Source organism: Tiliqua scincoides, chromosome 1, assembly GCF_035046505.1.
Source record: "Tiliqua scincoides isolate rTilSci1 chromosome 1, rTilSci1.hap2, whole genome shotgun sequence".
Classification (NCBI taxonomy): domain Eukaryota; kingdom Metazoa; phylum Chordata; class Lepidosauria; order Squamata; family Scincidae; genus Tiliqua; species Tiliqua scincoides.
Genome location: NC_089821.1, coordinates 122,908,483 through 123,196,840, shown reverse-complemented (window position 1 = coordinate 123,196,840; position 288,358 = coordinate 122,908,483). Strand labels below are relative to the sequence as shown.

General features: G+C 42.2%; 6 protein-coding genes across 10 annotated transcripts in view; 2 read left to right on the top strand and 4 right to left on the bottom strand.

Annotated features, from left to right (window-relative positions):
- The window catches only part of CNBD2 (cyclic nucleotide binding domain containing 2), a 26,980-nt gene extending 13,558 nt beyond the window's left edge, over nucleotides 1-13,422 (bottom strand). The window contains exons 1-5 of the mRNA XM_066621927.1: nucleotides 13,294-13,422; nucleotides 12,936-13,058; nucleotides 8,733-8,786; nucleotides 5,946-6,109; nucleotides 4,094-4,250 (exon numbers count right to left, since the gene is read on the bottom strand). Of these exons, the coding sequence (XP_066478024.1) occupies nucleotides 4,094-4,250; nucleotides 5,946-6,109; nucleotides 8,733-8,786; nucleotides 12,936-13,058; nucleotides 13,294-13,422 (627 nt within the window). The remainder of the gene's footprint in view (nucleotides 1-4,093; nucleotides 4,251-5,945; nucleotides 6,110-8,732; nucleotides 8,787-12,935; nucleotides 13,059-13,293) is intronic.
- Nucleotides 13,423-17,954: 4,532 nt separating this feature from the next.
- Nucleotides 17,955-47,676, bottom strand: CARF (calcium responsive transcription factor). Of its 2 annotated transcripts, none has more exons than XM_066636480.1 (15): nucleotides 47,629-47,676; nucleotides 45,753-45,868; nucleotides 44,490-44,705; nucleotides 43,217-43,337; nucleotides 40,607-40,745; nucleotides 38,031-38,115; nucleotides 33,577-33,766; nucleotides 28,647-28,767; nucleotides 25,845-25,988; nucleotides 24,572-24,805; nucleotides 23,617-23,779; nucleotides 23,399-23,474; nucleotides 21,651-21,769; nucleotides 19,288-19,612; nucleotides 17,955-18,230 (listed from the first exon to the last, which is right to left on the bottom strand). In XM_066636480.1, the coding sequence occupies exons 1-15, from the start codon at nucleotides 47,654-47,656 to the stop codon at nucleotides 18,118-18,120; spliced, it is 2,190 nt and encodes a 729-aa protein (XP_066492577.1). In that variant the 5' UTR covers nucleotides 47,657-47,676; the 3' UTR covers nucleotides 17,955-18,117. The 2 variants fall into 2 exon arrangements, with proteins under 2 accessions (XP_066492577.1, XP_066492585.1); XM_066636488.1 differs by lacking the exon at nucleotides 47,629-47,676 and adding an exon at nucleotides 47,266-47,467.
- Nucleotides 47,677-50,083: 2,407 nt separating this feature from the next.
- On the top strand, nucleotides 50,084-75,487 carry WDR12 (WD repeat domain 12). The gene is made up of 13 exons (XM_066636469.1): nucleotides 50,084-50,177; nucleotides 52,300-52,394; nucleotides 56,613-56,707; nucleotides 61,393-61,499; nucleotides 63,375-63,490; nucleotides 64,352-64,506; nucleotides 66,584-66,629; nucleotides 69,453-69,544; nucleotides 70,079-70,219; nucleotides 70,756-70,861; nucleotides 72,218-72,350; nucleotides 73,103-73,175; nucleotides 75,002-75,487. The coding sequence occupies exons 1-13, from the start codon at nucleotides 50,137-50,139 to the stop codon at nucleotides 75,077-75,079; spliced, it is 1,278 nt and encodes a 425-aa protein (XP_066492566.1). The 5' UTR covers nucleotides 50,084-50,136; the 3' UTR covers nucleotides 75,080-75,487.
- A 5,266-nt stretch (nucleotides 75,488-80,753) lies between these two features.
- Nucleotides 80,754-103,793, top strand: ICA1L (islet cell autoantigen 1 like). Of its 3 annotated transcripts, none has more exons than XM_066636452.1 (11): nucleotides 80,754-80,835; nucleotides 86,293-86,458; nucleotides 87,964-88,036; nucleotides 91,833-91,956; nucleotides 94,609-94,807; nucleotides 95,646-95,771; nucleotides 96,445-96,543; nucleotides 98,107-98,198; nucleotides 99,074-99,114; nucleotides 100,918-101,163; nucleotides 103,394-103,793. In XM_066636452.1, the coding sequence occupies exons 2-11, from the start codon at nucleotides 86,300-86,302 to the stop codon at nucleotides 103,510-103,512; spliced, it is 1,278 nt and encodes a 425-aa protein (XP_066492549.1). In that variant the 5' UTR covers nucleotides 80,754-80,835; nucleotides 86,293-86,299; the 3' UTR covers nucleotides 103,513-103,793. The 3 variants fall into 3 exon arrangements, with proteins under 3 accessions (XP_066492549.1, XP_066492541.1, XP_066492556.1); XM_066636444.1 differs by lacking the exon at nucleotides 80,754-80,835 and adding an exon at nucleotides 83,884-83,930; XM_066636459.1 differs by lacking the exons at nucleotides 80,754-80,835; nucleotides 99,074-99,114; nucleotides 100,918-101,163 and adding an exon at nucleotides 83,884-83,930 and having other exon boundaries at nucleotides 103,394-103,497.
- An 11,068-nt stretch (nucleotides 103,794-114,861) lies between these two features.
- FAM117B (family with sequence similarity 117 member B) lies at nucleotides 114,862-155,346 on the bottom strand. Its single transcript, XM_066621881.1, has 9 exons — nucleotides 154,904-155,346; nucleotides 154,593-154,846; nucleotides 137,672-137,823; nucleotides 134,815-134,907; nucleotides 132,431-132,544; nucleotides 130,123-130,266; nucleotides 129,260-129,485; nucleotides 128,582-128,702; nucleotides 114,862-118,544 (listed from the first exon to the last, which is right to left on the bottom strand). Exons 1-9 carry the CDS (start codon nucleotides 155,344-155,346, stop codon nucleotides 118,226-118,228), a joined length of 1,866 nt encoding a protein of 621 aa, XP_066477978.1. The 3' UTR covers nucleotides 114,862-118,225.
- Nucleotides 155,347-179,189: 23,843 nt separating this feature from the next.
- On the bottom strand, nucleotides 179,190-278,728 carry BMPR2 (bone morphogenetic protein receptor type 2). 2 transcript variants are annotated; one of them, XM_066622662.1, is made up of 14 exons: nucleotides 277,964-278,728; nucleotides 277,384-277,819; nucleotides 221,933-222,106; nucleotides 218,201-218,380; nucleotides 199,000-199,110; nucleotides 197,860-197,951; nucleotides 196,702-196,932; nucleotides 193,615-193,729; nucleotides 191,533-191,693; nucleotides 189,642-189,789; nucleotides 188,743-188,879; nucleotides 187,407-187,579; nucleotides 184,759-186,038; nucleotides 179,190-182,176 (listed from the first exon to the last, which is right to left on the bottom strand). In XM_066622662.1, exons 2-14 carry the CDS (start codon nucleotides 277,457-277,459, stop codon nucleotides 181,929-181,931), a joined length of 3,126 nt encoding a protein of 1,041 aa, XP_066478759.1. In that variant the 5' UTR covers nucleotides 277,460-277,819; nucleotides 277,964-278,728; the 3' UTR covers nucleotides 179,190-181,928. The 2 variants fall into 2 exon arrangements, with proteins under 2 accessions (XP_066478759.1, XP_066478677.1); XM_066622580.1 differs by having other exon boundaries at nucleotides 277,384-278,728.
- Nucleotides 278,729-288,358: the final 9,630 nt, after the last annotated feature.

Sequence of the window (288,358 nt, the reverse complement as noted above, 5' to 3'; positions counted from 1 at the left end):
CTTGAAAAAATGCCTCTTTGCTCAGTTAGCAGGATACTTGCTATTATTACTAACTAACTAACTAACTAACTAATATTACCAAAACATTAACCTCTAAGCATGTGCAGACAGGTGCCTCTTGTTTAATGAACTAAGTGCGATTCACAGCTATCAAAGAGATAGGGTCGCCAGCTTCCAAATGGCCAGCCTCTGAATCCATTGGCCACAGCCTCAGATTTTGGCCATCACTAACACTCAGGATGACAAGATTTCGTTATGATTTTTGGCAAACTTTGATTCTCTAGAGAAAACTGGCAATTGCGTAGCTCTCGACTAGCACCAAGTTGCTGGGGCCCTATGGCCAAGCCCTTCAGTGGGTTCCCTGTGGTGTTTCCCCTCCCCCTGATGGTGATTTCAGTGCTACCACTGCCACTAAAACTCAGGGTTCAGGGGTCAGCCTGGTCAGATTGACCCTCTGACAGGAGTGGACCCTCTCTGCCTGTACCTGACCAGGCTACCCCTTGATGCCACCCCACCTTGGCCTTGTCAAAGATAGCACAACATTTTTAAAATATCCCTGAATTTGTCAATAGTTAGAAAGTTACAGTTGTGCCAGCCTGGGGACTCTCTATTAACTGCTTATATAATCTTTATTTGCTACATTGGAACATTCAGGTTAAAAGTTAAAATAGTCAGGTACCTGAACTTGCTACTGTAACCAACAGCATTCAGTTACCTTCATCAGTTTGACCCAAGAGGTAGGTAGTTTGGTTATTCCCTAAAGAAGTGTAAGAGACCCAATAGAAGATGCAAGTGAAAGAAGGTTTGAAAATCTGCTGCAGAGCTCAGATTTTGAGGGCATATTTTTCAGCATTCTGGTTGTGGACAAAACTGAAGATGACCTTGCTGCACGCTGCCTAAGAAAGCAACTGGCAGTTATATCTTTCTTTCATATGATCCATGATCCTTGGTGCTTTTCTTATGACAAAGTGAACTACAGAAGGTACTGTTCCTGGATGACACATGCCTCCAGTAGAACACCATGAGGTATACTGGAGCTTTCTGTATGGATACTTGTCAATTCAGCTGTTTTACAGCTATCCTTTTGGATGTATTTTGCATGACCAAACCTCCGAGGAGGCAGTAAAGAAAGACACACAGATTTAAGGTAGTACAAGCCTAAAATCAAATGCCGTGATGAGATATTACATCATAGCAGAACATAAGAGTGACTTTCTGGAACAGAGGAGACAAGTGGGGAAGAGTAGATCATCATACAGATGTTTGCAATGCAAGAGCTGAAAAAGAAGAGGACACAGTATCATCAGTTGAAATTGGGAGTTCACTTCACAGGTCATCGCCTTTGATGAGACACATTTTATCATTATTTTCATAGCGACAGCAGTTCCTCAGGAATTAGCTTTCGACCTAATGAGGGCAAATGAAAAGGAGAGCACAACTGTGCCAAGTTCAGAACTGAGAGCCTTAAAAGCGATGCACCAATGATGCAGGGTAACAGCAACTGTTACCCTGCACGTGCTTGATCTTGTCTGATCTCGGAAGCTAAGCAGGGTCAGGCCTGGTTAGTACTTGGATGGAAGACCACCTGGGAATACCGAGTGCTGTAGGCTTATACCATAGTCTTTCGAGACTGAAGGTTGCCAACCAACCAATGATGAATGTATTTCATGCCATGAAAATGTGTGAGCTGAAAAACCTTCAGAATCTGTGCACAAGAGAAAGGAGATGAAACAGCGGGAGGCCAACTGTTCACAAAGCAGCCTGGGCATTTGGTGACTGCATCATTGTGATGGCATAAAACTGGAACTTTCAGAGAGCTAATGTATTTGGCTAGCCCCCAAGTCCTATGTTGTGGACACTGGCAAACCCAGAAAGGCTGCTTCAAAGCATCGCCAAAGCTGTTCTAGCTAGTGATGCCACCACTGGGCTCAAGGGTATGAATTTAGACTGACTATAATTATTCTACAAATCAGGAGCACAGATATTAAAGCACCTGCAATAAATGGGCCCACATAGTTCTTCTTTCCTCTTAGAAGTGACCTACTGTGACATGATGAATCTCCAAAAATCCTTTTTGCTCAATCAGAAACATAAGAGAAGGACCAAAATATAAGAAGAAACAGTAGATGCGGGGTGTAGAAAAAGAACTTGTGTTTCAGTAAAAGCAAGCACTTGCAAACTGTATATTAATATGAAGTGGATGACAGAGGTGGCCAACAATAAGCCTGTGAGGATAACTGAATGCTGTGGCTTCTCTTGCATGCCCAGATTTGTCAACCCTACCCCAATTTCTAGCTGTAGCAGTAGTAATCCCGATCAAGAAATCCTCAGTGCAGGCAATAAATCATCTAGGACACAATCCTATAAGGGGTTATAGGATTTTCCAGCACTAGCATAGCAGTACCAATGGGATAGCGGTACCAATGGGATGTGTGCTGCAGCCTGCAATTGAGTGTCACTCATGGAGGCCTCCTCAAAGTAATGGAATGTTTGTTCCCTGACCTCAGAGCTGCATTGCCCTTATGTCAGTGCTGGAAAGCACTGACATAAGGGGTTAGGATTGCGCCCCTACTCTCTTTGAATGGGCTTGCACTCCCCATACAACAATGGGTATGCAGCTTGGGAGTTCTCCTGGACTCTCGGCTCTCTCTGGAGAACCAGGTGATAGCAGTTTCTAGAAGTGCGTTCTCCCTGCTTTGGCTGGTGCGCCAACTGAAACCATACCTGAGCCATTTAGATCTGGCTGCAGTGATCCATGCTTTAGTAACTTCAAGATTAGACTACTGCAATGCGCTCTATGTGAGGCTACGCTCTAAAACAATTCAGAAACTGCAGTTAGTGCAGAATGCAGTGCCTCAAGTGGCATGGGGGCCAGATGATATGACTAGGCTGGACCACTGCTTCAGCAGTTTCACTGGTTGCTCATTCACTTCTGGTAAATGGCAAAATTCAAGGTGCTAGATCTAACCTTGAAGGCCGTCCATGATCTGGGTCCAGGCTATCTGAAAGACTGCCTCCTTCCATACATTCCAGCCTGCTCTCTTAGGTCAGCTGATGGGGCTCTTCTTTGTCCCAAGTGAGAGGGGTGGCAGCTCGGGAGCAAGCCTTCTTTGCAGTGGCACCACATCTATGGAATTCCCTCCCAGGGGAATTGACAACTACGCCCTCTCTCACAGTTGCTCGGCAAGGGCTCAAAACATACCTATTTCAGCTGCTGAGTGGATATTTACCCTCTATGCCCCTGAAATACTGCTGTGACTTGACTGCCTCCCTGGACTTACTTGTTTCCCATTGATCAAATGATAATTGTTAGTTTTTGTTCTGTTTTGGTAACGTTCCACGATGTAATGTTAAAATTAATGTTTCAGTGCCTTATCTGATGTTTCTTTACCTGTTGCAATACTTTGTACTTGGATTATAAAGCTTTGTTAGCAGCAACTGTTACTGTGTACATGCCTGATCTTGGAAGCTAAGCAGAGTCAGGCTTGGTTAGTACTTAGATGGGAGACTGCCTGGGAATACCATGTGCTGTAGGCCTTTACCATAGTCTTTCAAGACTGAAGGTTGCCAACCATACTACAGCTGTCTTCGGCATTTGCTTTGGCATGGGAAAGGCGGGATATAAATCAATTAAATTAAATTAAATAATTTATTTGTGTAATTACCCCTTATCCAGACCTGAAATCTGGACTCTTCCAAAATCTCACGTTTTTGGTTCAAGACTTCCCCCCCCCCTTTCTGTAGTGTGAATACTAGAAGATCTTGAGCTTATTCCCAACTACAGTGCAGGTACAGGCTGTAAATTCTGATCTCTGCTCTGTGGTACAGACATTGTTGAAAAATGTCAAAGAGGCCAGTGGACACCCATATGGGAAACAATGCAAAGAGCAAGAGGAAGCATTTCACATTATATTTATGCAATTATTCCAAACTCCGGACAAATTCGAAATCCAGACACCTTCCAAGCAGTTTGGATAAATGTTACTCAACCTGTAGTAACTCCGTGAACGAACAGGGCATTCTAGTATTCAAGATTAGTTTAAAAATTTCAAATTGAAAAGTTTTGTCATATGTAGTCATAGGTGACACTCACACCAAAAGATGCACCTTTATGAATCAAAGTTGGAGCGCTTTCTACAAAGGCACTGCTACCATCTTCGTCATTAGTGACAGCAACTGTGCCATAATAGATGAAATAGAAACTGCGCCCCACGTGCCCTTTCCTGACGATCACTCTCCTGCGCCCAAACCTGGAAAACAGACACAAAGGTTCTACACACGCTAGCAGAAAAACTGAACTGGAAAGGCTTTTGGCACTGTAACACTTTACCCTGTCTCTAGATTGGCTTGGAGGTGCACGATAAGATGCATTCAGACCAGCTTGTTTGGCAAGAGTTATACATTGAAACAGGGTGAGTGATTGTGTAGTTTGCACTTTATCGTGGGACTTGTACCATACACTGTGCCACCTCTGCCATCTTTAGCGTTGGCATTGGTGCCTCATTAAACAGGGAACTCCTGCAACACCCTATGGTTATATTTAATAATCCTTAACTTTTCTATAGTACTACCTGAGTGTGCAAAGCCTGTCACATGTTTTATCTGAATATTTCCTTACAACAACCCTGCAAGATGAGGGGCAGCCCTAATCTGCATCCTATGCTTAAACTAAGCAGGTTGGAGGTCTCCTTGAGTCAAGGGGACATTAGTATGGGAAGTGTTTTTTTACTAAAATGGTACACAAAATGATATAACAGGTAGCAAGCATGTATAGCGAAGAGGGTAGCGGGAACCTAATCCCATTTTTTCCCATAGGCTCAATGTTTCAGTAACCATGGTCTCTGTTACCATGGGGTTTTCCAGGAACGTAACCCCAAGTTAACGAGAATGGACTTGGTGTGTGCCTGTGTGTGTGTAAAAACTAGATAGTTTAATGCAGTGTTTCTCAAACTGTGGGTCAGGGCCCACTAGGTCAGGGCTTTTCAGACTGGGGCGTCGCAACACCCCAGCCTGTGGGCCCTGGCCACTTTCACCTTAAGGGGCGGGGGCAGCCTGGAGGCAGGGAGGAGAAAGCGGGGCAGTGGGGGCAGGGGGAAGGCAGCAGCACGATCCCCAGGATCGCGCCACTCAGGGGGCTCCCCACAGCTCAGAGATCAGGGTTCCCCACAGCTTTGAAAGCGAAGCGATTGTGCCCCGCCTCTGCTAAAGCAGAAGTGGAGCGCAATCACTCCACTTTCACTTCTGAAACTGCGGGGAGCCCCGCAGAAGATCGCGCAGAGCTCCCCACACCCCTAGAAGGCTGCAGGAGGCTCAGGTATGTGCAGCCAAGCCCCTGCAGCGCCCCCCCCGAGTGGCACAATCCTGGGGATTGTGCCGCTGCCTCCCCCGCCCCCGCTGCCTTCCCCCGCCCCTACAAAAACTTAGAGTGGCTCAAACTCTCCCCGAGAGTTTGAAAACTGCTGCACTAGGTGGATCACGAGCCAATTTCTGGTGGGTCCCCATTCATTTAAATATTTTATTTTTAATATAATAGTCTTGGTGCTACCATGGTATGTGACTGCATTTGGGGAAATGTTACAGAGCTGTACTTTTAATAGGCTACTATGTATATGTTTTTAACAATGTGAGTCAGTTTGGATTACTCCTGGGTAAGTGTGGATAGGATCGCACCCTAGGATTGTTACAAAATTTTCTTGCTTGATGATGTCGCTTCCAGCCATGACATCATTTCTGGTGGGTCCCGACAGATTGTCATTCTAAAAAGGTGGTTCCACTGCTAAAAAGTGTGAGAACCGCTGGTTTAATGCACCTGTGATGACTCTATTGTATCAAGCTACATTATACTACCTAAAATGTGGAGGCTTGGAATCTAGAGCTCATTAGAATTGCAGAAACATTTTGAACTGTTACATAGCTCACCCCCCCTCACCTCATCCCCAAATTACCGTTCAAAGCGAATCACTTTGGCTAAAAGAAACTGCAAAGTTGGACTATATTGTCGGAAACTTTCTAGAACAAGCATGCGGTTTTGTAAATGCCTTATTTCGGACTCAGTTCTCCATTCGGGTGGTTTCTTGGTTATCTGGACTGCTCTAAAGGGAAAATGCTCCTGAGAAGATATCAGAGACCTCTTATAAGTTCAACAATTGTATATAAAAGACAAAAATTACATGTCTATGCCCCAATAGTCGGGACATGATTCTCTCTCATAGCTGGTTTTCTTTTCAAGACCTAAACCCAAATTACTTTCATTTTAGTTTGAGCCTGCTCACAGGTTACACATTTCCGTACTTGATTGTCCTACAACTGGAATCACAATGCCGAGAAGAAGAGGTGGCTGTGATTTCGGCTATGGCAAACATACACAGACGTACTGTACTATCCCAATCACAATGGCCTTGTGAACAGCATCCCCAATTCACAGGCTCATTTTTTCTATAGAACTGTGACCTCCTCCCGATCAGAAAATACCATAGAGCAGCTTGGCCAAATCTCTTGAGTACAACCATTCTAACTAAAGTTGCCATCACTTTTTAATAAAATGACTATAACAATAGCTTAACAACCTTAGAGCCCTGTTTAAAGCTCTCGGTGTAGATCCTACTGGGCATTTAAATCCCTTGATTCATGTTCAATACTCTCATTTAAAATGATATTCCAAAAACTTAGAATGACCCTGATCCAGAAAGCCCCATTTATACTCGTAAGCTCTATGTGGATCCCTGGTCAAACAAACAGTTGGCAACTGTCATCCCTGATGGATGGAGAGATTACTAGAAATCAGTCATCTCTTTCCCTTCCAATCTGATGATCAGCAGTTAAGGCACTAGCCATCTCATTTGGTGGTATCTGCACAATTCAAGAGCATAAAGTGTGCGTGCAATTCCTCCCCTACTTCTTAGAAGTGGATTTCCCCCCTACCTGCCACATCCTTTTGTGTTGAATTGAGATGGGGGGTTGAATTGAGACAGTTTGCCAATCTGTGTTCTTTTAAACAAGAGAAACTGGTATCTTTGTTAGGCATCTTTAGACAAGTGGAGATTTAAACCCAGGTCTTCCCACCCCTAAGGGTCTAGTTAGAAATGTGTTTAATTGCTCAGTTTGTTCCAATCAGGGTTTACATTGAATGATAAATACAAAGCGGGGGCACAAAACAAAGCGAAACCGAGATGGGCTAGGGAGGCTTTAGTAATTTGCTCCACTGTGATCTCATCCCATTTCATCCCCCACATCCCATTTTTGAATTACTAAAGCCCCACTATCCCTACCACAGTTTTGCACCCCCTTCCTGTTTATAATGAAATCTAAGCCCCAACTGCAGCAAACTGTGTGCCAAAGTGCAAATCTAACTTGACCTTAAGTTTTGTTCAAGGCATCCTAACAGCTGCAGCACGCTGCTTCAGTATTTGCACAAAACCACATTGAGAAATTGTTCTGCTACCTGCAGGGGGAAAAATGCTTTCTGACTAACAAAATATGTATCCCAGGCTTTCAAATGTTGTAATACCCTGGAACAGAAGCACTATCTTGAGGAAGTCATCTGGATCCTGTCTTTTGTTTTGTTTGGAACTGGGTAATAAAAGCATTTTGAAAATCAGATTTCATTTTGAATGTTGAAGTGTATTTATTCACTTGCCCTAAACATTTGCTTTATGACCTTCACATGTAATGATTCTCAGTCCTGCAAGGGAGTTAGCTGCAACCTTGAGCTCAGGAAGAATAACAGTGCAGGAAATTGGCAAGGGCTCCTTCCCCATCCCTTTTAGGGAAAACAGTTGTTTAAGTGTCAGTTCTTATGCGCTCCTGGTGTGAAGGTTGTACGTGTGGCAGTTGGGGATAGCCTAGGCTCATGTGTCATCAGTCCCACTGTACTCACATACTTGAATGTGAACCAAGCCATGCTCATGTAATCTGCCCACCCTTTTTTCACGGTGATGTGCTGAGATGGTTTGTGCCCATTTGGTGGTTGATCAGGGCTGGTTTTTATTTAGCGGTGCCCTCTTGTGACTACAGCCTAGGAACCAACAACTTTGCAAGGCTTCTCTTCGCTGCAATGTGCTGAGAACCCAGCTGATGGGGCAAGGTATGTAAACTCCAATGGGAAGACCTCTACATTCAAATGCAAAATGTTCAAGAAGTATTCAAGTTGACCCATGATACAATTTTCTCAGTACTAGGGTATCTGTGTCTTGGACAATTGTGTCCTGGTCAAATATGTTCCAGTCATTGGCATCCTTGGACATTTGCATCTGTTGTTTTTTTTTTGGTGTTTTTTTTTTGCATCCTGGTCATTTGCATCCCACTACAATTGGGTAACAAACCCTGTGTTATATATGCTAAGCCTCTGATCCAAGCCCTTACCCTAACCCTACCATTGCATTTTAAAAATAAAATATGTATCTAATGCACACACACACACATACACGGGTGGAGCCTGTTTATTTGCGGATCTGGCCCAACATGGGTCCCCTGGATCCGCGTGTCTGGATCCGTGAGTGTGTGTGTGGGGGGGGGAGAGAGAGAGAGAGAGATGTCCAGCATGCAAAAAGAACAGATGTAAATGTCCAATACCAGGTCACATTTGATCGGAACACAGGACACAATGGCCCTCTCACTCATTTTCTACAGTGATAACAAATTCCAAAATGTAGTGTTCAGTGCAGTATACCCCATACCCACCCAGATTTCTACCACTGGAGATACAAGAAAAACAGAAAACAATTTGCCCAGACCTTTGTGACGCTGAACTCAAGGCGGCCAAACGCCATATGGCCACTTCTCTTGTCCTAAAAATTAGATATTTCAAAGCAATTAATTCCATGAGACATTCTATAAGAAGCCAACTTAAAAGTGTTCTATAGTCCTACTTGAATGGTTGTTCTTCTGAACAACTGTGTGATATTTTGTAGCCTTCACATTTCAGAGTCTTTGGATCTTTTAAAGACTTCCTACTTGTAGCGTGAGCTTTTGTAAGCAAGAGTCAGCTTTGCTGGAAATGTGTAATGGACTGAACAGTTAGTGTGTGTGTACATGCATGCTACATTCATGCACATGTGGTACAGTGAAGGAAAAGCAATGGGTTGGATCCAAATTTGCACAAGTGAAACAAAGTTTGTGTAAGGCTGCGTCCCTATGCACACTTTTCAAGAAGTAAGTGCGGGGGTACATTCCTGAAAATTGAGCTGAGGTGCCTGATGCCCGCATGGGTTTGGCTCTAACCCAGTGACTTTTTGTAGCGAACTAAACATTCCCAAACCTGATGGCACATTTGTCAAATGAACTCTGCTTCTGTGGGTGCTTTTTCTAACTTCCCAGGATCTTTTATATTTGCATAGTGTCCTTAAGTTATAGCCTGGGCAGAAACAAATATTTCCATCCCACTTCCAGTACATTTCCCTTTGTACTTTTTGAATGATGTCTCTTGCACAGAAGTGGTTCTGCCTGTGCAAACAGCAAAAGAATACTGGTGCTGGGACTAGCATATTTTCATGGAGATTTTGTAGAGGAATGTGCCCTTGATTGTGCACCTAATATTGTTAGGTCTAGAAATGAGTAGTAGATGATGAGGCAAAGCTGGCACTGGGATTTGTTGTAAGATCTAGTTCCTTGGTCTGTGCCACTGTGCTTCCCCTCCAATGGCAAGATGCCATTTCCTGAATGGCATATCTGTAAAACAAAGGCATATCTGTCTTTTCACTCTTGCTGCTTGGGAATTTACAGGAGCAACAACTTCACTCTGATATTTACTTTACAATGGCATTTATAGAGGGCACATTACAATGCCTACGTGCAGGTGTTGAAAACATAGTACAGGTTATTTGACAAGATCTGTTGTCCAGGAGTTTTGGGCTAGTATAGAGATTGTGAGCCCAATCCTATGCATGTCTGCTCAGAAGTAAGTTCCATTGTAGTCAATGGGGCTTACTCCTAGGTAAGTGTGGATAGGATTGCAGCCTCAGACAACTCATCAGGAGGTAGAGTGAAATTCTCAGCCCACCACATGCTCTCCTTGCCATTGTCCATCAAGGTCAGAGTGGTCTGCATGAAGTGGTCTTGCAAGGTCTCAGACTGGGGTCTTTCCTAGCTCTTCCTGGGGATAAACCTGAGACCTTCCACATGCAGAACAAGTACAGTCAAGGCTGTCACGTACAGTTGTTCAGGTTGTGCACTGTTGTTTTTCCCATTAGCATTGGAAGAAGGAGGAATCCTGATGGAACATCCTTTCCAGCAGTGAGGAAGGGGCACCTTTTTCTAATTTGTACAAAGGTGCCATATGGGCTAGTGGCAGCCTTGAGCGCACTACCATTGAACCATGGCGCTTTCCCCTAGAAGTGGCCTGCAGGTATGGACTGTACCAGTGCTTTTTTTGTAAAAGAAAAGGTGCAGGAACTCACAACTTGTTAATCTTTTATTTATTTATTTATTTATTTATTTATTTATTTATTTATTTATAAACCATTTTTTATTGGAGAAATAAAACATTTTTTATGTGCTTCCCCCCTAAAGATGAACTTACTTCTGAGTAGACATGCGTAGGATTGGGCTGTCAATCTCCACATCCCCTTCCCCCCAGCTACTTTTTCTACACAAGGGGAAAAATACTGTACAGGTGCACTTGTAGCGTGTAGTATGTAGTGTGGCACTACTTTGAGAAGAGGAAGCAGTGAATGGATTCTGAAAAATGGCTTACATGAGTTCCATGTAGTAAAATTACTCTAAGCAACTGTGGGAGTAAGAACAAAAAAGGAATTCTTACACGAGAGGGGTCCTTAGGTGCACATAGAAACAGCTACGTTTGCAAACAAGCAATTAAATATGGTTTAATTCAGGTATCATAATACTCTGTGTCTTTGGGAAGGTGCTTGGCATGCAATTGTATGTTCTCTGCTGCCCTGAGCAGCTGCTGTGCATTGCTGGAGAGGAGCTGCAAATGCTGGCTGGCAGAGGACATGCTTGTGGGGGAAGGATGAGGAGGATCTCTGGCAAGGCTGGACAGCACATTGTACATGCATAGAATCCCTTTTCACCTGCCCTTAGCATGTGAAAACAGGTGCAGATATAAATCTCTGCCAGGATTAAGTGCCCAATCCTAGGTATGTCTACTCTGAAGTAAGTCTCCTTCTAGTCAATGGAGCTTACTCCCAGGAAAGTGCCTAGGATTGCAGCCTAAGAGTCCAATCCTATGCATGTCTACTCAGAAGTCCATTTTAGTGAATGGGGCTTACTGTGGATAGGATGGCGGCTTCAGGGCACAATCCTGTGCCTGTCTCTTCAGAAGTCAGTCCCATTAGAGTCAATGGGGCTTCCTCCCAGGAAAGTGTGGAGAGGACTGCAGCCTCAGAGCCAAAGCCTATGGCTATCTCCTCAGAAGTCAGTCCCAGTAAAGGCAGTGGGGCTTCCTCCCAAGAAAGTGTGGAGAGGACTGCAGCCTCAGAGCCCTTCCTCTGCCTGTCTACTCAGGCTGCAAGGCTATGACACTTTCCCAGGAGTAAACCCCTTTGAACACAATGGAACTTACTTCTGAGTAGACATGCATAGGCTTGGGCTCTCAGGCTGCAAGGCTATGTACACTTTCCCAGGAGCAAGCCCCATTGAGCACAATGAGACTTACTTCTGAGTAGACACGCCTAGGCTCGTGCTGCAGATTGGCACAGGGGCTGCACCAGCCAGCTTCCTTCTCCTCCTCCTCCGCCAAGCCAGTACCTGAGTGTTCCATGGGTGCCGCAGCCCATCTCCCTGGCTGGCTGGCTGTCCATCCTCCTCCTTGGCATCGGCATGTGTCCCCCACGCCCTCCACCTGCTTGGAAGCTGCGCAGGGAAGCGGAGCGCGGGGGTAGGGGAGGTGGGCTGGGCTTAGGCAAGAGCTTGGGGATGGGGCAGGAGGGGGTCGTTGTGCGGTCAGGCAGGGGCCAGGCGCCCGCCCACCCTACACCCCCCAGCACCTACCCAGTGAAGGCCTCTGTTTTGCTCCCCCCCGGAATGCCTCCGAAGGGGAGGGGCCCCTGCAAAAAGGTGCCGGAACTCCTTCCCCCCGCGTTCCATTAGAAAAAAAGCCCTGGACTGTACTAATCTCTCCAATGCTTTCTGATGAAGGATTTCCAAGATACCTACTTGCACTCAAAAATAAGCACATAAATAGAGAAAGCACAAAAAGAGTTTCATTCCTTCAACATGCCATATGTAGATAAACTCATATCTGAAATCTAGTTAAACAGAGTGGTGAAATGAAACTTACATGATGTGGAAGCTGCAAAAGAGGGACGCTAGGTCACAGGAGACCAAGAAAAATCCTATAGAAAACTACAGTATTTGCACCAATGCTAGGTTTATTCCCTAAATCAGTAGTTCCCAAACTGTGAGCTGTGGCCCCCCCAGGGAGCCATGGAAACCAACCAGGTGAGCTGCAGAATCCTAGTGAAAAACTTGCTGTCCTATACAGTGTATAGGACTGTAGTCCGAATAAGGAGTCGCAGCCAATAGCCCAGCAGATCAAGGGAGCTACCAGTCAAAAAAATTTGGAAACCACTGCCATAAATAACGTTAGGGCTGGCCCATCCATGAGGCTGATGAGGTGGTTACCTCAGGCAGCAGATGGATCAGGGATGCTCATCTTGTTCACTCATCCTCCTCCTGTTCCCTGGATTCAAAAGTTGAATGGAGTTGAAGAGAAAGTGTGGGGAGTGCTATGCTCTAGCCAGACACTTGCCTCGTCTCCAAATGCCCAATCCTGCTTTGTTCCTCTCTTCCTTTTTGAATTCAGGGCTTGGGAGGAAGCGAAGGCTAAGACTGGCATAGGATACAATGGGGGGAGCATTTGGCAAACTACTTTGGTTGCCAGGGACCTTATGTCCAGCTCTACAGTTCGTCATTTTCTTAAATTAAAAAGCATAATCAATAACAGAAGCTTTCAAGGCAATGTTTTCTCAATTCCTTACCACGTCGATCTCATTACACCCTTCCTTCATGAGTTCAAAGCCTGAGAACTCCTTCTGACCATGCTGGAAAGCTTTGCATACCCTGTTCATCAGGATAATATTCACAATGAGCCTGTGGAAATTCTTTGACAAAAGAAGAGATACAGAAAACCATGGTGTCATTTCTGTTACACAGAGAAGGGGTAAATGGGGTTAAAAATGCTGACAGGGCTCCCGCACTTGGGCCACCCATATGGTTGGAATACCCTTACACATATTCTACAACTGTAGGATTGCATCAGAGGGAAACTGAGTGTGAGTTTAGGCTGCTTTAGCTACAACCCTCCCAGTACCACAGGGATCAAGAAAATTAAATTACCTTGATTTTGACTCTGGGCAGTGTACGAATTATGCAGGGCTCTGACCTCTGTTCCCATAGACATTCCAGCCATATGTCTCCCTGGTAACCTTTGATGTTGGAACTATCATTTAGCTCTTCAAAAGACATCTCATCTGTTCATTCTGAGCTTGATTTATCCTTTAACTTGCTCTCCTCCACTTTCCCATCCCATCCCCATTTGTTACATACACACAGTCACACCTTTCTGCAGTGTTTCATAGACAAGAACACTCCATTCTCATCCTAACAATGCTTATCTCCTTGGTAGTGACAGACAGTTCTAAGCATTTACATAGGGAAATATGCATACCCGAATCCCCTTTCTTCGGCCAAATACATTTTGCTTATAACCTATAAAGGAAAATAATAATTAATAACAATTATAAATGCAGTAAAGACTAAAATCATACCTTCTCAATATGGCTGTATTTCATTTTTCTAAATGTTTGTACTTTAATTTCCTTTTCTGTTCAGTTTTGTTTTGGGATGCAATTCACAGCACAATCCTACGCATTTTTACTCAAAAGTGACCCTCACTGAGTTCAATGGGAATTACTTCCAGGTAAGCATGTACAGGATTACAGCTTGAGTGAGTTTTCCCCCTATTCTGCCACACTTTCAGTAATGTTACATGCCATGCTCCACTTCCCCAAATACTGAGAACTTCCAAGGCTACAGCAGTAGCCAGGTTCTGGCTTTCCTTTGGAGAAGAAAGAGATCACTGGAGACTTACTGTGCATTTATAATATTTGCTTTATTTACTAATACACATGTTGAACAATGGGTGGAGGTGGGTAGCAGAAGTCTCTTGCAAGGTATAGACAACATGCATTTTCTAAGCATTTTTTCTCCCCCAATGATCGTCAGTTGCAGGCTTGCCCTTCCCCAGTTCCTTCATTCTGGGATGCTTTGCCTCTCTCACTAATCAAATTCTAGTATTTCCTTATCTCAACTAAGCTCAGCTAGACAACTCTGACTCTGACCCCCCCCACAGATCACACAAAGTGGGGAGGGAAAATGGGATATCATACACTCTTGGCTTCAGTCCCTTCCCTCAGGTTGTGGTTACCTGAGGTGGCACCAAGTTCCCAGGGACCATTAAGGATTATTAAGAATCCTCTGCTGGTCTCCTTTATTAGTCTAACACAGGGGTGTTATGTGTAAATTTGAATAAATTTACATACATTTACATAAATGTGGTTATGTGTAATATAGTCATTTACATAAATGAATATATTAAAGATTAACTTATATGAATTAATGAAGGTCTTGCAATAGCTCGAGGCCTATAAAAGCCCTTGCACAAAGCAAGGCTGGCCTTTCCTTTGCTGCTGCTACTGCATCATAGACAACAAGCAGTGGAGGAAGCTCTCATCCCACAGCTCACGCGAGAGATCAAATAGTTGCCCTCACGCTGAGAGCAGTTGCATCGGGCCAGTGTGGGCTCCAACAAATCTCTGGAGGGCCAGAGGCTCATTGGGGACTGGGGGCTCCCTGAGGGCCGCATTGAGAGGCCTTGAGGGTCACGAGTGGCCCCAGGGCTGGGGTTTGGGCACCCCTGATCTAAAAGAAAGAGCTGGCCCCCCACAGCATTCTAGCATGTATAAGCAATTGATCTGCTAATATAGTAATTCAAACTATTAACTAATTTCAGAGCAATATAGTGAGTTGAAACGGAGGTGCTCACTTAGGAGCAGTTTTCTGACATGTGAAGGGGGCTGGAAAGAGAGACTTGATGAAAACTGCACTCCCTCCTTTGCACTGGATAACATGAATGGGAAGGTAGTGGGAGTAGCACTCAATAAGCCATCAGGTGTCATTATAGGTGGCACCTGGGGGGGGGGACTCAGTGCAGGACTTTGGCTTGTGATCCCCAGCAACCTAATGCTCACCCTAAGGTCAGGCAAGATTTCCTCCCCCTACCCTCTTGCTAAATACTGTAAGGTGGCCTTAGACTGAATGCATGTCATCTCTCCAGCACTTACTGAGCCAAGGACGAAGTAGCCGTGTAGCAGGCACACAATGTCTTCTCCAACGCTGCATGGTTGAAGCTTGCTGAGGTTGCCTCCGTTCGAGGTAAGACTCCGCAACTGAAGGTCTTTTGTGGCAGGATTAGAACTATAGAATCAACTGGCTGCATTCTCAGGAGAATCCACGTTCTATTCTTTCCCTGAGAGAACAAAAGAATGGAGAATTTCCTTGCTGTGAGTTCTCCTTCTGCTTCTCCTGATAATGGTCCAGGACTCTGGATGTTCTTTAATTCAGTCACTGGAAGGCAGGCACTTTGGGGAAAACAAAAGACACTGTTGGAGGGGGCTGGGCAGGAGACACCTCTCACTTTCTCTGGAGCCAGTCTCTGGGGATGAAGAATTAAGAACAGAAACAAGCCATGTATCCCTAAAACCACCCCCCCCCCTCCATTGCCAAGTTACAGGTCCTAATGCAGACAGTCAATGCAAAGAAAGAGTATTGGATCACAATTAGAAAAATGATGAGAAAGAGTATTCATGGCAATAAAATTCTTCATTTTCCCTACTTGTCACCTTCCAGTGGCTCATTCACTGAGGAATCCCACATGTTGGAAAAAATCTCCTTTGGCCCTTAGATCATTGGCTGACTTAAGCAGTCTTACCAATGAGGGCCACTGTCAGTTGACCATGGGTGGTAATAAGGCACAGATAACACAGAGACACCAGGGTGAATTTGAACAAAGAACAAGGGTATTATTAAGAAAGAGATGAAGGCAAAGCTTTAACATTTAATTAGATATAACCCAGAACATAAACTTAGATGGTTCTCCCTCCCTAAAACCCTCCTGGAGCAGGTTATTGGGAGAGAAGGGTGAGTGAGAATATTGCTTTGTCTCGCAGTCAGATGGCTGGAAAAGCTGGGATCTCTTGGCACCACAGTCTCTGAAGGAGAACAAAGGATGGGAGTAGGCCCTACTCCCATGAAGATCTCCCTTTGTGTGGGTGTTCAACAGTGTTGGAGCTCCAGTTGGTCATCAAGATCTGAGAAGTCACTCCCAGTGAGCCCTTCATCTCAGAGGTGAAGGCTCCCTCCTTACGAATCTTGGACCAACAGAGACCTGCCAGCCCGAACTGTGGTTTCCTCTGTCTTTATACGCAGCTTTCTATGTTACAGTGTGCAACATAGATTTGTTGCACAGAGATACATGTAGATGATCTGAACAAAGATAAACAGTAGTATGTAAACAATGTGTGAACAGTAAGTGCCACAAGCTTTATTTTTGGCAAGAATACATTTTTCTAGTAGAAAAAAGTGGCAAACTATGAAAAATTGATACTCTGATTTCTGTTGCAATTCATAGCCTTCCTCAAACCAGGAACGTGCTTACTGGCACAAGAGTACTACTAAATCAATCTGGGTATTATGACTGAAATACTTTAAAGCTATTGTTTAGAAACACGCACACTATGTAAAACTCTCAAAACTTTACACTTTAATACAAAACATATACAGTGTATACAATACAAAATCTTTTAAGTTTGTACAAGCTGAAGTTTTTAAATATTTTTTAATTTTTTTATATTCACATGATCAAATGTTCATCTTCACAGTTCAAAGAAGAGCTATTGATCCTTCAGGTTTGATTATTAACAGCTGCTAACTGTGAACAATTATTTAGGTATGTCAAAAAAGCTCTTTGTATTTTCACTGCAATGTTAGCATATGCACATATTATCTTTCTTGCAAACTGTGGTAATCTAGACAACATTTAGTTACAAATGCTGGAATCAACAGAAATGTGTCCAAATTCATGTTGTACATTAAACTGTACCAGATGAAAACATAGGACAAAACCATTCCACTTCCAAAGCTCTTCAAGTTGGGCAGCTTGTCAGGTGGCACAGAAAGCTGCATCCAGAAGGGCAAGTAACCCTGCCCATTATGCATACACAGGTAATTATGTCCCTAGTAGTTAGGCCGCTTTTCAAGAAATGTTATTTACAAACCACAATTTAAGTCACAATTTAGGTCACTATATTATGTTGACTGTTCAAACCCTGCGAGTACGGACAATGCTTTCAGAATCCTGCTTGGTAGAGATTCGTTTCTTGAGTTTTGAAAACACAATGGCAGAGATGTCTTATCTATCGAGGTCTGAACCGCCACTGCCTTTTGCGTTCCCTAAAGCCTGCTTCTGTGAAAATCCACAGGAGGGTTGATTTATCCCCTTGAACCATGAATGCTATATTTTTTGTAGCACACACACACACTACAAAAGTTAACATTTTATTTTGCAGCATGGTAAAATGAGCAGACACGCTCTGTCCGTCAGCCTGGCATCCCATATGCTTCTCTGAATGTGAAATGTAAAGTGCATGAAGTAAAAAGGAGAAGTGTTGAAAAGTGGCCACCAGGTGGGAGGTCTGATCTTGCCCACGGTAGCCCACTGGTTGCTCTCCAGAATAAAGAGTGAGAAAGGAAATGCCATGAACAAGCCAGAAGGTGAATGTAGAGTTCCAATGAAATATTTTCTTCCACAACACCATGCATATTTCTATTTGTTATCCCGTTTAAGACATTTGCTGCTAAAAACCATTGTTACTGCTGTACTGCTCCGAGTTGCCAGGACAAACTGAGGACTTAGGAAACATCAGCGAGGGCAGGACAACGACGAACAACAATTTCACATGGAAAGAAGGTGATCTGGAACTGGCAGGGAAGCCTATCAGCTGACTGCCACAGAATGGCACATTGCGCTTGCATCAAACGCAATTCTCTCCTCAAAGGGAGGAGACTTTTCATCACCACAAGTTCAAAACAGACTTTGCAAATTCAAGTAGCGGATGAAGCGTGGAAGTCTCTGAATGTATCCATCTCCAAGGATACTGCTTGTTCTTTGGCTTCTTGAGTAACGTGGGCTGAGCAGGTAGCACTCTCTGGATTTCCTTTTAACCACCACAGAAAAAAGAACAGAGAAACGCATTAAACTTTCCTTTTCTCTTAAGAACTAGATCCAACAGCAACTATTAATGGATACAGCTGTTGGATCTGCAGGAGGATATCACCATTTCAGCAGCTACCAGACACAGGAAGACAAGCAGATAATATGATGCGAGAAGTTCTCAGAATTGTTCTCATGCTGAGGCTCTCTGTGTTGCAAATATGGGGTGCTTTGGGGCGGATGGTGACTTCGGAACTTTACCAAATAGATGCACAAATAGCCACTTTTCAGATCAAGACTGCACCATATTTCATTTCTAAGGTAAGAATGTACTGGAGCTTAAGCCTGCCAGCAAACTAGGACCTCTCCTCAAGAAGTGGCTTCCTCCCCTCCAATCACTGATGCAAGGCTAAGGGCACCCACACATTAAAAGCCTACTTGTGCTACTTTCTAAGTTCCAAGGGTGAGCCCCAGCATCAATCCTGCTATAATCTGCCTAGAATGCATTCACACACAGAAGATCTCAGAACATGGAGTGTGTTGTTCTGAGAAACATAAGGTATGATGGAAATGGGTTCCCCAATTTTGTATCCCCATTTGCAGGTTGTGAAAGCATGTGGGGTTATTACAGTGATCAGGGTGGGGCAGGGTGCAACAGTCACTGGTGGTTGAAATCGCCCCCCCCCCCAATTCTTCAAAATAATTTTAAGCCTTGTGGTCACGATACTATCCCCTCCAAAAGCCAATCACAACTATGCAAGGCAACAATGGAGTCTCGTCCCAAAAGGCATTGGGGAGGGGAGAACTGTGGACACTAGAACAAGGACCCCAATTGCCACAAACAGGCAGCTGTGAAAAGGACAAAGGACATTTTTCTCCTCCTCAAATTTAAAACAAAGCTACTCTTTGAAAAACTTTTGCTTGCGTCCAAGTTCAAGGACACTTTAGACTTTCATCTCGACACACCAACACCCTTGTGACACAGATTCCCTTGTGACAGAGACAGTCAAGTCATGTGATATTCCTTGGCATGTTAAGAATCTAAAGAGATCTGAACTTACTAAGAGTTGCACGACTGTCTACTGTCTGTGCATCTAAAAGATGAGCTTCCGGCTCAATAACTTCTGTGTCTTCTATACTTCCAGCAGTTACAACCTGGCTCACAGCAACTGCCCTTTGATCCGATACAGGCTGTTCTTCCAGTACTGATGCAGCAGCTTTGTTCTGAGTGAAGCTTGCTTGGAGGTTATGGCTCTGATAGATTGTACGCTGGCTGATCATTTGCCTCCCTATGGAATGTGCAGGGCTGAAAGGAGAGTGGCTATCCACTGTTATAAGGGCTGCTGCTCCATCAGTGGAAGCAAGTGCTTGCTGCAACTGTAATCCCTAAAACACCAAAGCAAAATTAATGTTTCATCTATGCGTTCATCCTGTTAAAGCCAAAGAGTGCAATAGTGTGCCAACTTTGTAGTATTATTTCCAAAATGAATACTCAGATTGGATGATGACAATAAGCAGCGCTGATATAGTGCTTTCAAGTGTTAAAAGCACTTCACATACATTAGGGGTCACTGCAATGAGGTTTTCTTGAGCTTGAATAGTACTTCAATATTTCATTGGTAATGATTCTTATTGAATCATTTTCTGTACTTGCTAGAGGCAAGGTTTTAACTCCTTCACTGCACAGAGCAATCCTAATTGTCCTCCCTCCCTCCTTCGAAGCTCCTCTGTATGTTTTAAAAATGCAAATAATGGAGGGTAAAACTATAAGCTTAATGTAATATAGTTTGGTCCTTAGGGAATGCTCCAGAGGAGAAAGGATAAGAGAAAATGGACTTTCACAAGCCAGGACCCAGAAGGATGGTTTCATAAGGAACTGATAAAGGCTAGGATGGGCCTACTTCTTAACAGAATGGAAGTCTGATCAATTTTATAGCCTAAACCAGTGGTTCTCAGACTGAGGGTCATGTCTCAATTTTTGGTGGGTCACATAGTGTTGCTGAACTTTGGGTTGCCAAGCTTTTGCATTTTTTTTTAACATGGAAGGCCTGCAAGTTTTCATCAGGAAAGTGGTTAGCATTCTTCAGCCCAGGCCAAGCCATGTTGTATTCTTGCTGGTGAAAACACACTCCAGAGGTGGGTTTTGTGCGTTAAAAAATGTGAAAGTTCAGCAACCTAGAAGTTTTGGCGGTGACATGAAGATGTCATCATGCCAAGCTCTGCAATGAAGGTGGGTTGGGGGGGGAAGAAACATCTGAGAACTACTGGCCTAAATAATTCAGTTGTCATATATACTCATGTATAAGTAAAAAAATTATGCTTTAAAATTGACCCTGAAAGCCTAGGTTGACACATACATGGGTATATATGGTACGGCCTCATCAGCATGCTTGGTAAGGTGGGAGAGAGGAAGACTGGATGAGAAGTAGGATGGGTGGGTAGCCCAAACAGGGAAAAAAACGGGTTTTTAAAAATATTTTTCTGAATCAGCAGAGCTACCAGTATTCTCCAAAAAGGAAGGAAGGTGAAGAGTCTTATGGGAGTTGTAGACTTTGTGGAGGCTACTGCTATGTAAGTATAGTACTCCTCACAAAGACTACAACTTCCATAAACCTCTTCACCTTCTTCCCATTAGTTTTGTGCATTACTTTAAAACAAATACTGTTAAGTCATTTTTCAGGGTCTGGCCTTGGGTAAAACAAGACAAAACTCAAAATCTCATTCAAACACTTCCATACATCCCTAAGTTTTATCCTCAACTTATCCATGGGTCATAGTGAATTCCATGATTTTTGGCTTAAAGCGGACACTTGACTTATCCATGAGATCAACTTATGCATAAATATATGTGATGTATTAATATTGTGAGCAAGAAGAATGGAAAATGAAAGGCTCTTCCAGTTTTTGACCTATGCAAAATGTAACAGACCAGATGTGTTGAATTACCACAAAGCCTGCAACTAGATTGGCAAGGCCATATTTGAGAAGCAAGTAGTCGAGGAATGCTCACAATCCAGTTCATTTACTACATAACTGGAATCCAGTAGTAAAGACAGAGGGTTAGAAATCTAACAAAAGTAGATCTTTTTGGAATTGTTTTGTCCAATCATTAGCACCCAGACTTTCAAGCTGCACATCACAGAAAAATAAAAGCTTGAATCTTAACTGATTCACAACACAAAATTCTGTTTGCTGAATGGACCTTTCTTGTTTCCTGCTGCAGTCTCTTGTGCCCCTGAGAAGCTGCTCCAGAGGGAGACCCCTCAGCAACATAAAATGCAGTGTGGGAGGCTGCAGCAAGGAAAAGGAAATTTGAAGAAATTGGGACACCTCAAACAGTTCCCTTCCATTCATGTCAGGGTTTTGTTGGGGCCACGGCCACTGAGATTCTAGCAATTTGTGTTACAGAAACTAGTAATGGCACCTTGAGCTGGGCAAATACTCTGGGCTGGAGTGAAGAAAGTAACTGAGCTGTTTCTGGACACAATAGCTCCTTTGCCTGATCCGATTCCACTTTAATGGTGGCTTTCTCTGGTGAGCTCCCTACAAAACAGCACACACAAGCAAAGTGACATTTGGAGGACAACTTGTTTTTTGACATTGATAAAAACATCTAAACTGGCTAACTGAAGTATATCGGCAGCTCCATCATGAGAATAGAAATATTTCACAGGAACAAACAGCAGAAAGATTAGAAATCAGGGAAAGTAAAACTACTACTCATAACATGAATACAGTTTAACAATGAATCACAGCAGTGTTTCTCAAACTGTGGGTTGGGACTCACTAGATGCGTAGTGAGCCAATTTCAGGTGGGCCCCCATTCATTTGAAAGTGTATTTCATTTTTAATATGTTAGACTTGATACTAATACGGTATGTGATTGCATTTGGGGAAATGTTACAGATCTGTAGTTTTAACAGGCTACTATATATAGGCGGAGCCTCGGTATCCTTAGAGATCAGTTCTTGGACCCCCCCCCCCCCCGTGGATATCAAAAACTGCAGAAAAGCAAAATCTGTGGTTTTCAGCCCCTTAAACACTCTGAAGCTATGCTCCAGTCGCCTCCAAAGGGCTTTCTAATGTCTGCAGAGGCTGCAAGCATCCGCCTGCAGCCTATGTGGGTTTCAGAATGCATCCTAGAGGCAAAAAAAAAATGCTGCTTCCAGTTTTCAGAGAAGTGATGTTTTTATACCTTTAAAAGGCATTTAGATTTTGTTTCAGATCTTTCACAGAGCTTTAGAAAAGGCAATAAGTAATATCACCATGCTGAATTGGATCTACATACCTTTGTTTTCTTTCTATGACTGATTATTTTGGCTGTACAAGGACTAATGTCTCTAACCTTTTCAGCTTTGATTTTGAAAACAAGGATGTGTGTATGAATTTTTTTTAAAATTTGTATGCAAGCATGATGGTTAGTGAGGTGTACTTCTTTCACTGGACAAGTTTTGGTAATGCTGTCCCTTATAGCAAAGAAGGAAGGTAAGCCTTTGTTTCAGTTGTTGTTTCTTACTCCTTTTCGTGTGGGTCTCACTGAGGTATCTGGGAACTATCACTCTCTTCCCTTATAAGCGAGTAAAACAGAGGAATTAAAGAGAACCCATTAAATAGCTTATAGTGCAAGGAAAAGGGATTTAGCCCATGGAATCTCTCTAGCGATCCTGGTTCTTGGGCTGGTGGCAACAGGGCAGTTACCTAGGGGGTCTTGCTCCCAGGACCCTGATGGATGGTTATCCAGCAGCAATGCTCTGCTCACTGCACACTCCTCATGACACCTTGGCATGGAAGATTCCATGCTGGAGGGCCAGCTATAGAGTGAAGTGCTGGCTAGGGCTGAGGGTACTCCACTTGCCATCCTAGTGCAGGGCCCCTCCAGCGCGGGGCCCAAATTGGTCAAACTGCCCAAAGACCAGCCCTGTTAATGGGATAACAAGACAATATTCACAAGTGTTCATAGTGACTGCTGAGCATACTTTAAAAAAATAGAAAAAAAAGACACCAATCCCCTTAAAAAAAAAAAAAGTACATTTTGGCAAAGGAGTGACAAGAGTACATCTTGAAACTGCTGTGCGACATGGCATGAATGAGAAAAGCTCCTATAAATGTCCTGTAGGTTCTGTGTTTTAAATCAGCAAAAAATAATCTTGGTTGGTTTGAGCTTGATCTTACCCTCAGCAGATGGTGATGCAAACGACACTGTCACAGTTTCAGTGAGAATATTCCCTCCATCTGTCGTCCACTGCAACTGAAAGAGAGGGAGAAAAAAAAGTAGCTTTCAGAACTTAGTATCTACACTATTTCAAGTCTATTCTCTGCCAGGATGCTAGATCCAGATCAGCTACCTCCAATCAAGTATGAATGTAGGAAAGAGAAGCCTCCAACATTACCATTGCTGGGATAGTTTCTGAGTTATATTCTATCTTCCCGTTTTTTAGCGTCTTTTGTACTTCATGAATGTGGTTCTTGATATCATTTACAGTAGGAAAGAATGACAAGTTGTGTCTCTCTGGCACTTCATCATGTTTGAACAATTCTCGTTCCACAAACTTTCTGTTAAGCAATATAAAACGGAGGCAGAGAGATTACACACTCACAGGCGTACAATAAGATTTATTTTTCCTTCCTGCCATTTTCATCGTATACTACTACAACTAACATTGCTCTGATAATTATATTCAGTGGTAGATAGCTGTAACCTATTCCTTGCATTCAGTACATTTTGCTTGGTCATTTCAGTAAAAAGTACCAGGATGTAAAGCAATACTCTGTCTACAGCATATACTGAGAAAGATACACTGTTCAGATACTATACAGGAGAAGGAAAAAACAGCAAATTTGCTCAGTTGTCTTCCTGAGTATCTCAAGATCTGTATAATTAAAGAGATGCCTAGACTGAATGCTCACAGGCACTACTGAACAAAGGTCTTCAAGGGTCTCTGGCATGCTTTTTCAGGGTATTGCTCTGTACTAACCATACAGCAAGGTATGTGCTTACAATCCACACCGATTATCCACATCTGCCATAAGCGCAAATGGAGAGGTGGACTCTGTACAGATGACACACTCCATAAGAAGGAAGGAGAGCGCTCCGATTTAAAACCCCATACTACTTTTCTCCTTTCTTTTCTCCTCTAGATACCTTCTAGAAAGTCTTGATTAATCCTAACAACCCTAATTGGATTTGTAGGCATGACTCATGCAGTCAAACTGTGATACAAATGGTATTGGAGATTTTATTGGTGGGGGACCCTCCCAACTCTTATCCATTTGACTTGAAAGCAAGTAAAGGGGATGAAATTTGTTTTGCAAAGATGACCAAGCCTTAGTAAAACAAAGCCTTACCGTAATTGTTTCCTCACTGCATAGACTTGCTCTATTCCTTGCAATACTAGTTCTTTGATTTTATCTGCTACTTGTGGGTGGAGTCGTGAGGGTAAAATGCAGTTCTCATCTCTGACAGTATCGTCCTCTTCCTCAGGAGATGGCACAGAGAATGGGATGGGTGATGGTGGAAGGCAGGCCTCTTCCATTTCATGATACTGGTGAGCCTGCTGAGTGGGTAACTGGACATACCACCTGACAATAAAGAAATAAAAGATATAATTTCCAAGCAAGACAGCAAAAATAGATCACTTATTTAATTTTTTCACCCGGAATGGAAAAAAAAAGTTTAATGAATGGTTCATGTTTATTCAATAGGCATGACAACATCTCCACAAAAAGTTATTACTGTTATTAGTAAACAATTTTCTTTCACTCCACACCACCATCTTAAGTACTTTGAAAAGTTTCAATACCAGTCATTTTAATTACCATCAAAAAACTAGATGCGTATCATTTTAATCTCTTCCTGAAATAACAGCCTAATCCCACAGCTCCTGTTTTTTAAGCTCCAAAAAATCACATGTTCCACATCAACCAATAAGAACGATGGCCAATGATTTACAACAGAGAGTAAACACAGCACAAAGAAAAGCAAATAAAACACTCCAAGCAGCTATCTGTATGAACTTACAAAACCCAAGGTCATCTGCGTGGTCATCATAGGGTCATCTGACTGGATGAGTTAGAATCACCTGGACATCTCTTCTTACTGTTTTACCTGACCAGGTGGACTTGGCTGCCCAATCAGTGGGCACATATCAATTTCAGCAGAAGAGTCAGCCAGAACCCTTTACTTGAAATAAATCCAGCCATGAGGACAATCTATAAAAAAATGTATCTGGGATTCCATGTGACCCTTCTGTTATAGAATTTCAAAAGGACAAGGACTACATACAGGAGAATGTCTCAGTCATTTCTGGGATGACATTGCAGAAGCAGTGTCTAGACTAGAGCAGTGATTTTCAACCTTTTTCATATCATGGCAGAGTGAGAAAGCTCTAAAATTGTCAAGGCACATCATCAGTTCTTTGATTATTAACAAGGCACACACGACTGCCAGCCGGGGGCTCACATCCCCCAATGGCCCTACTAATATATGACCCTTCCTCAAACTCCTGCGACACACCGACAGACCAATGTGCCATGGCACAGTGGTTGAAAATCACTGCTCTAAGGTAAGAAATATTCAAAAATAAGCAAAAATTAGGAATTTTTACCATAGAGACATTACCTAGGAAGCCCTCCAGCATCAATCAAGTTCTTCTTCAACATGTTGAAAGCTTTTTCCTGCTCCATTCGTATGACTTTCTTATCAATTTTAATGTCTGTGGGAACTCTATATTCAGGAAACTTCTGAACCTTTTTAATGTAGATCCTTTAAAACGGGCAGGGATGGGCAACAAAGAAAGAATCAGAACACACAAAGGAAATACATCTTCTTTTATAATGAAAAATACTAAACTATTTAAAGAGATGGAAATGTGAGATTAGCCCTTATGATGTTATGGTGAATCAATCATCAAGCCAAGAAATTAAGATGGTATTTTGCCACTGGTGTTGGAGAGTAGAAATTGTGGCAGACAAATGGATCATTGGACACGAGTTTTACAACTCCTTCCTAAATAGAAATGTCCAAAACAGCTTGCAATCAAATGGTTATGCCTATTTAAAATAAAATAAATCACACTCACGCAGTTTGAAATCTAGCTTTGGTGGATCGAATAACTATTACAGATGCAGAACTTTCTAAGCACGTTAAAATATAAGATATATCAGTTGTTCAATGTGGATTAAAATTTGTGGTAAATCAGTTGTTTTAAACAGTGAAAATAACTAAACACCCATAATTTATAAAATGTGAGTCTCAAAGGCTGTGGTATTATCATCAGTAGAGGTCTGAAAGGATAGAGAGATTCTTGTGCTCTATCTATGACCCACACTGTATCAGTTGGATTTGAAGGTCCATTTACTCTTGATGTAGCTCTTTTCTTAATAAGCTTTCCATAGGGCTAGTCTCATTTTCTCACCTCACTCTTTTTACCTCTTGCAAATAATCAACACCCTAATTATAATTATATGATGTATTAAGATTTATTTCTAAAACTGACATTTTCTGTTACCACACACCACATCTGATTTTATTCTTGAAACATATCCTTCTCAGATTGTGATCCTTTTATAGGTGAATTAGAATTCTCCAAACAAAATTCTATTTAAGAGGATGTGAAAAGTCACTAACCAATGCAACTGATTGTACAATTAAAAATGCAGAACCACTATAAAGCAGAGGAGGGCGGGCGGTGGCACTGGCGATACAGGGGCATGTAAGAGAGGGCACTAGAATTGAGGTCTCTTGTTGTCTTGTGTGCTTCCTGAGGCATTTGGTGTGGCCTGTGAATTAGGCCATAGGCCCATCTAGTCCAGTTTCCTGTATCTCACAGCGGCCCACCAAATGCCCCAGGGAGCACACCAGATAACAAGAGACCTGCATCCTGGTGCCCTCCCTTGCATCTGGCATTCTGACATAGCCCATTTCTAAAATCAGGTGGTTGCACATACACATCATGGCTTGTAACCCGTAATGGATTTTTCCCGCAGAAACTTGTCCAATCCCCTTTTAAAAGCATCTAGGCCAGATGCCGTCACCACATCCTGCGGCAAGGAGTTCCACAGACCAACTACACGCTTTGTAAAGAAATATTTTCTTTTGTCTGTCCTAACCCGCCCAACACTCAACTTTCGTGGATGTCCCCTGGTACTGCTGTTATGTGAAAGTGAAAAGATCATCTCTCTATCCACTTTATCCCTCCCCTGCATAATTTTGTATGTCTCAATCATGTCCCCCCTCAGGTGTCTCTTTTCTAGGCTGAAGAGGCCCAAACGCTGTAGCCTTTCCTCATAAGAAAGGTGCCCAAGCCCAGTAATCATCTCAGTCGCTCTCTTTTGCACCTTTTCCATTTCCACTATGTCGTTTTTGAGATGTGGCGACCCGAACTGGACATAATACTCCAAGTGTGACCTTACCATCAATTTGTACAATGGCATTATAATATTAACTGTTTTGTTCTCAATACCTTTTCTAATGATCCCAAGCATAGAATTGGCCTTCTTCACTGCCGCCGCACACTGGGTCGACACTTTCATTGACCTGTCCACCACCACCCCAAGATCTCTCTCCTGATCTGTCACAGACAGCTCAGAACCCATTAGCCTATATGTGAAGTTTTGATTTTTTGCCCCAATGTGCATGACTTTACACTTACTGACATTGAAACGCATCTGCCATTCTGCTGCCCATTCTGATAGTTTGAAGAGATCCTTCTGGAGCTCCTCACAATCACTTCTAGTCTTCACGACTCGGAAAAGTTTGGTGTTGTCTGCAAACTTAGTCATCTCACTGCTCAACCCTGTCTCCAGGTCATTTATGAAGAGGCTAAAAAGCACCAGTCCCAGGACAGATCCTTGGGGCACACCGCTTTTCACCTCTCTCCATTGTGAAAATTGCCCATTGACACCCACTCTGTTTCCTGGTCTTCAACCAGTTCTCAATCCATGAGAGGACCTGCCCACTAATTCCCTGGCTGTGGAGTTGTTTCAGTAGCCTTTGGTGAGGGACCGTGTCAAACACCTTCTGAAAGTCCATATATATATAACGTCCACAGGTTCTCCCGCATCCACATGCCTGCTGACCTTTCAAAGAATTCTATAAGGTTGGTGAGGCAAGACTTACCCTTACAGAAGCCATTGCTGATCCTCTCTCAGCAAGGCTTGTTCATCTGTGTGTTTTGAGATTCTATCTTTGATGAGGCATTCCACCATTTTACCTGGTATAGATGTTAGGCCTACCGGCCTATAGTTTCCCAGGTCCCCCCTCCTTCCCCTTTTAAAAATAACCAGAGATAGGATGCGCATTTCCTTATAACCTTATAATTCCTTATAATTTGTTTATAGTTAATTGGGGAAATATTTGTCATGTTTCTTGATACATTAAGTATTCAAGTCAAAGTCTTGTTGTTTTATAGCTACTACCTACCTTGCTGGGCAAGTGGCTTTGTATAGTTGGCAAGAAACGTTTTCTGGCTCACCAGTTTTTCTAGGCTGAAAACCCTTCCTTCGAGGTCCATATTGGCACTCCATCACTATGGCTCTGCTTCCTGAAGGGGGAGAAATGCTAAATGTTCATTGGTTACATATAACAAAATATGTTTCCCAACAGTAATCAGTTCTTTCAAGCACATTTTAAATACAATTTAAGACAATATGAGCTGGACATATTTCCTACATAGTAGTGCTTAAGGTTTATAGAAAATTTTCTTTCTTCAAAGTCCCCCTACTTGCACAAATTCTTATAACCACAATATTATGCTATCAGAGCAATTTAAGAGTAAAGTTACTATACAGACTTTGGAAAAAGCAGATTAGTCTTCCAAGTTATGTAGCATACAATCAAGTACAGATGTCCTGAAGTTTAGTTGTAGCCATGCCACTTTGTTCACAACTGAATTGTACAAAATAAGCAACGTGATTTCCTACATAAAATACACTACGTGATCTTCACACCATTTTAATTTTTCTATCCAAACACAACTTTCAAAAATTTACCTGCATCATGAAAAATCACCGAAGATACTTGCCTGTAAGTCGACCCAACAGATAAGTCAAGGGCAGGTTTTGAGCCAATAATCATGGAATTATCTATGACCCTCGGATAAGTCGGGGTTTAAACTTAGGGGAGTGTCTGACTATAGTTTTTCTGATTTTACCCGAGGCCAGATCCTGAAAAATAACCTACCACTAATTGTTACCTAAGAACTGTAGTCTCTCATTTATTAAAAACAGTAAAAGATCGTAAGATACATTTTTATTCTTTTTAAATTCTGGTCTTCATCACCTTTTTGTAAACACTATCAGAGTAAGTGCACTGTAAACAATATACCAGTAAAACAGTGGTTCCCAACCTGGTATTCATGTACTCCCAGGGACACTCAATAGGACCTTTAGGGGTACTTGAAAAAGAATGGAATAATGGTAGAAAAAGGCAGGCTATGCTCCAGAATGCCTTGCAAGGACCAGCAAGGCAGGAAGGGAGGTAGCTAGCTGGCTGTGAAAACCCCACCAATAGCTAGTTTTTGGTCATCAATTCATGTGTGAACCAGTGATTGAAAACCAGCACAGTAAAAAAGCTGAAACGTAATATGGAAAGTGATCAATCACCCAGAATTTCTCAGCATACTTCTGGTGCAAAACAGTGCAAAGGCAGAGTCTTCTGTTCTTCAAACAGATAAAAAGAGAAAGCACTGTGATAAATACATGAAGTCTGGGCTTTCATATTTAGGAGATGAGGGCTTGTATTATTAATTACAAACATTTTGCTAACATGAAGGGTACAATTTATGGAAATGGGCTGCCAAGGGATATTCAAGTGAAAAAGGTTGGGAACCACTGCAGGAGAACTGTGAGTCAAATCCACCTTTAAGGTGTCTGGTGTGTTAAGCCAGAAGCTCTACATACAACATACAACCCATAACACATAACTGAGAGTGTGCAATTCAATTCACAGTAGAGAGATGGAGCTGCATATATTTGCAACCCTTTTTACTCAGAAGTAGACCCACTGCTTTCCATGGGTGTTGTTCTTACATAAGGGTGCACTGAATTGCAGCCTGGGACTTTGTTTCAAATGGAAAGGTGTTGAAACACCATCCTGGTGTTTCAAAAAACACACCTGCTTTGTAAGCATTTGCAAAGCAGAACCAGGCTGCAGCAGAAGGAAGGAGAATAAAAGTTTAACTTTGTTTCTACAGCAACTGGGAAATCTACAGCGACTGGGAAATTCCAGCCAAATGATCAGTCAAATGCCTGCCTGCGCTTGCGGTAGTTGTTTTTACAGACATGTTTAAAAAATAAGTAATTACATTTTAAACTGTATCTACACAGAATGTTGCATTCTCAATCTGTTTTTGAACAATTGGCTTTTAAAATGTCATGTTTCCAAATACAGTAGTTCCTCAGAATCCACGGGCACAACCTGGAAGTGGCTTCTAGGAGTACCAGAGACTTGTCATCTGAGGAAGGTCATATCCACAGATACAGAGGGTCCACTGTACTTGCTAATGATGGCAGACAAATACTTATAACTTATTACTTCTTCCCACAAACTAGGTAATATTACAAAATCATATGAAAAGAATCAAAATTCAGTCTCTTCAGTCCACATCCAATACACTATCACAGTGCTTCCAAACTCCTACAAGGGAATTGGGAACTCTGCAAGTATATGTGACAAGGGGCTATCAGCCCAATCCTACCCACACTTTCCTGGGAGTAATCCCCATTGACTCCAATGGGACACTTCTGAGTAGACATGCATAGGATTGGGCTGTATGGCAGCAACAAGATTGTGCTGCTGCTGGGGACAGAAGGGTTTAAAAAAAAAAACTTCCCTCCAGCTAGTGCTGAAGTCCTGGGGGATCCAGGGGATCCAGGGAGCGCTCCACAGGGCTCGCCACACCTCCAAATATGTTTAAAAAAGAAACAAAAGGGCACTTCCAGTTTTGCAACAAAAAATTGAAGTTCCCTTTTTTCTCTTTTAGATGTTTGGAAGTGTGGGGAGCCCTGTGGCAGACTCTATAGACACCTGCAGACCCCCCAGGACTCCAATGCTGGCTGGAGGCAAGTAAATATATCCCTCCCTTCCCCAGCAGCAACACAATCCTGAGGATTGTGTCGCTGCCTTCCCCTCCTCCCTGCCCCTAAAAGGGGCAGGAATAAGTGCTTCCCTGGCTGATGGGTCATGACCCACCAGTTTGGAAACCATTGCACTATCAAATGGACCACTTTTGCTCTTCGCCATACACCCAACCATGAACTATAGGCCAACCCATATGTTCACATTTGTTGCTTTAAGTCCCATACAGGAAATACTGCAATTGCCTGCACTGAAGAGTACTGAGTTTTAAACAAAGCCATCAAATGAAAAGTCTGTTGCTGGCAGCTGTTTCTCACGTGAAAGTCATCACTGACATTATAGGGACAGGAAAAATGTGTTCTGAGCTGTCTGTGACAGATCAGGAGAGAGATCTTGGGGTGCTGGTGGACAGGTCGATGAAGGTGTCGACCCAATGTGCGGTGGCAGTGAAGAAGGCCAATTCTATGCAGACAACACGAAACATTTCCGAGTGGTGAAGACCAGAAGTGATTGTGAGGCGCTCCAGAAGGATCTCTCCAAACTATCAGAATGGGCAGCAGAATGGCAGATGCGTTTCAGTGTCAGTAAGTGTAAAGTCATGCACATTGGGGCAAAAAATCAAAACTTCACATATAGGCTAATGGGTTCTGAGCTGTCTGTGACAGATCAAGAGAGAGATCTTGGGGTGGTGGTGGACAGGTCGATGAAAGTGTCGACCCAGTGTGCGGCAGCAGTAAAGAAGGCCAACTCTATGCTTGGGATCATTAGAAAAGGTATTGAGAACAAAACAGTTAATATTATAATGCCATTGTACAAATTGATGGTAAGGCCACACCTGGAGTATTGTGTCCAGTTCTGGTTGCCGCATCTCAAAAAGGACACAGTGGAAATGGAAAAGGTGCAAAAGAGAGCGACTGAGATGATTACTGCGCTGGGGCACCTTCCTTATGAGGAAAGGCTACGGTGTTTGGGCCTCTTCAGCCTAGAAAAGAGACGCCTGAGGGGGGACATGATTGAGACATACAAAATTATGCAGGGGATGGACAGAGTGGATAGAGAGATGCTCTTTACACTCTCACATAACACCAGAACCAGGGGACATCCACGAAAGTTGAATGTTGGGAGAGTTAGAACAGACAAAAGAAAATATTTCTTTACTCAGCATGTGGTTGGTCTGTGGAACTCCTTGCCACAGGATATGGTGATGGCATCTGGCCTGGATGCCTTTAAAAGGGGATTGGACAAGTTTCTGGAGCAAAAATCCATTATGGGTTACAAGCCATGATGTGTATGTGCAACCTCCTGATTTTAGAAATGGGCTGTGTCAGAATGCCAGATGCAAGGGAGGGCACCAGGATGCAGGTCTCTTGTTATCTGGTGTGCTCCCTTGGGCATTTGGTGGGCCGCTGTGAGATACAGGAAGCTGGACTAGATGGGCCTATGGCCTGATCCAGTGGGGCTGTTCTTATGCACTTAAATAGAATTAGAAATAGTCAGACATAACTGACATAACAATGAACCATGATAAAGAAGAACGGAGGCGGAAATTTTATATGCATGGTGGAAGGAAACATGAAATCATATGGTCTGATCCCTAAATCACAATTCTCCACTCTATCTGCTCTACCCTATTGGCCAATTTGCTAATGTAGGTATGCAGTCAACCTAAAAGTTCATTTTAAGACATATCCTTGAGTGATTTAATACTGCTAGATCAACCAAAGGCTATTTCACATAACTTTTGTAGTGTGTAAATAATGTGTCTATAGGGGGGAAAAATGTATACCAATAAGCTTGAAGATGACACTATGGCTTATTTTGCCACAATTGCTGCATATGGGACCCATTTCATTTAGTTTTTAAATATGTATTAAAACTACACCTGATTATATAGGGAAGAAGGAAAAATGTATGAAATGTTCTGAAACAAGTTTGTCTCAAAGAACAGGTATATACATGCAATATAGAATCTGAGCATAAACCATGAAAACAGAAACTGAAAGACTTGTCAGTACTGAAAACCTCATCACATTTTGTCATTATTAATTGAAACCTCTCTGCAGTGAGGGCTAAAAACTTAAAACACAGGAAAGAAAACCAGAAAACTCAGGAATCTTACAAGAGCAGGTGGGTTAGGTAAACTGGGATTTAAGGGCAAAGGGCCTGTATTCTCCCTTTCTGATCCTTTATAATACCAATAAATATTCTGCAAGAAAACCGAGGCATAGTCCCTTTGATAAATTTGAAAAAAAAAAATAGGAAGAAAATTAGTTACCAGTATTGACAAAAGGAATCCCATCATATGGGACATACTGTGATTTCCACATCAGCCTCGAGGTGGGTTTAGCTGGGCTTGGAGACTGGCGTGTTCCCCACACACTGTGTGTCTGCTGTTTGTGTAGTGTTAGAACACTCTCTAATTCTGTCTCGCTTGAACAGTAGCCACGAAATGAGTCCCCAATTTTCTGCACAAAAAAGTGAAAAAAATAGGGTCATTCACCTACTGGAATGCTTTCTAGCATTGTCAAGCGACAAGGGAAAACACTGACTACAATCCAGAGGGTTGTGTGCACACTCTCCACATATGCAACAGAATTTTCAAAGAGTTTACAAATAGCCCTGTACTTAAGTGCTGGCTGGGTTCTTGAGGTTGCACTTCAGTGGAAACATTTATTTATTTATAAATAAAATAGATAATTCACTTCCTAATGAATATACACTGTGGTAACACTGCTTTTTTGTTGTGTGTGCAATGTATAAAATGCCTTATAGCAGCTTAGTTGGGGGCTACATTTGTATTCGTTGCATTTTACAAGTTACAATCTGCATTTGTAGTGTCTATTAAGTACTGTGCTAGCCCTTCTTTACCCACCACCTCTGCATCTCCAAAATGCAGCATCTCTCTATCCCAAAAACCAGCACTAATGTACCTGCACAAAAGCATTGGAGCAGATGTACAAAAGTGCAAAATGGCTGTCCTTAAGCTGGGATTTCTATGGATTGGATGTCCTTGCGTTAGGGACTACTTGTACCCATTGGCCTGAGAACACCTTTTAAATTTCATTGAAATTAAAATGTAGTCTATGGGTTTAATACGAACAGCAATTTTAAAAAGTAAGATAATACATTTTGCAGGAAAACCCTTTCATAATGCTCAAAGCTCAGGGACTAAAGTGGGTGAAATACTTCTCCAGAATGTTGCAAAGTTTCATTTCTGCCCACTTTCACCAGTGTGTTCAAGCCTAAAGATCAGCTGTTAGTGAGGAATGTGCATCATTTCCCCTGACTTTCCTTTTAAACTGCTCTCATGCCAAACTCCAAAAATTTGGACAAATTTAAAATGCATTTTGGGAATTTTAAGGGGCAGTTGCAAAAAAAAAAACAAAACAGAAAAATGTGGATGAATGCATCTCTATGAATCACAGCCATTATGTTCAACAGTTTTTGTGCTGGCTAGGGCAGCGGTTCTCGAACTTTTCCAGCTCCTGCCTCCCCTGATCCTTGTAGCCATTGGCCACAGCTTCCCATTACAACACCTCACCTCAGTTACCCCCAAAATGGGGATGAAGGTGTTATAATTATACACTAGAAACAAAATAACAGCTGCCAGCACTCTGAGGCTGCAATCCTAACCACACTTACCTGAGAGAAAGCCCCATTGAACAAAATAGGACTTACTTCTGAGTAGACCAGGTTAGGATTGTGCCCTGAGTTTGTTAGCAGCACACCTGGAGGGTTTGGGAAAGGGAGGGGGAAAGTGATGAATTTGCTGGGGGAGGGGAAGATTTTGTTTTGTGTGTATCTGCTAATTGCAAACTGATGCAAACTGAGACCTAGAGACTGTTTGGCTGGAATCCTAACCCCACTTTCCTGGGAGTAAGTCCCATTGAACACAATAGGACTTAATTCTGAGTAGACCTAGCTAGGACTGTGCCTTTTGTCTTACAATAGCAGCCAACAGAGTACCCCCCCCCCCAAAAAAAAGGAGGCAAGAGGAAAAAGGGACGGCTAAAAAGGAATGGGGATTTTTATTTTTAAAGTCTCCACCTCCCCCCATCATGTTTCACATGCCCTCCCAGCCTCATGCTGCCCCACCCACCTCGTTCACAGCTGCAGAAAAGCAGCAAGTAAGGAGGCAGCACATGCAGCAGAGCAGAGCTGCTGCCCACCACCTCTCTCCCCTAGATGCCTGGCAACGCCCCTGGAGGCTAGCCAGGCCTCACTAGGGAGGCAGGACGCACAGATTGAATACCTCAGGGCTAGGTTAACAATCATGATGATGATGGAAGCCAACACAAGACCAGCCTTTACATACTATCAGTTTTTTTGGTGCTTATCAGCCAAGGCACAAGCTGCAGGCCTATCACTGAGTAGTAAGCTGAAATACAGAAACACTGTTCTCATGGAAGAAAATAAGATCTGATGTCCACCCAGGCTTCTCAGCATCATCAGATCTTTCCACAAGGACATGAAGGGCACTGTTGTCTTCGATGGCTCCACATCAGACCCCTTTGACATCTGAAGCGGAGTGAAGAAGGGCTGTGTTCTTGCGCCAACCTTGTTTGGGATTTTCTTCGCTGTCCTGCTGAAGCATGCCTTTGGAACTGCAACAGAAGGTATCTATCTCCGGACCAGATCAGACCGAAAGCTCTTCAACCTCTCCAGACTGAGTGCAAAGTCCAAAGTCCAGATGAAATGTCTGTGTGACTTCCTCTTTGCCGACAATGCAGCTGTCACTACCCACTCTGCCAAAGATCTCCAGCAGCTCATGGATTGTTTTAGCAAGGCCTGCCAAGATTTTGGACTGACGATCAGCCTGAAGAAAACACAGGTCATGGTTCAGGATGTAGACTAACCTCCCTGCATTACAATCTCTGTGCATGAACTGGAGGTTGTCCATTACTTTGTGTACCTTGGCTCAACGATCTCCAACACTCTTTCTCTTGATACTGAGCTAAACAAACGCATCGGTAAAGCAGCTACCATGTTTTCCAGACTCACAAAGAGAGTCTGGTCCAACAAGAAGCTGACGGAACATACCAAGATCCAGGTCTACAGAGCTTGCGTCTTGAGTACACTTCTGTACTGCAGCGAGTCATGGACTCTTCGCTCACAACAGGAGAGGAAACCGAACGCTTTCCACATGTGCTGCCTCCGACGCATCCTCGGCATCACCTGGCAGGACAAAGTTCCAAACAACACAGTCCTGGAACGAGCTGGAATCCCTAGCATGTAAGCACTGCTGAAACAGAGACGCCTGTGTTGGCTCGGTCATGTCGTGAGAATGGATGATGGCCGGATCCCAAAGGATCTCCTCTATGGAGAACTCGTGCAAGGAAAGCGCCATACAAGGACATCTGCAAGAGGGATCTGAAGGCCTTAGGAGTGGACCTCAACAAGTGGGAAACCCTGGCCTCTGAGTGGCCCGCTTGGAGGCAGGCTGTGCAGCATGGCCTTTCCCAGTCTGAAGAGACACTTGGCCAACAGTCTGAGGCAAAGAGGCAAAGAAGGAAGGCCCATAGCCAGGGAGACAGACCAGGGACAGACTGCACTTGCTCCCAGCGTGGAAGGGATTGTCATTCCCAAATCGGCCTTTTCAGCCACACTAGACGCTGTTCCAGAACCACCATTCAGAGCGCGATACCATAGTCTTTCGAGACTGAAGGTTGCCAACTACTAGTTTGCTTGCAGCACTTAATGTAAACTAAGTTCCACTGAATTCAACGGAACTTACTCTCTGGTAAGAGTGTATAGGATTGCAGCCTAAGGAAAACTTCCACCATATTTTTCTTCTCATTTGTATACTGTTCTTTGGAAAATTAAGTTTCTTAAAGACCAATTACATCTGTATACTGTTCCAAATTCTTTTCTCTCTTGATTGGGCTATTTGTTTGTTACATGTCTAACCTACTTTTCCTCCAAGGAGCTCAGGGCTGTTATTCATTCAACTATTTTATCTTCAGAACAACCCTGTGAGGTAAGTTGTGAGATACGGACTGGCCCAAGGTTACCTGGTAAGTTTCAGATCTCTGCTAAACCATGAACCTTGTCTCCCCAATCCAAGGCAAAATGTCAACCATTACACCATGGTTGTTAAGGTCATTCACATTTTGTGACAACAGTTCAAATCCTCTTCCAGCCACCATTTTTATGCTCAAAATAAAAAGAAAATTTGATTACTTAACAATAGCATCCAACTCCTACACTAGTTTGTGAGATGGGCAGATAAATCCTAACCTGGCCTGCAATGCATCCAGAGGAGGGATGGGCTGGGTTGCAGCACAACTCAGAGTAAGGTGAATTCATTCCCCTTACCCCGTGTCTTGTGGCATCTGCCCTTATAAGGCTACTCATATCTGTGCCACCTAAATAGGTGGCATATATCCAACCGGCCCGATATAAAGCCAAGCTACCTGGAAGGGGGGTTAGGATCTGGATGAAGTGCTGGATTCTGGTTCTGTCCTCCATTCCAGGCCCAGTCCTCCCACTAGCCCACCAGCTGCCCACCCTCCTCCCACCTCAGAATGTCCCCATTCCACCATTCCCCTGCACCAGCCTGACTCACTGTTCCACCAGTGCAGTGGGGCTTGATTCGGCCTCCTGACTTCCACAGTGGCACTTTTGGCACCTTATGGCACTTTTGTGACACCTCCGGGTTGGCGCAAGGGACTTACGCTGGCCCAAGAACACTCCTGGATTGCACTCTTACTCAAGTTATTTCCAGCTTACCTCACAGCTCCTGAGACAGTGAGCCCACGTTGGTGTATTTGGTGGCAATGGCTGAGGGGAAACTGGAATAATGTCTTCCAGTATCCTGGAAAAAATGATAGAGACTTAATTATTCTCCTGGATTCCAAGCACTCATGTGGTTAAAAAAAAAAAAAAAGCACTATAGCAAATCAATTTAAAAAACAAAGTTTCTTTGCTCTTTGTTTCAGTGATTGAAAAACAGGCTTGCTGACCTTTTGACTCTAAGATAAGAGTCATTAAGAAGACAATCCATCAGCACTTCACTCAGCCCCTCCCTTCAACAATGCAAAATGATCACCTTTCTTTCAGGTGCTGGGGGAAGGGAGAGGTCCACAGGAGAGAGAAAAATTGATGGATTGTTAGCCTGCTGCCCGCTCTCTCTCTCATTAAGGAGGCTGTTGTTAAAGGACTGTTCAGTTTTTAAAACTGATTTTAAAAAGATGCATTTTTCCCCTTCTCCAGAGATCAGCACTTTCTTTCTCATTTGCAGCGGCCATTCATGTTGAGTCAAATTCGTGTATAAATAGGCTGGACCTGTATACAGAAATTATGAGTGTGTCAAAAGAAGCCTACGTAATAGGATTAAAAACAGATTAATCACAAAATTTACTGCTTTATTAAAACCAGGTGCCATAGCTGCAGAGTTCAAGCTAGCCTTGTTTACTTTGCATGGAATAAACTGTGTTTAAGTTTGTTTAAACTTTGTTTAAATTTTGAAAAGTCCAAAATTTTTGGCATTTGGCAGAACATAGAACCCTCGATCCTGGATTTTTAATGGTAATCAGGAATAAAGAATTCAAAACAAGGAATTTAATTATTTGGGGATTCTGTTTCATTACAGGTTTTTGTGGAGTCCACACCATAAGGTGAGGATTCATGCTGCAAAATTGTCTTCACAGGCCATTGTACACTTTTTTTATGCATGAGGCAATTTGTATATTCTATCTGCTCTGCAAATTTTCAGTGGGTTAAGGCCCAAATCCTGTATGAATTACCTATTTGGATGTCCATATTTGGTGCTTGCATAGAGAGGATCCAGGCGTGGTTTTTATATAAACTATTTGCTTTGCCACACTGTGCCCCATATACAACAATTCTCAAACTTTTTAGCCCTATACCCACTTTTTAGAATGATAATCTGTTGGGACCCACTGGAAGTGATGTCATTAATCTGGAAGGGATGTCATGGCTGAGAGTGACATCAGCAAGCACGAAAAATTTTTAACAATCCTAGGGTGCCATCCTATCCACACTTACCCAGGAGTAAGCCCCATTGACTATCATTGTTTAAAGCATATACATTCTAGCCTGTTAAAAGATCTCCCCAAATGCAGTCACATACCATGTTGACATCAAGTCCAAAATACTAAAAATAAAATATTGAAATGAATGGGGACCCACCTGAAATTGGCTCGCAAACCACCTAGTGGGTTCCAACTCACAGTTTGAGAAACACTGTGGTAATGTGTTTGGAAGTGGGCCAACATAAACTAGAAATGATGGCTTGGGTGAGCTTTTGTAAATTTTGGCTGAGGATTTGTTTTGTGTCTGAGCAGGACTGTTCTGTTTAGAGGCATACTAACTGACTCAACCTTCTAAAAAAGGTCCATGCCATAGGTCTCTTGGCAGATTTGCTGGGAGCCCTTTCTCCAGCGCTGGTGTTTAAAACCCTGAAGACTTGGTTGGAGGATATAAAGCAGCAACAGCTCTATGCAGCTGCGTGCACAACCTGCTCTCCTCCCCAGTTTTCACTTTTTCTGATCTTGAACAAACGGCCCACCTACTTATATTTTTTTACTCATTTGCAGGAACAGAAAGCTTTCTCCCTGGCACAGTGTTTTCAATATTTTATTTCCCGTTCAATCTTATACTAGGTAGATACAACGTTATAAGCACACAAGCAAGGCTGTGCAGTTGCAACTCTCTGGATATTGAATCCCTTCCCCATAAGATACTAAGCTGTAAACAGTATGATTATCTACGGAAGCAACTGCTTGGGCCACTACTGCCCTCTTTGTGTGGGTCTGAGGTCATTGTGTTGCATTATTTGCTACCAGGGAAGGACATGCACACATCAGGTCGAGAAATACCTTTATTTAATCCTGAGGAGCCACTGTGCAACTGTAATTCTGGTAATCCTGACTGAACTGAGGAGATAGTCTCATGTATCTTTTATTAAGATTGTACTCTTTTATGCTATGCCAATTAAAGGTTCCTGAATCTGAATCTGCTTTAGTAAAACAGGAGATTTACCTAATTTTTCAGTCCTTATGATGAGTATTTGTGAGAAAGCATACTTTGAAAATTAACCAAAAACTATCACTGTCTGATGGACTGAAACAGGCAACAGGCTATTTTGCATTTTATAAAGGCTGGATTAAGTAATAAACTTTTAGGAATAGGTGGATAAGAAGTTTAAATGAATCTATAATGAGAAAGCAGGCCTCAGCTCTTTCATAACATCACAAGCTCTACTAAAAAATCAAACAATATAAAAAAATGTATAGACATCAATTATTTATGAAGTTACAGATGAGTTTTCTCTTCTGACATACCTCTTCTGACATGTAGTTGGCTTTTTGGACACACTGCGAGATGCTCGAGGATGAAGGATGTAACTGCTTGTGTTGTCTGCAATTGCAGCCACTGCCACCGTTCGCAAATTCTCATCACAGTTTTTCTCCTCTGAAACATCTTTGCAAAAAATTGAAATAAACTTTCCTCTTTAATAAGTGTACACAGAATTAGGAATACCTGTGATAAATCATATTTCAGAACAATGGTGAGCAACTAGTGAACTGCAGCCTGAATCTGAAACATGAATCCAAGTCTGCCAGATTTTCAGACTTCCCAAGGCAGAGAGGTCTTCTTCATTGCAAGGCCACATCCTGTGACAAATTCTGCTCTAACCAAGCCAGGCAGTCAAGGACAGAGCTCTGGAAATGTGCTTCTCTGAACAGGGAAATGTTGCTATCCCTAACTATTTCCAGCTTTTGCCTGCTACCTGCAGGATCTAGCTAAGTTTCTCCTTTCTTCAGAGCAGGGATTTCACAATACCTGCAATGAAAAAGAGGGAAAACTATGTTCTTGTGTGTCTGTGTGCACGTGGACTCACAATTTCTGTGCTACGTTGGAGAATAAGAGATACCAAGTCAGAGAAGGAAAACGGCAAAAGCATATTCACATTCCAGTGTGCACCAAGCAAAAGACATTACAGGTGTGCACTGCTTAACAACCGTTTGCTTAACAATGGGCTGCATATATAACAGTGGTCAAAGCACAATAAAGATGCTCTTAATGAGGCAATTGCGTCTCCCATGCCGTGCAGCAGAGTGTCTGTTTACACAACAGAGAGGCTCTTAATGCAAAGAAGAGGCAACCTATCTCCAGTAGCCTGTGCAGCCAGCTAGTATCTGGCAGGGAGTGTCTGTTCACACAACAAACACAATAGATTGAACTGAATGTTCGCTTAATGACTTAATCACATAACAACAGGGATCAGGGAACGTATCACCGTTGTTAAGTGGCGCACACCTGAATTTACATTTCACATCTCCCAAGAGTGACCTCTATGGGGGTAGAAGCACAAGTAAGTCAATAGTCATGCCCCAAAAATAGAGGCAGGGCAGCCTCTCTAAGGTCTCTCTCTGACAAGCGTTATAAAAGGAAGGCTACACAGAAGCACAAAAGGGATGAGTAACCCGGTCTACACGTGTGGGGAGATTGCCCAAGTTTAAGTACATATGGCAAAAGAAGGTGGTTCAGTTAACACAGAAATACAAACTGCCTAAGTGTTGGGAGTCTATGTCCAGCAACAACATGCAAGTGAGGGGTAGAAAAAAACCAACTGAAGAAAAAGGGTCAACAAAGTGCAGCATAGCTAGAACTACCATCAAAGATCTGCACACCAAATCATTCTAAAAATTTATTTATTATTTTATTAATTTATACCCCGCCTTTTTGCCCAACGGGCACACAAGGTGGCTTACAACACTTTAAAAATACAACATTAAAAACAATCATTAAAAACAATTTACAACAATTAAAAAATCTAAAAATAAACAAACCCCGTGGATTTTCATATAAAAAGCAAGAACGCCAGCCAGCCTGTCAACAATTAAAAGCTTTTTGAAATAAAAAGGTCTTCAGTCCATGCCAAAACGTTAGCAACGAGGGAGCAGTTCTCAGTTCTAAGGGGAGGGTATTCCACAGTTCGGGAGCCACCACCGAGAAGGCCCTCTTCCTGGCCGCAGCCCCTCTCACATCTCTTAGTGGTGGCACAGTCAAAAGGGCCCCCCCCCCAGTTTATCTAAGAGCATGGGCAGGACTGTAGGGAAGGAGGCGGTCCCACAAATACCCCGGACCTGAGCCGTAAAGGGCTTTAAAAGTCAAAACTAGCACCTTGAATTGGGCCCAGTACAGAACCGGCAGCCAGTGTAGCTACCGGAGCAAATTTATTTATAAATACAATTAATTTATTCAAAGTGTAGGTAAGTTTTTTCTTCACAACTAAAATGCTCAATATAGAAGCGTTGCAAGCAGGTAAGTACAGGCAGAAGGAATGGGCAGATAGGCGCATTTGACACTCAGCTGCTTCCTTGTGGCAAATCACTATTTACCCACTTCAAGCTAGTCACAAATTACATAAATGAATCCAATTAATAATGTTTCTTACATTGTAATGCATCCCAAAACCACCTATTCTACTTATCAGGAGTGGCAAATCAGTTAAAATCCACAGATAAACACCCCTGTAAATGCAATTTATACTTAAATTAATTCTTGTATGGAAAGACAATACAAAATGGAGACTTATGTTTCAGTGGTGGTCATGGCCCCTGTGCTGTTCTGGGGTGAGCCTAGAAAGGCCATGCCCTGACTCGTTGGATCTAGAGCTCTTCCGAGGGCTGGAAAGGCCCTGTGCGGCCTTTCTGCCCTCAGAAGGCCTATTAATGCCTCCAGAAGGCCTTAGAAAGGTATTTTCAGTTTCCAACCCCCTTCCCCCAGCTGTGGAGCCCAGGAGCACTTGCCCACTGACCCCCCCAACCCGGTACACCACTGCAATGTTTTTACTTAGCAATATCCTACTGATTACATCAAACCTTCTTCCACATTATACAGAAGGAAAGCAAGACTGGGTTCTAAATCTTCAACGTTCAACTCACCTTGAGAGCTGAAGACATCCAAAAGCTGGCTTTGGGGGATAATAACTTGCGCCATTCCTGGCTGAGTAGAAGGAATGACATGTAGCACTTGCCCATTTTCAGACTGACTGGCAACAATCATCTTTGAAGGAAATGAAGAAGGGTGTTTGTGAAATGATAAATTGTCAAGATTTAACTGTTTGGCACAGCTGTCAGAACAACTTGGTCACAATCATAACATCTCTTTCACTGGGACACATAAATAGAGCCTATATGCAGCCCTAGCGCCCAAAATACTAAATTTTGCAAAACTGAAAAGAAATAAAACACACTCTTCTCATTCTGAACACTGCTCACTCTGCTTGAAGCAAATAAGACTGGCAAATTATTATGCACAAATGTTTGAAGAAAATAGAGTTAACTAGAGTATCCACTATTAGGTGCAATTTAAACATTAGCAAAAATAATTATTCAGAGAGCAGCAGGCAAAAAGACTGCAGCAAAAAGAAACAGAAAAACCACAAAGCTTTACACTAACTGAGCTGCAGCTCAGTTTGAAATTAAAAGTCCATTTATATTTTATATAGTCAGAAACTATTGAGCTCTCAAGTCCAAAGGCATGAGAAGAAACTGAAGATTTTATTAACGTTTATTTTGTTTATCAAACAAATGTTTGCACTAGCATTCTCTGTCCTATAGGTATGTCAAGGTTCCCTTGATGCAACACTTCAACAAAATCCACAGCACATTTATCTATGGATCTGCGTGTGACAGGGAAGAATATATTCATTTCAGCTTTCATCATCTATCACTGAACAAAGTTAAAAATTAGAGCAAATTTATATGTTACCAAAGCCTCAGAAAAGATTCCTTTTTGGTAGAAGAAAAATGTAACAATTTTTTTTTTAAATTGGATTGAGTTAGCAGGACAGATCATTTTTAGGACTTCTTTAAAATTCCATATTATAGTCACATATCAGAATCAAAACACTTAAAAAATAAACCAGTGTGCCCTTGGATTTCTTCTCCATGCATCAGAATTTGTTCAACACATTTACAACTGGCCCTTATCAATACTTAAACATTATTGGGTTAATCTACTGATTAAACTAGTGGATGCTTGCAACTCTTATTTTTACATGTACAGGCTTGAATTATAATGTTAAGGGGCACACAGAAGTCTGTTGTACTGCAAGGAAGTTGGTGTAGCTCTCACAGCAGCACCCTAACCAAGGGACAAACCTTCCTCTCCAGATGCAAAATGCACTCAAAGCTTAGGTATGTAGGTACTCACCATATGAGTATTGGACCCCTCTAAGGATTGTACTTCATAAAGGGAATGGCCACTCTGGTCAACAAGATGAAACTCTTCAGCACAAAAAGGGAGAGGCTGAGACAACTGCATTGGTATATTCAATGGTGAAGCATCATCTTGGGGAACTGGCGCCGTGATGGGCAGAACTGCATTCTCACCAAAGGATGGGTCCTTGGTTTCTTGGCATGATAGAGGCTGTAACAGATAAAGTATTTTATCAATTTTGAATCAGCAAATAATGCCCAAGCTTTTCTATTCTTTTATGACACAAGTAATCTCAAACAAATCTATTGGAATAACAGTACAACACAATGCAGCACAGGTGGAGCACGTTTATCCATGGATTTTACATCCACAGATTTGGCCCAATGTGTCCCCCGGACCCATATTGGGCCAGACTCGGCCATACCGGAACCCTCTTGGGGGCTTTCTGAAGCCCGCAGAGACAGTGTGCATCTGCCCGCTGCCTCTGCAGGCTTCAGAATGGCCCACAGAGGCAAAACAAAATGCTAGTTCTGGTTTTCCGAGGGAAACTGGAAATGATGTTTTAATGCCATAAAAGGCATTCTAAGGCCCGGGGAAGCCCGCAGAGGGAGCCCAGGAGGGGGCGGGGACAGCGGCAGAGGCTGCTGCCAAATCCTATTCCCCCGGGCCTTGGAGTCCAACACAGGTCTCCTGGGTTCTGCACCAGCTAAACAGCTAGCACAACTAATAAACCCATCAGGGCTGCTGGGGCTCCAGCTGCTTCCCCAACTCCACAGGATACAGTGGCAGCAGTTTCAGTGCCACGTGACCATGGCTGGGGATAGGATTGGGCCCCTAGTTACATAATGCAAGCAATGTTCTTAGAGATTTCATCTAAATTTGGATGAAACAGTTACATATGACAGAAGTTTCACTGATACTCTAGTGTGATTGTGTGCAAAGAGCATATATCACAACAGCACCACACATTTTCACATGGTCATACTTTACCTTTATTCTAATATGGTCTAATCAAGGATTTCAAAACTAAGATGACAGAACATAAAGTCAGTAAGATGAATAACTATGGCAAGATAACTAATTTTCATTATCAAACCAAAAGCCATTTGCAATCTTGTTGGATATCTGGTTTTTAAATATACTTAGCACCTCAAAAAAACAAAGAAAGCATATTTTGGAAGTTGGCCCTCATGCCTGGGTACCTTCAAAAAGAAGTCTCAAATCCTCAAAGACAATTATTCACAACTGATCCCTTACCTGGAACATCTGGTCACCTGTTCCCAACTCTTCTACAATGTTAGAGCTGACCAAGAAGTCACTGGCTCTCTCCATGCAATTATGATCCATGCCATTTTTTTCCATTATAGAATACGCTGAAAAAGTAGTATTCAGTACTTGAAATCTGGTCTGCTGCCAGGATACACATCAGCTGCTTTCACATTATCCAAGTAGATTTCATACATTTGAAAGACTAAAGTCTGTTCCCATAATTAAAGGCTGCTTGGACTTCTTACTGCTAAAATACTGCTCTTTCTTCAAAAAACAGAATATTTTAACATTACTCCTTTGTAGCTATAGAAACAGAATCTCAGTTTATTTTAGTATTTAGTATTTTAGTATACATGACTTTCCAGCACTGACATAAGGGCAATGCAGCTCTGAGGTAAGGGAACAAACATTCCCTTACTTTGAGGAGGGTGAGTGCAGCACATGTCCCATTGGTACCGCGATGCCAGTACTGGAAAGCACTGACATAAGGGGTTAGGATTGCGCCCTGAGACTACACTAGCAGTTGACCAGATCAGGCACTGGCCAAGGTCCCACACCTATGAGATGGCCCACTTAGCCAGCTGATCCCTGAATTCCTAATATCAGTGGCAGCATGAACTGGCTGAGACTCACTGTGTCACAGTGTCCAACACCTTGATCTATAAATGGCAGGGGTGTGTGTCCTGTCATTGTGAGGCTTCTAGGATTAGCCAGTGGGGAGGGCAGGAGCAGCTATCACCATCCATCAACAGCTGCTGGTAAGTGTGAGGAGGGATGCAGTGGCCTGACATGCAACAGGCTTTAAGTTTTTGTTTTAAGTTTCTAGTTCTCAGGACAGTTCTCAAACTTGAAAGCTCAGTGGCAAGAAATGTAATAGATCAGAAACAAACATTTATTGCATTTCGCACATCGCATTTATTATATTTTTCCACTGATTTCTAGATCAACAGCCCAAGCTTTTTCAACTGCTAGTTCAAACCTTTTAAACTTTTTTTCTTTTAAAGATAAATTCAGCATATTGGTCACTTCTCTGAATAACAAGTTTTATAATATTGCTTTTTAGAAAACTTATATTTTAATATTTATGTGTACTTTAGGGCTTCTTTTATACTACTGTCCCAAACTAGCTGGGACTTACTTCTGAGTAGACATGCATTGCTTTGGGGCTGCAATCCTATCCACACTTACCTGGGAGCAAGACTAATTGACTACAATGGGACTTACTTCTGAGTAGAAGTGCATGGGATTGGGCTCACAGGCTGCAGTCCTGTCCACACTTACCTGAGAGTAAGCCCCATTGACTACAAATGGACTTACTTCTGAGTAGACATGCATAGCATTGGGCTATTAATCTGGCCCTTCGTGTGTGCAAGAAATATAAGTGGTGCCAGTGACTATGTCACTGCATCCTGCCATTTACAAAGGCCCCCTTAACAACAGTATAAATACTGGTAGTAGCAATAGTAGTAGTAGGGTAGGTGCAGCTACTATCTTGCCCTACCTACTACCTGTAACTGGGAAGCATGAGGAGGAGGATGCCCTCTTGCACCCCACCAGGCTCTCCCTGGTGAAGGCTTGAAGAGGCTACTGGAGGGGGGGGGAGGCTACCCTGTCAAGCCCCGCTTCCCACAGCCCCCCAGTGCCTGCCCCACCTGGGGGGGGTCAAGCACCCTCTGGCCGCATTGCCTCCCCGCCCAACCCGACCCCTCAAGCCTCTAGGGAGGGCTGGAGCCCCGCCCACTCGGCCAGGGAGGGGCCACCCAGGGCGCGCGGCTCCTCCCTCCAGCCCCAGCCTGGCCAGGGGACGTCCAAGGAAGCGCGCGTTCGGAGGGGGAGGAGGCAATTCAGAACGAGTCTACTCAACCTCGCCTCAGCTCCGCGAGCACCACCATGGAGACCGCGCGGCCGCCACTAAGGCGCACGCGCCTTGGCAAACGCGAAAGTTGTTTTTTTTTTTGCGCCTTCTCCAGACGGGCCCTAACGGGACACCGTACAACCCGGAAGTGCTGAAACACCCATGCTTCTAGAGTGGGCGGGGGAGAGAGCGCGTGGAGTGTGTGTGCTTAAAGTGGTAGTCCTCCCTTTTCCTGTCCTGATCACGTGTGGAGCAAGAGTGGTGGGAGCGCCATCTCCAGCGAGGCAGGCAGGGGTGGAGCCCTGTCACTGCCCCCCATGATGACCCTATGAACACTTTCCTGGGAGTAGGCCCCATTAAACACAGTGGGACTTACTTCTGAGTAGACCTGCCTAGCACTGGGCTGCGAGTGTGCCCAGCAGAGAGCCAGAGCACCTCTGTTGCAGGGCATGACTGAGACCCTGTTGCACATTTCCTCCACTGGGCACAGTGGGACTTGCTTCTGGGTGGACCTGCACAGCACTGTGCTGTCACTTCCCCTCTCCCCACCCCAACACAGCGTGTTTTGCAGTGGCTGGGAGTTTGCTGGTCTTCACACCAGAAGCAGAACCGAGAGATGCTCATTCTCATCAGCAGGTCCTGGTGCTCAGCGTGTGAGGACCACTGATACACAGGACTGGGTGTCATGCGCCTCGCTTCTGAAAACTGTGCACCAGGGCCTCTGAGAGGAACTTCATCAGGGGGAACAAGGCTTCTTTTGGGCCCCTTCCCAGAGAGGGAGGGGGTGAAAAAGAGGGGAAGGTGGCAGTGGGGGTGGGCAGAATGGGGGCAAAACAGGCAGAAGGAAAGTGGCAATGGCTGGAATGGTCTTTGGAGTCAGGTCTACCAGTCTTCCCAATGCAGAGCTCAGACCGGCCTGCCTGCCTGTCGTAGGCAGCTACATAGAGTAATACAAGAAACCAAACACACTCCTAAGTCTCTAAAATCTTTCAAATACAGAAAACTGTTGCAATATATCATTGTATTTAGCTCGCAATAGAATGGAAAGTGTTCTGTGCACACAAAAATTGACTTCTGCAAGTCCCACAGCTGAGCTCCTCCGCGCTCTTTCATGGCAAGCGGATCCACAAGCCAAAGAACTAATTTAGCAGGTCAGTTTCCTCCCAGGTGTGATAGTAGTTAGTAGTAGTTGGCATCCTTCAGTCTCAGAAGACTATGGTGTCACGCTCTGAATGGTGGTTCTGGAACAGAGTGTCCTCTCCAGTGCGCGAAGCCTGGGTAAAGTAGGTATGGAGGATAGGCTGTTACCCATGCAGCAAATCCCCCCTCTCCACGTCGCTGAAATTGTCCAATGGAAAGGCAGAGGCCAATACGGTTGGTTCCAGCGGCGTCGCAGGAGTTGCCAGAACATGACTGTGTTCAGCCATGAACTGCCTTAGGGACTCCGGCTCCGGATTTTGCCTCGAGGTTGACTCCTGAAGCCTTTTCCCCCAGGTGTGATACTGTTAAGGAATGCATGCATTCCTGGCCCTGGCTTATAGCAGTAATCACCTCCATGTGCCCACAGTAATGCCCCCAGCATCCCACATGGGCAGTGAGTTTGGGTGAGACTGGAAAAAATATAGTGCAGGAGATTAGTATCATTGTACTTAGGCTCACACTAGAATGTAAAGTGTCCTGTATACACAAAAACTGACTTCTGCAGTCCTGCAGTTGTGTCACTTAGCTCCTATAGGTTCCTTCATGGTTAGCAGATCCACAAGCCTAAGAACTACTGTAGCAGGTCGTTTTCTCCCAGATGTGACTTTTAAAGAAATATATGCATTCCTGGGGCTGGGTTAAAGCAGTTATCACCACCACGTGCCCACACTAATACTACCAGCATCCCAGGTGGGTAGTGAGTCTGGGTGAGATTGGAAAACATAAGATGCCAGGAAATTTCTGGGCCCCCTCCTTTGACTCCTGGGCCCCCTTTCTGACCCTGGACCTGGGTACAAATTATCCCCTTTACCCCCCCTCTCCTAGGCCCTGCTGTGGACCAAAGGTATTGTGTGAACACACATCTATATACATATATATAATATGTCTAGTGTGGCCTTTTCAGCCACACTAGACGCTGTTTCAGAACCACCTTTCAGAGCACGATACCATAGTCTTTCGAGACTGAAGGTTGCCAACTAACAATATGTCTATATAGATTACAGTCTATATAAAAAAAATGCAAGCACAGTTGATATATATAAAACAAAACTTTGACTCAGAAATTACAAGCCTGATACAACTAAGCAGAGCAGCAGCCACTGGAAACCCACAAGCAGGAGGGTGGCTGTAGTGGAGCTAAAGGGTTGGGCTTGACTTTGCAGGACAGCCCTCACTAATCGATTGCAGAGCTCTCGCTAGACCTCTCCCAACTGGGCAGGGCGAACTCTCGGCCACGTGGGAGCGGCGGGGTTGCTTCGGGGGCAGCAGGCAGGCTGCGGGTTTCTGCCCTTCGGATCACCAGCTCGGGCTCTTGCGATGGCTCAGCTTCAGGCACGCTTCTTCACCGATGACACGAGGTGCGTGTGGGAAGGAGCCTGGCTGGGGCTGCAGTGCTAGCCACTTACACGGGAGTAAGCCCCGTTGGCTCTAATGGGACTTACTCCTGAGTAGACATGCAGAGGATGGGGCTCTGAGGCTGCAAGCCTGTCCACACTTTCCTGGGAGGAAGCCCCACTGGCTCTAACGGGGCTTACTCCTGAGTAGACATGCAGAGGATGGGGCTCTGGCTTCGTGGAACTAAAACTGAGCCACAAATTTAATTCAGTTCCAATGGAACTGCGAGGTTCTTTTGCACCATCACTTCACACTTCCCTAGGGGTGAATCCTTTGAACACAGATTTCCTTCTGAGTAAACATGCAGAAAGCTGTACTGTTAATCGCTTTTTTCCCTATAGCTTTTTCTTTGTATCCCCCTGTGCATCTGTTTGCTAAATGCAGACACTTTATGCATCTGATAACATGGGCTTTGGAGCCCAGTCCCATGCATGTCTACTCAGAGGTACATCTCATTATAGTCAATGGGACTTGCTCCCAGGAAAGTATGGATAGGTTTGCAGCCTTACAGCCCAATTCTATGCTTGTTCTACCCTGAATTAAATTCTATTGTAGGCAATGGTGTTTACTCCCATGTAAGTGTGCATAGGATCAATCCTATGCCTATCTACTCAGAAGTAAGTCCCATTATAGTCAATGGTTCTTACACCCAGGTAACTGTAGATTACTGTAGCCTGACAGCCCAATCCTAAACTGGTCTACTCAAAAGTAAGTCCCATTGTGTTCAGCGGGGCTTGCTACTGGGAAAGTGTGCATAGGATTGTAGTCTTGGTCTAGGAAAGCTGCCACATGGTTTTAAGAGACTGCTTAACCCTTTGCTGTATTTCTAAGAGCGCTTATTCTGGTTTTTGTTGAATTGGGTTGTGCTTGGGAAATAGGAAGCCTGGTTTTACTGAACTGGTTGTGGTGAATTGGTTTTTGGTATTGGTAACATAAGTAGCCTATAAACATTAGCTGATTAACTGTGCAGTCCTTATTTATGGGCTGTTCACAGTTTCTTAGGAGTAACTTCTGGCATAGCACTGTGACAATGGCCACAATTATGGGACTTATGAGTAGATATGCATAGGATTGGGCTCTAATGTTTATAGGCTACTTACATTATCGAAACCAAAAATTGATTCACATAGAAGTAATCGCATAGAAGTAGGTTGAAATAAAGTCTGTTGAAATAAAGGAGCTCAAACTATGCGTTCAGTTGTGGCTAGTGGATTTGAAAATGTGCCTATGACCAGAGCTTCTGGTGAGTAAAAATGTCAGCTAAGTAACCTGGCACACTGTGATCTTATGTACCAGATTATAGATTTAGGGTCCAATCATATCCAACTTTCCAGCACTGATGAAGCCTCAAGGTAAGGGAACAAATGATCCCTTTCCTGGAGGAGGTCTCCATGACTGTATCCCCATCACATAGTGCATGCTCACCCTTTTGGCATGGCTGCATCAGCACTGGAAAGTTGGATAGGATTGGGCCATCAGTCATGGGTATATAAGCACTGTAGAATTTTTTTTTCCTCTCCTTTTTACTCTCCTGTAGGAGAGTAATTATTTATTTGGACTTCTCCTTTGATCTGTTTGCAAGAATCAGGCTGGACTTAATCCTTTCATAGAGAGGGTAGCATTGCTCCCATTGTACAGATGAGGAACAAATACTGAGAGACGGTGATTTGTTTGGATTATCAATGGACATCTGAAATGTATTCACGTTATAAGCATCAAACTTATATAATACAAAATAAAAATTTTTATATTTTGCTTTTCCTTTTATTCCCTACCAGGAAGTGCCCAAGAGGTAGGGAGGGGTGTGTGTGTGTGTGTTAGTAGTTCTGTTAAAATGTGTTATACATTTGAATTGCTTTTTGGAAGCTGAAATTATTTGGACTGTTTGATGTTGTATGCTAGTGGCACAGTTTAATAAACATAGATGAACAGCAGAATTCTCTCCTTAGACGTAAGCTCCATTGAGTTAAATAGGATTTACTCTCAGGGAATGTGTGTAGGATTGCAGCCTTGCTCTATGAACAGTGCAAAAAGCCTCAGATTTCATTTGTTTCTAAATATGTGGTTCTTAATTTCTCTTCACAGATACACAGTGGACGATGTTCCTTTCTCTGTCCCAGCTGCTTCTGAGGTACCTGATCTCAGCAATGTTATCAACAAACTGCTGGAAGCAAAAAATGGTATGGCTGAGTTTGGGGGAAGTGGCTTAAACATTTTTATCCATTGCTATTTTAATGATTTAATTGGTATTACATTTATTTACACTCTTCCTTCAAGGAGCTATGTGGTCACTGTCCCATTTTGTCCTCCCAAGATCCCTGTGACGTTGGTTAGACTAAAGGTGACTAGCTTAAGATCATCCAGTGCTAAGTGTTGATTTGAACCCACGTCTTGCCAGTCTGTGCCCCACTGTAAGCTATGATACCACATTGGCTCCCTCTTAGGAGCCTTTGGAATCAGTTATCAGAGCCCAATCCTAACCAACTTTCCAGTCCTGGGGCAACCTCAGTGCAGCTCCTTGGTAAGGAAACAAACATTCCCTTACCTTGAGGAGGCCTCCATGACTGCCCTCCCACTGCAAGATGCAGCACACACCCCATTGGCACAGCTGCATCTGTGTTGGAAAGTTGGATAGGATTTGGCCCACAACAAATCACTGTTTATCTGAAGGTTGCAGTTGTATTGACAGTCATTACAATATTTACTGTTGATGCTATAGACTGTCAGCGTATTCAGTAGGAATTCACTTTTGTTTGCCTTATTCAACCAAGCAAACTAGCATGGAGGTGTCTAATTTGCTTGCTTGTTTGATGTACATTGCCTGTTTTTATTGTGAATAGCTTATCTAGCTATCACTTGATCATATTTGCATCCAGAGCATTATGTTGTAGTAACGTTATTGTCATTGTGCTACAGCACAACAAAATTTATGCACCTTTGAGATACAAGCATAAATACTGTATATACTACAATTCCAACAATCACACTCTACACACTCACCCGCACATTCTATACAACTTGCATAATAATATAAAACAGTATAACAGACCATAATGCCCAGGAGCATGGTAACATCTATATTGCCTTATTCCACATAATTATGGCTGTGGGATAAAAACTGTTCAGGAGTCGTGTGGTGCATGCTCTAATAGTTCTGTATCATCTACCCGAAGGCAACAGTTCAAAGAACTTATGAGCCGGATGGAAGGGGTCTCTCAGAATACTATGTGACTTCTGCAGACAGTGAGATGTATAGATGTCCTCCAAAGCTGGTAGATGAAGGTTGATGATGTGCTGCACGATCTTAATAATTCTCTGCAGAGCTTTTTTGTCCCCTGCAGAGCAATTTCCGTACCACACCAAGATATCATAGGTTAGGACACTCTCAATGGTGCAATGATAGTAAGACACAAGCAGCTGCTGTGACAAATTTAACCTCCCAAGCTTCCTCAGAAAATATAACCTCTTTTGTGCCTTTTTTATCAACATGCTGGTGTTAATAGTCATGAGAGGGCCTCTGTGATGTAAATACCTAGGAATTTGAAACTAGCAACGCTCTCCACCTCCTCACCATTTATGTGTAATGGTGTGTGTACATCCCTCTTTTTCCGGAAGTCATTAATAAGTTCTTTAGTTTTTTTGATGTTAAGTGAGAGATTATTTTCTTTGCACCACAATAACAACTCCTGTACCTCCTTCCTATAAGCAGACTCATCATTCCCGCTAACAAGCCCCACCACTGTAGTATTGTCTGCAAATTTTATAATTTCATTGGTGTTATGTGATGGGGTACAATCATGTGTATACAGGGAATAGAGGAAGGGGCTCAGTACACAGCCTTGGGGAGCTCCTGTATTTAATATCAGAGTGGAAGAAAGATAAGAGCCCATCCTAACTGACTGTGGCCTATTTGTCAAAAAAGTCCTTTATCCACAGACAAATGTCTTGCTGTATGCCCAAACTAGTCATTTTAAAAAAACAGCCTGCTAGGTAGAATAGTGTTAAAAGCAGAACTATAATCCACAAATAACAGCCGTACATATGTACCCCGTTGTTCCAAATGACGCAGGACTGTATGTAAAACAATAGAGATGGCATCATCAGTTGACCTATTACTCCTGTATGCAAATTGACAAGGATCCAAGGTGGGTGGAAGACCAGACTTAATATGTTTCAACACCAGGCTCTCAAAACACTTCATAATTACCGAAGTTAGAACCACAGGTCGATAATTATTGAGAGAAGCAACTACTGTCTGCTTAGGAACTGGCACTATAATAGATGTCTTCAAGCAAGTAGGGACAGAGCATTGTGACAGAGATAAATTGAAAATATTTGTAAAAACTTCAGTCAGCTCTGCAGCGCAGTCTTTAAGGACCCGTCCTGGAATTCCATCTGGGCCAGCTGCTTTCTGGATGTTAATATTCTGTAAAACCCGCCTGTCGTAGACTCCCAGGGTTTTGGGAGTGCTCAGAGTTCTTGGTTCTTGAACCCTAGAGCCCTCAAGGACCCCTATTCGGTAGTACTGCCACCACCCTGTATATGCCAGTGTCTCAGTCCATTAAGACCCTCTAGGCTTAATTCTATCCCTTGCAGGCACTGAGCACTCTCTTTAATTTAAAGCCTCAGTCCTCAAGTTACTAGTCCTCAATGAGGATTTGGTAGCTTGCTGAACAGCTAGGCAGGATTCTGAACCTTTGTCCCCAACAGACAATGAAACAACTTAGTAAAAGGATTTTTACTTTATTAAGTACATAGGGTTACATAAAGTTACAAAAGGCAGCAAATGCTAGAGGCATAAACTTCTAGGAAATATATCAGCATTAAAATAACAAAGCTAGCTGGCTATCTCTATTATTCCCTAACTCTCACCTGGGTAAGCTTTCTTTTGGAGGAAAGATCTGTGAGGCCACATTGCCCTGGTTCTGGCTCTCTGCCTGCAAGATCTTGCACCCACGCCAAAAGACAAAGACAAAAGACCAAGACACCCCTTTGGGCTTTGTTCTTTTACTTCTCGTGCTAACAGGGTGGAAATCACTCTGTACTTATTTAAACTGTCCAATCAGAACCCTTGGGGACAGAATCTTCCCAAGTGGGGCTGGATGCTAGCCCCTCTCAGCTCTTCCCCTCCCCACTGGAGATTCATGGGCACCTCTCTGTCTGCTTAGGTGCTACATTATCACCTTCATTGAGTTGTAAATTCCTTGCAGCTAGGACTGCAAGCCACTTCTCTGTTACTGGGTTACTTTGGTTCAGGCTTTGCAATGCTACTAGGCCTAAACTGTACATATTCATGACATCATCTCACATCATCAGGCTGCAGGACAAGTGACTGACCATCAGTGGCTGCAGCTGGAATATTGGTGGCTACTATCCCCTCCTCAAACCAGCCAAAAAACCGATTAAGCTGCTCTGCCATGGAATCACTACTGCTAGGCAGACTATTTTTATAATTCTGCCCAGTAAGTTGTTGCACGCCCTGCCATACCCGGCGGGTATCCAAACTTTCAACATGCTGCTCAATCCTCCTCCTGTACATGGCATTATCCCACAAGCTCAGTACAGTGTATATGATATTTTCACAGTGACTTGTGAAATTTGTTGAGTTGAGACAGTGACTTGAGCAAGGTCCATGCTGATTTCCATGGCTCATCTGAATTCAGCTTTCCTGGTCCATGTCTAATACTATCCACTGTATCACTCTGGCTCTGACTACCACTGTTGAATTGAATATGCATCTGCTTCAAAGGGGAGCTGGCTTTAGACCCTGATTCTGTTTCTGTTGTAATCATATGGTTAATACACACAAGGATGTGTTGCCCCCACAAGTAGCTATCAGTTTGCTTGAGTACATATTCATATGAACAAACACAATGTATTATCTGAGCAATGGGCAATAAGGCCAGGACCTTATAATTTATGTGACTTTCCACCTGCTATAGTGGCATCAAAATTGTTACTGGCATTCTGCATGATTGTTGGGATCACACTTTCAGGTCTGTCCTCATAAATGCTTGTCCAAGGAAAGCAAAGACTCTTTATGTGGACAAGATGTATATTATGTGAAGAGACTCAAAGAATCATACAGTTATACAGTTGAATATGCAATCTGTGCCTGTAATATATATTACTGATGGTTTGGGTAATAAGGCTCAAATTTTGTCTGCTGATTAAAAATCTGAAGTACATTTCCTCAGCACATTTTTTTCTGGATTAAGTTTTGTTTGCTGTTAAATTTCTGTGACATTAATAGTATCGTGTTTGTACAGGAATAATTGAAGAGAGACTGAATGTGTTGGCATATTCAACTTTGTTCCCTAAATCTGCTCAAATGTAAATGATCTTTACTGATTGTACAATTTAAATTATGCAACCTAACATTATTTTATTGTCTCTAGAGGGCCACAAGTATGTGGAATTCGATTTTCTTATCAAGAGACAGTTCCTTCGTATGTCCCTGGTCAAACACATGGAAGCAGAAAATATATCAACGGTAAGTCATTTGAGTGAGCATTTTGGTGATAGCTATTAATTTTTTAAAATTTCCAATAATTGCATTAGGAGAATGTTACATTTGCAACGAAATCCTAAACATGTTTTCTCAGAAATATGTTCCACTGAATTTAGTGGGACTTCCTTCTTGGTAAGACTGAAGTCTACCCCCCCTTTTTTAAATGAAGGCAAACTTGCAGTGGTTTGGGATCAGCATGGTCTCTATTTTATGGTACAGGTCCAACCTTTTTATGCACGGATTTGACTCAACAGGAATAGCCACTGATGATCCCTGGAGAAGGGGAAAAATGCATCCCTTTAAAATCACAGTTTAAACAACTGCTTTTCTTATTGTTGTAGAGAGACAGTTATGAAAGCAATTACAGGTATAACCTAATTATTCACAGATTTTTCCATCTCAGCACAATGAGAAGGGCCCTTTAAATTAAAGGAAAACAGTCTGTTTAACTATAGCCTGGTTAAAGTGAGAGCTGATAGTCCATCAATCATTCTTTCTCCAGGCAGCTTCAGCCAGCAGCCTCTCCCTTCCCCCTGAGCACATGAAATTTGCTCTGGGTGAAGGGAGGGATCCCTGGCTGGAGAGATACTGATTGATGAATTGTCTTCTTAATGACTCTATCTTACATCACAGAGGGCGGCATGGCTGTTTTTAAATCGCCCAGCAAAGGGACATTGTTTTTTAAATGGATTTGCTTTGCTTTTTTGCCATCCACTTGAGTGGATGGAATGGAACTCTCAGGGAACCCTCATGAATAATGAGACTCAAGCTGTATTTACATTTTTATTTTTACAAATGTTTATTGCAGAGTGTAAAAGTAAGTGTTCTTTTAAATACATGTCACAGAAACATAAAGGGCCCACCACCATCCATTGACATTAGTGGCAATGCCTCAGTTGAAATCTCTGGATTAAGTAGGTGTTTCTGTGAGATCCTGAAGGACTACTGCTTTTTTTGATCAGTAACCCGCATTGTTGTTTAGCGGCTTTACATAGCTGCCTGGATCCTTATTCCGCAACGTCTGTTGCAGAACATACTGTATGCAGGATTGCCATCAAAGCGTAGTTCAGATAACAGAGAGATTGGGCCCCAGCTTGTACAAATCTTTGTCTGGTCACATTGTACAAAGGGGCAAAGACGGGAGAACTGGAATGTCTGGTGACAAGTGAAAACATTGACATAGTGGGCATAACGGAAACCTGGTGGAATGCAGAAAATCAGTGGGATACTGCAATCCCGGGCTATAAACTCTACAGGAGGGACAGGGAGGGGCGTGTTGGAGGTGGAGTGGCTGTTTATGTTAAGGAAGGGATAGAATCCAGCAAAGTAGAGATGAAGGTGGGTCCAAATCCACCATAGAATCTCTGTGGGTTAAATTACCAGGCCTCAGGAGCGATGTAATACTAGGGGTGTACTATCGTCCTCCAGGCCAGAAACCAGAAGGGGACCTTGAAATGAGGAAACAGATCAGGGAGGTGTCAAGGAGGGACAGGGTTGTAATCATGGGGGACTTCAATTATCCTCACATTGACTGGGTCAATTTGTGTTCTGGTCACGGAAAGGAGACCAGATTTCTTGACATGCTAAATGACTGTGCCTTAGAGCAGCTAGTCATGGAGCCCATCAGAGGAGAAGTGACTCTGGATTTAATACTGTGCGGTACTCAGAACCTGGTTAGAGATGTCAATGTTACTGAGCCATTGAGGAACAGTGATTATGCTGCGATCCGATTCGACATGCATGTTGGTGGAAGAATACCAGGCAAATCTGTCACAAAAACCCTTGACATCTGACGAGCAGACTTCCCTCAAATGAGGAGGCTGGTTAGAAGGAGGTTGAAAGGGGAAGTAAAAAGAGTCCAATCTCTCCAGAGTGCATGGAGGCTGCTTAAAACAACAGTAATAGAGGCCCAGCAGAAGTGTATACCGCAAAGGAGGAAGTGCTCTGTCACAAACTTAGGGGGGTTTGGGGTGCTCAGAGGTCTTTACTCTTGAACCCTAAAGCCCTCAAGGCCCCCCTGTTCAGTAGTACTGCCACCACCCTGTATGTGCCAGTGCCTCAGTCCAGGGACACTGAGACCCTCTAGGCTTAACTCTGTCCCTTGCAGGCACTGAGCTCTTTCTCCAATTAAAGCTTCAGTCCTCAAGTTACTAGACCTCAATGAGCACTTGGTAGCTTGCTGAACGGCTAGGCAGGATTCTGAACCTTTGTCCCCAACAGACAATGAAACAACTTGATAAAAGAGATTTTAGTTTATTAAGTACATAAGGTTACATAAGGCAGCAAATGCTAGAGACATAAACATCTAGGAAACATATCAGCAATAAAATAATAAAGCTAGCTGGCTATCTCTACTAATACCTATCTCTCACCTGGGTCAGTTACTCTTGTAGATCTCTTAGCTCCAGGCTACCTGTGAGGCCAGATGCCCATGGTGGACAATGGAACTCATGGCGTGCAGGATGTTGCACCCAAAAACTCTGCCCAAGGAGCTAGACACACCCCTTGGGGCACTCATTATTATGCTTTTTATGCTAATAGTACTGAGGTGACTTCATACTTATTTAGACTGTCCAATCAGAAACTTTTGAGGACAGAACCTTCTTAAAGTTGGCCTGGTTGCTAGCCCTCCTAGTTCTTACCCCTCCCAATTGGAGATCCATGGCTGCATTCCATTCCGCTTGATCAGGCGCCCCTCAGTCTACTGAGGTGTTAAACATTCCAATGGGTTGTAATTCTTGTTGTCTGTCCTTTCTGGCCAGCGGAGGAGAGACAACAATCTTTTTGTTTGTTTGCTCACATTCTTGCAAATTCTAGGAACTGCTAGCCACTTCTCCGTTACTGACTTAGTTTGGTTCAGGTTTCACATGCTAACCTAGGCCTAAACTACATATTCATGACAGGCTCGACTAAGTCCAGTCTGCATGGCTAACGAGCCAAGTTAGTGAGGCTGTAAAGGGCAAGAAAGCTTCCTTCCGTAAATGGAAGTCTTGCCCTAATGAGGAGAATAAAAAGGAACATAAACTGCAGCAAAAGAAATGTAAGAAGGTGATACAGGAGGCCAAGAGAAACTATGAGGAACACATGGCCAGCAACATTAAGGGGAATAATAAAAGCTTCATCAAATATGTTATAAGCAGGAAACCCGCCAAAGAAGCGGTTGGCCCTCTGGATGGTGAGGGAGGGAAAGGGGAGATAAAAGGAGACTTAGAGATGGCAGAGAAATTAAATGAGTTCTTTGCATCTGTCTTCATGACAGAAGAGCTCGGGCAGATACTGCTGCCCGAACAGCCCCTCCTGACCAAGGAATTAAGTCAGATAGTGGTTAAAAGAGAAGTTGTTTCAGACCTAATTGATAAATTAAAGATCATTAAGTCACCAGGCCCTGATGGCATCCACCCAAGAGTTATTAAGGAATTGAAGAATGAAGTTACTGATCTCTTGACTAAAATATGCAACTTGTCCCTCAAAATGGCCATGGTGCCAGAGGATTGGAGGATAGCAAATGCCACACTGATTTTTAAAAAGGGAAAGAGGGGACCCGGGAAACTATAGGCTGGTCAGCCTAACATCTATGAGATGATGGAATGCCTCATCAAAGATAGAATCTCAAAATACATAGATGAACAAGCCTTGCTGAGGGAGAATCAGCAATGGCTTCTGTAAGGGTAAGTCTTGCCTCACGAACCTTTCAGAAGTGTAAGGTCATGCACATTGGGGCAAAAAATCAAAACTTCACATATAGGCTAATGGATTCTGAGCAGTCTGTGACAGATCAGGAGAGAGATCTTGGGGTGGTGGTGGACAGGTCGATGAAAGTGTCGACCCAATGTGCAGTGGCAGTGAAGAAGGCCAATTCTATGCTTGGGATCATTAGAAAAGGTATTGAGAACAAAGTGGCTAATATAATGCCGTTGTACAAATTGATGGTAAGGCCACACCTGGAGTATTGCATCCAGTTCTGGTCACCACACCTCAAAAAGGACATAGTGGAAATAGAAAAGGTGCAAAGGAGGGTGACTAAGATGATTACTGGGCTAGGGCACCTTCCTTATGAGGAAAGGCTATGGCGTTTGGGCCTCTTCAGCCTAGAAAAGAGACGCCTGAGGGGGGACATGATTGAGACATAGAAAATTATGCATGGGAAGGATAAAGTGGATAGAGAGATGCTCTTTACACTCTCACATAGCACCAGAACCAGGAGACATCCAGTAAAATTGAGTGTTGGGAGAGTTAGGACAGACAAAAGAAAATATTTCTTTACTCGGCGTGTGGTTGGTCTGTGGAACTCCTTGCCGCAGGATGTGGTGGCGGCATCTGGCCTGGATGCCTTTAAACGGGGATTGGACAAGTTTCTGGAGGAAAAATCCATTATGGGTTAAAAGCCATGATGTGTATGTGCAACCTCTTGATTTTAGAAATGGGCTATGCCAGATGCAAGGGAGGGCACCAGGATGAGGTCTCTTGTTATCTGGTGTGCTCCCTGGGGCATTTGGTGGGCCGCTGTGAGATACAGGAAGCTGGACTAGATGGGCCTATGGCCTGATCCAGTGGGGCTGTTCTTATGTTCTAACCAAGCCTAGTCTGCTACAGTGAACATTTTTATTGTTGTTAATAGTTCACAATGGCTGACCCATTTCTTTTTTGGGGGTGGGGTGAATACACAGGAAGAAGTAGTAGAAATAGAGTATGTGGAGAAGTACACAGCACCTCTGCCTGAAGAATGCATGCTCCATGATGACTGGATTAGTTCTATTGAGGCCACAGAAGAATGGTAAGATAGACCTCTTCAATTGTTCGGAGTTTGCCACTCTGTTTAGTGCACTTTATTACTATATGGAAAGTTATTTCCTAAGTTCTGCATGAAGGGACAGTATCCACCTACCTTTCTCTTCCTTTCCATCTTAATTTATTGTCGAAGAGAGGGGGATAAGTATATATCTATTCCTTCTTCCACCGCCACTGAAAATTTTTTTTCCCATTAGAATTATTAGTGCTGCCATCACCACTATCGCCCTTCTGCAAGGAAGATTTTTAGTTGATTTTAAATTGAGAAGGCTTTGTCTGACTTGTTGTTTGTTAGCTTTCAGAGGGCCCTATCCTATCCCATTTTCTAATGCCGGTGCAGCCGTGCCAATGGGGCATGCAATGCATACTGTGGTGGGGAAGCAGTCACAGAGACCTCCTCAAGATATGGGAACACTTGTTCCCTTACCTCAGGGCTGCATTGTGGTTGCACCTGTTCTGGAAGGTTGGATAGGATTGGGCCCTAAATCTCTAAAATGGTGTGAGTGTCCCCGTGGTACTTCCTCCTCTATATGGAGGGTTCAGAAATTATTTCTTAGAGATGGCGCACTGCCCTAAACTGATCCTGGAGAAACTGAAGACATATAGCAGCCACCACTCTCTGTTGGCTTCATTTTGCATAAGTGATATGGGCCAGTGAAATTAAATGTAGCAGCAGAGGGAGGAAATTTTTTGAGTCTGAAGCTTAATTTTGTAATTAATCTGTGGAACAACTTGCCACAAGATTATGTAATGGCTCCTGGCCTAAATGCCTTTAAAAGTGGATTGGACAGATTTATGGGGGAAATGTTCATCATGATGACTATATGCAACCTCCGGGTTTGTAGGGGGAACTCACTTCTGAATGCCAGATGCAACGTATATGGAAATCTTACAGTCCTGTGTGCTTCCAGTGACATCTGGTGGGCCACTGTGAGATGCCGTCAGTTGCGTGCCTGCCATAGACTGACCTGGGACAAATGCCCTGAGCACCAGCCTCGAGGGCCCCATGGAAGCCTCTCTGAGGCTCCCAAAGGGGGCGGAAACTGTGCTTCCAGTTTGCTGGAAGCACAGTTTATAGCGCTGGGGAACCTCACAGATGTTTCCCCGGCGTGGGAGGAGGTCGCACGAGGCTTCATGAGCCTCTGGTAAGTAGGGGGGGGAATTTCTGCCCACAGGTGACACGCAATGGCGGGGGGTGCCATTGCGGAGCTTTGCCCGTGCGCGGGGCTGTGGAGGTCCGCGGCTGGATGCTGTAAGCTTAACTAGATCAGTTCTAGTTAGTAATTCTCAATGGCCCTTGGCCTGATCCAGCAGGGCTGTGCAATTGTACCCATGTTGTTTTCAATGAATACATGGGAGAATGTATGGGGGGGGGCTGGTTTTTCATCCATGTGCATGAATTGTTTCATTTGGCTGAAGAAATTATGAACTCTGAACATCCAGGCAACACAGAAAGTACTTGTATATGACTCTAATAGGCACATTAACATGGTGTTCATATGGAAAGTATTTGATGCTCTTTTTTCCATTTATTTTATAATAAAGAAAAAGGGAAGGAAAGACACAATAAGAAAAAAAGAAGAAAAAAACAAAGAACATTAGAGATACATATATCTTTTTTATATTTCTGATAATCTTGTCCTATAGATTGGCATCTTTAACTGTGCACTATATTTATAATTCAGTTATCTGAAGGGTTCTACCTGCTACAGTGTTTGAGCACTGAACATCTCAAACATGTGATTTGCCCAGTGTTTCAAATGTTCAGTTTAGTAGCATGACTGATAATCCTACAGGAAAAGTGAACCTTTCAAGCGCTGTGGCACCCACCAAGAATTTTTTCTGCTTCTGAATTACATAGGATTTTGACAGGCTCTTATGATCAGACTTCTCGGATCTGGTCAATAGAAGGCAAACCTCTGATGGTGCTTGCTGGGCATGCAGATGTGGTGAAAGATGTGGCCTGGGTAAAGAAGGGTGAGTAGAGTTTACTTTGTTTGAGTTCTGTGCTAAATAAATTCAGAAGAAAACTTGCCAGCCTGAATGCTTCAGGAGTTCAGGGTCAAATTAGACAGTACACAGGTTGCATAACGGGGGTTTGTGTGTAGTTAAAAGGGGGGGAAAAGGTCAATTGCATCTATATGTGGATCCAATCCGGATTGGAACTGCAATGAAGAAAGGGGAGTTCAGTCTTTTGCCTCCAGCACAGTCCTGATCCACATTTTCCCTCCCCCCCATCCCCAGCTGATATTAGCCCAGGGAGAAAAGTTAATGGGAATCATGATGGCTGTATGCTTCCTCCAGGATCAGAAATAGTATGCCTCTGAATACTAGTTGCAGGGGAGCAATGGCTGGAAAGGGCTGTTGCCTTTGCGTCCTGCTTCTGGGCTTCCCAGAATTGTCCCATTGGCCATGGTGGAAGACAGGATCCTGGACTAGATTGGTCTAAATTCCCCTTGCTAATGGCTTGATCAAGATTGGGTCCCTGTGCAACTGCTATTTGTTGTTGTTATTAATATAAATATACAGGTCCCACTCACAGTCCAATCCTATGCTCGGCTGTCCCGCAGTACAGTGGCACTGAAACGGCCCCCCGCTGTATCTTGTGAGGCAGGAGAAGCGGCTAGAGGCAGGAGAAGCAGTCAGAGGAGAAGCAGCCAGGAGCGTGTGTAGAATGCCCACAGCCCCTATGGATCTACTTGGATTGGTGCCAGCAAAATCGCTGGTGCAGATCTGCGTTGGCCATGTAGGGCTTTCAGGCGAGAAAAGCTAAGTGTCGAGTGTCGTAAATGTGCCCCAAACGTGTGCAAACTGACTTTCTTTGCCTCTGTCTTTCAGATAATTTGTCGTGCCTGCTGCTTAGTGCCTCTATGGATCAGACAATTCTGCTGTGGGAGTGGAATGTAGAAAAGAACAAAGTGAAGGCCCTTCATTGCTGTAGAGGACATGCAGGAAGTGTCGAATCCATAGCTGTTGATGTGTCAGGAACTAAAGTAAGTTTTTCTGAAAGTACGTCTGAGTTTGAAGGTGGATATCCTTTTTGGGACATGATTGGACTTTTTTCGTGTTCACCTATAAAGGCAGGCAGTTGAGATGTTGCAGACTAGCGTAAAAACACTTTTCTTGGAAGTATCCTGGAAATTAAACAAAACATCACCAACTCCTGTTAGCTTTTGCTGACCCTAAAATTTGGCTTTTGTCTATGTTGCCAAATCCTAGTTTAAGACTCATGCCTGTTCTTTGAACTTGGATGTAAAGTTTGTTCTTTCTGTTCGCAATTTTTAAGATGCATCTGCCTTTTATACAGATGCCAGATTATTCTTTGGGATGAGTGCCCTTTAAAGGCCATGATACTTTCTCATGTCTTGTTTTACATGTGAAAGTGAGAATGCAAAAAACCCTATATAATCTGTTCTTTAGAGCTCACTGAGGGCCCAATCCTATGCAGTGCATGCCGTGGGTTAGCGCTGGCAATCTGCTGCCAAGTGCTCTGTGCGAAGTGGGGGGGGGAACATGAGGGGAGGCAAGGAGGAGGCGTTCTGGGGTAGGCAGAGGGTGGGAAGGTGTGGCGGAGGAGCGAGCTGAGCTGGATGGGAACAGGACCAGTGGAGCTGAGCTCTGTCTGATCCAGAGCCCTGTGTCGGGCCATGTGGCCCAACACGAGGCTTTTTGATTCTGTGTCAGCTAAAAAGCTGCCACAGAGGAAAGTACCCCCATTGCAGGGCTACTTCAGAGAAGGGGATGGCAGCCCTGTTTGCTGGGCAGCTCAGGATTGGGCTGTGAGGCTGCAATCCTATCCACACTTACCTGGGAGTAAGTCCTATTGACTAGAATGGGACTTACATCTGAATAGATATACATAGGATTGGGTTCTAAGAAGGGGAGGCCAGGCAGAAAAAGAAAGTTGCCAGCCTTTGAAGAAGGCTTAATGGGGGAGAAGTTCTTAATCCCACTGTGAGGGAGTTCCATAATAAAGGCATCACCACAGAGAAGTCTCTTCTAGAGGTGGCATACCCAGCACCTCCTCCACCCCAGCTAACTTGGGTCAGGGAATGGGTCAGTATCTGAGAAAGTGACCCACTGATAATCCTGGTCTCTAACTGCATAGGGCTTTAGAGGTCAAAACCAGCATCTTGAATTGAGTCTGGAAACAGATTAGCAACCAGTGTAGCCTCATTCCAGAAGTTGACGAAGGCTTTGGTTGACTCACCAACCTGAGTAGCAAGAAAGTCCTCCAGAGCCCTCAGGAAACCGCCTGAATTCATCATCCTTAAGAGGCAGGCCATCCAAATTGGTCCCATGTCCTTGCAAAAGTAACAGGCTGCGATCAACCTAAAGCCTACTAGGAAATTATCTGTCCATGACAAAGATGAGATCTTAATCTCCTTTGCATCCAGATCACCGTCCGCTTGCTGAGCAATAAACACCCATCACTTGTATTAGGCACAAAATTTCCTGAAACAGGCTCATGGTATCTTGAGCCACACCTGTACTGGGGCTCCAGCATGGATATTGAAGTCCCCAACAACAATTGGGAGCAGTCCAACACCACCCCAGAGATTGCCCTGGCCAACTCAGAGAGACTGTTGAGCAGCAAGGTTGACACTACACCAACACAATCCCAGTCATGTCTTGCCCATTCAGCATCGCAAAAAGGCACTCAATCCCAGGACAAGCACTCAGTCTCAGTTTTCTAGCCCAAATGCTTCAATGCATGCTCCAGGAACATACATTGACACCCAAGCTTCCAATGCTGTCACCATCAGCAAATGCTTTTGAAACACGCATAGGGCTTCTTAGATCTTAAATCTGAGACCTCAACTTTTCCCAGCAGTCCCCATTGCTGCACTCCTTTCCTCTTGCCTGAATAAGTTTGGGAAAGGGGACAAAAGGGAGCCCCCATAGGTCCAATTCAAATATCATTCAAGCTTGAACAGCTGAATTTGGATTTGAGCCCAATCAAGCTCAGACTGGAATCAAGTCCATTACAAGTTAATGGAACTTGTCCAACTTAAGTAAATGTTTACCTATTTTTAAAAATTAAAAGTATGGTATGTGTTTTTGTTTTAGTTTTGCAGTGGATCTTGGGATAAGATGTTAAAGATCTGGTCGGCAGGTAAGATAAATATTCATCCCTCAGCTTTCTTTAAAAGTTCTGTTGTCTCCAATTTTTTTACCCTCTAAGGCTGTATATTTATTGCACATGTGCTCACACAGCTTATGCCCTCATGTTATGAACAAAAAACTGCACCAAACTTTGCAGTTTAAAACTACATATACTTTTGCAGAGCACAGTTTGGAATTTGATTTTCTTGTGCAAAATTCTGGATTCCCAAGCATGCAGTGTAATACTGAGAGAAACGCATGAACCTTTAGCTGAACCTGATCACTATGTTAATTAACCAAGGTGTTGTCTACACTCTACACCAGGGGTGCCCAAACCCTGGCCCTGGGGCCACTTGCGGCCCTTGGGGACTCCCAGTCTGGCCCGTGGAGAGCCCCCAGTCTCCAATGAGCTTCTGGCCCTCTCGAGACTTGCTGGAGCTTGTGCTGGCCCTACACAGCTGCTCTCAGTATGAGGGCGACCGTTCAACCTCTTGCATGAGCTGTGGGATAAGGGCTCCCTCCACGACTTGCTGTTTCATGTCTGTGATGCAGCAGTGGCAGTGAAGGAAAGGCTGGCCTTGCTTTGTGCAAGGCCTTTTATAGATCCTGAGCTACTGCAAGACCTTCATTCATTCATATAAGTTCCATCTCTAATATATTTATGTAAATTTATTCAAATTTTAAATGTAAATTAATTCTTCCCCCCTCCCCTGGACCCGACACAGTGTCAAAGAGATGATGTGGCCCTCCTGCCAAAATGTTTGTACACCCCTGCTCTACTCCAATGATTATCTCCTTTCACAATCTCTGTCTTAGTGTATATGGTTTACCCAGAATGCAAATATTCTCCTGCTGGCTCCTAAATGTTGCAATTTTTCATTTACATTTTTTGCATTTGAGTTCCCCAGAGCTTTATTGCAGACCTCAGAGTTAACACACTTCAAAAGGAAACTCCACTGTGAAATTGCTGAGCAGTCAACACATTTGGTTCTGTTCAGTTTTAGCTTCATCTAGATGTGGGGATATTGTCTGCCTGCCTTCTTGATTTCCCCCTAGATGTAATTGTCTCTCTTTATATGATTATGCTATTTTTTATGTTAATGCAATTAATGTACCAGTACCTGCCGTTTATAATATATATATTTTTATTCTTGTATACATTTTGGCTCTGTTTAGAAATGTGACAGCTCTGTTAGTGCTTCTAGCATGCTCCTATTAGTTACCCTGTTTACAAGCTGTTTTACTCAAGTCCACTAAATCTTATGACTAGAGGTGTTTGAAAACAGGGGGTTTTTTTACTCACAAGTAAGCCCATTGTGTCCAGTAAGACTTGGAGAGCAATCCAAACCTGTGCTTTAACAGGCAAGCCATGTGGCTTGTGCTGCATCCAAGGCAGATTTGTAGCCAGCAGCGGCTCAGCCAGAGGCAAGGGAAAACTCTTCCCCTTACCCCTGGGTAAGGGCTGCTGGCCCCAGTGGGTCTCTTCAGACCAGTGCCACCTCTGGAGGTAGCACAATTCCGAGGAGAGTGGAGCAGCTTGAAGCCGCTCCGTTCTCCCCGGGGACAGGGGTTGGGATCCAGCATAACTGCCGGGTCCCAGCCCTGCCTCTGGCTCCCCATGCGCCTGCCCCCCGGACTGCCCTCCCCCTGCCCAGGAACTCCTTCCTCCCTCCTCCCCACCCTCCCCCCACGCCTACCTTTTCCATTGCGTCAGCTCTCTGGGGCTGACACAACCAGCCGGGAGGAGGCCGGCGCGGAGGCCTCCATAGGCCAGCACTTCTTGGAGCGCCAGCCTGGCTTCCTCCCGTGGAGGCACAAACGTGTTTTACGGCCGGCCCAAGTCATTGTTAGGATTGCACCCTTAGGCTGTAAACCCATCTTACTCACTGGAAACAAACACCTCTACTTATGACCCAATGCAGTTATTAGTGTTGAACCTGCCCCAGGAACCTAAAGTAAGTGATCTGAGCATTTAATTGTACTCAAGAATCAATAAAAACATTTACCTAGAATTCATCTTGTCTTAGTGGAATATAAACTTCCTAAGAAGTGGATGAATCACAGGCAAAGTAACAATTAGTAAAGTCACCCACTTCAGTGTCTGTTGCACAGATGGACTTGCAAGCTACCTGAGATAGCTGTGATAACCACCTAGGACAGTGGTTCTCACACATTTAGCACCGGGACCCACTTTTTAGATTGAGAATCTGTCATGGCCCACCGGAAGTAATGTCATGGCCGGAAGTGACATCATTAAGCAGGAAATTTTTAGCAATCCTAGGCTGCAATCCTACCCACACTTACCTAAGAGTAAGTCCCATTGACTATCATTGTTAAAAGAAAATGCATAATTGTTTGCTAAAAGCACAGGTCTGTAACATTTCCCCAAATGCAGTCACATCCATGGTAGCTTCAAGTCTAATATATTAAAAATAAAATATTGAAATGAATGGGGACCCACCTGAAATTGGCTCATGACCCACCTAGTGGGTCCCAGCCCACAGTTTGAGAAACACTGACCTAGGAAGATGGGAAGAGTCTGCTTTGGGTTCTAATTGGAGAACAGTCAAATCCAAAACACATTTGTCTCTGTGGAACTTAGTTGAAGTTACAAATATCTGTTAACTTCAGATATGTAAACTGTAAATATGTAAATTTTTACAAATATTATATTTTAGTGTAAATAAGGAGTAATCAATGATTTTAGCTCCTTACTTTTTTGAGAATTAGCTTACATTTCCTTTTCAGTCTTTTTGCTATGAAATTTGCATTTATGGCAATGGGTAACTGACCAATATGGATGATGGTTGAAATGATCTTATTTTGATTCCAGTGCCTACAGATGAAGAGGATGAAGTAGAAATGGGGGAAGTGGCAAATAGACCAAGAAAAAAACAGAAAACGGAACAGTTGGGATTAACAAGGGTAAGGTGAAGTAGGCTGTGTAGGATTTTATTTAAATGAACAAGGGAGAAAAGGGGAGGTAACTGAAACTTGTGGCCTAATCATATACCCCTTGACATGGAAGTAAGTTCCACTGAGAGTATACTGCAGAGTTTCTGAAACTGTTGGTCATGCCCCACTTTTTGGGTTATGACCTGATGTCCAGTGGGTCCTGGTTTGGGCTCTCCCACCCACCCTTGAGTCTGGTTGGCTCCAAATTAGATCCCTCTGGACACAATTGGAGGCTGCACAAGGCCTCCAGGCCTTAGAAGGCCTTTGCAGGCCACCAGAAGCAGCCAGAAAATCACTTATGGGAAAGTGATTTCTGGTTGCTACCAGAGGTCTATGGAGGCCTGGCATTGGAAAAGGTGGTGGGTTGCAGTGCCTTCCATTGCAGAACAGGTGTGTCATAGCTGAGGGAAGTTTGAGAACCCCTGGTATATTGGATAGCTTTAGTGGAGTCCCATGCAAATTTCACAAAATGTAATTCTCTCAACCTTTGTTTCTTCCGTCTAGACTCCTATTGCAACCCTCTCTGGCCATACAGAATCAGTCTCCTCTGTACTTTGGTCAGATTCAGATGAAGTTTGCAGTGCTTCATGGGACCACACAATTAAGATGTGGGATGTGGAAGTAGGAGGCATCAAATCAACCTTGGTGAGTTCATTTGAAATCTCATTCATTCCCAGATTGTCTGTTTTGTTGGTATCAACAAAACATTTGTGCAACATCCACAGAACATTGAACTATAAATAGTTTTCTGGGCTGAGTGTCATGGTCTAACTTTTTACCTAAAGCCAATCCTGAAAGGTGGGGGACCTAACTTTCCATCACACTAGAACTAGAAGATGGAAAACTAGAAAGCTAAAACTTAACCTAAAAACTAAACTAAAAATTCATGTTAAAACAAAAAACTAAACCTAAAACTAAAGGCTAAAATTTCATCTGAAACTAAAAACTAAATAATAAAAGCTAAAACTAAGAATCTAAGAACTAAAATCAATGTTTAAAACTAAAATTAGAATTAATGTTAAAATTAAGACTGCAACTAAAATAAAATACTAAAAGGGTTAGACCACAGCACTCAGCCCGGAAGACTGTTTATATTTCAATATGGATTCCAGCCGTGAAAGCCTTAGTATGTTTATCCACAGAACAGTCTGTTCTTGATGACTCCCTTTATTTTGATGTAGACTGGAAACAAAGTGTTTAACTCGATATCCTACTCACCACTGTGTCGTCGTCTAGCCTCCGGAAGCACTGACAGGCACATTAGGTTATGGGATCCTCGAACCAAAGGTGAGTAAAAGTTAATAGATATTCACAAGATAATTTTACAAATGCTACATATGTGCTCCTTGCTAACTTAAAAATGAATTTCATATATTTAATTGAGCTATACTGTGATGTTTATTTTCTGGTAAGGCTTCCCAACCAGGAATGTCTGGCATTTTATTTATTTATTTATTTATTTATTTTAGAAATTTATACCCTGCCTTTCCCATACTGAAGCAAATGCCCAAGGAGACTTACAGAACTTCATAATCAAGTACACAAAATGTCACGACAAGTAGAAAAACATCAAATAAGGCATTAAAATATTAATTTTAACTTTGCATGTTAAAAACAATATCAAAACAGAGCAAAAAAATTAAGGGAAAAGAGAAAAGAACTCAGTGAGCCAGTGGGGCACATGAGAAGAACAATGGGTTCAGGAAAAGGTGTGTAAGTTCCCACTGTAGTGGTTATTACCTAGCAGAATGCCTGTAGAAATTATTCATGTTCTCTTCATTCTTGAAAAGCTGTGGACTTTCTTGCTGGAAGCTTTGCTATTCTTATAACTGTTGTGCCTCTTTTTGTAAGAACCACATGGTTTTATTTTTTAAAAGGAACAAATGTTCTTCAGGATGGCCAACCTGTGGCATATGTTGCCGGAGGCTTTTAGCATATTTGGAAAAGAAGGAGGACCCCTCTCTTTCAGAGATCCTGCCATTTCCATTTTGGGAGTCTAAAAACAAAGCCCGAATGCAGGGGCCTAGGTGGGCATGTTCTGAGGTCCCAGTTCCTGACCACATGCCACCAGTCCCCAGCAGGAAGCCTGCTTCCCCATTGTAGCTAGGACATCTGGGGTTTTAAAACAGTGCCCAGGAACAAAGAGCAGACTAGTGCTGTTCTGTCCTCCATCAACTGGTAAGTGGTGGGGATGCTTACCAAGCTATGGGGGAGGGGTCAGCACGACCACAGTTCTGCTGGTTCATTGCAACGACCACAGTTCATTGCTGGTGCAGCAGCACAAAGGCGAGATTTCTTTCATCTCCTGCCCAGTTTTTGGGCAGATGTGTAGAGGGGGGAAACTGGTCCATGCACTAACATGTAGAGGGGAAACCCAGAAGGGTTGTGCCCAAGGATCCTCCCTTAATCCCTGTGGAGGCCCTAGATGGGAGCCAGCTACGTACAGCAGTATACATGATACTGATGCTATCTCCCACTTCAGGGTTGACTTGTTCACCTTTGCCCAAAATGTTGAACACTACTACTTTCATCTGGATCCTGTATGCAGTGATCTTGACTCCACCTTATGTAAGTGAATTGTATGAATTTGTTATGTGAACCATTGCAAATTGTGGCTAGCAAATCTTGTCTGTCATGTTTCAGATGGTTCTCTTGTGCTGCTTTCTCTTACTTCGCATACTGGCTGGGTGACGTCGGTAAAGTGGTCCCCCACACATGAACAGCAGCTCATCTCTGGTTCTCTAGATAACTTGGTCAAACTCTGGGACACAAGGAGGTAAACCTTCATCTTGTATTTTTTTGCATACCTGTTCCAGTTACTGGATGACACACAGATTGAATAAATGCTCCTCTAGGCTTTGGGATACCTAGGAAAATTTGCTCTTGTATCTACTAGTCAGTACATGTCCAAAATCTCATTTTTATGATACACTCTCATCAGTCTTGAGTTCATGCCTGCAAAAGCTTTTTGTAAAGATGCCCTAAAATGCAGTTTTGTAAAAGTGTTCTGTACCATTGGCACAGAAAGCAATACAATCCCCTTATCTTATTATTAGAATAAAGATTTAACATCTTGTTTAGTGCCTACCTAGCTGTAGTCTGTACCTCATTTTAAAAGTGACACTCTATGCCCCAGAGGACTTGTAGTCTTAAAAAAAAAAGTGAAATCATTAAGGGAATTGGCGGGATAAGAGTGGGAGCTTATCCCGAAGTTACTGGTTGAATGAATTCAGTAATTAGCTTTCAGAACTTTCCCCCCATCTTTCAGAAGGGTAGACATGTTTGTCTGTTGCAGCAAAGACATCAAAGAATCATGTGAAACTTAATGCATTTATTTCAGCTGAAGCTTTTGTGGACTACTGTCATGTGCTGTAACATTTTATAAAGTTGACTCTTCACACAAAAGAAAATGCACAAATTGTATGCTGAAATAAGTGTTAGTCTGTCAAGTGCCTCAAGACTTCTTGTGGTTCTTTATTTTCATGTGATCTTTGTAATAACTTGACTCTCCAATATCTGTCTCATCAGTTGCAAGGCTCCTCTCTATGACTTGGCTGCTCATGAAGACAAGGTTTTGTCTGTGGAGTGGACAGGAGCCGGGGTAAGAACTTTCTCTTCAAGAACTAGTGGAGTGAGTTGCAACCTGAAGGCAATGTTTAACTCTGTACCAGATAATTCATTAACTTTATTTTTAGATTACAGTAATATATTTTATACATACAGTATTTTATTGTTTACAGCAAAATGGTGTAAATTTCAAAAAGTTGATTGTCCTACACTATTTGAGGAAAGAAGTGATTGTGCAAAAAGATCACATCGTGTGGCAGGGGTGGCCAACCTGCGGCATGCGTGCCACTAGTGGCACACGGACACTTTCTAAGTGGGACATGTAAAGTTGCCATATATTTTTAGAAAAATTATAAATAATAACAAAGAAGGTACCACAGCAGTTTATGGTTTGCTGATTTCTTTGCTACTCCTTACACAGTACACCTCCTAGTTTCTAATGCTGCAGTGGGCACACTAAGGGTGGCCATGGCTACTCTGCTGGATTTGCTCTGGTTGGAAGATAGGGAGAGGCGGGAAAAGGAGAGAAAGTTAGTAGGGCAGATGCTAGTGAGCTGCATCCTACTAACTGGCAGGTCACTTGCTTACCCGAAAATATTTGTGGAGCGCTGAAGAAGCGAGATGAGGACCATAGAAGGTGGAAGAGCCCAAGTGGGGCAGCATAGAGATGACCAATGTGATCAGCAAAGCCTGGGTGGCTTAAAGAAGGTCAATGAATACACATTATATGGACCTTGGAACGAATCCTGCTGGACCAGACCAAAGGTCCATGCAGACCATCTTTCTGGCCACATTAGCAGTCAGCCAAGAATCTCTGGAAAGCCCCAAATAGACAACAGTGCTCCCATTTCTTGCTCTGTACCTTCTGGCTCTTGAACATATACTGCCCTTGAATTTGGAAGCTCTATATAGCAAAAATAAAGCTAAGTGACATTGATGTGGAGTGGCATGTTCAAGATTCTATAACATAAAAAGTGGCATGTGTCGTGCTGTGGGTTGGCTGCCCCTACTGTATGGCATTTATGACCTCCCTTTCTGTGTATTATGAATTCAAGATCAGGATGACATCCTTTGGCATCCTGAGATCTCTGCTCCCTAACATTTTGTTTGAAGAGACTGATTTGTGTCTAGGCAAAGGTGAAGTCACAATACCCTCATGAAAAATTCTTTTAGAGACCAGTGAGCAAATAGGAGACAGTGCCAAAGCAGTGGCAAATTGGCAAAATTTAAAATGTGTGCTGACATCTTTTGAGACATTGAAATAGAAATTTGCAGTTAGTAAATAAGAATCTTCTCATCTTGGTCAATCTCTGCAGGACTGGTAGTTTTGGTGGTCTCATTTTGATGATCCAGGCATGCAAAGATGCCTGGATCAACTTTTTCTCGTTCCTTGGCTGACTATTGCCCATTCCCCCGTCACCCACAGGAGGAAATGCTGATAAAACAAAGTTTTCCTCCTGTTTAATATGTCTCAAAACAAAACAGAAAATTAGGGTGAATTATGGAACCCAACACACATTTTGCTATCTTAAGTTAGACCTATTCCTGGGTATATTTGGGGTGCTGACTGAAAAAACGGCATCAGTTTTGCCTGATCACATCTAGTTTCAGATATATGGCATAGCTTCGTTAATGAATGGTTCAAGCAGCTTCCTCATGCACCCCAAAGTCATATAAAACCACCATAAATTTTGAAAAAAGTTTTCTGACCCTCAGTTTTACAGGCCTGTGTTAATGTGACAGCTGGCCATACTACTTTTGTATTATTTCTTGAAGAAAATGGAGAAAAAAATTTGCATCAGAAAAAAAAATGGTTCTGAATAGTGTCTCATGACCACATTTTTCTTCCCTGTTCTACAGTTGCTGTTGAGTGGAGGAGCAGACAATAAGCTATATTCCTACAAATACCAAGCAACCAGCTCTGATGTTGGGGCCTAAAAATGAGTGACTGGAAAGGAGAAAGAACTCTTCTTCTCAATGACCTCGCAACCTACAATGCCATATTTGGTGCAAATGTACTCTTTTATAGTTTTACAACCTCTGTGTATATTTATAACTTAGAGTAACTATATTTGTTTTGTGGGGCCAGGCTTTTATATTTAAAGCCTGTCTCACACCAGCCAAAATAAAGTGTGAATTTGCTTCAGCTATTGTGGCCTAACATTTTGAGTGGCTAAAAGGGTTATTATTATTTTTGTAGTTAATTGTGATGCCGAGCTTCCCAGCACCTATTAACTTCAGCAGGAAGTTCAGAGTTATTACCACTAAAAATTGGAGACTTTAGTATATGAACAGTGCACAATTGTGATTCCAGTAAAATAAAAAGTTTTTACTGTGTGCTCGCTAGCATGGTTGTAATGCAATTTGATGCCCTTCTTGAGCAGTCTGGGATATAATCTTGATTCAGGCTCTGTAGGACCACATGACTAAATTTGTATGCCAAGGGGTGCTTTGGACTATATGACATTGTTCAAAACTCCTGAATAGTAGAATTCAAAGTAAAAAATGCCCCCGGGCATGCACAAGGCTCTGGACATGCCACCATCTAAGGTAGCTTTATAGGTTCCAGTCAATGACTTGTATTCAAAGTAGTGGAAAGAAGCTTGTGCAAGTGATCTTTCCTGCCTCTGCTGCAGCAGCTTCCTGCACTCTCAAAAATATGCTTGAGAGTTGGGGGATCCTTAGGAACAGGCTGCAAGGGAATGGAGAGAACAGCATAAATCTCTCCACCTTTGCTCTAACAGCAGTGCATTCCATTCATACAGATGTGCTTGAGGTACAGCCCATGGGATTTCAAACAAGTATTGCTGGTGGCCAGAGTGGTGATGTACTAGTGGCAAGATGTGACTGGGCAGCTACCTGACCCTTAGGAAGAGACATGGGGTTTTTTTTTGGGGGGGGGGGTACAAAGAGAACTCCAAGTGAGGGGGGCAAACTGACTGTGCACAACTGCCATCTGTAGTGGTAATTGCAGAAGAGGTCATTGTAGAACATGGTACTTGGAAAAGTATGCTTGTTTTTTGTTGGAAATCGCCGCTGTAGAAATGTTGTTTTTCTTGCCAAGGATATAGTTAGCCATACCTTTCATACCAAAAAATTGGACAATAGTTATTTCCATAAGGAGAGCATCATTCTGATGGGTATAAAAGTTTAAATTAAACAAGGCAAGAGGTCTGCCTGAATGGAAAATGCCACTAGACAATGTTTTTGGTAAGTGAGAGAAACTTGGGCACATCAAAAATTAATTAGAGCAGGAAACAGGTGTGTACTGGTGTAGCTTACAAAAACACATGCACTTTGCAGGCTTTTAAATTCATCTCATGTGAGGAAATAGGTACTTGTGTCTCTTCCCCAGTGAAGGTAGCTACAAATTTGGAGGGTGAGATTTTCAGCAGAAAATAGCATGAGAGGAAAGTGATAGAAAGACCTTTCACTCAAAGGCAGATAATCTTCAAACTGCCAGATCCTGAGCTGTTGTGCTTTCATCTAGACGAGGGGTCTCCAAACCTTGGCCCGAGAGCCAGATGCAGCTCGCAACAAGCCTCTATCCGGCCTGCTGCAAGCCTCTGGCCCGCTCATCCAAATGTGAGCAGAGCTGTGCTCCAGTTGTATCTGGAGGGTGTTCTGAGGGCCAGGGAGGCTATGTGCCTCTGAAGGCCTAAAAACGTCACTTCCTGGTTTTCCTGAAAAACCAGAAGTGATATTTTTAAGTGTCTGAAGGCCTTAAGCTTTCTAATATATTTATTTCAATTCTATATTTCAAATTATTTTTCCGACTCCTGACACCATGCCACACCAGGCCACATATTTGATGTGGCCCTTGGGCCTAAAAGTTTAGAGACCCCTGGTCTAGACTAGAGAATGAGCAGGGATTGTCAATTAAGACCATTGTATAAAAACAAATTTTTGCGACTTTTGCTCTTCAGGGTTTGATCAACCTACTCTCATCCCATCAGCTGTGGATGGGCAGCATTTGTTTCTCATTCCTGCAGCAGAGGAGAGAAAGCAGCAAGGATTATGAGTCAGATTAGAACAGGCTAGGGGTGGAGCGAAGGATTTTCTAGGAGCCCAAGATATATCTAAGGAAGTGCTCCTATCTGCACTTGATATTTATCTCAATACTGACGTGGATAATTATTGCTTCAGGACATTTTTCAATAAATTACAGTATGTGCCTGCAAGTGCCTCCTCACATCACTGAAAAAGAGTTACCTATCCATTCCTTCTAATTAAGAGTTCTGTACACTAAATCAATGTTTCTATTCCAAGTTGGCATTGCTTTGCCAATAGACGGTATATTTTTTTAGGCTATCACCTTACCTGTTTTGCATCTTGTATCATATATTTATATTAATGGAATCTAGTCATACTGACAAATGGATATGACTGAAGAATTATCAGCCTCTTCAAAAGCAGCAGTTACATAGGTTGCTGTCCACCACACATGCAAATGCTTCTGCAGAGTGCTGACTTCTATGAAAATGCTTAGTGTTTTCACTCAAGAAAATACAACTTTATGTAGGCTGGAGTCTATTATACACCTAAAAATGTAAAGGGTGAGTGCATACTTTGCATGTATGTTGTAAAAAATGTCAAGTATTTAAAACAACAACATACTTGTTTTCTGACATATGTGCAACAAATATGTACACTCATCAGACAACCAGGATTGGCTGCAGTTTCCTGTGGACCATATACATTGTGTCAGATCCAGGTCTGCTCTGATGCTTTTTAGAAGTCCTTTCATAATTTAACATTTGTACTATGTATTACATGTGAATATTATTGCAATACGGAACACTGCACATAAATGTTGCCCATCTTTGTTGTGGAATGCCTTTCTTAGAGAGCCACTCCCGCTTCATTGCAGTTTAGTTTTTGCTGTAAAGACATTGCTCTCTGGCTTTTGCAACTAAGACTGCAGTCTTATCCATACTGTTCTAGGAGTAAGTCCCACTGGACACAATAGAACTTACTTCTGAGTAGATGGACATAGGATTTTGCCCTAAATTGTTGATGTGCTTTGCTGCTATGAGATTTGTTCTAAAATAAATTATACTGGGTTATTGAAGGGTATTCTTTGATGTTTTCATATTTATTTCAGTTGACCATTGTTAGCCACCTCAGTTTTCCTGTGTATATTTACTGTATAAATATTACAATAAATAACAGTTTAAAATACATTGCAGTAAATGCAAATGTTGCATTTGTGTCAACATTTGATTTCAGCCTCCACCAGACCCTAACTGTGTTTACATGGAAGAACAGGAATTAAAGTCAGAAATGGATGAATGTCAAAGCATAGCCTTATTTAGCTTGCAAATGTATTTTGGCCAGCAAAAAAAAGTAAACAACTATGAAACACATGCAAATACATGCAAAACCAAAATAAACAGAAATAAAAGGAAAACAAGAATGTCATGGAAGGGTAGATGAAATTGGAAGAAAGATGAAAGCACATGGATGAAATTTGAAATGTGGTTAGAACTGAAAACAGCTGAAAGAGCAAAGTGATTAAAGTCAAGTGGATGTAAGTCAAGGTATTCTTGTAAGTCTTAGTGATATTGATAGTATGTTTAGAACTGCCTAAAAACTGCCTTTGTTTAAGCCTAAAAACAATGAGTCATGAATATGCTGCTCCACAACATGTTAAACACTCCTGGGAAGCCTGCCTCAGTAGCATGCACAGGGTGAGCTTCATCTGTCACACAACCCTTGGCAAACTACTCTCCATGGACCTTCACCCCATCTTTATGGTTCCGTTCCCCCCAAGATTTGTAGTGGGGCTTACTTTGGTGGATGGCATGGGAGACTAGAGGTGATGATAAAATGACTACAGGTGAGCTGCTTTGAGTGCCCACTTGGGAGAGAAAGCAGGATATGATTGATTGACCCTCTTGGTGAAGTGAATCATCCACACACAAAGGCTATGGTCAAGAAGTGGTGTCCCAGTTCTACAGTGGACCCATTTAAGAGCCCTGGGCTAACTCTTGATGGGAGCCCTAAATTCATTCTACATATTAAAGTACTGGGAAATCTTATACTCCCACCTTATGATTAAAAGTTTCAGTTCTAAGGAAACTTATCAGTTATTGAGAAATGGATCTATTTTAAACTGGTTTCAAAAACTTTTTTTATGTTAATACAATGTGAAACTGTGTCCTTTGCGTGAGTGTCAGCTCCATTTAATTTCTTGACCCTTCCCTTCCTTTCCCTACTTATTCAATGTTGCCCTTAACAGTATTTCAAAGACTCCCTAAATTGTTTCTCAATATTTCAAAAAATTTCAGTTCTAAGGAACTGAATGGATGGTTAGGTTCACAGGGTAGGGAAAGAAAGGTGGGCAGAAATTGAGAGATTTAGCTGTGGGTGAAGGCAGAACTTGTGACAATTGTATATTCTGAACTGTGTTTGTTGCATTTTAATGCAACACGCTAATGATGATGATGATGCACTAAAACACAGGCCATTCACCCTAAAGCAGGTTGAAAACAAACTTAGGGTGCAATTTGAAAAGTCACCAGCTTGATTCATATAAACGCTGTTGCCGAGTTCCTTGCGCCACAACACATCCTTGCAACTCTGAGGCTGCAATCCTCTGCAACAGGTGTGCAAACTTTCAACTTCAGGGATCTTGGACCCCATACAACCTCCAGTTCTACAGAAGACAAGGTGCAGCTTGTCATCGCAGATGCTGGAATTCTCTCTCCTACACAATTGTTCAAGGTCCAGAATCCCTGAAGTTGAAAGTCTGCCCACCCCTGCAATGCACCCTTAGGGCCCAATCCTATTCAACTTTTGAGTGCTGATGCAGCGCCAAGATAAGGGAACAAGCATTTCCTTACCTTGAGGAGGCCTCTATGACTGCCCCCCAACTGCAGGATGCAGCACACACACCTCCACCCCACCCCCACTAGCAGGGCTGCATCTGCCCTTGAAAGTTGGACAGGATTGGGCCCTTACATAAGTACCTGTGCCGAGGGAGTCAGCCCCACTGGCTCTAGTGGGACTTGATTCTAAGTCAGTGGTTCTCGTATTTCACAGTGGAACCCACTTTTTAGAACGAGAATCTGTCAGGATGCACTGGAGTGATGTCATGACCTAAAGTGACATCAAGCAGAAAAACTTTTCACAATCTCAGGCTGCAATCCTACCCACACGTACCAGGAGCAAGTCCCACTTACTATCTTTGTTAAAAGAATATACAGAGCAGCTTGTTAAAAGTACAGACCTGTAACATTTCCCCAAATGCAGTCTTATACCATGGTAGCCTATTAAAAATGAAATGAATGGGGATCCACCTGGAATTGACTCGTGACCCACCTAGTGGGAGCCGACCCACAGTTTGAGAAACACTGTATAGACATGCCTAGGATGGGGCTGTCAGAGTCCCGTTATAGTCAATAATAGGGCTGCAGCCTGCCCAAGACCTCGGGGCTCGGCGGAGGAGCCTTTCCCTACAGCCCTGCCTGTGTGAGAGTGTCCCCAAGAGGGGCGTGTCCCGCTCTGGCGTCCCCGCCCGCAGAAGCCTCGGCGGGGCAGCCCAGCTCAGAGTGACCGTTGCGGGGGGCGGAGGAGAGGACCGAGAGACGGTTTCTCGCCGCCGCCTCCTCGCCGCTCCGGGGCCGAGGTCCAGTCAGTCCGCCTGGAGGCGGGCAGGAGCAGGCGGAGAGGCCCACGCGGGCTTCTGGCAGGTGAGCCATCAACGGTCCTGCTTGTGGCGGCGGCGACGGGACCCTCCACAGAGCGAGCGCGCGCGCGCGCGCGCGCGCCCCCTCTGTTGGTGCCGCCCCTCCCTCCGCCCCAGACCGTTAGTTTTTTTACTGCGAGGGGCGGGGCTTGGGGCGAGTCACGTGCTGCTCCTCCGCGCACGCCGGTTTCCCCCTCAGCCGAGGGACGCTGCCCCTTCCCGCCCAGCTGGCGGTTTGTGGGCGCCTGAACGAGGCGGAGGCGGCGGCGGCAGCAGCGCTCGTGCCCCTTTGCCCCTCCCCCCGCACAAAGAAGTTGCCTCCCTCAGTCCATCAGCCACGACTAGTCGCCCAGACTGACAGGGTCGGTAGCCATTCGTAAGAACAGCCCTCCTGGGCGCCTCTCCACGCGAGTAGCAGCGCAGCCCTAAGCAGGCTGCTCAGAAGCAGAGGCGATGCCCTTTTCCCAGCTTGCGGTTGGCCTGTGGAACTCCCTGCCACATGATGGAATGGCACCTGGTCCCTTTTAAAAGGGAGGAAAAGTCCGTCATGGGTTCCAAGCCGTGACGCACCGGTGTCACTAACTGGCTTTAGAAGGAGTCCACCTCGGAAAGCCAGATGCAAGGGAAGGCGTCAGGACTCCGCTCGCTTGGTGTCTTGCGTGCTCTTGGAGGCATCTGGTGGGCCGCTGTGCGATACAACACCAGAGCCAGGGACTTCCGCTGAAATTGAGTGTTGGGAGAGTTAGGACAGACAAAAGGAAATATTTCTTTACACAGCACATAATCTGTGGAACTCCTTGCCACAGGATGTGATGACGTCTGACCTGGATGCTTTTGAAAGGGAATTGGACAGATTTCTGGAAGAGAAGTCCATCACAGGTTACAAGCCATGAGGGGTACTTGCAAACTCCTGGTTTTAGAAGGAGGCTACCTCAGAATGCCAAATGCACCAGGATGCAGGCCTCTTGTTGTCTTGTGTTCCCTGAGGCGTCTGGTGGGTCACTGTGAGGTACAAGAAGCTGGACCGAATGGGCCTTTGGCCTGATCCAGCCAAAGAGGCTCTTCTTAGTTTCTTATGGTGTTACCAGAGTGCATCCAGAGGGGCACCTACCGCAGGGGCTTTGCCAAAGGGGGGAAATGACTGCCCCTCAGTCTCTGCCCTAATTATGGAGGAGGCACTAGCATCTTTGTGCCCCTGGTTGCTTCTTCTTCAAAGGGAAGCCTCCACAGGAGAAGGAATGCGGGCACAAAGCCGCCAGCACCCCCTGCTCCATGGAGATCCTAGAAGTAACATCACAATGTCATGTGACATCAGTGAGTTATTTCTGTGTTTACTCCCAGGCTTACTCCCAGGAAAGTGTTATGGGATGATAGTAAGGCTGCCTTGGACCTGGGGAGAGGCTGACCTCTCACATCATGGAACAGCATGGAACAGGGTCCTAACCCACAGCTTGGAATTGGGCTTGTGCACCACCAAGTATGGAGGTGCAGCATTTGGAGGTGCAGGTTATGTAAATTATTTGGGGGCAGGGTCTGGAAGATGGATAGTCACCTTGCCTAATGGCACACAGTTGCATTACATGTTGTATTAGGGTTTCTAACAACCCTGTACATGTATGAAATATTATTTCACTTAAATCTAGTAGCAGTTCTACTGAAAGGGCATCTGCTGTACCATTTCATGCTACAAACCTTTTAATATTTTTCTCAAGTTTAAAATATTGAACATAATTTTTTTAATCTGTTGAGAGGAAATACATAATTCAAAAATTTTTATTTTAGTTTATCTTGAGATGCAATGCCCTGTCATATGATATCTTGGCTTAGTTTAATCCAGTGATTTTCAACATTTTTCATCTCATGGCACACTGACAAGGTACTAAAATTATCAAGGCACACCATCAATATTTTACAATTGACAAGGCACACTATGCTGCGTTGGGAGTACTCACATCTCCTAATGGCCCTACTAATAAATAACCTTCCCCAAAACTCCTGTGGCCTACCTGCAGATCACTCACAGCATACCAGTGTACCATGGTACAGTGTTTGAAAATCGGTGGTTTAATCTGATTGGATATGTTTTGCATTTCAGATTGATACTGTTGTTTAGTGTAATCGTGTCTGAAATTAATTTTGAATTAACATTCCCATAGATTCTTCTGTTTACTCTGAGAAACTGGAGGGACTTTAATGTAATGTGATAATGGTAGACAATAGCATTAACCTGACATGCAAAATGTATTATCTGATCAGGTTAAACCTAGCCTTGATATCAAATTGCTAAGCATCACATTCCCTAGTTAATAACAGATTAACTAGGCTAGCTATTTGTAGATACTCAGGTATAGTACCTGAAATTTTTGCCAAGTAATCAAGCTCCAATTCACCTTATCTCCTGGTCAATCAGAGGGCAGAGCCTTTGAACTCTGAACAGGTTCTTTCTCAGCTAAGCTTAGGCAGGCAGCTGGTTAGTTGCTATAGTTACTTTCCTGGGCCATTTCAGCCAAAGTTAACCTTTTATTCCCCTCCGTTCCCTTTTGCTCCTGCAACCCGATTCCCTTTTGCAAAGGCTTTGCATTTGGCAGAGGTCTTTTTTTTCAACACCAGGGTGGGATCCCCTTTCCATTTGAAGCAACAATTCCCAGGCTACAATTCAATGCAGCATTACTTAAGAATAACACCCGTGGAAAGCAGTGGGTCTACTTCTGAGTAAAAAGGATTGCAAATATATGCAGCTGCATCTCTCTCCTGTGAACTGAATTGCACACTCTCAGTTATGTGTTATGGGTTGTATGTAGAGCTTCTGGCTTAACACACCAGACACCTTAAAGGTGGATTTGATTCATGGTTTTCCTGCAGTGGTTGCCAACCTTTTTCACTTGCATATCCGTTGGCAATAATAAATTGTACCCTTCATATTAGCAAAATGTTTGTAATAATACAAGCCCTTATCTCCTCTCTATGAAAACCCAGACTTCATGTATTCATCACAGTGTTTTCTCTTTTTATCTGTTTGGGAAGACTCTGCCTTTGCACTGGAACAGAAGACTCTGCCTTCGCACTGTTTTGCACCAGAAGTGTGCTGAGAAATTCTGGGTGATTGATCACTTTACATATTATGTTTCCGCTTTTTTACTGTGCTGGTTTTCAGTCACTGGTTCATAGATGAATTGATGACCAAAAACTAGCTATTTGGTGGGGCTTTCACAGCCAACTAGCTACCTCCCTTCCTGCCTTGCTGGTCCTTGCAAGGCATTCTGGAGCATGACCTGCCTTTTTCTACCATTATTCCATTCTTTTTCAAGTACCCCTAAAGGTCCTGTTGGGTGTCCCTGGGAGTACATGAATACCAGGTTGGGAACCACTAATTTACTGATATGTTGTTTACAGTGCACTTATTCTGATAGTGTTTACAAAAAGGTGGTGAAGACCAGAATTTAAAAAGAATAAAAATGTATCTTATGATCTTTTACTATGTTTTTAATAAACTAGAGGCTACAGTTCTTAGGTAACAATTAGTAGTAGGTAAGTTTTCAGGATCTGGCCTGGGATAAAATCAGACAAAACTATAGTCAGACACCCCTCTAAGTTTAACCCCTGACTTATCTGAGGGTCATAGAAAATTCCATGATTGTTGGCTCAAAACCTGCCCTTGACTTATCTGTGGGTTCGACTTATAGGCGGGTGTCTGCGGTATTTTCTTTCAGCTCGGCCAAAACATATTAAAGAGTACAGTATTCCATTTTCCATTTTCAGTAGTTTAAGGAATATCATGTAGCCTTTTAATTTATCATCAAATAGTTTTCCACAGATGCCTGCAGTCTAGATCCTATTCTATGTGGTTCGGAAACTCTAATTTAAAAAAAATTGATTAATGATAATACATAGATAGTTGGCCAACATGGATGGCTGACTCAGGGCCCAATCCTATCCAATTTTCGGTGCTGGTGCTGCTGTGCCTATGGAGTATGCACTGCATCTTGCGGTGGGGCAGCAGTCACAGAGGCCTCCTTAAGGTATGGGAACTTTTGTTCTCTTACCCCAGGGCTGCATTATGATTGCACCGGTGCTGGAAAGTTGGATAGGACTGGCTGTAATTTACTTGTAACAGTTTATAAATTGTTAGAGTATTTCCATATATATAAGGTTTCTGTTGTGTAATCCAAGATACTCTGATTGCTAGAAACAACTGGAAGCTAGACATTTTTATGTCTCTCACTCAGGCTAGAGGACCTGAGATTTATCTACTAGCAGCCAGCATTCCAGAATGAACTGTTTCTGTTCTAGAATGAACTCTACCAGGAGCTCCTGGTAGAGCAAGCTATACGTATATGCAACAAAATAGAAGGGAAAAGGAGAAAGTCTGGTGCATTCGGAAGTGAGATAAGATCTATAACAGTATAACAGAATTTAAGGGGTATGGGAGTCAAACAGAAAAAAGAGACCAGCATCAATGTCATATAAAAACAAAGCAAAGTGAGGAGGAGGTAAAACGTAAATGATGTTTAAGAATGTATTTTTTTATTTGCACTTCAATTACTTTATGGGCCTAATGCATTTTATGTATAATGTTCTCTTTGTTTAAGGCAATAAACATCTTACTTTCATCTCTACATCTTACTATCTTATGTACTATATATGAGATGTACTATCTTACATCTTACTATCACATCTTACTTTTTCAAGTGAGGAGTTCCTAGCCCTGATTTGGGTGGTCTCCCATTGTTAGAGGTTAGATGGGTTGCTTTTTATATGCTGGTGTAGATATGTTTGTTTTGTGCCTTCCTTTAACACATTCTGACAGGAGTCAAATAGGTTTTATTTGGTCAAGCAGGTTCATGGGATCCCTGGGATGGAGACCTGCACTGCCCCCCTCCCCACAGCTTCCTGCATGGCACACTAATGGTACATTAGGTACTATTGCTGTCACTTGTACTCTGAGTTCTGTGGGTAGAATGGCCAGGTGGACCATCTGACTTGAGCTCTCAACCAGTTCCTGACCTGGCTGATCCTTTGAGAGCAGATATTTTTTTCTGAATTTGGTTCTGTTGCCATTTTAAGTGATATTTTAGTCTGCAGTTGTTGTATTTTTCATTTGTTTTGTTAGCTATCTTGTAGATTTAATTAATATTTAATTTTTTGAAGAAGCATGCCAACTGTGTACTTCCCTGCCAATAGGAATCTGAATGGTAAAGTGTGCAATACAATTTCTGGCACTACTATTATAACTTAATAGTTATAATATTTAGGGGTGCTTTAAAAAGTTGTGTGTGTGTGGGAGAGAGAGAAAGCTATATTTAAAAAAAAATAACTTGTTTTTTGAATGCAATTCTACGGTAATTACATTTGTGTACTGTATGTGATACATGTTTGATATTTATATCATATATTTACTGTGACTTCCTTTACCTAGTTTCAGTGAGAGATACATTTTAACCCATTTATTTTTGTGTTCTAGTTACTTCATGGACACTTTCAAGCAATGTAATGCGGAAGATCAATCAGTAGTCAGTAGAATGCAGAAAAAATATTGGAAAACAAAACAAGTCCTAATAAAAGTTACAGGAAAGAAAGAAGATGAACACGTGGTGGCATCTGATGCAGAATTAGATTCCAAATTAGAGGTAACCATTAATATTTTTGTACGAATGGTGAGGGTTGGCTGCTTCATCGATATAACCCTTATAATCTTCTTTTTAAGAAATATACCTACCTTTGTCTTTTCTACAATTGTAAGCTTTCTGAAAGCACTCTCACAGATATTTCAGTCAAGTAGCACAACCAGCCTTGCAATAGGTTTGCACAGTGCTTTTCAAAGTGGTGGGTTGCAACCTAGGTCCTCCCACCAGCCCTTGCTTCTAGATGGCTCCAAATTGGAGTCATTCCAGAAACGTTAGGAAGCCTTGAAGGCCTGTTCCAGGCCAGCGATGTACCCCATGGGCAGCCATGGGCCTAAGAATGACCTGCAGGAGCCTCAGAAAATCACTTCTAGTAAAACTGGAAGTGACTTCTGAAAAGCAGAAGTGGCTTTCTGAGGCTTCTGCAAGCCATTCTGAGGCCCATGGAGGCCAATAGAGTATGTCACCGGCCTGGAAGAGGCCTCCAGGGCCTCATAAGATGGAGCAGCGCATCATGACCTGTCAGAGAAAATTAAGTGGGTCACAGTGCCTAAAGGTTTGGGAACTACTGGTTAAGCAGAACAATTAGAATTGTTTCTACTTCATCTATGACACTCCCCTTCCCCTTCCACTTGCAAATTTGTTATCGTATGAAGGCCTTATTCCTGTTCTTTAAAAATTATCTCAATTTTGTGGACACAGTAAGAGTACTACAGGAATGTCTATCATCTAGTACCTATGGTCTGAAAAAAAAGGTAGACAGAGCCATAATAATTTCCACAGCCTATTTCTGTAATTCCCATCCACCCTAATCACAGTGGCAGTAATTTTAATATCTGCATGGACATCTTATCTTAACATATTACCCTTCTACCAGCTAATGTATCTTCTGCAGAACTATTCCCCCAGTGTATGAAAAATTAGGGAGACCACCCTGGACCATGCACTTTGGTGGTGGCAACTCCTTCCAATTCCTCCAAATATCAGTGCCATGACTGCAGCAGTGGCACTGGAGAAGTTGAAGACACTGCTTTCATATTCCAATTGCTCTTCTAGGTTCAGTGGGAAGATGCTGAGAGCAGAATCTTCTTATGCCTACCTATTTTGAAGGAGCAGCCTGGGCAGTGGCTGAGAGGGAAGGAAGGCAGTAAGGGGTGTGTGAAAGTGTTTAAAAAGGGGGTGTGGAAAATTTGAGCACTGTACCAAATATCCAGAAATTTTTCATGTGCCTTATCCCTTAAGGGACAAGCCCTGATCTTCTGAACTAAATTAAACCAGTTGGGTTACATGAAAGTTGGCTTACCATTATATATAGTACCTGTACAATTATGTATAGTACAGGTACATAGTGGTACCATTCATAATGTGTACTTGCTATTTTACTTATGAAACCTATACCTGGTAAAACTTGATTTAAGCTTGAGAGGTTTTCCAGTTCAGTTCATGACCATTATTTTTTTGATTATGTTCACTTGGCCAAATACACTGACAAACCTTTTATTTTTTTAAAGGTTTTTCATGCTATTCAGATGACCTGCACAGATCTTCTCAAGACAGTTGAAAAATACCAGCAAAGACTTAATGGTAATATATAGTAGATCTTAGTTTTGTGTTAAAATAATTTTTTTCTTTTCAGTATTAATATAAAATTCTTAATCCATTTTAAAATTCAATAATATGAACATTCTGTCATCAGTTATTGGAATGTTTTCAAGTATTTAATTTTTGTTGTTAGTATTTTATATTAAGAGGTTCACACATGCGCGCGCACGCGCGCTGGAACTCCCTGCTGATACAGGGGATGCCACACACACACACACACACACCCGGAAGCAAAGGGAGCTCCGTTTCCCTCACCTCTGGAGGGTCTTCTGAGCCCAGCAGAAGCTATGCGCATCTGCCTGTTTTTAAAAAAAACAACCCAGAAGTGACGGTTTTGCATCTCCTACAGCAGCCATTTTCAACCACTGTGCCATGGCACACTGGTGTGCCGTGTGTGGTCCACAGGTGTGCCACAGGAATTTGGGGGAAGGTCATTTATTAATAGGGCCAATGGGAGATGTGAGCCCCCACTGGCAGCATGGTGTGCCTTGTCAATTGTCAAAAACCTGGTGGTGTGCCTTGACCATTTTATTGCCTTGTCAGTGTGTCGTGAGATGGAAAAAGTTGAAAATCACTGTCCTATAGTCATTCTGAGTATGGCAGAGGCTGCATGCGGGCAGATGTGTGTGGCCTCTGCTGAGCTCAGAAGACCCTCCAGAGGCAAGGAGAGCAGAGCTCCCATCGCTCCGGAGTGGGTGTGTAGGGGAGCCTGCAGACTCCATCCATGGTTAACTGAAACCATGGATACAGGATCCATGGATATGGGGCCCCCTCTGTATATATACTAATTTGTAGTTACTGTGGTGTAAATATACAAAATCAGATGTGTTTGACATTAAACAACTAACCTTACTAATTGTGCTAGCCTTACACTGTAATTTTGACCCCAGTTAACCAGAATTGAGGCCCACTGAAGTGAATTCAGCCCCGTCTAAATCTAAATATTCAGGTGGGTTTTTATCTTTCAGTAGCTGAATTTCAGAAGGATGCAATTGTGTAAAATCACGCAAAAGAAAAACATAATAGCCCAGGCAGCAGAGAGTATGAGGACATGATTGAACCCGTTTTCAAGTGACAGTCTGTGTCCACCTCACAGATAATATATTTAAACACTTTATTCACATTGGCTTGAGTATGAGAAAACCAAATCAGAGTTTTAACCCAGTAATACTAAATCTCTGCATGATTCTAGTCTATGTAGTAGTTTGCGTTGGCTCTTAAAGGCAAGAGTACAAAATAATAGTCCCATTGCTTCAGTGGGGCTGAAATTCAAAAGGCTTAAATCCAGTTCAGAGGGTCTTGCCACTCTATTGTGCATTACAATACATAAACACTACCTACCCCTTTATGCCTTCGGTAGTTTACCTATAGTCATTTGTTTTAGAGAAGAGGCAATATCTCAGCATTGGAGATGTAAGACGGTATATAGGCCTGACTGCAGCTGAGCTCATGGCACCTTCTGATCCTCTCAAAATGACTTCTTTCACATTCTTCCCGCCCTCTCACCATGGCTCGTCAGCGACACCAATCTCCTACAGTGGGTTGTCACAACTTGTCAGCAACTTCCAGTCCCATCCAGGCACAGTCAAGCTAATTCCATTCAGGTTTTAAAAAAATTTTTTTTATTTTTCCATAAACACATAAACAAACGCACATACAAAAACACATACATACAAACATTGAGGTTGCAGGATACCATATACCAATTAATTAATAATTCATTCTACCAATAGTTTCTTATATCCCTTAATATAATAAAAAAGGAAAGAAAACAATTCTAAAAAGAAAAAGAAAAAAAATACAAAAAATACATATTCATTTCTAAAAACCCTGTATTCATATTCTGTGTAGTTCACCATTTCATCATCATAATTATCTCTCCCCTTCTTTTCCCATCATTCTTTATGTTCCTTTCAATAAAATCTTAAACTCTTTTATTAATACAACTTATTCGAATACAAACTACTAAATACTTATCATAAATCTAATTATAAACAAATCTACCAAACCACTCATATATTACATATTCATTAGTTTCTAAACTTAACTTTCTACCTTCATATCATTTCCCCATCTATAAATTCTAAAACAATATCAAGCAAATTTAAACCTAGTTCATCAAAATTGACCTATAAAATACCTATATATATTTTTTCTTCTCTCAAATCAAATATTACACCACTACCAAATCGTGTCATTATCTCGAATAGCAATTCAACTCTTGCATATCTCTAAACTTTTAATCCCTCTCTTTTCCATCTTTTTTTCCTGATAAACCTCACAAGAATGTTTCTTAAGATTTTGTGCTTTGATATACATCCTCTTCTTAGTCTTCTTATTCCTGCCAATAAATCCAGATCCTGGTAGGTCATCTCCTTCTCTTGGTCAGTCTCTTGGTCAGCTACACTTATTAGTTGTCATGTCCCTTCTCAGTTCTGGTCCAATAACTTTTGGGTACTTAGAATTAAAATTGTCTTTTCAAATTGTAGATCATTATTCTTCATTGATGTAGCTTTAACTTTCGTTTCATTAAGCTTATTTATCTGTTAGCTTAGAATTTCCATGCTAATTTGGATTTCTAAAGTTTGGATCATTTGTTGTTGACTCATTTCAAGCAAATATTCTAGCTTTTGTTATATTAAATTTTCCCAGTCTGTTCCTGATGAATCCATAATTTTTCCCTTGCAGTTTTCTTTTAGTCCACTAGATGTCACAGACAATATCTTTGCTATGGAATGCAAGCATTTAACTTCCCACAGACAATAGCTGACTCACTACTCAATGATAAGAAGTTCTTCCACAATCAAAATAGTTCAAGATCCAACATCCAATAAAGTTTATATCTCATACAAGGTTGCAGTTTTGTAAATTTATATTGATAAAATTATACTCCATATAGTGCAAAAAACTCAAATTTCTCAGATTTAAAAATCAATGGTGAGGTGGAAGAATCCTCCCTCCCTTTCTCCTTTTCCCAAAGTCAGTTGTTTAAAGCCGGGATTTGCATAACACAATCAGCACTTTGTTCTTCCAAGTATCTTCTTTCAATAGATGGTATCTATTCAGTAGATGGTATCTCCATAGGGGTTTCACAGTTAGTTGTGATTTCTACCTCTCCTCCCCCACTGCCTTGAACTGCCAACTCCTGAGAAGCAGGAGAAACCTGAGAAGGGGCTCCTGAGAAGCCCCCCCACCCCGGGCTCCAACCTACTCAGGTATACCGTCAGGATGACAAAGCCTTTCCTGGCAAAGTCATCAGATATCCCAGATCTGCAGATTAGAGGTGAGAAACAGAGCTCAGAAAATCGTGCCTGTTCAGTTCACTGCATTTGCCCCGCCACCCCTTTCAGCTTTTTTTGAGCAGACAGCAGCAAACCTCATCACACCTCCTGCCCATAAATATGGATTTATACTTGACAGCATAAATCCATATAAGAGTTGTGAAGTTTGATTCAGGCCATTGCATTGTTTTAAATCTATTACTTTTATTCTCCATTATCTTGTATATTTGTTTACTGAAAAGCTTCTGTGACATACATGATGATACCATTGGCTGGAGCAACTTCTGGTAATGAAATCATATTCTGTACTTTTAATTCTGCCTGAAGCAGTTCTGTGGATGTGAAACAAACAAAATACCGTATAACTCAAATAAAAATATCCTTGTCTAGTTTATTGTGTAACATCCCTATGAACAATGTTTTCTATCATCTGACAGCTATTTTTAACAAGAGTGATTAAGAATATGACATAACAAGTTGTTACTCTTCTTTTCTAGCTATTTCTGAGCAGGAAAGTGAGCTAGGAGTCTTCTTAAAGTTTCAAGCAGGTTGGAGTGAAGCTCAAATTGACAGAATGATTGATGCCACTGGCAAGGTCCTCTGCTGTTCATCACAACAAAGGTTTGTTTTTTATTCAATTTTTTCAAATTCAGTGCTTTTGCTGTAAAATATATTGAATAGATGTAAAATATTTGTATTCCAGAGCATGAATACTTATACTGAGGTGAAATGGTGAGCTGGAAGAGGATTTTATTTATGTTATTATATGTACCTCCTCTAGTCTCTCTCATCTCTGGACAGAATTTCTATAAAAATATATTGACATTGAATTATTTGCATGTCAAACTAATCATGGTTCCCACCAAACAGATTTGGAATTGAACCTCAAATCCTGCTTTCTAGTGCTGGTTAAGAAATAATTCTTTAAGTAGTCTTACTTACCTTTTAATGTCACAAAGAATATAAAGCCTAGATTTGGTCAACCAAGAAGGGGAAATAGAGGCAGGAGTTGGGAGCAAGGAAATGAGCATCCCTATCTTATGTAGGGACCAGACTTTGAAAATGAGAACATAAAAAGCTTCTGGAAAGTTTTATGTGTCCAAGTTGACTAGTAGTGACTATTCAAAATTCAAGATGCATTAATATATGCTCAGCCTCTTACTGTATTTTTCGCTCCATAAGACGCACCTGACCATAAGACGCACCTAGTTTTTAGAGGAGGAAAACAGGAAAAAAATATTCTGAACCAAATAGTGTAATAAAATATTTAATAAACTATAACAGAATAACATTTGAACCATTAAAGTGAACAGCAGTCAACAGTGGCATTAAGAACCATTATCACTGTCATTAACAAATGGAGAGACTTAAAGGTTTGAGTACTCTAGTTTTCTGGAAACCCCAAGAACTCATCATCGCTAGAGTCAGAATTTATGAAGCTCACAAAAGCAGGTGCACACAAATAGGGGATCACATTATCTTTCTGCTACAATGATGTTCTGCCAAATTCCAATCCACTGAGCCTCATGCCTGCTTAAGGCTGATCAGTCCCCCTTGTGCAACTCACCAGTGCAGCAAGCAAAAGTGAGTCCAGTTCTAGTCCACACATGCCAAGTAAATCAGTCCCATCAATCAGAGTTGCCAAATCAGAGTCCAGAGCCAATAAGTCAAATTACAGTCCAAGGTCAGGTTCCAGGTAGGTTAGTCAAATCCGTCAGGGTATCCAAGTCCAGTCACAATCCACAGTCAGATTCCAAATTCAATAAACTCAGTCAGCCTCCTCTCCTACCTCCAACCTGCACTCCTTCAAAACCCACAAACCCTTTCTGCCTCAGGTACTCCTTATATCCCTGAGGGCCCTATTGCCTTCCAGTGGCTGCAGCTGCGCAGCACACTCTGCTGAATGCCCAGGCCTTACCCTTAAAGGGGCCATCTACCTCCTTGCCAGTTCTTCCGTGATTCCAATACAAATGAACAAGTGGAAAGTCCAACCACAACTTGAATTCTCAAGACACAACAAACCTCTGGATTTATGGTGATTTACCTGGGGCTTGTGCAATAAGCAAACACTGGCATTCTGACCAAGGAGACAGTTTTTTCTTTGTGATGGGGGGGAGCTTACATTCAGATGCTGGATGAGGTGAGTGAAAGCGCCCCTCCCCTGCTGTGTGTGTGGGGGGGGCAGAGCATCTGTGTGTGTAAGAGAAGGGGGCAGCCTGTGTGTGTGAGAGAGGGGGGAAAGTGTTTGTGTTGCAGAGAAGCTGTGATGCTCCAGGCTTGGGGGGGGGGGAGAGAGAGGCTTTCCTGGGAGTAAGCCCCCTGACTCTAATGGGACTTACTTCAGAGTAGGCATGCACAGGATTGGGCAGCGAGACTGCCACCCCACCCACGCTTTCCTGGGAGTGAGCCCCAGTGACTCTGAGACTTACTTCTGAGTAGAAACGTGGGCTTGGGCTCCCTCCAGCGCTGCCACAGTCCGTGCGGGCGCTGAGGGAATGCAGGAGCCCCCCAGCCAGCTCAGCCTCTGACTGCCCGGGGAAGCTGAGCAGAGCAGAGCAAGTGGGCAGGGGGCAGGGCCAGGGCCGGGGCGGAGTTGTTGGTTTTTTTGCAGTATTCGCTCCATAAGACGCACACACTTTTCCCCCCACTTTTTGGGGCTGAAAAAGTACGTCTTATGGAGTGAAAAATAAGGTAATTTGCTACTTTTACCCAAAGGCAGCAAAATTGCATTACTGCAACTCTGAATACAAACAAATCAATGTATTAGTGCTCATTATTAACAAATGGTATTTTTTTTAAACACTAGCATTTGAAAAATGAGTGACATATAAGCACATTTCAACTTGACAGTGTTTAAATCACATTAAATGTTTGATGCTGTCTGTGGCTACCAATGCACTATTTCGCATCAACTTCTTGTTGAAATGAGGCTGCAGTTTGAAAAAAGTTATCAATATAAAACTAAAACATATGTAGATAGAGTATAGAGCTTGATTTGTTTTATAATATTAATTTACAATATGAACTATATTTTAGAAACCTTTTGTTCATGGGTGTGCATGCTTATTGGAATATAGAATTCAGCTGGCTTAGTTTTAGAGAGGATGCTGGTATAATGATACAAATTAAACCCTACTGTAGTATAAACACTTGACTACTTCCACCATACTGGAACATATTATATGAACTGCTGATTGCTGCTCTCTCCATCACCTACTTTTGCCATTTTAATATGTTGTGTTATCCATTTTACTTCCTTTTTCTTACCTGCAGGCTAGGTCTTTGCATCCCTTTGTCTCGCCTTGGACTTGAACTTGCAACATTTAGGCAGAGGGCTGTTTCTGATACCTTGGTAACAATCAATCGAATGGAGCAGGCACGCACAGAGTATAGAGGTGCTTTGCTGTGGATGAAGGATGCTTCCCAAGAACTGAATCCAGACACTTGCAAGCAAATGGAGAAGTTCAGAAAAGTATGTATTCCTAAAACAGATATGACCTAGCCCCTCCATTTCCCAGGGGCTGTATCTGGGTGTGTGTCGCAGGCACATGGACTCTTTCCTGTATTCCTCCCACACTCTCCAGACCACAAGATGACATGGACAACCTAACTGGAAAATCCACATTCATTTGAACATTAGATCTTTCTGATCCTGTAGGATGAAACCCAATTCAGAGATTTTAAGCCAGGAGCTAAAGCAAAAGATGTAGTGTGTGGACTCCTCTTTAAAGAAAAGTTACAGCTTAACTCCTGATGTGTGCGTTTGTGTGAACATTACAAAGTAGGCACACCTGCCTGAATATCCTATTTTGCTTACAATTGGTGTGAATACAGACAAGGATAAGAAATTATTGGTTAGTCTTTCACAATGAGGACAATATAAAGTATTCTGAGCTTAAGTCAGTACAATAAGGGCCCAATCCTATCCCATTTTCCAGTGCTGGTGCAGCCATGCCAGTGGGGCTTGCACTGCATCCTGTGGTGGGGAGGCAGTCACAGAGGCCCTCATAAGGTATGGGAACATTTGTTCCCTTGCTTTGGGGTTGCATTGCATTTCCACCGGTGCTGGAAAATTGGATAGGATTGGGCCCTAAGAGACCAATGGTGCTGGCTTGTGGGTCAGATCCTAGGACTGGCACAAGGCAGTAGTAGTGCACTCTACATGTGCTTGTCATGATTGTTTAGGCTGTTGTGTTTGTGTAGAAGCCAGGCCATAAAGTAATATAAATCAGATTTTTTTAAGAGACTGTGCCTGTAAAAAAAAAAAAAAAGATGTTTCATTAAAGTGGTTATAATGCATCTTATTTTAGGTTCAGGCACAAGTAAGAAATGCCAAAACCCAGTTTGATAAGCTGAAGATGGATGTTTGTCAGAAGGTGGACCTTCTTGGAGCTAGTCGCTGTAATATGTTGTCACACTGCCTTGCTATCTATCAGGTATCTGTTCTAGTTTCTTAGGCAGCATGATACTACTGTGTCATAGATGAACACTCTTTAAAGCTGAACGTCTTCAGTCATAACATTATAAATGAGAATTCATTTTTGTGGGCCATTTAGAAATATGTTAAAAGTGACGGACTGATGGGAGTATAAAATTAATTGGGTATTTCCGCATGACTTACAGTGCAATTCTATGCATGGTTACTCAAAAATAAGTCACATTGTATTCAAAAACCTTACATCCAGATAAGCAGTGGTAGACCTTAGGATATCTAAGGTGCATAGGATCACAGTGCATAGGATCATAGCCTTATAATAGTGATGAATGAGATCCCCCAGCTTACTCATCAGCTCAGTTTTTCTGAGCTTTCTTAGAGCTTTGCACAATCATTACAAGTTCAAGAGCATTACTGGTATTGCACATCATGTAGTTAACCCCTTTAATGGACACTTAATGAATTTGAGTGCTATTGCCAATCATGTTTAAAGCTTTGAATACCAAGTGGTGACTTGCGGTGAGGTCCAGGCCCAGGGAGGCACAGCCACATGAAACACACATTCTGTCCCCCACCTCATTGCAGTTAAATATAAATAGGCTGGACCTGTATGCAGGAAAATAATAATGGCATATATCTCTGTTAAAGAATAATCATATATATGCTTTCCTTAGATGACCTTCTTGCATTTCTGTGAAAAGACAGCTCAAAAGATGTCTGAAATTCATGAAGGCTTTGTACATTTTCACCCATGTCATCCTGATACATCTGAGGTGAAGATATTTTATATATATATACTGTGTCAAGTAAAGAAAAATGCTAACTCTAAAGAGGAAACATGTTGTTGTTATTTATTATTATAATTGTTGTTGTTATTATAAACAGTATTCTTAGTATTTATATAAACAGAATTATTATTATTAACAGTGTTGCTGTTTGCAGGGTAGTTTGAGTGTGTCACTCAGCCTAACCTACCTCACAGGGTTGTTGTGAGGACAAAAGGAATGAAGGAACCCTGAATACCACCCTGAGCTTATTGGAGGAAGAGCGAGCTAAACAAACGCATCGGTAAAGCAGCTACCACGTTTTCCAGACTCACAAAGAGAGTCTGGTCCAACAAGAAGCTGACGGAACATACCAAGATCCAGGTCTACAGAGCTTGCGTCCTGAGTACACTTCTGTACTGCAGCGAGTCATGGACTCTTCACTCACAACAGGAGAGGAAACTGAATGCTTTCCACATGTGCTGCCTCTGACGTATTCTCGGCATCACCTGGCAGGACAAAGTTCCAAACAACACAGTCCTGGAACGTGCTGGAATCCCTAGCATGTATGCACTACTGAAACAGAGACGCCTGCGTTGGCTCGGTCATGTCGTGAGAATGGATGATGGCCGGATCCCAAAGGATCTCCTCTATGGAGAACTCGTGCAAGGAGAGCGCCCTACAGGTAGACCACAGCTGCCATACAAGGACATCTGCAAGAGGGATCTGAAGGCCTTAGGAGTGGACCTCAACAAGTGGGAAACCCTGGCCTCTGAGTGGCCCGCTTGGAGGCAGGCTGTGCAACATGGCCTTTCCCAGTTTGAAGAGACACTTGGCCAACAGTCTGAGGCTAAGAGGCAAAGAAGGAAGGCCCATAGCCAGGGAGACAGGCCAGGGACAGACTGCACTTGCTCCTGGTGTGGAAGGGATTGTCACTCCCGAATCGGCCTTTTCAGCCACACTAGACGCTGTTCCAGAACCACCTTTCAGAGCGCGATACCATAGTCTTTCGAGACTGAAGGTTGCCAACTTGTGTATAAAAATGTGAATAAATAAATACCAGGGCAGTAGCTCCTCCACCCAAAAAAAGGTGACTAGTCAAACCTCTGCTTCATGACTGTCTTTGAGGGAAGAGAGAAAAGGAAGCAGTAACTGATTACAGTAACTAACTACTGATGTGATTAATAAATTCAGTTTGGCTTTGTCATGATAATTTATCTCTAATCACTTAAATAAACATCTGAGTAAACCTATGAGGAACAGGAACTCTTCCTCCTCTTGTTAGTTTGTAAAATAGATGACTAAAAACAAAGGTGTTTTAACTTTATTATCTAGAGGGCTTGTTTACACAGTTGCTTACCCTGGATTAGCAATTTTTTAACTTCAATTTTTATAAAATAATCCTTTAATTGACTTATTAATTGTTGTCTCCTGACAAATTATAACATTTTTGTGGAAAGTGAACAAAGAGTACGTGTGTGCATCCTCAAGGTACTAGTCTTAAAAAATATTTTAGGTTATACAATTTCTTCAAACTAATAGAGGTCAAACTAAATGTTTTGCTCTTTTTAGAAACCTGAGCAATTGCAGAAGCCTGTTAAACAATCTACTGAGGAAGATAAAGAGAATGACAAAGATGACACTATATCTACAAACCTGGATAAGTATGTGTATGATCATGGTTTAAAATGGCAGACAATTCAAAAGCCAAACTTAAGGGCATGCCTGATATGCTACTGCCAGGGCCCCATCTTCTGTGGAATGTGGTGACCCCCATGATGCACAAGCACATAGGGAGCTGGAAATGGCAGGCATTCATCTGCCATGATCAAGGTTGAGCCCTCTCACTTCCACTTTGGTATGCTGTTACTCAGCATAGCAAGGTAATGATCCCATTCCTACTGGGCCATTCAGAAGCCTGGACCCTTGTGGGCAGATTGTTCCCAACTAAGGGCCCAATCCTATCCAATTTTCCAGTGCTGGTGAAGCTGTGCCAGTGGGGCGAGCACTGCATCCTGTGGTGCAGAGGCAGTCACAGAGGCCTCCTCAAGATAAGGGAAAGTTTGTTCCCTTACCTCGGGGCTGCATTGTGGCTGCATCAGTGCTGGAAAGTTGGGTAGGATTGAGCTCTGAGTTAGTAAGATGGGACTTAACTGTTAGTTCCAACTCTCAGACTAATATCCAGGTCACTTAAGTACATGCCAACTAATGACCAACTAGATATATGATGGTGGTAGTTAGTAGGCAGTTAGTGATTTTAAAAAGCAATTTAGAAATTACTTACTGGGTGCCTGGATGCCTCACAGAAGGCTCTGGAGACCTCCTCCGTGTTGTGCAGGGCCTCAAATGGCCCAAAGAAGCCTCTAGAAGTCACTTCCAGTTTTCAGAAGTGTTAAAAACTTCTGAAAGCATTGTTAAGTGACACATACATGTACTTGGTTTACAATAACGATTTCAATAACTATATCAATAACGATTTAGTACTTCTGAAATGTACTTCTAATAAATGCAATGTAACTAACTTATTTTGTATTTTAAGGCTCATTTTACTGGATAAAGATGCCTCTGCTGCACAATCAGGTAAGATGCTGAATATTTTATTGGCCTTCTCTCTCTCTCTCTCTCTCTCTCTGGAGTCAGTAGAAATATAACAGATCAGAGCTCTTATCTGCTCATTAATTTTATGGAATTCAAGTGGCTTGCTTCATTTATTCATAAACAAGAGCCATAGTCTAATGTCTCTAACATCTTGTTTTAGTATCATTTGCTAATTCAGTTATCTTCATAACATGCACCCTAGTCAGAGTTTTCAGGATTCTGTTCCCAATTTCATTTTGCTTTTATCTTCATAGTGCATCACTTGATCATCCATCTTCTACTTTTCCTCCTTCTGAGGACATTCCCTAGGATTTTGTTCTTCATCCTCTCCTTTATTCTTTATACTCTCTCAGTAAAGTCATCCAGTCTGTGCCTCCATTTTTGTATTTACATTGATAACACCCAGTTCCTGTCCCCTAACCTGAGAAAGACTGCCAGCTAGTCCCTAGAGTGATGCCATGGCTAAGGTTCCCATCACATCTGCAGCTATTTTGTCATTTTCCAGCTGACAATGCCATTGGAGTCTAGTAAGGATAAGTAGAAAAGAGAGAAAGAAACAAGGGTAATCATCACATGTTGTTACTTGACAGCCATGGAAGCATTCTGTGTTGGTTAATAGGACGTATTAAGATCAGTCTATATAGTTGCAAAGCATCCTTACACCATTTCTTTTATTTTCCTCTTCCTCCAGTAAAAATATACTTTGTACCCGAAAATAAGACCTACCCCAAAAATAAGACCTAGTTGTGATCAGGGCCAGGACCGGGGGGGGGGGGAGGGGTCCTCGGGCAGGGGCAGGTGGACAAATGTGACCAGGAATGCTGCACTCACACGCGTGCCACCTAGAAAGTGCTGGCTGTGCTGCCTTGGGCAGAGGACGCTGAGAAGGAGCTGAGGCGGAAAGCAGCAAGCGAGGCAACCCTGCCTACTGGGCTCTGAGGCTCTCCACACTTTCCAGGGAGTAAGTCCCATTAACGATAAAGGGTAGGCAGGCAGGCATCGTCCTGGGCGCTGAGGGGATATTTTTGTACGTTTTATTTTTGTATATGAATAAATGTAGACTGTTGTACATGAATGACTGGATTGTTGTACATTAAAAAAAAAAAAAAGACCTACCCTGAAAATAAGATCTAGTGTGTTTTTTTTGAGCCCAAAAAAATGTAAATGTCTTATTTTCAGGAAAACACGGTAATAGCCTAGTCAGCTTGAACTCAGGAGAAAAGTTCTATGGGAGGGAGCTCCTGGTTTGTTTGTTTTTTATCAAAGAGCATCCATGATGTCTGGGAATAGTGAATTAATCCTCTTCTCCCCCATCTGATTACCTTGATCCAGATTGCCTACCCAGTAGCATGGAGCTACTACTAGTGAGAAAGGGGAAAATATATAGACACCCATATGTGAAATGTATTTTCTTCCCTCAACAGGTAATTGCAGCTCTACACAGTAATTTGAATTGAGGCTAGGGGGTAAAGGGGTTAAAAAAAAAACCTTGCCCTGTGCCGCAGCCCCATTCCCAACCATCCTTGCAGCTGATTATTTTTCCCCAAAAAGACAGACATCAGGGCTTCCAGTCACAGAAGTTCTATATCCCATCTAATTTGACCCCAAGGATTATGTTAAATTAGAGATTGGTCGTTTATTTGTCATTGTATGTTAATGAGGCTGGGAACAAAACATTACTGTTAATAGACTGGTAATATTAAAAGGTATTAAGTTGTCATAAGGACAATAATACTCTGTTATTCCTTTAACTTCTATTTTTTAAAAATTTTGCATCACTCTCAGAAGAACTGCCAACTGACCCTTTGGAAGATTTTGAGAAGGATTTTTCTTTCCTTGAGAATTTACCAATCCCCAATTCTTCAAGCACTCCAAATATCAGACAAGAATGTCAAAATGTATTTGAAAGTCCTTGTATGACTCATCCCGTAGAAGAACCTGCTACAAAGGCAGAACCTCAAGCTAACCCATCAGGATTCTTGCCTTCACAACTTCTTGATCTTGGCCTTCATACGGCAGAGAAATTCAGTAGTAAGTGTCAGAAAAACAACATATCTTTAAACTACAAAAAGATAGAAGGTCTTGTACACTTTTCTGAGATAAACTCAATAGCCTCTGTTGCATTCAAGAATCCGGAGTGGACTTTAAAAAGGGCATTCAGAATAATTTTACTTGCATTTGAATGCACCCATCCTTGCAAGAGCCCAGATTGGCTTACATATGGTCTCTAGGCAGTGGTCCATCCAGGCAATTTATGGAGTCAGTCTATTGAAGCAAAGGCCCCTATACACCTTCCAACAGCTCTTTAATACTCTCTTAAAGTCTTGCAGTCATCACATAGATTTGATGGATACTGTTGTGATGAAACTGTTGAGATGCTGGTGCAGCAACCAGTTTGATGCTTTCGGAAGGAACAGGTCACAGAAAGCATGGTTCATTAGCTCTTGTTCATTTATGCAGGTAACTGACATTTTTAGATACAATTCAAGGCACTAGTTATGTCTTACACTGAGCCATAAGTATCCTAATACTGTACTGTACAGCAGAGGTTCTTAAACTGGGTTGTGACCCATTTGGTGAGTTGTGATTGAATTTCAGGTGGGTCGTGATAAGATGGTGGCCGCCATCTTGAAAAAGGGAAAATTAAATTGGCAGCCCCATGTTGAAAAAGGGCAAAGTGACCCAGGCGCCACCATTTTGATAAAGGGCAAACAGACCCAGGCAGTGCCATTTTAAAAAAGGGTGAACAGACCCTTGGGGAGCTATTTTAGGCTTCCAGGCACAGAGTAAATAAACAGAAAGAGCGGCTTGCACATGCGCAGGGCAGGCAGCATGCCGCATTTCCTTTGTGAGTGTGCTGCTGCCCAGTCCCATTCAAAGGAGAGGAGAGCATGCTTGGAGATTTTCAGGTGTGTGCTCCCTCATCATTGGAGGGGAGCAGGCCCCTCTGTTTGGCTCCCTTTTAACCTTAGGCAGGCACAAGGGAGAGTGGAGTAGCGCCCTGGAGTGGGGACCATGGGTGGCGGTGGCAGAGGTTGCAGCACCCACACTCAAATGCACAAATATTTTGTTCCAGATGTTTTATTCTTATTCTTTTTGCTTGATAGCAATCGTAGTGGGGGAGGGAACTGGAAGAAGCTTCTGAGCTGGAATAGTTTCTCTTGTCATTTACAGTTTGAGTTCCTACGTAAGAACAGTGATGTTACTTCCTGCTTGATGAATTCACTTCTGGCTCCACTATCACAGTGATGTCACTTCCTGCTTGATGATGTCACTTCCTACCATGACATCACTTCCAGGGCAATGACGTCACTTCCGTTGGGTTCCGGACAGATTGTCATTCTCAGAAGTGGGTCCCAGGCTGGAAAGGGTGCGAACCACTGCTGTACAGTGTTTCTCAAACTGTGGGTTGCGACCCACTGTGGGATGGGTCACAACCCAGTGTTTGATGTTGCACTGCGAAGCATTCCTGTGAGCCACTGGAGGCTGCTTCTGAGTAGTTCCTGGCTCACAACCCACTCTGTTGGCCTCTGCAAGCTACAGAATGCCTTGCAGAAGTGACCACCAGTTATATTAAAAGGTGCTTTAATTCCCTGTGGAAAGATAGGAAGATGTGTATCTTTTCTCCAGCTGGAATAAAAGCAGTTGGAGACAGGGCAACTTTGAATAGAAAGATGCCATGTAGGGAAAGGTTCTGGTCATTCTAGTCCAAATTGTAGCTGTATCATATTTTTAAAAAATCTTGAAAACAACTACGGCACTACTCATTCTGCCTGGATATTTAGAATATTTAGTTCTGAAGAAAAATCATGGGTTAACAGCTTTTAACTTTTTTCAGTCCACTAATAAGTTAATCTAAAGCAGGGGTCTCCAAACTCCAGCCCGTGGGCCAGATGCGGCCCTCAGCAAGCTTCTATCAGGCCTGCAGCCAGCCTCTTGTCCCCATAAAACCTCTGGCCCACTTGACTGAACATGACCACAGCTGTGCTCTGATTGCATCTGCAGGGTGTTCTGAGGGCCAGAGAGGCTGAATGCATGAGCCCACTCATTTATTCAGTCATTTAAGTTCCATCTCTAATTTATTTATTTAAATTTTATATTTAAATTTTTTTCTGGCCCTCAGCACTGTACCAAATATTTCATGTGGCCCTCTGGGCAAAATGTTTGGAGACCCCTGGTCTAAAGGAAAAGAATTCTGAGCTGCTAAAATAATTTCATAAAAAGTCAACCAAGGCTTTGTTTTGTTTCATCTGCATTCCAGCTGTGAAGACTAGTAGCCAAGACATGTCAGCCTGGTTCAGTGCTTTTGCGGACCTTGATCCTCTTTCGGATCCAGATGCTATTGGACGTGCCGATGATGATGAACTCCTCACTGCATGATTAAGTGTAACCCAGTCCATAAGCTTTTTCAGAATTGGTGGCCTTCAAGGAGAGATTGCAATGCAGCTATCACAGAGTACCAATAATGGCACCTTGAGAATATTAAGAGAGTAACAACCAGCTATCTCTTGCTTTTGTGGAAATTTTAAATGCTATGAAAAAATTTATATTTATTTTTCAATGAAATGCTTACAGCACAGTTAGGTCTTATGAATTTCTAGAAGTGAAAGTCATATTCTGTAAGGAGGCAGGCAAATTAAGATCCTAGCTATTCTCTTAGATAGTGTGCTAATTCACTTGAGGAGTTAAAGGAAAATTGTTATGCATAGCGTATGATGCTCAAATTAGCAACATATTGCTAGTTTTCCTTTTGGAATTTCTATGCCCAAAATATTATGTATATCGAAGGGGGGGGATGCCCTGTAACCTATTTCATCTAAGCTTGGACAGCAACTAGCATAGAATATACACATGTGTTTTTGGTTGTCCGTGACCTTTTAATTGTCCACTACATTTTAAATGTCACTTATATTGCATTTATTGCTGATTTTAACAAGCACTTAAGTGGTTGTACAAATCCACTACTAAATCTAGGGTCTTGCAGCTATCGAAGTCACTTCACTAAGGGCAGTTTAGGTATGTGCAGATGGATGTAACATCACTCCAGGCATTTCTAAACTGGAACACATGCTTCTAGAGAGGCAGGATTGACTGGGATAGAAGCAGCGGCAGAAAGAGATTAACCTTCTCCTTGCCTGCTATTTCCCTGCTCCATATTCCCTACTCCCACCAAAGCTTTTTCTTCTGTGCAATTCCAAATGTGTGTTTGGAATTTCACAGAGTAAAAAGTTTTCAGGGAGTGAGAGTGATCTATAATGTGACAAGTATTAAGCACTCCACCCCTCCTTTCTGGACCACAAGAACTCCTTCAAAAGTGGCCTTTTCACTAAAAATGTGCCTCCAAAAAGCAAAAAATAGCAATTGCAACCCACCTCTAGTTTTGCAACTGCAAACCAGAAGTGCATCCGGATTGCTGTTTTTCTCTATTCTGATGCAAAAGGAGCCCTATAGAGAGGGCCGTAGGGCTCCCCCCTCCCCTGGAGGCCAGCGCTGTCTTAGGTAAGTGGGGAAAAAAACCCTTCTGGCCCCAGTGGCTGCACGATCATGTCAGTTGTGTCACTGCCATCCCCCCACCCCTTAAGTGGACAGAGGCAGGGCTCCCCAGGCTGAGGTGTCCCAACTATACAGTTTGGGAACCTCTGCTTAAGGCATTGTCACTTGCATGTATATGTATGATCTAGTTTGGTAAGAGCAAAACTGGTTAAGCTTTTCAAAAAACTAGCATCTTATATTCATTGCAAAATTGGCACAACTCTCAGTTGAGACCTGACCAATTGTCTGTAAGTTTATCCGTGGAACTATTTTTTCTGCAGTGTTATTCAATTGTTTTGAGTCAACTACAAGTGTAGTCTTTTTAAAGCCTTTTGTAGCTAGATAGTTTGAAAGTTAAACTCATATAGGGTAGTTAAGTTAGGGTTCTACATTTAGCAGGCTTGTTTTTAGATGTGTAAAAATTCATACTTAAAATTATATTCTGGTAAGAGGAATGGCACACTTCTACTTCTGTTGATTTGCAGTTTACCAAAACTATGTAAAGAATATTACAGAACTGTATCATGGAGTAAATTGTCATAATTAGGAGTTGTTCACAGATAGGAGGTTTGGAAACTTCGTAGGAGCCTTTAATTACAAAAGAAAACCTGACAAGTTATTCAAGTGACAACCTAGTTGATAAATATTTTGGGGGCATAAGAGTTTACTACAACAATAGCATAAATTTACACACAATTGTTGTCTGTTGTTCCATTTCCCAATACAGTAATATGAACAGCAAGCATTGCCATTAATTCATTCTATAGTATATTCAGTATTGTGTTTCATTCTGGTCATCACACTACTAAATATGTTGCTGCTTCTCTTGGGTCTCCAGCTCTTCAAGTGTTTGATTCATAGCAGCAATAGTGAGAGTGCCTGGCATTCACCATTTGAGTTTAGCCTGCATCCAGCATGCATTCTTCCCCTGGCCACCCCCATTCTATATAATTCACACTTTTGGGACTCTTCTGCAAGAACAACTAGCTGCTAGCTGCTGAGGAATTGCTTAGCCAATACAATTTAGGGAGTACATAAGTGACAATACTCAAGAGTCAGTGTGCCCTCTCTCTAGAATGCACTTCACTAAATTTCCCCCTTGGGTGCTCTAAGTGTGCATGACATGAGGTTAGAGAGATCTAGCCCTATATCAGGCAACCTATTAATCTGAGTTACCAGCTTCCTGTCATGGTGGAGTGTATTGTGATTGGATCTTGGGTTAGTTTGCTCTGAAACCTATACACCATGGCTGCAATATACACTGAAACAAGGGAGGTGGCAGGTCACTGTGTTCTGCCTTTCCACTGAGAGACTTTGATTTACACCACTTCTGTTATAGAATATATTCTGTATAGAATATTATATAAGCACAGGAGCCAGACCTCTCCCCTAACATACACACCTTGAAGCTTCCTTTTTGGGTCTCTCATTGGTGGAGTTGTGATAACAGTGGGGGTAGGCCAGTATAATGATCCATCCTTGGCATTAAGCCAGTGTAGGATTCTTGACAGTGAAAATCTCCCAAATCTACTAGCACAGAGAATTTAGGCCAAACCTGTTTGGCCAGTCTATATGAGCATTCCAACCAGTCACAAATCACTGAAAATAGAACAAAAAGTGAACTTTAGGAGCAGACTCCAGCCATAATATAGATATGCCTTGTGGTTTAATCATTTCAGTTGCAATATAAACATGCTGGTATAAGACTTGGCTCAAGAGCTGAACACCAGGCTCAGGCACCAGGAGTCTGCAGTATGGATTGAAAAGCATAAACATATCTGATAGCATTCTGCTGTGCAGTCTATTCATACCTATATCTTGTTATAACAAAGTGTGACAGACAATAAACAGGTTCTAGTGTTCAGTATATTCAAGGCAGATTACATTTTTTTTAAAGGAGTCATGTACATTGGCATCTGGAGATTACAGAGACACTTGAAGGTTCCTCTCTACAGAAAGGCAAGTGGGTAACTAATTCCTGAGTCCATGCCATCTTCTCTAATGATGCCAAAAGTACTGGAAAGAAGAATTAACTATTTTAAAATCTGGTGGGAAAAAGAATTTAAAATCATTGATCGTTACTAGCAGTGCTTTTTAGAAATGCAACTAACATGCACCTGGAGGGGAAAACAATTGTATGTGGAGACCTAGTGCATCAGCCGGTAGCACAACTGTATAATTCAGCAGTAAAACAGAGACAAGGGTGAAGGTGCACAATATGTATTAAAAGTACTCAAAAAGAAAAAAAGGGGGTTCAAATTGTGTCTGACTAAACTTGCTCACTACACTTAATGTACTTGGGAAATCTACAGCTAACATTCACACAAGGGAGACAGAAAGAAAGTGGTCAGGAGAATGAGGAGAGGAACTCCTTAGAAGAAGGGGGAAAACATGAGCAGAGGAGGGATGTTGGTAGATTAGCTAGACTTTTCAGAGGAATCTCTGGGAAGAAAAGTAAGGTTCTGATGTTCGGAAAAGGAAAGGGAATGAAGAGAGAAGAATTTAGGCTGTGACAAAAGGCTGCAGTTTGGAGTGGCACTCTGTAGCCTTAACCAAGGGCTGCAGGGCAAAGGGTGAGCCTAGAAACAGGCTGTGAATACACTTGACCCATTTGCAGTGGGGCACCACTGCCGCACTGGAAAGCTCTCTTGACCTACACACCAAGGCCTCCAAAGGGAGATAGCTAAAATCTTCAACACAGAAACCCTATTTTGGAAGATTTGAGGGATCCGTCAAGGGACCATGGAGAAGGAGGCCTGAGGCTGACCTTGGGCCATTAACAAAAAGTACAGAAGCAGAAAATTTCATTCACACAGAAGAGACAGACTGTCACTAAACATGTAGTCAATTAGAATTTGCAGAAGACAACAAATAAAGATACGGGGTTAGGGGGTCTTTGGTGAGGCTGTTCTGGAGAACTAGGTAACTGTTCCTGTTTCTGCAAGACTGGAGAGTGCTGAATTACAGATGTCACAGTGGCAAAAGGCCAACTGGGCAAGTCAACATAGGCAAAGCGGGATCTCTAAAGGTGGAATGGGGACTATGAAGTAAGCCTTTAGCATGCACTCAAGGCAATAGCCTGGATAGAGGCTGGAAAAGGGTGCCCAGTTGCCTCTCTTGAAGGAAAGGGGAGTAGGGTGCTTGCAGAGAGAAACAGCCCAAACGGTTAGCTGACCAGCCTGTGCTGGTTTCACCAGCTTTGGTAGCACGCAGTGAGGTAGAAGGCTGGAAAGGAAAGGCAATTGTGGGGTATTACTGATCCTGGGTACCATCTGGCACAGTGGTTCTCAGATGGAGACAAGAATGAGGGTGACAATGCAGTACCAGTGGGTTAAAGGTTAATCAGAAGGGGTGGCAAGGCAGGAAAAGTAAATGATGATCCAAGAATTAACAAGATGACCACTGGAATAAACACCATGAGGCTCTGAAGCCAAGGAGTTGGTTGGATTTTGTCCATAAAATCCTAGGAATTTTTAGGTGGACTGGCTCAGTTGGGAGACACCCCTCTGCTGCTAGTCTGGCACTGACTAAATATTCTAACACTTAAGATAATGATGCTGTAATTTAAAAAGCTGCATGTTCTGATTGACTAAAAGATCAGTCAGAAAACAGAGAACATTGTTGGCACCATCAAAAAAGCTTAAATAAATTAGGGCAGAATCCTAACTACGCCCTGGGCCAGTGCAAGTCCCTCACACTGGCCTGAGAAGGTCATAAACATGTCATAAAGCATGTCTGCACCTCTGTGGAAGTAAGCCACACCAGCACACAGAGGTGCACTGGCCTGCAGAGGCCAAACCCAGTCTCCATGGTGGCAGGAGAAGGTAGGATCACACCGGTCAAGCTCAGTCAACACAGGGGTCTGGGAGGCAGACTAAGGGTGGGGCGGAGGCATTTTGGGGCAAGGGGGAGGGCTGACCAGGGGTGGGAGGTGGGGCCAGGACCCAGCAGTTATGCTGGATCCTAGCCCTATTCCCAGGTAGCGTGGAGCAGCTCCTGGCTGCTATGTTCTGCTCGGATCTGCGCCTTGTCAGACGGCGCAGATCCAAGTAGATCCATTGGGGCCACTGTGTCTTCATGGGGTAAGGGGAATTTTTTCCCCTTGCCTTGGGCCAAGCCTCAGCCAGCCCCAAACTTGTGCTGGATACAGTGCAGGCCTGCTGGCCTACCTATTCCACTGCAAGCTAGGATTGCACTGTTAGAGAAACAAAACATTACTTTGAAACTCAATAGGTCAAATGGAAACTGCACGTGCATAGTACATCATGCACTCTCTTTGTATCTTGTTAGAAAAGACAACATGTAGAAGATTGGATAGTATAATTCCCAACCTCCCTAATTGGATTGTGTTTAGACAGGCAGTTGCTGATATTGATGGAAACAAAGTCATAGAAGGAACAGTGCCATTTTAATAAAAAAAAAAGTAGAGCCAAGAGTGGGGAAAGAAACTGTTGGCAAGGGCCTGGTGACTGAACCAGTGAAAGCTGCAAAACAGAAGCAATAAATGGATAGCCACACTAACTGTGATGCCTATTATTAATTCTAAGTCACACTGTGTTCAAGAAGGCTGACTCCAGGGTAGATGTGCATAGGATTGCAGCCCAAGATTCTCTTTTTGTCGTAGCCTGAATCCTGTATTCAGTAAGTGTGACCCCGTAAGCACACACTATCACATGTGAGGCAATTACAACAGTATTGTGGATTGTAGCTCTGTTTCAATATTTACATTAAATAATTCACTGAATTCTGCTTTTGAGAATGAGAAGGCACCACAGTCTTAGAAGCACATTCATAAGTCTCAGTCCTTAAAGCAGGGATGTCAAACTCATTTCATACACAGGGCTGAAGTTAGCATTCATTGTGCTTGCTAAGGGCTGGAAGTGACGTCATTAAGCAGAAGACAGGCAGAAATAAGCACTTTGTTCTCACATAGAAGCTCATTGGCTGCAAATGATAGAAGAGAAAATGTGCAAATCTTGATCATATTGCCAAGATATGAGAGCCCAATCATAACGACAGGGGGTAGATAAATTGGTTCCAGGGGCCACATTCAGCCCCTGGGCCTTACATTTGACACCCATTCTTTAAAGTCTTCCAAGTTTTAGTAGTGAATAAACCACTCTGAAAAGTGTTTAAGAACCCACAATAACTCTTACTTAAATGAATTGGGGGATATCTTTTGTGACAGCTGAGTTTGACTTTGTATTATTAGTCTGCATTAAACTTGGGCCATCTTCCCTAAAGTAACAATAAAGCAACAACCCATTGAGCAGCTAACAAAATCCTTGGATTTCTTCTAAAATGCAGAAACCAGTTCTCTCAAATGTAACAGGCTACTTTTTATTTAAATTGTTAGATTCCTTCCACACAGACACACAGCAAAAGGATTTGTACGGATTTGCAGAATTAAGGAATAGGCATGTTGTTATAGTTGACTACCCATAGTGTTGGATTACGCCATTGCTCCTCTTAATCTATGCCAGTACTGAAACAAATCTCTTACATGCAGACAGTAAACAAGTTAGCAATACGGCATCAGTCTCACTTCTGTTGTTTTGATGTCTGGTTTCTCTTTGTCACGCATTGTGAGAAGTGCCTCCCAGGAAATAATGGTGATCCTATCCTAAATTCATTTAATATAAACAGTGTTTATATTAAAAACAGTCCCAAATACATGGAACCCAGAGCTAAAATATATTACACTGAGAGATCCATGACTGATTTCCTAATTTTGTTTTTAAAAACCAAATGCACCACCAGGAAAACCATCTAGTTCAATCAGACAATTGTTACTAAGGTAAATAGTGGTGGTGTCTAACCCTTGCTCGCCATCATTTTCCAGATCTAAAGTGCTCTTACCACAGGTAGATCTGGGGGGCATCAAAAGTGCCCCCCCACAAAGTGATGCTCCCGATTGGTTGACCCTTGTAGAAAGGCACTTGTAGAAAAACACAAGTGTTTTTCTTCTTTGTCTTCTATCTAGCAAAGCCACATCTGTCAGTGACCAAACTGAGGTGCAGAAGAGTATTTTTTTTACCTGGAAAGTAACTGATAAGCCCTCTTCTAGAGTTGGCTCCTCCAGAAATGCACTCCCCCCCTATTCTTAGTACTGTACTTCAATGATCAGCTGTATTGTGCCTGCATGTTTCCTTTTCACAGTTCTAGGAGGGCAGAAATTAAGATCAGGGCTGCTGTACAGGGGCAAAGGGTTAAAACTCCTTTCCCAGCCCAATTCAAATTGAGTCCCCCCCCAGCTACTCCCCCCTCACAAAGTAATTAGGGGATGCATTCAGATATCACACATAGCTTGGCCTTTCAACGGGACAGTTTTAAGTTCTCCAGAAGAGTTCTGTGTCCTTTTTCCATCCTACTATTTTTTAACCTATCAGTGGGAAGCTATTTTTTTTCCATTTGAAGTCTTGTGTAGGTAAGTGACTTGTGACTTCCATTTGAAGTCAGTTCTAGGTAAGTATGCAAAAAGAACACCTTTACAAGACCCTAAATAGAGATCTCCTTGGCAAATGCATTGGGCAGGAAGGAACAGCAATAAAGATTAGTGCCCATATCGTCTGTAAGCTGCTGATTATGCAGTGTTGTCCAAGGATGCTGCCACTTTGACACCTCAGATGCAACATCACCCAGCAGGAAAAAAGGAAATTGTCCTTACCTGTATATTCCCATTTCCTCCAGTTTTGTTCCAGAAGTATATTGCATTGGACAAGTTTAACAGGGCTGACCCATCTTAGCCTGCTGGGAAGTTGAGCAGCAATTGATTACACCAGCCAACACACATTTTGCTTCCTTAAACGTTACACCAATTCCTGGGTATATTTGGGGTTGCTGATTCCAAAAATGGCATCCGTTTAGCCCTATCACATCTAGTTTTGGAGATACAGCATAGCCTCATTAGTGAATGGTTCAAGCAGCTTCCTCATGAGGAAGCCTACACCATGGCTTCCTCATGAGGAAGCCTACACCATGGCATTTCTGCTTGAACCATTCACTAATGAAGCTATGCTGTATCTCCAAAACTAGACGCGATAGGGCAAAACGGATGCCATTTTTGGAATCAGCACCCCAAATTCATATCAAACCACCATAAATTTTGGGAGAAACTTTTCTGACCCTCAATTTTGTAGGCCTGTGATCACTTAAAACTTTGGCCTCACATGTTTGATCTCCTGTTTTGCTATGAACCTACTGCTTCTAAAGGAATAGTTAACAAAACAAGAAACAAGTTTAAGACTGAAATATTTATTGAAAGTGTGCAAGTTTCATAAAGGGGAGTAAAACTTTTTGTAAAAAAATTCAATAAAATTTCTTGCAGACACTGGTCTTACATCAGTCATTAAAATAAAAACAATAGAAAAACAAGAAATGCCCAAACACACTGGTGTGCATTGAGAGGAAAAAGATTTTTTTTTTAAATCTTACACACTCAAACATTGTCCTTTGCAAATATAGCCATACAGTTTATCAAATTAGGTATAGATTTCTCCATGTCTTTGCCCCTACTATTGGCAAAAAATCAGGACAACCATTCTCTAGCCAGAGAAGACGGACAAGGAAGGGAAATACATGCCACTGGCAGTGAACTGCTGTGATAAAGTCACACTACACAATATTCAGGCGATGTTAAAGTGGTAGGAAAGATACATCGTCAGCAACATAGTGCTTTCTTTTGAACCAGTCGAAAATAGGATAGCTAAGAGACCAGAAACCAAGGAGAAGTCTCATGCTGAGTAAACTAGCCTTTTACTGGAAGTCCTTTGCTTCTTCCATTACCCCCAAATATTTAAGAAAGGCATCAATCAAGGAAATGAATCCTTTCAAAGTTCCAAATGTCTAAAGGTCTTAATTCTCTAGAACTAGGAGGGTTATTCGGAAAGTAACCTCCATGTGGCTTTTTAAAAAAAAGGAAGTTTCCTCTCCACAGGATCTTGTCTTTGACCTGCCTGCCTGGGAAGAAGAGCTACCCATCCTAGGAAGACTGACTGAACCAGTCATGGAGAGCCCACCGGAGAACAATTTAATACTGCTCAAAAGTTATATACCATGCCAGCATTTCACTTCTAAACTGAGGCAACTGTTGTATCCTGGGACAAGGTTTGTCTCCCTGGTTGCCACCGGGGAGCTTAGCCAGCTTGCATTGTGTAAACAAAAGGCATGATTCTTGCACGTGCTCAGGCAGGGGCATTTGCTTGAGAAAGGGAGACCAAAGCTTGTCCTAGGATACAATTGCCTCAATTCAGGTGAGATACTGCGGAAGTGAAGTGCTGGCATAGTATCTAACTTTGGAGCACTATGATATTGTTCTCATTCATTCTTGTTTTTTTAAAAGCCAAATGGAAGTTACTTTCCAAACAGCCCCCGTATATTCTGAAGTGGTTTTAGTGTGAAAAGTATATACTTTATCTTAAAATTTGCTAGACACTGATGGAACTACCCCACACATACCATTTTTCTCCTAAATGGCTCAACTTTCAACAATAAGCAGTACTGTCAAACTGAATTGTCAAGGCATAAGCAGCAAAGGCCCAAAGAATTCCAGTTTTCATGGAGCTATCCCAGTTACAAGGAAAAGGATCAGTTGTTTTAGCTTATGTGGGACTAGTTCTTGCTCCTACAGCTCTCATTCAAGACATCTTCAGGTCCCAGCTTTTGAGTATATTCAATTTGAAGCATCATTTGTCTGACTTGGACTAGCATTAAAAATGGCTTATCCCTCTACAACCTGAATGTTAAAACACAAACCATCCCCAATTATGTACTAATTTGAGCTACAAGTATCAAAAAGGACTTGAACTGACTTGGCCATTATCTCTAATAACTAGCCCCAAAGCAGAACACACTTTCTATTTAGAGAACCTCTTCTGAGAAGCAATCTTTGTAAATGGATTTCTGGTATCAAAGTAGGCAATTTTCTGCACAGGACAACACGTGAGAGATGGACTGAGTGGGACGGCAATACAATTTGAAAACAAATAGTAAGCCCTAGGCTTGTTGCATATTTTAAGACAGTAGAAAAATGCCTGTGAAATTTCACAGGCAGGGTAGTCATAGAAGGGCTCCAGCCCCAGACCCGACCTCTGAGTCTCTGTTTACTCCTTAGCCCCCAACCCACTTAGCACCCTCAACTTCTGCTCCTACATCATCCACCTAGCCACTCCATCCCCACCTTGTTTGCTCAACTATGTTCCTTCCTTCCCTTCTCAGTCCTTGGCCTGCTCCCATCATATTTCCTCTCGGATGCTGCTTCTCTCTGCAGGTGGAAATAGAGTATTGGAGGCAAGATGCTGGAAGAAAAGACCTAGAAGCTGTCTGGGCTGGACCAAGGATCCAAGTGAGTGGAAGGTAGAAAGAAAGAGCACCCCATTTCCCCTTTCAGCATGTTGGGCAAGAGAGCCATAACAAACCTTCCTGTTCCACTGCACTCAAGAGGCAGAAAGATGTGCTAGATGCTTCAGCCTTCCCCAGAATCAGAATGGGTTAGGAGACAATCTTTTTCCCACTCCTATTCTCCCTACCCAAAGACATTTCCAGTTGGAAGACTGGCAAAATATGGAGCATAAATCCATACCTTCACCTCTAGTCCTGTACCTGCATTAGAACGGGGTGGGGGGTGGGAATACAGGTTGAGTATCCCTTATCTGAAATGCTCGGGACCAGAAGTGTTTTGGATTTTGCATTATTATTAATGGTATTTGTGTATACATAATGAGTCTTAGGGATGTGACCCAAGACTTATTCACACATAAGTACTTAACAGTAAAAAATATGCCATACTATTAAAGCAATGAAAAAATAAATCTGATCAGGGTAATGAGGGGCGCAATCCTATCTTGTGCTGGAACAGGCAAATCAAAAGGCTTGCATTGTATCCAGCGTGGGATAGGGGCCCAAAGTGGCTCAGCCAGAGACAAGTCTGAGCTCCGAGTAAGGCACCCTGGCCCCTATGGGTCTCCTCGGACTTGTGCCACCTCCTGAAGTGGCACACGTCCAAGGATAGCAGAGCGGCTTGAAGTTTCTCCAAACTCCCTGGAAATGAAGGTTGGGATCTGGCATACCTGCTAGGTCCCAGCCCCGCCTCTAACTCCCCCCACCCTCCCTCCCCCCACCCACAATGCCTCCCACTCATCCACCCCAGTCTTGAATCAGCTGAGCTTGGCTGATAGAAGACTTGGAGCCTTGGTCGGTGCAGAGACTTCTGTCAGCCTCCACAGGCTGATGCGCCTCTTGAGCAGCGGCCTTGGCAACTCCTGAGGAGGCGCAAACGTGCCTTACAGTTACAATAAGGGACTTGCGCCGTCCAAGGGAGTCTCTGGACTGCGCCCTAAGTAGCACAGTAGCATCACCAGGATGCTTGTATCAGTTGTTAAACAGCAATAACAGGCAAAATGTTTCGGAATTTGGAGCATTTTGATTTTCAGATTAGAGATGCTCAACCTGTATTACATTAGAGCTTATTGTCTTCCTCCCATCTCCAGCAGTCAACTCTAGAGCTGTAAACTTAAAGGAGAGGAGGATATATCCCAACTCCCAGGACCTGGTTTGGGCACAGGTGAAATTGCCTCTTTTACCCTTTTCCAAGCCACTCCCAGAATCAGGGCAAGGATGGGGAAGGGGCAATAAATGTTTGATGCAATGTCTTCTCGCCCCCTCCATCGCCAATTCCCACCATTGTCTCCAATTTGCCAATGACTCTCTCTAAGCCTCTGGATTAGCTGCTCCGATGACACAAATGCAACTCTGGACTAAGGCGCTGGGTGCAAAACAAGATAAGGGGAGATCTTATAATTGGAATTCTAAGGACAGTGAGCAACTTCTAATTGTTTAAAATCACATAAATAGCAGTTCCTTGCCATGGGTCTACACTACTTTGTTGGTACAAGTCAGTTGAGCAGTTTTTTTGCGTTTAAGTAGAAATATATGAACTGGGCCACATTTACTGCTTATGAAATCCAATTCTTAAAAGAAAAATTTCATTATGTATTTGTTCAATTTATCAGACATGAGAGCTAGATAAATATGGTTCTCTTAATAGATGGAGCGTTAGTTTTCAAACAATTTTTATAAATAAACTGAAACAGTAATTTGGTCTTGGGTGCCCTATGGGAAGATTTCCCCCAGAACCACCATTCAGTATGGCATTGTTTATTGTGAGAAGTAAAAACCGGGTTTAAATAAAATGCAAATATTCCTCCTGCATGAAATCTGCCCATATCAACACCCTAAAAGTTTCATAACAAAAGCGACATTTGTCCTCACAAGTCAATTACCCAACAGAGAGACAGTATTTGAAAGCAGACTTTGTTTTTTCCTAGCACATTGCTTTCCCATATCTCCTTGAAACGGGAATGAAAAAGTATGATCAATGGGGAACCAAACTAACAATGCAGTCCAATGTATATTGATTTAAACATGTCCCACTGTGTTTAGTAGGGCTTACTCACATATAAGTGTGTACAGGACTGCAGCCTAAACAAAACATGAAAACTCTGCTTCACAGTGTGAATGATTTATACAGCAAAAAAGTAATCTTCGGACTTCATATGCCTGCAAGCAAGTCCAGGAAATGCAATCCTGTAACAAAACACCACATGAAAGCAGAGCAATCCAGAAGAACCAGAGATATGTTAACATTCAGGATCAGGGTACAACAGAGTTAAGAAACACTTTTAGAAGCACTTCAGAAACATTGCTGCAGAAGACTAAACACAGCTAACAAAGGGTTTAGTGACATCTTAAAAGATTAACCCAAAGCATATATCGTGACATAAGCTTTTGGGCCGGCCCACTGTCAGATGCACGCAGTGTTCACCTAAGAGGGTAGATATATATACCCCAAGTATAGAAAGATTTATTTTTAAACAAAGACAAGCCAAAAGGCCAGGCAAATTACAACATGACAGACCAACTATGTTGCAAGTACAAATGACTACACAACCCATTCAATGTGAGTATGCCCCACTAACAGGTACTATGAGCACGCAAAGCAATCCTATTTTACTTCTCATCATCAGTAGCTGTTAATCTAGTAAACAGTGGGGCACAGTAATGCCAAAAAGGTTTTGTTATTCTTTAAGGAGCCAAATGATTGGTGTTACTTTTTAAATAGGGCTTTCCAATGATTGCATAGGCTGGACCAAGTTCATATTGATTAATTCTGTATCAATAACCCCTTTTAAAGTGACTGAGCCCACCTTTCATGGCGCTTGTAACTTGGGAGAGATCTTGGAACCTGAAATTATTTTTGCCTTTAAGCACCTGCACTAGTGCATGCTGTGCTATTCATGAATCTCAATAAATACACTTCTGTATCCAGAACTATTCAGGGCCATTCACAAGCCGATTTAAGTAACAAAAACTCCTTCCTATTTCTGATTCTTACACAGTTACAATAAACAAAAGATTATAAAAGAATTGAAATGGGCAAATGCAGATCAGTACTAAGAACCAAAATGTTCTTAGCTTAACACCCTAACAATATTGCTAGTCAAAAAAGAGACTACGTCCATTGAAACAAATTGCTTCAACAAATATCATGCCTGACAAACTATTACCCTCAACAGACCCACAAAACAGTACTTTGACAAGCAGGAAGAACCATGCACGGTCATTTCAAGATCATATGATTACAGGATTTATATAGTACAGTGGCAAGACATGAGAGGATCAGGTATATGCCAAAGGCAATTTAAGATTTTGGACAGAGACACAAAAAACCCAAAATGTTCCAAGAGGCACTGATGTGACAGTTAAGTTTGCATTTTGTGTGGAACAGAAAAAAAAAGGAATATCATTCTGAAACACAACACGAGGAACAAGTCCATTACACAATTGGCAGAAGTGCTCTAAAATGCTATTTCCAGACAAGTAATTCTATACGTGTGCTTACACCCCTCCCCACCAACTGCCAAATGCACCTTATACACCAATATTGCTTTTTTTGCTTTAGTTTGAAGAATGTTAAGCTTATCTGTGAGTAGGAGAGAAGTCAACATGATCACGGAACACAATGCTGAAACATTTCAATCCTTTGGTCCCAATAGTGGAAATGGTGGAGCCAGAAAAGAGTGATCATTCTGCTCTCTGGAATACACCAGATAGCTCAAGACTTGAAAGTAGGATTTTTGACCAACGTAGTGGGGCCATTTGTTCTTTTTTTTTTGCAGATAATTGGCTAGGAATAGGTGATCTCTTGACATCTGTTCTTTTGAAAATCAAACGTATAAATAGGGACCCAAAGCATGGGAAAAACTGGGCCATCCAACTGTAGAGAATTACGCATATCTCCCTTCTTCGTTGTACCAAAAGCTTTTTTTAAAAGTGCAGGCCAGAGACTGAACTTGAGCCGCCATAAGACAAGCATAGTGGTCTCTCTATCCCTCCTCTTTCCTAGATCTTACAACAGTCATGGTCATAAAGATCAAGATACTAGAACAACCTGTTTAGCAGTTTTATGGAATTGCCAGCAATTATGATGCAAACAGATGCCATTAGGAAGGCTTAATCACAATTAGCTTCAATAAGGTTCTCTTAGAAGTTAGCAAATGAAAGCTTATCCATCAGTTTCTTCACCACGTCCTGACTGCTGGAACACAGACATCTGTGGTATTACTTTATTTGTTCCACGGGGCAGCCGATCTTGATCTGCATTTGCAGAGAGAGAAGCCATGGCAATAGGTTGCAGCAAAGCAGGTGTCATACCAGATGCAACGGTCAAATTGTGAGTAGCACTCTTGAGGGTAAGATCTTGTGTAGGAAGAAGTGGCTTGAGAATGCTGACAAGGCAGAAAGCAGAACCACTTTTAGGAATGAAGTTTACTTTATTCTTGTCAGGACAGTAAAAAGCAGGAATTTCATGTAACGGCTTTGGCCTACAAACGGAGAAAAAGCAAAAGGTAAAGATTAACATAGAAGAGTTGTGCAACAAGAGCCTGGACCATTTTAATTGTAAATACCAAGCACTGTGAAATTAAACATGAAAGTTATGTGAACAATCTTCAGACAACATTCCAACTGCAATACGTAAAGGATACCACTTTTTTCTAAATCTCTGTCCTTTTTAATGGTGATTTGAGGTCAACAAAAGTAGATCCTGGAACCATGGTCTGAAGTTGGTTTGCTAATCACATTTAGTGCTAATGGTGGCTTTGCATTTTGGCTAAATGCAGTCATTTACAAACCCTACTGACAAACTAGTTAGGGCCACTGCTTCACTCTGGGGGTCCTGCACTATCCTGGACCAAGGATCCAAGTGAACTCAAGAAGAAGAGTTCTAAATAGATGGGAAGCAAACATAGGACAGACAGAAGAAAATATTTCTTTACCCAGCATGCAATTAGTTTGTGGAACTCTTTGCCAAAAGAAGTAGTTATGGCATCTTACCTGGATGCCTTTAAGAGGGGATTGAACAAATTTCTGGAGAAGTTCATTACGGGTTACAAGTCATAGTACAGGGGGACCCCCAAAAAAACTGAACCCACAAATCTTTGAATAAAATTGTTACTTTTAATTTTTCTTCTTTTTTTTCAGGTTATACAAGTCGACTTTGTGCATGAAATACTGGAACAATAATCTTCCCCAATATGTCTTGGTCAACCAAGGAAAAGACATTTTGAAATTTACTGACCTTTGTAGGATTTAATAAAATTTTTAGGGGTTCTGTTTTTTTGGGGTCACCCTGTAGGTATGTGCAAGGTCTTGGTTTTAGAGGCAAGCTGCCTCTGATTGCCAGATGCAGGGGAGGGCACCAGGACGCAGGTTGTGCCTGTTGTCTTGTGTGCTCCCTGGGGCATTTGGTGGGCCACTGTGAGACACAGGAAGCTGGACTAGATGGGCCTTCGGCCTGATTCAGCAGGGCTCTTCTTCTCATGCAGAAACACCTGTACACCACTATACCTATGGAGGCTCAAACCATTGTGTGGGTTCTGAGCAACGGTTAGCACAAACCATGGCTTTGCATTATGTCTGAAACAAGCTCATGTCAATACATTGCAAGCTTCTGAATCACTAGTGACTACCCTTATTCTACATATGCCACAGACACACAGCAATCCTAAACAAGTTCCACAGGTGAATGACCACTGGATGGTTCCAGACTAGTCTAACATGCAAGCTAGTCTTTGAACCACAGAAGAGTTACTACATGAGTGGAAAGACATTACTGAAGATGGCTGCATGAGGAAATCAATCTCAGCTTGAGTAGTGCTTGTACTAGTGTAAGCCACTGCATCTACAACAGATGTTCCACAGTTGCCTTCACATCAGTCACAACTGCTCAATTGTTTTGCATTGTACCCTCATCAGCTGATCACACTTCACATATGTTTTGTAACATTTCACAGCCTCCATCTTGTACTATTGTTAAATTGTTATGTGGTGGTGCACCCTCGCCAGTCATCATATTTCACACTTGTTTCAATATATGTATTGTTCAATTAACCCATTTTTGCCCAGCCCACAAGTGTACACATTTGATCCCTGTTACATATATGCAATTTTGGACAAAAAATGGCTTAAGTACTGATTCATAGGTCTGCCTTTCCATTAATATGATTCCTGTGCAGATATACGAACATTAGTAATTAATAATAATAAGTATGACAGTCACATTTTATCCCAAGTTTGAAAAAAGTAGTATTACAAATTAAAGTTTACTCGATATTAACTAAAGAACCATCAATAATAGCATCCGGGGTTATCATTTCTATTAGTCCTTTGGAGTTCCCTGATGCTGTGGGTTGGTGTGACAAGAATGAGTGGTTTTTTAACGGAAGGGGCAATTGGCAGGAGTACAGCACTGGATACAATGAGACTGGACACTGCACATGCCATCACTACACAGGTTGCCTTTTTTCAGTTTGTAATGCATTGCCCCTTTGTGCTGTGCAAAAGGTAGAAATGCATTTTGAACTGTCAAAAATGCTTTCAATAAGAGAACATTTTCTTCTGCAAGCATGGTTGAAAGCTGTCTCTTCAGGTCATCAAGCCCTTCTGAAGGAGTCATGAGGAATGACTGTAGGGGATAGCCGCAGTCATGTGAAAAATACTAATGCAGGGCAATGTAGTCACGAGGCTAGTGCTTTTTGTCATGCTTGCATAGCCTGTGGTTTATACAATGTGTGAGAATTTGTCAGGCGGGCACTCTCCAGAATGACACCATGAAAACATCCTGCTCCAACATATCACCTGTCCAAACTCCACAAATTATGGACATTGTGATGTTGTGTTCATCACGCATAACTTCCAGGAAATTTTGATTAATCCGTACACACTACACACGAGTGTACACCAGTACTATCGTATTTCTTTCAGTCCCTGTGGATGTGTTCTGTAGGTGAAGGAGCCATGATGTGAACAGGAAATCAATTAACTAGTACAATTATATTTGGAAATCACAGAATACCTGTTTAATTATCATTTCATCTTCCTCCATGGGGAAAATGACTTTGTTCTCATGCAGCATCTTTACTTTAAGGAAAGGATTGTAATGTTGACTAACACAGAACTGAGGAAGACCCACGGCAGCACCAGTATCTTCCATTAATGCACATGTGGTCAATACCTGGTGCCCCTCCAACTTTTTTGGGGGGGAGGGGTATTTATCTATGCCTGACTCAGTGGCTTTAATTGTTGTCTCAACCAATGGTCTTTATGCCCCTCTTGTCAAGGTAATAATGCCCAATACATATTCATAACTTCTTGAGATGTAGGTAATCCTTGGCTTGTGTATGATGCAGTACATTCCTTGTTGCAATAGTTGCCGATACAGAATGGCAAACCTCACTACCCCCAATGTCCACCAAAGCATTGGTGCTTAATAGCAATTCACTAGTCATTCTCCTTCAAAAGACAAAGCAAAGATACTTCTGAGAGCAGAAGAGGTCTGGCACCATGACTAATGAAAGCAGCAATGTAGACTTCTGATAGTGCCTCCATAACTTAAGGTACAGTGAGCAGAGCCAAGTTTGTGCATGCCCATAATGCTCGCCTGTTAACGAAATGTTTCTGGACCCAAGTCCTTACTTTGCCCATCTGTACATAAAGGGCATGCTATTTCAACAATATTTTTCTTTCCACAGATAGTGATGTCAATATCAACAACTACTATCACTATCTGAGCACCCTGGATCATGGGCATACTGGCTAAGAGCAAAGGAATGTTATCTCCTGTATGACTTATGGGCACAAGATAAAGTTGGATGGCCAAAGCAAAGGCAACGTGATGAACAAATTCTTCACAAGCTACGTAAGATGCAGCATGCTCTGCCTGACAGCCTACACCCAGTTATTCATTATCTCACTGCAATTCATGAAAGAACTAGTCGAAAGCCAATAGAAAACTGGCAGGAGTGGTGGCTTGACCACTGGTGGCAAAGCAAGGTCTGCTGGTACCATACGCAGGGGCCACCAACGTAGAAGGACCTAGAAGGCACTGTGACTCTCACATTCAAAATGGCTCTTCAGAACAGAAGTAATCTGACGTTGTGTACTTAAAGTAATTTGATCAAGTCCTAACCTTATTCTGTTTATAAGCAAATTTTAACAGTGCACTGGTCCAGAATCCAGGTTGATGCCAGGCAACAGGAGTTTAGACACACGATCACCCAGCTCCATTCCAAGTGCAAGCAACTAAAAGACAACTTCTTAAGCATAGGAAGGGATGATGGAGAGCAAGAAAAGAATCAAGCATAGGCACCAGTTCTACCTGAGTCTGTAGCTGCTGGGAAGATGACTATGTCAGAAGTTCTCACTTGGGCATCACAACACACCAGCCTGAGAAGCTCTGCCTTTGCCCCTTTATAAGTGGCAGAGTGGGGAGATGGCGACATGATCAGAACAATAAAGCTATCAGCAGGGACCAGGGGCTTGGTATTTACTCATCCCCGTCTGCTGTGGCATCCAGGCTGTGCGGGGAACCCATGGAGCCCTCTGCATGGCTCCCCCACCCCAAAACCTTGAAGAAATGTGATTGCAACCTGCTTCTGGCAACCCGGAAGTGGGTCACAATCGCATTTCTTCACTGTTTTGAGGCACAGGAAACCCTGCAGAAGGTTTTGCAGGGCTCCCCCTACTCCCTGGATGCCACAGCAGACAGAGGTGAGTAAAAACCAAGCCCTTGGGTCCCTGCTGGTGGTGCAATCATTCTGATAGCATCACCACCATCCCCCCCCCCCCCCGAAACACAGAGTAGCTCAAACTCTACACAAGAGTTTGAGAACCAATGGACTATACCAGGGGTGCTCACACTTTTTTGGCTCGAGAGCTACTTTGAAACCCAGCAAGGCCCAGAGATCTACCAGAGTTTTCTTACAATGTTCGCGCCATCATAACATATAACATGTGCACAATGTATGTTGGTGTACCTTGCATAACCGCATGAGCCAATATTGCACAACACAACATAATTAACTATAAACATTTTTTGTAATTACTTGAGTTTACTTTGATGACTTTGCACTGAAGCGAATCAGCCAAGGATGCATAGCCTGGACAGTAGCTGCTGACAGCCAGCTTCAAGCACACTTCCAAATGTTCATCAGTCATGGTGGAACGGTACTTGGACTTAAAGATCTTCATGTAGGAAAAGGCTGACTCACATAAATAAGTGGAGCCCTTCCTGCCTCAGGTGCTCTTATATCCCTGAGGGCCCTATTGCCTTCAAGTGGCTGCAGCTGTGCAGCACACTCTGCTGGATGCCCAGGCCTTACCCTTAAAGGGGCCACTGCTGACACCACATCTACCTCCTCACCAGATCTTCCTCGATTCCAATACGGGGGGCGGGGGGGCAGATCTCTATTCAGACCAGTGCAAAAACAAGGGAAAGGTGTGGGGGAGGGAAGATCTCTATATAGACATCACAGCAAGACCAGTGCAAAACCCCTTGCACACAGAACCAACAGATGGAAGTGGGGGGGGGGGAGATCTCCATACATACCAGTGCAAAAACAGGGGAAAGGTAAGTCATCCCCAGGAGAGTCAACAGGGCTCACTCCCAGGGATGCCTGGACAGGAGAGAAGCCTGCAAGCGGCTCCTCTCCAGGTCTACTCATGAGTCACCCCAGTAGAGTCAATGGGGCTCACTCCCAGGGATGCGTGGATGGGAGAGAAGCCTGCGATCGACTCATTTTGCCTGGCGATTGACTGGTAGATCAGGATCGACTTATTGAGCACCCCTGGACTATGCAAGCACACTGCTTGCTGCACATCAGTCAAGAGGCTGCATTTGGGCAATGTGGTGCATACTGCACTATCACTGAAGAGCTACAGGATGACAATGGGAGACTGTGGACATTGTTGAGCAACACAGTTATTACCACATTTGCAGAGGCTTACCATGGATGCAGATGTGACCTTGAGGGACAAGATGTGGAGGACAATGACATGACTGGGAGAGATGACAGGGACAAACATGAGATAGTTTTAGAGTCCCCTGATGGAAGAGTAGCATCAGTGAAGGAAAAATGGCTTCTGTAAGGGTAAGTCTTGCCTCACGAACCTTATAGAATTCTTTGAAAAGGTCAACAGACATGTGGATGTGGGAGAACCTGTGGACATTATATATCTGGACTTTCAGAAGGCGTTTGACACGGTCCCTCACCAAAGGCTACTGAAAAAACTCCACAGTCAGGGAATTAGAGGACAGGTCCTCTCATGGATTGAGAACTGGTTGGAGGCCAGGAAGCAGAGAGTGGGTGTCAATGGGCAATTTTCACAATGGAGAAAGTTGAAAAGCGGTATGCCCCAAGGATCTGTCCTGGGACCGGTGCTTTTCAACCTCTTCATAAATGACCTGGAGACAGGGGTGAGCAGTGAGGTTGCAAAGTTTGCAGACACCAAACTATTCCGAGTGGTGAAGACCAGAAGTGATTGTGAGGAGCTCCAGAAGGATCTCTCCAGACTGGCAGAACGGGCAGCAAAATGGCAGATGCGCTTCAACGTCAGTAAGTGTAAAGTCATGCACATTGGGGCAAAAAATCAAAACTTTAGATATAGGCTGATGCGTTCTCAGCTGTCTGCGACAGATCAGGAGAGAGATCTTGGGGGGGTGGACAGGTCAATGAAAGTGTCGACCCAATGTGTGGCAGCAGTGAAGAAGGCCAATTCTATGCTTGGGATCATTAGGAAGGGTACTGAGAACAAAACAGCTAATATTATAATGCCGTTGTACAAATCAGTGGTAAGGCCACACCTGGAGTATTGTGACCAGTTCTGGTCGCCGCATCTCAAAAAAGACATAGTGGAAATGGAAAAGGTGCAAAAGAGAGCAACTAAGATGATTACGGGGCTGGGGCACCATCCTTATGAGGAAAGGCTATGGCGTTTGGGCCTCTTCAGCCTAGAAAAGAGACGCCTGAGGGGGGACATGATTGAGACATACAAAATTATGCAGGGGATGGACAGAGTGGATAGGGAGATGCTCTTTACACTCTCACATAACACCAGAACCAGGGGACATCCACTAAAATTGAGTGTTGGGAGAGTTAGGACAAAAGAAAATATTTCTTTACTCAGTGTGTGGTCGGTCTGTGGAACTCCTTGCCACAGGATGTGGTGATGACATCTGGCCTGGATGCCTTTAAAAGGGGATTGGACAAGTTTCTGGTGGAAAAATCCATTATGGGGTACAAGCCATGATGTGTATGCGCAACCTCCTGATTTTAGAAATGGGTTATGTCAGAATGCCAGATGCAAGGGAGGGCACCAGGATGAGGTCTCTTGTTATCTGGTGTGCTCCCTGGGGCATTTGGTGGGCTGCTGTGAGATACAGGAAGCTGGACTAGATGGGCCTATGGCCTGATCCAGTGGGGCTGTTCTTATGTTCTTATGGGAGTCCAAGAGAGTGAAGTAGAAAGGAGAGACAATGCATCAAGCAGTGTCTAGGACAGGAGTGTCAAACTTGCTTCATATAGCAGGTCAAAATTAGCATCCATGGTGCCTGCTGGGGGCCAGAAGTAGCATCACTGAGCAGGTGATGACAAAAAAATAAACACTTTGTTCTCACCTATGAACTCATTAGCTGCAAAAGACACAATAAAATATGCAAATCTTGGTCATATTTTCAAGATCAAGAGCCTAATTTAATTATCATGCAGATACCCTTTTGCACTGCTTCTGCTGAGCAGTGTTCCCTTATTTTTTCCCTGCCATGCAGAGCAGTCAATGACCTGAGCAGTGCATAACCACTGTTATCTTAAAATGGGCAATGGGCCAGGATAATGACCTCCCTCAACCTCTCTTAACTCACCCTCTAATGTTGCTCCCTCAGGCACCACATCCTGCCCTGTTCTTGATTACCTTAGAAGCATCATGTCTATCAGCAATGCACATCTTGCTTGGCTCCAGCCAACATGAGAGAGAAGAAAGTTGCCGCTACGATTCTCTCTCTTTTGGTTTTTTGTCTAATCTTTCAGCTCCTATTACAACTACAGGTTGCTGAGGAGTCACTTTGCAGATCAATTATCACAAGCCCAATCATGCAGGCCCAATAAGGAGCTTCTGTGGGCCTCATCAGGGCCATGTGCCTTATGTTTGACACCCATGGTCTAGGACATTTCCACAGGAGGGCAAATCCTCAATAACTCCAACTGTCACGAGGTGTTCAGAGTCATTTTTAATGGAAGCACATGACATCGAGGACTGGACACACAGCAGACGTAAGTGTCTCCCATAATATTCATTACAATTTCTAGCATAAACCAGGGCAACTTGTTTGCCATTATCCTCTCTGGAAATGTATATGCTGCATGTGTCTGTGTACTGGTGACACAATCATGTTGCTGTATACATTTTATAACCCTAAAACGTGGATTGGGACTTTGATGCATTTTCTTCTATTTCTCTTTACAGTCTATCTGGGTGTGCCCCAAGATGTCACAGTTTTTGAGATATCTAGGCAGAAAGGTTTCGGCTTTGGAATGTCAGGTAGCATATGGAGGGGCGAACGATGACTGACGTTTCAAGTTTCATAAGCTTGATGTTTCGTTTCATGTTCTCTCAGTGTTTTGTAGTTTAATGTTCTTAATCCACTATAATACATCTGTTTTTAAATCAATTAACAGGAAAACATACATTATACAAATACGTACATTATACAACATACATTATACAAATATTAACTGCTACTGATGCAGTCTTATGGGCAATGCTACCAATATATGCAAAACAAAAAAAGTATAATCTTCTCAATGGTTGTGTGTAAATATTTAAGAATATACATTTTAGGTTAGGATAAACTCCCTAAAAATATTGAAGGAGAGAACACTGAGACATAGGACTGTTTCCCAACGACAGTTGTCTTTGCTTAGTAGGAGTAGCATCCAGACAAGTCTTCTGCTATTCCAAAGCATTCTTAGAAGTATTAGCCTTAATTGTCTGATTAAGCATTCTGTATAGCCCATTACTCAAACTGAACTAAAATAACTTAATTTGATTTTTAAGACACTTATTTATCTTTATTTCTATTCACTTGCAATGCATATAAAGCTCTTTAAAGTGTACCCCCAGATCTTTGTGAAATGAACATTTATCTTTCAAAAATAAGCAATTGTTTGCATAGGCATTATTTTCCCTCCAGGCAGCTCCCCAAGTCCCACATAAAGCTGCTCCCAAAGGTCAGACGACCCTTAGGACTTGTGTGGGATACAACCTTGTAAGACTGTAAGGAGAAATCCCTGAAAGCCATATAGAGGCAAGCTACTGTTCACGGAAGCTGCCTCTGAAGTCATGGGAGATTCTCCCATTCCTCTGCAACAACTCTCCACAGTTACTCCTGCAGCATTTCTGAGGATCTCCAACCCTCAGGAGTGGTTTTTCAGAAGTATCAGGGAGCTGTCCTAGGAGTAGGAAGCAAGGGAGACTGCTTTACACTGAGCAAGCACCTGTTCAGATACAACTCACTGGAGACAGTGGCAATCTGCAGACGAAGCCTAACACAAACTGCAAAACAACTGTACCCATTTTTTGGAAGCTAAATGATAACCAAGGAGTCTTCCTCAGCACTTGCATCATGTGAGAGCCTCACCTTTTTTGGGGGCCTGGAGGAAAGGGCAGAGTGTTCCTGGTCTCAAGCTGAGCCTCAAAGACACTTAAAGCAACACAACGTCCCACTGCTTCCCAAGTATTTCCAAGGTTAGCACAATGGAAGGCAGAGACTGCTCTTCTGCAGACTCTGAAAAAGGGTGGAAGCTCTTCCATGCAAGCATTTGAAAAGCAGGAAAGTGTTTTGCTGCTTTTAAGTGTCTCTGAAGTTAGCCCATTTCTCCACCTCCCTCCCTTACTAGGAAGAATCAAGGCTTACCTGCAGTCATGCTAGCTTTGGAAATGCTTCAAGTACTTCTGAAACTAGTCCAATATAAACGAGCCCTCTCACCTCCCTAACCCGAACAGAAAGTAGTAAAGCAGGATACTGCTTTGCTCCAGTCTTGTGCCAAGCTTTGGAAGTGCTCCAAACACCTCCAATGGTTAGCTTAATGTCAAAGGCAAGACTGGACCCCTCTCTTCTGAAGGAGGAGGGGTCCTTTTTCCTTAGGGAGTAGCGTATGAACATGGAAAAAATGCTTTTCTGTTTTATGAAAAACATGTATCACTTCAATGCTTTGTTTGGGATTTTTTATGTAATTTGTGAGAGGGTTGACTTCCGAGGCAAAATATACTTTCAGCTCCCTAATGATCAAAGAAAATTCTTCCCTGTCCTCTCCAACCCAGAGGAAATGTGTTGGCTCTCTCTGCCTTAAGTAACTGATTGCACACAGCTTTAAATTACTTAATTATAAACTGACAAAAACAACAGAGTTTTTTCAGACAAGACATAATATTGACTGACTCATCACTAAAGCTGTATCTAAACAGAAGTTATTAGGACAAACCAATGTATTAGCTGTTCTAGGTATGCAAGTGCAGAACTACTTACAAGCTTTCCTCAAACACTTTCACCTTCTCACAGCCCTCAGGAGGTTCGCGTTTGAACATGTAGCTGTTGTTGGGTTTTGGTGAGGTGGCGTATTTCGGCAAGGGAGAATTGTTTCCATTTTCTGTAGTGAGCAAAGCATCAATAATTTAAATACATCAATCCACATACTAAATAATTTCCCCTTATGCCCCATCCTTGGCCATCACCAATAAGAAGCTAAAAGAACAAATGAAGATTTGTTCTCCAACTACAAAGAGCCTCTCTTATTTATTGGTGGAATTTGAAGATTTTCACAGCAATGCCGCAAGTTGCAAGGACAGCTTTTGAATCTGTGGGGAGTTGTGGAAAGCAGTTTGGTGTCTTAAGCTATCAAAAGACCTATCAAAAGGAATTCCACTAAGCCAGTACAAGCCTCTTAACATGAGTCAAATGGTTGTTTGCTTTTTTTTTAATTCAAGAAAATCAATGAAAAGAAACTTTGAATATCACCACACCAAAATGTGCAAATAAAGTGCTAATTATTAATGAAGCATGGTTCTAGGTTCAGAAGTCTTTCAAAGCCAGCAACCTAGGAACTGAATGTGTTTCCTAAATGAAAGCTGGACCTAGAAATTGTGACAGTACAGATAGAGATAAAAAGCATTTCAAACTTAAGTACAAGTTCTTTTCAGGTAGTACCTTTATCTCTTGGGTCTCCAAGCAGGTCATCAGCAGGGCATGGGCTCTCCTCACTGCCCTCATTGGAGATTGCAAGGAATGAGCCAGGGGACACAGACTGGGACCTGCTGCTGTTGTTGCTGTCCTTCTCTGCTCCACCAGGAGTCTGCGTATCAATACTGCGAGTACTGCTGCTGCGCTGTACCAGAGGAGGAGGAGCTCGATGGCCATCTGGAATATCTTGAGGCTGTTAAGTCAATACATAATATATACTCCTTGTCAGGCAGCAGACTACTAATCTTGTCTGGATAGGAATTACTTTACATGTTAACAGACTACTTTAGTCCTTTGTATCAATAAAGCTCTTTAGCAGAAGATTAGTTATTCTTTAGACTCCACGTTTCAAAAGAAGGACGCAAGTCAAAGTTAAGGAGATTTGGGGTCTGGTAAGACATTCCAAGGAAGGGAAAAATTCTCGACTTAAGCGGATTTAAAAAGGATGAACTTGTACAAAAAACAGCCAAATTGCCTTTAGCAGGGTCCTCCAGGACCCCCAACTTAATGGCTAGGTTTCCCCTCTATCTAAAAAGCACTAACTCCAGACACTTTCAAACACACATTCAGTCTTGAAAGTAACACACAACCAGGTGAACACATACCAAGATAATACCCTCTAGTCCTCATTACATCACTTGAACTTTGCAGCACAGACTCAGTATCAGAACAGTGATATACATAAAATCCTTAACTCTTTGCACTATAGCATCAGTTTTAAATCTGCCTGCTTACTAGTCTTTCATGCTCTATGCACAATCACAACAGGCTCAACCCTTCAGACAGTTAGTAGTTTGAAACTGGTACTAACTGAGTGAGGAAGCACTCACAATAAGCTGTTCCTCTTTCTCTCCTGTCTCCTTTATGATGATTTCAATCTCCTGATTTAACCCCTCTATGCTGTTACGGAAACGTGATCCTGTTGATTTGGCAATTGGTATTACAGGGACTAGCACACTCTTTGGGACAGGAGCCTGAAAGAAAAAGAGAACAGACGTTATGACTCCACAGTTTAAAAACATGCAATCTTACTAGAATTTATTTCACAGTTCATGTCCTGTAAAGATGACAAACAGCACAATCCTATGAATACCTGCTCCGAAGTAACTCCTGTTGAATTCAATAGGGATACTCCCAGGTAAGTCTGCAGCCAGAATGACTCTTTAGCTGTTATTCTGGATAATTTTAAGTGATATGTACTTTACACAACAGATATTTTACGTACCTTCTTAAATTCTTTAGAGCTCAGAAAAATTATAGGGAACAGTCTGTGAAACATCTACTACAATGACATATCTTCTATCAAGCTACTTTACATCTTCCTTTTAAATGCAATTGTTACTGTAAAAGGTAGTTAAGTGGATTAACTTCTCCAATTATGAATGTCTTCGCTTTTTCAAGTACAACTATCTCTCATCTTACATGGGGTTTATGTTTCTGAAAAGCAGCATGAATTTCAGAAGCAAATAAATTAAAAATCTTTTATCAAAAGAATATATGTAAAAGGTAGGGAAAAGTCATAACCGTCTATATCGCAAAGTAGTTCATTTATTACTGCCATTACTCATTTTAAGAAAAAAAAGAGTAAAGATATCTTAAAACATGGCTTACTGAACTTCTCTCTTTGAATGTAAATAATAACACATTGATGATTAGTGACTTCTGCTTGCCCAAGATGGTGTAGTTGAGGAGGGAGGTTATTGGAAGTGGTGGTCATCAACATCAGCTGATGACTCTAATGAGGAGGGATGGCCACCAGTTGAACATACTGAAGCGTACAGGGCATTTGACTGCATCATTCCAAACATTTGTGAATGCAAATTAAGTTTTGGAATTAAAGAAGCATGTTATTCCAAAAACATCCCAAAATCAAACATGAAAAATGAGAGGTACCTGTACTTTAGGCCGTAAGTTTGCCTTGAGAATGTCAACCTAAGTTTCTAGCTTTCATGCTGCATAAGTGTGTGCACAGTGTCTGCTAAAGGCTCAGAACCAAACTGATTTGGTTTGGGTGAAGCATAAGGTCATCCATCAGAGCTCATAATCTGCAAGAGATCTCGATCTCTTATTCTTCTGTCAATATACCCAACCAATATCAGCTGCTGAACCAGTGGCAGTTCTACTTATAGAAGATGGACTTGACTTTGTTCCCACATGCCTTGGTCACATCCAGACTGTACTACGGCAATGTGCATTATATGTCAAGTTGCACCTTAAGGTGGAACTAGTGAAGAAATGAAGCTGTCCAAAGCCTGGCAGGAGCTCAGCAGTATGACAGTGTAACACTGGTTTTGCATCAGCTGCACTGGCTGCCAGTTCAGTTTGGGACCCAATTAAAAGTGCTGGATTTGACCTCAACATCCTGCACTGTCTGCGACTGAGTTATCTTAAGGACTGCCTCCACACTTATAAACCTACCTGGACTTTGATAACAAAACCTGCTCTCTAGCTCTTCATTAACACAAATTTGGTTGGCAGAAACCAGGGACAAGATTATGGTGGTGAAGGACCTTTGGAACTCACTAGGGAGAGTCTGCAAGACTTCTACCTGATGATTTTAAACAGGTGTCCAAAACTTAATCTATATGGTGTTTTTTTCAACTTAAAGATTTTACTTTGACCTTTCACTGGCTATTATTTTTACTCTTTCACTGTTTTATTGTTTTACCAAACATTTATTGGTTTATTGCATTTTAAATTCCTGTTGGGTACAATTGTACCCAACTTTCCAGCACTGATGCAGCCATGCCAATAGGGTGCATGCTGAATCCTGAGGTGGGGGGCAGTCACAGAGGCTTCCTCAAGGTAAGGGAACATGGTAAGGGTTCCCTTACCTCAGGGTTGCATTAGCACTGAAATGTTGGATAGGTTTGGGCCCTCAACTGCCTTGTGGGGGTTTGATCTGAAAGCTGGGGTACAACTCTTTTAAAACTTTTAAATCAAATGGGACAAAGGAGCACTTTTTCACATGGTGACTCTCATATTTCACAGAGAGAAGGAACTGATTCTTTTTGTCTCAATGTGGCATCTGTCTCATAGTTACCCACTGATGCTTTGTGTTTTCCTCCTCTACTACACAGTACCGACCATCCCTGCCACTAACTCTTATCAAACAGACATTAAGTCACATTAACTTACCTGGCATTGGTTAATGGCTGCATGATTACCATGGAACGGAGACTGCCTTTCCTTATCCCGATGATGCCTACTGCTGTGTTTACTTCTTTGCAGTTGCTGACGCAGTTTAGCAATCTGAAAGGGCACATGACTACTTTAGGTCTGCTTTAAAATAAAAAAATTTCTTAATAGTTTTGCATTAAAATTAACATTAAGTACTTTTACTATCACGTAAATATTTATTGTAAGACAAACATTTCTTACAAGACAACACTGTATGGAAAGGTTTGTGGATTTCCACTCCCTTTCCAATCATCCACAGTAGAATAGGAAGGCTGGCAGTAACATTATTCTATCTAAAATCCAGGTAAGGCGAAAGGCCCACATATGGTCTGGCTGAGCACAACCATTCCACACAACAACTTTTGTTCTGTTAATTATAAAGGTGAATTGACAAACTTTGCGTGCAAGGAGGGGCCAGGAAGACAAGTTGAGCCCAAGCAGGGTGCAGTGATCTCATCATACAGTAGAAGAGACAAATCTGCCCTGCAATTAGAACTACATGACTGAGATGAGTATTGCTTCAGTCCAACCAAGCTATTAAAAAGGTCTAGCTCCTGGAATTCCTTCCTACAAGAAGAGACCAGTTCACAATCTGTTGTGAACAATGGCCAATTACATAAAACAGTCTGGCACATGCAAATATTGTAAGTTCACATGACCAAGTGACAGAAATAAGGAACAGCCTTGCATATACAAAGGATGTCCCCATAAATGGCAGCTGCAAATAAAAAACCCTAAAGTTTAAGTTCATTTCGTTTGTTATTTTTTATGAAACTTGTAAGGCACTTTGGACATTTGCCATGGCGAAGGAAAGCCAGGATATAAATGAATGAACAATCTAATTGAAAATAAATAAAAACAATTGGGGTTGATCAACCGAACACGTTGTCCTGGCAAGGGCTCATATACATGCACAGAGAATAGAAAGAGAAGCACTCACACATGTACACACCACAGCCTCCTGTGTCTCTATAATGATTTTAGGAGCAAGAAAACAATAAAGAACCCTACCAGAAAGTAGATTTTCACCAAATTGCAGAGCCAGAAGGAATCTCACCCTATTCCTCCTCCCCCCCATATCACCAGGGCTATAGGGGAAGAATAGAGCCCTCTACAGTGGTTCTCAAACTTTGAGGGAGCTTTACTCCCTCAGTAAGTCTTTGTGGGGGAAATGCTAGGGCAGCCATGCAATCCCCAGGATCGTGTCACTAAGGGGGGCAAGGGGGGTGCTTTTCACTTACTTTTATGTAGGTAGGGCTGCTGGAGGTTGCAGGAGGTGCGGGGAGCCCTGTGCATGCCTCCACAGCACTCCCTGAGGCTTGGAACATTCAGTAAAAGCAGGCACAAAGCACCTCCTGCAAAACAGAAGTGCTTCACGCCTGCTTTTACTGAGGATTCCAAGCCTCAAGGCTGTGCAGAGCTCCCTGCACCTCCTGCAACTTCCAGCAGCCCTACTTACTTATAAGTAAGTGAAAGTACTTCCCCTTAGCAATGCGATCCTGGGGATTGCTTCCCTGCCTCTTCCCTTCCCTCGCCCCTTAAAGGGACAGGGGAACCTTTACATGAACTGTGGGTTGTAACCCACCAGTTTGAGAACCCACTGTTGTAGAGTCTACAACACTCAGAGGAATAATCTCCTTTGGTATAGCGGATGTCCACTGCTCCAGAATAATGAACCCCAGATAATGGAACATCCAAGTAAGGAGGTAGATCTCCATTATTATTAACATCTCTTGCTCAATGAATGTAGTTGAATCTTTACAACATATGATCCTGCATTGCACCACTACAAAGATTTTCACCAAGCATAGATAAAGGAACTACTAAAAAAAGAAAAAGGAGGGTTGTGCTGATCAAGAAAAAAATCTGGTTTCTCCTTGCAAATAGCAAATTGACTAATAAAGTGGCAAAGTTTTTGAAATTAGCTGTTAAGAGGACACTAAGTTCTACTGTAACTGTAACGTAGTTGAGGATTTTTAAATATGTTGTTTTTTAAAGTTATATTTCTGTATATTTATGCCAATAAAGGTATTTTGAATGAATGAAACATCTCCATTATACTCCGCAAATCACACTAGTCATCCGCCTAGCACGCCAATATTCTACACTCAACATGGTGTCCTATTCCTCTCAAATCTTCCTACTGCTTATTCAAGTACTGGAACCTGGGCAGCCAGAGGTCTATTTTGTTATTCCTGAAAACAATGACTGTTATCTTGCCCTGTTCACTTGGTAAGAATCCAAAACAATGACTTCCCAGTCCACTGAAGCAGTGGATTTAGGCATAAGAACTATGGTAGGCAGTGTTCTTGAATTAAATACAGCTTAACATAGGTCCCAACCTCTTTCAGTTGGTCTGTGCTGCCCCAAGATGCTGATCGCTTATGAGATCCTTTCTTCTTTTCCAAGTATTCTTCTGCCCATGCACTTTCAGTCTAAAAAAATGAATATGATTGTAAATGTTTAGCCTCAGTTATATAAAATACTCCTCAATACACTCAGATTTAAAATGAATCTCAATTTAAGCACTGAAGTCAGTAGATTCACTGTCTTAAAACTGAGTCCATTATCTTCTAACAAAATACTTAAAAGCAAGAAGCTGGCTTTTCTATACAAAACAAACTGGTACAAAAAACCCCATAATCTGTAGGGAAGCATTATAAATACAGCACAGTCACTTATATTGTTTTGGCTAAATATTCATACTTTGCATAAGATTGTCAAACATGTGGCATTGGCTGTTTCCTTTCCATCTCAGGGAGAAATGGTGGTCTACCAGTAACTTCCAGTCCTTGCCCCTAGAGTCTGGGCAGTTGAGATTAAGTGCTCTTACATATATATGAAGAATGCCAAATAGAAATCCTAAACTTCACTGTTTAGGATTTCTATTCCTAAACTGCAGAAATCCTAAACTGCAAATTGTACTTGCATTCTATCTTCTCAGCTGATACAATGAATGCAAAGCATGTGGGCTGAGTGATCTGAAGAGTAGCTTTATTTCTTTGCAATGTGTTATAACCATGAATCACGGTCAAAGTCATATGCAGACAAATGCAGCATTAAGAGATGTACTTCCAACTCCATGTGTTTCTTCTGTCATAAATACAGCTGGAGGTGGAAGCTGATTTTGACAGTTATTGCATTACACTAGCTGGTTACCCCCTCCCTTCACACTATTTCTCCCACTGAAAATTAGCTCACAGGAGCAATTCACCCCAAGCAAGTATTTCTGCAAAAAAATCTGCTTCAGAGGCAAACAGGACAAGTTTCAGTAGGCACTGCCAGATGACACATTTACCTACACAGTTAGTTTGTTCCTTAGGACGCATGATCCTAATTCAAATTGGAAACTTAATTTTAAATGCACTGTTTTTTCTTGGCGATTTAAGCCAAATCACCCTGACTAGAACATTTTTTTTATTAAAAAGTTGGCTGAAGTTTGGGAACCACTGCATTACAGTATTGTAGGGCGGACAAGCATTACATTTGTCATGATTAGATTCACTCAATGGATCAACCAACCATTTGTCGTGTTTAGATTTTACTCAATAGATCAATCAACCTCATTTTAAACCTTTATCTTTTACCTCCACTCTCATTTTTGGGTAGCCATACAAACTACTGCACAGGTGGGGCCTAGGTATCCGTGGGGGATCTATTCTTGGACCCCCTACAGATACCAAATTTCACAGACACTCAAATCCATGATTTTTGCTTCATTAACCTTTCCACTAAGGAGACAGTTCTGTTCGCCTCAGAACAGCCTGGAGAGGCGAAAAAATGCCACTTCCGGTTTCCCAAGGGGAAACATTTTTTTGCCTTTTAAAGCATTCTGGGGAAGTCCATGGAAGTCTTAGCATTCCCGGGCCTTAGAATGCCTTAACAGGCAAAAAAAAAAGTCACTTCTGGTTTCCCAAGTGATTTTTTTTTCTGCCTCTCTGGGCTATTCTGAAGTCTGGAGTGGCAGCAGGCAGACACACACTGCTCTCCAGGCTTCAGAAGGCCCTCCAGAGGGGACCAGAGTGCAGCGCATTAACCTACAGAGAGGTTAATGGGGCGAAGATCATGAATTTGAATATCTGAAAAATTTGGTATCAGCAGGGGGTCCAAGAATGGATCCCTTGCCATGGGCTGAATTGTGGCTGCACTGGCAGTGGAAAGTTAGTTAACACCAAGCCCTAAGTCTCCTGTAAAGTATAGGTTAGGTTCCAGGCATCTGTACTTAAGTCGAAATGCACCCAGACTGAAACATCTGGTTCTTGCCAGCCCATCAATAAATAATAATAATAATAATACAGGTATTTATATACTGCCTTTCTTGGTCGTCAGATTTCTCCTCAGACTTTAATTCAAGGCGGTTTACATAGGCAGGCAACACTAAATCCCAATGGTGATTTTTACAATTGACGAAGGTTCTGTCTTTCAAGAACCACAACATTTCAGATGGATCTTTTATGATCTGGTATCACATTCTGGCCTCCATTTTCCTCCCACACAGGCTGACAGCGGCCAAAGAGCAGGTGGAATAACTCAGCATAACTCGGCTAGGCTTGTCAGCTGCTTCAAGGTCTCCCCGTTCATGGTGCCGGTGGTCTCGAACTGGCGACCTTCGGATGTTATCTTCAGGCAAACAGAGGCCCTACCCTCTAGACCAGACCTCCTGCTCAGACCAGACCTCCTGCCCCTGCCATCACTATCACACCTGCATTAAGTTCCACTGCAGGACATATTGCGCCTGTGCGAAAGCACCAATGCAGCCATCTGTAATTTGGGGAGCCAGTGCAACTCTCCCCTGTGTTTCACAAGAGCTCAGCTTTCCCTTTGCCCAGTCAGCTTTGGTCATGCTGAATGCTTCCTTTATCCTCTCCTGCCTCCAGAAATCCCTTGATTTTCAGTGTTATCCAGTGCTGTTGAGCTGCTGTTTTTCCCCCAGCAACACAAAAAGAAGTGGCTATTTTCAAAGTTATTGAGCTGAGGTTGTCTCCAAGCAGCTTGTTTGCTTTGCCAGTGTTTTCACAGTTGAACCGGTTTCAAAGCCCTAACTAAGCCAGCTCATTAGTTGAATATTTGTAACACAAATACCTGTTGGGAACCTTCTGTATAACATTTCCCCTGCTGAACTTTTGTGACCTCAACACTACTACCAAACTGGTAGGCATGTACACACACACAACAGATAGAAAACAAACATTTTCTTACCTGTGTGGCTTTGTCCCTCATGCAAGGTGCAGCTTGTCCATGATTATCACGAGGCCATTGTCCAGCAAGGTAGGGAGCTGCAAGTATATCTAGTGAAGGAGTTCGGCGAGCAGTACTGGAAGGGCTTGATGATGGTGGTCGCGATTTATCAACTGGAAAAAGAGTCTCTATGAGTGACACTGTAGCACACTTTTACACTCACTCAGATATTCACCGAGTTCAAAATGCTCTCATTCAATATAATACGTATTTGATAAGTGTATGAATTATTTTGTGAACTCAAAACTATTAAACTACAGGTTCTTCAGGCACCCTTACCCACTAAAAGAAGTGCTCTACATTAAAGGAGAAAAGAATAATTATCAAGGTTGCAAACACAGACAAATCAATCACTAGTCACAATAGTACATGTTTGTGGACTAAGAGATAATTGTGTGTTGCCATTCTTATTGTTGAGCTATTGCGTTTACTGTTAAGTGCAAGTCAAATCTGTGACCAGCTCCTTAACTAGAAGGGGGCAGACACTGGTTGACCGGCCAATATCTATAACGTAATAGTTTATAGATTCTGGCCAGCCAACAAGTGGTGCCCCCCCTCCAGTTAAGTGTTTAAAAGCTAACTTTAACTTAGGAAGAATGAAACCAGTATTGTTTTCAGAAGGTCAGATGCCAGAAATGCTCATTTACAGAATGTTGAGCAAAGTAATCTGCATTCAAAAATGCTCTGACATTAATTTTTTCAGTACATGCAATTAAAAGCATTAAAACCCTTTGAAAAACAATAAAGGAAGATTATAGGTTGAATTCTGTTTTGCAGATAAATAGCAGCTTCATGCTTTCATAACTTAGGCAGAGCTGCAATGTTAGATAAATTAAATGATTAATTAGTATAACATTAAATGTTGTCATTAGAGGATATAATTTGAAAATGGTGGCAGAAGTCTGTTTCCTGGTATCAACAATGTTATGTTATGTTTCACTCATAAAAATATTTGCTCATGAAAATTTAGCACAGCATTACATATAGTTCTCTTGGAAAACTAATCTCTAGCTAAATTTCTGCTTATGCCAAACAAATCAGGTAACTTTAAAACAACAGACTCAGGATGAATATGCATAGCAAATCCAGGAACATCCAAAAGCCATTAAACAAAAATTTTGGTAAATTATAAACTTCGTAGCCATATTCTATGCAGAGCTCAAATGTCTTAAATATTTTAACCATCAAACTTTTAAAAATGTATTTATTGATCAGTAAAAAGGAAGGTTACTCAATCTATACCGGTGTGTCCATAGTTTTTTGGCACGAGGGCCACATTGTCTCTCTGACACTGTGTCAAGGGCGGGGGGGGGGAGAATTAATTTACATTTAAAATTTGAATAAATTTACATAGGTCTACATAAATGAATATATTAAAGATTAACTTATATGAATGAATGAAGATCTTGCAATAGCTCAAGGCCTCTAAAAGGCCTTGCACAAAGCAAGGCTGGCCTTTCCTTTGCTGCCGCAACTGCCTCACAGATGTGAAACAACAAGCAGTGGAGGGAGCCCTCATCCCACAACTCATGCAAGAGGTCAAACAGTCGACCTCACGCTGAGAGCAGTTACATTGGGCCAGTGTGGGCTCCAACAAATCTCCGGAGGGCCAGAGGCTCATTGGAGACTGGGGGCTTCCTGAGGGCCATATTGAGAGGCCTCGAGGGCCACAAGTGGCCCCAGGGCCGGAATTTGGGCACCCCGATCTATACCATTATTTAAATAATCACAGTTATTGCATAGATGAAGAAGTGGTTACATTTAAGTAGGTCTCCACTGCTTAAAAGAGTTGAAACAAGTAGGGGAGGGAATGAAAGCCAACTCTATTTGAGCAGTCAGTTGCGAATGGATGAAAAAGCAGATCTTGGATTAAGCTAAGAAACACATTTATTTGATGCCCAGGTCTGGCCCATCCACAAGGCCAACCTAAGTGGTTGTTTCAGGGAACAGGCAGGTAGAGCACCCATCTCAGCCTGCCTACTTGCCTCCACTACTACTGCTCTTCCTCTTTCCACTCTTTGGATTAGAAAAGGGAAGAGGCAGTGAGGAAGACGAGATATAGGAAGACGTGCACCGGAGAGGTGGAAGGATGGGTGCCGAGTTAGAATCTTGGACACCAGAAGAAACAGATGCTGGCACATCACTGGGTAAGGGGAGGCAGCATTTGGCAGGCCACATCAGGAAATATAGGTATGGCCCTGTTGATGCCCTATCCTTAACCACCATGCATTTAGTGGATCATCGTATAGTTTACAGTGGGTTCTAGCATACCTTTTTTTACTCATGTGTCTAAAAGTGCTCAGAATCTTTATGCTTACCATCACACAGGACTTTAGAATATATAACATACACTAACCAATATCTGGCACCACTCAGGCAAGCATTATGAAGTATACAGTGAATTTTCCCAACAGCCCACACTGCTACCATGGTTTAAACTAGGACTATTCTTAACACTGTCATATTCCTCCACAGAAAACCGTTGATCTGAGGTTTTATTTTTATCTAAACACATTGGGTGCCATTTGGTGGTGGTGAGGGGATTGTGCAAATGAAATTGTTATAAACAGCACTCTTACTACTACAACTGGCATGAATATCACATCATAAAAAGTTGCCAATCTTCAATCTGACACACACAAAGGGCAGTGGAGATTACAAAAGGGTCCGAAGTCATTTTTCATGTCTGTTGCATGACGGATTTTTCTTGTCCCAATAGTGCAATGAAAACTAGGCCACTTAAATACATACTTAGTTTTTATCCAGTCATTCAATTACATTTAAACTAGCGTATTAATTTAAGTCTCAATATATACTGCCTTTTTGAAATACTCAAAAATGTAATCAACAAGAGTCACTGGATTGTATCCCAAGCTCTGCTATACAATTGGGTAGCATTTTTCACCAATATCCCCTTCCCTAAGTGCCCTCAAATTTCTGACTCCTCAGGGTCTCCCAACTCTTCCCCCTCATGCAAACAGAAGAATCACTTCAAAGTACAACCCATAGCTAAAATGAAAGTTAATCTAATATTTTTCCATTCCTGATTACACAGCAGAGCCAAAATAGCCTCAAGAACAGACCGCATAAAAACAATGAATTTTATCTTAATTTAGTTTAAATTAAGCTACTGTATGATTGCAATTTTGAAGCAGAAGAGCTGAAAATGATATCAGACTGATAGCAACATGTTAAAGCAAAACCCAGTACTGAATGCATTAAAGATTGCTTTCTTACATAAAGAACAGAAGACAATTAAAATTTCCGTTTTGGGGGACAAAGGAGTATTAATACAGCGCAACGTATTATGAACGACATTCTGTATTATGACTCAGGTAATGAAGAGGCAAGTCAAAAACATTGCAATCTACCCTCCAATCCAAAACATGCTATCTTTATCCCACTGGAATCATTCAGAGGCAAGTGGATTATCCTGTATTCCCATTTTATGCCCTTTAAGTATCTGAAGCTATGCAGTTAATTTGCTCAGTTCTTAAGTTACAAATATTTCTGACTACTAGTCAAAGTTACATCCCATTTCATGGCAGGAGAGGAGAAATGGAACACCTTTCCAAGCGATGTCCTCTTACATTTAGCAAGGGGAGGGCAACTGTCCCTCTTCACCCCAGCACGGCTTCTCCAGTAGCTGTTACTGATGTCTCTTCTGTAATTTTTTTTTTTTAAGGTTGTGAGCCCTTTGGGGACAGGGAACCATTTATTGATCTATTTTACAAGGTAAACCACTTAGTGAACTACACCTGTTTAAAAGCAGTATATCAATAATAATAAATGATGATAATAATGCTTCTAGAAAATTCTGTGAACTTGTGGACCAAATTTCTTATTCTCTATTCTTGACTATGTAGGAAGAAAATGAAGCAAGAAAACTGTCATAAGCAGAGGTTAAAAATATTTTCCTCCGGTTAGAGTTCCAATTGCTTGTTTCCCTAAAAAGTACTTGAGTTGTTTTTTTTTTAAGTAGTGTGGGAAGGATAGCTCATTTTGTAATTACCTCCCAAAGGGCCATCTGAAAGGGAGAAGAGCTAAGCAGTCCCAAAGTGTGTATAAGGACAAGCTCCTAGCCATTAGGTGTGGGGAGCTGGAAATGAATCATAGAGCTAAATCACTGACAAATCTGTTTGAGAGAAAGATTGCTATGAAAATGTCCTTTATAAACCAACCCAGTCTGAAGAGCTATACTGCTTCTACTGAACCCCTACTCTAAACTGGGGCAGAGCACCAGGGTACCAGAAGGGTATGTAAAAGGCAAGTCCTGGCAAACCATGGACTGATGGCAGCAGAATACCAACTGAAAACATTGGCATCAAGTGTCTCAGGAGGTTGGGTCAGGAACTATAAGAGTACCACACAAACAAGTATGTATATTTGAAATACAGAGCATTTTATTTTTGCTGTTAACTTCTCACTCCAAACAATACAAGCAAAAAATTAAATATATTGTAGTGAAAAGTGTCATATATTGATAATAAAATATATCATCTTAGAATGTATGAGTCTTTTCAAGGCAACATTTTAATGGTTATAGTAAACAATTATAGTAGAACCTCTTTAAGCTGACCACCCAAGGGACTGGAAGAATTGGTCAACGTAGGGAGGTGGTCAACATACGGAAAAAAGGCTCTAGAAAAGTAAGCCTAGAAAAACCCAAGGCTCTAGAAAATTAGGTCAACTTAAAGAGGTGGTCATTATAGAGAGGTGGTCAACTCTGGAGGTTCTACTGTACTACTTATGTTTGTTTTTAGTAGTATTCATTAATTCAAATATATTATTCTAAACAAAGCATTCTCAAGGCAGTTTACCAAAAAAAGAAACAAGACAGTTCCTTGTGTGAAAGGCCTCACAATACAAAAAAAGTACCTACAGCACAAGTGGGAAAACATAAGGAAAAAATGTTTGTTTTAAAATAATTGCTTTGACAAATCTTACCACTGCAATACTAAACATGTTAATTTGTAAGCAAGTCCAAATGAATTTAATGGGGCTTACTCCCATATAAGCGTGCAAAGGATTGCAACCTAAATTACCTTGATCTCAACCTATCCAGTGAATCTCCCCAGCTCTCATAATTCAAGTCTTGAGTTCTAATTAAAGCACATGTGTATATATTTATTGAAAGACATAATTTGTTACTAATATTCCTTGTTTCCTTTTACATCCTACCTTCAGCAAACTTGCACTTAAAGAATTTTAAAAGTTAAAATCAAGAATGTATAGCGAGTCATTTACTATTCAGTAGGATCATTATCGGAGCCACTCCTTCCTGAACACAAAAGTAGTCAACAGGTCACCGAAACACACATACTTCTACCATAAATGCATCTTTCCAGAGAGCTCTAGCCTCTCAGAGAAGAACTTTTTGACTGCTTTCCTCCTATCAGTTTCTGAACTTTTCCTGAAAATCACAAGTTTATTATTTTATGCAAGAGGCTAATGCTGAATACAGAGCATGCACATAATTCTAAATATACAGGACCTCTTACATAGCTCTCTGGATTGTAACTGAAATGACAATTTGCCACTCTTCTACTATAGAAGCTACTTTACTTAATTCCCTATATTCAGCCCACAAGTAATTCAGCATATGGAGAAACTTAATGTTCCTCCATAATGTACATGATGTTTGACGTACTCCTTTCAGAATATTAAAAAAAAATTCTCAGCAGACTGTATAGTATTTTCATTGTTGTTTCTTTTCTCTTTTGAGTTGGTAACTGCCCCCCTTCCCAAAACTGCTCAGCTGCTAGCTTCACATGATGTGACCTACATAACAAGGGATTCACTTGCTTCAAGATAGCGGTTACAACAGCTGGGCTGATGAACAATAGAGGTATTTCAGTAATGTCTTAAGTTTATTAGACTTAATTACACTATGGCTGCCAGTTGCAAAACCATTCAGTATTCTCTCAACCTCAAGTTCTTCTCTAGCAGGGCAAGACAAGTTACTAGTCTTCTATTAAGGAAACAAAATCTTAGCAACTACAACAGTTAGGATATAGTACTCACCTACACTAAAAATGTACATACTCTTGAGTATATGGCATCTGTCTTCTATAGTGTAGTTAGACAAAACATGAGAATTACAGTTGCATTAATTAATCTGGATCACAAATGTTTTTAAATAGATCTTTTTCAATGGGATAAACCTTTCCAAAGTAAACACCTATACACAAAGTTATACATTTCAGATTTTGGACAATTATTGTGTGTTTGTTAGCCATCTTTTTTTTTAAAGGAAGGTTGTATACACATTTTAAAATACATTCAAAACCATGTTTCCGTAATCAGACTCATTGTACACCCATCATCTCCCATAAGACATCAGCTTAAATTAGCTCTACTATATAATGAAATTGGGTTCCTCTCCCCAGTCTTCTTTTGAGAATATAAATGACTTGCAAGGAAAGCAGACCAGGAAAAACCATTCATGAGCTTTTATGTTAAGGACTTATATGCAAAGCAGGTTAACACAATGTCAGCAACACTGATCAACCTTGTGCAACTTTGGTTTCCACAGGTATGGCATCCCCAGTTTAACTTGCTCTGAATGCCTGAGGATACCAGGGTCCACTTAAAAACCATTTGGGGGGGGGGGAACACATCCAAATTGCTTTCCTACCTTCGTGTGGTCAAACCATGCCATTTCTCAGCCTACAGTGCTATTCTTGGACTTGAAAAACCCACTTCTAGTTCATGCAGAGGTTCCTCTCGAGTAACCCTGGAAGAGCCAGGAACCTTCAGGCTGGAAAATGGCACAGTTTAACCACACAAAGGTAGAAAAAGCAATTTTGCCGTTTTTGTTTTTAAAATAGAGCCCAGTAATAGAGTTTTTAAAATAGAGCCCGTGGTGGACCCCAGTATCTGCAGATTTCTGTATCCACAGGGGTTCTGGAAAGCATTGTAGGCTGCACTGTAATCAACTCCTCCAAGCCTTTCAAAATAAAAAACTTTGGTCAGCCACCATACTAGGGGTACCAAGTACAGAGTGTCATATTTCAGTTATACATCTAAAGTTAAAAGGCCAAGGTACTCAAATGATCTATTAGCAAACAAAGTCAACCAAAGAGTTTTATTCATTTCTAAGCACCAGCAAAGACAACAATGGAGCTCCCTAAATATTCAAAATGAATTCAATATTTAATAAAGGATCAATCTTCTTACAGTTATAACTTTTCTAAGGGCCCAATCCTATCCAATTTTCAAGTGCTAGTGCAATTGTACCAGTGGGGTGTGTACTGCATCCTATGGTGGAGGAGCAGTCACTGGGGCCTTTTCAAAGTATGGGAACATGTGTTCCCTTCCCACGGGGCTGCATTGTGGTTACACCAGAGCTGGAAGGTTGGATAGGATTGGACCCTAATTCTGCAACATTCCATGTTCTTCATAAGATATGCATTATAGGGAGTTTCTAATTGCTTCAAGATGGAAAGCATCACTAACCTAGTCAAAACTTTACTATTTATAAGATAGCATGTAAAGAAAATTATATTGATATTTAATTTCAATTATAACTTCACCATCTGCATTACTGCTTAGATCAGGGGTGCCCAAACCCCAGCCTTGGGGCCACTTGCAGCCCTCGAGGTCTCTCAATGAGGCCCTCAGGGAGCCCTCAGTCTCCAATGAGCCTCTGGTCCTCCAGAAACTTGCTGGAGCCCGCACTGGCCTGACACAACTGCTCTCAGTGTGAGGGCGACTGACCTCTCACATTAGCTATGGGATGAGGGCTCCCTCCGCAGCTTGCTGTTTCATATCTGTGATGCAGTAGCAGTAGCAAAGAAAAGGCCAGCCTTCAAGGCCTTTTATAGGTCTTGAGCTATTGTAAAACCTTCATTCATTCATATAAGTTCCACCTCTAGTATATTAATTTATGTAAATTTTTTTCAAAATTTAAATGTAAATTAATTCTTCCCCCCCCCCAGCCCCTGACACAGTGTCAAGAGAGATGATGTGGCCCTCCTGCCAACAACTTTGGATAGCCCTGGCTTAGATGAATATCAAACATTCTTATTCTGCTGTAGCATCATCAGCCGAAATGCACCTTTTTTTTTTTACAGGCCCTATGCTATAGAATTGCCTTCTGGAAAGCAGCAGAACAGTGGCCGACTGCTACACAATCAGAGTTCAACTAATCCTAATCTGGTAGCAGCTGCTGGCTTTCTCAGTGCACTTAGTATCACTACCACTTAGCAGGCAGCAATCCAGAATGGGCTCCAACTAGCCAAAAACACATCAGGCAGTTTAATGTGCCAATACATGAGAAGACCTGAATGGTTATGGTAACTGGGAGACAGTCTAAATTCAAAACTGATGCCAACTACTATTCTCTTGTGCCTCTACTGAATGGCACCCACCACTCACTAAAGGTTGATAAAGTACTAAAATTGATAGGGAAAGCAGATATTTTATTTATTTTAAATTTTTTATATTCTGCCCCTCCCATGCAAATCAGGAAGCATCTACAGAAGTTTACAATACTTAAACATATTATCACATTAAAAAACATACTGCAAATTTTAATCTTTGTCACCTCACAGCACACTGACAAGGCACTAAAATTGTCAAGGCAAACCATCAGGTTTTTGACAATTGACAAGGGATACCACTTACATCCCCCACTGGCCCTACTAATAAATGATCTTCCCCCAAATTCCTGTGAACATTCACGGCACACCAATGTGCCATGGCACAGCAATTAAAAATCAAAACAAGAAAGCAGCATAAGTGATTTTTTAAAAAATCAGTTCTGAACAGTACACCCAAATGAACTATACCAGGGGTGTCAAACATAAGGCCCGGGAGCCGGATGTGGCTCGCAGAAGCTTTTTATCCGGCCCTCAGGCTCTCAGCTGCTGAGCAGCGCTGAGGTGTTACTGCTAAAAAGGCAGCTCCCACAAAAATTGGGCTCTCCCATATCTTGAAATATGATAAAGATTTGCGTGTTTTCTTTTCTGTCATTTGTAGTTAATGAATTTGTAAGCGAGAAAAAGTGCTTATTTTTGGTTATGAGTTGTTTAATCACATCACTTCCAGCCCTCAGCAGGCATAATGAATGCCATTCAGCCCACGGTATGAAATGTGTTTGACACCCCTGATATATACCATTAGACCAGTGGTTCCCAAACTGCCTGCGACACGCCGCCCCCCCCCCCCCACTGCAAACACAACATGCAGCTCCCTGAAATGACTGGTGATGACATGACTGCCAGTTACCTCCAGGTATGGAGGTCCAAAATGCTGCTACAAATAGGCCCAGGGAAAGCTTTTCCCAGCACTGCTTGGTCCTAGTCTCCTTCTTGCATGCTGAAGGAATACACTTCCTCTTCTCATTCTACTATACCAGGGGTGCTCACACTTTTTTGGCTCGAGAGCTACTTTGAAACCCAGCAAGGCCTGGAGATCTACCAGAGTTTTTTTTTACAATGTTTGCGCCATCATAACATATAACATTTATGTGTACAATGTATGTTGGTGTACCTTGAGCCCCACTGAGTATAACAGGACTTACTCCTGAGTAGACATGCCTAGGATTAGGCTGTGAGGCTGCAATCCTAGCCACACTTACCTGGGAGTAAGCCCCATTGAGTACAATGGGCTTTACTCCCAGCGTTTCCTCCCAGAGGCACCTGAATGGGGGGGGGTCGGCACTCCGCGATCTACTCATTTTGCCTTGCAATCTACCGGTAGATCGCGATCCACCTATTGAGCACCCCTGTACTATACAAATCAAGGGTCCAATGCTTGGTCAAAAAGCTTGGACCCTGTGAAGAGGATTAGACCCCAGATCCACTTCCCAGCGTCGTCACCATGTATGGGTATGCACTACTTAAAGATAGCAATACATTTTGCAAACCCCGTCATTAGGCACAGCCATCTTTGTCTAGATAACCTCCAAAGGCAGCCAGGTCACACCACAGAATACCATGCGGGGTTGGAAAGCAGGAAATTTTAGTGCATCTAGAGAAGAGTCAGCAGCAAAGGCTGCAGCTAAGGAAATCTTTTGAAAACTATTCTTAGTGGCTTTAGAGAGTGCCACCTCGGAGGCTGCCAGTTCCTCTGACCACAAGAAGACAGTGCTTGCCAGAATAGAATTGGTAGCCAATGCATAGGGGTGGCTTCAAAACTCTTTTATCACAGGGATGCCTGGGCCCTCCCTCTCCTTTAGAAGGAATGACTGTGAAAGAGGAAAGGGCCGCAACCAGAGCATCAGCCCCTGGTACCTTGAGGGAGCTTATGGCAGTCTCTGGCAAAAAATCAGGTTAGCAGCAATGCATGGAGCATGTATGAACTGCAATGGTGCAGTCCACTCGGTCTCCACACCCTCTGGAAGGCCTCCAGGAATAGCACCACTGCTGGCTTAGGGCCTAATCCTATCCAACTTTCCAGCACTTATGCAGCCATTCCAACAAGGTGTGTGCGGCATCCTGTGGTGGTAGGGCAATCTCTGAGGCCTCCTCAAGGTAAGGGAACGTTTGTTCCCTTATGTAGGGGTTCCACTGTGGTTCCATTGGTGCTGGAAAGTTGGGCACGATTTGGTCCTTAGTCAATCTATGTGAGAAGAGATCAACAGCCAAACCTAACAAGAGACCAATGCTGCAATCCAGCAAGACCAGTGCAGCCTCAGCTGCATCCAGCACAGGTAAAGCCCCAGCAGCCTCTGTGGAGCTACTTAGAACCAGGGCAGTGATATTGCTGGTGCAAATCCAGGCTGCCCCCATGTCAGGCTTTCAGGCCTGGGAGGGGGGGGATAGGATGTGGAGGTAGCCACGGCCACTGATCCCACTACCCTCCTCTTTCTCATACTGCTTCTCCATGCTCCCATTCTGCCCTCCAGCCACCTGCTCTGGCAAGTACAGGATTCCGAGTGGCAGCAGCAGGTTGGCATAGGCCTTGCCACCAGCACCACAGGCCTCCGTTCTACTGCAACATGCCTTACAGTACATACACAGTAGTGTGTGTGCCCATTCCACCAGTACTAACTAGTATAGGATTGGGAAACATGGTGAGTGACAGCCTCTATTATGGTTTCCGTTTATGCAATTTTCAGAACGTTCACAGTTTTCTCCAGGAGCCTGGGAAAGAGGTCTGCAAAGAAGAGCCTGTCAGCAGAGACAGATGGGCTGTTAGAAGAACCTGCAAATAAATTAGACCTATAGCTCTGAGTGTTGCTGAGTTCTACCACCTTGGACCTTCCCTGCTTTTGTGTGATTTTTGACCTGGTGTCTAGAATGGGAATGACTTTTGACCCTACTCGTATGTACTTTACCTCAATTTGGGGCATCCGAACTACTGAGGTCTGAGCTGCTGTGGTTGACTTCAGAATTCTGGGCTAGCTGTACTATGATGTTTATGCTGGACCCTATGGAAAGCCGGCTGTTCTAGGGAACAGAAGGTCCCTTGCCAGTCACCCTGGCATCAACCTCCTCCAGCACCAAGTTCCTCATCCAATTAAGGAATCTGGGTGCCCACTAAGAAGCCCATCCCTGGCAATTTCATTGACTTCATCTCAGCAGGAGAGGGTTGTCTCTTGATGACCCTCTAGCCCCACAGGTTCATGCCAGTAGACTGCATACCTGAATAGTTTGTTAGCCCTCTATAACCATGCCCAATACTGCACCAATGAATAGGAAAACAGAGCTGGCATTGCTCGCTGAACAGGCTGTTGCTTCTGGGGGCCCCATCAAAGCTGGCATGCTAGCCTGCAGGCCATCAGGTCAGGGAGACCAGACTGTTAGGCCACACCACCATCGCCAGCAGAGATGCCAGACTGGGTGGGGCCTGTTGAGAGAGGCGGGTGGCAGCATGCCCTACAGAGCTCACCAGAAAATGCTTGCTCTTGTCTTGGGATGCACCTCTTCTGGCCATCCTCCACCTTGGTGCAGCACCAGGGCCAACTGCCCTCCCCACACTTTAGTGCAAACAGGCTCTGAGCCGCAGCGGCAGCTTGTACCAAGAGCCCTTGCTTTTCCCACTCCCTTTTCTTGGAGGGCTCTGGCCCTAACTCAGCAACAAAGGCGGGGAGGGGGGAGAAGAAGGCAAAGGTAACAGAAGACAAGGAAACAAAAAAAAAAGGTAAGAACGCTCAGCTAACTGGTGACCTTATCCTTGAGTAGCAAGACAGGTCTATGGAAGCAGGAAACCCTCCCAAGACAACGAGACTTACGGTGCAATCCTATCCCCTTATGTCAGTGCTTTCCAGCATTTTGGGGATTTCCAGCAGTGCCAATGGAACATGTGCTGCATCCTGCAGTTGGCTGTTACTCATGGAGGCCTCCTCAAAGTAAAGCAATGTTTGTTCCCTTACCTCAGAGCTGCATTGCCCTTATATCAGTGCTGGAAAGCACTGACATAAGGGGTTAGGATTGCACCCTTAATCTATGATTGAACCTGCCTCCTGATTGCTTTTATATATTGTATGCTTTAATTGTTTTCATGATTGTTTTATAAATATTTTGTAACCTACCTTGGACATTTGGCATGACAAAGGAAGGGCAGGGCAGAAGTCTTTGAAGACCTCCAAGATCCAGGTTCAAATCCCTGTTCAGCCATGAAGCATCCTGGTGGTGTAGAGAGCCAGGATGGTGTAGTGGTTAGGGATGTGGACTTAGACCTGGAAGATCCAGGTTCAAATCCCCCCTCAGCCACGAAGCTGCTGTGTACACTGCCCTGAGCTCTTTGGAGGGAGGGAGCTATAAAAATGTGACAAATAAATAATTAGTGGGGACAAAAGTAGGGGAGGAACTATGTACACCACCTTGAGCTACTTGGAGAAAGGGTGGTATAAAAATACAAATAAATAAATCCTGAAAAATGAATACAGTAACATCAAAGACTTTAGAAAAATATAATTTGCAACAGTTGTAGGTGTATTCTTTAAACTGATTTACCGTGGTCAATAAGACAATGCTAAAAGAATTCAAATTATATAATCTATACAATCCAACATAAAAAGCTCCACCTTATATTGTATTCTGCTCTTCCTCCAAAAATCTCAAAAGTAGCTTACGTATGGCTTTACTCTAATGTTGCCATAGAACTACATCATCCATTTTCAAACAAATGCATACCCAATTCATTCATCTAAATCAGGTTTTCCAGTGTCACTACACTATTTACAAACCAGGAAAAAGGCAGTTTGACTGAACACATGTATTTTAGCCCTTTGGGGAAAAAACACAGCAGTGAAAGCAGGTCCAGGAAGGAGCTATCAGATGATTTAACACACACAAAAGCGATGAAAAAATTCGCCCCCTCCAGCTCTCTGCCCCAAACTTGACAATCCTATACCTCATCTTGGAAGGCATCCTATAAAAATGCAATCATAACTTAATAGCACAATTCTAGAGAAAAGCTTTTTAAATACGTATAGTCACAGACTACAGTTCACATTTAAGATTTTAAAAATCCAACATGAAATATATTTTACACTTATAAAAGGCACCATGGCAATAAGTGGATTGTATCAGTTCCTGTAAACTGTGGTACTTTATCAGATTTGGCATATTACTTGGCTAGCATTAGAAGTGTCACATTTACAGGAATTGCTAGGTGCTAGAGATGTCACAGACCCCACATTGCCACAAGCCAACTACGTGTATACTAAAAACTCAACACCACACCGATCTTCCACCAGGATGCTCCTAGTCAAATCCTTACACCTCTGCCTCTTCGAACATGTACCTTTACCCTTCCCTCTATTACTTCCTGTCAAACAAAGGCATTGCTAATGACTGATATGTGAACTAATGACATGTAAAGTTTGCACAGCATAAAGGTATTCTCTGTAAGCGTCTAATCACTTTGTTACAAGTTAGGTGGGGCAACATTCTCATATCACACTACTCATTCCCCAACTAATTCTGGCTTGATGTTATTAACCACCATGCATACCAACTAATGAACGTCTTCAGGATATAACACTTCTGAACAATGGACTCAAGAATATTTACTCATCATAAATTCCTCCTCAGGGATGAAGGAAGCCTGAAAAGCAGATGCACTTTCTGATGTCCACAATACAGTAATCAACAAGTCAATATGATCGTCTCACAGAATAAGGTTGCTTCAACACTAAGCTCATTTACAACTGAATTTAGTGAAATATACTTCCAAGTAAACATTAGCAACTGCATTGAAGATACTGAAACAATCCAGGAAAAAAGAGATCCTGGAACATACTTGAACAGGGACCCAAAGAGAAGATGAATTTGACTCTCTGGTTCAAGATACAAGAAATGTGCACAGATAACTTCAAGAGAGATCTCCTCTAGCTCACATTTCCAAGGTTTTCCAAAGTGTATACATTAAGTTACAGCAAACTTGCTATTGGAAATTGTATCATCCGTTTCAATTTATTGGAAAGCAAGTCTCACTAAGTTCAATGGGACTTACTCCCAGATAGGCAGGCACCCTAATCATTTTCTGTCATAAGTTAAGAATCAAGCTGTCATAGTGATATTTTTGAATTCTTATTTGTCTTTAAGTGTTAAAAATGAAAAAGGCAACTGAATTGCTACACCACATCGTTACTACAGCAATGCATCTTGGTCAACAAAAGCTACTAGCTCACAAATATTTTATCAGCTTGCCTGCGCGCACAGACCCATTCACCATTAATGGTACAGTTAAGGCCTGGAAAAACAAAAAAGCAGCAAGACAACTCTTCTCCAGTTACAGAAATGCCCTGCTTGCTTAGAAGTGCTTACTCACTATTAGCAACCAAGCAAGCGGTTTACAAGTCTGCACTTATCAGATATACCAGGGGTGTCCAAAGTTTTTGGCAGGAGGGCCAAATCACCTCTCTGACTCTGTCAGGGGCCTGGGGGGGGGATAATTAATTTACATTTAAAATTTGAATAAATTTACATGTTTATATAAATGAATATATTAAAGATTAACTTATGTGAATGAATGAAGGTCTTGCAATAGCTCAAGGCCTATAAAAGGCCTTGCACTAAGCAAGGCTGACCTTTCCTTTGTTGCTACTGCTGCATCACAGACATGAAACAGCAGGCAGTGGAGGGAGCCCTCATTCCACAGCTCAAGCAAAAGGTCAAACAGTTGCCCTCACGCTGAGAGCAGTTCTGTCAAGCCAGTGCAGGCTCCAGCAAGTCTTCCGAGAGCCAGAGGCTCACTGGAGACTGGGGGCTTCCTGAGGGCTGCACTGGGAGTCCTCAAGGGCCGCAAGTGGCCCCAGGGTCGGGGTTTGGGCACCCCTGATATATACCATTATGCAGTTCAAGAGGACCTCTCAGATTACTACATAAAAAAGCACTATTTATTATTTGTAAAAGTCCACTGGGTTAACAGTTTCCAAAGCATGCATTAACCCTATCTAGGGAGCAGAGTCTCTTTAACCCCATCCATTATGCATCTTCATTGGTGAAAGAACTGCACCTCTCTACTTCCACCCTTTCTGCTGACTGATAACGTAAAGGGCTACTGGGACAGTTCACTTTTTGATTTCCCAGCATACCCTGCTCTTATTCTCTACAGATCCAACTACTCCTTTGACTTCAGGTGTTATGTGTCACTTTCAATGAGCCACAGGGAAGCTATTTGCACTACTTCTTGTGGGTCACTATAACCAATTCTAAGTACTTCTTGTATTAGCATTAATCCCATGCATACCACATATAAGCATGTTCCATGTTAGTCAGAAGAACTTCCACATACCACAGTTAGGCATTTGGAAGAAAAACCTGTATGATAGAAGACATTACTTTTGAGAAAGTTACCACACACCAAAAACCCAATATGGTTTTTCAGTATACAGAAATACTCTATGCTATACATTTTTTGCCTCTTTTCCTTCACCCTGGGGCATAATTACTTATGAAGTTTCAAATGGAGAGGGGAGCGGACATCCTCTTAAACCTGAAAGCATGATATTAAGCATATTTATGCACATTTCAATGAAGGTGTTCTCAAAGCAGCTTACATAGCAAAATAAATAAATGGCTCCCCAACCCCCAAAAGGACTAAAATTTTTCAGGAGAAAATAAATGCGCAAGGGAGTCACCAGCAACAGCCACAGGAAAAGATGCCATGCTGGGGTGAAGAGGGTCAATTGCATTCCCGCTGCAAAAAGTAAGACGACAGCACTTGGAAAGGTGCCTCTTTGCCCATCACAGCTCATCCTAACTCACTGAAATCAGACATGTCTAGACATGCTCTTTCACACTCCTATTCCTCTCACATCATATCTTTCGTTTTATAGTGTTTTACTTTCGCAGACTGCTGCATACCATCACATAGTTCCCCAAGATGCTACCTTGAGAATCAATCGAAACCCCCCCCCCCAAGTACACACACAATGGAGAAGGATGTTATTCATCATCACAGCAGAGTAAGTCATCACACAGGGCCTTCGAAGAAACAACAAGAGGAGATGTGACACTCCTCTTTGCCCTCTCCCTGGACCTGGTCTCTCCCAACAATGGGCTCAAGGCGAGAGCCAGAACGCGATGCCAGGAGTCCTCTTCGCCTCGTGGTCAGCTCCTGGGACAGCAGCACGATTGCCTTGCAGGAAAACTCAGCAACTGGGGGACTGAGGCTGCAACCCCATCCACACTTACCTGGGCGTAAGCCCCCTTGGCTATAACGGGGCACACTTCTGAGTAGACGTGCATAGGATTGTACCAAGGCGATCCATATCAGCCACCAGTCCAGTCTTCCCATTAGCACCTGGGGCGACCCAGGCTGCAATCCTACCCACATTTTCCTGGGAGTAAGCCCCATTGAACTCAATGGAACTTACTTCTGAGTAGACATGCATCGGGTTGGGGTACCAACCCCCTCCCACACCGCGCCCACACACCACCCTTTTACTACGGAGATCTGGTTCCTCCGCCGCCTTCCTCACCTTTACAAAGCGGGGAACTGGGGCTCTTCCTTTCCGGGGAGGCCCTGCTCTGCTCCGGGGACCGCCGCCTCTGGCGATGCCGGATCCTCGTCCCCGAGGAGGAAGAGGCGGCGGCGGCGGCGGCGGCCGTGCAGGCGGAGCAGGCGCTGCTCTCTGGCACGGGAGGCGACACCGGGGAGGAGCAGGGCGACGGAGTGGAGCCCGGGAGCGGCGGCGGGGGCGGCGGCGGCGGCAGCTGGTGCAGCCGAGGGGGGCTCCCGCGCCCCCCTCCCCCACCGCCGCCGCGCGTGGGGCTACCCCGCGTGGAAGACGAAGGCAGAGGAGGGGTGGCGGTGGAGGCGGCCGTGCAGCAGGCGCTGCCCCCCACTCCCGCGGGCGTCTGTGTGGCTACGGCGGGGCTGCTGCCGCCGCCGCCGCCGCCGCTGTTGTTGCCGCCGCGCGCGCCGCCGCCGTTGCCAAGCGTTGGGCGCGTGGGGCTGGCGGAGCGCGAGCAGGAGGTGGAAGGGGGGAGAGGAGGCGGCGGCGGCGGTGGCGGCACCGCCGCCGCAGCCGCGCGTGGAACGCCCCCGCCGCTCCTCGTGGGGCTGCCGTGCTGCTTGAGCTGGAAAGGCACCGTGGCCCGCATGGGCTGCAGGCGACTGTTGCTGCTGCTGCTGCTGCTGCCGCCGCCCGCCGCCGCCGCGGCTCCCCCTCCCCCCAGGGAGGTGGCTGGGGTCGGGGAGCCGCTGCGCCTCACGCGCGAGTGCGAAGACATCTCGCCTCGCGCTGCCCCGGCGGCAGGTAACGGCAGTCCCGAAACGCCGTTAAAAACAAACCGCCGCCCCTCCCCCCTCAGCGCTCCCCAACACGAGAAGACGCTCGGGAGGCTTCCCTCGGCTGCTGCCGCCGCCGCCGCTCCGCTCCGGCCGCCTCATCAACAATAGTGGCGGCTCCCGCCTACCCCATTGGACGCGCGTCTGCTCCGTCCCCGCCGCTACAGCGCCCTGATTGGCGGGGGGGCGGGGCCGCGCGGGGCGGGCGGGCGGGCGCTTAAAGAGACAGTGCGGGGTCCCGCGCCTCGTGAGGAAGGGCGCTGAGTGACAGGCGGGCGAGGCTCCGTGCACGCGGGGCCCGTGTCTTTTGTGACGAGCACGCTCGAGGAAGGGGCCGGAGGGAGGGAAGGAGGCAGGAACGAGCGCCGCAAACGGTCGCTGCGAGAAGCGCCAGCCACCGTTCCGGAGTGCGAGATTCCAAAGCTGGGGTTTACATACATACACACACATATATGTGCACATGCACGCGCGCGCGTACACACACACACACACACACACACATATATATACACATAGACACACACACCCATACATCTACATATATACACACATACATATATACACACATACATATATACACACATATATGAATGACCTTTGAAGTCTAATAATACATAATAATGCTTTACATTATTATAATTTTATATTATATTATACATTATTATAATTTTGCATAAGAGTACAAAAGAAGCCATGATCATTCTGACTTCTGCAGTCATTTCAGACTCTGCACAAGCCTTAAGTAGAAGCCACGTCTACAGAGCATATAACCTGAACACACAGTAACACAACCGAACTGCCTCTACCCTCACCAACTATATATACAATCTTACACATTCCATCCCACAAAGAGGAATGGAAGGATCAAGTCTATCAATATTCTTAATAATAATAATAATAATAATAATAATAATAATGGGCCACTGTGCACACACTCATACTCACAGCCACATAGATTGTGCTCATACACACACCCGCATAGATCCAGCTCATTTCATCACAAACTCTTGGAATGAGTTGCAAGCACATGTATACAAAACTGAAACATGAGATGAAAACATATCCCAAATGTCAAAAGCACATAAGCATGTTAGCCTATGCATGTTCGCTCAGAATTAAGTCCCACTGTGTTCAATAGGATTTACTCCCATGTAAGTGTGTTTGGGATTGTAGCTCCTAAACATTTTGTAGTTTTTATAGGCCTGATTCCTCTGTGACTTGCTCTTTTGTACTCTTTTTATTCTGTCTTTTAATCTGACTACTGTTTTTATGGTCTCTGTTAATGTGTTTTTAATGTTTTTATCTGCTATTTGTCCTAATTTATGTTTTTAAATTTGTTTTTTACATGTTGTTAGCCGCCCTGGGTCCCTTTAGGGAGAAGGGCGGGATATAAATAAAGTTTATTATTATTATTATTATTAAACTCGAAGGGAGTGACAGTCCAATCCTATCCACACTTTCCTGGGAGTAAGCCCCACTGACTCTAATGGGACTTACTTCTGAGTAGACATGCATAGGATGGGGCTCTAAATCTCACCAGCAGCCCATTTCTAACTTTTGCTGGCACAGCAGGACCACATGGACTACACTGTATCCAGCGCAGGTTAGGAGGAGGTTGAAGATCGACTTGGGGTAAGGGGATATTTTTCCTCTTATCCCAAATAACACTCAATTCTACCCAGTGGGGCTACTTGGATCTGCAGCAGCTAAACTGCTTGCACAAATCTGAGCAGTCCTGTATAAGGCTGACAGCTCAGGGAAAGTGGTTAGGATATGACAGAGGCCTCCTCTGGCAGTCCCACTTCCCTCATTGCCCCAAGTGGCCATCCAGGTGCTTGGATGCAGCAGCAGTGGGCCAGCACAGGCCTTTCCAATGGTGCTACTTGCTGCAGAGAAGCAGCAAATGTGTTTTGTGGCATGTGTGCAACACTCTTGCCTGGCACAGCAATTGCTGTGCTGCCAGAGACCAACAATAGGATTGCAGTATGAACATAACTTTTCTTCTGCATAAGCATGCATAGAATTGCACTGTTAATGTAACATGAGCAGCATGCTATCTCTTAGATACCCTTTGGAAAGATAATGGACTGACAGACCAATCCTATCCACACGTCCCTTGGAGTAAGTCCCATTGACTATAATGGAACTTAGTTCTGAGTAGACATGCATAGAATTGGGCTGTAAACCAGCAATTTTCATCTTTTGTTCATCTCATGGCACACTGAGAAGCACTAAAGTTGTTAAGGTACACCATCAGTTTTTTGACAGTTGACAAGGTACACTGCACTGCCAGCAAAGGGCTCACATCCCCCAATGGCCCCATTAGTATACCCCAAGCTCCCATGGCACCACCTGCAGACCATGTGCAACACACCAATGTGCCATGGCATCAGGGCCAGCCTTGGAATGACTCCTGACCCAAAGGTTTATGATCAAAATATCTTATATCAAGACAATATTTAATTTATTTCTTCTTTAAAACTGAGGACCCAGTTCAACTTTTCAGTGCTGATGCAGCACTGAACACAGTCCCAAGGTACAACATAACACAGTCCCAAGGTAAGAGAACATTTATCCCTTTATCTTGAGGAGGCCTCCTACTGCAGGTTGCAGCACATGGCCTGTTGGCATCAGCGCTGAAAAGTTAGATAGGATTGGACCCTCATAGAGGTACTGGGACAGAGTAATTTTTTAAAAAAATTACAGTGTAATCAGTTTACAAAGATGATCTTGAGTATGTTTCCTGGTCCTTTGCCTTTTCTCTTTATCAACAAATCTTTGCCTTTTCTCTTTAAACAACAAATCTCCTTATTTGCTTGTACTCTACACTGTCAATAGCAACATTATTTCCAATTTTGCAGAGAGAACAGAGTAAGAAATAAATTACTTACCCAAGAACATCTTGTGGGCCCTTGTCCAAGCATGAATATGAGCATATGTCCCATGTGCCCAGGCCTCTGAAGAGCCACATCCTACATACCTTACAGATGCACTTTTCATATCACATTCTCTATGCTTTAGGGACTCTAGGTAAGCCCACCCCATATATTGTGAAGGAAACACACAGCAGTATATCCTTGATGGATATGGCATTTTGAAACTGTTCTGCCCTATAAGTTCATCAAAGGCTGAAAGGAAAAATATTTGGCCTAAGCAAATATCCTGGGGCTGCAGTCAGGTGCTCTTTTCTAACATGTACTCATCTTCCTCTCAGTTTTCATAGATATTAGGTAGAGATCCGCAATTGCTGGCCTTTGGAAGAATTCCAGTTCTTTGAGGGGTGCACTCTGGTTCACCCAGGTTCCAACTGCAAAGGGAAAGGGAAGGGTGTGGATGAGAAGCATCTGTGGGCAAGACAACTTGGCAATGTTTTGTGGGATGAGAGCTTGCCCCTCCTCCACTCAAAGTTTCCAGCAAAACTAGTTGCTAACCAGGGGTTTAGTTGTGGCATTGTTGAATCTCTGTCTTACAGTATCACCTCTTTCAAATGTCCCTGCATTCTTTCAGGGCTCCCTTGCACTGGACTGCTTTGATCTTTTATTCCACTTTCATGCTACTCCTAAAGATGAGTTCCTAAAGGAACTAAAGATGTCCTTCTGGCCTCGTAAGTGAAATACAGAAATGGATGCACCCTCACGCTACATCAAGTCTTTGAATGCTTGTTGTAGCTGCAACCCTTTCCCACGTTAAATGCCTGTAGACACCCCTTGAGGCTGAGGAAGGGGCGTAGGGCTGGAAAATACAGGGGAATAGAACCAGCATGTCTAAACCTGATCACTTAGCAAGCCTTTTTCTCACACCCAGTTTCAGGCCCACTGGATGCCACAACACCACGAAGAGAAAACCCTGCCCACCAGTTTCTGCTGCAGCTTGTAATGACTGTTTCTGATATTTGCACTCCACCCTTTTCCCAAGAGCTCAGGATGACATTTTAGCCTCCCAATAACCTTATGAAGGGATGTAGGCTGAGGCAGAAATAAAACCAGTCAGGACTCAGGATGCTTCATAGCTGAGAAGAGGGTTGAACCTCCCTATCTCCAAAGCTTGCATGTAGTCCCCATACCGCTCAGTCACAAAGGTGAAGCCACCTGTGTCTGAAACATCTTCTGCTTCCCTATCAGCCAATGTCTTCTCCTGTTAAAACTCTGCTTATATTTCAGCCTTTATGCAAAACCTTTCATGGAACACTACCAGCAGGTTTTGTTTGTTTGGGTTTTTGGTATGGTAAGAAACCAGTCTAATTCTCCTCACTCCTAAAGATCAGCTGTCCCCCTACCATTCACACTAGGCTGTCTTCTGGCAATTATCTGAAGCTTTTACTTGACTGTCCATTCCATCCACTCACCATAAGGTGTGTCCCCCCACACACACATACACACGCACTTGAATTGTATAGGAATGCACTCTGTCAACTTCCCACACAAGCCGTGAACTGACAGTGTGGGAAGCAACTGTCTGGATGCAAATATAGATGTATGATTTGGATATATAAGGAAAAACAAAACATGCCTGAGTGATTTCTAGAAGTATCCTTTTTTCAGTGCAAGCATTAATCCCTTAATTTCCTAACCAGAAGAAATAGATGACGTCTTGTTTCTGTAAATGGCAATTGGCTATTCCCAGACCGATAAACTGCCTTCATTTCACATATCCTAATTAATCTTGAGGTTTGACTGCTCCCTGCTAAGGCTACAATCCTATCCATGCTTTCCTGGAGTAATGGAACTATAATGACCATTGACTATAATGACATTGACTATTACTTCTGAGTAGACATGTGTAGGATTGAGCTCTATCTAAGCCATTTGATTTGTCTTTTGTCCTTTCATATCCCAAAATGTGAAGACAGGTTACCTCATCCCCAAGGCAGAAAGTGCTTCAAATCTCATTAATTCTTACACATAAACTGTGAAGGTTTCTCATTCAGCTGCTATTGTGTAAAAGTGGTTGCTGTTTGTGGTGAATGAGTCATGAGACCCACTCTCTACCAGCAGGCTGTTTTCATGGACTGATGTGGGGGAATATGTTACTTGGAAGCCCAGTTGTGGAAACTGGCGCTGCAGACAGCCCAGCTTAGTTCAGTGCTGACCTAGAAGCTGAACCCAGAACATCCAAGCTGAAGCAGAGCACTCGACTAGATTAACATTGATTTTTTTTCCATTCCCATTTATCATCAAGTAATGAAATTTACACACACACACTAACATTGGCACTGGGCCATAAACAATGTTTTGAAGTTCTTCCAATTTCCATGTCATGAGGAGATTATTATTGCTCTAGGACAGTCACTGAACTGTCTTGGCAGCCAGAATTGCACTGTAGATAAAATGATCTATCATAATTGCTTCTGTTACTCTCTTTCCCACGTTCCTTTATGAAAGCATTTATGCTTGAAGAACTTTAGTCGTAAGACATTCCTTTGGTTAATTTCACACCCACCTTCAGTATCTATTACCAGCTCAAACAGATCTTCTGTGGATTGAGGCCACAATTCCGAAAACAGTTTACAAGTCTTAACACCTCCTGAGGTCTGTTTCCTATCGATCGTCTCATCACTTTTTTTTTTAAAAGCACACAGGGATCCAAAGTAGTATCTCCTTGTAATGAAATCAGCCAAGTTTAAATGATATTGAATTAAACAAACGTGTGCATAGCAAAAGTAACTTTAATTACTGAATAAAATCAAAACATAAAAGACATATCAAATGCGATAGCTGATTAGCACACAGTCCTAGAGCAATCCTCCTCTAGAGTTGGCTGGGCCAGTGCATCAGCAAACAGAGGCTGAATCCAGCCTCTGCGCCAACTCTGACAGGGAGCCTTGCATCAGCCTAGCTTGGCCAACACAAGGGTCTGGGGTGGGTGGAGAGGAGGTGGGGAAGAAGTGGGAAGGATGTGTACCAGGATGGGGAGAGGGAGGGTGAGGAGTGGAAGGCGGGGCTGGGACCCGGCAGATATGCTGGATTCTAGCCCCTGTTCCTGAGCAGCGCAGAGCAGCTGCAAGCCGCTCTGCTCTCCTCAGATTTACGGCACCTCCAGAGGTGGCACAAGTCTGAAGAGACCCATTGGGGCTGCAGTGACTTACCTGGGGGTAAGGGGAAGAGTGGCTGAGCCACTTTGGGCACCTATCTTGCGCTGGATACAGAGCAGGTCTCCTGGACTGTCTGTTCCAACACAAGATAGGATTGCACACAATGTGTTCCAAAACAGAAGTGGAGTGGGTAAGAATGGTAAGGACTTTGGAACAATATTAGTAGTTATTCTGAATCTATCTCAGATATATATCCTCTTTTCAATAGTCTTTAGACAAATTCAAAATGGGCAATAATGTATACTGTTAACCACCATGGGTCTGATCTTTATTTATTCTTTATTTACTCAATTTTTAGAATGCTTTTCTGAGAGATTAAAGATTGCAGATAAATTAAAAAACCACACATTTAAAGCAATACCTAGAAAGACTAAAATAGCAGCATCTAAAAGCAGCAGTTATAGAACCTGGAAGGTGTTTTCACATGAAAATGTGTCTTCCTAAAAACTGCAAGTGTGGGAACTATACAAGTCTTTCTGCAAAGGGAGTTCCATGACAGTGAATCCACCATCTAAAAGGTCCTGTCTGTTGTGCCTGCCAACTAAATGGCACAATCCTGCGGGCTCCGAGGGCAGGCACTGAGTTCCAGTGCCAGCACTGGGTGTTTCAAAAGTGTCCTAAGGCATGTCCACAACACCCGGAGTGTAAGGAGCGCTGGCACTGGGCCAGCACCAGTTGGCTCTGTGCCCAGTGCCAGATGGACATCGCCCGGAGCACGGTAAGAACTCCAGGCAGTGGTGAGGGCCTTGGGGGCAGTAGAGGAACCAGGGTGGGAGGGGTTGGGACCAGTGGATCCCTCCTCTGCTGTATTCTGTCCTGCATGTCGGGCTACAAAGCCCAACTCGGAGGTTGTCAAGTCTGTGCTGGCACAATAACTGGCGCAGACTTGAGAAGCCCCATTGCGGGGCCTGGGGCGCTTCTACTTTCATCCCCTTCCCCCAAGGAGACCTCTGGCAGCCTCAGCAGTACCGTTGGATACAGCTGTAGCCATTTTGGTGCCACTGCACCCAGTGGCGCTGCTGGGGATAGGATTGGGCTGTCCTCCATCAAAGAGACTGTGAGCAAGGTCTTGGGGCTTGGGCAAGCTGATATGGGAGCATGTGGTCCTTCAAGTACTTGGTCATTAAGAACTTTAAAAGGTCAAGACAAGCATTCTGAATCGAGTCCAGAAGCTAGCTACTCCAGCATGGTTGGCAACCTTCAGTCTGGAAAGACTATGGTATAAGCCTAAAGCACCTGGTATTCCAAGGCGGTCTCCCATCCAAGTACTAACCAGGCCTGACCTTGCTTAGCTTCCAAGATCAGACGAGATTGGGCATGTGACACCAGCATATGATGGTACTTTTACGTATTGTGTAAATTCTGCTCTCTACCATGTTTCTTGATGTGGCTTATATCTACGGGCAACACCTCTAAGCACACAGTGGTGATTATTGGTTAATGTGAGAAGGAGGCAAGGGGTGAGAAGGAGGCGACTTCAGATTTTTTTTTAATAGATTGGTTAGAGGTGAAGATCTAGTAAGATTCTATCAGTTCAAATACAATCATTGGACGATAAGGATAAACAGTTTTCACAATGGAAGGCTGTAAAGGGTGCCATCTCCCAAGGACCTATATGATCCATACTGGAATTAGTGAGCAGAAGGGCTCTTCGGAGAGGGTGATTTTCAGCAAACAAATGGCAGAAAGGAAACAGTTAATAGTTACACAGACACTCTGCCTCCTCCTGCTGTTCATTCCAACTGGAGGTTTCTCAGGGATGTTTCACAACAAAACAAAACAAAACCCTTTAGGAAAGTGTTCAGGTGTCTTCCATCTTGTCCTGATGTCCCAGAACAACATGATGCACATCAGGACAACAAAATCTTAATCATAAACATGGATGAAATCTCAAACTATCTCAGGAAAAAGTTTTTGGTGTCATTGTAGAAAACAGTAAAAATACAGTTCAATACACTATAACAAAAATAAACCCACAGTTACAGGATTGTAATGCCATTACACCTCATTACACCTCTTATGTCTCTTTGCTGCGTCGTCATTTAGATTACTGTATGCCATTTTTCACAAACCTAAAAAGTCCTCAAAAAGGCTGAAGAAGATATACAGACGGGCAACTTAAAGCCCAGTCAAAACCATTTATTGGTAAAATAAACAACAGGGAATTGATTTGCAGATGCACACTTGCTTAATATACTCTATCATCAGCTTTGTGGCAAAACTGCACTTTATGTAAATTTGAGCGCTTCAGCAGCATCTTAGTGTTCATATGGAAATGATGGTTCTGTGTCAAATCCCACAGACACAATATCTGCTTTGCTTAACTAGATACAGCTCTAAGATTCCTTGGTCATTAGCCTACATATAATTCACCATGCTCTATATTTCAAGGGAATAAGTGACCCAGTTGTCTCATATGTCATTATCCAGGCGGTGGGGTCATCTGGCTTACAGCAACTAGCTTGTGGATATATGTTTGACATTTTTATCTGGGTGGTTCTTACCCTCCACCCTATTAATTCTGTCTAATTCCTTTTGGAAATTGTTTCACATTCCCCTAATCTGCTAGATCAGTAGCTCTGAGCTCTCCACTGAAAATCAGTTAAATCCTTCATTTAAAAAAACAAAAAAACAGCTAACGGTCAGCCTGATTGGAAAAAAGCCTATTAGAAAGGCTTCTCTCTCTTGCAAAGACCAGATGTGCCCTGGAGTGTGAATAGCTTATGAATTAATAGATAGGAAGAGCTTGCCTTTCCAGTCTACCAAGGCAGCTCTAGTTGAGCATAGTCCTAGGACAAAACAGAGTCTTTACGTTCCATAGCACCAATCACCTTGAGATGACAGCAATGTGCATTATATTACCTAGACCAGTGATCTCCAAACATTCTGCTTTCAGGGAACTATCTACGTTGATCTGCCTGCTGAGAAATCCCAAAGTGTTGCTAACGATTCTGGGGTATCTTTTAAGATGCACTCTCAGTTCACACAGTACAGCTAGCCAGTCTTGTTGGATCTGATCATCACAACATATGTTTTAGAGCAGTGGTTGTCACACCTTTAGCACCGGGACCCACTTTTTAGAATGAGAATTGTCAGGACCCACCAGAAGTGACATTGTCAAGTGGGAACATTTTTAATAATCCTAGGCTGCAATCCTACCCACACTAAGTCCCATTGACAATCATTGTTAAAAGTATATACATAGTTATTGTTAAAAGTACAGGTCTGTAAAATTCCCCCAAATGCAATCTCGTACCATGGTAGTATCAAGTCTAATATATTAAAAATAAAATATTGAAATGAATGGGGACCCACCTGAAATTGGCTCCCGACCCACAGTTAGAGAAACGTTGCTCTAGAATTCGCCTGCAATAGTGCATTTCAGGTGAAGAGCAATTGTGGTGGCAAGCTCTGTTTTAGAGAGCTAATACCATGCTTACTGAAACACAGTCTGAAAAAAAACCACTGGCCAAGACTATGAGAACAGACATCTAAAAAACAGCAAGAAATACCCTGATGCAGCTGTATCAAAGGATGCTGATCAGTCGGGACCAGCAAGGCAAGACAGGACTGGTTCCCATTATGGCCTGCTAACACCTTCTGTGCCTGGGCAACTGTGGGGGCAATCCTAACCAACTTTCCAGCACTGGCATAGCTGTGCCGGTGGGGCATGTGTTGCATCCTGCAGTTGGGGGCAGTCATGGAGACCTCCTCAAGCTAAGGCAATGTTTGATCTCTTACCTTGGAGTTGCATTGCTCTTTCCTTGGTGCTGGAAAGTTGGTTAGGATTGCGCCCTGTGTGTGTGTTTTATACTGGAAAGTGTTCCATACAAGTTACAACAGACTCTCTCTCTCCCCCAGCTCTTAATTCAACAACTTTGTGGCGGATCCACCTTTTCCTATCTCATTTATTGTACAAATGTATAAACTCCAATTCCAACTCAGGTGTACAATCATTGTACAAAATACACCCATAAACAACTATAAAAATGCTGTATGAGACACCTCAGATACAAATGAAATAAGAAACAGTAAGCAATAAAATCAGTGCCAGCCAGCATCAAGGGTTTCAAACACATGTAAGTCAATGTATTGTACCATATAAACAACACCAGGCACTAGAAACTGCACTGTAAAGAAGGATGAGGAGAAAATTCCACAACTTTGATGCTCCCTGCTCTGTGAATGTGTCAGACTCCTACTTTCCACCAGAATATGGGACTTGGAGGCGGTCCTACCCAGCAGCTCAGTGATTCCTGTGTACTCATATGAAAGAAGGTGCTTCCTTTCAAATTGGTTCAAGCTTGTCAGGCTTTTCATGGGAGTGACTCCACCGGCATGAGCTTGCCTGATCCTCAAGGTCTTCACTTTGAGGTGAGATCTAGCCAAGAACTGAGATAGTCCCCACAGTGGGCTGTCAATTCTGACACCACAGCAGTAGCTGGCTTATTCTGAAAGCCAGAACGGTTCAGGAGTTGACCTGAAAGGCCCAAGTTCAAATACCCATTCAGCAATGAAGCTCCCTGGATGAACTTTAGTCAGGCACTTTCTCACTCAGTCTCACCTACCTCACAGTGTTGTTGTGAGGACAAAAGTTGGGAAGGAGCTGTGTAAACCTCCCTGAGCTCCTTTGTGCAAGGGTGGTATAAAAATGTGAAAAAACATATGTTCCCAGAGAGGGTTGGCCCAGTCCCTTCACTGATTTAGCTTCACCCAACTTTTCAAGACTTTTTTTGTTTAGTCAGGCTTTTCAAGATAATGCTCATACTGCATTAAAAAAGGGCATTAAAGCATTAAAAAATAAAGCATTATTTATTAAAAATAATATATATATATATATATATATATATATAAAATAAATAAAGCATTAAAAAAAATGCTCATACTGCATTAAAAAAGGGGATAAAAAACTTCCCCCCAGCTACAGGCCAATCAGCCTTTTAGACCTGGCAGGGAAAATGTATGCTTCCCATCTACTTAAGAAACTTTCTGCCTGGATCTCGGACCATAACATCATAGGCCCAGAGCAAGCGGGTTTTAGGCCAAATAAGTCTGCAATGGATCAGTGTGTGGTATTATCACACCTAATCTTCAAACAAAGGACCCAAAATAAAGCCCAACTATATGTGGCCTTTTTAGATTTAAAGTCGGCCTTTGATTCCATAGACAGAGATAGACTCTGGGATAAACTTGAGAAGATGGGAGTGGACAAAAGGCTATTAATATTAATTCGTGCGCTTCATTTAAACACCTCATGCCAAGTGAAATTATCTCCGAGGGGCGGCCTCTCGGCCCCAATTCCAATCAACAAGGGGGTCAAGCAGGGGTGTGTTCTTGCTCCCACCCTGTTCAATCTCTTCATTAATGATCTGGCTCCCTATCTAGCAAACTTTGATATGCATTCTCCCAAATTAGGTTCAGTGGATATCCCTCTCCTTTTGTATGCTGATGACATGGCCCTGATATCTCGAACTAAAATAGGATTAAGGAGACTGGTTAATGCCTGCATAGAATATTTCACCAAAAATGCCCTTCAGCTAAACTATGAAAAGTCCAAGATTGTGGTGTTTGGGCACTCTTGGAAATCACAGTCTTGGCTTTTCAATGGTAAAACAATACAACAAGTAAAGGAATTTCAGTATCTTGGTCTCCGGTTTCACTACCGGCATTTCTGGTCTTCCCATCGTCTTACAGTAATTAATTCATCCAAACTAGCTGTTCAGGCTATTACTCGCTTTTTCTTCTCTTGGGGTAATTCATTCATTCCAGCTGCTCTCCAGGCTTTTAATGCCAAAGTTACACCTCAAATTTTGTATGGCATTCCTGTTTGGATGCCAGCATTAAATGATTCAATTGAAAAGATACATTCTAATTTTCTATACAAGATCTTAGGTGTACCGCATTGCGTTCCCTTCGCGGCACTTTGCCTGGAGACAGGCCAATATAGGCTGGAGTTTCTAGCTTGGTCCAGTTTCTTAAAATACTGGGCCAAAGTGTGCTTCAGGGCTGACCAAAATCCATTGTTAAAGGGGTTATTGACTGACTCACTGTTGTCTCCTTGCTTAGCTCTATTCAATAAGAAAATTAGACAAATGGGTCTCGAGGAAGATCTACAAGGAGCTGCTACACTTGAGACTTCTATCAGGCTCTTGATAACAAGACTAATAGACATAGAAAGGCAAGAGATTTTGGCTGCAGCACAAAAAAAATGTTCACCCCTAAATTTCCATCTTAACAATACCTTTGGTCAACCAAAATACCTGTCCTTCTTAGAGCGCTAGCCCGATGCAACGTGTTGCCGTCTAATGACCTACTTGGTAGGTTTAGAAATGCCCCCAAGGAAGAACGATTTTGCAACTGTGGCCTCAGACAGGTAGACTCTCTTCCACACATTGTTCTGCATTGTGCTTTTAATCAGGTGCTCAGAGACCAGTATCTCCCCTCATTTTCAGGAAACAAAAAAGGTCTCTCTGAGATCACCTCTTTACAACTTTTGCTGGCAGGTGAATTTGAATCTGTGACCCTTCCAGTTGCTAAATTTCTACATTTGAGCAACTTGAAGCAGGCTAAGTTGCTGGTTCTAAGCAACTTGGAGTAACTGTGTAAGGAAACTGGTGTGTTTTAACTCTTATTCCCTATCTCTCTTTTAATATATACCTTCATACATGACTGTTTGGAGATATTAGTTGTAAAACTATATGCCTAATAAAGGTTTGTTGGATGTTGTTGTATGTTGCCATGGATAACCAAGTGTCAGCAGTGACCAGAAATGCATTTGCCCAAACTTGGCTGGTGTGCCAGATGCATTTGTTTCTAGGGAAGGCAGATCTGGTCACCATGTTCCATGCCCTCATCACCCCACACTGATGTAATGTGATCTGTGGGAGGCTGCCCTTGAATATGGACCCAGAACTTTAACTGGTCCCAATCTGCCAACCAGGGTCCTTTCATGGGCCTGTTGGTCTGTCCACATTCCTCCCATGCTATTCCATCTGCTCTGCTTGCCAGTGTGTCTCCAGGCCCAATTCAAGGTGCTTTACAGTCTTATGTGGCTCAGGATCTGAAGGACTGCCTTCCCCCACATGTATCCACCTACGTACTTCAGTAATCACTGAGGTCCTGCTCCATATTCCGCCTGTCAGTGAAGTATGATCTACATGCGAACATTACTCAAATGGCAGCACAACTCTGCTGGTGGAGAGGCCAAAAGGAAGAGGAGATTGGCGTGAGAAGGGTGAGGAGTCAACTGATGCCATATCCTAACCCCTATCAGATGATGGACACGCCCCTGATGCTGGAAAAACGCTATGTCAACAACAGAACTATGATAGTTAAGAGTACCCCATAAGGAACAATGGAGAAATGGAAAACTGCAGAAAATTGCACCCCTACCACCCCCCATATCCCTTCCACTTTCCTACAACAAACTATATTTCATAGCCAATTACAGCACACCAATCCCAGCGCTAAAACCCCTTCCAGGGACACTACAGCTCAAATGATCAGGCACGTGACATGAGGCTTAAGGGAAACTTTGATGATGGGAACCATGGAGAAATGCCTCATTAGCCAGACAACTCCTTGTCTACCACAAGTATGTCAACACAGTTGGTTAACCCTTTTCTTATCAGAATTCTTGTTGCAGGGACTCTGTCCCAAGGGCACTCCACATGCAAACACCCAACAGGAAGTTCTGCCTCACCACCCAACCAGCAAGGACAATGCACTCCACAAATGAAAGCAGCGTGGGGAGGGCATTCTATGCTGCATTGTATTGATCGGCATCTCCCTCTCATGTCTCTCCCACCTCCATTCTGGCATTATCACATGCATCTTTGCTATCAACTGCAATACTGGTTTGGTAACGTTGCGGTAATCAGAGTTTTAGCTTAACATTATGTGCTCAGAAAAAGACTCAAGTTGAGGTGTCCTGCTACCATCCTTGCCATAGCTGCGCAATTGCGATAGGCAGGGCAGGAAACAGCCACTGATCTGGCCCAGTGACACAAGTGCTTTAATCCACTTACACTCCCCAAACTGTTTTATGGGATGAACATACCAGTCTTTTCCCATGTAATGTCAAATTATCAACAGGAGACCACCCAAGATTGCTTTTAAGAAATACTTTTAGGCATAAACATCTTGATTATGTGCCTGATCAGTTATTGTTGGTTGATGGGAAAGTGTTCTGCTCTATCACATTTAGCCATGGGCCATTCCAATTTTATTTACAGACCTGCTTGTTGTTTGGCACTATCAAGAGAACCTCATTTAAAAGGTAGTTATATCCAATGCATGCCTGCTAAAATATCATGCAAATTAGGGAATAGGTTCTGTGTCTGACTACTTGAACAAGCATTCAAAGGCTGTGTGGTGTGGTAGCTAGAGGCTTGGGTGTTCATCATGTTTTGCATTCCCCAAGGAAGGTCAGGTCTGCACTTGGTGGGGTGGTGATGGGCTCCTGGATCCAGCCATCTCAATGAAGACACAGTTTCACTGGCCCCATGTCTCTTAGCAGCTTCAGCTGGTGTGCCAGCTGTGACCTTTCCTGGACAGAGATAGTTTGGTTGCTGCCCTTTATACTGTAGTAGCATCCCGGTTTCTGTAGCGCAACACACTTTATGGAGCACTTTTTTGTAGTCACTTAATGTTCCACGATTATGGGGTTTAATTTTGGATGGTTACATAAGAACAAAATCTCTCTTCTTGTACACTGTGCATCAACCTGTGTGATGCCAATATCGATAATGGTTCACCACTTTTAAGAGGACAGGCAGCCCTGGTAAGGACATGGAGCTGTAGGTAAGTGCACAAAACTGTACACAGGATCATCTATGTGCTTGGTCCTCTAAGATGAGAGCAGATGCCATTTTGATGATATTCTCATTGTACAATTTTAGTTCCTCTGTGCCTTCCCACTCTCCATCTAGTAGTCCAGCAGGGAGAGGGTTTTAGAGGGCTTGAGGGAGGTTTCCCTTCAGCGTTTTGTTCTGCTGCCAGTTCTGAAAAGGAGAGAACCAAAGAGGGCGCCAGCATTGATGGTAGCAAATGCACGGTGGAAATGATCATTGGTATGGATGGAACTACCAACATTGATGTTATTACCACTGAGCTTGTAGGCCCAGAGTATCAGTGGAAATTTTGTCCCACAGGGTGGCCAGGAGGATCACAAATGTGCTGTAGAGCACATTTGCACCTTCTCTAGAGTTGGCTGGGCTGGCACATGGACAAGTGGCCACCTGTGGAGGGTGAATTCAGCCTTTGTGCCAACTTGCAGAGGGAGCTTTGCATCGGCCAAGCTCAGCCAATGCAAAACTCTGGGGTGGGCTGGGAGGAGGTGGGAGGGAGGTGTTCTGGGGAGGATGGAGGGCAGCCCCTGGGGTGGGCAGGCAGGGAGCAGGAGCCAGGGCTGGGCTGTTATGCTGGATCCTAGCCCCCATTCCTGAGCAGTGCTCAGGAACACCTCAGGAATTGGCGCAAGTCCAAGGAGACCCACTGGTGCTGCAGTGGCTCACCTGGGGGTAAGGGGAAGAGTTTCCCCTTACCTCTGGCTGAGCCACTTCAGGGACCTATCTTGCGCTGGGTACAGTGCAGGCCTCCTGGCCTGCCTGTTTCAATGCAAGGTAGGATTGCGCTGTAAGTCTGTGTGGCTTAAAATTAAAACTAGTATATGTAGGTGTTTCTCTTGTATTTCACAAGGCCCGTGGAGAACAGATATAGGATACATACATTATAGTAGTGTGTTACCTGAATGAGCAGCAGTGTAAATGAGTAAATAAAAGCTGTGGAGCCAGATTGTGATAGCAAAGACATTATGCACAGAAGAGCATTAGTTGGTCTTCATGCAGCAGACAGGTTGATAGACACAAACATAAGAACATCTTAAAAAAGGTGTCTGCAATTATAATAGAAACACCCTATTTACATTGTAAAACTCATTAAACACTGCATTTAAACAAAAATATTTTGAGTATACAGTCCTGTCATTGTAAGATAAAATGCCATTTATTAGGCAAAAGATATTTCTGCAAGCTTATTACATCAAATATATTAAATCAGAATGAAACAGACAAGGTTTTCTATCCCCTTAACGACAATATCCAGTATACAAGAGTCATCATATGCTTATTCAAATGGGTAAGTTTGAGATTCTACTTTAGAAACTAGTTGTAAGGCCAATTTCAGTGGTGTAACACACCTATTACTGTTTAAGCCAGGAATTGCGTAGTACCCTCCTTTAGATCAAGGCTGGCAGAGGATCTGGCTGCCTATTGCCCAGTTTACAATTATTGAAATGATTGCCTGAAGAGTTCAGATGATTGAAATGACTGACAGTTGATGAGAAAAGGCATTCCATTCCAAGTGGTCCCAAGTGTTTCACTGCAGTGCCACCATCTTGAGCCATCTACCTAGACTAAGAGAGCCACTGCGTCAGATAACAGGCAGAATTACATGTCAACTGTGTTTCCGACAGACTGTATGCAACACTGTGTAAATATTACAGTAACAGCCTTGCAATTCAGTCTGTTCCTAACCTACATCAGTGTGACGATTGGCCTACCAATACGTTTTGGTTAGTCATAATCTATAGTCCACTGGTGGTGTAAGATGGAGAGCAAACAAGCTTTCTTTCCAGGAGAGCAGGCAATGAACAAGCTTAATTTACAATTACATGTAAATAAGACTGAAAGGACTGGCAAATGCTCAACACAGAAAATATAGAAAAATATTTCTTTTTTCAAACTAACCCTTCTTTTTTCTCCACCTAATCGTCCATTAGGGAAGCAGGAAAAGAGACAATTACTGCAAATGAAGACCAAATATAAACAAAGAGAGTCTTATTCTGCATTTTGAACAGGAAGCAGTGACCTCTACCGGCCAGACCATGAAAGTGTCATAATCTCACAAAAACCAAAACCAGCACACTTTCATGAAGGTGATTTTTAATAAATGACTAATGCATAATTTTATAGTACGTCTCCCTTCCACCCACCCAACCTCTAAAGAATAGTATTTAAATGTTCCAATTGAATTTCTTTGTATCAATACAGTGTCTCTTTATATAGGTTCATATATAACAATGCATTTTGTTACAAGTATTCATAGAAAACTCTGTAGTGGCTTTTCACAATGTCAGCTTTCATAGTGGCATCCACATACGATTTAAAAAGCAATGAGTTTCATTCATAGTTACACAATTCTGTAATACACAACTTAAAACAGCATAGCAAAGTACTGGGCAGCTTATACAAAAATAGTAAAACAGATCATTTACAAATGCAACATTCCAGCAATGATGTGTGAAAGAGGCTACAATAATAAAATGATTACCTATCAAGACAACTCTGAAACAACTAGCATTTGGTGCTCTTTCACCTCTACAGGAATCTTGCTGTGGACATGACTGTTGCGTAGGTCAGCATTTTTCACAGTTAGAGGAGATGGTTTCATATCTCCGCTTCTATGAACATGAAAACCTCTTTTATTTAGTGTTTGGCCATTATTCCAACACATTGTAGTTGAAGGGAACCCTAAGTCAGCAGCCTTCAAAATGTGCCTTTCAATCTTACATGCATGCTAATACAATGTATTTCCTCCATTTTGAAAAAAGCAAACAAAAAATGTCATTCAATATCGTATGTCGCAAATACCCTATACTGCAATTCTATACATAGTTATCTGGAAGTAAATCCCATTTAGTTCAATGGAAGCTATTTCTCAGCAGACATGCATAGGACTGGACTGCAATACCATTAAGGAAGATAAAATTTCTGTAGTTTATTTTGGCAGATTTCTGTAGTTTATTTCTTTTGCAATTTAAATTTCACCTTTTCTTGGGTAAAGCCAAAGTGCTGTAAATTTGTTTGCTAATTAACTGTCAAAGGTATAGTGCCTACTACTGTACTGATGTTAAACAAATATACAGTCACAGTCGTTAAACACCCCAAAGTCTGCAGGAGTACCAAATCCAATTCAAGTGATTTGACACAATCTAGAAAACATTGCTGCACTAAGGAAAAAAAAAACAGACTGAAAATAACCTTTATCTTTTTTAAAAAAATTCATCTTGTATTCATCTGCATTCTTAGAGATAAGATACATCAGTTCTGATGTGATCAAGTCTTATATATATCTCCTGTTTTATTTTCTTCTCATGTTGTCTCAATGCATTCATATGGTTTATTTCCTGTGACATACAAGCCTACCAGGTCTCCAGGCCATTTTAGCTCATGCAAAAAAAAAAAAAAAAAAATCTGTTAATTGTTAAAGTACCACAGGACTCCTTGCTGTTTTATTCCAGTTGGGGAATGTATAAAGGAGATTTGCAGACAGATCTTCAAAATGTTCCTTGCTAGCAAGCTGTCCACCCAGGATGTGTGTAAGAAGGGCACTGAAGGCAAATATCAAATTTCTGTATTTATACATTTTATATAGATAAGGAAGTACACAAATCCTTATCACTCCAATAGCATGAAACTAATACTCTTAACCATTAGTTTTTTTATTTTTCTCTGTAAACCACTTTGTGAACTTTTAGTTGAAAAGTGGTATATAAATACAGTTAATAATAATAATAACAGTGCCAGCTACTGTATTCAAAAGTTAAAACACTAGGCAACAAGGAAAAACAGGTCTGGTAGGCTATTTAAAATGGCACTTGGAAACCACTTTGATTTCCGTTAAATGACCCTCCTTAAAACTGAACAGCATTAGACAAACCAATCAAAGCTGGCTCTTTAGATTTGTGTATAAAAAGTTATCTATGTTTACATATAGAGCTTCAAACGGAGCACAAGTAGTAAGAATATTCCAAGTGTGAAAAAGGGAAATGAGGGTTGGTTACCCAAAAGTCCTATTGGTGTCTGACAAGCACTGAGTTTACAGAGTAACAACTGTGGATTTTTTTTTAAAGAAATCCAGACATTTTAATCAAGGAAGCATTCCTGTTTCAATATCATTACATATTATCAGCAGTGACACCGAGACATTGCTGCTGATAAAATGAACTTACAGTTCCAGCTAGCGAGCCCATTGAACTCAGAGCGCTCACTGAAATGTGAGTACGCAAATGTTATGGAAAACTATTGGATAGTGGCAGTAACATCACTGTGCCTAGTCCACACTGAGATCCTAATCTCTGTTCAGCCTGCAAAAAGTGGATACGCCCAAGATATGAAACTTTTGAAAAGGTAAATGATTTGTGTTCTAGCACAGCATTTCTCAAAGTGTGGGCCATGGACCAGTTGCCAGTCCATGACTATCAGCTGGCTGGTATATGGCATGTCTCCGGGTATTTCCTCCTTTTGGCTTACTGGAGTTTCCCCGAGGCTTGCTGTCCAACTTGGGCATGCACCAGGCCTTGTGAGAGGCTCAGAGGCTGCAACTTGGAGCAGAGGATGTTTAGGTAGTGAGAGGTTGCTTAACTATTCCTTTCCAACTGCTATGCATCTCAAAACCACCCACCTCAAGTTGTTTGTTTTCCAGGCGGAGAAAAAAATGTAAAAGGACCTCTATATGAAGACAAAAATCAAAGATAGAGATCAGTTTCAAAGTAGAACTGTGGTTCAAAATTAATGTGAAGCCTTCTTAGTTGGATTAAGAAGCAAATGAAAGAGGCACAAAACCGACTAAACCACTAATTACAGGTATATTTCCCTAATGAAATCAGCATATCATACAATAAATCTCAAAAATGGCAAGAGACGCGAGACATGTTGAATGAAAAGATTATGCATTAAAAGATATATGTAGTATGACCAAAAACAAGACAGAAATGATCATTTGACCAATGGAATAGGCTTTCATATTTTTAAGCATTTTACAATTCTTTATTACTTCAAGAATAAGCATGTGGAAGAATCCAACACAGGCTGTGACCGTTAACAATGTAGCATATGCAAAAAGGACTTGTCACTGCTATACTACAAATAGCTGTTGGTAGATCACTGCTTTCACAGACATGAAAACAATTTTTTATTTTCCAAATGTTTGTAACCGATACCACTGAAGATTAACAATGCTTTTTGGGAAACACTGTTCATACTGCAGAATAGAACAGATATGTAACTTGTCAGTTGTTCACATGAATAAAAGAAACATGAGCTTTTGCTTTTTAACAAAAGAACTTTTTAAATGCAACGAAAGATGACAAAGACAGCATGAATTATATTACATTTGTTAAACCTAACACAAAATGCATGCTTTTTTACATTGACTTCCATGAATTAAGAACTTGATTAGCATATTTTCATTTTCTTTTAAATCCCTTGCTTACTTATACAACTTAAGCACAGTTACAAGAGTGCAATTGTTTGATTTGTGCACCATTCCCCTTCCCCTGAATTACAATACAAGTAAATAATTTTTGTGGGGAAAATTACAGATGAGGCTGCCACACTAAAAAAATAAATTTTCTCTGACTTGCTTAGTACTGGGACTCTGACACCATGCTGATATCTCTTTGTAGAAACTCATTAATATAACATGGCAAAAAAACCACGCAATTTCCAATGAAATATTTTTGCCAAACTATGTGTGTTTAAAGCTCTCTCACTCTTTTTACTGCTAGATCAGTACTTTAAGGAAGAGAGCAACCACAGCTTTTCTGTGAGGTGCACAAAGATTATCTAGGGCCACACAACAGTGTCATTTTCAGGACATGAATGCATTGTCACCCACTTGAGCATTCAACCTAGATACATCCAACTAGGTGGACATAAAAATAACAGCAAAATCAAACTATGCAATAATTGTCAACCCAGCTACACATGACTATACTAGAAGAGGTCTAAACTCTTAAGTAGAGCACAAAAAGTCACTTGTGCAGTTTCGTTTTTGTGCAGGACAAAAATAAATATTCTAGTCACCTCTTTCAACATGTAAGGTTGAATAATTCCCGGTTATAACCTGAATGGACATGCTGTGAGAAGGTGGCTAACCCTTGGAGAGAGATTTGTGCAGTCCCTGAACTACAGCAAGAGTAACCAGCCTGTGGAAGCTCCAGACACAGACAAGAGCTCAGGAACTAAGTTTTTTTGTTTTTTTTAAACAGACACATACTTCTAACACATTTGTGCAAATCCTCTCATCAGTCCTCTTAACAGGTATTTAAAAGAAAGTGACTGGAGTTCTGATTTAGTAAGACTGGTCATCTGGGTAGTGTACCACTCCTTCAAAAACAGGGCACCTTTTTCCACTGTTTCCCTTTAGAACTGCCTGGTGACTGCTTTATCCAACAAAAGTTCCCTAAACTTGTCCTTTAAGGGCTGATATGTGGATTGAATAACTATGTCAGCAAATGCTGCTGAGCATATCCGAGGATTTCCTTTTAGGGCTTACCTTCAGGACTTCATGGCTGTAAACCTGTGAAAATGCTCCCCATGAGACAGACTCAAAAACAGATTGTTTGTATTGATTCAGCATTGACAGAAGGGCAACTTTTGATGTGAACACTGGAAGCCACAAATATCAATCTCAACTCTAAACACAAATCAGAGCAAAGTATGGTGGGCCACAACTGGCCAAAGAAATCTGGCCAAAGTTCCTGGAAGAATTTGCTGTCTAGATCTGGCTGTAAGGTGCTGAGTGGAAAAGAGACAAGAAATCAGAGTGATATGTTATAACTACAGTTATATAACAACTGTAGTTGTCAAAGATATGACACTGCAATAGGTAAGCGAGTGAGAACATTTAAGAATAGTAGACCACAAGGGGAAAAGCCTATAACAATTAGTGACTTTTTAATGTATGCAACACATGACGCAAAAAAGTGGCCTTCTTTGATGGAAAGCCATAAACATCCATCCACATGTTGGACTTTAGACTCCATGCTAAGGGCTAATGGCAGATCCGCTTCAATGTCAGTAAGTGTAAGGTCATGCACATTGGGGCAAAAAAATCAAAACTTTACATATAGGCTGATGGGTTCTGAGCTGTCTGTGACAGATAAGGAGAGAGTCTTCAGCCTAGAACAGAGGCACCTGAGGGTGGACATGATTGAGACATACAAAATTATGCAGAGGATGGACAGAGTGGATAGAGAGATGCTCTTTACACTATCACAAAACACAAGAACCAGGAGACATCCACTAAAATTGACTGTTGGGAGAGTTAGAACAAACAAAAGAAAATATTTCTTTACTCAGCATGTGGTCGGTCTGTGGAACTCCTTGCCACAGGATGTGGTGACAGTATCTGGCCTGGACTCCTTTAAAAGGGGATTGGATAAGTTTCTGGAGGAAAAATCCATTATGGGTTACAAGCCATGATGTGTATGTGCAACCTCCTGATTTTAGAAATGGGCTATGTCAGAATGCCAGATGCAAGGGAGGGCACCAGGATGAGGTTATCTTGTGTGCTCCCTGGGGCATTTGGTGGGCCACTGTGAGATACAGGAAGCTAGACTAGATGGGCCTATGGCCTGATCCAGTGGGGCTGTTCTTATGCTCTTAATCCTATCCAACTTTTCAGTGCCAATACAGCTGTTGTAACGGCGTATGCGCTGCATCCTGTGGTGTGAGGAGGGCAATCACAGAGCCTTCCCCAACATTAGTTCCCTTACCTTGGGCTGCATCATGCACTGGAAAATTGAATAGGATTAGTCCCTAATTTACTTATTATGCTGAATACCTATGCCAACATTTACTCTCATTTAAATCCCTTTAAATGATTATTTTCATTGGCCTAAATCAGGGGCGTCACATTTGTTTCATACAGTGGGCTGAGTAGCATTCATGGCACCTGCTACAGAAGTGACATCATTAAGCAAAGGGATGTCATTAAGCAGAAGATGATCTGAAATAAGCACTTTGTTCTCGTATAGGAACTCAGATGCAAATGACAGAAGAGAAAATGTGCAAATCTTGATAATATTTTCAAAATATGAGAGAGCCCAACTGTCACGTGGGCTGCCCTTTCAGTAGCACTGCTTTCTGCTGAAAGGACAGGTCTGGTGATCCCAGTTATAACGAGGGACAGATAGAGCTTCAGGGGCCATATCCATCCCACAAGCCTTATTGTTTGATATACCTGGCCTAAATGAACAAACTTACCCTGGCATTGTACAGCAGCAAAACTTGGTCCTTTCCAGTTGGATGTACAGAAGTTGCCCTACTTTCAACTTATGAATGTCTAAAACTGTGCAAGTTAGGGAACACTTTCAGCCCCAACTTCTGGTTTGCAGCTGACTAGGGCAGCTGCTCAGGAGCATTCCAAGGGGAATTGGCAGTGAAATTGGTGAAATTGGCAGCTATTGCAAAGGAGAAAAATCACTGAACTTTGTCCTGTAGAAACGGAAAGCTCTTCAACCTCTCCAGACTGAGAGCAAAGTCCAAAGTCCAGCTGAAATGTCTGTGTGACTTCTTCTTTGCCGACGCTGCAGCTGTCACTACCCACTCTGCCAAAGATCTCCAGCAGCTCATGGATCGTTTTAGCAAGGCCTGCCAAGATTTTGGACTGACGATCAGCCTGAAGAAAACACAGGTCATGGTTCAGGATGTGGACTCACCTCCCTGCATTACAATCTCTGTGCATGAACTGGAGGTTGTTCATGACTTTGTGTACCTTGGCTCAACGATCTCCAACACTCTTTCTCTCGATACTGAGCTAAACAAATGCATCGGTAAAGCAGCTACCACGTTTTCCAGACTCACAAAGAGAGTCTGGTCCAACAAGAAGCTGACGGAACATACCAAGATCCAAGTCTACAGAGCTTGCGTCCTGAGTACATTTCTGTACCGCAGCGAGTCATGGACTCTTCGCTCACAACAGGAGAGGAAACTGAATGTTTTCCACAGGCGCTGCCTCCGATGCATCCTCGGCATCACCTGGCAGGACAAAGTTCCAAACAACACAGTGCTGGAACGAGCTGGAATACCTAGCATGTATGCACTGCTGAAACAGAGACGCCTGCGTTGGTTCGGTCATGTCGTGAGAAGGGATGATGGCCGGATCCCAAAGGATCTCCTCTATGGAGAACTCGTGCAAGGAAAGCACCCTACAGGTAGACCACAGCTGCGATACAAGGACATTTGCAAGAGGGATCTGAAGGCCTTAGGAGTGGACCTCAACAGGTGGGAAACCCTGGCCTCTGAGCGGCCCGCTTGGAGGCAGGCTGTGCAGCATGGCCTTTCCCAGCTTGTAGAGACACTTGGCCAACAGTCTGAGGCAAAGAGGCAAAGAAGGAAGGCCCATAGCCAGGGAGACAGACCAGGGACAGACTGCACTTGCTCCTGGTGTGGAAGGGATTGTCACTCCCGAATCAGCCTTTTCAGCCACACTAGACGCTGTTCCAGAACCACCATTCAGAGCGCGATACCATAGTCTTTCGAGACTGAAGGTTGCCAACACACATGTCCTGTACAGGACAAATTACTGTACTTATGAATAAAACAACTTACAAACAGACCCCTGGAAGGAGCCTAATGTGTTCATAATTAGGGGAGCTTCTGTATATTGTGAACATTGAGTGAAGTGTTCTCTGTAAGAGTAGGGAAATTTTGGTAAAAACAGAATTAAGGAAATAAACCATCTTTCAGAAATTTAAATAATCAGCAAGTTTTTAAGAAATAAGTACGGGACAACATGCTGTAGAGATGTTGGTACGTGGCCAGAATAACTGTTCTGTTAAATCCTGGGTTATGACAAAAGAGAATTAATATTTTATTCAGAAACAGTTCATGCTAGGTGCTAATTTGCTTATATATCTATAACTATGTTTTATTAAGGTTACATAAACCTGAACAACTAAGAATAAGGGCTTCATCCTGGAACAAGAGCCAGAAAGCAAATATTGACTAGTTTCTGTTTAGGCAGATGTCCCTACTGAATTTCAAAATGTTATTTTCATGGGGCCAAATGTTTTAATAGTCATGCACAAACTGGAGCCTGTATATGTAGTGTTACATGTATTTCTGAATGTCTCCTCTAGAAAATTCTCGATAAGTTCCCATGAGGAGTGCTGTAAAGGGACCATGAATTCAAAGGAGAAAAATTTAAAGAACGGAATTCGTTTCACTATGCTCTAAATGAGCCAAGAATAGTGCACAGAGGCAATCTGACATAGCACTGCTCTAGGTTACTAGCTTTAGGCAGTGAAAACAACAGCAGTGTAGGAACTCATCACATGACTTCTCATGCACACGAGTCCATGTTTCATCTCTTCTACTTAAAAAAACCCTGTCTTAGCAACCTACCTACAGTTACATTTTTAAGATAATTTATGAAGATTAGGCAAAAACATACTTGTCAATATACACTGAAAGCATTCATTAAAGGAAAAATGTACATAAATACAAACCATATTAACTGTTGCATAAAAGATAAAAAATGAAAATGGTAGACATTTGGGGCCAATTTACACACACAAAAGTTGTTTTTCCACATGTATCTTGGCTTTGTGAAAGACATACCACAGATCAGTGATGGCAGGTAGAGCTTCCACAGCTTGTAAACCTGCTGATAGGATGCAAGTTTATAAAATATCAAGCACATTGGGCGGATTACTACCTCCATTGGTTGTACAAATTGACCCTTTGTTTCCTTACATTTTGTTCAACACTTCCTTGCTCACATTTTTCCAAGTCTGCATCATCCTCTATGAAGAAAACAGAAAACTTACTAATTTGGAAGGATGAAAGAAAAAAAAAATGTTTGTTCTTTTTTTGTGAAGCCCTATCAAGGCAGGATAAATCATGCATTAACTGTGATCTCAGAGCACACACACTGCACACCTTAAGAGCACACTGCACACACAAGCAGCTGCTTCAAGTCGATTATGATTTGCAAGTTCACAGTTAGAAACCATTGGCTGCCAAATTGTTAGATTTTTTTTTTTTCCAAAAAAAAGAACACCCTTTAATTTGGAAAGAGAGACTGTGTAGTAGGGCTGGAAACACAAAGCATACTGTGAACTACAGACTATTGCACATTTCAACATAACACAAGTGAAGAACATGAAGTTCAAAAGGTAATACACTCTGTCACACAGAAATACACAAGCTAGCTTATGCACAGAACTCAAAAACATGAATAGCAGACACCACTGTAGCCAAACCTGTCTTATTAATTGGCTTATGCATTTAGTGACCTTTAGAAACTGGTCCAAACTGATTATCAGCAATACATTTTTTTGTTTTTGTTTTTTAAAAAAAATATTTTGAGACCACAGCATTTGATACACATATATATAATTATGTGGTCAAAACAGACAGATGTAACTTTGCAATACTAAATAAAAGTGCAAAAATGTTAAAAAAAATAACAAAATTAAAAATATGGAAGCATAAGCTAAAAATCATCTGCATAGCTGAAAATCTATTTAAAGCAAGTCCTCAGTAAGGGGTGCTGACAGGAGAAACCAGTTTTTTAAAAATGTCTTCCGCACATTTGTTGAACAGAATGCAAAAATGTCATTTTTGTCAGCTTTTAAGCAATTCACAAACAGTTCACTCCTGTATCTCTAGACACCATCGTTGTGGCAGTACCTCCTTCAACAAGGTAAACTGCTGTGCTGGACTTAGAACTGACCACCCTATTGCTACCATTGTTAACCTCACAGTCCAGTGGTTCGGTGGAGATGACCCATGTTGAAGGGCGCCACCGCTTAAGGGAATAGGGTGTTTTCACACGTTTCTTGATCTTTTCTCCTGAGCCGGGTTTGCCATCCAGGGATGATTCACTCACTAAAAAAGGAAGAACACACTGAGTCATACAAGGGGAAAGAACACAAGAGAACAGGTCAAGAAAGAAAGGCAGTATCCTGTCACAAGCAGCAGAGGACAGGATAGGTACACTTCTAACACCCAGCTGGTCCAGATAATCAGTACTATTCAAAGCATCATCCAAAGTATAATGTAAGGCTAAGTGTTAGTCACTTCTATTAATAGACATAAGTCTTGTCATTTTCCCTGATTTGTAACATTTTGCTGTTTCCACTGTTACTATTCTAAAAAATGTTTCTATTCTACCAATGTTCATTTAGAGGCCTAACATATCCTTCTTGGTGTCTGAAGATAGAGTTATATTGTCAGCAGAACCATACGGTACAGATCATGTTGTTCCGCTATAGATCGCGAGTGATTGCATATTTGAATGCTCCTCCATATTACAATTATAAGTGTACAAAGAAAACTGGATTATCAGGCAGTAAAAACTTTTCCAGGTGTGCAGACTTTTTTTCAGTGTGGGAGCATTCAAACACTTCACTCTGTACCTGCAGTCTAAAATGGTACAGCCCGGCAAGAAAAGCATGATGAGGTAGACTGATTATGCAAGCTTGGGTCTGAACAGGGGTGCCCAAACCCCGGCCCTGGGGCTACTTGCGGCCCTCGAGGACACCCAATTCGGTCCTCAGGGAGCCCCCAGTCTCCAATGAGCCTCTGGCCCTCTGGAGACTTGCTGGAGCCCTCGCTAGCAACTGCTCTCGACATGATGGCCAACTGTTTGACCTCTCGCGTGTTGAGGCTCCCCCCACTGCTTGCTGTTTCACATCTGTGCTGCTGCAGTGGCAGCAAAGGAAAGGTTGGCCTTGCTTTGTGCTAGGCCTTTTATAGGCCTTGAACTATTGCAAGATCTTTCGTTCATGTAAGTTCCATCTCTAATATATTCGTTCATGTAAATATATTCAAATTTGAAATGTAAATTAATTCTTTTTTTCCCCAGACCCCAACACAGTGTGAGAGAGATCATGTGGCCCTCCTGCCAAAAAGTTTGGACACCCCGGTCTAAGACATAAAAGACGTAACTTCGTACTGCTGGATCCTTTCTTGTTAAACAGGAATTTAATATGGAATTTAATAATTTTCGATTATTAAAGAGGCCATAATTTTAAAATGTAGTTCTGCTTCTTCTTTGAGCTAAGTAGAGGTCTTAAGCTTGCATTAGCAAAGAAAAGAATGGCTCTATTCTATGAAACCATGGTTTAAGAAGTTTAACTATGATATACCATCATGTGTGAAATGACAAACCAATGCTTGAAATCAGAGGACAAACTAGAATTAGAACCATTGCTTATAATGAGTTTTGAAAGCATTCTTTCTGCCATAGGTTTGGGTGATGCCTGCACTGACAAACCAGCTATTGTTCTATCTCTGGAAGCAACTGCTTGTCAAGATCGATGTGCTGAGCGAACAGAGAACCAATGTAGACAAGGCAGTACTAAACTACAGTTTGCCTGTAATGTTTAGACATTAATACCATAAAGCTTGCCTTCTAAACTATGGTTAGCATAATGATTTGATGCAATGCTTGAATTGAGCTGACTTGACTTGATGAAAGTCAGTGCATCCTACTGAAATGTGAAGAAGCTTCTCCCATTTCACTGTAATGACTTCCAGAGGATACGTGTGTTAGTTTGTTGTAGAAAAAAATGTCCAGTAGCACCTTAACCAGTTTATTTCCACATTTGTGCTATGTGGAAAAATTCATAGCTTTTATTAACTTAGAGCCTGATGCATCTGATAAGGTGGACGATAGTCTACCAATGATTTTGCTGAAATACGTTTGTTGGTCTTGAAGGCAGTACTAGAGTCTTTGTTGCATTCCTTCGTCTGTTAAAATGGCTAAAAAATAATCTATTTTTTTCCACATTTGGATACTGAGACTTACTAAACGTGACTGTTCTCCTGACTTCACAGACATATGACAAGACATACCAAGATAGTGGGATTTAATTAAATAGTGGTTGCATGCATGCCTGTCTATGTGCTGCCCTTAAGTCCATAAGATCTAGTCTCTCATTCTGTGGCATGTTAATGCTTAAAAGGAGCTTTCAGGGCAAGAAACTTTCTAAAATGTGAATTGTCATATTTCCCCAACCACAGAATATAATCTATGTACCTAGTTGTGGTAAGTCATTTGTGGAATAAGTATAACAAATCTTATATTCAAACCTCAAAAACCCTTCTCATTTCACTTATACATTTCCAAAAGACGCAACTCCTATGGAAGTCATTGGCACATGTAAGAGAAAAGAATTAGAAGGTATAATTGAGCAGTCCCACCTTCTTTAGCACTATTACGACCTTCTTTGGAAGCAGAAATGGTTAATAACCCTTCCCAAGATTTTTTTCCTTTTTTGCTAAGTAAACAGGCACACTATGGTTTTAAGGGAGGTGCAAAATATGGGCTTGAAGGGATATACTGAAGAGAACTGAGAAAGTGTAACCAACTGACAGAGCAATGAGAGTTAAATCTGCCCGGGCTTGAGACAATTTGGATGCCTGTAATCAGATTGTTCCCAAGAATAAATCCCACCCAAACTCACACTGCATGCTACAGTCATCCAAGATATTTGTGGCTGACAGATCTAGTGAGTTAGGCCTCTGTGCTCTTCTAGTGTGGGTCTGTCCAGAATTTGATGCTGTGCTCTGGCTGCTGCGGACAACAACACTTTGCTCTGGACAGGGGTTACTGTTGTTGTTGTTGTTGGCATTTGTTCGGCCATTATCCAGAGACCTTTCTCTCCTATCCACCAGACGATCCAGAATGCCTTCATCATGGTTCACTTGCTGTTCCCTTCTCAATAAGGGCTCATGCTCATCAGGGCTAGAATTGATATTAAGACGACTGTCCTCTCCACTGAACTGATTCTGCAGCATTTCCTGGGCCCTGTGTGCCCCTGAGCTGGTTCCTTGACCAGATGGCACTATGCCATTGACATACTGGGTTGGGACAGCATGAGAGTTTATGGTATGGCTCCTCCCTGCCACCTCATTTGTGGTCACTGTCACCACATGAGGTTCTACAGCATTGATGGTGTTCATCTTGGCAACTCCAGTTTCTACTTGCTTCAAGTTTGATTTGTGCTTCCCTCCAAATTTCAGCCGTGGCTCCTTTGAGTTTTTGGTGTTTAAAGGTAGGCTAGTAGGCCTCTTTGGAAGGTTTTGCTGCTTGGGAAGAGGGTAAACCTGAGCAGGCTGGACATCTGGAATGAGACACGCTTGACCATTTCCAGCTTGTGTGAAGTCCTGTTGTCCTGTTGCTTCTACTGCCAGTTTTATCAGTGGGTACAGTAAACTGGAGCTGGTGCTGCTGAGTGGATCTGGCCCACTGAATTGTTTAAGGGAATGCTCCATCAGATTCTCATCAGAGCTTTCCTTTAAGTTCTTATCCACTTCCTTGGGATCCAGCTTGTTAGTCTCCAAGTCTTCCTCTGTTAGCTGAAGACAAACAGGAGTTGGCCCAAGAGGCTGAATGCCATTTGCAGCACCGAAGTTTGTTTCACCTGAATAAGGCATCTCAGATATGGTGGTCATGCCAGTGCTTGGAGTGAGGCCAGTTGTATTGGTGGTGGTCGTATTGGTGGATAAGCTTGTGACACTAGTCTCCGGGCTAGGAATACGAGCTTGTGCTTGCTGCCGCTCATAATTAATGGAATTTCTATTCTTCTCGCCAAGTGTCAGTGGTGTAGTTGACACTGAAAGCTCAGAGGAAATATTCTTCACCATGCTGTCAGTGTGGTGAATTGAATCTTCAATGTAGGAGGAGGAGGAGTAATCTTGATATGGTCTGATCTTTGGCACACGTCTATGGTGTGACAGATTTCTTTAAAAAACAAAGAAAACAGCAAGGTTAAGAGTGTGTAGCTAAGACATTCTTTCAAGTACTGGATTCTAAAATGCAAAATGGGTAATTTCTCCAGCAAGAATTACTGTGATGAGTGTCATGCTGTGGAAATAGTAGTGGTGCTATGTCACAGTCTTTAATATAAGTGTGCTTTTTCAGAAGCTGTATGCTTAACCCTTCTTGTAGGTACATACCTATTGTGATTTTTAATAAAGGCTACTTCAGTCACTCTAGTTCTATCCCCTCCTTCATTTCATTATGTGGGGACAAGAAATATCAGTGCTTGAACCTTTGCCAGGAAATGCCCTGCTTGATCATATGGTATTTGAAGCTATTATGCTGTAAACTCGTGGGTATCAATGTGACCTTAGATTCTTAATGATGAAATGAAGCATCTATCCCCTGAATGACTTGTGTTTCACAGACTGAAATTTGCCATGTTTCATAAAGTACATAATTTCATCTTTCAGTTCCTGGAAGCAAAGCCAGGTACCTGACATAAGTCTGCCTTATAACTCTAGATTCTTTATACAGTCCAATACTGAACAATGTAAACAAACACTAATTCCCAGGAGTAGATGGTAACACACAACAGGTCAGATTTCAGGCACTCAGGCCCTTTACAAATGATCATTCAAAGAATGCCACAATTGCAATTTTTCCTTTGGGTCTTTCAAGTCTCTTTTCAGTCACTGTAATGCAACATCCTGTGTAACTGATGGAAAAGGAGAAAGGAATATTTTTTATAGAATTAGAGATAAATAGGATATAATCTCGCAACAGAAGGACAGCTATTTTCAGCGCCTTTTTCTCAGTATATGGTTTGATGCACAGGCATAAGAGATGGGAGGGCAGTTGTGTGATAATCACATCACAAAAAATATTCAGTAGGGGCCTTAGGGCCCAATACTATCCAATTTTCCAGCATCGGTGCAGCCGCAATGCAGCCCCAAGGTAGGGGAACAAATGTTCCCATACCTTAAGGAGGACTTTGTGACTGCTGCCCCCCCCAAAAGATGGAGTGCATGCCCCACTGGCATAGTTGCACTGGCATTGGAAAACTGGATAGGATTGGGCCCTTAGATGACTATTTCACAGAGCAATCACAATATAATGGAGGTGTTCAAGGGGAAGAAATGCATTTTGCCAGGTACAAAACTCCCTTGGCTCAAATTGCTGGAAAATGTGATATCCCTGCAACTAACACATAATCTTAAGAATGGACTGAGATCAACAAACCTACAAGCATACGAAATACCCTTTAGAAATGCTCATGTCATTCTGCCACATACAAAGATTCTGGGAATTTGCATGTGTCAAGACACCAATGCATTTAATACTACTTACCGCTCATTCTGCATAGCTGTAGACATAGGGTTAACTGTTGGGCTGACAGATTTATTCCTCTCCCAAATCATCATGAGTTCAGCCATTCTCTCTTCAGCACACTGGGCTGTCAGCCGAGCTTCTGCATCCTGATCCCAACAGTCTTCGATTGTCTCTTTAAGTGACCTCACAGCCTATAAAATAAAATGGCATTACATTTTCTGTCCCTTTGCTATACCTCCTCAACTTCAATGGTGCATGCTAACACCCAAGATTACTGTTTTTTAAAGTTAGAGTACATACCGTATTCTCTGTTTTGAAGTATCAGGTAATACTACATAACTGACATTTTAGATGTTTTTAAAAAATACTAAAGTGAGTAATCTTGTCTTCAACAGGAGTGCAAGTATTATTTTATTTGGGGGGTTCATTTGACAAGTGTGCCAATTTATAAAATGACAGTATAATTTCTTTCACTCCCAGGGCACTGAAAATACTTCTAAATATGTGTTGGTTGAAACAGTACATTTTTCCATAACATTACATGTGATATAAATGCATTACAAGATATGTGGTACAGGATGATAAATATGGTTCCAGATACAGATACTTCCTACTACAGAGGCAAGGTAGCTATAATCCGATGGAGAATGAAAATAGTTTTATCTGTTGATTAACTGTAGATGTTAATGAAGAAACAGAGCAGATCAAGCTGACTTTCATCAAAGTGGCCCCCCCAAAATAATACAGGTGGGTCCTCTATATCTGCAGATTTGGGACCCACAGATTTGATCCACTGCAGGTCCCAAATCTGTAGCTGAATATCCCTGAATATCCCAGACAGGATATTCCGGGAGCCTTTTTGAGGCCACAGAGGCCCTGTGCAACCTCTACAGGCCTCCAAAAGGCTCAAGACGCAACTGGAACAAGGTTCTGGTCCTAGAGCCCTTCTGGGCTGCAATCATAGATTTCATTATCATAACCATGGGTTTCATTATCAGTGGGTTTTGGTATCCATATGAAGGTGGGTCTGGGAACAGATTCCCCCACAGATACCGAAGTCCAATCTGTACAGTCATTTACTGTGCTAAACTAACCTGGACTGAACTTGCAAAAACATCTTAAATTCTTATATTTAAACATGTGGTTTTAGGCATTTAAAAAATTACAATAAAAATAGCATAGTATAAACTATTGAATATATAATGAAAGGATCACATCATCCTTTTAAAAAAAATTTCAACTCCATACCAACTTTTTGAATCCTATGCCAATACTGGGCCTTTGCTTCCATATTCTTAAAGTTTAAATAGTCTCAAATGCAAAGTAAAAGTAATATGCAGTTTGCTTCTCTCACCAAACTGTTCTCTTTCCAGGCCTCTGGGAATTTTGGTCGTTGCTTTTCCCTTGAAACAAGAACTTGCATATCTTCAAAAGTGGGATGGTTTCCAACTTCTATTTGGAATGCTGTCTGGAACTCTGGCACTGACTCTCCTGTTCGTAGCAAAAGTCATTTAATGTGCATCATAATGGACAAAATAATATAATCTGGGTACTGAAATTCAGGATCTACGAGTAGTAGAAAGGTGGCACTCAGTCATATTTTTTCCTTTTGTACTTTAATCAAGATGTGGCCTAGGCAACCAAAGAGCAGGCTGCAGAGAGACACTTATAAATGCTGGATGACTTCTGAACATTTTTACTGCGGCCAATCATTCAGTAGAATAGGCAGGCAACGTTTAGACATTTAGAATTGTCTTCCCTCTACAACTGGGTAATGAGATGCAATAGACTCACACTTCCATCTGAACACACGCATACTCTTCCCGCACTTGCACTGTGACTCTAAAATTGTGGCCTTAGAATAGCATAGGTTATAGAACAGGGTAAAAACTGTTTCATTTAGAAATAACTTGGATCTTAGCCAGGTGGATAAGGACCTGAATGAACATGACAAAACCTCCAACAATGCACAGGTGACTGCACCCTTGGTATCTATTCAATTGAACTGTCAGTAAGCATTTAAGCTTTCCTTAATACCTAAAGCTTATTGGAAGGATTAATTTATTATGAACCAAGGCTACGTATTTCGCCAAAAGCCACAACGTTCAATACCACTCTGCAGCACTAGATGGCACTGAATTAACTCTGACAAGTAGTGGGCTTTATAGTAAGTGTTACAGATCTCAATGAAAACACACACACACAAAATAACAGCAGATGTAACCAAAATAGTTTAATTAATGCCTCTATTACCTGGAAACAAGTCTGTGCATCTCATAAAAATCTCCCAGTAGATTAGGCCTAGTGCATACATATCTACTTGTTTCAGAGCCGATTCGCAATCCCTCAAGTTCACAGCTCCTTCCAGCACTTCAGGGGCCATGTAGCGGATTGTACCAACCTGCAGGAACAAGGAGTGGCATTCTCAAATTAGTGTTCAATATTTATTAAATCCTGTTTACAACTCCAATGTTTCAAAGGAGGAATGATGTTTTCAGTTATGTCTGTCGTCATTCTCAAGATTAAACTTTAGCTTGAACTTTAATAAAACCATTCCAGGGCCATGTGCTTTTGTTCTATTTTTATTAATGACATTTAAAACACCTGCATCCCTTTTATTGCCTTCTCATCCTCAACAGAAGTTAATGAAAAGAGTTTTTAAGGCAGTACTTTTATTAAGTAACTTCAGAGCAAAACCAAAAGTCTAACAAAAGGATGCTTAGCTTAAAAGCCAGTATTTCTTGACCTTAAATAGGAAAGCCTCTATTTCCAGCAGATGAAAGAACAGTCATAGCTGCATGTAAAGCAGGTATTATTAAAAGAATATATTTGTTCATACAGAGTAGGTGACAAACCATTTCGTTTCTTTCCACTCAGCAATAGTAAACACAAGAAATTGTTTCTAATCATTTTGAGATAGTGGCATCTTATACCAATTTTTGTAAAAACCTTAGTGATAAATTTTGTATTTGGGGAATGGCCATCCTTTAGATGAGCCCCAAAGAACTCAGTTCATACTGTACTATAAAAATGAAATAAAAGTTCTCTGGAATATATGGAGGCCAAATGGGATTTTTTTAGCTTAAAAAACAGAGAAGTTCTCTCTCGATTTTCTTTATAGGTGCAGTCACAAATAATTACAAAAGCATCTGCAGAGGGATTAGCCATTCCTTTATGCTTCAAGCTAAACATAAAGCAATTACTGAAAGTGCTAGAAAAGGTCTATTGGGTTCTGCAAGTCAATAATGGGCACAGAGTTCACCTGTCATTGCTTCTTGTTTGTCATTCTCAGTCTGACTTTGTTATGGTTAATGGTTACGGAAAGGTTAGCTAACAGGCTATATCAATATAAAGTGATAACCATCATTCCATCTTGCCAAATTATTAATACTCCACTGAGCCATTAACTCTAAGGGCTGATTCATAAATTATTATTAATATTATTCACATTATCTTGCTCTTCCTCCACAGGGCTCAGAGTGATATGTGTATCACCCAATTTTTATACTCTATCCTACAGGTGGGTGAATCAAACATTTGGATAAATCATATAATAATAGAAGAGATCCTCCAGGACTGGCTGTAGTGCTTTTTTAACTACAGACACAAAGCTACCTTCTGGAAACAAAAAGGTCATCTCCAATCTAGTGTGAAGAGAGGGATGCTGCTTTTTGTTTACCCAGCAAAGTTGGTAACTAGTCAACCAATTAGCAGGAGGTGTCAGGGGCATAGCTGTAGAGTCCTTCCATCAGTTTACTAGGACTATACATGGACTTTGTATCATATACAAAGTATATATTAATGTTTCAGGTAAGGTGTTCCCATTCCAAAATATTTACAAAAGCAGCAACCATGAAAGGATTAGAGCTCTACCTGTGAACTTCTTGACAAACAAGTCACAGTCTGGGACACACAAACATGCCCCTTATTCTAATATGGGACTTCTGCCTGCAGTTAGGCACATTAACATACTCTTGAGTTCTCTCTCACTGTTTCATATCCATTATTTATTCTCAAAGGAGTGACATAGCCATTACGTTCAATCTTTCTTCTTGAGGTTTTTAAGATTGTTCCAAAGCCCATCTTTCTTCCGCTGGGCATAATTTAATGACATCCGTTCTTTCTAGTGCCTGTTAATACTCACCTCACTAATTGCAGCATTGTCCTCCTCACCTGGGCGCACTAGTCTATTTCCTGTTAGCTTCATGGAGAGACCAAAATCACTAATGACACATGTTCCATCATTCTTCACCAATACGTTTCGGCTGTTCAAATCCCGATGGGAGATTGCAGGTTTGTAGCGATCTGTTTGAAAAACACTGTTTCAGAATTTCTACTTGTCTCTGTTCATATATTACAAAACAAACTACAGGTATTTTAAGGAAGAAACCAATTCCCATGCTTATGATGACAGCCCAAGAGTGTTAGCCCTTGGCAAAAGAAAACAGTTACAAAATTACCCACTAACTACCGTGTTTCCCCCAAAATAAGACACTGTCTTCTATTTTTTTTGGCTCAAAAAAACACACTAGGTCTTATTTTTTTCAGAAATCAGTCCCTTTATAGTTAATGGGACTTACTCCCTGGAAGATGTGGAGAGGGTGTCCCCTCAGCGCCCAGGAGGATGCCTGCCTGCCTACTCAGAAGTCACTCCCTTTATAGTTAAAGGGACCTACTCCCTGGAAGGTGTGGAGAGGGTGTCCCCTCAGTGCCCAGGAGGATGCCTGCCTTCCTGCCTACTCAGAAGTCAGTCCCTTTCCAGTTAAAGGGACTTACTCCTTGGAAAGTGCAGAGAGCCTCAGAGCCCGGTAGGCAGGGCTGCCTTGCTTGCTGCTTCCCACCTCAGCATCCTCTGCCCAAAGTAGCACAGCAGGTGCTTTCTAGGTGGCACGCACGGGAGTGCAGCATTCCCGGTTACGTTGTCCACCCACCCCCGCCCGAGGACCCCTTCCAGGGCGCCCCCCTGTCCCAGCCCTGATCACAACTAGGTCTTATTTTCGGGAAAATAGGGTAGCAATGCTTTACTACAGAGACACCTTTTAATTTTTATTGTCTTTGTAGGATGTACCCTAAATATCCCCAATCTTTCTCCAGCAAGACTTTTTCCACCATCCGTTTCATCAGGCTAACTACAGTACAAAAAGTACCAGTCACACAAAAATAGGCAAATACCACTAAGCTTTGCTGTTTGAGTTATTTAGAACAGTGGTTCTCACATTTTTAGCACTGAGACCCACTTTTAGAATGAGAATCTGTCAGGATCCACCGGAAGTGATGTCATGACCAGAAGTGACACCATCAAGCAGGAAAATTAACAACCCTGGGCTGCAATACTACCCAAACTTCCCCAAGAGTAAGTCCCATTCACTATCATTGCTACTATATACAGGGTAGCCTGTTAAAAGCACAGATCTGTAACACTTCCCCAATACAGTCACACGCCATGGTAGCATAAAGTATTAAAAATAAAATATTGAAATGAATGGGGACCCACCTGAAATTGGCTTGTGACCCACCTAGTGGGTCCCTACCCTCAGTTTGAGAAACACTGATTTAGAAGGATGCATGCACACATCAACAAGAATAAATGCACTCAAAGAAGCACAAGAATGTTTTGAACAGGAATGTTTACAGCATTTTCTGCTTACCACAGGATTGGAAGCAGAGCTAAAACAACTTAAAATCTTCAACCAGTGCAGCTTTCATGTGAACACAGCCTGATAGCCAAGTAACTGCAGGGATTCCACTGTGGGATCTGCTGAACTTCTGAAGGCAATCTGATTACCAGTATTTTCTATCTATAATGTGGAATGTCTATACAGGGTCCTTGTTCATTTATAAATAATTACAGAACAGATCCCACAGTTTTGCTGAGACAGGCATAACTTCTAAACATCGGTACCACTATTTTGACAGATATTTTATTATTTTTATAATCTCCATTTTATTCACACACAAAATACTTTGCTTTGCTGCTGAGGCTGCACTATAACCAATACACAGAGAGTATCTGAAATAAGTTGTTCAAAATTAAGACAACAGCCATGACTAATTATCTAAAAGAATGTCCAACTAAACTTGCTTAAGTGCATAAAATGGCCATACAATTTTTCAAGCAAGTTGCTTATTTTGGCTGATGGAAATGTTTGTGATGTCTTAAAATATGTGCTGCTCAAGGGTCAATCCTGAATTATCTTCATGCAAACTTGCACTCTCTAGGTCTTACCTCCTCTAGGTAATTCTGTGTGAAGGTATGCCAGACCCCTAGTTATAGAATGTGCCAAACGACAAGAGCTCACCCAGTCACTGGCATGAAGACTCAAATACCTGCACAAAGAACCCTAGAAAAAGAATAGTGTACTTCATTAGGTTCATGAACCAAGGCATTTCCTTTTCAAGGACTATGTCTATATTTTTAATCATTATTTTATCTGAAAAGACGAGGGATTGCAATGATTAACAGCAAAACTAGGTCAAAGCATTTCATGCCTCTGCTAGGTTTATCTACTATATACTTACACATACCCTTTTGCCAGATGCATTGACCTCATGATAGCAAAAGCAAAATGGCAAGTACTTTTGTGGGGAGAAATAAGAAATGGATCGGTAAACACCCCTTCTGGCCTTACTCAGACTGCATGTTTGAGCATAATCTTGCCAGCAAGGTTCAATGTCCAGTTAAGACATCTGGTCTTGAAAACAAGCAATTCCATAGTTGGTCATTCCTACGAACACACTTTCTTTCAAAGGGGTTACATATTTGCAGTAAACTATTATTATTGTGTCCTTATACTTGGACAAATATACAAATCTAATAAATAAATAAATTCTGTGTGGAGTGCGATGTATTTGCCTTCAGGACGGCTCATAGCTCAAGGAACTTACTCCCTGCTTCTCCTTGGCTTATATAAGCTTCTTCACACAGCAATTTGCTCAGCATGAAAATCATGTTACCTTCATTGGAGCATACCACCTAGGTTTCTTATTGTAGGGTGGCAATAAAGAATCAGTTCATCACATCACCACCTGCTAGTAGATTTCCCAATCCAAGCAATGGTAGCTTGTTTGCAAATCACCACATGTATAAATAGATGATGTACACACAAATCCGGTCACTCAATCAGGACAGTATGTGCAGCACCCCCAATTCTATATTCAGTATTATCGACAACATTGATCACTTGTATGTGTGATTAATGTGATTATCACAATCAAAGTAGACTGCCCTGATAATCTGAACTCAAGTAAGTGCACCCAGTCAGGTGTGCACAGCAATATAAATGCAGGCCTCTAGCATGGGGTCAGAGTAGATTTTCCTCCATGGCCATAATCAGTCTGCTGACACTATCTCTGGGTACAGCTAATTGAGAATCAGATACTAATCTATGTTTCTACTTTTCTGTATTACCCATTGGACTAGCTTCTTTACTGAAGTTCAAAAACAACATTACATGCAATTAAATTTAGATCAAAATGTCACTGAGTGAGCAGAAAGAAGTTTTGCTTGCACAGAAAGCCCTCCTACACTTCCATCAATTGTCCTAACACACTGCAGACCTGCATACCACATCACATACCATTTGGGAGGACCTACCAGCCCTTAGAAACAAAGCCTCCCTTTTTGTCCGGAGAGCGAAGTGGGTAGGAAGAAAGACAAAATCAGGAAGTCCACCTCATGTGAGCAGGAAGTGATGTGCCCTCTGCTAGCACAACAGCTCCTTTAAACCCAAGCTATGGGTTTAAACCCAAGATATGGACTCATTTTCCAGACCTCTTGGCAAAAGACCTATGTCATCTAGGAGAGTTAACCTGCAATGCATTTATTATTAGCAGTATAAATGAGAGCAAAAGATCAAGTGTCTTTAAAATTGGAATGTGAAGCATCTGAATATTTTGTGTCAAAAAGACTGATGACAGTTAATTGAAATATGAAAAATTAATATTCATATTCAAATGCTAGAGTAGTTTTGTTAACTTAATTTAACCATATATCAAGAGGTTAGGAGTGCCTAATTTTTAGCTTGCTCTGATCAAATTTTGGCAAGTAGCCACAATTGGTGCAAGCTTGACAATATTAAAGAAGGAGATGCAAATTGATTTCCCAAAAGCCTTAAGTATGTTTCATAGAATGGTAACCATCCACTGTTATGGGTGAAGAAAAAAGCATACACCTGGGGTCATAACTGGGTGCTCCTTGCCCAACAACCCCATGGATGCAGCCACTGAAAACCTAGGATGCTCCTATCTTTGGTTCCTCTTCTTTTTCCTAGAGTGCGGTGTTCCAAAAGAGACAGAAACTTGAGAACTGGTTTGCATAAAATTGAACTCTTAACATCCCTTTCTCTAACCTGAGCTATGCTATTGTCCAACATGCTTAACAATACACTAGAACAGTGTTTCTCAAACTGTGGGTCAGTACCCACTAGGTGGGCTGCGAGCCAATTTCAGGTGGGTCCCCACTCATTTCAATATTTTATTTTTAATATATTAGACTTGATGCTACTATGGTATGTGCCTGCATTTGAGGAAATGTTACAGACCTGTACTTTTAACAAGCTACTATGTATATTCTTTTAATAATGATAGTAAAAATTTTCCTGCTTGATGATGTCACGTCCGGTCATGACATCACTTCCAGTGTGTCCTGACAGTTTCTCATTCTAAAAAGTGGGTCCCAGTGCTAAAAGTTTGAGAACTAATAATATAGTGCAGTGGTTTTCACACATTTAGCACTGGGACCCATTTTTTAGAATGCAAATCTGTTGGGACCCACCAGAAGTGATGTCATGACTGGAAGTGACATCCTCAAGCAGGAAAATTTTGAACAATCCTATGCTGCAATCCTACCCACACTTACCCAAGAGTATGTCCCATTTACTATCATTGTTAAAACATAGACATAGTAGCCTGTCAAAAGTACAGACCTGTAACATTTCCCCAAAAGCACTCATATACCATGGAAATATCAAGTCTAATATATTAATAAAATATTGAAATGCATAGGGACTCATCTGAAATTGGCTCGCGACCCACCAAGTGGGTCCCGATCCACAGAGTGAGAAATTCTGCACTAGAAGAACAGCATACAGGTATTTTTGAAACTGTAGACTCCCATGCAATGTTTTTACATTAGCTATAACTAGAGGTGTTTGTTTCTGGTGAATAAGATAGGATTACAGCCCAAGTCTTACTGAACACAATGGGCTTACTTTTGATTAAGGTAAACAAGACCATTTTCAAGCTCCTCTAGCCATAACACAAATCCACTCTATTTTACCGCTAGATGTCCAGAATAGCTCTTTAAATTACTTACGTTAGGGTAATATTCCATCACTAATAAATATTCCATTCTTCCATCTGCAGTGAATCTTTCATCCCCCACAATAAAGTGGGCAATATTGTCATGTTCCATCAGTGGGATTCGGTAGATGCTCCTCTCGTTAATAAAGTTCTGCCGATTAGTGAAGGAAAACACTTTTACAGCTACAGGCCGCTCATCTAAGGAGCCTTTATACACTGCTCCATATCTCCCTCGACCAATTAGCTGCGGAAAAAAAATGTAAAGCTGAACATCAAACGTCGAATACACATTCCGGTCACAATCCAGTGTAAAGGCATTTATTGTTTTATATTTTGTATATTTTTAATATAAGCTGCCTTGAGCATTTGCTCAGGCATAGAAAAGGCAGGATACAAATCTTTAAAATAAATAAAGTCAGGCACACTTTATTCCTTTCAAGCATTTATTAGTCCACTTTCTAAGACTGAAGAGTGACTGACAGTTAACACAAATGAAACCTGCTGATATTTAAAAGCTTAATAAGTAACTTAAAGAGCATGTCAGATTGTAATCCTCCATTTGTAAAGTACTTTCACAGATACAGATTTCATGTTTACTCAGAGGCCAGGAGGCTTTTGCACAAACTAAGAAGTACTTCTTTGCATGTACAAGAAGGGTATCCTTCTGGCAGCAGCATCTCACACTGCACTGAATGCTGCTTCAGAGGGTTTCCAACCCCCAAATGGTTTGGGGTGTAGTTTTATTAAGAGACTTGGTTTTGTTTCGAGTAGGCCTCTGTGACAGTATTCAGCCCAGGTACACAGCAAACTTGCAAATAGCCATAACATTTGCTTTCCAATATCAGCTGCTAACCCAGCTCAATTCACTCATTCTTGATAAAACATTAATTGATGAATATTTACATATTCATATTTAATCTTTACATATTATGTAAATACTATTATGTATTTGCTCATATTATGTTCATACTACATAAGTAGAGAACTCTTATATTCACTGAGCTGCTAAGGGTGGAAAAGTACTGCCATGCTATTAAATAATTATCATTGTGCCCATTAAGGACAGAAAATTTAAATACCTACTTGTACATTTGGTAGAAAATTTATCTGACAATTTGTAAATCACATGAAGCATAAAGATCAACCTACAAACCCCAAACAGTATACTTACCTCCAGCAGTTTCAAACTATCCAAGTCTAATGAAGGTTCTGATGTTGCCGCTTCCATCATGTTCATACTATGCAGACCTTGTTTACGATCCCCTGTAGGTAACAAGACCTGGTTAAAATTATATGCGAATATGGCCAAAAAGCATTGGCAATAGCACTACATATTCTGGCAATGATAAATCTATCTCAGATATGCTTTTCAAAGATCTTTAATAAATTAGAGAAAAAGGCAGCATTAGTAAGGATGATGGTTGCATGCTCTGCTGTTCCATGTATCATCTCCCCTATGTGGAGGTCATCTGCAACAGTCTTCACAAGAGGATGCTCCAGGCCTTGCCTGTGATGTTAAAAGAAACTTTTTCCAAAGTTGTCTCTTATCACATGAAAAGTTTTTTTTTTTGCTCATATTAGTTGCCTATGAAGGTGAAGAACTCTCTTCAACAGTGGTTCCCAATCTTTAGGAGCCCCCAGACCACTGAAGGAAAAACTGGAATAGTTGTGGACCAAATGCAACATCCCCCTCCCCCCCCCAAACAAAAAATACAATTAAATTTGGTTGTCTGTGGAGAAGCACTTCGTGAGTCATTGTCAGCTGCAGCTAGTCCATTCTCCACCCTCTTGGACAGTCCAAGGGGACATGTCTTGCTGAGCAAGCGCCTCTCCCCCACAGACTACCAGAGAGGGCAGAGAACTTCAGTGTTGACTGTGGGCAGTCTCTTCTTCGTTCTCTCTGGTGATCTGAGGGAGCGCACTGGCTCATAAGACACTGAAAGTGATCAAAGGTAATTTTTTTTCTCCTCCTGAGACTTCACAAACCACTTCTCAGGGTCTCATGATCCACAGGTTGGGAACTACTGCTCTACAAGAAAAAGGGGATCAGGTACGTTGGGGAAGAAAAGATATGTGAGCATGCAGAGTGGATGATGGTATGCCAGACAGTGGGGGCACTATGGAAACTCATTTCAGGGCTTTGTCCCAGCAATCTGGTGCTGGTTTTGTAGGGAGTGCTTCTGGTCTTTCAACATTTACTGAAATGTATCGAGTCAGCACTGCAAACAGAACTGAAGAGCAAAGAATCTAGAAGTGATCACAATGAAGAAAAAAGCTAAAATTATTTTTTAAAAATCATCAAGAAACTTACCTGCAAGCATCCTGTATCCAAAGAAAAGAGCAACTATCAAAACAGCCAACACAGACACTGAAGCCAGAGCAATGACAATTGTTTCATCTCGGTGAAGTGAAATAGATGGATCTGAAAGAAATCAAGTAATCTCCAATTACCTCTTCATACAGCATAAGTTTCTCAGAAGGAATCAGCAGGGCTGAGGAAGGGGGGCAGGGGAGGCAAAATTCCTGCCATGACAAAAAAAAGTCTGGTTTGTAGGAAATTTTAGAAAAGGAGAGCAATCAGGCATCTTGTTCCTGTCCCAAGGCCAGCTCTCAGCAGCCCTGGGAATAAGATACCCACTGGAGAACAAATGAAAGATCATTGTTAGACCAGCAACTGCATTACATACCCCTAATATTAAAACCTACAACTTATTTACAGATGAGAATCTAGCACTTTTTTTTAGTCCTGAGAATGACCATTCCAAAGTTGGACAAAAGATAGTGTTCAAGTGCACAATATTGTTCCTTGGAATACTATTTCAAACCACTGACCACACTATGGTCTCAGAAAAGTCAAGTTGTCAGTTTGTTCCAAGAATAAAAAAAAGTCAAAGTCAAAAATCAATGAGAGACTTTTGAGAAACTGAAATCACTAATCAAAAACACAAAGCACTATATGCTAGTATTGCACTAGATCATCTCTCACAGAAGGCAGTCAGACATAATGCTCAACCATGCGTTAACATTATGAAAGCAAGCAGACACTCAGGTTCATGTGATCCTTCCCCTCTTCGTGCAGCAAGACAAGACATTTCTGATGTTGGCTTACAGTTTCTTCCAAACTTGGCAAACTATGGTTTTCAAATGTTGTCCAACAGGTGAATAAACAGTGATCATAGCCTGTCTTATTCTAACTTTTGTTTCCATTTGCAACTCTTCCAAACTTTTACACTAATAACGGAGATACAAAGTCACTAGGTTTGTGCAAATTTCCTTACTGTGAACAAAGGTTTATTAGGTTTCACATTTCCCTAAAATCCCAGGTATAACTCAATTCCACCAGATTTAATCAATGTTTACATAAAAATCAATGTTTATATAAAAATAGCCAATCTCTATTTTCTCACTTTTCTCATGTACTAGCTCATTAACTAGTACAGCACAGTGCTGAGAGACTGAACTATGTTAACCAAGAAATCCTGGTTCAAATCTCTGTTCTGCCTTGAACTTACTAGGTGGTGGTAGTCTACTCCCTCTAGGTCACCTAGGGGTAACACAGATTTACCCTTCAGGGTTATTATAAAGGTGACTAAGGTTAGGTATGCACAAAATGCTTCTACTAAGTATTAGTATTACTTATTTCACAATCCATTATAGATATTCCTCCATGTTCCCCCCACCCCTTTTTCAGATCTTGCTTCAGCTTTGTAAGACTTTGTATAGGAAAGATATAAAAATGTAATGTGGAGGGGGAAACCAGAAAGACAAAAATGCAAAGAACAATCGTGGGAGAATGCAGACTGTATGGATTATAAACATGGGAGTGTGCACACTGTACAAAGTTCAAGATGCATACCTCATGGGAATTGCTGAGAACAAGAAGATTATGCAATACTGTTGTTCAGGAATTTAACAGAACTGTGCCAGCATGGACACAGGCAAAGTAGCAAGCACTGCCTTGAACTTTTCAGTTTGGACAGGTTATCTGTTAATGAATTGTGAGTTTCCTGAAAGTAATATCTTCTTTGTTAAAGCTAAAGAAAATCAAATCTGTTACAACTGATATTAAATAATATTTCAAAATAGTTTAAAGTATTAGTCAATTGGACAAAACTAACATATGTTAATAAAATAATTCAGGAAAGCTATCTGGTATAAGCACATTAATCATCAGCTCATTCCTTTTTTACATTATTCAGCAAGGATTTGGGAGAATAATTCCATAGTGTTATCTATTGGGTTTTCCCCTGTACCTGCCCCCAACCCACACCCAAAAGAAGAGTCAGAATGAGGGCCCACTGCTCTAAACAGTTGTGGCTACTCTAATAAGTGCAACATCCATCCATTCATCCTAAATTACATGATTCATCTCTCACAAGGGAATGCACATTAAATACCTACTCCACACATAAACATAGCAACCTTTGTCTTCCACTTTTCCCATGTACAATACTTTAATACTCTCCAGCATAGGAAGTGCTTGTTTTTAATCTATTTATGAAGACTTGTTAGAGGGAGCAATACTCTGTCATGATCACACACAACCTTAAGCTGTCACACACAACCTGCTATCTTAAAGAGAACTTTCATAACTATTGAATCAAGGGAGTTCTCTTTGCAAATGGTTTGTGCTATATGAAATTTCAGGGATTAGACTGTGACCACAAACAGCCTCTGGAATGGCCTTCATATAGAATAATATTTGTAGATGTAGAGCTCCTCTGCAAAACAAAGCTTCTGTTTTCTCAAGGTGGTTTGAAATACTGTACATTTGACTGGACACACTGTAAGCCCATTTATGCCTTCATATTTGTAGACCCAAATATTAATGGTGGTCTCAAAATGGAAGAAATTAGAATATTTACTGGGCTCTCAAAATGTTCTGTCTAAAATACAGGTTATGACTGAAGAAAAAAATGAAGTTTAGACACAGTTCTAATCCTACTATTGTTTAACATCTGCAGCAATAAACTGATTTTCTGGTTACAGAGCAGATGTAGCTGGTAGATGTACCTTTCTACTGTGATAACTTTATTCCCAATTTAGAGCTAATCAACAAGCCAAGAAAATCACAACTGCTGGAAGCTCTGAATTTAGCAGGTTTATCTAATTGATTTTGTTCTACAAATGCCATACATTTGTTAGCTATGAGTTAAGAGGTTTAAGAAGAAATAAGCATTCAGCCTAAACAATAATAAAAAAATCTGCTTCCAGCTTTTACGCATTCTCTAAAAAAGCAGGGAGATGAGATGTTATTGTTCAGATATGCTATATTTGGATACAAGGATTATATTGACTATAACTAAGCAGTTTGATTTTATTTACAGAACATTCTAGATTGCAGTTCATGACTACCTGTTTGGACATACATATATATTAAATACTTAAAAAGATGGTGAAAAGAAGCATTTTTACTGGTATATGAAGAGCTTTGGGATTTTTCAATTGCTGTGTTATTCAATCCAACATCTGTTTAATGGCAATCTTTTTGTTATTATTATGAATATTTATATACCAGTGGTTCTCAAACTATGGGTTGGGACCCACTTGGTGAGTCGCTATCCGATTTCTGGTGGGTTGCGAGAAGCTGACAGCAGCCATTTTGGAAGATGGCAAAAGACCTAGGCGGCGCCATTTTGGAAGTGGGCAAAGCCTGGGCTTCACCATTTTAAGCTTCCTGGCTTAAACATCTTCCAGCTCTGACATCAGTGATGTCACTTCCTGTTTGATGATGTCATTTCTGACTATGACATCACTTCCAGGTTGTTGACTTCCGATCACTTCCGATGGGCCCCAGACAGATTGTCATTCTCAGAAGTGGGTCCCGGGCTAAAAAGGATGAGAACCACTGTTATACGCGTATACCATTATTCAATAAGGAGTAGTTCCCAAGGCAATTTAACATAGCTAAAGAAATAAATGAATGGTTCCCTGTTTCCAAAGGGCTCACAATCTTAAGAAAAAAAAAGACATAAAAGACACCAGCAACAGCCACTACAGAAGATGCCATGCTGAGTGAAGAGGAACAGTTGCTCTTCCACTGCTAAATATAAGCCACTTTAAAAGGTGCCCCTTTGACCAGTTCAGTAGTTCTAGGCAAGTAGGGATGGCCATTATAGCAGTAATGTTTTCCTATTTGAACCATAACAAAGGAAGAATAACCAACAGGCTTTGAACTTTAATTTCCTATCATGTTAATCACTGTGCTACCTTCATATTCTCACCTCATTAGTTTCTCCTCTCACTGGTTTACAGTCTTTTTAATGGCAATTGAATACGCTCCTCAATTGCTCAGCTATTCTTTTGGCAAGCTGCAAGCTTTCTGCCCAAGTACTATATTATCTTTTTTGCTAGCTATCTTCCTGTGCAGAAGAACTTCATCAGAATCTTTGAAGAGCCTCCAGAATCTCTTAACAGGCAAGACTGATCATCGTAGATACTCACCTATAGGACGATAAATTTGTCCCAACAGATAGCTCCTGAATCTACCCTTCGCCTTATCTGCGGGGCCACTCGGGGTCAGGGCTATTTCAGGCACACTGCGGAGCAGCTGTGGTGCTGCTGGGGAGGGTGACATGCCACCCGCTCCCCCACCGCACGCAGGGAGCCTTACGGAGCTGCTCTGCTCACCTGCTGCTCCCTCCTTTCCAACTGGAATAGGGAGACTGACGGAGCTGCTCTGCTTGCCTGCCTCCCTCCCTCCTCGTTGCTCCTCCTGGGCATTGCAGTCCCACCTGCTCAGGCTCCCCGAGCCTGGTCTCCTTGGCTCTGACTTCCTCCTCCTCCACCCCTGCTTGTCTTCGCAAGGACAGGAAAGGGGAGCAGGAACCTGGAGTGCGTCCCATGCGTGTCGTCAGTGGGGCTTACTCCCAGGAAAGTGCGCATAGTATGGCACCCTTTGAGCCCAAGCCTGTGCATGCCTACTCAGAAGTAACTTCCATTCCTGTCAATGGGGCTTACTCCCAGGAAAGTTCACATAGGATGGCAGCCTTTGAGCCCAAGCCAGTGCATGCCTACTCAGAAGTAAGTTCCATTATTGTTAATGGAGCTTACTTCCAGGAAAAGATCATAGCTTGAAGATGGGGAGAGAGACGGGAGGGCTGCTTCTTCATGCAGAGTCTACAGCTCTGCATCTGCTTCTTCCGAGCAAGAGGGAGGAGGGGAGCCCCACCCACAGCCTCCCTCCCTCCGGCCCCCACTCCTGCACTGCCTGCTTCTCTCTGCCCTTCAGCCCCAGCCCCTCTCTTCCCTCCACCAGCCTTCACTCTGTTGTACTGTTTTCTCCCTTCTCTTCTCCCTCCCCCACTGTCCCTCTTTCTCTGCCCCCTATTTACAAGCCATGCAAATCAGGGAAACTGACCAGGAAACCCTCTGACAGCCTTGATCCTGTTGTAAATCAAGAGGAGGAAACAGCCCTCAGACCAGGTGAGGGTGGGCTTGTTGCAGCTGCAGGATGTCCCTTCCCTGAAAGTGGAAACACTCCCATCAAATGTCTCACAAACTACAATTTAGAGCACCATTACTTAGGAATAACACCCAGGGAAAGCAATGGGTCTGCTTCTGAGTAAATAGGGTTTCAGCTATGTGCAGCTGCACTTGGTCACAGCCATTTGCTGTTGCTTGTCTCTGCTGTGAATTGAATTGCACACTCCCAGTTGTGTTCTAAGTTGTATGTTATATGTAACGCTTCTGGCTTAAGAGCAGAAGACTCTGCCTTTGCACTGTTTTGCATCAGAAGTGTCCTGAGAAATTCTGAGTGATAGATCACTTTTTTATGTTTTAGTTTTTTTCCTGTGCTGGTTTTCAATCACTGGTTCATACATGAATTGATCACCAAAAATTAGCTATTGGTGGGGCTTTCACAGTCAACTAGCTACCTCCCTTCCTGGCCCTGTAAGGCATTCTGGAACACTGCCATTATTCCATTCTCTTTCAAGTACCCCTAAAGGTCCAGTTGAGTGCCCCTGGGGGTACATGAACCCCAGGTTGGGAACCACTGTTCTATTAGTATGTTGTTTACAGTGCAGTTACTCTTTGATAGTGTTTACAAAAAGATGGTGAAGACCAGAATTTAAAAGTTAATGAACAAAAATTAATCTTATGATCTTTAATTATATTTTTAATAAATCAGAGACTGTTAGTTCTTAGGTAACAATTACTGGTAGGTTATTTTTCAGGATCTGACCTAGGGTAAAATCAGACAAAACTATAATCAGACCCCCCCCCCAAGTTTATAACCCCAACATATCTGAGGGTCATAGAAAATTCTATGATTCTTGCCTCAAATCTGCCCTTGACTTATCTGTGAGATCAACTTATGAGCGGGTGTCTGCGGTATTTACACAAAGCCGCGGTCCTAGATGAATATCATCCCCCCAGGATGCAGCAATATTGCAAATCTGACAGGGATGTGTGTCATATGTTCCAAAATATATAATACTATAGTATAATATAGTAATAATTCTATAATAATACTATTGGTAATAATACATTACCACTGGTATTTTTCAGAAGCACGGACTGTTGAGATATTCGCATACAGAAGTTAGTATCAACAGTGGCATGGCACTAGAGATGCTTGGTGCTGGAGATGCATATTGTCCCACAGTACCTCACCACCAGCACATGAATGTTAATTAGGGATCATGTTCTAATTCTGTTCTTGCCAGCAAAGATATTTCTGTCCCTGCTTCCCTGAGGCATCTGGTGGACCACTGGGAGATACAGGAAGCTGGACTGGATGGTTGAAACAATGCACTGACTTATCTTCTAATACATGGCATAAAAGGCATAATTTATTTTAATTTATTTAAAACATTTATACCCCACATTTCCAAAAACTCAAGGCAGCTATTGTGTTTCATATGTGGCTAGTAAATTTAAGTACACTTTGAGATTTTTAGAATGATGTTGCTTGGAATATAAAATTCCATTATAACTTTTTCAACCACAGCATGAAACTGCAGCCATAAAATCTTATTAGAATATAGTCTCTACATGGATTCTGCAGTAAACCTTTGCTAAGCAAGACACTAGATTCCTGATCACAGATGTTTTCTGTAAAATCCATGTGGTTTCAACACAGATGTATTATTCTTTTAGCGATGAAAAATGATATTCTGGAATCAATCCAGAAATCTTTTGGTTTTCAAAATAATGTAACAGTCTTTTTAAAATATGGCAAATATCAGAACAAGAGAAGCTTATTTTCACACAATCTGCCTATCGCTGGGCCAATGCAAGAACAATGCAAGAACAATGTACTATTACTTATCAATTTGCCATTTTCCTAGCTCCAGAAGGTCCAAGTAAAGGAATTTCCTCCTGCTGCAACTGTTGGCAAGACTAGTAGCAAAACAGAAATTTTTTTACTGATGCTCCAGCATCGCTTGGTAGTATGGTAACTACATGACCTCTCAAAATCACGCAGATTCAAAAAGGGACACCCCTAGACGGGCTTTGGGATCACAGTGAGTCAGTGGGGGAGTGAAGCAGACCACAAGCGTACCACAACCAGAAAGCAAAAATTAGTAATGTCTATTCAGAACAGGTAACTCTAGAAAGCAGCTGCTTTACATGAAGAAGGAGGCAGGTTTGATCCATGTCTTCTCTAAGTAGGGCCAAGAAAGACCTCTACCTGAAACTTTGGGAGAGCTGCCAGTTGGAGTAGACACTGCTGAGCTAGACAGATCTATGGGTTGGCTCAATATAAAGCAGTTTCCTATACAACAATTAAGGTGGCAAATGGCATAGTTCTTGCCACTCTTTCAGTTATCCTTATGTATGAGCCACATGGCTACATTCAGTTAATTAATGCAGAGTACAAGAAAGCAGTTCTTGGAGGTTCTAGCAGGGGAACGCAGTTATCGTATGCCCGTAACTGAACAATGGTACACTTCTATCTAGGATGGTCATCCTCTTCCACCAAGTGCGCAGCTTCAGGAGGGACACACATGGAGCGGTGAGGAAGAAAGGGGACACCCATCTAGCCAGCCAGATCAGTCGAATCAACCCTGGTGATCAATGTGGTGACAGATGTCGCAGCCAGATCGCCCTCACATCCAGAACGCAATTCTGTAAGCATAATCTTACAACCCATCCCAAATTAAGAGTTCTAGAGAAGTGGGTATGACTTCCAGGCAGCTGCCGTATTGTTCAGTTTAGAACAAAAATACTTTTCAAAAGTTCAAAAATGATAAAGAGGGCCCCATAGCATCCATAAAGCGCCTTTTATAAGTAACTATACCCAGAGCTCACTTATCTGAAATTAGGGATAAACAATTCTCTGGAAAAAGATTCCAGATACTGGACCTCTCCAAAATTAAGCCTTGCATTGTAAAGAGGCATGCCGTGCTTAGTACTTGACAGGACTAAAAAAATTTTAGTGAGAGGAGAAAGCAAATTACCCAGCTGCAGCAGCAATCTTCATCCTCATGTGAGGGCAAGATTAAAGTTTTGTGATGGCTGGAGGTGCTTGTTTCTGGTGAGTAAAATAGGATTACAGCCTAGGTCAATGAACACAAAGAGCTTACTTCTGAGTAAAACAACACTGTTTTCAAACACCTCCAGTGATCGCAGCTTCAATCCTAGGCAGACCCATACTATTATTATTAGGGTGATCTGGAGGCTCCCTTCTTCCAGTTGATCAACTCTCAAAAAATTCTGGCCCAAGCAAGCACTGAGTGCCAACATTCTGGTTACATGGCTGGCAAGGCAAGGCAAGCCAAGCCAGACAAAGCAAGGGAAAAATCAGGGGTGGGCAGGCACTGCAGACTGGTTGGTTTGCTTCAATCTTTCTGGCCACCTACTGTGCACACACACACCAAAACATTAGCCAGAAATAAATCTGCAAGTAGTGCTACTATTTCAGAAATCATCCCTATATGCCTGTCTTGGAATTCTGATAATAACAGTGTCATTAACGAGATCAAGGAACTAAAAGTTCCATGTTTTTAATTTCTCTTTTATAGCAAATAAAGCAGAGATTCATTATCTTGTAAAACAGAACTGAAATATTTAAGACCATAACTTAGTTAACTACAATCTTACACATTCTCGGATTTTAAGGCAAATGGACTGTTATCGCGTGAGGGGGAAAAATAAGTTTAGTAAGTTAATCTAACTGCATGGTCTTTTGCATTTTGGTATGCTGTATATAAAGTGTCCTGTGTTCCTCCAAGAAGTTAAACACCCTCTTTTTCCTGTATTTCACAGCAAGGCAGCTCTGGCAAACTCAAACAGCTCATGGGTGCTTATATACGATGGCAAGACTTGTACGAGCAGGCACTTCCTGCATGCAGATCAGACAGGGAACCGCCGTCTGACTTATTGGAGCCTGGGATGTTTCTGTTTACAAATCCTGGAGCCAGGCCGGGGCATTGACTGGAGGCGTGCCGTCTGCTTCCTTGCTACACTCAGCCTTTGTCTGGGTCTACTGCGTCAAAGAAAGAACAATCCTGCCGTGCTAGCAGCAAAGGACAGTTTCCGTACAATACAGTCAGCCAGTCTTGCACAGAAAGGTAATTTAAGGATTACTGGACTTATGCCTTTCCAAGTAGGAGAAAAAACTGGCTTCTCCCTGAATTATTTCTCTTATTTAAACAAGAACCAACAATTGCATTCACGCTTTCTTACTGAAAGAAAAAATTAAAAATTATATTAGATTTTCCCTCACATACTCTGAATGGGTAAAAAAGCGCAATACTTTGTTACAGACATCTGGACATTCAAAAGTTTGCAGTATTTCTATACAATCAGGATAACCAATAAAAGCAATCACCATTCCTTAATTTTTCTAAATTAGATTGTGGTTCTGACAACAAGTGTTCAAACATCCCAATTTGCACAACAGTGCAAATTTTGTTCCAGAGTTGAATGTTTTCTGCTTCATTCAATAGTTGCACTTTCTAAAAACTGTCCAAGTTTCTACAGTAGTTTGAAAATTCAGCAACAGAGTAAAACAAATGCAGATGTGTTAACTTCTTATTGCTGGTGCCTTGGAAGTCCAGAGCAATCAAGCCTTCCAAGAAGCTTCAAATCTCCGTCTGGCAAAACTGCCCCTTGTCTCAGACCTTATACAGATTTGGATCTGCAACCCACATGTGAGACCTCTAAGCCTGCAACTTATGTGTGGCTTGGATAGGAAGCCAGTGTTCCAGCACATAAAAGCTTATGTCAAAAAACACTCTGATATCTAATCTGTTGGGACAAAGACAGTGAAGACTCTTGTGGAATATTAAAGACTAAGAAGTTATCCTTCTGGAATTTATCAGAGTGATGAACACTCACATGATGCAAAACTTCGTGCACATGTGTTAAGGATCTCTGCAACATTTCACTCCAACTACATCATACTGTGGAGATTAATGCAGAATTTCAATACAAAAAATACGTCAGCTATCCATACTTAACTATTTGCAGTTGGGCTTAAGATGACTGCTACTTTCCTCTAGGCATATATTAAGCACTTCAGGGTGCAATCCTAACCCCTTATGTCGATGCTTTCTAGCATCGACATAAGGGCAACGCAGCTCCAAGGTAAGGGAACAAACATTCCCTTACCTTGAGGAGGCCTCCGTGAGTGCCACCCAATTGCAGGATGCAGCACATGCTGGAAAACACTGACATAAGGGGTTAGGATTGCACCCTCATAGTGCTTTGCTGGATTTAAAAAGTCAGTATTTACGAACTGAAAGGACTACGTCTTCCAAGACAAGCAATTAATCGTAACAAACACCCAAATCTAACAATCACTTCCAAAACACCTTAAACAAAATTGCATGTGACTGTAGTATGCTGCTTACATCACCGCTGCAATTTTATGGAAATGTAATTGTGAATAGCTTTGCCAGATCAAATAATTTACTATTATCTTAGTTATGCCTACAGGGGAAAGCTCAGTGGTAAGAATACCTGCTCTGCTTGCAGAACATTCCAGGTTCAACGTTAATACTGAGCTAGACAAACTGACTCAGGAGAAGGCAGTTTCCTGAAACATTATGGAATACATCTTTATATACGAGGGTCGCCCAGAAAGTAATGCACCACATTTTTTTTCTTCAACAATTATTTATTGAACACAATGAAACTTACACACAAGAAAGAATGATGTTTCTTCTACACTCCCTATTTTTCCACGTAATCTCCGTCCAGTTCTATGGCCTTCCTCCAGCGAGACACAAGGGCATGTATGCCCTGTCGGTACCACTCCTTGTTCTGGTCACGAAGCCATTTCTGCACTGTGCAAATCACCTCTTCGTCATCCTCAAAATGTCTTCCGCGAATGGCATCCTTTAATGGCCCAAACAAGTGGGAGCTAGGTCAGGGCTGTAGGGTGGATGAGGTAACACAGTCCAACCCTGTTTAGTGATGTGTTCCGAAGTCCTCAAACTTGTGTGAGGCCGAGCGTTATCATGTTGAATCAAACATTCACCCGGGTTTTTATGGCGCCGAAGTTGCTGGAAGCACTTCTTGAGTTTGGTTAATGTCTTCACATAAGCTTCAGAATTAATGGTGCTGCCTCTTGGCATCACATCAATGAGTATGACGCCCTCACAGTCCCAAAACACAGTGATCATGACCTTACCGGCGGAAGCAGTTGCTTTGAATTTTTTCTTCTGTGGAGATTGAGGATGACGCCATTCCATCGACTGTCGTTTTGTTTCGGTCTCAAAATGGTGAACCCAGGTTTCATCACCTGTCACAATCCTGGACAAGAACGCTTCCCCCTCATCTTCAAAATGTTTCAGCAATTCAGAAGAAATGTTTTTTCTGAGAGATTTGTGGTCCACCGTAAGACAGTGCGGAACCCATCATGCACACACTTTTGAGTAATCAAGAGCACGGATGATTGCATCCATGCTTCCTTTGCTGATTGACAGCTTCAGCGCCAACTGCCTAGTTGTTATGCGTCGGTCCTCGCGAATGAGCACATCAGCAAGCTGCGTCTTGTCAGGTGTGACAGCCGTGGATGGCCGCCCCGAATGCTGCAAATCTTGGAGCTCTGCCGAACTGCCTTCTAATGGCCTCACCCTCTGTGCTCAACAACTAACCGTACTTCTGTCGACTGCAGATTCTCCATAAACTGTACACAAATGTTTGTGAATGTTCCCAACAGTTTCTTTCTCCGCAGTGAGAAATTCAATGACGACACACTGCTTGTAACGTACATCACTTACAGACGCCATTTCGAAACACTGCTGCAGCTACGCTATCTATCTGAAGAAACCAAAAATTTGTGTGCACACTCCTGAAAATTCAAATAATGTATATCTGAAGTTTCGCATTCATACCATTACTGTAGGCTGAGAAAAAAAATGTGGTGCATTACTTTCTGGGCGACCCTCATATTTAAAATATCCACATAGCTGTGTTAATGCAAGAATCACATAATAAGCAAATAATTTAAGGAACTTTTAAAACTATGCAATTAGTGTACACTGTGTCCTCTTTATCTGTGGATTCAGAATCTGCAGATTTGAACCACTGCAGGTTCCGAACCTGCGGCTGGCAGACCCACTGAGGACCTCCCGGATGCAACTGGAACCTTGTTCCAGTCACATCCAGGAGGCTTTCTGAGGCCTACAGTGGTTGCACACTGAAAGGCTCCCAGAAGGACACGTCCGGTTTTCACGAAAATGCTTATGGGAGCTTTGCGCAGCCTCTATGGGGCTCAGAACAGCTCTGGTTGCGACCGGAATGAGGTTCTGGTCCTGTCCAGACACCGTATTGGACTGCAACCTGTGGATTTAGGTATCCACAGAGGGTTCAGGAAAGGATCCTTCACAGACACTGAGGTCCAACCTGTATCCTGCATCTAAAATATTTTCACGCATTCTGCTAGCAGCCAATATCCTTCATTACTTAGAAAAATAGCACTAAATAAGCAGCTGACTTGTCATCACAGAGCCACTACTAACAGCAAATGCAGCAATTGTAAAGGCTCACAGACTGCTAAAATGGTCTTCGTTTCTATGGTAACTGAGCAATGTCCCTTTTGTTTATATGTTTAAAGCATTATTTGCCAAGATACAAGCAAGATACAACCCAAGAAAAGTAGAACATAATACTAGTTAGGAATAATCTGAGGGTAAAAAAAAAAGAATTCATTATTAAGGAGGTTGAATTTTCTAAAGCTACAGATATGTATTAATTTCAAGTCACTGACAAGATATTACAGAGTTGTGAGCTACATATCTTAGTGCCTCCAGGTTTGGGTTTTTTTTTGGGGGGGGGGCACACTACACCTGCATGTTTTATGCAATTATTGAAGGAGTGTAAGATTCTTATTAATCTTGTTGCTGGAAAAATATACATTTTCCCTTTATCAGCTGCAATTCTGAAAGCTGTGCTGAATGTGGCTGCATGCCACATTCCTCAAAAACAGGTATTTACATGTAAGTGTAAAACCTATTTTCTGTGCAGAATGGCAGGAAGGCATTCAAAAACCTTCAGGAAAGATGTACAGAATTATTTCCACCAAGAAGGTCATGTAACTGGTTTGAAAGTCCTTCTTGTGGAAGAATCCTCTACAAAACCTCTCAAAAGTAGCATCCGTCAAGGTGGACACATTCACCTTTAAGTGTTTGGTGAATGTATAGACCAAAACACACATTGCTGTATGATAGATCTCATCTAAGAGAGAAACCACTCCAGAAAGAAGCAGATAGCTGTCCCCTTCAATGAATGTGATGCCATGCAGTGGTACCTTATCCATGCATGGTACCACTTGTGCCATGCAGTGGTACCTTATACCTTATTTCAATGAATTAGTGATGCCATGCAGTGGTACCTTATCCAGAATCATATATTTTAAAACAACTCCCTAAACCAGGGGCCTCCAAACTACAGCCTGCAGACCAGATCTGGTGCACCAAGTAAAGCCTCTCAGGCACAGCGCAGCAGTGGTGAAGGCTTACAGTTCTGCCGCACCGCTTCCTGTCGTGGCGCCCAATTTTTATAGAAACTCATGCCAGGCAGCACCCCCCCCCCCAGGAAATCAGGGCGCAAAGCTTTCTGGGGCAATTGGCAGCAGAAATGGCTGCCCAGCACGGGTTTCTACAATGATCGGGCATTGACAGTGGGAGGCAGCACGATGAGAATGGGGTGCACTGTGAGCCATACTTTGGAGGCCCCTACCCTAAACCAACAGGAGGAAGCCAAGTGGAGATCTTTTTACTCTTATTGAGCCCTAAGAAATAAGCAAGGCCTTGGATGTACAAAAGTTCCCCAACCTAGACATACAGAATCACAGAGGCCTTCTCATACATCTAGCTTCTGCCTGCTTTGGTCTCGTGGGAGGAAAGGACAAAGAAAGGTAGGACACTGTTGCACAAAATATGGAATTCACCTCTGGTAAGAAAGACAGGTCAGGTCTCAAAACCATTTTATTTGTATGAAAAACAGAAAGCCCAGGATTAGTAGAGAGCACCTCTAACTCCGAAACTTTACTGGCGAACATGCTCACAACCAGAAACATGTTCTTAAATGTTACCTCCTTAGGAGGCATGGTGGCATGGGCTCAAAGGGTAGTCTCAATTCAGATTCCAATTGGGAAATCTGTGGACCATCACAGATAAAGCAATGCTACCTCTCTAAGTAAACACTTTATAGGTGGATGAAAAGAAAGGCCCCCATTTCCTATAGTAAAAGATACGACTGAGGGTCACCACCAGCTATTTCAAAACATATATACCATGACCCTTATCTACACCCACTTGCACGGATTCTAAAACGGTAGCTAGGTAATCACTATTCAGTTGTTTGCCCTTTGATTCATACCAGGACAGGAAAACCTTCCACGTGTAGTCCTACAAACTATTAGTGGAGTTGTGCCTAGATTCCAGTTCAGTACCCACAACTAGGGCTGAATAACCAAACATGCTCAGCCATTCTCTCTTAGCTATCAGAATGTCAAATTGTAAACACCCATATCAGGATAGATAACAGGCCCTTAATTCAGCCATAGTATCCAGTGATCTTGAACAGAAAACGCTAAATAGCTCTGGGAGTCACACCCACCAAAATTACATCTGTGCCCAATTCCTTTATTTTGTACAAATCCTGAGGAATGGTGGAAAGGAATATAGTAAGCCCATTAGCCACACTTCCGTCAAGGCATCCAACTCTCATGGCTCTGTCCAGTTGTAGTTTGCACATAAACAATTGAGCCTTTACATTTTCCTGAGTGCACAGTTGGTTCTCCAAAGCATTTGGATTATCTACTGAAAAACCTACTTGTGCAGTGAAGGTTCTGTTTCAGTCTTAAACCATGGGGTAGGAGTGGGGAAATGCAAGCACAAAGGGGAAGAAAAGAGGAACAAGAAAAAACATGCATATAGAGCGAGACACCAACACACTCACTCTTTAATTAGCAGGCTTTTATGGAACCTCACTGGTAACCAGCTTCCTGGTCACTAAACAAGGCTGGCTTGGGGAAGACAGCAGAGCCTTCTCAAGCCAACAGCAGCTGGCTCTGCCACCTAACATCCTGAGGGAATATCCTGAAAGTTACTGAATGCCCTCCTGACTTTCTTCATAGAAATTTCAATTCACAGCTTATTTTAATAGTTGCCATCTCCCATTTCCAAACTCAGGTTTGTGGGGATGACCTTTTAGGACATTCACTATGACTACATATATACAAAATATTCAAGAGTCAAAAGTTAAGCACAGAACAGTGCGTCTGCTGCTATTCCTCTTCTGCCTCAAAGAGAAGACACAAAAGGAGGGAGGCACAAGACAAACAAAAAAAGTAACTGTTGGAGGAGCTGGCCAAGCAGCTACATGAGGCACGAACAGTCTGGGGGCTGGATTCCTGTGCGTGCGAGTTCTGCCCACCTTTTCGGCTGGCCCTACCTATTGACAGTGCATGGGACAAATCCCATCAGTGAGGAAAGCCCCGCCTCCACCAGGGAACTGCTGTTTTTCAGCTAATTGGCTAAAAAGGTTAAGAAGAACTCAAGAAGAGAGATGGAATCCAAGGTAAGCAGACCTTAGCCATTGGCTGAACTGCTCTGATGGCACAGCAGCCTGAAAGTCAGAGCTATAAGAGATCTGACTTCACTTTATTGAAATGAAACAGTATTCCCCCTACAAGTTTTGATTTAAAGCACTGGTTCCCAACATGTGATCCATGGACCACAGGTGACATACAAGACCCTGAAAAGTGGTTTGCAAGGTCTCAGGAAAAAAAGTTGCCTTCATTCACTTCCAGTTCTCAACTCACTGACTTAGACACTAAGTGGTGAAGAGGATGGAGAACGAACCACTACAGCCAGCAACAAAAAGCAACAACCCACAAGTTGTTAAAATAATATAAATAAAAATAAGTCTCTATAAATAATAAATCTCTAATAAATCTTCACTAATTATTACAAATTTAATTGTATTATTCATGTGCAGGGGTGGTGTTGGGGGTTGCAAGCGATTCACAACTATTTTGATTTTTGCCTCAGTGGTCCGCGGGCTCATAAAGATTAGGAACCATTGATTTAGAGGAAGAAAGCAGGTTTCTCAGGGAAGGGTGCTGTTCTTTAAAATAGGAGCCAACGCTGGACTCTGCTATGTATCCTAGCAGACCTTACTTCAAGAATAAAAAGAACATAGGACTGATGAGAAAGGCCGCTCATACAGCAAAGGGTACACACCGAGATTTGCCAATCCTAAAGTGTGTGGGTTTTCAGAGAAAATAACTAACCCTCTTAATTGGACTTGGTCCTCTTAAAAAGTCCTGTGGCCAGTACATCTGTGACAAAATGTTAGTGGCATGTTCTCCATGACCAACTCCTCACTGGCACTGGGCAGCAGCATACTGTCCTTTCTGAACCTGCTAACTGAAGGAAGTTCCAATGCTTCAAGAAAGAGACGTGTCTAGTTTCATGGGCAAAGCTGATAAAAGGAACCCAAGGTTACTGCTATCACATAGAACAAAGTTGAATCCAGAAGCACAAGCAAAATTAGTATATAAACCAATTCAATTCTCCACACAGTGAAGAATTCTCTGTGTGGCTTTCTCCCCACTGTATTCCTTAATTTTCTCTTCCCCAGAATGGTCTTGAATTCATTTTACTAGCTCCAGAAAGTCCTGGGAGATGCCTTTCAGGCCTCTTTTATGTAACAGAAGAACACCTGATCATTGTTAATTTTTGAATGGGAAATGACGAAGGAATAAATAATATTTAACCTCTATTTCCTGTCCGATTACAGGGGTCCAATTACAAGAATGAATGAAGAAACTTAGGGGTACATATAGTGTGTTTGCATTCTCTTCCCTCTATGGATAATCTTGCAGAACAATGAATTCTAACTATTAGCACTTTGACTACTGACAGTAAATTATGAAAGTTAATAGAAAACATATGGTAAGCATATTGCCAAATTCAACATATTTAACGCCCCTTTTGGAGAGATATAAATGTATGACATGTTTGAAAAAATAACTAGAAAGAGAAAATTGCTTGGAAAGACATATAAAAGTACACCACTAGCAGTCAGAACACAGTTATGTAACCAGTCTCTTGCTTGGCAAGCAGCAAGTGCCCCTTAGTGAACAGCTGCATACAGACCATATTGGCTTGTCAACCCCTCCCGCCACTACCTCCCTACTTACTCAACTGCTGCAGTGCTACTCTTGTTACCAGGACTTGTAGTTACAGTTCTGTATTTCTCCAGCTAGGAAAGCAACTGAATCAACAGTACCTTTTAAAATCAGGGGACCAAGAGAAAGGCAGCCACCACAGCAACGTGCTGCTCTTTAGCTGATGCAATACATCTTAATGCTATGACAGTTGGCTACCTTCTCTCTCTCTCTCTCTGAATTTGATACAAGCATATGACTCTTTGCACAATCAGAGGTTCACAAAAATTGTCTTATGATGCCTGAAAACCATAGAACACCAACACCATTTATACTGCCTATTCCTTGCTGCAAAGAATTTACAGTCTTACAACATAGATGTTAATGCTCAGCCTGTGCCTACTAGGGGATACTAAGTATTAAAATTGATAATGCCGGAAGCATATCTGAGAACTCCATCTCCAAACACCCTAATGTACTTTGGATCAATGTGCAAGAGAGACAACTCTTATCAGACTAGTACAGCACATTTTTCTATATACCTTCTCCAGAGCCTCCTTTCAATTTCCAACAAGTATACCAAAGAATATTGACCTGATATTGCATATTGATGCTTAGCATCACATTGCTTCCTGTTAGCATTTGCAGAGAGCACAGAGAGAGTAAGACACAGTAGACAGTGACAGGAGGGCTGCAAACAGAGACAGATAGGTTATTTGTGCAAAAGGGATGGAATTTCTGATCCGTGGGTAAGGGATGTGTGGATACAGTGGGATGCTTGTACTTTGAAGCTAAAAGACTTGGCTGAGTGGTAGAATTTTAATTAGGACCAGAGGATAACCACTTCCTACAGTCCTGTGTTCCTCTCCAAGGATAAAATGTGAAGGGGGCAGCATCACAACAGCTTTAAATATCCTGAAACAGAGGTGCAACCACGGTCCGAGGGTGTACACGACGAGACACATAAGGTGTGTACTCTGCACTCCATTTCACCTCTCTCAAATTCAGACTGGCAGCACAAGGAAGTGGAGATAAAAATACCCACCCAAGTCACTGTTCCCTATGCTGTGCTGCTTAGGTTCAGAATTCAAGACAGGCAGCTTCCAGCTCACTTAATTCTGAATTTTAACAGTCAGCATTGTAGGGCAATCATGATACAGGACTGGTGTGCTGAGGATTAGGGTGTGGTCAACAGGTATTGATTCATTTAGCTTCAGAGGTCAGCAGTCTCATTCTGCTGTGCTACAGAGGGAAAAGTGAGGAATTGCCTGATCATTTATTCCTCTCTTGCAATTTCTCATGGATTCCAGTTTGTGCATAAAGCATCTTAAATAATATTCCTCTCTGCTGCTGACTTGGCATTTCTTGAGCTCTAGGGATAAGACCCAAATTAATTTACTTCCATGTTGCCCCAAGGTTTCCTCACTGCAGTAAGTTTAAAGTTCCCTTTATGATATTAAATGTTTGCATAAAAATTAAATTAAATCACATAATTTTAAGTTCTGCTTTGTTACTTGCAATAATATGTTCTTATATGAATGCAATTATAAGAGCTAATTTGTTTAATAACCCATTATTTCATTTTCAGATCTATTTGTATTTTAGCATGCATAGAACATAAAATCCGATCCCCTGATTTATCTCCAAAAAATGATAAAACCAATGTTGAGGTCTCATAGTAGGAAATAAGTGTATATCAATGTATAGGCATCTCCTCCACAAAAGGTACTGAAGACTTGCTCTGTCTACTACAAGAAATCCACCTGCAATTGCCTTCTGACAGTGAAAGGTAGTAGCAGCACGCATCTCCTTATTAAAGTGGTTAAGTGCAATTTGACCCCAAGACATGACACAATCACTGTTCATCAGAGTATTGATGCTTCCTCAATTATTCTTGAATCCTCATTATTACATAGTCCAAGAAGCTGTGACTCACTTAAAGGTGTAGCATCAGTAGGATCTGGTGGTGGGAAGTTCTCTGTGAAGTTGACATTGCACAGGTCGGTGCTGCAGCAGCAAAAACGGTATGTCCCATTCTGAGCCAAGGAAGGGGGTGTTGTTACTATGCACTCCTCGGAGTGACATTCTTTGGGGTCTCCTATATGAGACCAGCATCCTGAAAAACAGCAGCAAATGATATAGTACTACATCAATGCACAGCTTTTATATTCAGCTTGTTAAACATTCCATTTCATTTGCATCTCTACTCCTTATTCCATAATTGCAAAATGGAAAGAGCATCCTCTATTGGCATAATACATGGTTGGCAACCTTCAGTCCTGAAAGACTATGGTAGAAGCCTGCAGCACCCGGTATTCCCAGGTGGTCTCCCATCCAAGTACTAACCAGGCCTGATCCTGCTTAGCTTCCAAGATCAAACAAGATCAGGCATAATACATGAACTGGTTTCAAATTTAACTTAAAGGCACTGTTTCCCAAACTCCTAAAAGGGAGTTGGGAGCACCGTAAGTGTATAGAGGAAGGGCCTATGGCAGCAACGCAATCACTAGGATCATGCTGCTGCCCGGGATAGGAGGGGTTCATTTTACTCACAAGACTCAAGCACCAGAGGGTACGGCAGGGGGTCCAGGGAGGCTACCCTCCACAGGGCTCCCCATCCCTTCAAACATGTTAATAACAGAAAAAACTGGCACTTTTTTCTATTTTTAGCATAGAGGGCACCCCAGAACCCCCAGGACTCCAGTACTGGAGGGTGGTGAATAAAAAGCCCCCTCCCATCTCTGGCAGTAGTGTGATCCTGCATTGCTGCCTTTCCCCTTTCCCTTAAAGGGGCAAGGACAAGTGCTTTCCTGGCTGGTGGGTTGTGACCTTCCAGTTTGGAACCACTGATTTAAGCAATCCCCCCACAAGACTTTCTAATAACTGTCCAAACCCTTTTACTCAAAGGGGTGTTGTCTATGAGGCTATGAACAGAGCCTTTTCTATTATAGCACCAGCATGTTACATTCTTGTGAAACTCATAAGTGCCTAACCTGACATCATATAAATGCATTCTTCTTTCATAAAGTTTTTAATACACTCATTATCCTAAATAAAGACTTTGTAGTTTTGACTAACTGCACTACTTTGAGTGTGCTGATATTGTTGAGATGCCTTCTTTGTACTAATATTTTTATGCTGGGTACAGATAGCTTATTATTAGCACAGATCACTATATAAATACACACATACTGTATTGGATAGTCTTTTAGACTCCCGCAGGCCACATATCCTCTAATGACCACCACTATCTGCATACCTAAACTGTACAATCTTTAAGCCCATCCTAGCCAAGTATCAAAAGTACTATTCCATCTTCAAACTATTTGCTGGTTTATCAATTTAGGACTCATTTATATCACAAGTAGGATGCTTTAACTCTCTTCAAGTTTTTTTTTTTTAGACATGCTCAAGAGGCTAGTCAGAAGCTGAAAGTAAAGAAAGGACCCTTTAATAAAATAAGCTCTTTGCATGTTTATCACTCCAGAACAAGAGATCACATAAACAGCAGTACTAGCAGGAATGCCATCCCTAGTAAAGTGATCAGAAAACAAAATTCTATCAAAAAATTAAAAGATTTTTCCTGACTCATGACAATGAGGTTAAAAATCTCTAGAATTCCGAATTGCCTGCCCCTGAAATAAAATCACACAAGGTATTCCTTATTGTGTGAATGTGCTGGAATAATTTTTATTAACTTTGCATTCTGGTTTTTTTATTTCAACATCCCCTGGCTATGCTGCTTCCTTAACGATCAAGTTCCAATTCATTTGGCCAATCTTCATCTACTCTTTCAACTTTTGACTGAGAAACCACATTTCTTGATGTTCTTCAGCAATTGCTTTTCAATATGTAGTCTTATTGGCCTGTAAGTCAGCTGCTAACATTAAATATATACCTTTCTCACTTTTTCACCCATCCTTTCAGATAAATTTCTAGAATATTTTCAGTACTGGAACTTACTTATTCTCAAGCGATTTTTCATTCACATATCCTTGCAACCAAGTCCACTCACTATTCTTCCATAAAGACAATTTTAGAAGCTCATACTTCAATAATTGTTACCTAGCATTTCTATCTAATATAAACAGTACAAAATGGTTACTGCTTTCAGGGTACCTACAGTTTTATCTATTTCTGTTTGACAGATCTATCAAATTTATTGTAATGTTCATCAACAGTCCAACCTTCTGGGACTCCTGTATATCAAGCTATTTCTGCCCAACATTGCATATATGCAACAAGGATCAAATGTGTACATCTATGGGTTGGGCAGAACTGGGTTAAGGTTTTTTTAGATTATGCCTGAAGACACAGTGGCTCAGTGCAGAGGCAACATTGTCCGACCACTTAACTGTGGTCAGGGCTATTGGGAGTGCCTTATAGGCATGTGCATTACTCTCTTCTCCTTCAGGTGAGTTCCTTCTTCCCTTTAAGTTCTAGAGATAAACTAGTGTGCAGATCATAATGCTAGCTGTAGTTATTGCCTAATCACAGTTTGCAACTTCAATCTAAAGCAGGTTTCTAAACTGTGATTTGGCACTACAACGGCTAGCATTGGCTTTGATATGACTATCACACTGGCCACTTTTAGCTCCAAAACTGGAAGGAGGGGAATGCCCATTTGAAGGGACACATTTGGAAATTCAGCAATGTAACACCTGCAGTAGACCAGTCCTTGAAACTAGACATTCATTTGTAGATTCCTTCATAATCAAGAATAGCATGCTAATTTGAGAACCTCTTTGTTTAAAAACTTTTTATTCTATTATTTTACTGCAGACTGCACAGACATTGTTCCAACGAGCTATGGCAACCAACAAACAGGCACAGCAACAGTGCAAGTGCTATCTGACTTCAAGCACAATCCTATGACATGTCTACACAGAAGTTAAGTTTCACTAATTTCAATGAACTTACTCCCAAGTAAGTGCATACAGGACTACAGCCTAAGTGCGTACAGGACTACAGAAGTTTAATCTCTTTTCTGAAATGATGGTCTGTCATGCCGCTACTGCTAGTCTAGAACAGGGGTGCCCAAACCTCTGGCCCTCTGGAGACTTGCTGGAGCCCATGCTGGCTCGATGCAACTGCTTTCAGCATGAAGACAACTGTTCAACCTTTCACCTGAGCTGTGGGATGAGGGCTCCCTCCACTACTTGCTGTTTCACGTCTGTGATGCAGCAGTGGCAGCAAAGAAAAGGCTGGCCTTGCTTTGTGCAAGGCCTTTCATTCATTCATATAAGTGCCATCTCTAATAAATTCATTTATGTAAATTTATTCAAATTTTAAATGTAAATTAATTCTTTTTTCCCTCAGCTTTTTGCCCCCGACACAGTGTCAGAGAGATGATGTGGCCCTCCTGCCGAAATGTTTGGACACCCCTGGTCTAGGCTATCTAGCTACAATCAGAACAAGACTTGCAGACAATGAACCCCAGTGTGAAAACACATCTACGTAGAACTATCCAGTGCAATGCTAGATGGTAAAAATATGTTCAAATTTGTGTCCAACGGGTGGTAAAATAGCTTGCTAATTACATGCTGACAGTTCAAACATAAAATAGTTCTACCAGTAAGTTTTAATAACAAAATAAGGGACAAAACCAAATAACTATAATCTAAGTACAAATGGAAAAAATAGCAATGCCATGATCACTGAATGTTACCTTGCTTCACAAGATGTATTTCTCCTTCTCGAGTTTTCTCCCAGAGACCATAGCAGGTGCTGCCTTTTGTACACAGAACAGTACCATTCTCTTGAGAGATGCGACTTTCACTAATTCCATGATCAGTTTGATACTGGTCCCTGAAAGCACATAACGTCTCTTCACTCTGGGCTGCTAAAATGAGAAAGGAACACAAAAAAGGCTCAGACAGTAAAAATTTTAAATTCAATTCTAGACATAATGAGAAAATTAAAAGTGACTTTGGTCTTTCAGAACCTTGCATCTTGGAAAAGTTATTTTGAGTTTCTCCTGGAAGTGAGTACAATCCATTTTTGTGTTCACAGAAACACTTTCATCAGCAATGTTTATTTTCCTTTCCTTTTTAGTGAGAAGGTTGTTCTAAGACAGTTCCTTCAGCACCACACTAGAGACCACCAGGGATGTGCCAGTCACAGTGCTGAGCTTCTGGTCAAGTCCCAGGTCTTCATCCTCACTGACCCACAAGCCATAATTGTGGCTGTTGCGACTCATCCAGAGCTGTTTTTCAAATCATTTTGACCTGAGTCTGAATCTTTTCGAGAAACAAGACAAGTTGCAGAAGCGGCAAAAACAGCAAGCAAACAAGGACACAGAAAAGCAAGCCTTGAGTCCCTTAGAGTCTTTTCATTTTTAGGATAAAACCCCCAAGTCGGCACCAAGTTTTTCACAGGCATGACTCAAGTCCACACAAGTCATGAAAAACGTGTTTTTGCAATTCAAGTTCGAGTTATTTAAGTTGTGGCCCATCCTTGGAGATCACCATGTCATATGCAGGTTGCGTGTAATCGGAATGCCTATTGGTCACACCATTACCCACAAAGTGACCCCAAGTAACAATACTACAGCAATGAAGAATGTAAAATGTTTTAAAACATTAAAAAGACAATGCTTCTGGTGCTGCTACAGGACATTTTAACAACAAAGATGCTTTTAAAATTCAGTAAGGGAGACCAGATGAACAGGAATGCCTGCAATGCCAGACCACATTATTGGTAAATCTTAGATCATCATAATTAGTCTTCCCAGTGAGCATTCGTCTTCCTTGAGCTAGAATATTAAAAGATCAAAATATCTTAAGATCCTAGAAATTCAAAGGGATTTCTGTACATTTTTCTTTTTGATACATTCTATAAATTAGGCCACAGCTCAACACAATAACCCTACACTGTTGGAAGTCCTTATAATGCACAGAATTTAAACAGATTGCAGCTATCAAAGCAAAATACTTGCATGAATCATTTTCATACTGTTCATAGCTATGGGCTCCCCGGATTGCAGTGTTTGGGAAAAGGGCAGGTTACTAACCGATAACTATAGTTCTTTGAGTGGTGAATGCAGACATACAGAGTTGTGCAGAACTGAGCTCAGAAGCTTTTCAGGAATATGCATCTTGAGGGTGAAAAACTCAAACCATAAGTTCTGTTGAGGGCTATCCCTTAAGTTCAAAATCAGACATCTGACGAAGACAGTTTCCGCAACTGGAGTCAAACCTGCAAAAAGGACATCTGTGTCTGCACAGATGACCACTCAAAAAACTACAGAGACATGGACACAACCTGTCCTCCTTTGTGATCTCTGTGCAGTCATACATCATTTCCCTTAACCTGGAGGTGGGCACAAGTTAACCAGAAGATGTTCTGAAAAACAGGGTACCTAAACAAGGCATTCACTCTTGATCTCACGTCTAGGAAATAGTGTTTGACAAAGACTAATTATTTTGCCTCTCTGCAGAGATCCAGGAACAAAACCTCTCATAGGCTCAGTATGGAGTATGAAACCAGGCTCTGGTGGAATGTGCTTTCAAGGAAGCTGGTGGATTGCTGCTGATCAAGAAGTAAACCAGGGAGATAGACTCAGTTAACCAGTCAGCCAGTCTCTGGGAAGAAACTTTTTTGTCTTGCAGGGCCCCTGATAGCAAACAGCCTCCTCTTTACCAAGAATGATGCATTTCTGTTACCACCAAAGGACAGGGCTTGCTTAACATCCAAGGTATATAGAGCTCTATCCCTCTTTCAAAAATTGGGTTTTGAAAAACATAGAAAAGTCTCAATGTTGAGATGACTTAGGCAAAGAGGCAATGTCTGGTCTCAACATCACTCTGCCTGGATAGAATCTGATGGGTTAATAGAACAGGCTTGTCTGTAAGCTGGAATACTATGCAACTGCACAAAGACCATGAAACAGTATTCAATAACTGACACACAATAAAACACAGCACCTGTTTTGCTATAGTGATCCATTACTTACTGAGCTGCCAAATTGTTAGAAAAGAAAAGCAGAAGCACTAATTATTTTGTCTTAAATCCAGACGGTTACTTTCTAATATGAAATGGAAGATGTGTAGACTTTCTGGAAAGGAAGAACTCTACACTAACAAACCATAATTAATTGGCAGGAGGTCTGACTGAGTGGCAGAGCTGCCACCTTTGCCTGAAGAAACATTGGGGGATTAAAATTTGAGACAACCAAAAGTATTCAAGAATTGTGGACAACACTGATGACAAGCTGAGTGATCCCAGCCGGTGAGTGACCTCAAGTGAGAGAGAGGAGTTGCATTCCAGCTGGTGATCAGAGATGACTACCCTTGGTGAGAGAGACGTCGTTGCCAGCTAAGCGTGGTAGGTGAATGCAGCCAGAAAGATACAAGATTGAGAAGGAATCCATTTGGAATGAAGGTGTTCTATGAAACAGTAGAACTTATTGTATTGTAAAAATACCTACGGCAGGGGTGCTCAATAAGTCGATCCTGATCTACCAGTCGATCGCCAGGCAAAATGAGTAGATCGCAGGCTTCTCTCCCGTCCACGCATTCCTGGGAGTGAGCTCCCTGGGAGTGAAGCATCCCTGGGAGTGAGCCCCGCCCTGGGAGAGAGCTCCTGTCCACGCATCCCTGGGAGTGAGCCCCATTGACTCTACTGGGGGTGACTCATGAGTAGACCTGGAGAGGAGCCGCTGGCAGGCTTCTCTCCTGTCCAGGCATCCCTGGGAGTGAGCCCTGTTGACTCTCCTGGGGATGACTTACCTTTCCCGTTTTTGCACTGGTATGTATGGAGATGTGCCCCCCCAACTTCCATCTGTTGGTTCTGTGTGCAAGGGGTTTTGGACTGGTCTTGCTGTGATGTCTATATAGAGATCTTCCCTCCCTCACACCTTTCCCCTGTTTTTGCACTGGTCTGTATAGAGATCTGCTCCCCCCCCCACTTGTATTGGAACTGAGGAAGATCTGGTGAGGAGGTAGATGTGGTGTCAGCAGTGGCCCCTTTAAGGATAAGGTCTGGGCATCCAGCAGAGTGTGCTGCACAGCTGCAGCCACTTGAAGGCAATAGGGCCCTCAGGGATACAAGAGCACCTGAGGCAGGAAGGGCTCCACTTATTTATGTGAGTCAGCCTTTTCCTACATGAAGATCTTTAAGTCCAAGTACCGTTCCACCATGACTGATGAACATTTGGAAGTGTGCTTGAAGCTGGCTGTCAGCAGCTACTGTCTGGGCTATGCATCCTTGGCTGATTCACTTCAGTGCAAAGTCATCAAAGTAAACTCAAGTAATTACAAAAAATGTTTATAGTTAATTATGTTGTGTTGTGCAATATTGGCTCACGCGGTTATGCAAGGTACACCAACATACATTGTACACATAAATGTTATATGTTATGATGGCGCGAACATTGTAAAAAAACTCTGGTAGATCTCCGGGCCTTGCTGGGTTTCAAAGTAGCTCTCAAGCCAAAAAAAGCTGTGAGCACCCCTGCCCTACGGGGATTTAGAAAAGCCTGTCTGTGTAAACCACCTTGAATTAAAATCAGAGGAGAAATCTGATGACAAAAGAAAGGTGTTATATAAATACTGATATTGTTATTAATGTTTTTGGCACCTAATACCAAAGTTTATATGCTGATTTCCCTTCCTGATGCATTTTCTTTTCAAAATATAAACAGGTTTAATAAAATTATCTCAGAGTAAATACACCAGTCTGAAAGGACAATCCTATGCCAGTCCCCCCAGGAGTAAATCCCACTGTGTTCTACAGGGCCAGAAAAGTGTTTACAGTCAGCATACCTTATCTGTGGGTTCAGCACCCATCAACCTGGCTCAAGATGGGTACCAAGCCCACACTCGGAGAGCCTCAAGGACCACCTGGATGCAACGAGATGTGCCTTCCAGATGCATCTGCGAAGTGTTCTGAGGCGCTTCCTGTCATGTCCAGGAGGTTCTGTGAGGCCCTTCCACAGATTTCATTACCCACAGAAAACAATACATACAAGGGGTTCTGGATCAGATCCCTAGTGGATACCAAGAGCCCACTATATAGGATTGCAGCCTGAAATTTAAACTAGGTTACCTTTCACCAACAAAGCACTAAGTAGCAAAGCTACCTTTGGGCTTTGACACCTATCTCCCTCTTCACATCTACTAGACAGATCTCGTATTCTTTAAATCCGATTCCCAAAAATAAACTTCTTGAAATGACAGGGCATTGCTATGGTGGGAAATTTGGTTTAGATTTTGAATGTTGATGTGAATAAGCATTATCCTTTCACATAAGAGAAATACTAAGGAAAGACTAAATAGCTTCAGGTAAATGGAAAGTATATTAATCTTCATGGGCATCTTCTAATGGGTCTCTGCAACAATCAGATCAAAATATAACCCTATGCCAGATAACATTTATCTGTTGAAATATGAAAAAAACATATTAGTTTTTTCCAGGATTACTATAAAAAAAAGAAAAAGACACACACAAAACAAGATTTGACCCAAGGTCCTAGGAGGGCAATGCCAATCCTACAATATGTCACACAAGTCACTGAAAAGCCATTGTATGCAGACAGCATTGCAGAACAGCCATTCTTAAAAAGTCACATATTTATCACATTTCTGCTTATTTTAATGACCAAACATCACTAAGTTGACAAAGTAAAACATTCACTGCAGAAGTCTATAAAAATTACTGTGGTAACATTTGGTAGCAACAAGGTTATACAGTCTGAACTGTTTGTGCTGTACACTCATAACACTTGGTTGCCTTAAGGACAAATAATCCTGAAGAAGCTATATGCTGTGATTATAACACGCAGCCGCCTGGGTGCTCAGAAATTTTCTTGGATACTAACATTTCCTATTTTTTCTCCTTTTAGACACCCATGAAGACAAAGAAATGATTCACTAGATTCCTGAATTGAACAATAAATTTTGAGTTGCACATACATTATTTTATTCTTGGGAACAGATGCTTTATGCCAGAACGCTCAGCTGTCCTACATTTTCTGATCCTTGGCACAGGATAGCCAAAGAAACAAAGAGAGGATGTTGTTTCTATCTTGAGTAACAAAGGACACTTCAGTTCTGAATCTGAATGTAAGAAGGACTGCTGTGACTTATAACAGAAAAGAAGAATCATACATTTTCTTAATTGATTGAGCTAAAATTACACACAATCTCGGAGACAAACATTACTTGATGAAAGCCCTTTTCTGTTATCCCCAATATGCTAGTATTTAAAAGGCAAGTTCAGACATTTAGAGTTTTCACTATGCGGCCTCTCTTAACCATCGTCTGGAACACTGTTGAATTGAGAACTTATTGTAAAATTTGGCCCCTCCATGGAAGCAGCTTCCATAATAGCAATTGGCAATTTCTAAGAGGCTGTAGCTCTATATGCAGATAAACCAGGTTACATTTGAGGTTCTTGCATCAGTATGTTTATACCAGTCAGGATATATTATACTGAGAAAATTCTAAATCTGAACCAACAGTCTCTCAATCACTTTAGAAATAGGAGCCACAATCAAAAACCTGTTAGATAGATTATGAGGTACCCAGTCTGACTTGTGCTCTAATATGACCTATTATAATACCTAAACCATCTGACAGATTCTTGACCGATGTTTTCTGAATACCATTCAAGAAGATGCCACAATCTCTCTTTACACACACCTGCTCTTTAAAATTGCCACCACTAGGTTAGATAAGAAAATGTTCTTTCCGACTTTTCTATCTTTCAAAATGGCAATATTTAAAATAACATTTAAAATCTTCTTTAGATTAAATGTGTCCTTTTCTCAGGTCTCCCTCTACCAAGATATTCTAAACATCTCTTGACAACTCCCCTGATTTCTGGCAGGCCAATAAACTTATTCAGTTCTTGTGACCGGAACTGAACACAGACTCTTACTGAAGCCAAACAGAGCACCACCCTTACTTCCTGAATCATGGAAACAATAGTCCTGCCAATACCGCTTAAAATAACACTGGTCTTTTGGATCACAGCACCACATTCTTGATCCTTGTTCATTTTCTTACCCACTACAGCACTTCAATAACTGAGAAGCGCTTCTGCCTTGCCTATTTTCACTTATGCCAGCCATTCTTTTTGGTATCTAATATTTATATTGGTCTTCCCCAAATTTAGCTTTTACCACTTTGCCACTTGTTACCACTTAAGCTCACCAGTTTGATATAGTTTTGATTGTTTTTTTAGCCCATTTTCTGTTATCCTGCTCAGGCAGCAGTATTAAACATAACTAAATCATAGTTCTTTAAAGTGTACTTGATTTTTTACATAATTCTATAATCTACCCACTTCTAGCACAGCATCTTCCATATCTCTTGACTTCCTGGTACTGATCCTTCCCACTGCTGGAGTCCATGCCCCTCTTTCTACTTCATCTGGGATAAAGGGACCCACAGTAGTGGGGAATGTGAACACTTGCTCTTCCCTTTCATCAACTCCAGTACAGTCATGACCCATATTGGGAAAACACTGAGCTTTGACAGTTCATCAGGCTAATAAAACAAGTAATTCTTTTTAAAGTAAAAAAAAGTAATGCTTTTATGCTCTCATCCCTAATGCTCATTACCAATAGGGAAGCAAGCCAGCTGACCTCTGCACAATAGAACTAGTTTATTCAGAAGATACAACATTTCCTAAATAGGCTAGTCCTATGCTGTTGCAACTTGCATGGCAGCTCTTGGGACAGATCAGTCTCCATGTGTAGCCTAGACCACGGAGGCAATGACTTATCCACGGGTAACAGGAAAGGTCTGGATTTGCCGATCCATGTTTGCTCTCGACTTATCTATGGGGTCGCCTTATGCTGGGGTGAGTGCGGTGATTAACTTTTGAAATGCTGAACATCTGAAAGTGCCATTTGCTACATTGTCACTCTGGGTATGATTTTTAGCAGGAAAATAGCAGGGTGACTTACATACTTTCTACTTCTGCTCTACAGCCCTAATCTGAACTACAACCTCTACTCCAGAGTAAAGATAACATTTAACGGCACATGTGGTGAACACACAATGTAGTTTGGACCATTCATTTTCAACATTGTGAAAGTAAGTGTTCACCTATCAGTAGAGGTGCTTGAAAGCAGTGTTATTTACTTTACTCAGAAGTCAGTCAGTCAGTCAGTAAGATTTAAGCTGTAATCCTATCTTACTCACTGGAAACAAACACCTCAACCTACCAGGAATGCCCTCAAAAACCAAGCTCCATATCCCAACAACATTCTATTCTATCTTTCACACTTAGGGGAACATATCTGAGCACACTTAAAGAAAACTGAATGTACAAAAAAGTGTCAAGGACCAAATTTAATATCCCAGAAGTGAAGATCACTGTACAATCCCACAGTAGATGTGCTAACTCAGACTCCAGTCCAACTCGTCATCCACGATCCCCAGCACCCAGCATCAGGTTGGGATCCAGTGCAGTCACAGTACTTTTTGCACATATATCCAGGGATGATGTTCCATAATATGGTCCATACATCCTGCAGAGAAACTGGAGCTTGTTGTTCTGTTTTTACTGCACCTCCTCTGGCTTTGACCCCTCCTGCATCTGGCAGGAGGTTGCTATGGGCACCAATGGGCAGTGTCCCTTCAGACAGAAAACCAAACTTGGAGAGGGCAAGGTTTTCATTAGGACCACAGTGCAAGTGGAAAAGCTAACCCCCTTTTCCCTAACAAGGTCATAAATCATCTCTCCCAGCTGCTATTAATTTTTTAAAGCACACCAAGCCAAACAGTGACATAATGTGCAGTTTGGCCTAAATTCCTGATGGGCCCACATACATAACTAGTTATTATGGTCTGCAATATCCATTCTTCTCCATATCTGGCAGTAAAGGTACAAACTTGATAAACCTACTCCACCCTCAAGGGCTAATACTATTAAAACAACGGGTTTCCTCTGCAGAACACAGGACATATTAGGGAAAGCACAGGACAAAACTTCTCAATTTTCCTCAAGATAGTAACCTGGTTATAAATTCACCTGGCTAAGACAGGACTGCATGGAATCTAAACCAAATGTAACCCACCAATAGCTTGTTTATTTCCTGATAGTGCTGCCTGCCTGGGACTGCTACAATTCTTGTGGTTTGGAGGGTTATAAGTTGTACAGACCTGGCTATGAATTTTTCTTTCTTTCTTGGTCTTCGTCTAAGAAAAAGCTATTTATTGCTTATGCAATGCAAACACATAAAATGAGTGGAGAAATCCAGTCAGCTGCATTCTCTAAAAAGGTAGGTTGATTGTCATACATAAATCTTTCTTACAATCTGTATCTTCAAAATACCTTACTACATAATTACCCTTCTGAGGAAAAAGAATTACTCTCATTGACTATATCAGTTAGCAGCAGTAGAGTTCTTAATTTTAGGACATACACACAAAATATAACAAAAGGAACACAGCCTCCAACAGTAACTTTAGCTACTATGAAATCCTGTATTACAGGTGGAGCCTATTTATGCACGTGAGTTCCATTACGTGACCCGGCACGATTAAGAAAAAACGCATTGTGCTAAATTCCATAGAGTCACGCAAATACACTGCAGCCTGACACTTGGGGCTGGAAGAAAACTAAGGCAGCTGTTATCAATCCCCTCCCCCACTCTGTACTCAGCCTTCCCCCTTGCCAGCTGTCCCCGCTTCTTACACAGGTGGGATGCTGAGCTTTAAAGAGTCCAGTCCTATGAGTTTCTACTCAGAAGTAAGTCCCATTCTAGTCAATGGGGCTTACTCCCAGGAAAGTATGGATCAGATTGTAGCCTGAGAGCCCAGTCCTATACTTGCCTACTCAGAAGTAAGTCCCATTCTAGTCAATGGGACTTACTCCCAGAAAAGTGTGGATCAGATTGTAGCCTAAATGTCATGATTTGGCTTGCTGGGAAGACTTGCTTGCTGTGCTGTTTTGTTTCCGTAGGCTGGAGCACGGAGAGCCTTCGACATTTCAGTCTGAAGGGGGGGGAATTCAGCAAACACTCCCTGGGTTTTTTAAAGCAATCCCCTCTGTTGCTACTGCCCCTGTGTGTGTGTGTGTGTGTGTGTGTGTGTGAGTGAGTGAGTGAGTGAGTGAGTGAGTGCTCCACCCTGCTGCACTGTTCTGGCTACAGGGGTTTTCCTGCCCCCCCTTTCCCTTTTCAGCCTCAGCTGGTTCAGGGGCTCCAGGAGTCTTACTGTTCCTTTGCAAGGGGAACCTCTTTCATGCCTCCAGGGCTATTTCCCTGCCTATGCCAGGTGGAGCCTTTTTGCAGTGTTATGGGCTGCCTGGAAAGGGAGTGAGACACTAGCAGGGCAAAGGAGGCAAAGGTGTGTAAAATCCTTGGATAAATAGGTTGCACCTGTACTTCACCTTGCAAGTAGAGGTGTTTGAAAACAGTGTTATTTACCTTATTCAGGAATAAGCCTGTTGTGTTCAGTAAGAATTGGACTGTAATCCTATCTTACTGACCAGAAACAAACGCCTCTACTTACAAGTAATGGACTTGAAACTGCAACTTTTGAAACCAGATTTCTGTATTTGACTTCACATACTATTTGTTACTATTGAAAGAGTTCTTTTAACCGTTTTCATACTTATAATTTTCCTTTATGTTGCACATTTTCAGTTTGTGCTCTTTCCAGGAAAGCAAACTGCTATCTGTTCAACAAATGATGTAAAATTAAGCTAGTCTTTCCAAATAGCCAAGACAGAGGAACAAGTAAAATATAAAATCAGAGTTATCAGTACAGATAATCCAACTCTGTCACTCTGAATTGGAATATAAAATGCCCAGCAACAGAGCTCCTAAATTCAGTGCTGTCAGAAGATAAAACTAAGGAAAAACTTGCCATGGTTGTCACTCCTACAGCAGTTCCCATCTCTTTATATGAGCACTGATTGGTCTCCATAGCACAGAGTTCCTTTCACCTCAGTAGCTGCTTGCTTGCTTTACTGGCTCTTTAAAAGTGCAACAATCTTGTTCCCAATTATGTACTTCCTTTAACATACTGGTGTTTGTAATGTTTCGTTCATCTTCCTTTCACTTATATTTTACTTGCACTTTCCATAAATCACCAAGAGATGTGAGCATTCATAAATATTTAACCTAGCCAATACTGGATGATTTCACCTGATGTTTGCAACAGTCAAAACCAAAACAACATCCCATTTCCATGTTTCCTCACCACCACTGTTTCCAGGTGATGACAGAGTTTTTAATAGAATCACCTGTCTGTTTCTTACTGCTAATTTAATGCAGATGCTGAGTTAGATCAGAAAGGGTTTTCCCCCCACTGCAGTGATTACTTCAGTAAACTGACCAATGCAACATATGTACTTTCCATATTAATACAAACCAAGTCTAAATTTGACAACTTGCTTAATTGTGGGGAATCTATACAACAGTAAAAACATGGCCCAAAATATCAACTGTGACTTTTGATCACAGGTTGAAAGTGGAACAATTAAAAAGCTGAAAACAGATACAACTTCAATCCTTCAAATGTGAGCCCAAAGATTAGTGCTTTCAATACTGCACTTGCCACAAATTGCAAAGGACATCAACTCAAAATCTTGCAAACTCATGGTTAGCCTAAAGGAGTCTGCCCAGAAACCAAATATAAACATATTTGCATCCTGAAATTCACATCTGCAGCACCAATATAAAAGATAATGGCAACCATACTTCCATATGTATGTATATAGTACATTGCAAGTTGATGGCATTCACTATGACCAAGAAAGTTGCATCAAACCCTGCCTGACTAAAGTTTCAGGGAATCCAAGTCACTGAAGTGTAAATGTTGTCTCAAAAAGAGCATTAACACCAGAATATTGAAAATTATTCCCAAATATCATGGACATTCCTAAATTATAACACAGTCATTCTTATAGAAGACATCAAAACTTTGATGTAAGCATTTAGAGTCTAATTTTTCATGTACAAACTGCACCAGTATTTAAAGTCTAATAACGAGGCTCAGCTTTATGTTCTGGTTTGTGTGGAGGCAAGACTGGTCTCCACAAGAAACAAGGCTTTTCTGTTGACGTCTCAAACTCTGGAACATCTTCCCCTGGGAGATTCTTATGATTCCTTCTCTATTATCTTTCCAAAGGACATCAGTTAAAGATTTTTTTCCATTGTGTCCACACTACAGGTAGTCTCCAACTGATGGATATCTGACTTAAGAACAGCTACACCAGTGCGTTTGTGCAGTCCAGCCAGGCTTGAGCTTTTGCAGCCACATAAAAGTGCAGATGAGACTATCCACAATGGTGTCGCATGGGGGGCTGTGGCTGATGTGGACTATATCAGGTGACACCAGGGGAAGGATGACACAAAGCTCACCACCAAGCTTTTGCTTAACAATCTTTGACCACCAAGCAGAGGCTCAAGACAGAACACAGGCAGTTGAGCAAGTGACCAGGCGATGGTATATGCCTCCTTGCCAAACACTTGGTGACAAACAAGCTAATTCTTGGGGGGGGGGGGGGGAGCACAGACAGAGCAGCAGCTTCAGGCGGGGGGATTGTGCCACACTCAGGTGTGGAAGGAGGCTCGGCAGGAATGTGTCATGCCCAGTAGCAGCGATTTGTGTGTGCATGCACCCGTGCATGAGGAGGAAAGCAACTTGGCACAATGGAGGTTCCCAATCTGGGATTTTAGGGTGGCTGTGTGCGTGCTGGCAGGCGAAGTTAGGGATGCTGCTGCCATGTCCGTAAGCGTATGTGTGTGAGGAGCCTCCCCCCCCCGTCTGCCATCTACACTTTGCTTTTATCTGAACTGATGCCAAACTACCCTTGCTCACCTGCAATCACTCACACAACACTTGAGGATTAAGAGACCAGTTCCTACAACCATTCACTGTGTGTTGGAGGACGTCCTACTTCAGGTGGCTGACTTGATAGGGAAGGACCCAACCACTCAGGCAATTCAGAGCTCTTTCCAACAGAAACAATTTATATCTGAACAGTGGGAAAGTAACAGCACATTATGAAAACAATATAAAGTCTCTTGAGACCATAAAAGAGCATTTGAATTAAACCATACTAGCTTATCAACTATTTTGAAATATTACTCAAAACCTATTTCTCTATTTAAATGTAGTGACAGCCTACTGTTCTACAATCATGGAAACACATAAAAAGAAATTGAATCACACAATAACTGGAGTAGATTTATCAGCACTGGAAGAAACTGAACATTTTATCTTTGCCCTGGACTGCACTTCATGGGTTTTTTCTAGATAGTCTTTTGTTTATCTCAGCTGCACTTGTACTGAACACGGGAAATACTACAGCAGTGGACAAAAATAAAGTGTTCCTGCCTACCAGTCCATAAGCACTTTTCAAAACCTTAACCAGTTTTTTATTTAAAAAATTATTTGTCATTTCAAGATGTAACAATTTCTTCCACTAGCACATTTTTTTCCTGAAATATACTAAATGCATCCATAAGTTGTTTCTCTAATGCTGTAAGGTGGAGTCTTGTGACTTTCTACACCTTATGCTGCCTTACCAAGGTTGCATGGCTCTTACTAATTCCCCCCACGCCGCCACCTACGCTTTATATTGCCTCTATAAGTGGTGCCCTTGCTGAGTGGTTCCCGCAAATGCAGCACTTACAGAAGATCCTTGGAAAGCAGAATTGTGAGGATAGCAAGCATAAGCATCTCTCATGTTTTATCTGTGGATATGGCAGATGCACAGGTGTCATAGGTCTTTTACTGGATGTAGATGTGTAACGTGACTTAAGTGCATCATTAGTCCCTGCTTTTACATAGCTATTTCATTTTAATTACCCAGGCAACATGAGGGATTATCGTCTACTTTTTTCCCCCCAAAGTCAATGCACAGGTCTCCCATATTTAAAAATAAAAAAATCCAGTAATCCTGTCAATTACAAAGAACCTCACTGCTTCCATTACACAGAAATGGCAATATTGCTGGAGAAGACTGGCTTATATTCAATGTCTCCAACCCCTTCCCAATCACTACGTATTCCCCGGAGGATTTAGGGAAGATCATTTAAAAAGTGGGTTTATCTTTTCCATTTCTGCACTGCAGAACAATCATTTGAAGGCAACTCACATAGTGAATGTCTGCATAACTATAATTATGCATCCACTTTCCCAGTCATTTGGTCTTTTTAAAAAATATTGTTTAGAAAACTAGAAATAGATTTTATGAATACATCAGTGTATATAGCAAAAAATATGCAACTATGCCTTGGAGTTGTTTCAGCATACACTAGAATATTTCCTGTACATGTCTCAGAATCTTCAGCACCTACGAGCAAATAAATAAAGTTATTTCTTCTATGTTATCATATCATTTATTCCTTTGATAGCAAACTCAGGATTTGCATGCCATGACTTTGTGTACCTTGGCTCAACGATCTCCGACACTCTTTCTCTCAATACTGAGCTAAACAAGCGCATTGGTAAAGCAGCTACCACATTTTCCAGACTCACAAAGAGAGTCTGGTCCAACAAGAAGCTGACGGAACATACCAAGATCCAGGTCTACAGAGCTTGCGTCCTGAGTACACTTCTGTACTGCAGCGAGTCATGGACTCTTCGCTCACAACAGGAGAGGAAACTGAACGTTTTCCACATGTTCTGCCTCTGATGCATCCTCGGCATCACCTGGCAAGACAAAGTTCCAAACAACACAGTTCTGGAATGAGCTGGAATCCCTAGCATGTATGCACTGCTGAAACAGAGACGCCTGCGTTGGTTCGGTCATGCTGTGACAATGGATGATGGCTGGATCCCAAAGGATCTCCTCTATGGAGAACTCGTGCAAGGAAAGCACCCTACAGGTAGACCACAGCTGCGATACAAGGACATTTGCAAGAGGGATCTGAAGGCCTTAGGAGTGGACCTCAACAGGTGGGAAACCCTGGCCTCTGAGCGGCCCGCTTGGAGGCAGGCTGTGCAGCATGGCCTTTCCCAGCTTGTAGAGACACTTGGCCAACAGTCTGAGGCAAAGAGGCAAAGAAGGAAGGCCCATAGCCAGGGAGACAGAGACCAGGGACAGACTGCACTTGCTCCTGGTGTGGAAGGGATTGTCACTCCCGAATCGGCCTTTTCAGCCACACTAGACGCTGTTCCAGAACCACCATTCAGAGCATGATACCATAGTCTTTCGAGACTGAAGGTCGCCAACAATGAATGAGACATGTACAGCAAACAGGATCATAAACAAACCTGCAAACATATCTAGAGTGATTCCAAAGCTTGTTGGCTGTCATCGTTAACACCAGACTCAATCTCAAAAGGATGAAATGCCCCAAAAAGATGTAGAGAAGAATGATGTGTGCATACTGTCTCACTACTTCCTGACTTTTTGTTTCCTGGGCTCCTGGGAAAGTGCACAATGTTCAATTGCTTTCCCATCCAGCTCTTCAGTTCAAAGAGAAAAGTTGGTTAATATAAAACAGTCAGCCAGCCTGCAAGCAATTCCTGCCTGCTCCACCAACCTAAGATGGGAAAGAGTATCATTCTTTTCATTCACTGAATGTTGGCTGCTAGGGTAAATTGCCTCGCAATGTAAAATGATCTCTTGAGGGCAGAAAAGGAGGACAGCACCATAAAAAGTCTCCAGATGCTGCTGTCGCCTTTCAATCATATCAACCTTAGGGAGATGATCCCCTGCCTTGTAAGACTGTCAGGGCCCAAGAACAAGCAGTGAAGATTTCTATGCCTCCCTCTTATGCAGAGAAACCAGCCTAGCTACTACCCAAGTTGCTAAACACACACACAATTTAATAACTGACATTGGGAGGGAGAGGAGGAACCCTCTAACACCCCTCCACTTCCATTGTTATGCAGCACACTCCTGTACCTGATTATTTGGTTAAAAAATCCACTCCCATGTGCAGTGCAGCTTATGCCAAAGTGTGACAGGACTACAGCCATGACTTGCACAAACCAGCCAATATAGGGAAAGGAAACAAAATAGATTAACAATGCAATCCTGGATGTGCCAAAGCAAAAATAAGCAGTATGCAGTCCATTTGGAATTATTCCCCTGCAAATATGCATAAAACTGCAGTCTTGCAGCATGATCCTGGCCATCTTAATGATACAAATGCCATGTTATTGCTTTAAACACAAGAATGAATCATAACGTAGTTGAGATAGATACCAGAGATGAAACGGAAGAAATCTTATGTGATGATGGAGCTAAATGAACCCCATAAGAACAGCCCTGCTGGATCAGGCCATGGGCCCATCTAGTCCAGCTTCCTGTATCTCACAAGGGCCCACCAAATGCCTCCGGAAGCACACAAGACAACAAGAGACAGGCATTCTGGTGCCATCCCTTGCATCTGGCACTCTGAGGTTCATGTTGGCTACCTTCAGTCTCAAAAGACTATGGTATCGTGCTCTGAATGGTGGTTCTGGAACAGCGTCTAGTGTGGCTGAAAAGGCCAATTCGGGAGTGACAATCCCTTCCACACCAGGAGCAAGTGCAGTCTGTCCCTGGTCTCTGTCTCCCTGGCTATGGGCCTTCCTTCTTTGCCTCTTTGCCTCAGACTGTTGGCCAAGTGTCTCTTCAAACTGGGAAAGGCCATGCTGCACAGCCTGCCTCCAAGCGGGCCGCTCAGAGGCCAGGGTTTCCCACCTGTTGAGGTCCACTCCTAAGGCCTTCAGATCCCTCTTGCAGATGTCCTTGTATCGCAGCTGTGGTCTACCTGTAGGGTGCTTTCCTTGCACGAGTTCTCCATAGAGGAGATCCTTTGGGATCCAGCCATCATCCATTCTCACAACATGACCGAGCCAACACAGGCGTCTGTTTCAGCAGTGCATACATGCTAGGGATTCCAGCACGTTGCAGGACTGTGTTGTTTGGAACTTTGTCCTGCCAGGTGATGCCGAGGATGCGTCGGCGGCAGCGCATGTGGAAAACGTTCAGTTTCCTCTCCTGTTGTGAGCGAAGAGTTCATGACTCGCTGCAGTACAGAAGTACTCTGTACTCTGAGGTAACCCACTTCTAAAATCAGAGGGTTGCACATACACATCATGACTTGTAAGCCCTGATGGACTTTTCTTCCAGAAATTTGTCCAATACCCAATGTGTCATGAATTATCTACTCACCACAAGATGAATATAAACATATCATATATATTAACCCTGAGGTAAAAAGAACTAGCATTAATTGAATGACACTGCAAACAGCAATACCAAAACTTTTCAGTAGGTATATAGTTTTAGAAAGGACAGTGACTTGGAGTTCTTCTCTAAGCATGAATGGACCCTTAACCCCGGCCTCAGCTATAAAACCTACTAAATCAGTTGCAAGATAAAGACCGCTAAAAATGACTGAACATATTCTGCAGAGACAAACCAGTTATACTTGCATCCTGGCAGTTTGTCTAGACAAACCGGTCTAAACATTGACCAGGTCACTAAGATTCTGGCTAAATGGCAATCCTAGTGCTATATTTTCCTGATAATGTGTTTGTTTCATATTTTCTCCTAAACCCTATGTTGCAATGTAATGATGCCTGCAGTTAAAGGAGTAGAAAAACCTGAGCCAGTTTAACTGGAAACAAGGTCAGAAGCTCTTTGAAGATAGCTGCCCTGAATGTAGCAGGGTTGCTGCTTCTACCATTGTTATCAGAGAGTGGTATTGCTAGGTCTGATGTCAGCCAGGGCAGTGACACAATTATATCATCATGACACCACCAAACTTCTGGGTTACACCAGTCCCTGCTTCTGACACCCTCTTCACCCTCCAGCATCCTGGGGCTGCTGATGTCCAGGGCCACACCAAGAGCATGCTGAAGGGGGAGCAGCAGCTGTGGTGATTTTCAGACATCACCGCAACTGCCACTGTGAGTGCGCATGCACTCCAACCACTGTTCTGACTCAGGCAGCAGCAGGAGGCTGCGGTGATTTTCAGAGGACTTTGAGAGGGCACTCCTGCCTCATCTGCCACACACCACACCACACATCCTGTGTCTGCAGTAAAGGCCTAATTTTGTGGCACCCACCCCCTTCTAACCTGGCACCTATGGAAGATCACTCCCTACTTGCTACATCACTGCTATCAGATGACCTTGTGATGCAAGAAAGGGGTGGGCTGCCACTTAAGAATTTGAGTATTTTGTTTATGCAAGTTATCCATATCCTGCATTTCAAGTTAATTTTCCAAATCAACTTACATTAAGAAATACTATAACAATTTCTTTTCAAATTTGCAGTAAAAACACAAAACATTCATAAGAGCATCAAAAACACATTTTCAACCACTGTCTAAGAAGAGGAGGTGAACATTTCTCAGGCATTGCTAGGGAGAGAATTCCACAACTGTGGAACCACCACTGAAAAGTAACACTATTCCTAGTATCCATTAATGATGGGCTGAATGGCAGGGTCTCTAATGTAGGGTCTCTTAAAATTGCGACCAGGTCCCTATGGGCATAGGCAATCCTTGAGATAATCCAATCCCAAACAATTTAAGGCAGGACTTTTAACATCGGGACCCAAACTTTTCGCATCAGGACCCACTTTTTAGAGTGGGACTCTATTTTAAACCACAACACACACCCCTAACTATCATACCAGAAATTCTGTTCTACATTTTAAATGCCAGGACTCAGTTTCTAGTATTCATCTACCCTCATTTTAGCACAATCCTATGCACATCTACTCAGAAGTAAGCTGAACTGAAGCCAGTTAATGTGTACTGTATACATAGAATTGCAGCCTTTGTTAATATACCATATCAGTCAGAAGTGAGCATGTAAAAAAACACATGTACACAAAAATAGAGTAGTTTCTGCAAAATTATTTTGTTCAGGCTAACTGACTTCTGTTTGCATTACAAAAAAATATTGAATAAGCTGAACCAAATATCCCTCGAGATTTCCAACTAACTAGAATTAAGTTCACTTCCAAGAAAACAGAGGGACTCCTGTTCTGCTTCGATTCTTTCACAGCAAGCAGCATGAATCTATTAAGCAATCTGCTGCTATTGAAAAAGCAACAGTGTTTATCAACATCCCATTTTTGTAATGGTAGTTTATCTTGTTTCAATAACTTGCACTAGCTTCAATGAGACAAGAACAAACGAAGCAGAGAGCTTAATCCTGCTATCTGAAACACAAGTAATAACTGGCCTTTAAAACGCACAAATCATATTTTATTCCTCATAATATCACTAATGTTTAATATTTTTAAACAATGTAAACAAATATAGTTGCAAAAAACAATGCCCCGTGGATAGAACAGAAAAGAAAGCAGGGATACAATTTAAAATAAGTAAATACAAAATGCAAATTACCTCTTTTAGTATTTGTGAATGCACTGAATTTCTTATTTACTATGTAGCTTTCAAGATATTTAAGTTAAAGTTATTTATTAGAACAGCTGTATAGCACTGGGGTTTTCGGAAAATTAGAGCTAACAATCTTTCTCAATTTAAGAGATCCTCCCACTGTTCCAATTGAGATGAAGAAAGAACCATACTGAAAGATGTACTTTTAACACCAATTTACAACTCTTTTTCACCAGAAAGCCACTTCTTAATGCTTAAGATTCAGACTGCTAATTTGCAAAACAAATCAGCTAACATCAACAAATACCATTTCTGACAGCTGCCGAACATCACACTATAGCCAATTATGTTTTTTTTCCCAGTCACTGAAAGCTTAAAAAAAGGCCTGAGAAGACAGAGGAAAGCCATGTAGGCGTATCCAAGTAACAAACCCTTCAAGCTATTCAATGCACAGTCCCTGCCACTATTTGGCAATGTTCCTAGAGACTGGGTCTTAGTGTACAACTCTACATCTCAGTTGCTCCATCCAAACATTAGACAAGGAAGAACTTTCTTACACTCTCACAAAACAAATGTCCTCTTATGCTATTTTCTTCTATGATGCTGTTAACATTTTACATCTTACTATTCAACAAGATGCACAAACCTTCATTTTTGGAATGAGAATATTTTTAATAATGCAGAGACAAATGCTCGGAGCCTCTCTTAGTTAAGGGACACACAATTTATTTTTAGCCTTTAAAAAAAAACCCTACCTAGTACTTTCTTCTATATTTGGCAATTAGATAATTTATTGTTTTAGTGATAAGTTTAAGTAACAATTGTGCAACACAGAAAACAGAAGTTTTATTTTCCAAGAAGGTGAGTTATATCTGAATACTATTAAAAACAGCTCTTAAGTTCCTATCAAAACTTAGGCTGCAATCCTAACCACACTTTCCTGAGAGTAAGCCCCATTGAGCAAAATAGGACTTACTTCTGAGTAGACCTGGTTAGGATTGTGCCCATAGAAGCAAAACAAAATTGTTCGAGCATGTTGGAAGGTATCAAGGACTGTTAGTTATGGTATAGAATGCTTACCTGAAATGTAAACAGCATAGTTTTTGATCTCTCTCTCTGAATGTCCAAGCAAGTTCAACTTGAGTCTCACAAGCATTTGGCTGGGATTGGGCAGCCTGCCACAAGATATTCTTTTAGAACAATGTTGATACATTTGAATGAAGTCTTTGTTTTCAGAGCACAGGAAAAAAAAGATTTTTCCCTTGGTGCTTTTTGAAATTCGGCTTGAAGGAACAACAGGCTTTTAAACACACAGGCTCTATCATTGCTTTAAGCTCAGAGATTGCATATATAGGCATATGTAGTTAGCTATATAATATTTTTAGAGCACTAAGCTGTGCACACACATGCTAGAAAGCAAATATTCACACCAGCTCTCATAAAAGAACACTAGTAAGCTTAGCTTTCTTATATTTCTTTGTTTTTCATTTTGAAATCAGTTTTGGGATACACATAAATGTGACTAACAAATAGTAATATTTTAACTGAGTTTTAGTAGACTAACTGCATTTTAGAGTTTAAAGAAACATAATATCAAAGCACTTCAGGATTAACACATTGCAAAGGTCAACTTCCCACAGAAAATGCAGAAGATAGCAGTTTTGTTGTTTTAGCAAAGCTTGCAACCTTTTAGCAACAATTTTGTTGCATTTCATGAGCTGCACATGAAAGCCACAGTGAATCATGCGATGGTTATAGGTGAGGTCATTTTAAGCAAAATTAAAGTGCAGTGCCATTGGCTAACTGCTGGGGGTATGTTGTATATGATGGATGTATGAGATGGCCTATTATAAAACAACGGATGTTTTGAACCCACCAATGAATTGTCTCCAAATGTGTTTCAAGGAGGGAACCCCAGATTGTAATAAAAGTCAGCTAAAGAAGGCGTTACACGCTTCTCTTCTTCCCACTTCTGGTGCAAGCAGTCTCCTTTGGGGTTTCTCTTCTCCCCATTTCTGATGCACACAGTCTCCTTTGGAGACGTGGATGGATTTACAATCTTTTGCTGATGGATTTACAATAAAAGCCTAGATTTAATCACCACTGTCTACTGAGTTTGTTTTGCATTACAGTGCAACATCTGAGATCTCTTGTAACATCTAGGATCCCTTGTAACATCTTAGTTTTTGCACCTTGCAACAAGCATATTTGACTTTATCACCCAGAACATAAGCTTTCTCATTAGAAGTGCAAAAGAGAAAGAAGGCATTTCTATGACCAGTAAAAGAAACTGCTGTTTATGGGAAATGGACAAGCTTAAAGTTTAAAGACATGAATATTCAAGATTAATTGAAAGAGCCGGACTAAACTCAACAAGCACATTAAAACAGAGCAGAAAACAGTAGCTCCTTGCTTTCCCCTCTTTCACCCCCAGTTATTTTTCTTGGTTCTCAGAGAAAGTGCTGAGGTTTCATCCAATGCTCTGAATATCTGGCTGGGATCCAGGTAGCACTTAATAAAGTTCTGGCAACTTCCTTGCATTACAGACGCCTCTATCGAACCACAGACAATCCTATCTCACAGCAATGAGCCACTGGCAAAGTACACAGCAATAATCTCTTTACTTACAGAAACAGAATACAACAGATTCTAGATTTACGAAACGAAATTTCAAATATTTTCCTTCTCTTAACCTAACACTTCAGGATAGTGCTACAATTAATACATTCAACAGCAATCTAACAATTGAAATGAATCAAATTATAATAGTAAAATAAATGTTTACTAGTTATTTCAGTTTAAAAAAGGCATTTCTTCCTCATTTAATAAACTGATAATTCAGGAATTAATTATTATAATGTATGTGCAATTGTGCCACAGTGGGGTGGCAAATACAAATCTAGTTTGTTCAATTACAACACATTTTTGATATTTACTACCAATTAAAAATTGCCAATAAAAATAGATGCTCTATATTAAAAAAATTAACATAAGCTATCCTGTATATATAGCTAAGTGGTAAAATACTGGCTGACTTAAACATCATACCAAACACATTGCCAATACTGTGCACTCAACAAGATATATAACACCAGTCAATATTGTTCCGCTTTGAAAAACTAATTTAGTCTTGCTTCACTGGAACATGTTACTATTTTTCATTCACTCTTAAGTCTATTTTTGTTCATTCTTTAAGGACTGCATGTGCTTAAAAGCTTTATTTAAAAAGCGTTCTACTAATATTGTCTAATTTTTGTATCCCTCCCTTTGGGCATAATAAAAAGGATAGTGCAAGTAGAATAGCACTCAGGATTTTGCAATTAATAGTATAGTATCCAGGTTTTCATTTCCTAATCACTTCTTTAGAAATAACCCCCAAGTCGAACGTAGCTTTATATGAAAATTCTCTTACAGCAAGATCCTATTCATGTTTACTCAGAAGTAAGTCCTACTAGGTTCAATGCATAGCATTGCAGCCTTATGAAAATTTCTGCAAGAGCAGAGGAAGAAATACAATACTACTGGGACGCTTAAGAATGTCTTGGCTGCCAACTTAACCATGAAAGACTGAACTGCTGGGTTTAAAAGAATCACAAGAACTTGCACCCAACCCTCTCCCCCACCACTGTACGTGATACAGCTGCACTGATGGAGCGCACACTACATCCACTGATGCAGGGAGTGACCAGAAAGCCAACTAGAGGTACATAAAACCCTGTCTTGGCTTCTGGGATGTCTATGGGTCTCCTCAGACTAACAGCTAAGTAGCTGGCACAAGGTTGGAAAATGGGGGATAGGATCAAATGTGCACTTTTGCCACTGAGATCCACCCCTTCCACTCCACACTGTACCCTGAAACTTGCCCAATCCTCCTCCTCCAGTGTGGCCCAGGCAGGCCATTGGCACATGTGGGAAGTGACCAGCAGCTTCTACCAAAGGCTCCCTCACATTTGGCAGTGACATGCCATTTACAGCAGTGCCACATAATTCATGACAGTGGAAGGCAACTTTCACTGTCACTACTGCGTGATAGGATTGGGCCATTAGATACAGACCTTGAAGATCTAACACTTCCAAGACACTTTATTATTCTTGTTTCTAAAATACTATGAGTAAAAATTGATTGCTTTAATTTACCAAGAGTTTTATGCATTAACAGCAGTCTCTATCCTCTCTTAAAACTCAAGGGGTAAACTGCCTACAGGTGGGAATGGCACTGAATGTGAAATGTGCATTGTAAATCCCAGTTGCATAACAAGAAGAGGATGAGGGGGTGGTAAGCCCTTGGTACCATGACATGTGAGGGGGTGCCATGTGAGTGGTTGCTGCCTCTTAGTGGCCGCCGCCTCTTAGTGTTTCTGTGGCTTTCTGATTGACTTCTTATGAAGCGAATACTCAGAACTTAGCCAAGTTGCTGCTAAGACTCCGAGAACAAAGACTTGGAGTGTCTTCACCAAACCCAGAAGTTACAGCACAATGTCGCATGACATCAATGCCTGGCTCCAAGGCCCCTTTCGACATTGCTGTGCAATCCTAATTCACTCAGAAGGGACTCCCATGAAGTTAAATTAGAGTCAGAGTCTTCTTAATATTACAGCCTTTATTTTAAAAAGTATTAGGTAACTGTTCAGGATTTCAAACTGTTGTTCACATTACTGACTAGTTTAAAGGAGCATAGGCTACCAGCACAACAGGTTATAAAGATATATAATTAACAAATTCCAGTTGCTTTCCCAATTTCCACTGTACCTTTTACCACTTGTAAGTCATCTGTCCATCACAATTTCTTTCAAGAAATCATTAGCCACACGTCTGTAAACTCCATGAAAATCCTTGAAGAGTACAAAAAAAACTTGAGTGTAGAATTGGGTCAGTGATGGAATGCAGGACAGACAGGACACCACTTCTGTTGCAGCTGCTCCAGGTATTGACCAATAAATACCCTAAATTCACCCTATCTAAAGAACTTCCCATATGAACCCATGCACCAGTTATGGTATTCTGAACAAGTCCTACTCTCCTTTCTATCAATGACGTTAAATATAGAAATAGTTGAAATAGAGCTTTTACTCGTCAGGATCACAGTGTTATGGAATTCTTTCTTGAAGAAAAGCCCCCTTACGCTCATCCACAAGCTTTCAGAAAAGCATGTAATGCATTACTTCTTAGGAAAGTTGATGCTGATTTATTCTATGTTGTAAATACTGGTTAGCTTACTCATGTTTGTAAAAAGTCATAAACCTACTCTCTTGTGATCAGTAAGCATTTCTTCATTGTGAATAGGAAGTGAACATTAAATAACTAGTTCTATGTCTTTTAGGCTGATGACTAACCTCCATATTTCTCGGCTAATAAGAAACTTTCACAAATTTTATGATTGTGCTATAACCTGGAATGATTATTGTAGATCTTGGAAAAAGCAAACAAACATGTTTAGTGAAATATAGGTTTTATATTTAATATTCTAGAATATTAGAAAAAAGATTTGTCTTTATAGACAGATAAATCAGGGCCATATTAGGCAATGATTTGTCCACTGTTCCCCTGTAAATTTTCTGATAAAATCTTATTTATGATCCTCATGATCACTTGAGCTTAATATTATAGGCTACATTTTTTCTGATACAGGCCCAGTTATAAGACACATTCCCAAATAAACCTTGTAGCTCTGAAACACTTTCTTGATTTAATGACCTATTACACTTGCAACTTGCTTTTCCTGCAAGAGCCACAAAGCCTCACAACACCACTGCAAAGAATAAACAGACTGCAACTTTGACATCCAATTAATTCTACAGCTGAGTGGGGATCTGGATTCCCCACAGCCAAACCCAATAGTACGAGGCAGTGCCTCTCTGTCTAACATGTATGGCATATATAGCATACTGCGTCAAACAGTAAAATATTATGCAGACGTTTCATTGAGTTCAATGGGGCTTACCCTCAAGCAAGGGTGTACAGCATGTGTTTTTGACTAGCAGTTCCCTTGACTTACTGAGCCATGGCTCCCTGGGCAGCAGGTTTTTCATGAGGATTCCACGGGTCCCCTGACTGGTTTCTATGGCTCCCCAGGGGAGCCATGGCTAACAGTTTGGAAACCACTGGTGTATAGGATTGTAGCTATGGTCTAGCATCTTAGCCTTGCTATGTTGCTTTTACCTGCTTTTTCTTCTTCTCTGTTATGGTAAACAGTGCCTCAATAAACGGTATCTATTTCAGTTACATTCAGGCTCTGATTCTATTTTTCTGGTAACAGGGACAATGCATCACATTCCCTATCGAATGCATCAATACTTAAAGTTCCCTTAACATGTGTATCCTGTGGAATGCGTATATTATTAGTACATGTGTCCCTGCAAATTCAGAATAATAGTTTGTACCAGAGTAGTGCTTCCACAAACAAAATTAAGTGTTTTAAACAGAATTTCCATGAGTTTACTCTTCCGTCCCCAATATTCTTTTAAGCAGCAAGACAATAGTGCCTTCACTCACTTAATGTTATAGAGATGGACCATAACTATTATTTCCAGACAACGTTTAGTGTTTCGAATCACTGCTTAAAACAAACAGGTTACCACTAACATTTTTTCCCAAAGATAAAGGCGGCATAAATATTTCATCTATACAATGAATCATTTCTAATTGGATGAGCAATAGATCATAAAGTATCATAATATTTTGTATTTACGGTTATAAACTGTAGGTCATCATGCTCTCAAGACTGCTTCAGTTCTCGCTTCCCTACAGATCTTCTTTACTGTGATTATAAATAAGTCTCAAATAACTGCAAGTTCAGTAAGCTTAGCAATCAAGATCATTCTCTTATCAGACAAATTCCTTTGAATTCATATATAAGCAGGATAAAAAATATTTCCTCTGTCTAAGCACCCATCATAATTTGGACAGCCAAGCATCAGATTTTTTAAGTATGATTATGCACAGGACTATGAACACTTTTCAAAATTACTCATCAACTATATAGGAATCCAGGGAACCAGCCCCCTTTTTAACCTTTCTTTTTCAAGAAAGAGCAAAACTTACATAGCTGTGTTTATTGCAACCTGTTAAGTGAGGCATATTTAACCAGTAACATAAAAAAGCACACCCACACATTAAAATCCAACATATTTCTTGGTTCTCAGCATCAAATATGGTATGGACATTTTTCAAGTTGCAGCAATTATGAGTTACAAGGATAATGTCTTTTGAACCTTCAAAAACTATAGGACAGTGGTTCTCAAACTTCCAGGGAGATTTACTCCTGGGGTAAGTCTTTGTGGGGGCAGGAGCAGTGAAGTGATCCCAAGGATCGTGCCCCTATGGGGGAAGGGGGGCTATTTTTAAACTAAGTATACGTGCTCTCATGGTCTGGAGGTGTGGGGAGCTCCGCAGAGAGCTTGCAGGGCTCCCCGTGGCTTCTAAATAGTGAAAGTTGCAAGCGTGATGAAACCAGAAACTCCACTTCCGGTTTAATTGCACTTGCAACTTTTGCTATTTAGAAGCCATGGGGAACCCTGCAAGCACTCTGTGGGGCTCCCCACACACACCCCGGATCCCAAAAGCACGTATATTTAGTTTAAAAATAGCCCCCCCTTCCCCTGCAGGGGCATGATCCTGGGGATCACTTCGCTGCTTTCCCCCTGCCCCTGCCCTTTAAATGGAAGGGGGGCATCATTACATGAGCTGGTAGGTCGCAACCCACCAGTTTGAGTACGCTGTAGGAGAAGGAGCAGCTGGTGTTATACATTTAGAGCAGTAGTTCTCACACATTTAGCACTGGGACCCACTTTTTAGAATGAGACTCTGAATGGGACCCACCAGAAGTGATGTCATGACTAGAAGTGACGTCATCAAGCAGGAAAATTTTTAACAATTCTAGGTTGCAATCCTACCCAAACTTACCCAGGAGTAAGCCCCATTTACTATATGTTAAAAGAAGATACATACTAGCTTGTTAAAAGTACAGGTCTAAAATTTCCCCAAATGCAGTCACATACTACGGTAGAACAAGTCTAATATATGAAAAATAAAATATTGAAATGAATGGGGACCCACCTGAATTGGCTCGCAACCCACCTAGCAGATCCCGACACACACTTTGAGAAACACTGATTTAGAGGCTACCAAAAGATCCTAATAACTTACATAGGTACTTGCCAGAGTCCAGTTGCTACTCATTCAGGCTACTAATGTAGCTAAGATTTTGTTCCAACAAAATAGATTAGATTCCTAATCTAATCTTCATTATGGCCTTGTTTAAATTTGGCAGTATACAAAGAATGAAAATGAAGCCCCATCATAGGAAAAAGTTGAGAGATCATGGAAATTAAACAAGACCTCTCCTTTCCCAGAAGGACATATTTCTGTTGCAATTTAGACAGCTTGTCATAGTCACTGTACAGATTGTAATATTCACTGTAAATTTAAATTCTAGAATCTTGCAGTTGGGTAGGAGGTAAAAGTTGGCGTTTTTGCTTTATCAGAGCTGTGCAACTCTATACAGGTTGTAAAGAAGCAGCTAGATCTAAATTGGCATATCTAACTGGAGCCTCCAAAAGCAGTTATTAACAGAACGCACTTTTATCTGAAGAATTCACCATCTCCAACTTCCTTAGATATTCAGACTTCTCCAGTGCTATATTAACTACATACAAGAACTTATTAGCGTTATCTTCAAGATTATCCCTACAATCACTACATTTTTACTACTTAGTTGGTAATAGTAACCCTGATGTAATGAGCCATTCCATGTAATTGAATAGTTAACGTCTATACCCAGGTTGCTTAAGTGCCTAATACTGCGCTGCTCCCAGATTTATTCCCAAGTCACTTCTGTCCCCATTACTGACCATCCTCTGCTCTGTTCCTGCCCCAGGTATCCATTCTGGATCCCTGCCACCCACAGCCATTGCTGCTTCTGAGCTCTACAATACTTTATTCACAGTGGCTATGTTTGATAAATGACTCCAGACCATTCCTAGCACTTTTCTACATTTTCAGTAAATCATTTTAACATATTTCTATAGCAACGTAAGGCCTGCAAATTTATTTTCAGTAAACTCACATGCTCCGTTCAAGGGCAGTTTCAGAGTTGGTCTGTAGCATTACTGCTGCAAAAAAACAAAATTCAGGCTCTGCACAGCAAGTGCTCCATGCCACAGTTTTAGCATTTGTAAGCAGCAAAGAAGGAATTTGGTTGGATCACAAGGCAAGCCTCCATTGCTCTGCTGCACCTCCCCTAAATGCCAGAGGTGCTAGTGGAAGGAGTTATCACATAACTTGGCCAACCCATAGGTTTACAGACTGCAGAAGCTGTTTTATGGTGGAAACCACACTACCACTGGGACATCTGAAGTTTGCCTATATGACAATTGTTATGACTTCACTTGACTTCCATCTGTGATTACCTACGAGGCTGATCCCTGCTAACTGACCAGAGCAGCATCTTGGCAACTCTCTTTTCTTGGCAAAGGGAATACAACTGTCCCTATTAACTCAAGTATAGCATCTTGAGTTAATAGGGCAGGAGGTCTGGTCTAGAGGGTAGAGCCTCCATTTGCCTGAAGATTAACATCCACAAGGTCGCCAGTTCGAGGCCACCGGCACCGTGCGACCTTGAAGCAGCTGGCAAGTTGCAGCTGAGCTGTTCCATCTGCTCGGAGCGTGGGAGGATGGAGGCCAGAATGTTAAACCAGATCGGAGTGTAACATCTTGAATGTGGTGGTTCTTGAAAGAGAGAACCTTCTTTCAATTTGTAAAAATCCCTGCGTGGATTTAATAAGCCTGCCTGTGTAAACCGCCTTGAATAAAGTCTTGAATAAAGACCAAGAAAGGCAGTATATAAATACTGTATATTAATTATTATTATTATTATTATTATTATTATTATTATTATTATTATTATTATCTTCTGCAATGTCTAAGGTGTCTCTTTTGTGCCTTTTCTAGATTGGACAGGGGAACATCTTTTCATTTATTTTGTTATGTAAACCACTTTATGAAATGTTGAAAATCAGTATACAGTATAAATAATTATTGATAATTGATGTCAACAGCTGTCTGTGGCAAGTGCAGCTATCTATTACTCGATAACCCATGATCCAAAGTTTTACTTTCCTCTCCAGGATGCAACTTGGCTTGCTTGGTTGCTCAAGTCACTTGGAAATATCTGCTCAACAATCCTTCCACCTTTCCAAACCACATGGGGGATGATGTATAGTTTGAGATTATGTAGGTTGGCAGATGGTTTTGTAGCAGGATGTGGGACTAGACTGCCCTTTGGTCCTTCCAGTTGTACAATTCCCTGTAAATTCAATCCCATAACTGATAAGAATCTCAAACTGCGGCACTTCAGTGCAATGCTTTTTGGCCAGGTGTGACATATGTACAAGCTTCGCAGTATCAAGAACACATATTATCTTAAAATGAATTAAGATATAAGTGGCTAATTTGATGGATATCTTTGTAACTGTGTTACAACTATGCAATCTCTTTGCTTGCATTCATAAGGAGAAATAAATAAAAAGATAAGAATATGTTTTCACCAGCATTTGACCACTACTGACAAAACCAAATCATCCTGCTGCAGGTGAGAAAGAGGTACAGAGTGCACTTATGTCAGTAAAAAGTGAAAACAGAAGGGAGGGAAATGAACAACAAACTTGGATCCTGGCAGCAAGTCTTTTTTGCTGCAAGGAATCTAGTGAACAAGCATGTTCTTGTCTGGTTTCTGCAAAGGCAGGGGAAAAATAATTTGTAAGACTTATTTCTACATAATCTCAAGTTAAATTCAGCAACTGCATTCCTGCCAATTTAAACAGACTACCATTAATGTTCAAGTCAAATAATTTATTAATAATTTATATGCACAATTTTATATGTTAGTGCCAAAGATTTTTCCAGAAGCATTAGCAACTAATCTGATTTGTTAATTCTACTGATTATAGAATAAGGTAAGTTGAAGTAAAACAATACTTCAGAATCATGAAAACATTATATCTGCCAGTGCTACTGCAACAAAAGAAAGTATTCTGCAGTGACCTTTGATTTAGCTTCCTGCTGGAAAAAAAAGAACTTCTAACAAATAAAATTCCACTTGGAGATTAGATTTCATTTTCTCCCAAACATGTTGCTTAATTTCATACTGTAATCAAAATGTTGATTATGGGCTAAATTTGTTGAATATTTTATGGAGTCAAGGAACTTTTCAGTGGTTCAACTAAAATACCCTTTAAATCTCTCTTTAAGAAGTTTTGGGAACAATATGCACTTTAGGTTAATGAAGAAGGAAAACAGGATCAGCAGTAGCAATGATAAAGGAAATATAATAATTCTACCACCCCCACAGCATCTAAGATAACACAATGCCTATATGACAGCACTACACTGATATATATTGCACGTTGAAGCTGATGGGATGATTCTACCTCCTTCCTAGCTGAAGTATACAAAAGACAACTGGCGACAGTTTGAATTTTAAATCTCCTTTGACTGTGTTAAGGCCTTCTTCATACAGCTATAAACTAAATTAAAATGCTTACAGTATTTTGTTATAAACCTACTTTACAAGATGCATACAGGGGGCCCCCTTTGTAACTACAATTTCATTTATTCACAGATCGGGTCCGTGAGCTCCCCCACACAAGACCCCTTCAGAGGTGAGGGGACCTCCACCTCCCCTACGAAGGGTCTTCTGAGTGCAGCAAATGCCACGCACATCCACTCACAGCCTCTACTGGGTTCAGAAGGATGATTACAGGCCCAAAAAAACACCATTTCTGGTTTTCCAGCTGAAAATCAGAAGTGATGTTTTCATGCTTTTAAAAGGCCAGGGAAGCCACGGAAGTGTCTGCAGGGCTCCCCAACCCCCAGACGCCAGCACTGCCAGAGGTAAATGGTGAACACCCCTTTCCATCCCTGGCAACGGCCTAGGGATCACGTTGCTGCCATTCCCCCTCCCCACCCCTTAAAAGGAGAGACACAGTTGCTTTCCAGTCGGGTGGGTCACAACCCACCAGTTTGGGAATCACTGTTCTAGAGCAGAGGTGCCCAAACCCCAGCCTTGGGCCACTTGTGGCCCTCGGGGGCTCCCAATCCGGCCTGCAGGGAGCTCCCAGTCTCCAATGAGTATCTGGCCCTCCAGAGACTTGTTGGAGCCCATGCTGGCCCAACACAGCTGCTCTCAGCATGAGGGCAACTGTTCGACCGCTTGCGTGAGTTGTGGGACGACGGCTCCCTCCACTGCTTGCTGTTTCATATCTGTTATGCAGCTGCAGCAGCGAAGGAAAGGTCGGCCTTGCTTTGTGCAAGGTTTTTTATAGGCCTTGAGCTTCTGCAAGACCTTCATTCATTCATATACGTTCAATCTCTAATAAATTCATTTATGTAATTTTATTGAAATTTTAAATGTAAATTAATTCTTTTTTTTCCTGGCCCCCAACACAGCGTCAGAGAGATGATGTGGCCATCCTGCCAAAATGTTTGGACACCCCTGTTCTAGAGGAAGAGGACCTGGATGCTAATGGATGCGTATCATTTAAAATGTACAGGCATGTCCCTGTATTCAAAGTGGGTTCCATTACTTACTCTGCAGATACAAGGGAAAGCCCCCCCATCCTTTGGAGATCTTCTGAGCCCAGGCTTGACCATGCATAACTGCGTGTGGCCCCAGCTGGACTCAGAATTACTCATAGACTGGAAAAAATGCAACTTTGGGTTTTTTGAAAAACCAGAACTTGCATTTTTTTCAGTCTGAGCCCAGCAGAGGCCACGGGCAGATGTGCACAGTCTCTGCTGGGCTCAGAAAACCCTCCAGCAGCAAGGGGAGCACAGGACCCAATCTGCAGATAACTGATCCATGGATAACTGAAACCACAAATACAGGGCCTGCAGATATGGGGCATCCCTGTACTAAGTACATTACAGTTTGAGTCTTTGTATCGACAAGAGTTCCATTCCCAGAAACGATATGAATGCCAAAAACTGCGTTAAAGGAAATCCATTTAAAAAAACAATGTTTCTTTGCTCAGCAATTTAAAAACAGCCTTGCTGACCATTGTAATGTAGGTCAGAGGCAACAGGCAGACAATCAATCATTCTCTCTCCAGACGCTTAGAAAGGCTTCATTCCGACAGCGAGCCCTCCCTTCACTGGGAGCACTGCACAGGGAAAGAATGCAAAGAGGAGTGATAATCACTTCTACTTTGCATTCTTTCAGGTGCTCAGAGGAAGGGGGTGGTCACTTGCCTGGACTGAAGTTGCTCTAAGCGCCTGGAGAGACAATGATTGACGATTTGTCTTCCAGTTGCCCTCTCCCAAATTAACAAGACTATTGTTAAACAACATTTTTCCTTTAATTGAAAGGGCGCTTATGTTGAGAGAAAACCATAGGTGAAAAATCCACAGATAATTAGGTCATACCTGTACTGTACCAAACTCATGGGCATCTGCTCCAACAAAGGAAAGGTGATGTATAAATCTTTTGAATATACTGAGTTGTCCCAATTCATTATTGAGAGGTAACCCAGACCTGGGGTCATTGTAAACATGAATGAATGCGAGAACACAAAACTGTGTTCTGAGAAGCATACTCCTTACACATATTGCAAAAGCCATTCAAGGCTGTCAGCACTGGAGCAAGATAACATAAAGATGTACACACACTCATGCAGCCCTTTCTTTTGACACCTCCTTCCTTAGCATTGATTATGAATTAATGTGGAACCATTCTGTTAACATGGAAAAACTCATGTCTTCTCCCTCAGAGATGTGAACATGGCTAATACAGTCTCTCCAATAGGAAAATGAAGTAAATTCTGCAGCAGCCCTGATGACAAAAGAGAAGTTCAATTCATGCAAAAAGGCAGAATAGTAATTAAAGTACATCAGGGTAATTCATCTCTGACTTGTTTATCCCACCAGTTTACAATACCTTGTAAAATTCAAGATGGATTATCACTGCATAAAAACAACAAACACAAACAAACAAATAACACTAACAAAAACAACTAGCACAAATAAAAAACAGCCAGTGTACAACAACCCGCTACTACCCTACCTATTTTTAAATTCCCTAAAAGCATGTGTGAACTGAAAGGAATAGCACAACCTTGTCAATATTAGGAGAGGTAAATGGTAGGAGGTCATCTCTTAAAAATTGAGGGTCCAGATCAGTTGCTGTGCAAGAAATCATCACTACACCAATTTGCTCCAGATTTGGCTGAGGAAAAATGTTTCAGTCACCATTATTTAACATGGAGATTGCAAGAAAAACTAATGCCTTCCTATTTTTTTCCCCTGAACTGATTTACCTTACATTATATAGTTCCTCAGATGCTAGTGTACTTGCATTATATTTTCATAACAGTAAAAAGTGCTATTTCAAAGTGCGACGTTATCCTTCTTTCATTTATTTACTTATTTTAGTTCTACCCCATGTTTCTCCCAGTAAGGATACCCAAGGCAAGATTTAAAAACGTAAAACAAAACATTTAAAACTATTAAAATAAAACAAAAACACATGTGAATTGCATAAAATTAAACCAGCAAGCACATTTCTTCTCATTTGCAGTGGCCATTCATGTTGAGTCAAATCTGTGTATAAAAATCCGTGTATAACAAGGTTGGACCTGTATGCACCTCCCTTGAAACCACTTCATCAGTTATAACTGATGATACAAGCACTGTCTTCTTTATAATTGGGCAAACAGAGCTATCTCTCCCTGGTTGCACAGGCATCTCTGCCTGTTTTGTCCCTTGCAAGCCACCATAGCGATTGTGCTCTCCTTGTTCCCTCCATGTTTGCGTGTGTGTAGCTTTAAACCAGGGGCGCCCAAATCCCAGCCCGCAGGCCACTTGCGGCCCGCTGCCGGTCCCCATCCGGCCCCCATGGGGTCCTCCCACCTCCAATGGGCACTCAGCCCTCACCCCACCCCACGCTGGCCCGCCGCATGATCTCTGCGCCTTGCTTTCCCTCGCTGCCGCTGAGCTCAGTGGCAGCGAAGGAAAGACAAGCCCAGCGCGTGCGCAGGGCCTTTTATAGTGGGAAGGTAATGTGAGACTTGCAGGTCTTACTTCCCACTATAAAAGACCCTGTGTGCTTGCCTGCTGGTCTCTTCTTTCTTGCCCATGGGCTGGGCTGCGCTCCCCTCCCCTCCTGCAACCTGAGCCAGGGGAGTGCGGGCGGGGGGAGAGAGAGAGAGATCCCAAGGGAGGGGAGCCCAGCCCAGCTCACAGCATGTCTCCCTCCCAAGGGAGGAAGGGCTGGTTGGCTGGCCAGCTGGCCAGGCAGGAGCAGCACATGGGCAGGCAGGTAGGCATGCAGCTGGGCAAGCAGGCAGGCAGCCCAAGCAAACAAAGGAGGGAAGGAGGGAGGGTGAGGGGGCAGGTGAGCAGGCGGGTATATGTGTGTGAAAGTGTGGAAGATCCCCCCTTATTAGGGTGAATGGGATCATAAACTGGCATGAAGATCCCCCCATTAGGGTGAATGGGACCATAAACTGGCGTGAAGATCCCACGCCCCTTATTAGAGTGAATGGAATCATAAAGTGGTGTGAAGATCCCCCCCCCCTTATTAGGGTGAATGGAATCATAAACCAGATTGAATTCATTCTTTCATTTTCCGTCTCTAATATATTCATTTATGTAAATTTATTCAAATTTGAAATGTAAATTAATTCTTTTTTTTTCCGGACCCCGACACAGTGTCAGAGAGATGTTGCGGCCCTCCTGCCAAAAACTTTGAGCTTTAAACGAAGAGAAACAGCTTGGGAAAGGCAAAAGATATGGTTTTTAGGTTTTTTTTAAAACTTGTTGGGTGCTTTACTATTTTTCTTGCTAGGTCAGGTGCAGCTCTGCCTATACGACACTGATTTTAAAGTATTCCAACACTGACACTAGATAACCCAAACTGCAATGTCTGCCATAAACATTTTCTGGATGTGCAATTAAACTAGAACACCTGCCATATCTTAGTATGTAGATTTTAAAAAAGGCAACCAAACTATGAGTGCCAATTTGTAACAGCAAATGACTTGGCAATTTGGACAACTGGGGCCATAAGTAGCAGGTGGTAGGTCCTTTGCAACAATTTGCATTCCTAAACTTCCCAACACCAAAGCAACACTTCTTCCACATCACAATCATCATTATGCATACAACATTTTAGAGCTTCAGTGATGGAGAAACAGCAATGCGTCTATATTGAATTAGCAAAGCTTACCTGACTCTTTCAGCTTGATGGAAAAACAAAAAAAGCACCTTTGAGAACAAAGCGAGAACCATGCTCTCTAAGGGCCCAATTCTGAAGAACGCACACCAGCTCACCGCCAGCACGCACTGTCTCAAACGTCCTATAAGTATTTAGCTGGTACAGAGTCAAGGAGCCCCACAGTGGGGCCGCTTCCTTTACTCAGGGGGACAAATGCCCCCTTCTCCCAGGAGACATCGGAAGCTGCCCACGTTTTACAGACTAATCCTGAGCTGCCTGAAAGGCCATAGGATGCTGCAGCAGCCATTTTGGCATTGCTGCAGCCTTGGGCACCGGGCAGCTCCAGATGGGGCTGTAAAACAACTGCTCTAGCTAAAATTATAACTCTCAAATATAGGACCTGTCCGCTAACCTGTTTAACTCCTCATCTGGGGCAGAATCCTATTTAGAAAGCCATTTTATTTTGTATCATTCCTTCCAATCTGAAACAGTGGCCGCTGAATATTGGAATGGAAGCAAAACAGGTTACTCAAAAATCAGGCAGTGGCTCTAAACAGGGGGAATTCCCATGTATCTGTGCCTTAGAGCAGCTAGTCATGGAGGCCACCAGAGGACAGATGACTCTGGATTTAATATTGTGCTGTACTCAGGACCTGGTTAGAGATGTCAATGTTACTGAGCCATTGGGGAACAGTGACATGCTGTGATCCATTTTGACATGCATCTTGGGGGAAGAGTACCGGGCAAATCTCTCACAAAAACCCTTGACTTCCAACAAGTGGACTTCCCTCAAATAAGAAGGCTGGTTAGGAGGTTGAAAGGGAAGGTAAAAAGAGTCCAATCTCTCCAGAGTGCATGGAGGCTGCTTAAAACAACAGTAACAGAGGCCCAGCAGAAGTGTATACCGCAAAGGAAGAAGGGCTCGACTACGTCTAAGAGGTTGCCCGCCTGGCTTATGAGCCAAGTTAGAGAGGCTGTAAAGGGCAAGGAAGCTTCCTTCCGTAAATGGAAGTCTTGCCCTAATGAGAAGAATAAAAAGGAACACAAACTGTGGCAAAAGAAATGTAAGAAAAGAAATGTAAGAAGATACGGGAGGCCAAGAGGACTATGAGGAACACGCGGCCAGCAACATTAAGGGGAATAATAAAAGCTTCTTCAAATATGTTATGAGTAGGAAACCCACCAGAGAAGCGGTTGGCCCTCTGGATGGTGAGGGAGGGAAAGGGGAAATAAAAGGAGATTTAGAGATGGCAGAGAAATTAAATGAGTTATTTGCATCTGTCTTCATGGCAGAAGACCTCAGGCAGATACTGCTGCCCGAACAGCCCCTTCTGACCAAGGAATTAAGTCAGCGGTTAAAAGAGAAGATGTTTCAGACCTAATTGACAAATTAAAGATCAATAAGTCACCAGGCCCTGATAGCATCCACCCAAGAGTTATTAAGGAATTGAAGAGTGAAGTTGCTGATCTCTTGAGTAAAATATGCAACTTGTCCCTCAAAATGGCCACAGTGCCAGAAGATTGGAGGACAGCAAATGTCACGCCTATCTTTAAAAAGGGAAGGAGAGGGGACCCAGCCAGTCAGCCTAACATCTATTCCAGGTAAGATGGTGGAATGCCTCATCAAAGATAGAATCTCAAAACACATAGACGAACAGGCCTTGCTGAGGGAGAATCAGCAATGGCTTCTGTAAGGGTAAGTCCTGCCTCACGAACCTTTTAGAATTCTTTGAAAATGTCAACAGGCATGTGGATGCAGGAGAACCCATGAACACTATATATCTGGACTTTCAGAAGGCGTTCAACACGTTCCCTAACCAAATGCTACTGAAAAAACTCCACAGTCAGGGAATAAGAGGGCAGGTCCTCTCATGGATTGAGAGCTGGGTTGAAGACCAGGAAACAGAGAGTGGGTGTCAATGGGCAATTTTTACAATGGAGAGAGGTGAAAAGCGGTGTGCCCCAAGGATCTGTCCTAGGACCAGTGCTTTTCAACCTCTTCATAAATGACCTGGAGACAGGGTTTAACAGTGAGGTTGCAAAGTTTGCAGACAACACCAAACTTTTCCAAGTGGTGAAGAATAGAAGTGATTGTGAGGAGCTCCAGAACGATCTCTCCAAACTGACAGAATGGGTAGCAAAATGGCAGATGCGTTTCAATGTAAGTAAGTGTAAAGTCATGCATATTGGGGCAAAAAATCAAAACTTCACATATAGGCTAATGGGTTCTGAGCTGTCTGTGACAGAACAGGAGAGAGATCTTGGGGTGGTGGTGGACAAGTCAATGAAAGTGTCGACCCAATGTGCAGTAGCAGTGAAGAAGGCCAATTCTATGCTTGGGGTCATTAGGAAAGGTATTGAGAACAAAGCGGCTGATATTATAATGCTGTTATACAAATCAGTGGTAAGGCCACACCTGGAGTATTGTGTCCAGTTCTGGTAGCCACATGTCAAAAAGGACATAGTGGAAATGGAAAAGGTGCAAAAGAGAGCGACTAAGATGATTACTGGGCTGGGGCACCTTCCTTATGAGGAAAGGCTACAGCATTTGGGCATCTTCAGCCTAGAAAAGAGATGCCTGAGGGGGTACATGATTGAGACATACAGAATTATGCATGAGAAGGATAAAGTGGATAGAGAGATGCTCTTTACTCTTTCACATAACACCAGAATCAGGGGACATCCATTAAAACTGAGTGTTGGAAGGGTTAGGACAGACAAAAGAAAATATTTCTTTACTCAGCATGTGGTTGGTCTATGGAACTCCTTGCCGCAGGATGTGGTGACGGAATCTGGCCTAGATGCCTTTAAAAGGGGATTGGATAAGTTTCTGGAGGAAAATCCATTACGGGTTACAAGCCATGATGTGTTGCAATGCAATGCTACTTGGGAAGCACCCAGGGTTTAAAACCTTGGTGCCTTAGGGAGAGTGCTAAAAGCAGAAGCACTCTGAGGGTTTGAAAGTTAGAACTGGAGAACAAGAAGTCAGAGCAATGAGAGACACTGCAGACATTCAGAGGGTTGATGCAGGGAGAGCTAAGCCAGAAGTAGGACGGTATGAGATTGAGAGAGAAGTCCGTCCTCCCAGCTAGCTTTCACAGACTTTTACTCATTCTCAAAGCACATGACGACACTTAGGGAAAATTATTGAAGGTTGCTGAAATCTGCACTGCTAAGAAACCTGCTGGCTCTGGTTCGACCACAATACACGTTCCTAGATATGCACTTCTTCATAACATCCTCTTGTTCACAGACTCTGGGCGAAGACTCAGCAACTAGCCCACTCTGGTTTGCCTGAGTGGCCGGGGGGGGGGAACCAGCAAGTTTGCATGCCTGTTGCCATGTTACCAAGGCTAATCCTAGCGCCTGTGTAGATAACGACTACAATGATGTGTATGGGCGACCTCCTGATTTTAGAAATGGGCTATGTCAGATACAAGGGAGGGCACCAGGATGCAGGTCTCTTGTTATCAGGTGTGCTCCCTGGGGTATCTGGTGGGGCCGCTGTGAGATACAGGAAGCTGGACTAGATGGGCCTATGGTCTGATCCAGTGGGGCTGTTCTTATGTTCCTATGTATACAAAAGTATATTGCTTCTAAATTAAATGAAAAATAATTTTTTTTAACTACCACTCCCCCCCCCCAAATGCCCACACTAGGGTCTGGGAGATACACAACATGAATTTTAAAAATACTATATCCCTTTCCTGCACTATATAAAAATCTTTTAGGAGAAAAGAAATAACTCCCCCACTACAAACCCCAAACAGGACGAATGTGCCTCCTGTTCAGGGTGGCTGGAGCCCGGAACACAGACACTACAGCCGTTAGGGCCTAGGAAACATCTTGCAAGATTCACTTGCACGTTCCTACTTGTCTTTTTATATGCCTGAATATAATGTTCCATTTCTAGTGACTAAATTTGTTTATTTGTTTTGCCCTGGGTTATTCAGAAGCTGGAACGCCCACAATGAAAAAATAAATTTATTTTCTTATACTACAAAGGAGAGATAAACAGCACTGCTGGAGAGTGGGGGGGGGGGAGTCTTGCCTTTCTGGATATGAAGAAAATGCACTTGAATCTTGCTTGAAATCTGGTCAACGTGATCTTGCTTCAAAGGGCTGAAAGTCATAGCGGAATATTTTTGAAAATGGTAAGAATATAAGTAACTCTTGACATCTGAAAACTGCAGTACAAGCTCCCATTCCATTAACAATATTTATATACTGCTTTTCAACAAAAAAATCATTCAAAGTGGTTTACCATTATATATCACTTAATATCATAGGAATTTATACTACACTAAAGACTACTGCTACAACCCGAGCAATGGATACCAGATCACAACCAAGTAAGTACATGTAGTCAGTGACACTCACACTCCACACTCCACAGTTAAGAGTTAAGAGTTAAGTTCTAATCATATACAACATTAGGAAATACATTTTATAAATATTCAGCTAACTTCATTTTATTTCACAATGCACACTTCCATTCACCCCATAGCCTGGAGCAAGAAACAGTTGCTGCTAGGCTAGCAGTAGATCTTTCTTCCCTTATTCATGAACTAACAGAGTCTACAGCAACCATTCTACTAGTCAAGTTCTGTTTGGCTCTGTATTTAGAACTAGGGACTGCTTCTAGCTTCTCCCCTCCCCGTTTCTCTCCACTACTACCAATCACACAATAATGATCACTGCATGCCTTTTGAGCAACCACATGCTTGAACCGGTAAGGAAGAAGTAAAAATGGTCTGGAAATTTGAAGAAAAAGAAAAAAAAATGGAGTCAGGATGCCAAAGCAACTTGCATTCTAAAAATTACAGCACTGTTCAGAAGTTACAGAAGACTGGTCAAACAGCTCTCTTCCAGAACACAGAAGGAACAGAGGTAAAAACAGGAGGCCGTTTGAATGAGAGAAGACAGGCAGAAGACAGACAAGGATCTCCAGGTGATTTGCAGATCTCCAAGGCCGTCTTGTCTTCCAACTGCTTAAACATAGCAAGTTTATCAACAATAAAACTTTTTTAAAATTGGGCTGCAAAAATGCAGAAAGCTAGGGGAGAATTCAAGTTTGAGTGTACATGTTTGCACAGTCTGAGCTCAGTACTGAAAATGAGTCCCTGTGCTGAGCATATGCTCAAACACCTTGCTCCCCTTTCTTAGTGTCCATCCCTCTGAACCATCCCTCTGATCCTTTTCTAATTTGCTGCGCTCTGCTTTTACCTGACTACTTTTTTATCTGACTACTGTTTTTATGATATGTATGTTTTTATCTGTTTTTAAATTATGTTTTTTAATTTGTTTTAACCTTGTTTGTAAGCCGCCTTGAGTCCCTTTGGGGAGAAAGGCGGGGTAAAAATAAAGTTAATAATAATAATAAATAATAATAACCACTGTTTTCTAACTAGTTCCATGCTGGTGAACCTTAGGGTTCCAGCAAAACGAAAAAGTACACTCTTTCAAATCTGGAGTCTGACTACTTCCGTGAATCAAGTGCCCTCCATCTTAGAAAGTTAGACTAAATAGATTTTGAACAAGAAAATATCTTTGCAGGGTTTATGATAGAGGGGAATGTTGATTTGTGTTTAAGAGCTGTTTGGGAGGGATGTATTGCACTGCTCCACTTTCTGCTCTGAAAAATGTTTGCTCCTTCCCTGTTTGGAGCTACAGCTACAAGCAAAGTTTTTCATCTATTAAAAAATAACAATTTTCTGGAATTCTAGGAGTGACCCAGAAAAGTATGAGTTGCATTTATTTCACTGCAAAGGCACTACATACCCAACTCTTCCATTATCACCAAAAATTACTCAATTTTGAACTAATCATGCTCTACATTTTGAACTGGACCTGATCCTTGTATTGCAGCACTTCATCCTACTTCTCATAGTCAATTGATCAGCCAACCAGGAACCAGACTGAGGAGAAGTAGCAACTATGCCAGCCACAACACAACAGCAAAATACTTGCTTATATGCAAACTGTCCACCATGTTAGACATATTTCTTCCAACAGTGAACAATAACTTATGGAATTCCTTATTAGAAGATCTCTAATGGTGATGACTACCAGCTTAGGTGACTCTTAAAAGATTAGATCTACACTTCATTAATTTTTCCCTCAATATTGCTATGTTGGTTATAATGAAAACCTTAAAATACAAGTACATATAACAGCACTGTACTTGTGATCACTAGATGCAGATAAACAACCTGGGATGCCTAGCTCCATCATGCCCTGTGATCTATTCAGGTACCTGACCACTGCTGGAATTTTGGTCTGATTCAGCAAGACATCTTTTAATATTCTTATTTTAAGTGTTTTCCCTATTAAGTGTTTTAATATTTCCCCTGGGGGCTGGGGATAAGAATAGGCCCTCAGTTTGGCTGTACTTGTCGTAAGAGGCGACTAAACAGCCACTGGGTAGATGGGACTTGTTAGCCTGGGAAGGCAGCTCATCTGAGAGAAGGAAAACTCTGATCCCAAACCTCCACTGCCTTGTGGCTACATCCAGTTATGGAAAAGGCTTCAGGAGTCAACCTCACAGAGTCCCTGAGGCAGTTCATGATTGAACACAGTCGTATTCTGGCAACTCCTGCGATGCCGCTGGAACCAACCGTATTGGCTTCTGCCTTTCCATTGGACCATTTCGGCGACGTGGAGAGGGAGGATTTGCTGCATGGGTAACAGTCTATCCTCCATATCTACTTTACCCAGGCTTCACGCACTGGAGAGAGCACTCTGTTCCAGAATCACTATTCAGAGCGTGATACCATAGTCTTCAGAGACTGAAGGATGCCAACATAATTTTAAGTGTGTAAATCTAGTCTAGACAAATATTTTTTCTGTGACTAATATGAGGCTATCCCTTGAATCTTTCCACTATGGACAAGAGTCCATGGCTGCCTTACTGTAAGAGTGATAATAGATGACTAATACCACCCTCAACAGATGTGCAGCATAACCAAATATGGAAATAGCAAGGCAGCCATTAGTAGGTGCATGTACAGAGACCCTTGTGTACAGCAATGTACATACAGCAAAGGTTGCAAAAAAGGATGTGTGGACAGGCGCCATAGTATTTTATTTATTCCTTTTCATTGTTACTCTGCTTTGGAAAAATGCCACGTTAATTAAAGCAAACAGAAAACTCAACAAAACATAATGAAAAGTCACATAATGAAAATGCCACGTTAATTAAAGCAAACAGAAAACTCAACAAAACATAATGAAAAGTCACAGTATGAAAAAACTGCTGCTTTTTGTATTTTCTTTTCCACTGGTTTACGTTTCAGTTCAGTTTAATAATAGCAACAACAACAACAACAACAACAACTTTATTTATACCCCGCCCTTCTTCCCAAAGGGACCCAAGGCGGCTAATGAGAACTTTAATGAGAACTTTTCAATACAGAGTTCCTTGTCTTGTTTTCAAAATGCTGCTTAACTGCAGAGCATGTTGTATATTTTAGTTCATGAGGCATATGCTAGCACTTGTGAAAGTTCTTTATATTTTTCAAGTAAGTTAGCACTGAATGAGCTAGTCAATTTAACCATTCCATAGGCTGCCAGAAGATTATTTCTCTGGTGAAACATTAAAACTTAGGTAACCTATACTAACTAGGTTTTTTGTAACCAGTAACAAAAAGCATCATCAAAAATAAGATACTTCCAAAAATAAAATGTTTTCATATGAACTTCCAAGGCACTATGCTTAGATGGGAGTATGAGATGAACAAATGACTCTGAAGACTAGAATACTGTATACAGGTACAACTAAATTCAGACCACCACCCACTAAAATATGAACACACCAAGAGAACACACAATGCTTGATTTTTTTTTAAAGGCAGCAAGCAATTAAGAATACACCACTTTTCAACAAAAAGTAGTTCACAAAGCAGATTACAAAGTAGTTCACAAAGCAGTTCACAAAGTAGTTTACAAAGCAGATTACATAACTATTGTTATGTACATAACAATAATATTTTGAACATAATCATTAAATAGTTCCCTGTACCCAAAGAGCTCACAGTTTGCAAAAAGATGCAAAAGAGACACTAGCAACAGCTACTAGGAAAGATGCTATGCTGGGGTAAAAAGGGACAGTTGCTCCCTCCCGGCTAAATATATAAAAATATAACTTAATTATTATGCCAGATCCTGCTCCCAGGAAAACTAGTCTGCTGCCAAATTTCTGTTTCAATTTTTTGCAGCGCAAGCAAAGATTACATAAATGTTAATAAAATTTTTTTAGAAGTCTTTCATATTTTCTAATAAAGTTACTATGTGGGGAAAACTATATCAGACACCACATATCAGTAAGACCACCACACACATTCAGGACCAAAACATCTTATGACTGCAAGAGTTATTTGTACCCCACCTCACAACCAGCTCAGAACAAAATTAAAATCCATGCACAAAATAAAACTACACCAGAGGTTTTATTGAGACACATCAAATAGCAGTACTTAGAAAATGATCTTACTCCAGCTCAACATACATTATTTTGGTTTGGAAAAGGTGTGCCAAGTCACAAAATATGGACTGACATTTGTGAGGTACAACTGGGTATATTTTCTGACACCTGCCACATCAATTATAAAAAGAGCACTGTAGCCAGTACTGTATGAAGTTCTAGTACAGATTAACTGATTACAAGCAACGCTCTTAACAAGCATCTCTGAAAGCTGTCTAATTCAGTTCCAAATTGCTCCAGTGCTTTGGGGACCTTCCCTTCACAAGGGAAAGTCTGTCAAAGAAACTGTCTCAGCAAATCATGAGATGTAGTAGTTTCACCAGTACATCCAAGGAATAACTATATGATCTGTACTAAAGTTCTTTAGGACATATAAGGGTTTCTACCACAGCAGAAGGCAGTTTAACTAGAGTAACTTTAAATATGCTGGATATATTTTCTTAAAGAAAAAGAACATTACTTAGAAAAAATAAATTTATAAAGGTACAAAAGTCAAGGAGTCCGTTTAACCCTAGAGAGCTCTGACACTGTGCACTGAATGAGGATGTTATAGCAGCCTAGCAGTAGACCTCTTCTTAGTGTCATTTGAAGAGGTCAAAGGGGAGCCCCTCACTTCACATGTACTATTACTTCTCAAGTTACACTAAAACTTCTTATCTAGCATTGAACACATTTTTTTCGGGCTAGATTCCTGCATTCCAAAGGTACACTACTACAGCAGATCAGGAAGCCTAGAGCCAAGATTAGAACAAATCAGGCACACAGAATTAGTGAACCATAAAGACGACTACTGCAGGCAACTGTAAAATTGTCTTGACTGGAGAAAGTATCCAGCATGCTTGTTATAAGGTAAGCATTAAGGAATCTATAGGAACACTAATTCCAAAGGAAATACACCATAGGAACACTAATACAAAGGAATTCAGGTCAGTAAGTGGCAGTTGCTGAGTTACATTGCTGGAATCAGCTAGCAATTGGGTTCAGCACAATTGCTTACACCTGAGGTTTTCAAACTGGGGCATCATGATGCACCTGTCTGAGAACCTCAGCACATGGCCCCTTAAGGGGTAGGGGAAGGCAGCAACATGATCCCCAGGATCACATCACTAATAGGGATAAAGGGTTGGGTGTTTTTTGTTTGTTTGTTTTAACTTACAGGGGCATGCAGCAAGGTCCAGGAGGTGTGAGGAGCCCTGAATCTTAGAATATTTAAAACAGGATATCAGAAACCACTTCTGGTTTCCAACCATGAAACCAGATGTGGTTTCCGATAGATTGTTTTCAGTATTCTAAGACTCAGGAAGCCCTGCAGAGGGCTCTGCGGGGCTCCCTGAACCTTCTGGACCTTGCTGCGGCTCCCTGTAACTAAAAAACCCTTTACCCCGTTAGCAACGCAGTACTGGGGATTACATTATTGTCTCCCTCCCCAAAGAATTATCTCAGGAGTCTTACCCCTGAGAAGTTTGAGAAGCCCTGGCTTAGACTGTACAAAATTAAACTGATACAGTTCAGATCAGGTCATCTCAATTTTTTCAAAGTGTGAACAAAGTACCAGTTGCAAAATAACTTGTGACTTTTTTATGTGAAAATATAACAGGCAATCTAAAAACACAACAACTCATTATGGTCTGAAGATCAATTGCATGAAAAAAGTCAACCCTTGAAAGTTACCCCAACTTAACAGCCCAATTATATGCATTTCTACTCAGAAGTAAACAATGGGATTTACTCCAAGAACAAGTAAGAAGACAAAAGAAAAATCTGACTACAAATCTCTACTGGTAATATCAGGACCAATGCTGTGAAAAAGCAGATACTGTATTGCCTATATAAATATAGCAGAGAGCTGAACTGCAGTGATGTAAGAATTCAGAGACATGTGAATTTCTGAACCAGGTTGCAGCAACACTTGAGATGTTTAAAAAAAAATTAGAATACATACACAAAGGCTTAGGAAGACTGGGAAAGGAAAAGATGAATACTTACTCTGTCTACAGGAACCAAGCAAGAGAGATCTCAGAAATGTTTTGTGCTAAATATATAGCAAAATATATTTTGAACTAAAAAAGCAAACTTATGGATATGCTGGGGTGCTTATGGAAGGTGTAAATCTCATTTCATTCAGTGGGCCAAATAGTATTCATGGTGCCTGCTGAGAGTCAGATCATTAAGGAAGAAGTGACATCATGAAGCAGATAATTTATTTATTTCTCTAAGTGCTTTGTTCTCACGCAAGAACTCGTTAGCTCCAATGATATATACAAATCTTAATCATTTTCAAGATATGGGAAAACACAATTATCATGCTGGAAGAGTCCAATAACAACATGGACTGCCTTTTTAGCAGCACTGCTTTGGCTAAGGCATAACTTCAAAGTTTAGCAGCTGAGAAGTACTCTGCAAAATGACACCTCAGCAGAAGTGGTGCTGCTGAAATGGTGACCTGCATGATAATTGGACTCTCCTAGCACTTTGGCAGCTTCTTCTCTTACTCCTCCTGGTCTGCCACTTCCCCTATAGCATCCCTTGCCTTTCAAGGTCTCTTTCCGGAGCCTTGGTAGAACCAGTGCTTCTGAAAGGGTAGTGTTGGGAGAGCCCAGTTATAATGTGGGCCAAATAAAGAACATCTTATGTTTGGGATAGGGCATGGAGTGCATACAGATATTTATAGTTACTGATAGATTTATCCATTCTTGTAAATGCTTACATAAGGCATCCATGGCCGCACAGTCACACAGCATGTCCTGCTAGAACTGGGTTTCCTCTTTTGTGCACTGCAGTAATACAAAGAAGTAAACACTGTTTGTAACTAGTGGTATAAAAGAGAGGGCTAAACTAGGAAACAAAAGAGTCGACCAAATAAATGAACAGGGGAATAATAATAATAATACAGGTATTTATATACCGCCTTTCTTGATCTTTATTCAAGACTTTATTCAAGGCGGTTTACATAGGCAGGCTATTCTACAGAATAGAAGCTGTTATATAGCTACCCTAAAGTAAGGCTGGAAAATTCCTTTAGCTAGGAACCTAAATATTGTGCTACCTCCATGGAATCTGATATATAGGCTGGACCTCAGCATCCGTAGGGGAGCCATTCCCAGATCCCTCACAGATACTGAAACCTGTGGATAAACCCATTTCTGCCCAGCCTACAGGTGTACTCAATTAATCCCTGTTGTATATCAGTAATGTTGAGCAGAAATGGCTTAAATACATGAACTGCAGTCCAACAGAGCCTCCAGACTCACCCAGAACCTGGTTCCAGACAGCTTTCTGAGGCCCACAGAGATCATGCACTGCTGCTGTGGGCCTCAGAAAAGCCCCCAGAAGCATAGGAAAGGTATTTCCAGTTTTTGCAACCTTCCAGGTGCGTCCAGGAGGATCCAGCTGCTTGTCCTCAAACTGTGGGTTCAAGAATCCATGGTGGGTTAAACTCATGGATAAAGAGGCCTCACCTGTATTTCTCAACTAAAATAATGTTGGTTATTCTTACAGAAAACTGGAAGTTTGTCTATCTTGCCTTGTTATACTAAATCAACACTTTCTTAAGTTGTTCTTACAACTATTTTATGGCTAATCTTACCAAATGAGCCATGCAGACAAAATTGATGAGATATGATAGAAAATATCTAGCTTTTTAGACACTCAAAAGGAAAGAGTAAGACTACTGCTCTAAGTTTCATTTTAGTCTTTGCTGTATTCGAATATGAGTGATATTAACTGGAGGAGCCCAAGGGGTGTGGTGTGTCCTCTCTCTCTTGGGCAGAGGGTCTGGGGTGCAGCTTGACCTGCTGCTCGTGTCCTGGTTCCTTGCTCCATTATGGGCTACTGGCCTCATACGTAGCTGGGGAGCCAGCTTGTGTATCCAGGGCTTTTTTTCTAATGGAACACAGGGGGACGGAGTTCCAGCACCTTTTTACAGGGGCCCCTCCCCTTTGGAGGCATTCCGGGGGGGGGGAGCAAAACAGAGGCATTCGCTGGGTGGGTGCTGGGGGGTGCAGGGTGGGCAGGTGCCTGGCCCTTGCCTGACCACACAACAACCCCCTCCTGCCCCCATCTCCAAGCTCTCGCCTGAGCCCAGTCTGCCTCCCCTCCCCTCCCCCCGCGCTCTGGTTCCCCACGCAGCTTCCAAGCTGGTGGAGGACACGGGGGACACGCGTCGATGCCGAGGAGGAGGAAGACGGACAGCCAGCCAGCCAGCCAGCCAGGGACACGGGCTGCGGCACCCACAGAATGCCCAGGTACTGGCTTGGTGGAGGAGGAGAGGAAGGAAGCTGGCTGGTGCAGCCCCCATGCCAATCTGCAGCACGAGCCTAGGCGTGTCTACTCAGAAGTAAGTCTCATTGTGCTCAATGGGGCTTGCTCCTGGGAAAGGGTGCATAGCCTTGCAGCCTGAGAGCCCAAGCCTATGCATGTCTACTCAGAAGTAAGTTCCATTGTGTTCAATGGGGCTTACTCCTGGGAAAGTGTCATAGCCTTGCAGCCTGAGTAGACAGGCAGAGGAAGGACTCTGAGGCTGCAGTCCTCTCCACACTTTCCTGGGAGGAAGCCCTACTGCCTCTACTGGGACTGACTTCTAAATAGACAGGCAGAGGAGGGGCTCTGAGGCTGCAGTCCTCTCCACACCTTCCTGGGAGGAAGCCCCACTGCCTCTAGTGGGACTGACTTCTCAGTAGACAGCCATAAGCTTTGGCTCTGAGGCTGCCATCCTATCCACAATAAGCCCCATTCACTATAATGGAACTTACTTCTGAGTAGATAGGCACAGGATTGGGCTCTAAGGCTGCCATCCTATCCAAAGTAAGCTCCATTCACTAAAGTGGACTTCTGAGTAGACATGCATAGGATTGGGCTCTTAAGCTGCAATCCTAGGCACTTTCCTGGGAGTAAGCTTCATTGACTAGACCAAGACTTACTTCAGAGTAGACACACCTAGGATTGGGCACTTAATCCTGGCAGAGATATATATCTGCACCCGTTTTCACCTGCTAAGGGCAGGTGAAAAGGGATTCTACGCATGTACAATGTGCTGTCCAGCCTTGCCAGAGATCCTCCTCATCCTTCCCCCACAAGCATGCCCTCCGCCAGCCAGCCAGCATTTGCAGCTCCTCTCCAGCAATGCAAAGCAGCTGCTCAGGGCAGCAGAGAACATACAATTGCATGCCAAGTGCCTTCCCAAAGACACAGAGTATTCTGATACCTGAATTAAACCATATTTAATTGCTTGTTTGCAAACGTAGCTGTTTCTGTGTGCACCTAATGACCCCTCTCGTGTAAGAATTCCTTTTTGTTCTTACTCCCACAGTTGCTTAGAGTAATTTTACTACATGGAACTCACGTAAGCCATTTTTCAGAATCCATTCACTGCTTCCTCTCCTCGAAGTAGTGCCACACTACATACTACACGCTACAAGTGCACCTGTACAGTATTTTTCCCCATGTGTAGAAAAAGTAGCTAGGGGGAAGGGGATGTGGAGATTGACAGCCCAATCTTATGCATGTCTACTCAGAAGTAAGTTCATCTTTCGGGGGAAGCACATAAAAAATATTTTATTTCTCCAATAAAAAATGGTTTAAAAATAAATAAATAAAAGATTAACAATTTGAGTTCCTGCACCTTTTTTTTAAAAAAAACAAAAACAAAAAAAGCACTGTGTGTATCAACGGTCGTCTGACCCAGTGGAAATATAATCAAATGTCTGCAACATACCTCCCACTTCAGTCCAAGAAGGCACATGGTAAAACTGTTCATCTGAGGGTTCCTATTGTGGCATACAAATGTGCTAGCGGAGCTGAACCCATAGTTCAGAAGTTCAAAAAAGCCCTTATGAAGTTCAAAAAGGACCTTATGTCTTATGAAAATGATTCTGATGAAATGTCATATTATGTACGTTCAGATCCATGGAATTTCTGTGCACTTATGAAGAAGCCCAACCTGCATTGTTCAATACCCCCCAAACAAAACAGATGTTTCTGAACAATGAAGAGTTCATGTCACCTCTTCCACCTCTGCCAAAAAGAATATCAGCAAAGAAACAGGTGAACAAGAAAAACTCTGGTACTCAAGTTATAAAAAGCGGTATATAAATACTGTTGTTGTTGTTGTTGTTATAGCAAAGTCAGAGCCCAAGACATCAACTTGGGCCAAGAACAAGAAGAGAGTGTTGACCATACCAAATCATTCATTTCCTCCTGATGAAACAAGAGAGAGTCTTGCAGAGAGAAGTCAAGTCACCAACAAAACCCCAGTAAGATATTCTGTTTAGGAAGTCTTACTGGCCAGTGCAACAGAGTTTTCTGCTGAACCAGCGTTTGCATTTTCCCCTTATGGGAAATGGAAAGTTTTACTAGTTTTAGATTTTTTGTTCTATAATTTTTCATTTTATCATTCGCTGTTTTAAAATGTTGATGTTTTATTCATGTTGGTCTGTCATTCAACATAACAGAAGCATAATCGATCTCCCCCATAAGAAGCATATTCAAAACAATTTGATCTGGATCTCCCCCACCATCATATTTTCTCAAAGTCACTGAATTCAATCTTAATCTTACCTCCTCTTCTGGATTATGAACACGTAGTAGTTGTGTTAATGATACTGTAAACTATATTTTATTGAAAAACAGAAGTACATGGTGTTCTATGTAGAAACATCTTAAAAAATACTTTTCACTTCAGTCTTGCTGACAGATAAAGCATGATTTTCGTACAGAATAAGGTCTCTCAGTACCTTCTCCAAGTACAGTATAATATTTTTGCAAGTCAAGATTCTACCCAGGCAGGCTGGTACCAGAAAGTTCAATTGCTATTTATTAAATATTAACATTTTTGTAAAATAACTTTACAGCACATACCAAATTGATGTGGAAAATGCCTGGGTAATGTAGCAAAGTTATAATAGATATCAGTACCATTACAAAATTAGGAAAGTAATTTTAACGCTCTGGAAAGTTGGGCACTCCATTAAGGCTGAAAAAATGTTCTATACTGTACATAAAAATGCGGATCCATGGGTGGGAAGCATGGAGGTGAGAGGAACAGACACCCTTCCTATACCCCCAATTCCCAGGTCCTTTTCCAAGCTGAGTCAATAGAGCATACTTGATATTTGGCCAGTTCCAGCACTACATCTTCGGCAATGTATCTTCATATGCTTCTAGTCCATAATCAGACTATCCCCAGGCAGAAGTGTACAAGACCCAAAGACACTGGTTCTGGAGACAGGAAGGCAATGTTTGGTAAAGTCACTTCCAATAAGGAATAATCTTCCTCTAGATCAGGGGTGCCCAAACCCCAGCCCTGGGGCCACTTGCAGCCCTTGAGGCCTCCCAATGTGGCCCTCAGGGATTCCCCAGTCTTCAATGAGCCTCTGGCCCGCCAGAGATTTGCTGGAATCCACACTGACCCGACACAACTGCTCTCAGCGTGTGGGTGACTGTTTGATCTCTTGCATAAGCTGTGGGATGAGGGCTCCCGCCACTGCTTGCTGTTTCACATCTGTGATGCAGTAGCGGCAGCAAAGGAAAGGCCAGCCTTGCTTTGTGTAAGGCCTTTTATAGGCCTTGAGCTATTGCAAGACCTTCATTCATTCATTCAAGTTCATCTTTAATATATATGTTTATGTAAACATATGTAAATGTATTCAAATTTTAAATGTAAATTAATTCTTTTTTCCCCCAGCCCCCAACACAAAGTCGGATAGATGATGTGGCCCTCCTTCCAAAAACTTTGGACACCCCTGCTCTAGATTCCAAATTATGGTCTATCTCCAACAAGGAAGCAGGTTGTCTCCAGTGCTATATAAAGTTTTATGAAAAGGCTGTAACCCAGCGATAGGCTAATTAGGATAGTGAGTGGTCCTGCTTTATTTCAAAGGACCACAACACTGAAATCAGGCATGTGTACCAAAATCATGACTCCAATAGTACCGTTGGGAAATCAGGCAACCCTGTATGTGGGCAAGAGTAACAAAATATCCTGCAGGTTACATGTGGCTCACAGGTTGCCTACTGCTGCTGTAGCCTCTACAAGAGAACCAAGCAGCTACCACAAATTCCAATAATCATGCACAATATTTATGTCAGCTAAGGCCATGAACACAGCAACTGCCACCTGGGCACTTGCTCATTACAGGATACTGATCCCAGACAAACAGAAACAGAGTATTTCAATCATTCTCATCACTCTCCAACCATCTTGCAAGGTAGGTAAATAGCAATTCTATTTAATATTGAAGAACTAAGGCCAAAAGACTGGAAATTGTTTAAAGTCTTACAGTGAAACTAGAGGATAAAACCTCTTCTTAACTTGGGCCCTAAACCTGTGCCAAGTTTCATAACATTGTATTCTCTGTGTACTCCACATAAGGTAAACAAATTTCTAAAAATGTAAAACTTTACTCTGACAAATTAAATGAACAGAAAAAAGTAAAGAAAGCAAGGTTAAGGATCTCAGAATTCCAATACAAACCATGACCCATAAAACAGAAGTTGCAGAATAAAGTTTGAGCAATGTTCAAAGAAAACAGAGTTGTTTAGGTAAATACCCCAAAGAGGTAGTTCTTGGCCAACAAGTGGGTGGAAAAAACATCTATCCCACTTCTCAGTACACTAGGAAGTTTTCCAATGACAATGTATCTCAAATTACAAAACTAGACAAAAAATGTTCAACTAAAGTCAACAATCATTATCCACTATCCCAGAGAGTAAAACTCAATATGAAAATTCAGTATACTCCCTCCCATTCATAAGGTGCTAATACAACCTTCAGCATGTGAACATATTGCTCATTCCTGCACTAAACAAGTCCAAGAACTAACACTGGTGTTTTAGACCAAGGACGTCAAATTCATTTCATACAGCAGGCCAAATAGCTTCCATGGTGCCTACAGAGAGCCAGAATTGACACCATTAAGCAGGAAATGATGTCATTAAGCAGATGACGACCAGAAAGCAGCACTTCATTCTCCCAAAGAAATTCATTAGCTGCAAATGAAAGAGAAGATGTGGAAACCTTGATCATACTTCCAAGATATGGGAAAGCCCAATTTTCATTCAGGTTGCTCTTTCAGATGCTCCATTTCTGCTACAGCATCACTTCACAGTTCAGTAGCTGAGAGGTGGTCTGCAAAGTAACACCCAGCAGAAGCAGTGCTGCTGAAAAGTGGCCCGCGTGATGATGGGGCTCTCCCAGCGCCTCTCCCTCTTGTCCCATTCCCCATACCAATTTTTGCCTTCTGAGGCCTCCTTCCAGCTCTTCATCTCAGAGCCTCAGCAGAAACAGAGCTGGGAAAGCCTAATAAACATGGTGGCTGGATAAAAAGCTTCCAGGGGCCACATCCAGCCTGCAGGCCTTGACACTTCTTTTTTAGAGTTCTAGATTAAGATTATAATCCAGGCCAATTAATAATTGGGTTCTTTTCAATCTTGACTCATTATTCAAAAGTTATCCACAAACTTCAAAAATTCACACATCCTCTCTATTAGAAGTTTGTAGTCTAAAGGCTTTTGATGTGACACACTCACACAAAATAGTCAGTTCTGCTCTGAGCAAGGGAAATATCTACGAAGGCACACAAGGTTGTTAGTTAAATCAACGCAGGCCTTGGCCTAATTAGTATCTGCAAGGGAAACTGTCTGGCAGCCCCATGGAAGTTGTGCAACATTTCTCAAATGAGACTGGTAGACTGCAGAAGAAAGCTAGTGACATGGTTCCATTTTACTTCTCAACACACTCATTTATATGAAGACCTCCTGAAAGTAAGAATAGTCAATAGTAAAAAAGTTTAAAGATCACAGAATACTTTTTGTTGTGGTAATTTCTATATGCATTACTGGAAATGATTGTTTTCACCTGTGCACTTGACTACAAAGCTGGGATAAACATGGATTAAAAACAAAGGATTGCCACATGGTAGTTAAGGGTGCAAACCTAACCAACTTTCCAGCACTGAGGTAAGTGCAATGCAGCTCCAAGATAATGGAACAAATATTGCCTTACCTTGAGGAGGCCTCCGTGACTGCCCCACAACTGCTGGATGCAGCACATGCCCCAATGGCACAGCTATGCCAATGCTGGAAAGTTGGTTAGCATTGCGCACTAATTTAGTTAAGTTATTCTGTCCACATTGATTCTCCTTCAAATGTATTCATAAATTCACCAGAACATAGTAAAATGATTTTGAAACTATACTCAAAGTGTTAAGATTTTAAGAGATTAATGGATCTCTAAAGTTGATGAAATGTTTGCAATTAAGGCTATGATCCTAAACATATCTACTAGGGTATAAACATCACAAAATTCAGAGAAACTTCCTTCTGAGTAACCATGCTTAGGTTTGCACTGCAACAACATATACAGATCACTATAGTTTTGAAAAGTAACAGGACACAGCACCTTTGTAGAACGTATGTAGGCTCTGCAAAGATTGGTGAATCATTTTGTTCAGCAAACTTTTGTCTCGTCTGTGTTTCCAAAAGAGGGTGTAAGGAAGTCATCTTTCAGTGCAAAATGTACACTAGATTGCCCATGGGAACTTTCCAACTCAGTGATTAATAGTAGGTATGTAGTCAGGTCAAAATTGAGGACAACTGCCAACAGCAATCCAGCAGGCATTATTGCAGTGCCTCCCTACCTGGTACAAATCTATTACTTTTTTTCCTACTTTCTTACACACACAACGCCAAATTGCTCAAAATTTTGACAAGTAATTAGGTCTTAGAGAAGCCATCTACTTTTAGGAGACTACATAAAGAAATTATTACACCTGTAAATTTCTACACAGAAGATTTTGCTTCAAATAATCATTCTTAAGGTAACAGCTTACAAAACTACCAGAGACAAGCATAGTGACTATCAATCTTAAAAACCAGTGATCTAGCCAAGGGTTTGCTTGCTACAAGCACATGTTCCATTTCAATCATTTTAGGTCAGTATTTTTCAAGAAAAGATTTTTTTAAAAACATAGAATGAGTAAACCACCTAGTCTTTGTATCAAGCTTAAGAAACAGATATGCAGTTCAATTCTGTGTATATGTACTAGAAGAATTGTTCACTACAGTATTCACATTTTAAAATCACTAACATTTGTGTTAAGTAGGATTACAAGCTAATAAAAAACTTAGAGAATGTTTAAAAGAGGGGGAGCGGAGAGAAAGGCACAAAATTTTCTGCTCTTTTAATATAATTCTTTTGGAATCCTAACACATTTGTTCTCCTATGAAAATCCTTTATGATTGATTAAACATATGCAAGGTAGACAGTAGACTGCTACCTCAATTGGTATCTGGGGTTTGACACAGTTGCTTCTAGGTTTCCAAAAGTTGTAATAAAAATGCACAAGAAAAAGAGATAAGATTATAAAGTCTCAACATTCAGAGTGTCCTTGTATCCTAATCATTCAAGACAGCTCAGGACAACATGAAGATTCTATACAATAACCAATGGAGGAAGTGTTCCATTCCTTGCTAAGATACACAGTATATGGTTAGCAATGAACAAGGCTCAGAAAATAAAACTCTTTTTTGATACAGTACTTACATATTTTTAATAAAAGGGATTATACAAAGACTAGGCAAAATTCTGTATCAATATCTCTAAGTACTTCTTTGAGTGCAGATACTAACAGATCCAGTCATTTCAAATATACATTTCTCTCATCTAAAACATACTGAGGATTTTTAGTGTCCATGAAGTGCCACTGAACAAATATGTCACACAAAGCAAGTCAATGATTATAAAATGCCCTCATTTTTTAAATGTTATAATTTCACTTCATTCGAAAACAAGAATGGTTCTTTAAAAAAATATGGACAGTGAACAAGTACATAAGCAAAAAATATTCAGTCTGACTACACATTGTGTTCATCTAACACCACATTTCAAGACAAATACACCAGCTACATCAGCATTCTCAAAACTGTTCCCATTCTCAACAGCAAACAGACATTAAAAAACCCTCAGCACTGGCCAGCCGCACCCCCTTCCCTGCACTAAAAAAAACTCCTAAGGTAGATCCAATCCACATTACACTTAAGACAAAGTATTTAAACCTATACTTATTTATTCCCACTGACTTCAACAGCACTAAATTAGTTTCAATTCAAAGAATCTAGTTTAATTCGTTTGCAAACCATGCAGTTATGTTACACCTACTGGCTACTTACCAGCCGCAGTGCTGAGTAGTAAGGTAGCACTGGAGAAGAGCAGCACCAGCAAAAGGTGCTGCAGCGAAGCAGTCATGTTTTGAGAAACCCAGAAGGGTGGCTGATTTGAATAAAAAATAATAATACCGGCAGGAGGAAATCTCCTGTCTCCAAAGAGTCTTTAAACCCTCTTGGTTTACAATCCACTCTGAAAGGGCAAATGGCAGATGAGAGGAGCTGCCTGAGCTCTTACTCCATTACACAAATCTGTCTTCATGTTTCAGGGCTTGGCTTTCCTTGTTCGATTCTAAAGAAGAGAGTTTTCTCAAACCAAGATGCCTTTCCCTTCCCCAAAGCAGGCAGCCATCCTTTCAAAGACAGAAAAAAATCCAGATTTGCCACCACATCTTCCTAGCATCAAACCACTGCTCACAGTCCCAATGAATCACATCCAGAGCTGAAGAGGACCAAAAAGAAAAAAAATGATTGTCACATATATAAGCAGCTTCCTTGATCCCCAAAACAGTCAGATATGGACAGGAGGTTTAAAGGCCAAGGTTTAAGGTGGGGGGGAGGGTGAGGAGAGGACCCCCAAGCTCACCGTTGTCCTTTTTCTTTTTAAGGAGAGAGTCCTTTTCAGTCACTTAACATTTAAAAACAACAAGGCGTCCTCTTCTTTGCAAGGGATTTCAACTGCATATTGCTGCCCCATTGCGTCTTCTCAATGGGGGGGGGGGTGAGATCCAGAAAAGCCTCGAGGATCCTTTGCAGCCTGCCTTCCTGCAACGCTCTCCACACTTTCCTGAGAGTAAGTCTCACTGAACACACCAGGACTTACTTCTGAGTAGACACGCACAGGGTTGTGCCCTGACACAGCTGCACACGCCTCCTGAGTCTCCAAAGGAAATAACTCCGACCTAGATGGGAGCCACAAGGGGATGGGAGGAAAAAGGCGTCTCGGTGGGGCTGGGGGAGAAGCAATGAGGGCTCCCCAGTTCTTGGCAGCAGCCAGCCCCTGAAGGAGGGGGGGAGGAGAGGCCTTCCCCCTTTTGCTCCCCTGGCTTCCTCGCCGCCTCACCCCTTCTTTGCTGCTACCCCGGGGTGGGGTGTGGGAGGTGGGGGCTGAAGAGGAGGAGCCACTCAGTCGCCCCCCATCTCCCTCCCTCAGCTTGCTATGGGGGGGCTGAGGGCGGCTGGTCCCCTCACGCAGCCCAAGCCGCCCTCCAACCGGCCCGCCTCCCCTGCCTCCTTTCGGGGGGCAGCTCCCAGTCAGCCCTCCTCCCTCTCCGGGGGGAGCCTTCTCCTCAGGGCAGGGCGCGACGCCTCCCCGTCCCCGCTCGCTGGCTGGAAGCTGCTCCCTTCTCCCTCAGACCAGACACAAAGGGGAGTCGCTGCCGAACTGCCAGTCTGAGCTCCCGTCCCGTGGGCGCCGCCACTCGACGCCCCGCCTTCGCCCTGCTCCTCCCCCCCAACCCGCTGGTCTGCCTGGCTCGGGCGCTCCCTCGCCCTCCAGCCCCGCCTCCCTCTCGGAGGCCTCTGATCATAGAGACGGCCCCGGCTAGAACGAGCCCTTAAGCCAGCTGTCCTGACCGACGGCCGGCTCACGTTCGGTTGACAGCGCTGTTTTCTGCGCCCCTCCCGCACTGCCCTGTTGTGAAGAATTGTGTGTTTGCCAGATTGCGGCCTGGGGAAAAGCGACGTGGGAGGAGAGGAGCAGCTGCTGCCTCTAGTGGCCTCCCAGCTCCTTCCCTCTCCTTGCCGCCTTCGCCGCAGCCCCGAACGTTGGACGGCTTTGGTTAGCCAGACAGGCTGCTCCTGAGCCTGCCTGTCCCACGTCTCCTCGGAGGCAAGTTCCCGGAGTTCAGCGGGGCTTGCTTCGAAGAGCCCAACCCTGTGCATGTCTACTCAGAAGTAAGCCCCATTACAGTCAATGGGGCGTACTCCCAGGAAAGTGTGGATGGGATTGCAGCCTCAGAGCCCCATCCTCTGCTTGTCTACTCAGAAGTAAATCTCATTGTAGTCAATGGGGCTTACTCCCAGGAAAGTGTGGGTGGGATTGCAGCCTCAGAGCCCCAGCCTACGCATGTCTACTCAGAAGTAAATCTCATTGTAGTCAATGGGGCTTACTCCCAGGAAAGTGTGGAGGGGATTGTGATCTAAGATCCCAAGCCTATCCACACTTACCTGAGGGTAAGCCTCTCTGACTATAATGGGATTTACTTCTGAGTAGACCTGCTTAGGCTCTTAAGTGTGCCTGGGAGGGAAGCCTCACTAGCATGTTGATTTAAAAGTGATTCCAACTCAGAGATATGTTTTGTGCATAATACATCCTTTTTGTGCTTGCAAACAGCAGCAGAATGAAAGGGCAGTATAAAGACACACACACACACAAGCTGTGCAAGTTTACCTGAGTTTACCTTCCCACTGAGCAGAGTGGGAAGGCAGCAGATTGGCGGTCACCCAGCAATGAGGTCTTTACTAGAAATGAGCATATCTGGAAGGGGAACAAGCTCTGGAAATCTCGAGTCCATTGAGGGCCTATTACTGTATGACCATATTAGTACATGATGACTGCAAAGAAAAGTCTGATTTTATCTTGGCATATGATTGTGTGTGAAGTTGTTGAAGCAGGAGTAGATGTGAGCCAAAAGACCTCTGGGATGAGTTCAGCTTGAGCAATAGCATGCGCATGCTGCTTTGTTCCTGAGTGACATGGATGGAAACCATCTAGCATACTTTCAGTTTTTCCACTGTGGCCAAGTGCTGAAATAGCCCCAAGAATAAGGCCCCAAGAGTGAAGTAAGCAACATTATTTCCTTGCACTTTGGGAGAACCAGTCAATGCTAATATTTCCACATTCAGTGTCTGTGCGCTGGATGGGCCTGAAGGAATGCATCACCTCTCTGGCATCATAGAAATGATAGGCCTTTATTTTGCTCTTTAGGAAGCCCATGTGTTCTTCTGGTAGCTTGTGCCTGTATGTATTTATTTATGAAATTTGTACCCCTCCTTTTAGAGTTTTTTTTTTTTTTAAAAACCTCATGAGGTGGCTTACAAGGCAATAAATATGATAAAAATAGTAATTAAACCCCACATGCAACAAAAACTACAAACTGAAAAGGTATCAGTTAAAAGCCTTGAGGAACAAAAAGTTCTTAATGACCCATTTAAAAACTGGAAATGAAGGGAATTGATATATCTCCCCAGACAGAAAGTTCCAGAATTGCAGTGCCACCACAGAATAACCCTATTCCTGGACCTCACCAAACAAATGAATATTGCAATGGACCAGAAAGCAAGTCTCTAGAATGTAAGCCCAGCCAGGGAGGCTCATGTGGTCAAAACCATCCCTAAGGTGACCCAGGAATCAATGGTATGGGCTAGTGTAGAAATGATAGGCTGTTCTTTTGCTTGCCAGGGAACCCTATGGTAGGATACATAGAAATAATAAGGACCCTCCGCGGAAGCAAAGGGTGAACCTTGTATTCACAGGCATTGTGATTTTTCTGTTTCTCTGTTGAATGCAATAGACCTTTTGCTGTGAATTGGAAGGACAGGGTATAAGTGCTCATAAATATAGTACAGGAAAAATGACAATAGGGCATTGTTGCCACATCAACAGAGGTTTTCCTGAAACAGTATTTTAATACGTAAATGTTTAAAATAAAAAAGAGTAATGTGTTATCTAAAAGAATAACAGAATGGCTCAATTTTTGTGGAGTAGAGTGTATGTCACAATACATCTATTATTTAGGATGCCACTTCTCTTTTTGTTGCAACAGGCTAGCCACCCAATCCTGTGCATGTGTATTCAGAAGTGAGCCCCATTAGATTCTTTGGGATTTACTTCCAGAATTCCAGTCTAGGATGTAATCAGAATTCCAGGATGTGTACAGAATTCCAGTCTAGGATGTAATCTTATACGTGCTTACTTGGGACTAAGTCCCACTGAACTCAGTGGTATTTACTTCTGAATAGAAATGCATAGGATTGGGCTATAAGGCTGCAATCCTATACGCACACACTTATTTGGGATTAAGTCCTGTTGAACGAATTAAGATTTATTTCTGAGTAGATGTGCCTAGTCTTGCACTATAAAAGGAATATCCAAGATCTGGTGGGATTTTACTAGGAGTATCAATTAAAAGAATGTATGGACCGTAGAACACACATTGCTAACTCAACAGGCTTCTCCCATTCCCCTCCGTTTTAAGAACCTGGCCTCCACCAGTTCTACTTTTCTGTTCCCTTAACTAGTGTATTCTTGACAAAACATTTAAATCAATATTTCTGCCTCCTAGCAGTTAAAGATTATAACTTCTGTGTTGTTCACTCCACTGTCTTTAAATTACACCTGTGGTGGTAATAATTCTATTTCCTGAATATTTAGAGCACATGAAATCTCAGGAATTCTGACAACAACTCTATATAGACAGACCAATGTTACAGTAAATTTTCTCAGACAGAAGGTTGAGTCAGACAATGACTTGCCTCAAGTTCAGGGGGTGAGCTTTGAATGAGCTTTTCCTCCCCCCCCCCCATCAGAACCTTAGCCACTCCTGCTGTACATCAGCTCACAGCGGGGTGTACATGGACACTAAAGGGTTATTTTATTACGCATCTTGGTTCTTCATCAGAGAGGAAAAACATGAGCAGTCAAAGGGGCTTGTCATCCAAATAAGCATTACTTTGTTTCTTTGAGATGGCAAAGAGTGGCTAGAAAGCACATTCTCAAATTAATTACTGTTTCAGTCAACCTTAATACTGACTTTTTCATTATAAAAATCATTGCCGCATTAGGTAAGTCAGCTCCAATAAATTACACATTCTCTCATTACATACCGCTTGAAACCATGTTTGTGAGCCTTTGATGTATCTTATCATATCTGCTAACTGGTATGGCTTGTTTGCATAGTTGCTTCGCCACAGGCATCTGCATATCTTCCTTATTCCATCTAGCCATCCTGGAGACAGTCCCAAAACCAAATTTTCCTTATCTGGGCCTTTGGTGGAGTCAGTGAGTTTCACCATTCATTTATTCCAACATATTCCTCCCCTAGATTTTTAACTCTTTTATTTCTGTTTGTTGATTCTACCTTTTCTATCTGCCTCCTAAATTGAATGTCAGCTGTTTAATTACCTAAGCTGTTTTTTGGTTCCTTCTACAAAGTCAGAAAAAAAGAAGAGTCAATATTTCCATTGTAGACAAAAGTTCATAAATAATGAAATTCTTTTGTTCTAAACCTCTATCATTTCTCTAAAGGCATTTAAGGAATTACTACGAGGTTTTTTGTTTGTTTGTTAATTACTTTTCTATTCTGCCTTTCTTCCATGGTGGACCTCAGGATTTCCCAGGAGGTCACCCATCCTGGCACTTATCAGACCAACAGCCCAAACCTATCCAACCTTCCCCACACTGATACAGCAGCGTCGCATACTGTGGGAGTTAATGGAAAGCTGGCGTGCTCCTCAAGGCAAGGGGACTTTTACCCCTTTGCTCTGCAGAAAGCCCCAGCTGCAGCAACGGGTCTACTCAGACCTGCGCCTGCTAAATTGCTGGTGCAAGTCTGACAGCCCAACCCTATGCATGTCTGCTCAGAAGTGAGTCGTATTGTATTCATAGGATTGTGCTGCAAGACTGTTTGGCTTCATCAAGGTGGCTGTATCATGTGCCCTCAGACCATTTATTTATGTAGGTTTGTGTGATGTTGTTACTATTTAAAAGACATATCACTATATATAATGTATACCACATGGTATACACCTAGTATATATGCTACCTACAAATATTTTGTTCCAAAATATGGCAGGGTTGTGGAGCAAGGTGTGATCTTAACTGGAGTAAGGTTGTTCTGTCACAGTGTTCTTCAGCCTTGGGGTCAGGATCCCAATGGGATCACGAAGCCTCCGTGATCTTGTGGGGTCTTGGCAACTTTCAGGAATGAAAAAGGTTGAATACCACTGGACTAGAACACCACTTAGTAAAGGGGGAGGCATCTTCTGTACCCCTTCAGGTACCAGGAGATGGTGTACCAGTTCTGCTCAGGTTTTTAGCAAGTCTGCTAAAATAGCTTTCACTTCATGGTAACGTCTTCTGCTCTCCCTAATAAGAATATCTGGTTACAATGAACAGTACTGGGAGGGCATAACAGGAGTGGGGAGTGGGTGGTAACAGGGCAGGGAATGGGCAGATAGGGTCCCAGTGGGGGGGCGGAACCAACAGTGGGTCCCCAGTCTCTTATTTTTATTTGTTTGTTCCTTCATTTGTTTATTTATTGGGTCATGGCATGAAAAAGGTTGAAGACCACTACTCTATCAGATACCTGTGCCTGCTTCCTCTACAGCAGAGTGTCCAAACATTTTGGCAGGAGGGCCACATCATCTCTCTGACACTGTGTCAGGGACCAGGGAAGAAAAGAATTAATTTACATTTAAAATTTGAATAAATTTACATAAATGATTAGAGATGGCACTTATATGAATGAATGAAGGTCTTGCAGTAACTCAAGGCCTATAAAAGGCCTTGCACAAAGCAAGGCCAGCCTTTCCTTCTCTGCCACTGCTGCATCACAGATGTGAAACAGCAAATAGTGGAGGGAGCCCTTGTCCCACAGCTCAGGTGAGAGGTCGAACAGTCGTCCTCATGCGAGGAGAGCAGTTGTATCGGGCCAGCATGGGCTCCAGCAAGTCTCTGGAGGGCCAGAGGAGACTGGGGGCCCCCTGAGGGCCTGATTGGGAGCCCCCGAGGGCTGCAAGTGGCCCCCGGGCCAGGGTTTGGGCACCCCGCTCTACAGGCTGTGCAAGCCCCTTTCCCTTGTCTGAGACCTTGCCTTCCCACAGTGGCGTAGCTAAGGGGGTGCAGGGGATAGCAGTTGCACCGGGCATCAAGCTTTAGGGGGACAAAAAGCTGAACTTGACATTAATGACCAAAATTGTGAAAATCTTGATATGTATTATTAATACCATAATGTTATATATCATTGGAAAGGTAATTTAATGTAGAATGCATTGAAACAAACCCCATTGGAATATCTGTATTCTATCAAACGTTATGGCCAATTAACCAGAAAATGAAAACACAATTGCCTTATAGAACAAAAAGTGGATTTTCTTAACTCAGAACTGACCTATGAGACTGATTGTTGTTCAAGAGGTGCCCCTCTTACATTTAGCAAGAGAAGAATAACCATCTCTCTTCAGCCCGACATAGTGTCTCGAACCTACCAGGGCCACAGTTTTTATTTATTTAATTAATTTGATATTGTTTGGGGTGGGCTATAAATCTTCTTTGACCCAGGTAGCAGATAGATGCCTTTTCACTTTTGAAAAAGCTTGGGCGTGACATCACATCCGGTTGTGACATCACTTCTGGGGTAATGTTTTGAACTTGGCACCAGGCTACACGATCATTAGCTACGCCACTTCCTTCCTATTGTGGGACTGGGAAGGTAATGAATATTTGGGAATGGGAAGGTAATGAACACTTGACATAGGGCCAGACTACGTCATTAGTCATGTAATTTGGCCCTGCATGATTTTGCTAGAATTTTTGAAACTGTTTGTGACGGCTGCTGTTGGGAAATGCCCAACTGAGCCTAACAATCAGAAAAGGGCAGGATGATCTTGAGGCATTGTGCAATTTATTTAGCACTCTGGTAATAGTTCAAGGACATGTGCAATTAATCTATAGGCATGTCCCCGTATTCCCGGAGGTTCCATCCCAGAACCTCCACCATTACGTGAAACTGTGGATACAGGTGAATACTTACCTCCCCACTCTCCAGAGCTGAGGGGAGCTCTGCTCCCCTCACCTCCAGAGGATCCTCTGAGCCCAGCAGAGGCCACAGACTTCCTTCAGCTGCCTATGCTGGGCTCAAAGTGAGCCCCGCAGTTTAAAAAATGCAATTTCTGGTTTCACGGACGAACTGGAAGTGATGTTTTTAATGCTTTATAAGGAATTAGGAGACTTAGGGAAGCCCTCAAGATGGACATCTGCAACCTCTGCTGGGCTCAGAGGACCCTCCAGAGGCAAGGGGAGCAGAGCTCCCTTTGGCTTCTGAGGGGGCATGCTGGGGTGCCTGTGGGGAGCCCCACGGACTGAATTCAAGGATAAATGAATCCATGGATACGGGATATGTGGATTTGCGGGCCTCCCTATATTCATAAGGTCCTACAGTATTGTTCAGGAAATAATTTTTGGGTCCTATGATAATAGTTCATTATTGACTGGAGCAAACGGGAAATGTGATGTTTATTATTAGAGTTTAGCTGATAGGAAGTGTATGCAATACTTAGACTGTAGCTGTATACAGTAGTTGGTTATGATTAGAATTATTTAATGAGAAAGATGAGGTGCTGTATAAGGGATTAGAATTGGACTATCTGTTTAGGAGGTAGCTTACAGCCCAATCCTAATTAAATCTCTGCGCAGCAATGTAGCAGCACTGTGCGGGCTACACTGCATCCCACAGGGAATTTTCTCCAGGCTGCTGGAGGTCTTCTCAAGGTAAGGGTATATCTGTCTCCTTGTCCCAGGGTAAGCCCCAGCAGCCACTACAGATCAACTCGGACCTGAGCCAGCAATATTGCTGGTGCAAATCTGAGTCGATCCTGCAGGTGAATCAGGCCTGGGAAGAGGGTTAGGATTCAGCATATGCCACTACCACCAAACCTGCCCCCCCCCCGGGCCTAGTCCTCCCACCCCCATCTTCTCTCCATTCCACCCACCTCAGCCCTGTTCTTGTGTATTGCTGTCTTTGTGAGAAATAAATGTCATTTTACATTGTACCGTGGGAATAACAGTCTCTTGTCTGCCTAAATCTCTTGTCTTGCTCACCATAATGTAAGAAATGTTCCCTCTTCACAGAATGCTTGTCAGTAGAAATATCATAGGCAGCCCAATCCTATCCCCTGCCAAACTGGCACAGTTGCCAGCTCTTGAGTGTCGGGCATACCATAAAGCATGTTCCCGTCTACATGGGAGCAGGCTGGGCCAGCGCATGGATGTGTGCTGGCTCAGCTGAGCCAGAATGGCGCCGGGACAGCATGGGTCTGCCAGCTCAGGCAGACTGGCACAGGGGATGGGAGAAGGCAAAGGGAGGAACATAGGTAGGGAAGGGGCATTTTCAGGTGGGGCAGTGTGATGGTCCTATTGAGCCTAGGAGAGGGGTGGGGTCGGCCTTGGTAGCACAGGCTGGATCCCAAATCCCGGCTCTGGCTCAAGTGGACGTACTTGGGCTGCTTGGATTTGTGCCCGCAAAATTGCGGGCACAAATTCAAGTACCCCCATAGGGCTGCTTTTGCTCGGGGTAAAGGGACTAAAATCGCACTCCAAATTGTGCCCCTGGCCGCACTAAACCTGCGCTGGATACAATGCAATCCAGTCAGCCTGCCTGTTCCAGCATAGGTTAGTATTGTGCCCTTAGTTATTCATCAAGTTCAAATGACCTTATCAGGAGAGGTGCCACTGAATCAGGTTAGAATTAAATTTCTCTCTCAGGGGAAAAATTGACTTGTCTATCATAGTCTCATTTATCCTTTCACAATTCAGGTCTTATCAGCGACTATAACATCCTCACATTCACATTCATTGTACACGAAGAACTAGAACTAGGCATATTCTAAGCAGAATCTTATAGTATTCTGGGTTTTTTACTATTTGATATGTACATCAAATGGTTGGCTATCATATACACCAGTGTTTCCCAAACTGTGGGTTGGGACCCACTGGTGGGTTGTGACCTGATTTTTGCAAGTGATGATGATGGCAAGATGGCAAGATCGGATAACTAATAGCCTCAAGCTCTGAAGTTGTTCAAAAATCAGATAACTGCTAATTGCAAACAGCTCAGCTCCTGGAGTATGCAAAAGAGCTGCTAACTGCCCTGCAAAAGATCTCAGTTGCTGAGCTGAGTTCTTTGCAGAGCAATTAGCAATTATCTTGCAAATTGCAGGAGCTAATTGCCCTTCATTAAGCTCAGCTCCTACAGTTTGCAAGCCTGTGTAAATATAGAGATATAAATGTGTCTAGTTGATGCCTCCTAATAATGGATTTTTAAAAACCAGAAGAAACTTTTTTCCTGGGGAGAAATGGAAAAGGAAAGAGAGCATTCATTAAAGTTCATTAGAGCTGCCTCATTAAAAGAATTTTTGTAAATAAAGAAATAAAAATAGTTTTTAGATTTTTTTTATGTCTTGTAAAGCTAGGTGGGTCCTGGTAGAGTGCTGTTTTAAAATGTGGGTCCCAGTGCTAGAAAGTTTGGGAACAGCTGATGCATACTAAGAGAACCAGCCAAAATTAAACATTTTAAAATCCCGTTTTTTTCAGTGTGGTCAAAAATATGTAATTTTGGCTGAATTGTGCCCAGTTTTGGGCTGTGCAGTTCCAAAAACATTTAAATGTCTGTCACATTTGGTTTCTTATCTGTAATTACAATGTATTGAGAAAAACGCTCCGATGCTTGATGGAGGAGCAAATGGGAGGGAAAAAAATGTAATGTTATTTTAATGCTGCTGTTTATTAAAAACTTGACAAGTAGGTTAGCAACAAGAAATATATACATACATTTGAAGTACTGCTGAAGCATATGCATAAGTATTTGAAACTGAGTTCTGCTGTGCTCAGTACTGACTGCTCCACAGTAAGTGCACATAGAATGGCAACCTTAGGCGCACTGTCAGTCTGCTGTAATGCTAAGGGACTGCAGTCTCCTTTTCACAATATTCCTTTGCAGCTCCTAGAAAGACAAAAGGCCAAAAGCAAAACTGTTACAGCTTTGGGATAAAGCAATATCCAATGTCTTTGCCAAGAGAACTCAAATTCTGCAGTCAAGCCCAATTACCCCAACTAATCAGATATGTAAATTACCTCCTTTGCATAAACAGGCTTGAGCTGCATGCCAGACCATTGCATCTTTTCACCTGAAGCTAATATTTATAGCAATGGCTTTCAAATTTTTAGCACCAGGACCCACTTTTTAGAATGACAATCTGACTG

Bases quoted from the DNA above. Each gene is read 5' to 3' on its own strand.
- CARF (XM_066636480.1), bottom strand. From the start codon at position 47,656: ATGGTGGTGCTCGCGGAGCTGAGGCGAG. The intron at 33,767-38,030 runs GTAAGCTGGAAA...TTTTTTGTGCAG, and splicing joins ACTGTCTCAGGAGCTGTGAG to AAAATTGGGGACTCATTTCG. The intron at 19,613-21,650 runs GTGCCATTACTA...TTGGTGTTTTAG, and splicing joins GAGTATTTGCCCAGCTCAAG to GGATTACAGTTGCAGCAAGC.
- WDR12 (XM_066636469.1), top strand. From the start codon at position 50,137: ATGGCTCAGCTTCAGGCACGCTTCTTCACCGATGACACGAG. The intron at 63,491-64,351 runs GTGAGTAGAGTT...TCTGTCTTTCAG, and splicing joins TGTGGCCTGGGTAAAGAAGG to ATAATTTGTCGTGCCTGCTG. The intron at 66,630-69,452 runs GTAAGATAAATA...TTTTGATTCCAG, and splicing joins GTTAAAGATCTGGTCGGCAG to TGCCTACAGATGAAGAGGAT.
- ICA1L (XM_066636452.1), top strand. From the start codon at position 86,300: ATGGACACTTTCAAGCAATGTAATGCGGAAGATCAATCAGTAGTCAGT. The intron at 94,808-95,645 runs GTATGTATTCCT...ATCTTATTTTAG, and splicing joins AAATGGAGAAGTTCAGAAAA to GTTCAGGCACAAGTAAGAAA. The intron at 99,115-100,917 runs GTAAGATGCTGA...CATCACTCTCAG, and splicing joins TGCCTCTGCTGCACAATCAG to AAGAACTGCCAACTGACCCT.
- FAM117B (XM_066621881.1), bottom strand. From the start codon at position 155,346: ATGTCTTCGCACTCGCGCGTGAGGCGCAGCGGCTCCCCGACCCCAGCC. The intron at 130,267-132,430 runs GTAAGTTAATGT...TTTTTCTTTCAG, and splicing joins CAGCCATTAACCAATGCCAG to GCTCCTGTCCCAAAGAGTGT. The intron at 128,703-129,259 runs GTACTACCTGAA...TGCTCACTACAG, and splicing joins TGGAGACCCAAGAGATAAAG to AAAATGGAAACAATTCTCCC.
- BMPR2 (XM_066622580.1), bottom strand. From the start codon at position 277,459: ATGACTGCTTCGCTGCAGCACCTTTTGCTGGTGCTGCTCTTCTCCAGT. The intron at 189,790-191,532 runs GTGAGTATTAAC...TTGTTCCTGCAG, and splicing joins ACAATGCTGCAATTAGTGAG to GTTGGTACAATCCGCTACAT. The intron at 187,580-188,742 runs GTGAGAGAAGCA...TTTATTTTATAG, and splicing joins CCTGGAAAGAGAACAGTTTG to GCTGTGAGGTCACTTAAAGA.